This window comes from Mirounga angustirostris, unplaced genomic scaffold (genome assembly GCF_029215605.1).
Source record: "Mirounga angustirostris isolate CCGP_5_RB_7025 unplaced genomic scaffold, mMirAng1.0.hap1 SCAF_4, whole genome shotgun sequence".
Taxonomy (NCBI): Eukaryota; Metazoa; Chordata; class Mammalia; order Carnivora; family Phocidae; genus Mirounga; species Mirounga angustirostris.
In genome coordinates, this window is record NW_026991712.1 from 115,516,555 (window position 1) to 115,784,883 (window position 268,329).

Here is a 268,329-nt window from a genome sequence, read left to right on the forward strand (position 1 = left end):
GTGTTAATTGACTACCATATTCTTACAATAAAGTAAGGCAGAGAAAAGAAAATGTTAGTTAACAAAGTCATAGGGAACAAATACATTTACAATATCGTACTGTATTTATTTTAAAAATCTGCATGTAGGGCGCCTGGGTGGCTCAGTCATTAAGCGTCTGCCTTTGGCTCAGGTCATGATCCCAGGGTCTTGGGACCGAGCCCCGCGTTGGGCTCCCTGCTCAGCGGGAAGCCTGCTTCTCCCTCTCCCACTCCCCCTGCTTGTGTTCCCTCTCTCACTGTGTCTCTGTCAAATAAATAAATCTTTAAAAAATAAATAAATAAAAATAAAAATCTGCATGTAAATGGACCTGCCAATATTGCTAAAGGGTCAATTGTGTATCACTTATCCAAGGTTTTTCTAATGCAATTAATATGATAATAGGAATCATTTAATAGCTTGACTCAACTGTAAGTCAATATAGTACGAATAGTAAAACAATTAGGGGTGCCTGGGTGGCTCAGTCAGTTGAGTGTCCAACTCTTGATTTTGGCTCAGGTCATGATCTCAGGGTCCTGGGACTGAGCCCCGTGTCAGCTCCTCGATCAGTGTGGAGTCTCCTTGAGGATGCTCCCCTCCCCATCTCTCCTCCCATTGCTTGCTCTAATAAAAATCTTCAATAATAAAAAAAAATTCAATTTTTGTGATGACCATCAATAAAATACTTAAGTCTCATGTACAATTCAAATATTTATATTAATCAGTCATATTCTTAGCATTACACATCAAATGCAGGGTCTCAGGAACACACTGCCTCATTAGAATTCCAAATTGAAGAATGTCATACTTACAAAGAAATTTGGATTTTTTTATAGGTTTTAGCTCTAGGATGGAAAAGGCTTAGCCCATTCCTTTTGAGTTTAAAATTAGTCATATGATCAGCATCCTTCAGCTGGATACGTTTGTTCCCTGTAGGAAGTTTATAACTAGTAAAAGGAATTTTATGCAGAATACAAATTGGGAGTATTACATGACAACCTCTTGAGGACACTGAGTTGTGCAAACAACATCACTTTATCTGACGTAGTAGCTTTGGATTGGTCTATGTGTTCACCCTAGGGTTGTCTCGAATTATAGATCAGGGACATCACTGTCATACCCCAGCTGCTGCAGAAAGCTACTGGAAGAAAAGGAGATTTATGAGTATTTTGGTTGTACTGAACCAAGGATACAAGAGCTATACAATTGGGAGCCTGGTGGCTCTAAATTGTAGGCATTATGCAAAAAGAAAATGCAGAGTTGGGTGTCAAGGGAGTCCTCCAGAAGCAATAGGACATCTTTGTAAAATCTCTAAAGAATAAATTTAACAGTTATTAAAGAACACCACCCTGTTGTTGCAGGCACTGAACTTTGTATTACAAGAAGAGATACAAGGGATTTTCAGGAAAACATCTGTCATTTAACAGTGATAGTGACCTCAGCACTTACAAGCAATCCAAATCCCAGTTGAGGAGAGTTATTTACCTCTTTGCGGTGGCTGAGTTTGGAGTTCTAACATTAGCAGGTTATTTAATATCCTGGTGAGGTGAGAACGTCTGATGCTGAAGGAAAAAGTTGTTTGGAATAACTATGATTAATTAGTTCTGTTATATGAGACATTCATGAATTATTTCCCTTTCATTACATTAAGTTACCAGTTTGTGATTTTGTTAATTTTGACCAAAGGCCTGTGCAAACCTTATGGAGAAGAGTAAATGTAATGTAATCTTTAAAACACATCATGAAAGATCAAGACATGTTAAAATGAATGTAAAAAAAAAAAGCTAAATTTCTGTATTAATTTTACCAAGGACTTACCAAGTCAGTACTCCCATTTCTCTTTTATCTCTACTTAAAAAGAAACAAATACATGTGCATTGATATATTTAGGTAACAGTAAAAAAACTAAAATTTAAATGTTGAGAGCTAAGCATTCCAGACAGTGCTACATATTTAATTTTGGCAACAATAGCGCAAGGCAGGTAACATAACCTTCATTTTGTAGATAAGAAAATTGAGGCTTTTTTTCATTTAAATGTTTTTCCCAAGATGGACAGATGGACAGGACTAGAAAATGATACAGCGAGGGTAGGGGGTGGGGAACAGCAGGGAAGGCAGAGTTGTTGAATTCCAGGGCTAATATGTCATGTTACACTATGCTGCCACAAGAAATGACATTTTTGTGTCAGACACATGAATATTAAAATCCATCACTTGAAAGGGAAAGCATTAATACTGTAAGTTGATCATGAGCTCGCCCTATGCTCCTCGCCCATATATCCAATTGCTTACTTGACATCACCATTTCAGTGCCCCACAGGCAATGCCAACTTAACACACCCCCAAAATGATTTCTCGTCTTCCTCACCTACACCTGCTATTCCTGTTTCTCTTACCTCAAAGAACAGTGTCAACATCTACCCAGTTGCAAAGAAAAATGGATTAGAAAGAAATACACAAAAACTGTTAATGGTGCTATTACCTGGGTGATTGTACTCTAGGTGTTTATTTTATTCTTTATATTTCTCTGTATTTTCCAGATTCTTTTTAAACATTTACATTATAAACATGACACATGACTATGTCCTTATTATTTAAAAAAGAAAAAAACAGAAATAAGCAGTTAAGAAAAAAAAATTTTCACAATGCAACTTTCCTCCTCACAAGTAAACACTATGTATCGTTTCCAACTTCTCTTCTATGTAAATATATCACTTTTATTTTTGTGCATTTCTATACAAATACATAGTTTGGTGTTTATACATATATATCTCTTCCAAGTAAAACTCTAATACATATATTATAACTCCTTTTTTCTTCTGAACAATATGTCTTGGAGATTTTTCCACGTCAAAATATTTAGGTTCCCAGTTTCTCATTATTACAAATAATGCTGCAAAGTCCATTCTTCTATACTCTTGTTTCAGCATTTCTTAGACACAGTCCCCCCATTTTATTATCCATCAGGCTGGAATGCATCTTAAAATTGATGGCATCTTACCATTGCTTTCAGCCAGGTGGTATTTGTTGTGTTAAAAACCTTTTTTGACACCTTCTGGTAAAAGTAAAGAAGTATTAGCCTCAATACATTTTAGATGAGGTGAAATAAGTAATCTTTGTATTCATGAACATTTCAGGCATTTGTGATCTCAAGCAAATGAATAGCTATTTATAGGCGGGATGGCTGGATCAAATAGTCTGTACATTTAAAATTTTGCTAGTTACTTCCAAATTGCCCTCCAAGTAAGGTGAAACAATTTATTCACCCATCAACCATGCAGAAGAGGGACTTTTTCACCAAAAGTGGCTATTATGTCTTTTTTTTTTTAAAGATTTTTATTTATTTGTCAGAGAGAGAGAGAGCACAAGCAGGGGGAGCAGCAGAGGGAGAGGGAGAAGCAGGCTCCTCATTGAGCAGGTAGCCCAATGTGGGACTCGATCCCAGGACCCTGGGATCATGACCTGAGCAGAAGGCAGATGCTTAATGACTGAGCCACCCAGGCGTCCCTATTATAAGTCTTTGAATGTTTGTTAACATAATGGTTGAAAAATGGAAGCTCTTTATTGACTTAATCTTTGGTCTCTTGTACTGCAAATATTCTTCCCTTTCACTACTCTCTTTCAACTTTGTTTAGAGTGTCTTTCACCCTGCAGTCATTTCTTTTATGTACCATATTTGTCAGTATTTTTCCCTATGTCTGCTGGAGCTTATATCTTACTGAGAAAACCCCAAAATTATAAATAAGCTTCTTACATTTTAATACTTGTGTAGGGGTTTTTACCTTTATCTCTTTAGTCCACCTGAAATTTACTTTTGTGCAAAGTATGACATAGGTAGGTCTTTTCCCAGTGTGACTCCTCTGTCTCCAAACCATTTTTAGGGTACTTTATATTTTATCCATGATTCAAAATTATACCTTCATCATATACTATATATTTAAATAATATTGACTCTTTCTTTAATGTTTCACTTATCTATTTACCTACTTATATTTGATATATTGTTCTACATTTCTAGTAAGAAATGTAAACTAAATTTTCATTGTTTTTTTTAAATTTGTTTTTATTTGCATATGAACTTCTGAATCAGTTTAAATGGCATACACTGCTATGTATATCCATTTTCCCCTTTCCTAAAATAGAACCCCTGCTTTTTAGCTGGAAAGATGTCCTATCGAATGAATACAATTCCCGCCTTCTTGGCAGGTGCATTCATGTGGCTGTTGTAAGCAATGGAAATAATGTACAAACACAGGTGCAATTTCTGGGACCTGTTCCTTCTGTGAAGGTGTGTTCTCTTCTTCCTCTCCACTGACAGAAACAGAGACAGGATGACTAGAGATTAGGGTTTTGAAGATGGCAGACCAATATAGAGTGAGCCTCAGTTTACAACACCTGGAAAGGCACCACCACCCTGGCATTGCCTACCTGAACTTTCATATCAAAGACTGCAATCTTAAGCCACTATTCTTTTTAACCTTCTCTTACAGACAACACTAATTCTAAGTAACAAAATCGTATTGTAACTAATTTATGAATTCATTTGAGGATAATTAACATCTGGACAATATTAAGTTTTTACAAACAGGAACAGAATGTTTACTATTCATTCAGGCATTGTATACCCTTTATTAAAATGTGTAGTTTTGGGGGCACCTGGGTGGCTCAGTCAGTTAAGTGTCTGCCTTTGGCTCAGGTCATGATCTCTGGGTCCTGGGATCAAGCCTTGCATCGGGCTTTCTGCTCAGCAGGGAGTCTGCTTCTCTCTCGCTCTCTGCCCCTCCACACCTCTTGTTCTCTCTCTAATAAAATCTTCTAAAAAAATGTGTGGTTTTCCTCATATGGATCTTGCACTTTTCCCATAAAGTTTATACCTAAATAATAGTTTAGATTTTTATTGCAAGTAAGATTTAAGTTAATTTCTAATTGGCCATACTAGTCTACAGAAAGCTACAGACTTTCGTATGTTGAACTATTAAACAAAAGTACCTTTTATTATTTCTAGTAGTTTTTCTTTTTTCTTGAGAAAGAGTGCACACAAGTGCGTGCATGCCCCATGGAGGGTTGGGGGGGATGGCAGGCAGAGGAAGAGGGAGAGAATCTTAAGCAGGTTCCATGTGCAGCACAGACCCCCCTGAAGCAGGGTTCCATCTCACAACCCTGAGATCATGACCTGAGCCAAAATCGAGAGTCAGGTGCTTAACCCACTGAGCCACCCAGGTGCCTCTATCTCCAATAGTTTTTCAATTAATTCTCTTAGAGTAACTATCTCCACATCACACTGCCTGAAATAATGGCTGTTCTCTCTCCTAATATTTCTATTTCTTGTCATTAAGTGATTCTATAGACAAGAGGCTTGTTTCTATCTCAAATGTGGATGTTTGCTGAAGGTTTCTGTTAGACATCCTCAGCCAAGTTAAACAGCTTTCTTTCTATTCCTAGCCTGATAAGATTTAAATCTGGATTGAGTGTTAAATTTTAGGAAATGTTTTTCCAGCATCTGTTGAGATTATCATGTGATTTTTTTTTAATTCATCTGCCTTTTTTTAATTACAGTAAAAGATTTCCTGATGTATTGAGTTACAATAAGATTATGCCCTATGCTCAGGATAAACCCCATTTTGTCATGACACATACTCTCTTGGATTTAACTTGCTAATGTTTTTTCAATAATTACATTTGTTCCTAAATGAGATGGGCCTATAGTTATCTTTGATGGGCAACATTATGGAATAAGCGTTCTGCTAGCCTCAGAGACCAAACTGAGAGGTATTTCAGATTTCTGTATAATCTGGAAGAGCTTAAATAAAATAGGAATTCTTCCTTAAATTTTCCTAAGTTGTTGTTTCATTTTAAATGTAAGCATTATAGGGACCATGTTTTCTTTTATATCTGACTAGATTTTATTAACCGATTGCTATCCACTTGTTAATTTCTAACTTATTGCATTGTGGTAACAGGGAGGAGCCTGTATGTAATTTCTTTGTGGCCTGCTTTTGGTCATTTTTCATGGTATTTGAAAAGAAATACTCTATAATTCTTAAAGTTTTTGCATTACATGGTTCAAAACCAGTGTCCTCAATTTTGAACTCTTCAGCCAATAATTTCTGATAAAGAGCTGTGTTCAAATACTTAGCTCGGATTGCAAATATGCCAGTTTCTCATCAAGTTTTTCATTATAATTTGATAACATGTTGTCGTGCAGTTTTGCGACAGTTAATTTCTGAATCCATGATCTTGATTTTCTAAAATGTCTCTATTGTGCCCTCTTACTTAAAACGACAGTTTAGGGGCACCTGCATGGCTCAGACGGTTAAGAGTCTGCCTTCGGCTCAGGTCATGATTGCAGGGTCCTGGGATCGAGCCCCACATCGGGAGCCTGCTTCTCCCTCTCCTGCTCCCCGTTTGTACTCCTGCTCTCGCTATCTCTCTGTCAAAAATAAAATAAAATCTTTAAAAAAAAATAAAATAAAACGACAGTTTAACTCAAGATAGAATTCTAAATTCAAAATAATTTTCCCACACTTTAAAAATAACAGTACTTTCTAGCATCCCAACGTACAGATGACAAATCTGAGACCAATGTGATTCTTTCCCCTTATAGGTAAATTGTTTTTCTTTAGAAATTTTGAGATTGTTTTCATTATCCTGGGATTACAGAAATGTTGTCAGGATATATTTTTTCTCCTTTTTCATTATTTTTACTCAGTACTTCAGACTTTTAGTATGTGGTCAGTCTTTCAAAAGAAAAAAACTTTTTTCCTATTGTCTATTTCTTTTCTTCACTTTTTCTGCTCTCAACTTCTGCCCCACCTATGCATACATACATATATTCACTGATTCAAAAATATTTACTGAGCATTTACAATGCACCCAGCACTGTGATAGATGTAGGACTTTCAAAGCTAAACTCTCTATACATATGGCTCCTAACCTCATGAAGTTTCATTTTAAATGGATGGTATTTACCTGGATCTTCTGTCTCAACTTTTCTCATAATTTCCATCTTCTGACCTTTCCTTACATGATTCTGGAAGTACCCCTCAGCTTAAAATTCTAGCTCAATAATTTGATTTTCAGCCATGTTTATTCAACTACTTGGCCTAAAATAATTTTTATTTTAGCAACTATTTTTTATTTCCGAGATATTTTTCTTATTACAGTTCGTGTTTTTTTAAAATTAGTGCAAAAACCTCTAAAATTCTTCGGAGATAATAATATAATGATATATAATACTATATCTAAGGATTACATATAAAAATACTTAGTATAATTACTGCTAATTATTATTACATAAAACACTGAATTTACCTTAGTATTTACTAAAATATTTTAAAGTTTAAAGGTTTTTGTTTTTGTTTAACCTGCATTATATCCCCAGGATTATTTCTGCTTGTTAAGTTTACTGTTTATCTTTTGTTTGTGGGTTTTTTTTGTTTTTTTGTTTTTTGTTTTTTAAAGATTTTATTTATTCATTTGAGAGAGAGAATGAGAGACAGCACAAGAGGGAAGAGGGTCAGAGGGAGAAGCAGACCCCCCGCTGAGCAGGGAGTCCGATGCGGGACTCGATCCCAGGACTCCAGGATCATGACCCGAGCCGAAGGCAGTCGCTTAACCAACTGAGCCACCCAGGCGCCCAAGTTTACTGTTTATCTTTCATGTTGCTCTCTTCCTTAAATGTTGCTACTGCATTGACTATTATGAGTAAATAAGAACTGAACCTAGGGGGTCAGCAAACTTTTTCTGTAAAGGGCCAGTTAATAAATATTTTAGGCTTTGGAAGACACATTAGGTATCTGTCACATTTTCTTTATTTTTGTTTTCTACAACCTTTAAAAATTTTAAATCCATATGAAAACAGGCAGTGGGAGGCTTGCAGCTGGTGATTTGCAAAACTATTAGATTTTTTGGTGTTGTTACCTGGGGTTTATTTTCTCAATTTGAGTGAAGTTCCCTGGCAGATTTTGATTACAAAGAACCTGGCATTTTAATTGTGTGAGGGAGGAGGGGGCTGGAATCAGTTGGAAAAATGGAAAATGGACAGTCACCAGGTTTTGCTGATTGCCTTTTTTCTAAATATGAGGAACCAAAGCCCCTTGTGGTATTCACAAAACACCTAAGGCATTACCATACTTTGATGGCTGCTATATATATGCTCTGGGAGTCTACTACATCAGAAGTTTCACTCTAATTGGCAAACAGTAAGCTGTGTTATGGCTTTAAATTGGAGGAATATCACGGACCAAGATTCCCAAGCCAGGGACTAGCATAACTATTCAATCCTTCAATAACATGGCTTACCATACTAGAGCCACCCACTCTGACAGCTGCCTCTAAAAATGGAGGTGTGGGCATCTGGGTGGCTCAGTCGGTTAAGCATCCAAGTCTTGATTTTGGCTCAGGTTATGATCTCAGGGTTGAGATCCAGCCCCGCGTCAGGTTCCATGCCCAAGTTCCCTCTCTCCCTTTGCCCCTCCCCACCTCTACTCTCTCTCTCTCTTAAATAAACAAACAAACAAATAAATAAATAAGGAGGTGCTTCCTTAACTTTCATCTCTATGTGGACTGTGGCTCTCTGTTTCACCAAGATCTGATTCCTTGTTTTGTATCTTCTAGAAAAGCTTCACAGCAACCATGGTTATCTTTCTAGTGTAGTTATGAATTTATTTTTATTACTGTAATGATCATTGTACAGTTTCTGTAATTTTAATAGAACTTCAGAAGATAATGACTTGAACCCAGTATGTCATTTTGATCTGGATCTCTCCCCAAATTCATAATTTCTATTCATCTAATAACTAAGCTGCTTATAAGTTGTTCCCTTCTACACTCTCGGCCACCAAGAAGGCCATCTCTTATAACCAGCAACTCTGCCTCACCCCTACCTCAAACATAGTCTTTAAAAAATTTTTAAACACAAACTAGGAAAATCAGAAGGGGAAGGGAAATGCAGGAAGAGACCAGCATTAACTGCTTCCAAGGAGGCCCAAATTGGTGGCAACAGGGAGTGAATTTCCCACACCCAACGGTCTACCCCCAGGCTTGCAGGTTCCCTGATTTTGTCTGCATAACAGAGAACCAGCCATCTGGGTAGGAACTACCAAATAAAATTACACTGTTAATTTAAATATGAACTGTAACTGTCACATGGACTAAAACACTTCTGCCTGCATGACTACTCCATTTTCTGTCCATCAGCAGAACTACCACGGATTCCAAATTGTAATCAAAAGTTTGTCATTAATGCCTCTGAAATGTATGCTCAAGAATGGTGAAAGTGTAAGTTTTATGCTATGTGTATTAAAGTTTGTATTCACAGCAAGGACAACTTGGTAGGCAAAGTAAACGTCAAATAATATTAAGTCTGATAATAAGATAATCTGATACCAACTACTTCTAAATAAGAACAATCTTGCCAATAAAAAGAGAACTCTCAAACACATTTTAACATGCATTACCAACATTTACCCTTGTAGTTCTTTTTTCCTCTATGTCCATGACTTCTGGTATACAAATTGCTAAGAATTTTCACCCCATTCTTAGGATCAATGGTTTTTTAGATGTGTTACATAATACTATACCATTATAAAATATTACATTATAAAATATAAGTATATTTTATAATATGCTATAGTATAGTTGTATAAAATATAATAGCTAGATTTTTAACACAGATTATAATTAAATCTTAGCAACTCTAGGAACCATTCTGCCTCCTGAAGCATATCATAAATTCAAATGTTTACAGGCACCGGCAGTTAATATAAATATGTTAAAGACTGAGATACAAAGCTGGAGAAGCAGGCAAGGAACAGAATATACAGAACCACAGAGGCCATATCAAAAGAATCTGGATGTTACACAGACATGTATAAAAAGCCAATAAAGGATTTCAAGTAGGGGAATGATATGAAAGAGCTTGTTATATGGGAAAACTGTTAGTTCTATTATTAGAACTTCAACTTGTAAGAATTACATAACCTAATGGGAGTAAAAGAACAAAAACAAGAACAAGGTCCAGTTTTCTGACTCCCAGAAATTTGTAACAGGTCATTCCAATGCTTTTGTAAAACATTATGAGAATTCCCCAAACCTGTGCCTGTCGACTAAAGGGCAGAAGCCCCTGCTTTGATACAGGAGTTGTATGCACTAGAAAGTAGAGGCCACTGTAAGTGTTCTTGAAATGCAATCACTGACCACTACCATCAGAATCACCTGGGTATCTATGAAAATACATCATCTCCCAAGAATATGGTCTAGTAAATCTGGGGTACAGGGGCCCCAAATCCTTACTTTTACAAAAATTTAAGAACTACTGCTCTTATGTTTCCTTAGAAACACCTCGTCTTAACATTTAAGGTGACCTAAAGGATAAAGAGTCCAAAAAAAGCTGACAGGTATAGATTACAGAAAGTGCAAAGGTCTGGACATAGGGAAGAGCTTCATTTAAAAACTAACAGAAGGCCACCATGGCCAGTGAGAACAGCATGATATAAAGCAGGAATGCTAGGCCAGGCCTGATTACCATGAGTAAACGTACAGATACAAAAAGAAGCAGGAGACTAGTATTATCTTTATTATATTTTTAGAAGACTAGACTTCTGTGTGGAAAACTGAATCTAGCAGGGCAAAACTAGAAACAAGATTAGTTTATAAAGTATTTTAATAGTCCAGAAAAGAGATGATGGGGACTTGAACTGGGATTGGTAGCAGAAGACATGGAAGAGGGGGAAGATAAATTTTGGAAGTAGAAAACACAGACTTTCTGATAGACTGGAGGTGGGAGGTGAGAAAAAGGGAAGAATATAGGATGGTCCCTAGGCATCTGGCTTAAACAACTGTGTAAGTTGTAAATAAATTTCTTTGGTTATTAAAACCACATGTTTAGATTTTTAATAAACAAGTAATACTTGGATAACAGAAGCTGAAATGTTATTAAGGATATCATATAAATTCTTAGCACAAAAGTATTGAAAATATAAACTCAAAGGATCACAAAAATTAATCTGCCTGCAAATTAAACTGCCTATCTACAAATTATCTAATAGGATATACATAAATTTGAATTTCTGAAGTAAGTACAATAACAAAATACCTTTATTAATAATAATACCTTGCAAATAAGCTAGTCTGAATAAAGGTTTTTACATGTTTCCCACCAAAATTACTACTTAGATATTATCTCCTATTCTAAAACATTTATGGGGCACCTGGCTGGCTCACTCAGTGAAGTGTCAGACTCTTGATCTTGGGGTTTTGAGTTCGAGCCCCATGCTGGGTATAGAGATTACTTAAAATCTTTTTAAAAATCAAATAAATAAATAAAATGCTTACTTAGAAGTTGTTCTACAGATTCTTGTTATAGGATTCTTTCCAAAAGTTTCAAATCTCAAATTACTAGGGACATTTTTTTTAAAAAAACACCCTACTTAGTACCAAAAGAACCCACTAATTATAATCCAAAGGGATCTGTTCTCCTTTTACCTTACCCCTACATAAATGTTTTCAAATAAAGGAGAAACTAAATAAGTAAGTGAGAATCAAGACCGCTGATCAAGTCCTATTATCCTTAAAATTTTAACTCCTGAGCACAAAGGCTTTCTGAAGCCTATTTAAGTAAATACAGACTCTTATCTAGGATCCAAATTTCTCCAGTCTTCAACTAACCTCTTATTTGGCTCTAAATTCCTATAAGTGGATACAAAGGACTTAAAGCTTAAAGATAAGCAAATTAGCCCAAAACAATGAACCCATATTGGCCCCCAAAAATGTATTTTTAAAAGCTCTGTTGTATGCAAAAAGAGAAATTACCCGTGAAATGCTACAAATGCCTATACATTCATGTACTTAATGCTTTAAAATTACTTAATATTCCCGTACGTATACTCATCCATTCAATGCCTCAAAATTTTGGGAAGCTAGTTTATTTCACTGAGAGTCCCTCTCTCAAAAGAGGCCAGAGTGAAGATTCAAAGAAATAAGAGCACTACTTTTCAGTGACACAGACGGTCATTTGAAAATAGACTGTCAATCTCATCTTCTCTTTTTCAGTATGTAAGCCTATAAACTACAGAAGTTAAAAAAAAAAAAATTCAAGAGAGAAATACTTTTTTAGAAAAGTGATTGTTTCTTGGTTCTTCAGCTAAAAACAGAGATGACAAAAGAACAAACACAACTATAAAAAATTATTTGTATCCAAATGTATTTTCAAGAAGATTTCAAGAACTGACATAGGCATAAAGAAAAGGAAGGAACTGAAACAAGTATAAACAAGTCAGTTATAGACTGACCTCAACTTGAAATATGTTAAAAAATATTTTAGTAGTACTTTTAAAAAATGTTTGAAGTAAATTTTTTCTTTAATTCAACTCTTCTCAATCATCTTGATATATCTGTGAGCTAAATTCCTACATTAAGGCAAAAATCTCATTTTAAATACTCATTTAATTAATGAATTCTGTTTCATTTAAAATTGCTAATCCAGGGAAAGAGTTTTTGTAAAAATCATTTTATTGCTACAAAGGGAAACATGGTCACAAAAAGCCTTTAAGCGTATCTTAACGCAAATTACTATTCAATGTCCAATGCCGTAAAAAAATACACAGTCAGAGCACAAAATACTTGCCCAATTTATCTCTTCCAGGGTAAGTATTCAAAACATTAACGCACACTTGAATATATACTCCCAACAGCAGCATTTAAGTTCAAATGATTAGAGTAAATATACTAACAATACACATCTGTTATCCTTAACACCAATAAAGTAATAAAAATTAAGCTTAAAAATTATACAAACAATTTATCTAATCTAAGTTTGGTAGCTATAAAAACTAAACTAAAATAGTCTTACCTTTATTTTATTAAACAAATGCCAAACATTTAGAAATTATATAAAACAAATCTGAATGTGTGGAATGCATGCAACATGGGTGTTAATTCTCATATTTTAAACTATTAAAATTCTTACCCTTTTCCATATTAGGAGAGAAATTTAAAGCTTCTTTTAAATCTGACTAATACCTTATATTTAATTTTCTTCAGGTTGGTCAACAGGGAAGTCAACAGGCTCTTCCTTTGCTTCTTCCTCTACTGCCTCTCCTTCTCCCACTGCCTCTCCTTCCCCCGCTGCCTCTCCTTCCCCCGCTGCCTCTCCTTCCCCCACTGCCTCTATGTCCCCTGCTTCCTCTGTGTCTCCTACTCCCTCTACTCCTCCTCCTTCTCCCACTTCCTCTGCTTCCTCCACTTCTTCTACTTCCTCTACTTCCCCCACTTCCTCCTCTTCTTCCTCTTCCTCCTCCTCCTCTTCTTCAATAGGTTCATCAATCTTTTCTTCCTCTTCCTCATCTCCTTCTATTTGTTGATCTTGAGAATGATCTTGAATTTCAAAAGGATTCTCACCCTAAAAAGCATGAGGAAAAATAGCTTTTAAAATCAGTACATTCATTTTTGTTATCAGTGAAATTTTTATTTGCTATAACATTAAAAATAAATATAATTTGAAGCTTTTTAACTCATGACAAATTCACTAAATAATTGTTCAGTACCTATTTCATACCAATGGGGGTATATAAATTACTAAAGTCACTACTTTATATCCCATAAACTGGAATGCTTAAAGGCTGCATTTTCCTAACTGAATTTCTAAAATCATATGTATATGACAAAAGCAAATATGGGTTTTGGTAGAAATTAAGTAGATAAAGCAAAGATTTATGTTCTACTAAATTACACCAGGACTCAAGGTACTACCGTGGTAGGATCTCTTTAAAACACTCAAATGAAAATCAAGTCTTTTTTAAAATTCAAATGAATGAAAATCAGGTACCTATTAGATACACCTTACTTTTACTTTAAAAAAGTAGATAAATCTTTAGTTCACTACGGGTGCCTGGGTGACTCAGTCAGTTAAGCGTCTGCCTTTGGCTCAGGTCATAATCTTGGGGTGCTGGGATCGAGCCCTGCATCAGGCTCCCTGATCAGCAGGGAGTGTGCTTCTCCCTCTCCCGCTGCCTCTGCCCCTGCTCGTGCTGTCTCTCTCTCAAATAAATAAATAAAATCTTAAAAAAAAAAAAAAATCCGTAATTCACTAACATTCACAGATACAACTTTATTATTTTAATTTATATAAATACTTGAATTATGTGTCTGGATTAAGTCTCATAAACTAGACCATATCAGAAGGCTGTATTAATATAGTAAGAAATGAAGAGGCAATGAAGGTTATTAAACAGCAAAGTTAAGCCTGGTGCTATACTTCAAGACCCATCGGTAGGAATGAACAGGATGAACTGAAGTCATAAGAGAAGAAATACTAGTGAAGCGGTTACTCTACTAATCCAGGAAAGGAGTGTAAAAGATGTAGCGGCACCATTAACAGAATATGTAAATTAGGATGGCAAAAGTGGAAGAAGCAGATGTATGCTATATATAATTAGAATTTAAGATGTCTAAATGTCGGGGCGCCTGGGTGGCTCAGTCGTTAAGCGTCTGCCTTCGGCTCAGGTCATGATCCCGGGGTCCTGGGATTGAGCCCTGCATCGGGCTCCCTGCTCCGCGGGGTGCCTGCTTCTCCCTCTCCCACTCCCCCTGCTTGTGTTCCCTCTCTCGCTGTATCTCTCACTGTCAAATAAATAAAATCTTTAAAAAAAAAAAAAAAGATGTCTAAATGTCTAAGAGGCAGCTTTAAATTCACAACTCAAAAGAGAAGAGAGTTCAAAGTAAAGACATTGAGATTTGTGAATTGTTTGCACAGAGTGAATAGTGAGGCCAAGGAAATAAGTAGAATAAAAGGGCCAGGGAAGTAAGCAGAATAAAAGGGCTGATGATAAAAACCCACTGAAAATGCCTATACATAGGGACAGAAGTTAGGAAAAAAAGAAAAAAATACTCAGTGCAGGAGGAAACCCAGGACAGTAAACTATTATCTGGCAAAACAAAGTTTCAAGAATAAGTGACATATTAACAGTATCAAATGATGCAAAGAGGTAATACTAGAAAAGAACTGAAAAAGGTCACTAGAGTTGATAATTATTAAAGTTGAGTGAGGGTACTTGGGGGATTTGTTACACTATCCCCTTAACTTTCACATGTTTAAAATAGTAAATAAAAAATGTTAAAAAAATTTATTTGAAAATTAAGTCACCAGTTATCTTAGAGCAGTTCCAAAAGTATGACGTAAGTGTAAGCTGGACAGCAATGACTGCCCAAGAATGAATCTTCGTAATTTCCTCTAAGCTCTCAAAACCCACAGGCCCAAGTCCCACACTCTGAGACTTTAATTTAGTCAAGTACTAGAGCTCTTGCTAAAAACAAAAGTTCCTGAATCAATTTCAAACCTCCTGAATGAAAATTTTCCAGGGGAGAGACCTGGTAACCTGCATACTTAAGAAGCATTTCACGAGGGGCGCCTGGGTGGCTCAGTTGGTTAAGCGACTGCCTTCGGCTCAGGTCACGATCCTGGAGTCCCGGGATCGAGTCCACATCGGGCTCCCTGCTCGGCAGGGAGTCTGCTTCTCCCTCTGACCCTCCCCCCTCTCATGTGCTTGCTCTCTCTCAAATAAATAAATGGGATCTTTAAAAAAAAAAAAAAAAGAAGAAGCATTTCACGAGATATTAATGAGAAGTTTGGGAAACTCTAATTCAGAAGGTCTTAAAGAGGGCCTAGGCAGCTTTTTGTCTGATTTCAGCTTCACAAGGAATTCTAATTACATGTCTCCAATTGAGAACTACCAAGTTAAAGAGCTGAAGTACAGAGCACAATGCAAGGTAAACTACCTTTCTAAGTATGGTGATAAGAGAAAAGATAAGATTGGAAGGGGCAGAGTAGGAAAAGTCAAGTCATTTTTAGTTTAGGGAACTTATAAGCATGTCTGTTTGTAGAAGAATAAAATAATAAACAGGGAACAAGTAAGATACAAGCAAGGAGAGTTAGAAAACTGATGAAAACAAGAATACAGGTGAAGGGCAAAAAGGGGGTATCTTTCTTCACAGGTAACAATAAAGGTGAGAGTAAGGTACATAAATCTAATACAGGAAGGAAAAAACTTACAGTTCACATCTAATGGTCTCAATCTCCCTAAAGCAAGAGAAGTGATAAGAACATGGGAAGTAAAGAGAGTAAGGATGAAATCTAGATACGGTAAGAGTGGAAAAGCTTTGAAACAGTCACTGTAGGAAGCACATTACATTGAATGGTAATAGGCAAAATTACTGTGAACTGCAGTGAAAATCTAGCAAACACAGTATTGGTACAATTCCATGACATCTATAGCAAGATAGTTAATAAAGCTAACCAGACGGGCACCTGGGTGGCACCTTCGCCACCCTTATCTTCGTTAAGTGTCTGCCTTCGGCTCAGGTCATGATCTCCAGGTCCTGGGATCAAGCTCCAGCATCGGGCTCCCTGCTCGGTGGGGAGTCTGCTTCTCTTTCTGCCTCTCCCCCACTGCTTGTGCTCTCAATCCCTCTCTCTCTCGCCTCAAATATATAAAATCTTAAAAAAAAAAAAAAAAAAAAAAAGCTAATCATGGCATAGTGCTGGGAACTGCTAAGTGGCAGAACAAGTAAGTGAGGAATTTTAGAATGGCAGCACTGCATTGTTATAAGGACTGACCATGAGTATCCAGGCCAGAGCGTGAAGGTAGAACAAGGTGATACAGTTGGAGAATTAGGGGAAATTGATGAATTGATTATTTTCATGGGACAAAGATTTAAAAAGATATTTTGTCAGACTGAGAGCACTTAAAGGTTAAAGAGTTTTAAGTGATGAACAGTGCTGACCATGGGCAGAGGATGTTCTGGGGAATAACAGCAGGGAACAGAGCAGATAGGAAAGCTGAACAAAGGGACATCACTGAGTAATGTGACACCAGTGCTTCTTGAATTTTAACATGTCTATGAATCAGCTGGGATCTTGTTCAAATGAAACTGCATTTCTAATGAACTCCCAGGAGATGCCAATATTGCTGGTCCATGGATCACATTCATAGTAAAAAAATTCTAGAAGAGTTCTCCTCAGTTCAGGCACTTTCTCCACAATATGCACATGAGAAAGACACTCCCACCAGTGATGTCTCTCATTCCATGAAGTGACTCTCAAGTGTAGCTTGAAAAGTCTACACAGAAACTCACATCTGTATTCTTCTCTCATTATTACTTTCATACATCAATAGAAACCATTATTAACTTCTCAAAAGTTTGTGATATAGCAAGGATAAAAATCTAATTTTTCCTCATTTAGCAATTAGCTCTTACCTTTTTGATGCCATATCTCCCCAAAAATTGAATTTCAATTAGGGCTGCAGTCACTATTTTTTTGTTGTTGTTGTTGGACTGCATTACTGTTACAATTTCTGCATTCACCTTTTAAAAATGGTGCCAAGAATGTAGTAAAAGTGACAAATATGACAAATCAGAAAATAGGACCCTCAGGAACAAGATGAAAGAATTGAGATTTATTCAGCTTGTAAGTCACTTGGTTGAGGTGTAAGTTAATGGTCAATCAGGCTTCTTCACAAAGTACCTGTTAATCACTACAATAGCCAAAATAAACAAACTTCTCTAATCCATAAAATCAAGATTTAGTTACAAATGTAAATAATAGACTTACAAATTTTCAACATAACAGCTATCTTCAGTGTAGGATTATTTTAAATGAGGTATTATTTTACAAAGACTCAAAAGCTAACCTCTAAAATGTATTTCTGTTAATTTCCTGAATAATAGTAAATTCTTATTTGTACAATAAGTATACATAATATGTAAAGAATTTTATGTAAAGAAGGATTACCACAAGAGCATATGGCTAAAAATCCTAAGAAGCAGTGTGCCAGGGGTACCTAATTATTCACATCTGCGTTTACTAACATTCAGCACAAACCTCCTCCTGGCCTCCTGATTCCATGAGGGAGCTTTTTCTGAAGCAGCATATCTGACTTCCCACTTTCCCTCCAACTTTTATCCAAGGAAGAACAACTTAACCAATTAATATGCTTCGAAGAAGAAACTGGGCATGTAAAACTTAGTCCTTTCTTGGTCCCCTCTTTTGGGTCTTCCTAGCAACAGACAGGGTGCATTCTAGTCTATTGTAGGCCAGGCCATGTGGTAAACTAGGGGAAGCCTACTGCTGTCTAGCTGAACCAGTAACAGAGGCTGAGGAGAGGTAAGTTTATCTAACTTAGAAGTGAAATAGAAAAGGTCCACAGTAACTACACACGTAAGACATATCCCCAAGCTGTCCTTTCTTTAAAAATCAAGAATAGGGGTACCTGGGTGGCTCAGTCAGTTAAGCATCTGCCTTCTGCTCAGGTCATAACCCTGGGGTCCTGAGATGGGGGCCCGTGTTGGGCTCCCTGCTCAGCATGGAATCTGCTTCTCCCTCTCCATCTGCCCCCTGCTCATGCTCTCTCTCTCGCTATCTCAAATAAATAAATAAATAAAATCTTCAATAAAATAAAATAAAAAATAAATAAAAATCAAGAATAAAGGTGACATTTTGATCTTCTATCAGACTCCTGCATATCTCTCAAATGATCCAGAGTGAGAAAGGGATAAGAGAAGAATGGCTTATTGTTCCCTCACCCAAAAAATCCCAACAATTAGGAAAAAGGATGTTTTACCTATATGCAAGATATTAAGTAAAATTCTTCCTAATGTTGCACTATATTTAGACATCGTAGTTACTATGTCACCATTCAATTATAAAGATACTACGATATAACCTAAAAAGGTTTTGCCGTAAAATCTTACCTTAACAAAACGTTCATATCGTGCCTTCACTATTGGATTATTTAAAATGCTTGTTGCAGTCAAGACACTTTCTCTTTTTATTTGCTCCTTATAAGCCTATGAAAAATAGAACACACTGAGATACTTGAAAACCATACCATGAAAATATTTCTATAATTAAAACAACATTGTATGCTCAAATTCTTAGGATTTAAATGATTTACTTTCTGGCATATTAAGTTATAAAGCAACAACAGCTATTGTGATACAATCTAAATCATCCATGGATTAAAACAATGATTCAGTAAGCCAATCAGACTCATTAAAAAACACTCAGTCACCAAATATGATACACCTAGATCTACTAGATAGCTGCTTTCTCTCCTTCCTATTCCACGTGCACGTCTCCCTGCCCCAACTCTTCCAACTACTAATTTTCATGCTATCAAAAAAGAAAGAATAATTTTTCATACTGCTAGAGTAATTAGTCTTCCTCTGGACTGTAGTTAGCGTAAGACTATATTATATAAAGGAGGAAAGATAATAATATGGAATGTCTAGTTGCCAAAAAGGTGTCAAGGGGATATCAAAAGAGAAGAGAAAGTACAAAGATTTTTAAAAGATTATATGTGCTCAAAGTGGCTAACAAAGTCTGAGTTAATTGAGAATCACATCAATACAAAATATGAATTTAAGACTCAGGTATGTTCTATTTAAAACTTAAGTCTTTGGGGGCACCTGGGTGGCTCAGTCTGTTAAGTAGCCGACTCTTGATTTCAGCTGAGGTCATGATCTTGGGGTCCTGGGATTGAGCCCAGGGTTGGGCTCCACACTCAGTGGAGAGTTTGCTTCAGGATCCTCTTCCCCCTGGCCCTCACCCGCCCCGCTCGCTTGTGCACATGCATGCACATGTGCACGCATTCTCTCGCTCTCTAAATAAATCTTAAAAAAATAAATAAAACTTAAGTCTTTATTATTTGAATTTTTAAATTTGCTTCTCAAACGAGCTAGTTTCCCACAATATAAACACTTCTTATTTTAAATAAACTGGACTAAATAAAATCAACCAATACAAATGCAGAAATATGCCAATCAAAAAGAAAACAGTACATTTTTCCTAGAATTTCTGAGTAAATTCTACTCAGAAATATAACAATAGATAATAACTGATAATAGTAGTTTATTTTTCCCAGCCATCAGAAAAACTTATGCTATAATCAAATCTTTCTTTTTTGATCTAAAACACACATACACACACTCTCTCTCCTCATAAAACTATTTTGTACAAACTTAAAAAAGTGTTCATGAAAAGAACAATTCAACAGCTATGATTTCCTGAAGGCTTACACTATGTAAGCTTACACTACGTAAGGCTTATACTAGTCAGGCACCATTTTAAGTGTTGTTTATACTTTAACTTTATCTTTAAACAGTTATGCAAGAGTAGAATGATTATCCATCTCTATTTTACAGGTAAGGAAACTTAGACAAAGAAAAGTTAATTTCCTTGCTTACCACATGTTATATACTGAACCAGAATTCAAACCCAGGAATTCTTGCTCCAGAGCCCAACCTTAACCACCATGCTTAACTACTATGCTACACTGCCCCTCTAGGTAATCTTTATAGTTTTTTACACAGATTAATAGGCTGTATGGAAGCAGGTTAGGTGTGAAACAATGATCTTTAAAGGACAATAAAGGACTGATGAATAATTCAATGACTTAATTAAGACAGATCAAAACTTACCTGCTTCCCTTTGATATGATCAGGAGATTTTAGGTGCTGCTGCACAGAGCTATGTAAAGCAGGGATATACACACTGCACGCACTGCAGTGAACAGTCTCTACTTTCATCATGTGATCATCTGCAGTAACACCTACAAAAGAAAGCCAGTTATTAATAAGAAAAGTAATGATTTACATATTCTTATTTCTGACAAAACAAGTTTTTATTATTTTGTTTCCATGGTTATTTATAACCCCTTCTTCCCAAAAAAGGATCGAAGTATGTAGGTTATGTTAAGTTTTTCTACCACATCTCATAAATCTACACATATAGTTTAAAATATGGATAACAGATAAAATTAGAAAGTATAATTACATTATATTTCCTAATCATGTTATACAATCATGTTCTGAGGCCTAGAAGTCCATCCCCTAAAAATATAACATAAAAGAAGACAAATGTTGATTTTTTAGTAAGAAAAGAATTTCCATAATAAATGTGGGTGGGGAGGGATAGGAAAAAAGATGTCAAGATTGGATTGACAAGAAACAAAATACATGTTGGATCCTGAAAACTGTGATCAAGATTTATTATAGGTAAAGATGTAAATATATGCAAGGGAAAGGTGTGAGAGAAAATGGCACTTTATGGGAATTGCAAGTAATTCAGTATGGCTGGGGCGCTAAGAATAAAGAAAGGACAAAAGAGAAAAAAGACCAGGGCCAATACCATGGAAATCTTTGCATGCCAGGCATAGGAATTTGAAATTTATCCTGGAGAGGATGGAGAACCAGCTAAAATTCTTAAATTATTAATAAAAGTCATGCAGTAGAATTAGAGATAACACAGACTGGAAGTATGGAAACTAGTTAGGAAAATAATAATTGCCAAGAGAACAGATAGAGATTTGAACAAATGTAATATTTAAGGAGGTAAAGAAGCAGACCTGAAAGATATTTAAAAGACAGAAGTGATAAGATACAATGTTACAGATATAGTAAAATAAAATTACTTAGGGCTAACTTCATACTCCTAGAAGGCTTTGATCATGGGGCCACCTTCCAAGGTAGATAAGAGACAGATCAACAGGGTTTTTGTTATTTTTCCGTATGGGGTGGAGGATGCTCAAAGAGTATACAAATTTTTTTGATACACGGATTTTGTGAGACTGCTAAAGAGAGAAGGCAGTGGGCAGTTGGATGTTCGAGACTAGGGTTCAGAGGAGAGATCTGTGCTAGGGATATAAATGTACAAGTAATCAACATATAGGCGTTAGTTTACTATCTCTGCAAATCAAATCATGAGGAAGGGATAAAAAAGAGAAGATCATGGAACTAAGGAAGAGCAGCGGGAAATACCAACTTGTAAAACCCTCATGGAGAAAGAAAAGCACAAATAAACAACAGCAAGGTAATAAAGATCATCAGGACAGTGATATACCACAGAATCCAGGGGAGGAAGCAGATTCACAAAGAAGAGTAAAAAATGCTGCAGAAGTAAGATAATGATTCAGAAGAACCTGCTGAAGCTGGTGTCAGAAATCTCCATCAGGGCGCCTGGGTGGCTCAGTTGGTTGAGCGACTGCCTTTGGCTCAGGTCATGATCCTGGAGTCCCGGGATCGAGTCCCGCATCGGGCTCCCTGCTCGGCGAGGAGCCTGCTTCTCCCTCTGACCCTCCCCCCTCTCATGTACTCTCTCTCATTCTCGCTCTCTCAAATAAATAAATAAAATCTTTAAAAAAAAAAAAAAAGAAAAAGAAATCTCCATCAGAGCAGTTTCAGGAGACCACTGGTAGCAGAAAGTGTTCTACTGTGGAAAAGTAGTAATGGGCAGTGAATAAACAGATCAGTGTGGACTATGCTTAAAGAAGCATGGTTGTTCAAGGAGAAAAGCAAGTTAATTAGTTAGGGAAACTAGTGTCTGTTTTTCTTTTCTTTTCCTTTGTTTCTTTGGAGAGTTTTTTTCTTTTTTAAAGATGAAAGCGTAGGCTTCAGAAACAGAATCAAAAAAGAAAGACTAAAAAACAGAAGAGTTCACTATTTGAGCAGAAGTCCTTAAAGAGATGAGAAGGAATAAGACAGAAGAAAGATGGAAGAATTCACTTCCATCTAGAGGAAAAGCTGGTTTTTCTTGTAACAAGTGAGAGACATAACGGTAGATAGTGATAACTTATAAGCATGAGAAGAGGAAGTCAAAGGAGTTCATTTCTAATAACCTACTCACGGCTACCACATTTGACTATGAACTCAATCACTCTAGAAGGCATCATTTACACTGAAATAGGGTATGGTATGTAAAAAAAAATGTAAACTTCCAAAATAATTTGTTTAAATACTTACCTTCCATAACATCTTTTTCAATTATTTTAACTACTTCTGTTTGATTATTTGTCTGTTGCTTACGAATAGATGTTTTCTTGAATTTATTCACCATACATTCCTATAAAACAAATAGGAAGAAAGCCAAAAAGTTCTCAGTGAGCACTTAGAATACGCTTAGCAGCAAACTCAGCCTATGGAAGATAACCTCTGTTACAGAAGAACTAATATCTGTTCTCAAGGAGCTTACAATTCAGTTGAAAAAGACTATCATAAAATACAAAGAAATTACTAAGACACTTATAAAAAGTATTTGCTTTCAAAATGTATTTTATATCAACAATAGCCAACCTATGGAAAGAGACCAAATGTCCACTGACTGATGAATGGATAAACACAGTGGAATATTACTCAGCCATCAAAAAAAAGGAAATTGTGCCATTTGCCATGACATGGATGGAGCTAGAGTGTATTATGCTAAGCGAAATAAGCCAGTCAGAAAAGGCAAATACCATGGGATTTCTTTCACTCATATGTGGAATTAAATTAAATTTGGAAACAAAACAGATGAACATAGAAAAAGGGGGGTGGGGGGAGAGAGAGAGGGAAACAAACCAAAAGAGACTCAACAATAGAGAACAACCTGAGGGTTGATGGAAGGAGGTGGGTGGGGGATGGGCTAGATGGGGGAATGGGCATTAAAGAGGGCACTTGTCATGATGAGCACTGGGTGTTGTATATAAGTGATGAATCATTGAATTCTACTCCTGAAACCAATATTGCACTATATGTTAACTAACTAGAATTTAAATAAAAATTTAAAAAGAAAAAAATGTACTTTAGGCATAAAGAACAAGAGAAATCAAGGAGAGTTAAGAGGTCTTCTCAAAGCAGTTGAGTACTTAAGTCCTAAATGACAACTAGGAACCAGTTAAGGAATGAAATTACAGAAAGAAATGTTTATAAAGGTACACAATTCTGCAAGGATATGGAGGAATGAATGATCATTGTATTTCTAATCCCATAACAATTGCATGCTTTTGTCCAAATTAACTTATGTACAATTAGCAGTCTAGCTCTAGTCCCCTCCTTAAGCATCCCTGGCCCCAACTATCCTCCCCTTCTTCAAACCCCCCGCCTACATTCTCACTCCTGGCCCTTCAACTTAACTGTGCCATCTGTGGATATACGAGAGTGTTCTCTTTCCAATTACCGTTAGTTCACAGAGGGTGGTATCTGTGTCTTTGGTCCCTGCACAGCACCTTTTGTTAAGCATTCAAGAAAAACTGTTGAACTGGTGACCACACACTGATAATATAAAGGACACCAAACAGACACTCACTCTCTGGCTCTGAATTCAGACTGCCACTTAACTGAGTCACTACACTGCTTTGAGCATGATCTTTCATGATAAAAAGGAGTTGTGCTGAGGCTCAAATGAAACAATGAATGAAAGTACCCAGCACAGCACAAGGTACAGAGTAGACTCTCAGTGAATGATAGCTGATTCTGCATCAATAAACAGTTGTTAAAGGAATCCTTTTCCTGACACCTCTGCTAGAAAGTAATGTGAAAAACATAAAATCATCTCTCAAATTACAAATCTAAAATCTATTACAGAGGAATTCACATCTAATTCTGAGCTAATTTTTTTTAAGAACTCTTTAAACAGTAAACTAAATTTTTAGAAACTTAAAATGGGAGAGAGATGGGAAACTGAAAAAGTAAAAAATTAAGATATCAGATAAAGTGCTTCTCATTTTAAAAACAGCTACTTACATGCAAAAACTCCATAACTACTTTATCAAATTTGGTTTGTTTCTGAATATGATCTAGTGTTTCCTGGTGTGAAGAACTTTCCAGATGTAGTTCAATATCTTTTTCTTCAAATGTTCGGAATTTACAAAATGAACATGTGAATGCCATTCTATAAAGAAAAAAAAAGTTTTTCTTTAAATATTACCTTATTTACTTAGAGTTCATAAGACCACACCAATAAAACTAATTTTACCAGCATAAATGATTTCCTTTATTCCATTTTATGGTTGATCTAAATTTAGTTGAAGTCAGAAAAACCAGTATTTATTTAAATACCTATTTGGACAAAACTGTTATTATACCACTTTGCATTTCTGGCCCACCCTGGAGCTTCTGGGTACAAACGATGGAATCAGTGGATCTACTTAATCTAGTCCTAAGCTATCCACTTCAAGCCTAGACTAGTTAGAAAGCCAAAGCAAACTTCAAAAAATATCAAGTTCCAAAGTTCCACTACTTATTTTATTTTCTGTTCCACTCTTAGCTTGCAATCCACCAAGGCAGTATCAACAAAGCCAGGTGGAACGCCAGACAACCGTAATTCACTCTCCTGGAGCTCTTGGGTGAGCAAAAGCCTGCCCTCTAGGGACCACTTCAGGATGACTGACCAGCCTGGATTAGGAGCCACTCGAATATGAATTTCCCTTTTTCCTCCCATAAAGTATTCCTGCCTTATGTATTCTTGTTATTTCCTTTTCCTTGAATTATGACAACAGTTTCTTAACTGGTTTGTCTCCAGTCTCCATTTTCCAACTAATTCTTTATACCACTATTCTATTTATTTTCCTGGTTAAGATTATAGGATAGGATTTAGAGCCTACTCCTGGGTTTATATCCTAGTCCTCTTGTGTGATGTTGGGCAAATTACTTAACTTCTCTGGGCCTCAGTTTTCTGATCTTTATGAGATGAAAACCCTTACAGAAGCACTGTGACGATTAAAAAAATTAACATATAGAAAGCCCTTAGGACAGTTCCTGGCACATAGTAATAATTCAATTAATAATTGTCATTTCCTCAAGGAGGCAACAGCACTTCATTGCTCAAAATACCAGCTTCACGGACTTAAGCCTCAAAAAACAAAGTCAAAACACTTTTAGTTACCATTTAAGAAGGTTTTTAATCTCTCCTGTATCTTTTTGGCTTTAACCACTAAATACCGTTAACAGTATCTGGCACACGGTATGTCTTCATTATTTAAATTAGATTACACTTTTCAACCCCCACTAGATTCATTTTCAATCTACACAGCTTTCCATTTCCTGAATGTCAATGAAACATCCCTGTTTCTTTGCTTTGACTTCAAGCCATGGCCTCTACCTGGGCTGCCTAACAGCTCCTACTGCAATCCTACCCTCCCTGAGTCAGTTGAAATACCACCTTCAACCATTTCCCTGATTTTCCTGCACTCCTACTGAGAAGTCATCTCCTGTAAGACACTTTGTACTTCTCTTTTGGCACTCTTCCCCATATACTGTTGTTTGTCTATACCTCTCACACCCCTGTCCTCTTCCCCTCAGGTTCCCTTCTTTATTATATTGAAAGCATTCAAATATCCAAAAAGAACGTATCATAAGAATAGTTATTTACTGTCAATCTCTTATCTTCCTAACTCAAAATAAAACTGCTCTGATAAATTAAAATAAGTTTAGACTATTTTAAATGGTTCTTATCCTAAAATGACAATTTAATTGAACTGACATTCTTTGGCTTATATCCTCAGATTTATATTTAGAGTTATGGAGAAAACAGCTAAATGAAAGTTCAGTTTTTTCATTTTCTCCAAGTCACATATTTATTACATAACATGGATATATCCTATCCAAAGCTACAATTTTTAAAGGGGGAAGTATTCATAGAGTAAATAGAAAAATTAATCTTATAATGTAAAACATCTCCAGATTCCTACACACCTGAAACAGAGTTCATTTCAATTTGTTTCCACCCCTGTCAAAAGAAGGAATTCTAGCAACAGTGGCAGAGATACTCATAAGGACCAAATCTAGCTGCCTCTTAAATACTAGAACTTCTTTTCATGAGTTAATTCTTAATTAACTTAATCTTATTGTTTACAAATTATGAGTAACAAATCAGAAAGAACACAGGAAAAAGTTACTGAAGCTGGACACAAAGATTATACAAGTACAGCTGACCCCTGAACAACAGTGGTTTGAAAGGCACAGGTTCCTTGTGTGCAGATTTTCTACAGCACAATTCTGTAAATGTATTTTATCTATCCCTAGGATTTTCTTAATATTTTCTTTTCTCTAGCTTACTTTATTGTAATAGAGTATATAATACATGTAACATACAAAATATGTGTTAAATCAACTGTTTATGTTATCAGTAAGACTTCTAGTCAACAGGTGGCTATTAGCAGTTTTGCAGGAATCCAAAGTTAGACATGGATTTGTGACTGTGTGGAGGGTTGGCGCCCCTAACCCCCACGCTGTTTATGGGCCAAGTGTAATACCGAGCTCACTAAAATCAAAGACAGTCTAAGCAAACAAAAAAATCTGGGAATTCAGATGCCAGTGAATTTTCTTTTACTACATTTTACATGAATAAAATCAACGTATATATTAAAACCAAGTAGTAACAAAGAATATCCTGTTTAATATGGAAGAAAACACAATTTAAAAAATATCTCCATGGAAAGCTCTGCAGATGCTTGCCTTAAAAATGTTATATTCTGAACTAACATAAAGTTTTAGACTTCTAGAAAATTCACTAATGTGTAATATTTCATTCCCCTCATGCTACACAAAACAAATTAACTTTTAAAGAGCAAAACTAGGGGCGCTTGGGTGGCTGTTCAGTTAAGCATCTGCCTTCGGCTCAGGTCATGATCCCAGGCTCCTGGGATCGAGTCCCGTATCAGGCTCCCTGCTCAAAGGAGAGCCTTCTTCTCCCTCTGCCCCTCCCTCCTTCTTGCACACACACACACACACACACACACACACACACTCTCTCTCTCTCTCTCTCTCTCTCTCTAACTCGATCTCTATCTCAAATAAAAATCTTAAAAAAAAAGAGCAAAACTATATTCTGAATAGAAAATACACTTAATTTACTTTTTAAATTTTATAATCTTTATTTTCCTAGGATAAGCAGTAATTTAAGAGAAAGATGATGGAAAAAAAATTACTGTCCTTAAAAAAATTTTTCTTTTCGACTTTTTCATGCGTATTTTACATGTTGTATATATCACTTTTTTTACTTCGCCTGCATTTTCTCCATGTTACTAAAGGCTTTATAACCTTCATTTTCAACAATGGCCTAAGAGCCCATAAACGGAAGTATCAAAACTTACATACACTTGACCACTTGCTATCACTGGTATTTATTTCATGTTTGGAGCTATTACAAACAATGCTGTAATGGCCATCTTTTTAGATTAAACTCTTTTATACTTTTATATTATTTTCTTCGAGAGATCACCAACTATAAAAAAAATTCAAGACATTTTTAAAAACTACTAAATTGGGGCCACCTGTGTGGCTCAGTCAGTTAAGCTTCCAACTCTTGTTTCGGCTCATGTCAGGATCTCAGGGTTGTGAGATGGAACCCCGCATTGGGCTCAGTGCTGGGCGTGGAGCCTGTTTAAGATTCTCTCTCCTTCTCCCTTTGCCCTTCCCCTCTCTCCCTCTCAAAATAAATAAATAAATAACCTGCTTAATTGCTTCCCAGTAATTATAACCATATTATTTGGTTACCAACAAATTATAATAGTGTGCTTTGACTGTTTCATTGTTAGTAAATCAATGTTTCTTTTCTCCTCACTAATAAAATGCCATGCTATTATTTAAATTTCCAGTTTATCTTACAGTGAGTTTCAACATTTTCCTGAAAATTATTAACTAGCTGGTGTTCCTTCAGCCAATCATGTATTGAGCATCATGTTTTCTTCCTTTTTAAAAAACACTGGTCAGGGGTGCCTGGGTGGTTCAGTCAGTTAAGTATCCAACTCTGATTTCAGCTCAGGTCATGATATCGAGCCCCACATCGGGCTCCTTGCTGAGCATGGAATCTGCTTAAGATTCTCTGTCTGCCTCTGCCCCGCCCAACTCTCTCTCTCTCTCTCAAAAAAAAAAAAATACTGGTTGGGTGATATTTATCTTAGACATTAATCATTTCTTGTGTTTATAGTATTTTCCAAGTCTGTTTGCTTTCAAGTTTTAAATTTTTATTTAAAATAATGTGGTCATTATTTCCTTTGTAATTTATTCTGTAACTTTTAAGCCTGGGGGGGGAAACTTCTGCAGCGATTATTTATAAATATTCTATTTTAGTTTCCTGTTATTTTCCATTTTGTAGGTTCTTTAATCCACCTGGATTTCATCTTCACTGGTATAAGAGGATCTAAACTATTTCTCTTATTATTCAGTTGTCCAAGCAATCCCTCTCCCCCCATTTTTAAGCAAGTCCCCTTTTGTTTGCAACCTCTTCTTTATTATATATTATATTCTTACATATAACACAATTTTTTACAAGTTAATAATTCTATTATACTAATAACCTTTTTCTGGTACCACATATTTTTGACTATTATAGCTTTGTAATGTTTCAATTATCTAGAAAAGCTAGTACCTACTCATTTACTCTTCTTTTACAGAATCTTCTTTGGAATCAAGATTCACAAAACCTGTTACATTTCTAAATATTTACTTTTCCTATCCAAGAATATCACTGTCTCCATGTACTCAAATCTCAAGAAGACTTTGTGGTTTTCTTCATGTTATGACATGTATTTCTTTTTAATACTGTATTTCCAGGTATTTTTTATTTTTGGATTACCATTATGAATGTAACTCCTTTTTCTTATATTTTCTAAGTACTGACTGCACATAAATACCAAAAAATCTTTGATCAAACCTTTTCATTTGACGCTCATGAATTTTTTCATATTCCAATTAATGTATTTGCATTTTCTAGGAAACCGTTTTTAATAAGACCAATTTTCAGACTCTACTAAGCACAAACCTGTATCCATCTCCGTATTTCTCACTGTTTTTTTCTCTTCTGCGCCTTTGTTTCTCTCGCCGAGCCTCAATTCGTCGCTTTTCTTCTTCCTCATTTTTAGGGTCAGTTTTTGCTAGGATAGCAGCAAAAGTCAAAACTAAAAATCATTTTTCCATTCTCCCTTTTCAGTCTCCACTTCAAAAATAATAGACATGCAAGGTTTACTTGCTGACCACAATCTAAGTTGAGCTCACCAGAAAAATCAGAGTTTGAGATTAACCAGTATTTCTGAAACTCCATTCATTTGAATACCATCATCATGAATTCAGTGCTTTTAGATAATTTTTTCATGTTCATATGACAAACTACACAGTAATTATAATTGTAGAAGTTAAACCGGTGAATCACCTAGTATAGTACTAATCAGTCATGAACATCAAAATTACCCAGATACTTTTTAAAAATGCACATGCCCTGGGGCGCCTGGGTGGCTCAGTTGGTTAAGCCTCCAATTCTTTGTTTCGGCTTGGTCAGTATCTCAGGGTTTTGACATGGAGCCTGCAGCAGGCTCCATGCTAAGCGAGGAGTCTGCCTGAGATTCTCCCCTGCCCCCGCTCTACTCCTCCCCCCAGTTTGCACTCTCTCAAATAAACAAACATATCTTTAAAAATGCACATGCCCTGGTCTACCTCTCCTTATTTAGGATGGAATCAGAACATCTATATGTTTTAAAAGGCTTCTCACATGAGGCGCCTGGATGGCTCATTTGGTTAAGCGACTGCCTTCAGCTCAGGTCATGATCCTAGGGTCCTGGGATCGAGTCCCGCATCGGGCTCCCTGCTCTGTGGGGAGCCTGCTTCTCCCTCTCCCACTCCCCCTGCTTGTGTTCCCTCTCTCGCTGTGTCTCTCTCTGTCAAATAAATAAATAAAATCTTTAAAAAAAAAAAAAAAGGCTTCTCACATGATTTTGAGTTTTGTCTTGGGTGTTATATTTATTGTTGGGAGCTATTGTTGAGGATATAGTATTATCCCAATACACAGAATCCCCTTTAGAGGACAAAGGGAAGACATTTTTCATGGTTCCTGATACCAGGAAAAGATGTTTCTTCCTGATACCAGGAAAAGGTGTGTTTCTTCTGGAAAATTAATTTGCTTTTAATCTTGTGGACATGACAACTCTTAGAGATATTCACATTTCCAACTTTACATTGTTAAAAAAAAATTTTAAAAACCAGCTGACCATAGTTTTATGAATTTTTTTCTGGACTCTCAGTTCTGTTCTGTTGATCTATATGTCTGTCCTTGTGCCAGTACCACAAGGTCTTGATTACTTTGGCTTTGTAGCAAATTTTGAAATCATGAGTGTGAGTCTTTCTATTTTGTTTTTCTTTTTAGGATTGTTTCCTCTATTTTAGATGCCTTGCAATTCCCTATGAACTTTAAAATCAACTTGTCAATTTTTGCAAAGAAGTCAGGTGGAATTCTGACAGGGATTGTACTAAATCTATAGATCAGTTTGGGAGTATAACCACCTTAACAATGTTAAGTCTTCAGGTCTATGAACCACTTACTTAGTTTTTCCATTTATTTAGATCTTCTTTAACTTCTTTCAACAACATTTTGCAGTTTTTGAGGTATAAGTTCTACACTTCTTTTGTTAAATTTATTCCTGAATATCTAGTCTTGTTGATGCCAGCATGAATGAAATGGTTTTCTTAATTTCATTTTCAGATTGGCTCTTGATTTTAACAATGTAAAGTTAGAAATGTGACTATCTCTAAGAGTTGTCATGTCCACAAGATTAAAAACAAGTTAATTTTTCAGAAGAAACACACATTTTCCTGGTATCAGGAACCATGAAAAATGTCTTCCTTTTGTCCTCTAAAGGGGATTCTGTGTATTGGGACAATACTATACCCTCAACAATTGCTCCCAACAATAAATATAACACCCAAGACAAAACTGACTCAAAATCATGTGAGAAGCCTTTTAAAACACATAGATGCTCTGAGTCCATCCTAAATAAGGATTTAGGGAAGAGAGGTGGCCCAGGGCATGTACATTTTTAAAAAGTATCTCTGGGTAATTTTGATGTTCATGACCAATTAATAACTACACTAGGCGATTCACAAATCTAATTTCTACGATTATAATTACTATGCAGTCTGTCATATGAACATGAAAAAATTATCTAAAAGCACCAAATTTTTAAAAAATTGGAAGTACCTTAAGCCATAGCAATTATGTTTTCTTACTTACTAGGTGATTTGCTGAGGCTCATCTTCTCCACAGGTTTTGCTAGCTTGGGTTTCTTGATAAAGGTTCCACCAGGCTTATTAAATGGTTGCATCATTTTTCTCTTTATTCCTCTTGCAGCAGCAACTGTCACATTGGTGGGTTTGTTTTGATAGTCAACAACAATTCCAGGTCTATGAATGCTTCCAAAATCACTCATATGCTGCAAATTTGTGAAATCAAGAAATATTAGCATAGTATCCAAAGATAAAGTAGGAATTCACACAAACTTTACGTGTTATCTATCTAATAACTTTCACCTGAAAATTCCCCAGAATGTAACTAAATTTTACATGTCACTCTGAGTAAACACATTGAAAAGCTTTGAATTATTACATGAACTCAAATCCAGTGAATTAGTATTTTTATTTCCAGTAGAACAAATATGGATATTTCCTACTTATTTTTTTATTTGTACCATTCAAAATTACTTGAGGTCATAAACAACATATGTGCCTGTCAGAATATTACCACTTGTACAACTCTCTGACAACTCCTCTTCAGAGTTCCTAATTGATGTTTTCCCATGAAAAGACCTTAAAAGACATCTTTATTTCACTAAAACCTGGCTTAAAAACTAAGATGCATAAAGAAGACCATATCTGAAGTCTGAAGTAAAAAAGATCCAGAAATCCTTTAGGATTTCTCCCTGTTGAAAAAGGGAATGAGAAGGCGAGATGGAACATTAGTATGAAATAGGAGAGTTAAAGCATAACCATGCATCAACTTCCAGGACACACTTCAGATAAAGAATTACATCTGACGTTCCATTCACATTCTTACCTAGAGAAACATATTCTGACCCAGAAGCCCAAGAAGCGAAAGTTTACAGACGAAGAGTCATGCAACCAAACGACTCTTGTGTCCCTTCCTCTTCTCTTGTCATTAACAAAATCCACTACACCAAGAGGCCACATGTCCACAGAAATTTATTCTGCTAATCTTACTTTTAGAAGATAAAGATTGAGGAGTAATCTGAAGAGAAGGATCCAATGGGAATTGTACAAGTGAAGATTAAAAAAGAAAGTCCTGTTGGTTCATCTACTTCATTAACAGGAGAAAAGAAAGAAAAGTCCATTCAGACTAGAATGGTGAACACAAAGTACAGGAATGCCTGTTTTTCTATTGTGAAAACAAAATTAATATTTGAAGTTTCATTAAGAAAAAAATCATTTGCCTAAAGTAATATACAGCATGGAAAATGTTAAGTGTTTTTCAAATTTTCAAACTGGAATTGATTTTCAACTTCAAAAACCAAAGCCTACTACCCCAACAATTTTCAATTAACCTATAGTCACTAATTATGGTAGAATAGCAACATATCAGTTGCTTACATTTATGTATTATGCTTAGGAATCCCTAGCTAACCTAGTAGACTTGAATAGATTAGTGTTACCAGGTAATTTGTAGAGTCACATTAGAAATATCTTCATTAATTATCCATTAAAGGTGCAATGCATTTTACATTAAGTAAAGGGTAACTGTTATAAATGCAAAATTTCTACACAAAAGTGACAAACTACACTCATGTACCAAAGGCTAATGAACAGTTAAAAACGTGTGCCCTACTACATTTTTTTTATCAGAAGTACTTTCCTCTGCAAAGAGAATATTAAGAGTAACTGACTTAAAAAAAGAAAAAAAAAAAACATTTCTTACATTAAATCAAAAATACAGTATCCTTCATATGACCAAACTACAAAACTCCACAATCTACATACACTTACTAGGTAAAATTTCATGTCAGTCAAGTTACCTAAGAACATAAGTCATTATCTTTATACTATGTCCTGAAATAAAACACTTGAAGACTAGTATATTTACTCATGTAAGCAATGATTTACAAAATATTACTTCCTAGGAAGGAGCGAGAGACATGTTTGTACAGGTAGGAACTTATTTCTCAATAGTATAAACTAGTGACACAAGGGAAAACAGAACACCCAGCAATGGGACATATGGCAAGAGAGTGAGTTAGTAATTATACTGACCACAGATCATTCTACAACCTATTAAACATATCAACTTCTTCAACCATGTAAACATGGCTAAGCTACCCTCATCTATCACCAACTTTTAGTCCCTTGTGTTTAATGTGAAATATGGAGCTCTGAAGAAATTCTATGTGCTAGAGTTAGCAGCAAAGTATAAACATTTTATCATACATTGCACCTTTAACCTACTCAAAAACTCCAAAGGGTTCAGTTACCTTTTACAATAATCCAAGAACTGTCCCACCAGCAAAACTGCTAGTGTTTACAAGGAAAAATGCAACTCCTTTTAACCCCTTTTAGACCAAAACCTAATATCCTCACCTTTTTAATAAAGGGAGATTTGGCAAAACTTACGAACAATCATCTCACACTGCCACTTATTTTCTGAAGTGCTGGAAAATCTTTTATAGGCAACCTAAAAATTATGCTTATGATTGAACTTTTGCTTCAAAATACACTGGGATGAACAGTGTTTATTCTAGATGAAAACCATGGTCTTGAAAGGGTTTAAAAGAGTGACTAGTGAAAAGAATCTGAAAAGATTCTGTTGTACTTACTCCTCGGCCTCGGCCTCTGCCTGTTGATGGTCCTCCAAAAGCATCATAGTTTCTGCTTCCAAACGTACTTTCAGGATAAGCAGGCGTTCCTCTCCCCCGAGAGCCTACAGGTGCAGGCTTCATATGGGGTGAAGAAAAACTGCTGTAGGAAGAGTAATTCTCTCTTCCTCTGTCCTCCATAAACCCAGGCCTCAATTTTGAACGGGAGTAAGGTGCTTCCCAGCTAGACCCGCCCTGGTTTCTACCTCCGAAAGAGTCAAGGCTATTCCGGTAGGAGCTCTCAAATCGACCACCATAACTACCTCCGAAGCGGCTTTGTTCGGGTTCATTAAAACCATAGCCAGATCTGTACAGATCTCGCCCACCCAGAGAAGACCTGGAGTCGTAAGACTCATAAGGTCCAAACCTGGAAAAGTTGCACAGTGAGGGAAAAAACAAAAGTAAGCTTACTAATGTTAGACAATTCAAAAGACAAATTATCAGATGACATTTATCAACTAAAATTCATTTATACCATACTGGTTTGCACAGTTCTACTTTTATTCACACCTGATTAGGGCTGGGCAGTTCAACATGAGACCAGATAGAAAGCTATCTGAGTCAGTTTTTAAATATGAATTGAGTTAAGTAAACCTTAGCTTAAAAATCTGCTTTGTAGCAGCTTTTCTATTTTATTAAAAAGATTTGTCTGTTGGTATTTAAGCCCAGCCCTAGTCTTGGAAAAAGTCATTTACTAAAGTTCACAAACTACTCAAACTTTCTTTGAATCCATCCCTAGTATTGGAAAATACCAAATATTTACAATATTTTGGCGTTCAATAGGGACAAAAATTGAAGACTACACTAATATAAGCTATGTGTGACACAAAAGAGATCCTTTTGCACCCCCAATAATCTATATCACAAAACTGCTTCATTGTGTCTATAGCAGTCAAAATTTGGAGAATTATCTCTGGTTATGAAATTTGATATCCTGCCCAGCTTTGGGTAAGGTCAATAATCAACCCTCAGTCACTTTCCACTTGTAGACTAGCAAATCTAACAAATCTAAAAGGATAAGCACATAAAATAGAACATAAAAGTAAAAGACCACCAACATATACCCTCTGCACATAAATTATCAAGGCAGATGAGAAAGAATACATTTTAAGTCTTCAATTATTTAAAAAATTCTTTCCTGGCAGGAAATTATCACATAAAACTACTCTAAAAAAGGGGAGCACACAGTCTCCTCAAGGTTTTAATAGAGTCAACAGAAGAAACAAATCATCTTACTTCTCACAAATCCAAAGCATGGATTACAAAAGTTGCTTGATATCTTACAACATAGTTTTATAAAGGCCCACAATTACACATGAGATAAACAATAACATCTACATAGTTTATGCACAACACATTTACAATGCAATAGGGCAATAACGGATATATTAAAACATTTAAATGTGTTACATTATTTCAATTATTTACAGATCACTAAACAGAATGTACTATTTACTTCTGAATCCTGGTAACCATATAAAAATTATTCCTCTTTCCAACTCTTTTTAAAACATCTATCACATAAGCAAAATTGTTGTATCTGTTCATTTTTTTTATTTTCCTCTACTATAAACCATAGTGGCACACTTGAAGCAGAAAGAAGGAAAGTAAGCATCATTCAGTCCATCCTTAAGGAATCCAGATCCTTCAACTTATGAAGAAGGAGGATAGTTTCAAATGTTACCTAACTAGTTATATTTAGTAGAAATATCTGTGCCTCAAAAGGTATACCGCCTTTGCCTGAAATGTGGTCAACCCTAAAGCCTATACTAGTTCAACTAGTGTTAAGCTTTACAAGGTATCAACAGTGAAATATAAAAACAATCTAAACTCTAGTGCATTAAAATAAAAGAAGGTATAGTATTCATGGCTTTGATACAATGCTCCTAGCTTAGAGCACAGTGTTTTTGGTATAAGTAGTACCTGCCAATAAATAACCTAGACATGAACTTAAAGAACGTTTTATTATTACAATATGTTCTTACAACTTACTCTAAAATTGAAATTGAAAGAATAACTATCTTAAATGTTTCTCAGAAACTGAATGTTGCTAGACTGGTTCAGTTAAACCCATTCCAGTCAAAGACTACTTTGCTGCTTTACAGAACACCCCATATTAGAAAAGATACTTTTAAAACTCATAAAGAAAAAAACTTCACAAATAATATTTCCAATAACATTTTTATATCATTTGTTCAGAACATTCTGAATGATAAGGAGTTAAAAGTAAAAGAAGTAAAAAAAAAAAATCACTACTGAAGACAGAAAATCTTACTCTACTGTATTGAAATGAAAATAGCTACTTGAAGTTTTCCTAAAATAATGTCTGTCAGTGATCCTGAGATAATTTTTAGAACCATTAATTAACACCTTTAAACATTTAAGGTGATTATTCAATACCAAATAGTGAAGTTCAAGTATCATAACATGCGTAAGGAATACTTAAATTAAAATATCCAGAATCTTATAGTCATCTAATTATTTGGCCAAGTGATTAAGCAATTTACCTGCTACCCCCACCACCACCACTGTGATTGTCCATGCCATATGACTGGTTTAGGTAGGAGTCCATGGATCTTTGACCCCCATAGGATCCATGGCCATAGTCACGGTCCATCCCTATAAAGAGTTTAAAAAGAAAAAAATTAAATGATGCTCACCTTTACTGGCACCCAAAAGAAGAATTTTTAGATAAATATCCTTGAATGTCAGACCTCCATAAGATCCGGGGCCATAATCACGATCCATTCCTGAAACAGAGTCAATAACAAAAGGTCAGTAAGATATACCATTCTCTTTGGGAATCTTTGCATAAAACATGAGATACTCATATCAGTTATCTGAGATAATAATTCATCAATAACATTTAAGCTAAACTCACACTAGACATGGACGGAAAAAACTCACAGAATAATCTACTGAAAAATCAGATTTGCTAAGAAAACGTAATTTTTCAAAAAAAAATTATCAACTAAAAAGTTCTATGTTAGAATTATTTTCAATTTAGCCAATATTTACTTGACTAGGGTACTCCTTTAAGGTTCTGTATTAGGAATGATACAGTATGTAATCAATAACAAATAATTCCTACTCTCAAGAAAAGTCAGCATTTAATAATGTCAAAAAGAAAAATTTTTGTTTTAAGTATAGTTTTTGCAAATAACTGTCCTCAAAATGTCTAAAAACCCAGAAGCAGCCACATTTTCAACTAGCCTAATTTCAATTTGTTCATATATTAACTGAAATAGACATTTTTAAAAAGTAAAATCACGGAGTAGGGGGCTAATCTGTGGTTCTACGCCCGTAAATAATAACAACTCAACAAACATTTAAATCCTCAAATACTCTGAATAAAGGGAATGAATGTGAACTCTAGCAATTCAAAACACTAAAAAAAATTCTAATACATTAAGGGTACTGAGTATATTTTATTACACTGCAATTCCACCTATATCCCAACCTCTTACATGAAAAATACAACAAGAGGTAATAAAATGAATTTACTACGATTTTAAAAATGAAAAAATTTTAGAATCATTGAGAATGTGTCCTATAAAGTCCTTTAAAATCCTTTATTACCACCCTCCCCAAATTTTATGCACTAATAAATACAATAGTATACATAGAGCAAATACCTTAATTTGTATTTTTTTAAACACTAAATTTTAATTACAATCACTTCAATATTGCTGGTCCTAACAACAACAATAATGACAACAGCAACAACTTCACAAAGATACCACGCAGAATCTTGCAACTTTAAAGCTGGAAGCAATCTTATTTTATAGATTTAAGGATAAAATTCAATCTTATTTTATAGATTAGGGAGCTAAAATTGAAACAGATGAAATGATTTTCCCAAAGTTCAGTAAGTATCCACCCCTCCAGCTTTATGCTGTTGCTTTTACGTGAAACACTCTCCTCTAAAACCCCAAATATCTGCTTCTTGAAATCTCATCTTTTAAAGTCCATTTCAAATACTAACCCTTTTCAAGAACACTTCTAGTGATACTGTCTCAGTTGATCATCATCTCTTTCTTCTAACTATCTACAAGTCTGTAGCTCTTATATGATGCTTATGATACTCTGCCTTATATTCTGAGACTTGTGGCCTCATCTTAAACGTACACTAGTCTTGTGGTCAGAGTCTGATTTTTATTAATTCTCTTATACCCCAGAGCCACAGTTCTCAAGGAATAGTTGTTCACCACTGGGAGGTGCCAGGGCCCTTTCAGGGATCCACAAGATCAAACAATTTTCATAAATAATACTACAACATTATATGCCTTTTTCACAGGGTACTGGTAGGTAAAACTGCGAGTGCCACAGCACAAATCAAGGCAGTGGCACCGAACTGTACTAGCAGCCAATGCAGTCCTCAACACGGCACACTTGCGGTAAAAAATAATAAAAGAGAACTGCCATCTCCACTTACAAAAGTCCTTGATGAAGCAGTCAGAATTATCAGTTTTATTAAATCGTCACCTTTGAGTACACTTTCTCTCTGATATTCTCTAGTAAAACAAAAAGTACACAGAAAGAAAGCAATTTTGCTGCATACCAAAGTAGCACAGTTTTCTCCAGGAAAAGCCATTGTGCAAGTGCTTGGTTAACTGAATTAGCCACTTTTACAAGGAAGACTATTTTTCCTAGAAGGACAGACCAACATTCAAAAACTAAGGTTGTCCGACTTGAGCATTTGGCAGACATTTTCTCAAAAATGAACAAAGTAAAACTGTCAGTTCAAGGAAAACAAGTAACAGTACGTGCTGCCAATAATAAAATTTGATCTTTCAAGTGAAATTTAGAACTTTATAAAACTTGTACGTACCAATATGCATAACAGAGCACAAAAAGTTTATCAATATGCAGAAAGTACTAATGAGCTCTTTTACACTGTTTTTTTTTTTCATACTAAGACTTCCTATGAGGTACGTAATTTACATTTACAACACATCTCAATTTCAACTGTCTACATTGCAAGTGCTCTATGCGGGTAATGGACCATATTAGACAACACAGTTCTAGACTAATAGAATAGCCAATTATTTGTCTTTAAAGTTGGTAACTTATGCTCATACCATCACAGATAGAGGGCAATTTTGAAATTAAAATAAAAATTTCAAACTTAAAAGCCTTCTTCTAAGCCTCATATTAAAAATAATCTTAAGGAGCAGCTCAGGTGGCTCAGTAGGTTAAGCATCCAATTCTTGGTTTCACCGCCGGTCATGATCTCAAGATCATGAGACTGAGCCCCACCTTGCGCTCTGCACTCAGCACAGAGTCTGCTTGGGATTCTCTCTCCCTACCCTCTGCCCCTCCCACTGTTCACTTGCTCTCTCTCTAAACGAATAAATAAATAAAATCTTTTTAAAATATAAATAATTATAATCTTAAGAGTTAGGTTCAGTTCGGTACACAAAGTAAAAAGTCTTGCATTTTGTTATTTCTGCCAATTTCAATTTTGAGCTCACAGAGGCTGTATTTGGATATTAAATCCTTTTGTTTTTTATTCTGTGTGTTTTTATTTCACTACAGTCATAAATTACTAATATTTCTTGAACACCCACCTTTTGCCAGGCATTGTGGAGTACACAAAAATTAAGAGAGCCACCTTTACATGGCAATGACTTTGGCTTATTGTTCATAGTACTGCTATTATTCAGTTAATTAAAAAGGAAAGAAGGAAAAGTCTTTATACTGTATGTAATCAGTGTGATTATAGGGATATAGATTCTATAAGATGACTGCTTATATATGAACAATATTCTTCCAGGTTACCAAATGAACTTAAAAATCACTTTAAAAATAAAACTGTAAAAATATAACATTATACCTTTACTATTAATATTAAATGAAACTAATTCACTCAAAAATAAAACTGACCTAATGTTTTAAATCAAATCTATTGTTTCAATCACTCTATCATACAAATAAGCTCAACAAATATTAAAACTTAGTTACAATTAAATCACAAGGAATGAGCTGAGGAGTATAATAGGAAAAAACAACTGAATTAGGATCAAAATAATTAATGAGGTGTGTGACACTAAGTCTTGAATGGGACCACTTTTCACCATATCCACACTTCCAGCATCCTGCTACAGGCCACCAGCATCTCTCACTTACATTACTTCAACAGCCTCCTAACTGGTTTTCCTGCTTCCACTTTTGCTCCCTTTGTTTATTCTGAAGAAAATAGCCAAAATAAGTCTGTTAAAGTTTAGGTTTAAATCATGTTCAATGCTTAGTAACTTCCAACGGCTTCCCATCTTACTCAAAGTAAAAGCCAAAGCCTTAAATAATTTGTAAGGCCCTATACAGTGGCTCTGAACCAAGGACAATTTTGCCCTCCAGGGGACATTTGACAATGTCTGAAAGCACTTTTGGTTGTCAAAACCGAAGGGCAGGTGCTGCTCACATCTAGTGCAAAGGCAAAGGATGCAGCTAACCAGTCTAAAATGCACAAGACATCCCCCGCAACAGAGAATTATCTAGTCCAAAATGTCAATACTGCTGAAGTTGAGAAATCCTGCCCTATATAATTCACCCCATCATTTCTTAACTTCATCATCTACTATTCCCCCTTATCACTCCAGGTATACCAGGCCCCTTGCTGTCCCTAGAACACAGGAAGTATACACCCATTTTGGCATCTGCTGCTGCCTCTGCCTGGAATGCTCTTCCTCTGTATCTGTACCTCTCAATCCCTCCACTCTTTCAGGTCTTTATTTCCTATTCTCTCTCTTAGATATAAACAAATTATCTTTGATTTTCAATGCCTCTGGCTACAACTCTTACCACTCTAACCTTGTCTTAAGACAAGGTGGGGGCGCCTGGGTGGCTTAGTCGTTGGGCATCTGCCTTCGGCTCAGGTCATGATCCCCGGGGTCCTGGGATGGAGCCCTGCCCACATCAGGCTCCCTGCTCAGCGGGGGATCTGCTTCTCCCTCCCCCACTCCCCCTGCTTGTGTTCCTGCTCTCGCTATCTCTCTCGGTCAAGTAAGTAAATAAAATATTTAAAAAGAAAAAAAAAGACTGTTCAGCAAAAATCATCTGCTCTAGTCGAAACATTCTTCTTAAGTCTAGGAGAACCTGAGTGGCTCAGTTAGTTAAGCGTCCAGGTCTTGATCTCAGGATCATGAGTTCAAGCCCTGTGTTGGGCTCCATGCTGGGCATGGAGCCTATTTACAAAGAAAAAAAAAAACCCAAAACAAAACAAAAAACAAAAAACCATTCTTCATGAGTCTCTCTGAACCACAATGTACTCAACCCTATCTTTATTCCTGCTTTCCCTCTATCTGGAATGCTCTCCCTCTTTTGTCTGCTATTTATATAAGAAGTTATTATGAAGCAGGAAGGAAACATGGAAACACTGGAAATACAACTTCCTTCCAAGAAGTGGTATGAAGGGAGTTTGGAACTTGACAGGTTTTCCAGTACCTTTTAATTCATCTCAGTCACTGAAAAATACAACGCTAACAATGAATTGTATTGATGGCTTCATTTGGTAACTACACATCTTTTATATTCTAAAGCCTACAGCATTCTTCCTCTAGATAGGCCCATAGCTTGCATCCTCACCTCCTCAAATGTCACCTCCTTAATAAGTCCTTCCCCCAACAAACACACACATACTAACACCACCACCCCTTCCCTCTGTCGTTTTTCTCCTAAGCAATTATTACCATCTAACATACAATATATGTTACTTCTTTATCTTGTTTACTTTCCATTTCATCCCACTAGATTGTACGCTCCCCCCAAGGGCAAGAATATGGGCTGCTATATTGCCAGCTCCTAGAATAGTATCTGATATACAGCATTCACTCAGGAAATATTTGTTAAATGAAGTCAAATTATATCTCTGAAATTAAGCTCCTCATGTATAAAATATAGATAACCTATACCTCAAAATAATGTCAAATAATGATCTTTAACCAGCAGTGCATTCCAAAATCATTCAGAGTACTTTTTCATAACATGCACAACTAGGGACCACTTGTCTCAAATTAAGATTCAAGAGGACTAGAGTATGACCTGAAGAGATATACTTTGAAAAAGCTCTCCAGGGAAATCTAACAATCACAATGTTGGAACTTACATTAAGAGAAAAAAATGAAAGTCATAACATTAGTAAAACATTAATCTAAAAAAATATATGCATCCCCACGTTCACTACAGCTTTATTTACAATAATTAAGATATGGAAACAACCTAAGTGCCCACTGAAGAATGAATAGATAAAGAAGATGGGGTATAGATATACAATGGGATAGGACTCAGCCATAAAAAGGAATGGAATCTTACCATTTGCAACAACACTGATGGACCCTGAGGGCATTATGCTAAGTGAAATAAGTTACAAAGAAAAACAAATACTGTATGGTTTCACATGTATATGGAATCTAAACAAACCAAAAAAAAAAAACCACACAAGCTTATTGATACAGAGAACAGATTGGTGGTTACTAGAGGAGAGGGTAGAGGTGGGCAAAGGGAAGCAAGAGGTACAAATATTCAGTTATAAAAAAAATAAGTCATGGAGATATAATGTATAGCATGATGACTGTACATTAAGAAAACAAACTTCTGGCCTGGTATGATTCTGCATTTCAAAGTCCTACATTTAGACATTAAGTCCAACTCTCTGGTAAACACTACTAGAAACTGAAGCCTTCTATCATTCCAAATGTCTCTCTTTGGTGAAAGTTTTAGTCCTACTCATTCCAGTTTAAAATCTTGGACCCATTTTTATTCATCCTTCTCAATTTTCTACTCACTACTAGTCAGCTTGCAAGTTCTGCTAATTTTCTCTAGAAACTTCTTAATATTTTAAAAATTATTATTGTCAGGTGCCTGGGTGGCTCAGTCCGTTAAGCATCTGCCTTTGGCTCAGGTCACTGTGCTGGGGTCCTGGGATCTAGCCCCAAGTCAGGCTCCCTGCTCAGTGGGCAGTCTGCTCCTCCCTCTCCTTCTGCCCCTCTCCCCCACTAGTGGTCTCTCTCTTACTTGCTCTCTCTCTCAAGTAAATGAATAAAATCTTTAAAAAAAAATTAATTTTGTCATCTCCCAAGTTCAGGGTCTTTAAGTCCTAACACCTAAATTTATGAAATGGTTTCTTAGCTAATTTTCCAGTTTTCTTTTTTTTTTAAAGATTTTATTTTTTTTTGAAAAAAATTTTTTTACTTTTTTTATTGTTATGTTAATCATCATACATACATCATTAGTTTTTAATGTAGTGTTCCATGATTCATTGTTTGTGCATAACACCCAGTGCTCCATGCAGAACGTGCCCTCTTTAATACCCATCACCAGGCTAACCCATCCTCCCACCCCCCTCCCCTCTAGAACCCTCAGTTTGTTTTTCAGAGTCCATCTTCTCTCATGGTTCGTCTCCCCCTCCGATTTCCCCCCTTCATTCTTCCCCTCCTACTTAAAGATTTTATTTTTAAGTAATCTCTACACCAAACGTGGGGCTTGAACCTACAACCCCAAGAGCAAGAGTCGCATGCTCTACCAATTGACTGAGCCAGCCAGGCACTCCTAACTTTCCAGTTTTCAATCTACCTAAATGTGGATACAAATCAAACTTCCTTTGCTAATTTTATTATGTCATTCGGTATTCTTGGCACCTGGGTGGCTCAGTGGGTTAAGCATCTGCCTTCGACTTGGGTCCTGATCTCCAGGTCCTGGGATGGAGCCCGGCACCCACTGGGTTCCCAGCTCAGAGGGCAGTGTGCTTCTCTCTCTCCTTTTAACTCTCACCCTCAACTTGTGCTCTTTCTCTCAAATGAATAAATAAATTCTTAAAAAAAAACTGCATTCTTCAGGGAGGCCTGGCCAGCTCAGTGGGTAGAGCGTGCAACTCTTGATCTCAGGGTTGTAGGTTCCAGCCCCAGGGTGGGTGTAGAGATTACTTAAAAATAAAAGCTTAAAAAACAACAACAACAAAAAAAAACAACTATATTCTTCAGCATTCAATATATACTGACCACTTCTTATATCTTGAGCCTTTTTAGCCCATATCAAGTACAGTTTCTCTAAACTCTTAGAGATGATACAAAGAAATTAACTGGATAGTAATTATTCTCATAAAATGGCACAGCTTTACTTAGTAGTACATTTGCTTCAGTTTTATTTTATGAATGTATTATATTCTGTTCCATTTCTCGGGCAATCAGGATATTTACTTCCACTCTGGGGTCCTTTTTTTAACCTCACTGAATTGTTCCACATTCTTTTTTATGTTATCATCCTGCCTGGCAGAGTCTTAACTTTAATAACTATCAAAACAACATCCAATTGTATTCTGCATACCTCCTATGATTTTATCTAGCTCTGTAGTCACAACTCTAACGTCACACTTAAGTCAATAAATAATCAGGCTTTTTCATGTGCTCCTCTAGACAGCTCTTTATATACTAACACATTTCGACACATTAAAGCAAATGACCTCAAAAACAAGGTCAAAATGAATTACATTAGAAGGAATATAAAATCAAGCCAATAATCCACTTAATCTACATTATTCAATACCAAAGCTTCTCATTCAGCAAAAATAACTCAGCTAGTTTCTTGTAACTCATCACTCAGAATGTAGTCAAGGCCTTTTGGAATAAATTAAAGGAATCATAATTCAAATAAAACAAAGAGTCAAACTAATCTGAATAGCCCTAACTTTTCTGATCACAAATTCCCTAATTCAAATACTATACACAGTATGACAACATTAACACGGAGCAGTGATACATCAAGAGACAACACAATGACTGAAACAAGGTAGAACTGGCTTTTTACATTGTTACTTTATGTGCATGTAGAGAAAAACTGAAATGCATTCCCTTAACATATTTAAGAACAAACGAAAGAGGATACTCACCATTAAAGCCCTGATAAGTATTTCTGCAAGCAGAGTGTGTGTAATCTATGAAGACACATTTAACAGAAAGAAATTAGTACAATATTAGCAAAAATCTGAAATTACATACTCATCTATTCAAATGAAACACAATTTTTAAAAATGCCATTAACTCACTTATCTGCAAAATTGGGGTATAAATAATTACAAATATTTCATATGGGAAAACACAGATCTCTTCCTCTTCACTATCTCCCCAAGAGGCAGGTTTATCATCCAAATTATGATAATGTAAAAATTAGCTTATAACACCTGATCTATAATTGCCAAACGAGGAATCCAGTACTGATTTATACAGGGTAAAAAAGGGAAAGCAGACAGATTAAATTATGTATCAAATATTGCAAAAAGGGCCATCTGAGAATTGATTCTATGTAACATGTAATTTTTTCAAAGTTAATATAGTTCTTTTACCTATTTGCCCTCTAAGGTTTTCAAGATTTTATTGGAGAATGCATATGCACATATGCATCTGTATGCCTGTGCTATATCTATCCAGGAAATGGCATCACCAAAAACCATATTGGCAATTTCCGTCAAAACTGACTTGGCAATCGTTAGATCCTGTAATTAATTTTACTAATAAATACTAAAAGAAAGGTCACTCGGATACAACAGAATCCAGCTATACTACATAGGATTAGCTTCAGACATATTGTCAAGTCAAATTCCACTCCCAAATACAGCAGTATAGGCTAAGAGGAAGCAAGAGAGAGGGGGAGTATTTTCTCACTGACACTGTTTATAATTTTATTACTGACCCTGTTTGGAATTGTAGGCACATGGTGACAATAAAAGCAAACATACTAAGTTTTATTATTGTTTTTCAAGTCTCTACAGAAAATGGATTCTCCTGCGGGGGCGGGGGGCGGGGGCAGAGACACCACTCCCATTGTTCCCTCCCCCCTAGGGAGCTCCCGCTGTACCACGGGTGTTGATACCGTCATCAAACTTTGGCATGAAAATACAATAATATATTTTTTTTAAGTTTCATTCCTAGCCTTGGCACTTCAAATATTCGTAGTTTAAAAGGTATCTGTATCAAAACGAGTCAAAGTCCAACCAAAACAAACAAAAACATCAGTGTGCTGGTCTTAAGAGCTGAACTCCCTATTTCAAAGTAATTTAAAAGGATCCACAAAAGGGTTATTCTAGTACCCTTTCACATACTTAGATTTGGCAGCTTTAATTCTTTGTGGCATGAAATCAAATCAAAGATCAAAAGATCGTCTAGTCAGACTCACACGCTGGGCTCACACTACATGCAATGTTAAAGAAAACCAGGTTTGGGTTGGGTTTCGGACTTACAACTAGTTAGTGAATCTGTTTTATTAGAAACGTCTGGCTACTCAGGATTAAGTCCAGTTTAACCACTCAAACCCTTCTCCACCTCTCCCTAATGCTGTCATTACCGACGCATTTTATCTTGACACCAATTCCTATAAAAGTTAGGCAAGATTTGAAGACAAGGTGAAGACGAAATTAATTTTATTTTGTGAGCCCGTGAAAATGGTTTAAAGAACTAGTGTGAGAGTCAACTGAAAGGTACTGCTGAAATACAGTTTATTTAAACGGTAAGTCCAACTCAAGCGGCTGTGCACAGACCTGAATTTGAAGGGCATGTGATGCTGTGCCAGAATTCTGACTAACTTAAGTCCCATCCATACACAATCCAGAGGGAAAATGCTTTAGTTCACAGAAGTATTTCAAATTAGGGATTAACGACCAGGTCCTTTGGGTGGATAAACATCCTGGTTTGCTAGCCGGTAATATCTTCGTTTCCATTCTGTACAGAGATCTACCCATACTTGTCACTTACAGACGCCCTTTAAACTCAGCTTAAACTAACACAAGAAACATCCACTGGGAACGAGCCTCTGAAAATTGGTCTGGTAGGAAGCAGCCTGGCAGAGGATTTACTAAGCGGACGAGCTGGGTCGCCGCCCTGTGGGGCGAATGCGAGACGAGGCAGGGGAGGCCCCACTCGCCCCTCTGCCCGACCCCGGGGAGTGGGAGGCGTCGGGGCAATTTCCACGCACGGCGGCCGGGGCGAGTCCGGGGCTCGCGTCCGGGGCCCGAGTCCGGAGGCCGTGGTGCTCTGGGCGCGCCCTTCCCCGCACCGAGGCCGGCACGGAACTCCCAGGGCCCCGGCGGCAGCGGGCGCCGGACGGGCGCGACAGGGCGCCGCGGCTGCCCACACAGGCCGATTCCGGGCACTGGGCCCGCGGCGGGCGGGCGGCCTCCGGGCCCGCAGAACAAAGCCCACACGGCCATCTTGAGACCGTAAACAGACCCCCGGGGCGGCCACCCTGCCTCCCGCCCGCCGCGGCGACCAGCCAAGGGCTCTGCTTACCGTCCTCGAAGTCCATGGCGGAGGTTCGGGGCTCACGGGCTCGGCGGCGCTGGGCTGAGCTGTGGCCGGCGGCGAACACCCGGGACCCGCGGTTCCACACCACCAGTCCGCGCGACCGAAAGCGGCGCTACCGGCCCGGCAGCCGCAGGCCACAGTGAGGCTGAGGGGCGGGGCCGGCCGGCGCTGCCAGCCGGCGCAGCGCGGCCTGCGATTGGTTGGCGCCGGCTGGTGGGCGGGCCCTCGGGTGGGGGCGGGAAGCAGGTCCGCTGTCACGCTCCGGGGCGCTGACCCTCTTGGAGCCGCAGAGGAGGAAGGAAGGTGGAAAAAGGAGCGCCAAAGACTGACTAGGGTCACGGGAAAGCGAACTGGGTGTTCGGGAAATTCTGGCTGAGGCCCGCCATGTTTGATCCTGGCAAGAGCGAAAGGATCGGGTTGGAATACCTTCCTCCTGCCCAAACTAATAAACCACGTGCCGACCTTTTGCTTTTTATTGGCTGGTGACGATTGTACAGAAAATGTTAAAAGTATTTATGGACTGTTTTGCTGTGGAGGCGCAGAAGTCCCGGACGATTTTTACAACTGTGTGAGCCGAGGAGAACAGATTGCTGAATAGGAAATAATTATGGGAATGATCCAAGACAAGCTATTACCAATTTCTGAATTTTAAGGTGCAAAATAAAGGGGCTGTAAAAGTACAAAGACAGAGAAGATTTGTGGCAGAAGTCGTCCAGAACTTGAAGAACGACCATACGCAAACCCCCACACATATTGGTATTGTAGTCTTGCCACTTGGGAAGTAGTGTTGGGGAAGTGGGCAGAATTATTCACCCCACAAGGCAATATGGAAAAAGACAATTGTTCGTTCTGACCCTGCAGCAGCTTAACTCCAGGTTGTTGTTATTATTATTATTATTATTATTATTATTATTATTATTATTATTATTTTAGTAGAGCAAATAGTGTCAACAATGAGTTCATCACGGGATAGGAAACCATGAATCAAAACCATTTTCTCTTCTCTGGGGTCTGCTCAGTTGCTGGAACCAAGTTCCAAGACGGCAGCCTGTGGAGATAGGACTAGAGGAAAAATTCACGGATACAACATATGTATTACTGTAGCCCCAAACCTTGACAGCGCATTGTTTCTTCCTCATCGCTTTCCCTCTCCACCCCTATTGATTCACCCAGTTCTCCACTCTTGTTTTCTTCTTTTTTTTCCCCCTCCTATACATGTTTTCTATTCACCTGAGCTGAACATGTTGAAAACTGAACTCATTTCCCTCCTCAAACCTGCTCATCCTTATTCTTTCATCTCTTTTAGTGGTGTCATGAGCAACCACCCACTAATCCTAGCCGGAAGCCTGCACGATTCATCTAGTCAAGACACAGGCTTCTCCTCCCTCCCCCGTCCACACTGAAGTCTTTCATCGGCTTATTACCTCTTAAAACGTCTTAAACTTGTTCCCTTTTCTCCATTCCCACTGCACTACCTGTGCTACCTGCACTACTCTCATTCTCTCTCTCCCACACTATTGCTGTAGCTTCCTAAATAATTTCTCTGCCCTTTGACCTTGACCTTCTCAGGCTTCTCAGGGCTAAACAGGAATCTGAACATGTCATCACGGGTCTCTATTATGGATTAGGTCAGGGCAAAGCTCCGTAACCTAGAGCATGTGCAGCAGGATCTGGCCACTGCCTAACCTGCCATCTTCCTCCACTTCTCCCTCCTCTCCCGTGCTCGCTCCCTTTTGGTGAGCAATTTTAAGTCCCCAAACATCCCTACGCTTCTTCATGCCACTAAACTTTTACTTACGCTGTTCTGTCTGCTTCTTAAACCACCCAGTGAATCCTACTCATTCTCAAAACATAGCTCAGGATTTACTTCCTTAAGAAACACTCCCACATCCCATCCCCGCACCCTAGGCCAGGACTTCTCAAATATTAATGTGCATATGATTCACCTAGCAATCTCATTAAAGCCCAGATTCACATTCAGTCAGTCTGGGTTGGAGGCAGAGAGTCTGCATTTCTCACAGGTTTTCCGGGAGATGCTGCTGCAGCTGGTCAAACCATACTTGCAGTAGCAAGGCCCTGAGCTAACCTCTGTTAGAGCACTATCTCCCTTGCATTAAACACTCTGTTTGGCTTTCTGTCTACCCATATTGAAAGCCCTTTGAGATTAGCACCAAGTCTTCTTTGTATCCTAAGTGCTGAGCACATAAGTTTACCAAATCAAACTGAGCTCTCTTGACGTTTTTAACTTTTTTTTTCTTGGCATCTTGGCAAAGGAATGGTTTGTAAGCTGTGGTAGTCAGGTCTTGTCATGAGTGTAAGGAAATAAATAATTGGGTCACTATTTGTATTTCTGTATTATGTGCATGTGTGCGCACATGCATGCATACACACACACACACTTCTTTCTCTCCTGAAAGAGAAAACTACCAGTCAAGGAACTCCTAACTCCAGAAGAAATCTGGCCTCAGCACAAATGCATGGAGAGCCAGAATACACAGATATCTTCTCCCCTTCCTTCCTCTTTCCCAAATAGGAAGTTTCTGACAGAGACGGCAATACCTGAGTTACCCCACAAGATCTGAGACACCTTGCAATACCTGACAGTCCATCAAGTCATCCCTTAATTCCTGTATCAAACGAATATTGATTGAGCACAGCTATGTGCCAAACATCATTTTCTTCCTTCATTGTTATCTCTTTCCTATTCCCCAGAAACTAGCCATGCTCCTGGGCCTGTTCCCACTTGCTTAGGCTTAGATTTTTATCCCGAGGGGCCAGTGTTTTGTACAAAGTCTTAGGCCATTCCATCCTCCATTCATTTCGCAATAGGCAGCAGGTTAGTCAACACCACACCAGCAAAGCCTATTGGAAAAGAGAGAAGAATATGGCTTTCTAAGTGCAGAGGTTAAAAGGATATATGGGCCGAGGCCAAGAGAAGCCTGCAGGGAGAAGGAGGAAATGGGGGGGCTACACCTAAGACCCAATCCTGAGGGAGCTGTCAGAGAAGCCCCATCATCCCCTTCCCCAGAACCTGAGAAGAGCTGGGTGAGTGGACCCCCTGAAGAACCAGGGGCCCCTGTTCCTCGTCTCCTAAGCCCCCACCTACATACCTCCTGTTCCAACAACACGGGACCATCTGCACAAAATGCACAAGCCATGCATTTTTACAAGCCCCTGCTCACCTTGTTCTCTCTGCTTCTATTGCATTCCTTCTCCTTCTTGCCATTCTTCAAGGTTCAATAATCATGTGGCCTCTTTTTAAACCTCTCCCTAAGCTCTTAGTTAGAAGACCCTTCCCTCTATGTCACCTTAATAGCGGTTAGCACAGTTGGATTCTTGTTGTAGTGAGTTAGTTAGTTATAGCCTTGTCTACCTCTTTGTTCAGACTCTTTGGAGACCCTTCTTTGTACCCTATTTATGTGGCCTGTAGGTAGCACATTGGCACTGTATATTAAAGAGAGGAAACAAAATCACCACTGAAGAAAAGACCTAATGAGACTGAAACTAAATGTCCAGAGCATCATCTGCAAAAAACCACAGCAGCCTATGATTATTTTGGAGAGTAAGTGACAGGAGGGTTACAAAGGGGAGTCCTAATTCCACAATGCTTTCCTAATTTGCTCCAAATAACTCTTTCTTCCTCCCCATGTTCTTTAGGGAATTCATAAATACTTAGGGAGGTCAAGAACTAAAAATGACTGTCGTAAAGCAAAGCAGCCAAACTTAACATAAACAAAGTAATTCCTACTGTGGGCTCTGAGGACTTACCAAAGGAGAGATGGTTACAGAACCATAACAATAGAAAGCTGCTGAAAACAGTTGGTGTTGATAGCACCGAATGGATGTGTTTTATGCATAGGAGAAGATGTCTGTCTCTGACTTTAATATGCAACTTCAAAAAGATGCAGGTGTCTCTCAAAGCTAAAAGGAATAGCAATTAAAATAATAATTAACTTTTAGGGGCACCTGGGTAGCTCAGTCGTTAAGCGTCTGCCTTCGGCCTGGGTCATGGTCCCAGGGTCCTGGGATCGAGCCCCGCATGGGGCTCCCTGCTCTGTGGGAAGCCTGCTTCTCCCTCTCCCACTCCCTCTGCTTGTGTTCCCTCTCTCGCTGTGTCTCTTTCTGTCAAATAAATAAATAAAATCTTTAAAGTAAAATAAAATAATAATTAAATTCTAGTAAGCCCTATATATTAATAAATGGTCCAAAGCCTTTATATGTATTAACCCATTTTATCTGCCTAAGATGACTATGATATTAGGTAGTACTGTTGCCCCCACTTTACCGATAAGGAAACTGAGGCCCAGAAAGGCAAAGTTACTTGCCCAAGGTCACACCACTGAAAAAGAGAGTAGAGCCAAGATTCAAACCCAAGCAGCCTGGCTCCAGAGCCCACAATGCATCTCAATCATGCTCTGCTGAGCAGCTATTGTGTGCCAAGTATTTTGATGGATGTTTTTACATGCCTTAGTTCTCCTCCTTACAATGAGCTAGGTTATATCCTTTCCAAATGAGGGAAATTAAAAAGAAAAATTAAGTTACTTGTCTAAGACTGCACAACAAACAATTGCTGGTTCCATATTCGTGACAAATATTATATAGTCATGCTTAGGTCTATTGCCATATGGAGCCAACCTTGTAGACCCAACGTCATCATCAAGGTGCTCAGGTTAAAAAAAGAGAGATTTTGCCAATCTACAGATCATCTTGCATAATTGTACATAATGTAAAGAGAGTATGTAGTAAAGAAGTGATCATGAATGCTTTAGAGATTCCCCCACTTTGTCCTGTGCTTTAGGCCTTCCTCAGATTAGAAGAACTCAATTAGTTTCACATGCATTTCCTTCCCCCAAAAAGCAAAGTAAAATTCCAAATGCAAAAGTGCTTTCAAAATGTATGGGGTGACTGGGTGGCTCAGTCAGTTAAGTGACCCACTCTAGATTTTAGCTCAGGTCATGATCTCAGGGTCATGAGATCCAGCCCCATGTTGGGCTCCACTCTGGGTGTGGAGCCTGCTTAAGATTCTCTCTCTCCCTCTTCCTCTGCTCCTTCCCCCACCTCTCTCTTTCCCTCCCTCTATTAAAAAAAAAACCCTGCAAAATGTAAGAGTTACCTTCCTTCCTTAGGTATGTATTATATAAAGTATACATTCTAGAAAATGATGTTTATTCCCTTCTAGGGGCTCAATTAAACCTCTGAATTATTGTCACTCATTTTATCTTCTTAATGTGTTTAGTCCACCATAAATTTTAATTTTCTAAATAAATTGAGAACAAGCTATGACATCTGTCAACTCCACTGATTGCCAGAATTGATTTGGTAGATCTGCCCTGCTAGAAAGGTGTCCCCTTTCTTCCTGGCTCTGCTACACGTGTCTCTGCATGGTTAATTGAAGAGGATGATTTTCCTAGAGAGAGGAGAACAAGCGTCTACATGGAATCAAGTTCTCCCATTGGACTGTCCAGGACTCAGTGAGTAGGTTATCCCACCTGGCTGTGCCACTCCCACTAGCTAATGAGCCACTTGAAGGTGAAGATCTCATCTTTGTGTCCCCAGCCTGGTAGCACCGTACCTGGCACATGGTAGACTCTAAAATGCTGCTGGATGAATAAGAAAGAAACAGACCCACAGTCAGCTCCTGTATTTAAATAGCTTCAATTCTATATTAGGGAAACAGATGTAAATAAAAATACAAACAACAAATACAAACAAAATTCAGGCATGTACACATGCGATCTAACCCCCTTCTTTAGGGTCCTTGCCAACACATATAGTTTACAAACAGAAAGAGGGCACAGTCCTAGGACACCCAGTAGAGGGCACCACACACCAAATATAGTCAAGGTTTGACTACAGAAATGGAGCATGTGTCTTCAATCTAGTTCCTGCTGGTCTGAAGTGTTCTAAAGGGACATGGGGTAGAGAATATTCCTGGGGACCTCTTCTCTGAAAGTACCTGAATTTCTATTTTGGGCCAATTGTAGATATAAATTTCCCTGTTTGCCTCATTTCAGTAGATTTTGTTTTTAGAGATGATCTTTTAAAACACAGAACAGTGGGAAATGCTTATTATAATGGTAAACTTGAAAAACAAGATACAAAATTGTTTATGGAATCTGATAACAGCAATGCCAGTAATTTTTTAAAAGACAAAGCATAGAGATAAAATGGAAAGAAAAATTGTGAAACATGAACAGTGATTCTTTTTGTGATAACTGTTTACATACTCAGAGGCATACATACTTACTCTTCTATATTCTCCAAATTTCTTTAGCACTTTTTTTTTTTTAAAGATTTGTTTATTTATTTGGGTGAGGAGGGGCAGAGGGAGAGGGAGAAAGAGAGACTTCTAAGCAGACTGCACTGAGCACAGAGCCCAATGTAGGGCTTGATCTCACGACCCTGAGATCACAACCTGAGCCAAAACCAAGAGTCGGACACTTACCAACTGAGTCACCCGGGCACTCCTTTAGCATTTTTATAATGTAAAATATATATTTGATACAAAACAAGATGTAACATCTACTAACAATAGTTCTCCTTAGCCAAATGTTGTATTTCATTTTCTTTGTAGATATAACTATTGTTGGGGATAAGGGAAGGCGCTTTGATTGGCCATTTAAGTCAGTGGTTCTCAAGCCTGGCTCTACTCTAGAATCGTCCAGGGCACTATTAATAAGTGCCAGTATTTAGGCTTCACTTTGGAGATTCTTATTTAAAGATAAACCTAAAACCATTACCACTGTTGATTTTCAAGACACTTACAAGAGATGCTATTGGGATAAATTCACTTCTGGTTCAGTAACTTGTACTTATTGAGATGTCAAGTTTAGAAAAGGAACTTTAGAGATTGAGTAACTACACATTAACCAATTGATCCATGTGTGGGAAATGGTGTAACAACTACATCTGAAATGGGGCTGGTAGAGACACTTGTACATCTTACAGCTCTAAAACCTGGCTTGGTTCCAGTATTCCCCATAACTACCCTGCAGCCCTTGGGAGGTAATTAACTAATGACAGTAAAGGGCTTTTAAACTGAAACATGTTGTATAAATGCTAAACACAGGAAACACACAGAGGATTTCCACTGATTGCCAATACTTTTCAACAAGAAACAGTTGATGCATTTTTCAGCCAATTTCCCTTTTGCAACTGAAATCTTCCTAATCCTTATTTCAAGGGAAACAAAAAGAGGTTTTTTGTTTTGTTTTGTTTTGTTTTTTTGTAATGCCTTTCCTACAAATCAAAGACCTAAGATTACCCTTTTACTTTCTCAGAAGTAATGTTCCTGCCTTAACAAAACACCACGTGGTAGCGTGGTTTGTGTGAATGGCTGGTTGGTTTGGATCACCAAAGGTGGGTTAGCAAAAGGGGTCATATTAGGTGGTCTAGTACGAGTCCTGGCACCACCCTACACATCATCTCTGGTTTTAAAGCAAACAATTTGTGCACATGGTAGCAAATGCAATAGTATAAAAGAACTTCCAATGCAAAGCAACAGCCTTTCCTCTTCTCCTTGCTTAGCTCCGGTACCCTCTACAGGTGAAAACTCTGGTTTCATCCAGGGTGAGATCATTTGTGTTTCCTTCCACTGCACTCTATTATCTCTCTTCTTAGATTACCAACTTTAGTGAATATCAATTGATTCCACAGTTTGAAAATAAGCATGTATCTCATACTATCCTTCTCTTCCAAATTTCAATAGCAATGGTAGCTTTTTATTTCCTCTATTAGAACTAAACTTTTATGTTTTCAAATAAGGACTCTAATTTCTATTTCTTTTAATAGAGTATCTATGCGTTTCCTCTTCTATAAAATGAAGGTATTGCCCCCCTCTTCCCATTGCTCCACTTTTCCTCTGCCTTTCATTGTTGTCAGCACCACTTTACCACCAACAAAGTTGTCAATATTTACATTCTGTACTGCAACCACGAAATATTCTTTTCTACTTTGTCTGCAGGTTGACTTTAGAAGTTAAAAGCCTAGGGGCGCCTGGGTGGCTCAGTCGGTTAAGCGTCTGACTTCAGCTCAGGGTCCTGGGATCAAGCCCCACGTCGGGCTCCCTGCTCAGTGGGGAGCCTGCTTCTCCCTCTGCCTACCATTCCCCCTGCTTGTGCTCTCTCTCTCTGACATGTCGATAGTATGTACCCTTGGTTTGATGTGACAAAAATGGACGATCTTTGTGGTGTTCCCTGCAAAACCCATAACCCCAATCTAATCATAAGGAAAACATTAGACAAATCCCCAATGAGGGACATTCTACAAAATACATGACCAGTACTCCTCAAGCCTATCAAGGTCATCAGAAACAAGGAGAGCCTGAAAAACTATTATAGTCAAATGGAGCCTAGGGAGACAGGATGACTAAGTGTAATTGGAATAGAAGACATTAGGAAAAAAGTAAGGAAATCTGATAAAACATGAACTTTAGTTAATGATAATGTATCAACATTCATTCATTATAACAAATGGATAATACTTACATAAGATGCTAATAATAGGGGAACTCTATTATCTTTACATTTTTCTGTGAGTCTAAAACTGTTTTAAAAAATATATTTATTAAAATATAAAATAAAGGAAACAAGCCAATATGCTGCATGTATTTTATGATCGATATGAACATTGTTTAATATTAATATGCTAGGATGACATTTTCCATGAACCCAGTGTTATAACCCCTGGGTCTCTCAAATTAGGCTATTTCTAGCATCAAGGTCAAATGGATTGCCTTTTCTTCCACTCTGTTAACTGCTTATATTCATGCCTGGATGTAGTTTGCTTCGTGTGTGGCCTATGACTTCATTGTTCAGAATTTGCTTTTTCTCAAGTTTCTAATTGCCATTTTATCTTGTATATTCTCGGCTGTGGTACTTTCTGCCTAATCCAACCATAATCTTCCCCTTTTACCTTTCTATCTTTCAGACATTTTTTTTTTTAAATCTCCACTCCATTGGCTTCTACCCTTTCCCCTCACACACTTTTTTTCGTACTTGTTTATTTTTTTTTTAAGATTTTTTTTTTTTTAATTTATCTGAGAGAGAGAATGGGAGACAGAGAGCATGAGAGGGGGAGGATCAGAGGGAGAAGCAGACTCCCTGCCGAGCAGGGAGCCCGATGCGGGACTCGATCCCGGGACTCCAGGATCATGACCTGAGCCGAAGGCAGTCGCTTAACCAACTGAGCCACCCAGGCGCCCCTGTACTTGTTTATTTTTAATCCAGGGGAATCTTAGCAGGGAGGCAAGTGCACATAGCCTCACTCTCCTGTCTTGAAAGAGAAGCTTCCTTCACCTTTAGTATAGTTTCATCCGCAGTCCTGATGAAGAGTGAACTAGCTGGGATCAGGCTTAAAGAAAGGAAAGTAGCTTCTTCTCCGAGAAAACACCGAATGGATGACACTGGTGCTGGCGGAGGGCCCTGGACGGACTGGGGAACCTGGAATGGGTGGCAGTAGCAGCCCAGCTGAGGTCTCCACCATAGTGGGGGCCCCTGGCAGGGCCGAGGCCAGGACTGCAGAGCTGGCGGAGGCAAGACTGAGGACAAGGAGTGGATCCCTGTCACCTAGCGGGGCCACCTGCTCAAGGACATGAAGATCAAGTCCCTGGAGGAGATCTGTCTCCTCTTCTTCCCCATCAAGGAATCTGAGGTCACGGACTTTTTTCCTGGGGGCATCCCTTGAGGACGAGGTTTTGAAGACGATGCCTGTGCAAAAGCAGCCCTGTGCTGGTCAGTAGACCGGGTTCAAGACATTTGTTGCCACTGGAGATCACAATGGATACCTCAGGGTGTCAGTGCTCCAGGCAGGTGGCCACTGCCATCCGTGGGGTCATCCTCCTGGCCAAGCTTTCCATCATCCCTGTGCAGCGAGGCTACTGGGGGAATACGGTCGGCAAGCACCACACTGTCCCATCCGAGGTGACCCGCTGCTGTGGCTCTGTGCTGGTGCGCCTCATCTCTGCCCCCGGGGGGTTGTCTCAGGCCCTGTGACCAAGGGGCTTCTGATGATGGCCAGTAGTGACCAGTGCTACACCTCGGCCAGGGGCTCAACTGCCACCCTGGGCAACTTTGCCAAGGCCACTTTTGATGCCATTTCCAAGACCTACAGCTCTCTCACCCCAACCTCTGGAAAGAGACTGTTCACCCAGTCTCCCTATCAGGAATTCACTGACCGTCTTGTGCAGAGGACCCTGGCTCCAGCTGTGCCACCACAGTTTTATACAAGAAAAATAAAGTGGGGCACCTGGGTGGCTCAGTCAGTTAAGCATCTGCCTTTGGCTCAGGTCATGATCCCAGGACCCTGGGATGGAGTCCTGCACCAGGCTCCCAGCTCAGCGGGGAATCTGTTTCTCCCTCTACCCCTCCCCCATGCTTGTGATCTCTCACTCTCTCTCTCAAATAAATAAAATCTTAAAAAAAAAAGAAAGAAAAAGAATGTGTATTAAAGCCTGTTGAAAAAAAAACAAAGGAGGCAAGGAAGGAAGGAAAGCATATGGAGTCATACTCTGGCCAATATGTAGTCCTTAAGGAGAAAGAAGTAGTGCATTTGATCAGTCGGTGGCCTTCCTGCCACCAGATATTTCTAGAAGCACATTATTCTGACCAACCAGTCCTCATACCTGTTTTTAAAGAACGCTATGAGTGTAGGAAAGGGAATTGTTTTAAAAGGAAGGCGCCTGGATATTTTTCAACAGACCCCTACAAAAAGCACACACTGCTTTGGATTGTCTTGGATGAAGCAAGTGCAAGCTGTACCAAAGAATTACAAAAGAGAGTCCCAGTTGTCGGGTCTTAAAAGGCATTCAAAGATCATCTAGCTCTAATCCCAACCTTTGACTTTTCAGATGAGGACAAGGGGGGGTACTTCTCCAAGGTCACTTAACTAACAAGTGGAAGCAATAAGACTAGAAAATGGGTAAGGTTAACCCAAGGAGTTTTCTGACCCACACCTATGCTGAGTGTTGAATCGCTGTTTTCCACTCACTTCTCTACAATTTCCTCCCCTCCAACCACATCCTTTCGGGAACTCTAAAAAGAGGTATGGAGACAAGGGCAGGATTGAGTAGGAGGATAAGAGGACTATAGCTGGGAAGGGGTCTGTACCATTTTTTTCCAGGGATTAACTTGCCCTGGCTGGGATCAGTGGGCAAAATTACTAACTCTGGAGGCGCCTCCCCACTTCTTCCTCCACTCCCTCTCCTACTCCAAACCTGCCTGGGAGAGGTAGGTTAGGCTCTAGTTATTTTGACAAAATATGTGCCCTGGCCCTAGAAATGAATGATGCGCTTACAGAAGGTAGTAGATGTCCTGTTTACATAGTACACCATTCTCCCCAAAGTTGTTTTACGACCTAAGTATTCCCACCGATACAAATTATTAAGGGAAGAAAGGTCATAATTTTGTGATTTCAGTTCAGTAATTAATGTAAAACAAAGGAATTTTTTTTTCCAAACCGCTTAATTTCTTTGTTGTTTTTTGCTTCAGGAAACTGGAGAGGAGAAAGAAAAATGTTTACTTGACTTTAATTTTTAAAGCACAAAGTAACAAAGAAGAGGTCCTACTGCATGTCCTTTAATTGTCTTCTGCAACTCTACTCAGACATTTTCCCGCAGGACAACCATTAGAATACCTGTGGAGGATGTAACTGCAGAGCCTAAGAACAAAGCCATATTCAGTCGTCAATGCTCATGGTGCTAATGTGCCATAACACCCCTCCGAACCCCTTGTTGAAAATGCACCACCCCTTCCTAGAAGTCAGCTCTGTGAGGTACAGAGATCTCGCGTCCGCATGGCTCCACTAATTCTCATTCTTTTTTCTGAAAACGCAGAAGGACGGCTGTGACTCAGCAAAATTTCTTATTTATGAGGGACAGCCTTTGTCTCCCTTAGCAACTTCTCTCCAGCCTTCCAGATTCTTGTCCTTTGAGCTATACCTTGCCAGAGAGTTAGAAGGTTCAATACCAGAATCTTCTAATTTTTTACTTAAGAATTTTGCCAAGTGTGAGTTTAAAAATGAAGTCTCTACATTAGAAAAATTCATTTTGAGGTTGAAATGAAATAGTCAAAACTCTCAAAAAGTTCACCCTCCAAACCAACAAATGCCTAAATAAGGATGATGAGACAGCACTCTAAAAGCTATTTAAAAATTAAAATATGTGGTTGACATGCAATAGCTGGTTATTATAGGCCTACTGATAACATCAAATGTGCTATTAATAGGGATTAAATATTGGTGTTAAAATATATTGGGGGACATGTTGGGAAATCAGAATACAGACTGGGTAGTAAATAATCTTAGAGTACAACAATTTAGTTACATTGCTACGTTATGACGGACACATAATACATCTCTTTTAATGCACCAAAGAAAACTCGCAGAATGAGTAAAGGGTGGGTGGTAGTTAAAGCAATAGGCACAGGGGCACATGGGTGGTGCAGTCCATTAAGCATTTGACTCTTGGTTTCAGCTCAGGTCCTGATCTCAGGGTTGTGGGATCGAGCCCCAAGTCAGGCTCCATGCTCAGTGTGGAGTCTGCTTAAGACTCCCTCTCCCACTGCCCTTCTTGCCATCTCTAAAATAAATAAAAAAGTCTTTAAAAAAAAATAAAGCATATAGGCACATATATAGCTAGAGTTTAGATCCTAGCTCTCCATTCAGTTCAGTGAACTTGGAAAGTTTCTTTATCCATAAAGTGGAAACAACAATGGTGACCAATTCATAGGGTCATTGTTCTAAGAACTAAATGAAAGAATCCATTTAGCACATGGTGCCTGATAGTAGTAAGCACTCCATATATGCTTTCGTTATAACTCTTGACAGACTTTTATAGATTACTTATTTAGGGAAAAGGTATTCTGGTAAAAATGGTAAGCAGAAATCTGATGTATTCTTTTTTCTCTACATTTCTCAGTTAAGTTTCTTTAAAAGGGGAAAAGGGTTTAAGATGACTTTCAGAGTCACTGCATGAGGACATATAAATATAGCAAATTCTGTTATCCAAGGCAATAAGAAAAAGGGGTGCTTTGTTTAATCCAATACTCTAACTAACACACAGTTGACAATTTCCAAGGAATTGAAATAATGTATGCACTCGGTATAAAAACTGCACTAATCACTGTTTAATCTCATTCTTTTTTGTGGGGCTTTTTTTTTTTTTGACATTTCAAAAAATAATTCATGGACTTTATTAAAATTTAAATATTTTGCTCTGTGGAAAATACCATTAAGAAAAGAGAAAGGCAAGCCACAGATTGGGAGAAAATATTTGCAATGCACACATCTGACAGAGGAGTTGTATCTAGAATATCAAGAACTCTTACAATGCAGTAATAAGAAGACAACCTGATTTTTAAAAAAAGGGGGAACATATTTCAACAGGTGCCTCCTAAAATAAGATATACAAATGGCCAAAAGCTTATGAAAAGATGTTCCACACCATGTATCACCAGGAAAATAGAAATTAAAATGATAATGATGTACTATTGTGCATCCAATACAATGGCTCTACTTAGAAAGATCAATGCGTCAAATATTGAGAAAATTTGTAGAGTAGCTGGAACTTGGCCACACTGCTGGTATGAATGGAAAATCTTACAAACAACTTTGGAAAACAGTTTGGTGGTTGCTTATAAAGTTCATACCCAACAGAAATAAAATTATATGTCTACATGTAGACTTCTACACAAATGTTCATGGCAACTCTATTCATAATAGCCCACAATTGGCAAAAATCCACATTTTCATCAGCAGTGGAATAGCTAAACAAATTGTGGTATATCCTTACAACGGAATAGGACTCAGCAACACGCAGAAATGAACTATTGATGCAAGCAACTCTGTGGATGAATTTCAAAAACATTATGTGACATGGAAGAAGCCAGACTCAAGAAAGTACGTACTATCTAATTCCACTTGCATGAAATTATAGAGAATGTAAACTACTCTACAGTAGCAGAGAGCAGAACAACAGTTGCCCGGGGCCAGTAGGTTGGTGACCCGTAAAGTGACATGAGGAAATTGTGGAGGTGATGGAAACACTGTATACCTTAGCAGTGGTATCAGTTACATGGAGGGATACTTTTGTCAACACTCACAGAACTGTACGCTTTCAATGAGTTCAGTTTTTTGTATGAAACCATATTTCAATTAAGTTAATTTTATTTTATTTATTTTTTTTTTTTTTAAAGATTTTATTTATTTATTTGACAGAGAGAGACACAGCGAGAGAGGGAACACAAGCAGGGGGAGTGGGGGAGGGAGAAGCAGGCTTCCCGCGGAGCAGGGAGCCCGATGCGGGACTCGATCCCGGGACTCCAGGATCATGACCTGAGCTGAAGGCAGTCGCTTAACCGACTGAGCCACCCAGGCGCCCCCAATTAAGTTAATTTTAAACAGAAGTACTAATACAGTTTATCTTTAAAAAATAGTCAGAGGGGCACTGGGGTGGTGCACTTGGCTAAGCCTCTGACTCCTGGTTTCAGCTCAGGTCGTGATCTCAGAGCCGCGAAATTGGGCCTGCATCAGGCTCTATGCTCAGCATGGAGTCAGCTTGAGATTCTCTCTCCCTCTCCCTCTGCCCATCCTGCTTGCTCTCTCTCTCTCTCTCTCTCTCAAATAAACAAATAAATCTTAAAAAAAATAATCAGAGCACTGCTAAAATGTCATTGCAGAATTAGTTATAATAGCAAAGAATAGGAAGCAACCTAAGTATTCATTAACAGATATATAGCAAATTCAATTATGATGATGGGGTGCCTGGGTGGCTCAGTTGGGTAAGCATCTACCTTGGGCTCAGGTCATGATCCCGGGGTCCTGGGATCAAGCCCCACATTGGGCTCCCTGCTCAGTGGGGGTCTGTTTCTCTCTCTTCCTCTGTGCACTCTCTTTCTCTCTCTCTTAAGTGAATAAATAAAATCTTTTTAAAAATCAATTATGATGAATCTGTACTACTTAATGCTGTGCAGCCATTAAAAAGATTGAATGGGTGCCTGGCTGGCTCAGTCAGTTTAGCATCCGACTCTTGATTTCAGTTAAGGTCATGATCTCAGGGTTGTGAGATCAAGCCCCACATCAGGCTCCACACTGGGCATGGAGACTGCTTGATTCCCCTTCCTCCCCCCTCTAAAAAAAAATTGAAGTAGTTCTATATGTTTAATATAGTTGTTTATGACATATAAACTAAGAAGGTAGGTTACTCAACAGTATGCATAATATGATCTTACTTGCATAAATATATTCTATATACATGTACATATTTATATGCATGAAAATTTCCAAGGGACCTATACTAGTCTATTGAGTGTTTATCTGGGGGATTAACCATGGGGTGAGACATTTACAAAGGGGATTTCCACTTGCCCATTTTTCAATGTTGAATCTTTACAATAAGCCAGTTTTACATGCATAATCAGCAGAAATAGTAATGATATTTCCATCCGGAAAAAATAAAAGACAGCTGGAGATGGCCACAACCTTCCAGGCATCATTAGAACACCAATCATTTTGTCCTCTCCAAGTGGGGAAATGCTGAGTAATGGGGATTTCTAACTAGATACCAATAAGCATGGATTTACTGTATGTTGGGAAGGAAAACATTCCGTTGCATTGTTCCACCAACCAGCTGAAGAAAGTGTGCCATTGAATTTGTGGAAGGGAAAATATGATTATCGAACGTGGCAAGGTAGGAAGTTTCCATCCTAATTACTTGACCTATCTTTCCAAGAGAATCAGTCAACATCTGCTAATCTGGGCAACAAACTGAGAGCGTCTGCCTCGCCACCCCTTATGACGATACTCTCTGAGGGTAAAACTGATCAAGATTAGAGCACTACAGCACAGCTTTCTTTGCAGATCCTTGGAATCTTCTGGAGGAAATGAAAATTTTGACAACCCTAAATGCTCAGACGAAACATCCAAGATTCCCTTTACATAACAGGCAATGTCAGGGCAATCCCAAGAAATACGTCTCAATGCAGCTTTGTTCTCAGAAGCGACTTTCAAAATACTGTCGTCTACATGTGTCTTCTCAACTCTGCAATTAAATATTCACTTACTGCTTCCCATAGTTCCCCAAGTCTAGACACTGTAATTATCATGACAATTTCTCCAATGTCCTAATTAACAGAGAACAGAAAGCCCTGGGAGAAGAAAACAAGGACCCCAGGACTTCGATTCAGCAGTCAGATCTGCCAATGCCAATGAGGGAATTAGCCAAATATAGAGGAGAATGATTCATCTCTTTCCTCACTTCCCTATCTCCCTTGTTTGCCCTTCCTGTATGCTTCCCAAAGGAACATGTCCAAACTTTGCTTCTACTTTTCCTGCTCCCCTATTTAATCTTAATAGGGCCCATCTCAGCGGGCAGAATTAAGTAGATAGCCTGCTGTACCAAGACATTCCAGCTTGCAGTGTGTTTTGGAAAGCTTTGTTTTTATAAATAAATTTTGAATTTTTCCTATATACTTCAGTACGTTTTTATGTGACAACCTGAAAGTGAGCAACCTGAGCCCACTCGAACAGGGCCTAAATTTCCAGTCCAGGAGAGGAGGTCTGCTAAAGAAGGATCTTGGCAGGCGGTTCTCCCTACCTTCCCTCCTGTGCTTTAAGGAGGGATCCAGTGAGCTCAGCAAGTAAAGCCACTGGATTTGGCAGGACCATGCCCTCGTTCAGCTACCTCTGCAGTGAGTCAGGGAGTTCCAGGGGTGCCCAGATGCAGCTCTGGCCAATGTTAGGGCCACTTTTCATACAAAGGGCTTGATACTTACTGGCATCTACAGGATGTTTGCTTATGAGCCAAAATTTCCCAGTTCTGTGGGCTGAACCTCCCAGCCCTTCTGGGGAACTCATACCCAATATCATATGACTTCTGTCTATATTCACTGTCACCTCTCTCTTTTCAGCTTTGATATTTTAATTTCCTGTTTACTTTATTCCTGGTATTTAAAGAAATTTGGAGAGGTTAGTGGCAAAAAAGGGACCATCAGGGGGTGCCTGGCCAGCTCAGTCGGTGGAATGTGTGACTCTTTTGGGTTGGAGCCCCACGTTGGGTGTAGAAATGACTTAAAAATAAAGTATTTCTTAAAAAGGGAGGGGGACCTTCAGCAAAGGGGAAGAGAGGCTCTGAAGAGATAGAAGAGGGTTCTTTAGGGGTACATGAGTGGCTCAGTTGGTTAAGTGTCTGCTTTCAGCTCAGGTCATGATCCAGGAGTCCTGGGATCGAGCCCCACTTCGGGCTCCCTGCTCAGTGGGGAGCCCACTTCTCCCTCTCCCCCTGCTCCCCCTGCTTGTGCTCTCTTTTCTCAAGCAAATAAATTTTTAAAAAATCTTAAAAAAAAAGAGGGTTCTCTATTATCTGTCAATCGTTTTACACACACACACATATACCAAGCATCCAGAGCCTTGTGAGACCCTGAGGACCAGGACTGTGGCTAGCTACCCCTGGACACCCCTTAACTAAGGGTAGCGGGGCATTCCTGCCGACTCCCACCCCGCACTCCCCACTCCTTACATGCTTCCTGTCACTGTTCTCTTTATAGATGAACTGTTAGCCTTTCTGAGAAGCCAAAATGGGTCACAACAGCTTGAGGTTGTCTCTTTCTGATAATAATGCCATGAGTATAATATTTAACAATTTACCCAGCCATTTCACCTATATGCTATCCCACTCAAGCTTCACCACAATCCTGTGAAATAGGTTTCATTTTTATCCCCTATTTACAGAAAAGGAAATCTGAGTGCAAATCTGGTCCAGCAAAGTGGGCATGATACGGCACTGGGACTTGGTCTAAATGCAAGTCCCAGAGACTGTGTTATCTGACACTTGCTTCTAGCATATACTGCCCTGCCCACAGCCCCCTGGATCAGGGAAGTCAGATTAGGCTGATGTCTGTGCATCAGTGATCACTGAGGGGAATAGAGGTGGGCACCTGGCCTGGGGCAGCCTGTCCATCAGCTGGCTAATGGCTCATGAAGATGCCTTGGGCCAAGAGCGCTACCCAAAGGGACAATGTGATTAAGCAAAGTCATTTGGACTAGCTCTTTCTGGCATTTGGATTAGAAGAATTGGCCCATCAATACATAAAGAAAAAGAGAGCAGACATATCTTAGAAGAAAGGCAGAGAGATCACAAGAGGGAGAAAACCCATAGCATGGGAGCGACAAATGGAACAACCAGTCCCTCACACTGCCTGGACCCCCTCATCAGCTTTCTGGTTCCAGTTTTCTATCTGTGATAAATTCTCTTTCCTAGACAGGCTCAGTATTTCTCTGCTCCTTAAAACCAAGGGAGACTTTTCACTTTCCACCTTGTAGTGTTCCTTGCCTACTCTCCCAAAGCAGTGGCCCCTGTTAGGTCCCCAAAAGGAGGAGGAGGGGTGGGACAAATGGGTCTCTCAAATCCCGCTGTGAGAGGTGGATGGTCTTATTTCCAGATCCTCTGCTGCTCTCCTTTCCCTCTGCCCACAAGGCAATGATCTGGCCAAGTCAATAAACACAGTTCACTGCAATCTCTCCAGTTCAACTGGTGAGGCAGACAACACACAGAACACACCACTGAATCCAGGTGGCCAGTCTCGTTCTTTGAAGATCAACTTCACAAAGATCAAAACTTCTGAATCAGAGAAAGTAATCTATGATAAGGTAAACATGTAGTTTTGATTTACGACTCTGAGGCTGTGTTCCAAGGGGAAAGATTCTTATAAACAAAAGGGCAAATTTTTTTCAGTAAGAAAATACTTTTGAAATTACACTGCAGAGCAATGGGATTGCCTTAGAAAATCTGTCTTGTAAATACCTCCCTGTAACTAAAAGATGTAATATTTGGAGAAGGGAGATGTCCGAGGAATTTTCTACCTCAAGGAAAGACTTCCCTCAGGAGAATATATTTCCACTCATCTAGATCTTACCAAAGGGAAGATAATCTGATATACTACTTGAAACTAGTCTTTGTACTTTTGCTTTTTTTCTCTCTCTTCAATTTTTCCTTTTCTATTTTTTCTTCAGCGAAAACTTTTTTTAAAGTTAATGTGCATCATTTTTATTGTGTTTAGACTTTAGGGAGGAGCCACTCCCTGAGTACTTTGTACCTGTTTTAACACGAAGCGCTAGAATATAAGCACCCCAGGGGTTTAAATCAGGGCACTTCAAAAGGCAGCTGGCTCTGCAGTCCGGAGTACAATTGTCTAAACAAATAAGATTCAGCTTTCATTTGTGGTAAGACCTAGAACTTCCCAACCAGGTATATCCTGACATGAACCAGATAGTAGAAAACATCTACAATCTTTCAAAACTAAGGTAGAAATGTTCAAGCCCCTATCAGGGATGTGTTTAGTAGCAAATAAGAACAATGGCGGGGGGTGGGGGGTGCACCTAAACACTGAAGAATGAAAGATTCAGTAGCCTCTCAAACAGTTAAGTCAGGGCATAAGCAAGGCCGACATAAGCCATGAGAGAACCAGGCCCTTTCTTTATATTCGACATCCTTAGCAAGTGGCCTTCCTCTCTGTGATCACAAGATGGCTACTGTACTTCCAGTTCACACGTTTAGATTCAAGACAAGAAGAAGAAAACAGGCATGAATGAGGACAAAGGAAAAAACAAGTGCCAGGTGAATCTGTCCTTTTAAAAAAGTTCTTCCCCTAGGGCGCCTGGGTGGCTCAGTCGGTGAAGCATCTGACTCTTGATCTTAGCTTAGGTTTTGATCTCAGGATCGGGAGTTCAAGTCCCGCATTGGGCTCCACACTGGGTGAGGAGCCAACTTAAAAAAAAAAAAAAATTCTTCCCTTGGGGCGCCTGGCTAGTTCAGCCAGTGGAACGTGCATGCGACTCTTGACCTTCGGGTTGTTAAGTTCAAGGCCCATGTTGGGGAGATTACTTAAAAATAAAATCTTTTAAAAAAGAAAAAATAATTAAAAAGTTCTTCCCGAAACTTACCCAGTAATTTCTGTTTATTGGCCAGAACTGGGCCACATGACCGAACATTCCAGCAAGAGAATCTGGGTAAATAAATATGTTGTTTTCTGGCTTGTATAGCAGAGGGCACTAGGAAAAAGGCTTTCTGTAAGCCAGTCCCCAGTGTCTGCCACAGAAGGAATAGTAGAGGAAAGGAAGGGCCCTAAAGTCACCCACTGAGATGGGAATTTCCTAGGCTTACCTCCTAAGGTCAATGTCCCTTTCAAGACAAGACTTTGAAAATAGTTCTCCGGTTAGTGCCCAGTGTTCTATCTGAACAACTTGTGAATGACCAGGCAGAGAAAAGATGCCTACTCAGAAAGTCTATGCGGAGAAAGGTATTATCTGAGCTGGAGATCGTCTGACTGAAGAAAGTTTTGCACACCTCTGCTTGGCTAACTGCTACCTGATTCTTCAATTTCCAATAAGTTCAGCAATTCCTCCGGAAGGCCTACCTTGATTTCTTAGACCAAATGATACACTTTGCTAAATGACCCCAGATTACCTTGAAGTCATCTCTCATAACACCTCTCTCTCTCCTTTGTAAGCCTCGTTTGATGTCTTCTTTCCCCACTAGCTATGGAAATTCTAAGAGGATAGAATCCATATCTGTCATGTTCATTGATACTTCCCAAGCACTTAGCACATCTAGCATATAATAGATAATCGGTAAATTTTTATTGCATGGAATTAAACTGATCTGGCTCTCCTACTAATATGTTGTGCTCCTCTGTAAGTTATCACATTTATAATGATATAGTTATTTGTGTGATTATTTAAGTAAACTCTACCCCTAACATGGGACTCGAACTCACAACCCTGAGATCAAGAGTCACGTTCTCTATCAACTGAGCCAGCCAGCTACCCCATGTGATTATTTGTTTAAAATCTGTTTGCCCACTAATCTATTAGCCCTACGAGAACAAGGAGTAAGTCAGTTTGATTCACTGATGTATCTCCAGCATCTTTCATATTGCCTGGTATACACATACAGGTATATTTGTTCCATAAATACTTGTTGAATGAATGAATGAATGATTACTTTAGTTAAGATATGCAACCTCCCTGATCCTCAGTTTCCTAATCTGTAATAATAACTACTCATAAGTTACCATGATGATTAAGTATCTGGCATGTATTATTAATTCCTTTCCTCCCCGTTGTGAACCCATAGCCTGAATCTCCAGCGTTTGCTATAAGGATGAAAAAAGAACAGGGAATTCAAGGAACTTATCTGGGATTTGGTCCCAGGAATTTTAATCTGCAAAAGGTCTGTGACAGGAGGAAGAGAGTGTGAAAGTCTGCTAGGGCTGCCTACCACAGATTGTGTGTCTTAAAGAGAGAAATTTGTTTCCTTATAGTTCTATAGGCTAGAAGTCCCAGATCAAGGTGTCAGCAGCACTGTTTTCTTCTAAGGTCTCTCTCCTTGGCTTGTAGCTGGCTGTCTTCTCTCTGTGTCTTCACGTGGTCTTCCTCTGTGCATGTCTGTGTCCTAACCTCCTCTTCTTATAAAGACACCTGTCCCATTGGATTAAGGTCCATCCCAACAATGTCATCCTACCTTAATTACCACTTCAAGGACCCTCTCTACAAATACAGTCACCTTCTGAGGTGCTGGGGGTTAAGGCTTCAACATATGAACTCAGGGAGGACACAATTCAGCCCACGACAGGGAGCAATGGAAAATCTGCTACTACTCTTCTCTCAATTCTAAAAATATCTCATACACAATCCTCCGGTGGAGGTAAGTAAGTTTTAAAATGCAGAAAATCTTAACCTTAACATAGATTGCTTCAAGAAGCAGAATGCTTTCTGTGTTCCATCAGTGACACAGATGGGAGACGAGGTGCAAGGATGAGAAATAAGTAATTTCGCTCACAAGTCGCTACTGGGAAGGGCAGAGGTACGTAGGTCAAAGGATAAGAATAAATACAATTTATGAGACATGTACTATGTGTCATGCTAAGAATGAGTGACATTAGTCCATTTCTTCTATTTATTCCTAACATTAACTCAATGCAGCAGATATATTATCATTATCCTCATTTTACAGTGAAGGAAGTGTAAACACAGAATCATTAGGTCAGAGCAGGGTTCCGAATCAAAGTTGGTCACACTGCTACCATCTGGGGACAGTTTTCAACATGAGGACATAGAGAGCACAAGAATAGGCATGTCAAAAAGAAGTAGGAGGGCAGCAAAAACAAACTTGTCCTGTCTATGATTTTGCAAGAATAAAAATTATAATCGTGTGCATTCATTTGGACATGTGGGCTGGAGGCTGCCATACTAGGAATATAGATGTCAAATGTCCTAGGATTTACCCTCCCACCCCCAACACACCAGCCCAGTTTTGGAGGTGCGACTCTTATCCATGCAGGAAGGCCTGGACTCAGCCCTGGGTGTTCCCCATTCTGGACAGCCTGTGGAAACAGATCCTGTACTTAAACTCCTCCATGACTCAGGGCTTTCTCCAGGGCATGGTTCTCCACCCCACCAGACCTAATACTCCTTTCTTACAACAAATCTTTTGTAACCCTTCCTTTGCTGTCACAGAAATTCTTAGATAATATAACCTACCCACACATAATTTCAGGAAAAAAATAATAATAACACTACCTAGGGTGACCAACAGTTCTGGTTTACTTGGGACTGGAGAACTTTCTTGGGACACTGGATTTTTGGCACTAATTCTTGATTATAATATAGAAGAGATATAAAGTAATTAAAAATAAATTAACATGCATTAGAAGCCTTTGCTTGGGGCATGTTTGGTGGGCCATTAGAATACCCATCGAATAGTCAGTTGCTTACACTTACTTACAATGAATGAGTTAAGAAATAAGAGAATGCTTTTTATGCATCTCTGCGAACAGAGAAGCTGGATTTTCATTCTTAGAAAGGTTTAATTTTAATTTAATTGCAAAGTATCAGATCTCCTATGTTACCTATTTGCACATGACAGTTACAAATGCAGCCTGATACAGTTGTGTCATTCTGTGTCATTCTGACTCAAATCCCATGAGTAGCACTGCAGTGGGTATTGCGATTTTGTGAAATGGTGAGCATTTCTTGATAAAGTTCAAAATAAATTAAGTAGGATCTTCCCTTCGTTTAGTTGGTGATTGAATTCCCACCACTCTACACAGCACCTCCATGTGTTCACCAGCCTGGAAGCTCTCTGAACCCTGTACTTGGGGGGATATTTACGTACACTTCAGCAAGTAAGCATGATCAATCATTAACTCGTTCTCTAGGCCCTCTCCCCTTCCCAGAAGACAGAGAATGTAGCTGAAAGGCCCAAGCTTCTAATCACATGTGATCAGCCCCCATCCTAAAGCTATCCAGGAACCCACTGAGAGTCATCTCATTAGAACAAAAGGCACTTTTATCACCTAAGAAATCCCAAGGAATTGGGGAGTTCTGTGTGAGAAACCAAGGTCAAAGACCAAATATTAGAACAAAAGATGTTCCTAGTGCTTTCACCACTTAGGAAATTACAAGGGTTTTACGAGCTGTGTGCAAGGAATAGGGGACTGAGACATATATATATTATATATATATATATTTCTATCATTTTACATTTCATTTGTGTGTGTAAAATGGAATTAGAACCTAGGTTTGAAGTTTATAAACAGGTTTTTCACGTACGTCAACCTTGATCTGGTGTTACATTTGAGAATCCTGTGTGATGAGGGACAATTCTTTGTTGCGTGGGACATCCTACTTATTGAAACATGTCTCTCCTCCCTGGTCCCCACCTACTAAATTCTAGTAGAGCTCATTCATAAAGTTCCAAAAGCTGTGATCTCCAGGTAGATCATTTGTTCTGTTAGCAATTGAGACTCACTTCTCTAGGATGTCATCATAGAGGTGAGGGAACCCCAAGTGCTAACAGAACGAATGATCTACCTGGAGATCACAGCTACCTTGTGGGGATTGTAATTAATTAAAATGAGATACTATATGGAAGTGCATAGCACAACGCCTGGTCCATAGTAACCACTCAGTGAGTGGTAATTATCCCAACTTTATCTTATTTCTTTTTCTTTTTTTTGTGCATTAGTTTTCTTGTTGTTGTTTTTGGTTTTTTTAAGATTTTATTTATTTGACAGAGGGAGACACAGCGAGAGAGGGAACACAAGCAGGGGGAGTGGGAGAGGGAGAAGCAGGCTCCCCACTGAGCAGGGAGCCCGATGCAGGGCTTGATCCCAGGACCCTGGGATCATGACCTGAGCTGAAGGCAGATGCTCAACGACTGAGCCACCCAGGCACCCCAACTTTATCTTATTTCTTAAACAACCCAAACCTACTCCAGTCTGAGAGCCTTAGAATTTCTACTCCCTCTGCCTGGAATGTTCTTTCCCAGTCTGGCTCCTAATCATTTACATCTTAACTCAGAAGGTCCCTTATCAGAGAACCTTTCATAGCTACCTACCTAAAGTAATAAACTTCATCCCTTCTCATAGCCTATCACATGACCTTGTTTATTTCACTCACAGCAATGGTCATGGTCTGGAATTACCAGGTTCACTTGTCCACTTGTTTATTGACTCTTTCTTCCCAGAGGCCTTGTCTGTCTCACTCACTGGTCTGTCACCAGCCTCTAGAGGAGGGCCAGGCACAGAGTAAGGCCCCCGGTAAACACTGATGGAGTGACTAGTTTGATTTTTAAACCAACATAGATGTGGCTTCAGCTTAAAACTGATCTAGTTGAATAGATCTGAGAACTAGAAGGCCACTTGTGAGCTCTTCCAGTCTAGCCTCTGGCACTTCCCCTTGCTACAGGTAAGGCAGGGGAAGGAGAACCCTTCACAGCATGGACAGGTTAAGACCTGACCACAACAAATCAATCACCAGGCAGCTGAGGATAAGAGGTGGGGTAAATTAACTGCTCACATACTTAGCCTCAAATACCCAGGAACATTATGTCTTTTCATTCCCCAGAGGTATCTGAGCCACTAATTTACAAAGAAGTGAAATAGGAGTAAGAGCTGGAGGTAAGGGCTAAGAAGGTGGTTACCTTCTTCGTCCATGGCAGTGCAAAGAAGTGTTAAAAAGACTGCCAGGAAAATGCAGAGGCCAAAAGTGCCCATCTGGAGGACCAGTCAAGTACACAAGCCTGCCTTAAAGCCAGAAACTATGGAGACCTTGTTTGTCTACCATAGACTTTGAGAAGCCCCTAAAGAACTCAAATTTATGAACAAATACATACGGGGCACTTTCTATATGCAAATCAAAGGATGGAAATTAAATGACCATTTCCAGCTGATCTTGTTCCTGGATTTTTCTCTGAGGAGATTGGAGGGACTGTTTTTTCATGATGATTGGATCCCTGGATCTTTGCAGACTCTGGGTTACCAAAGGGCTACTGCTTGAGAGAAAAGTCCAATCAAACAGGCTGCGGAGTGTCCCAATCCTCTCCAACTTTGTTTTCTAGCCCCCATGAGGATTTAGATGCAGAGAATATTGTGGGAATAGGCACTGGAAAGAGCAAGAAGTTTGGTGTCAGGTGGACACAGGTTTGAAATCCACCCACCAATGATTATTAACAAAGACCTTAGGGGCGCCTGGATGGCTCAGTCCATTAAGCATCTGCCTTCGGCTCAGGTCATGATCCCAGGGTCCTGGGATCGAGCCCTGCCTCGGGCTCTCTGCTCAGTGGGGACCCTGCTTCCCCCTCTGCCTGCTGCTCCCCCTGCTTGTGCTCTCTCACTCTCTCTAGGTCAAATAAATAAATAAAATCTTAAAAAAAACACACACTACAAAACAAAGACCTTAGGTAATTTACATAACCTGCCTGCACTTCAGTTCCCCCCCTTTTAAAATGAAGTTAATAATACTTCTGTTACAGGGCTCATATATGGACTAAGTAAAATTGCAATGTATATAAAATATTTAGCACACCTTTCAGGGGCCGTATGCCAAGTATTTATTTCCTCACCCTTAAGAGGGAGGGTGACAATTACCTCAAAGTGGGGGAACATTATGTGGGTTCATGTAGAAAATAGCAAAGCAGAGACAGGAAGGAGGATACAAAAGTGACTAACGTAGGAAGAGGTCACAGCTGAGTTACCAAGCAGGCTAAAATTACCTTGGTTCATAATCGGTAATGGAGGGCCCTGGTACAGCTCAGTGACTCGGCTTGGGTTTTATATTCAGAAAACGTGGCTTCTCGTCCCAGCTCTGATGCTTGCCAGTGAGCTGGGGCAAGGCACTTCACTTCTCAGCCTCCTTACAGGTAAAATGGCGTTAATAGTATCTGGCTTATTGTGAAAATATACTGAGATATAGGATGGAAGACACCTGGCTCCCAGCAAGACTCTTAATACTCTTAGTAGCTCCCCTTAACCAGTGGAGAGCTGCTGAGCCAGTGTCTGAACAGGCAGGAACAATGAACATGAACTTCACTTATTTATTAGCATTTCAGCCAGGATAGGCTAGATTATGCTGTGGTTAGAAGTAATCCTAAAATTTCAGTGACTTAAATATGAAGATTTCTTTCTTTCTTAAATAGGCTCCACACTCAACATGGGGCTCGAACTCACGACTAAGATCAAGAGTCACACGCTCGGGTGCCTAGGTGGCTCAGTTGGTTAAGCGACTGCCTTTGGCTCAGGTCATGATCCTGGAGTCCCGGGATCGAGTCCCGCATCGGGATCCCTGCTCGGCAGGGAGTCTGCTTCTCCCTCTGACCCTGCCCCCCTCTCATGTGCTCTCTCTCTCTCTCTCAAATAAATAAATAAAATCTTAAAAAAAAAAAAAAGTCACACGCTCTACGGACTGAGCCAGCCAGGCACCCTGAAGATTGATTTCTTTTCTTTTCTTTTTTTAAAAAATTTTATTTATTTATTAGTCAGAGAGAGAGCAAGAGCTAGAGAGAACACAAGCTGGGGGACTGGCAGGCAGAGGGAGAAGCAGGCTCCCTGCTGAGCAAGGAGCCCGATGTAAGACTTGATACCAGGACCCTGGGATCATGACCTGAGCTGAAGGCAGAGGCTCAATCGACTGAGCCATCCAGGTGCCCCTGAAGATTTATTTCTTATTCACCCTACTTTCTAGTGTGGTCAGGTGGGGGTCCTATTCCACACCATTGTCATCTTCACTCCAGGCCCCATGCTGACAAAGCAGTCACTAGTAGGAACATTGCTGGTTGCCATGACAAGAAAAAGATAAGACGGGGAAGCATCCTGACTTTCAAAGTTTCCACTCACATTCCACTGGCCAAAGCACGGCACACGGTGATACCTTCGAGTGGGTGGGAAAGTACAACCCACCATATGTCAGGAAGGAAGGAGAACAAGAATATTTGTGAACAGCCTTAATGACTCTGTAGTTAGGGAGCAAAGACTTCAGGACGATTTAATTATCTCTTTCCCCAGAGAAAGACTTACCATGAATTAGCTTGTTGAGAACTGGCACGTTACCAAGGATATGTTTTTCTTTTCTTGAGGAAAATAAATTATTAGCAAATAATCTTGCTGAGTTGTTGTACTTTTTGCAGTATTTTTGGTTGCTATGCCCACTGCTGGGGTTAACTACACTAAGTTAATTTCTGGAGCCTTCTTTACTGTAGTCAAGAAGATGGCCTTTTCGTTACCCATGGATCTCTTCCTCTCTCCCATGCAATAAAGGTGTAGCTCCTTTATATTCTTCCTAATCATATTTTGAACCCCCAAATTTCTGAGAGCATCAAAAACATTGAACACTCTGTCAGAAACCATGAATTTGAAATGGCCTGTGTTTGTATGTGTATTTCCTGCTAAGAGTTGGTTCTCTTGCAACCCAGAAGCATGGGAAAATAATGCTTCCTTCCCAGTTTATAATACGCAGGTGTTTCTCAGATCCTCCTTCTCTAAGAAGACTTCCTAAAACACAGGAGGTGTCTTGGTTCTCTACTCTGCATAACAAGTGACCCTGATACTTAGTGGTGTAAAAGAACAATAAACATTCATATTTCCCACAGTTTTTGTGAGTCATAAGTTCTGAAGCAGCAGAGCTGGAAGTTTTGAATTGAGGTCTGCCGGGAAGTTGGAGTTAAGATGTCAGCCAGGGCTGCGGTCATCTGAAGACTTGTCAGAGGCTAGAGGTCTGCTTCTAAGACACATCCAAAGATCCACTTCCAAGTGATTTCCAAGACTCACTCAGATGGCTGGAAAGTTGGTGTTGGCTATCGACAGGAGGTCTCAATTCTTCCCTGTACATGGCCTCTCCACAAAGCTGTTTGGGGTCCTTTCCCCTGAGTAAGTGAGCCAAGAAAGGCTAAGATCGAAGCTGCAATATTTTTTATGACTGAAACTCAAACTCACACACTGTCACTTCTACAGTGTTCTGGCCCACATACAGCGTAACATGGGAGGGCATTATACATGAATATGTGAATACCAGGAGGCAAGGATTATCGGAGGCTGTCTTCTTGGAGGCTGGGCATCACAGGAGGTAATGCAAGAATTCTTTCAATTCCCTTGAAGTCTACTCCAAATATAAAAATAAAAATTACAAGATAAGTTCTATGAAGGCAAAGACTTTTTTTTCCTGTTTGTTGTGCTTACCTCTTTGGACATGTCTTAACACAACAGATTCTCAATAAATGTTGGTGTAATGAATAGAGAAGATGAAAAATCAGGAAAACTTTTTTTAAAAGTCTCTCACTAAAACATTGTAAGTACTATATGTTTTTTAGTTTTAAGTAAGGCATACAAATGCCTGGGATATGTGATACACAATGCCTTATCACAATGTAGATACCAAATGAACACTGAGAAAATAAGATCCACCAAGTCCACTCCAAGTTGGTCCAAACTCATCAACTTTTAGAAGCATGAGTTCATCAGGAAGGCAATGTAGCACGTGTAATAGACTTGGAATTAAAATCAGAGAAGTCAGATGAGAACCAGTCCTTTTACCTCCCTGGGCCTCAGTCTCCCTACTTACAACAGCAGAGGTTTGGACTAAATGATATCAAAGGCACTTCTAGCATGAACATTCTGACATTACTTGACCTCAATTTAAATTTCACTATACATTTATTTTTTTTATTTTTATTTTTTTTAGATTATTTATTTATTTATTTGAGAGAGAGAGAATGAGAGACAGAGAGCATGAGAGGGAGGAGGGGCAGAGGGAAAAGCAGACCCCCACTGAGCAGGGAGCCCGATGTGGGACTCGATCCCAGGACTCCAGGATCATGACCTGAGCCGAAGGCAGTCGCCCAACCAACTGAGCCACCCAGGCGTCCCTAAATTTCACTATACATTTAAAGTGAGGCCTGTAAGAAACTATTTCTGATCAACTTTATTGATTAGATATTCTCCCATATGTGCTTGGTTTGAGGCTAAAATGTGTACATAGGTCTGGATTTGTTTAAGGTTTGCTTAAGATTTATTATTAAATCTATTTGTATAAAAATTCCAGAAGCTTCCTGGGAAAGAATTTAATGGAAGTGAGAGTTTGGTTCAAAAAACAATTTCTTAAAAACTGGAAGGGAAAGGTGATTTTAGAAGCAGCCCCCTGTCTACCTAGCAAATTATCTAATTTTGTAGCATGTATTCACTCCGTCCATGTACCCAATAGACAGGCTGAAATTAAAACAGAAGCATTAAAATCTGCAGCAGATTTTTCATGTATCACCTAAAGCTGAACACAGTACTCTAAGAGTGGTTGGACCACAAAGGAAGAGAATGCAAACATTCCCTTACCTGGGGCTTTAGAAAGCTAAAATTTTATTTGGGAGGTGTACATTTTGTCACCTCTTGATTCACAGAGAGTCAACAATACTCAAAACTTCACATAATGTTGTAGTCACCACATCTTCACCTGGACTTTGTATTAAACATCTTCTTGTTAGAATCATCCCATCGTTCTTAGTCCAGGTGTCCTTGCATCCTGCTTTCTGCCGCTTAGGCATGGTGGGGTTTCAGTTAACGTCCCTAAATTCCTTCTCCTCCCTCCTGTTTGATCTCTTGCTGGATTGACCATAAGCCACAGGAGTCCACTGGCATAGTTCACACAAGTCAGCCTCCACAGAGAGCAGGGTGGATGGTGGAGAATGGATCTGGAGGAACAAGGGCAAAATATTCAGCACAAGTGGTCTTTTCTGGGTCATTAATAGAAATGTGGGAACATCCAGGACCGTGAATGGAAATCTTTTGCACAGCCACTAGAAATGTTTCATTTGATATTGATCTATTAATCTGAAACACACAGTCCATATGGTGTAATATCACAAGGAATATTCTTTTTTTTGGTGTATTTTTTAATTTAAATTTTTATTTTAAGTAGGCTCCACACCCAACATGGGGCTTGAACTCATGAACCCAAGATCAAGAGTCGCATCCTCCACCCATTGAGCCAGCCGGGAATCCGTAACAAGAAATATTCTTAACATACTAATACCTCCTTCTCCTAGTACTGTTTTTTTTAAGCTTTATTAAGATATACTTCACCAGTTCAGTGTATAAATCAATGGATTTTGGTCTATTCACAGTGATGCAACCATCACAACAATCAATTTTAGAACATTTTCATCTCCCCCAAAGAAACTGCATATTCATTATCATTCACCCTTCATTCCTCCTCAAACACCCCCAGCCCTGGCAACCACTAATCTCCTTTCTGTCTCTACAGATCTGCCTATTCTGGATATTTCACATAAATAGAATTATACAAAATGTGGTCTTTTTATGTTTGGCTTCTTTCACTAAGCATACTGTTTTCAAGGCTCATCCATGTTGCAGCATATATCAGGGATTCATTTCTTTTTATTGCCAAATGATAGCTATGAATGTCCATGTGCAAGTTTTTGTTGGTCATACATTTTCATTCCTTTGGGTATATGCCTAGAAGTAGAATTGCTCTACTCATATGGGTCATATGGTAACTCTGTGTTTAACCTTTTCAGGAACTGCCAGACTGCTTTCAAAAATGGCCACCCCATTTTGCATTTCTACAAGCGGTGTATAGTGTTTCCATTTCTCCATATCCTTGCCAACACCTATTATCTGTCATTTTCATGATAGCCATCCTAGTGTATGTGTAGTCTCTCCTTGTAGTTGTAGCTTGCATCTCTCTGATTGCTAAAGATGTAAAGCATCTTCATGTGCTTACTTTTGTTGGCATATCTTCTTTAAAGAAATGTCCATTTGGGGCACATGGCTGGCTCAGTTGGAGGAGCATGAGACTCTTGATTTTGGGGTCATGAGTTCAAGCCCCATGTTGGTGTAGAGATTGCTTAAATAAATAAAGCTTAAGAAAAAAAAAAAGAAATGTCCATTGAGGTCTGCTGTCCATTTTTTAAAATTAGGTTATGTGATTTTTATTATTGAATTGTAAGGGTTCTTTACATATTTTAGATATATGTCTCTTATTATATATATGGTCTGCAAAACGTTTCTCCCACGGTGTAGGTTCTCATTTCACTTTGTTGATGGTGTCCTTTGAAGCACAAAGTTTTTAATTTTGATGATGTCCAATCTATCTATTTTTTTTTTTCTTTTTTGCGTGTGCTTTTGGAGTTATATTCTAGTGCTGTTTTGAAAGCTACTTTTTCTTAGCTTCCTGTTCAGGTTTAGAAAAACAGTTCTGATTTCCCTTTCCTGCTCTGAGTTACTTAGAATAGTAGAAGCTAATATTTACTAAGCACTTACTATGTGCCAGGTTTTTGCTAAGAGTTTAGACAGCTTGGGTAACCAGCCAATCGGATTCTGGAGCTTATACTTCACTGTCCTACAGAACGTATCTTCCTCATCTTGACATTTGTTTCATTTTTGCAGGAGGAAAACAGTGTATCTGCTGTTGGTGTTGGAGAGATTACTCTGTCCATGTTCTTTGTTCCCTTCCCTTTCCTGAGGTGAGTCCTCTGCCCCACCCTTCCGAGGACTGCCAGAATCTACAAAGTCTCCAATACACATACATACTTGCCCAAGAAGGCAAAACAACACCCTCGTTCATGACACAGAATAGCAAGGCCCTGATGCCACAGCATAGCTGCCCCTACCCTTTCCTTTGGTTGTCTAGGGCCTGACATCCAGGAGCAACTCTGACACTCCTGGAAAGGGAATTCCACTCGGGGTTGCCTTGCAACTCACACTGAAAACCCCCCAGTTTAAAACAGGTCAACTTTCAATGCAATCACGTCTCATCACATGGGGCAATAAATGACAGAAGCAAGTCAGAGGATCCTCTCAGTTCTTCCTTTCACTTAGACAATATTGACGTTTTGACTTCCACTTTAGGTTTCCTAAATAAATGAGGTCAGAAGCATGTAACAGGAGGCCACAGGCTTCTTCCCCCACACCCTGCCCCCTGTCCCACTGTATCCAATTGCCTATGGAAGCCATTTGAAACTTCAGAATGGGGCGCCTGGGTGACTCAGTTGGTTAAGCGACTGCCTTCGGCTCAGGTCATGATCCTGGAGTCCCGGGATCGAGTCCCACATCGGGCTCCCTGCTCGGCAGGGAGTCTGCTTCTCCCTCTGACCCTCCTCCCTCTCATTCTCTCTGTCTCTCATTCTCTCTCTCGCAAATAAATACAATCTTAAAAAAAAACAACCAAAAAAAACCAAAAAAAGAAACTTCAGAATGTCTCTCAGACTCAGCCTCACTCTCCTACTTCAGCCTTCTTGTCACTGCACCTGTTCAGGCCATTCCGGTCTCTTAGGTGAACTAACTGGAATTCTTTCAAAGTCCCTTCTTCAGTCTAATTGAGTTGAAAGAAATTATCTCTTCATGGTTGTCTTCCTCAGTAGATTATGAGATCTTTAAGGTCAGAGACCAAAAGAATTAATTTCCTCAGAAATAAGCTTAGGGTCTACCATCTAAAGGTATTTATTTAGCGGCGCCTGGGTGGCTCAGTTGGTTAAGAGTCTGCCTTTGGCTCAGATCATGATCCCAGGGTCCTGGGATCGAGTCCCACGTAGGGCTCCCTGCTCAGCGGGAAGCCTGCTTCTCCCTCTCCCTCTGCTTCTACCCTGCTTGTGCTGTGTGTGTGTGTGTGTGTGTTTGAAATAAATAAATACATACATACATAAAATCTTTTTTAAAAAGTCATTTAATTAGCATTTATAGAAGGAATACTCAGTGCCATAATGTGCCCAGCACCTATAGTCACAATTAAATGTCACGTGAACCAGGTGTTTCAGGAACCCCTTCCTGCCCTGCTATAAAGTACATGGGCTTTGCTAACATTTGAGAGGGGGAGACCAAGCCAAAGTAGCATCTTGTCGCAGATAATTTGGGGGTGTCATCTACTGGCTTGTGAACTCCCCTTTATCTTAGTTATGGGGAGAGTCTGGACTGTGTCCCTGTTAGACCCATCTCTACCCAGGCCCACCAAGTGCTCAGGAAGTTTGTTGTTTCCTAAACACACCACACCCACTTTCCTGAGCCTAAACACCCTTGAACATCGATGAAGGGGTAACCAAAAAAGTTAGGTAAGCACTGCAAAATCATTCCTAGTAGGAGAACCAATAGTGATATCCTGTCTTAGTAACCTGCTTGCCATGACCTTGTGCGGACAGGTGGAGATGAGCAGATAAGACAAGGGCTCACACTGAGCCTTCAGGACGTATACCACATGGATGCTGCGTCTCCCCGAGCCTCTATCATCCTCCTCACATCCTCTAAGTTGCCTAGGTAACACTCCCATCCCTTTGCCACAGAACACTGCCCCATTCCTTACAAGAGGAAGAGGTCCCAAGTTGCTGCTCTCTCTTCTTAAGTGTAAAATTAATGCCTTGGGCTTCAGCTGGATGTTTAATGAAAGACTTTCTCTACCCAGCCTACTGCTAGCTCTTAAGTAGGACGAACGTGGGCTGGTCTTGTAGTGAAACACACTGGGGGGACCTTCGATGCCTCTGACTCTTAGGCAGCAAAGGCTGCAGGCAGAGGCAAGTTTCATCTTGAATTACCTAAGGACAGATTATCTCTCCATGGTCAGTATTACTCATCGTCCAAAGATAATTCAGGCCAGTAACACTGGAGAAAAATATTTTCAGCCACTAACATGTTTTTCACCTGGCCCTATGATGAAAACTTTGGCATTATTGTGGTAAAGTAGGCTTTGTTTCCTTCCTGGATTTATTTCATCACAAAGGTCCCTTGTTAGTTGAGGATGTTTGTTTACTTCCTATGATAGAATTTGTTGATCCCCAAATCTCTCCCCAGATGGAACGGGGGAGGGGAGGATCACTCCTTATCCTGCCACAGCAATAAATAAAAACTTAAAAGTTTGCCTGTAGAAGTAGCAAGATAATTGCAAAGGGAATGTTTATGGATTCAGGGCCTTGAACTATAAAGCATCCTTAAGAAACTGACATCTTCAATTTCAAAGGAAATTGTGAGATTCCTAACCAACATGTGTCTTTTTGCCTAGGGGCTAGACTCTCAACTTGTCCCCCTCCATTTCCAGCTCACCATCTGCAAGATGAAAGGAACCAATCTAAGATTTCTAGAAGATTCTTGGAATTCCAAGTAATTCAATTAACATTAACGTCTACTGAGTATCTGCTATGTGCAGTATTGGGTGGTAAAAATTCAATTTTGTACATTCATGTAGAAATCCCCATGGTTTTAATAACCTGCTTTAGAAATTGTGCTAGAACAAAGGTTGACATAAACAGTATTATTTCTTTTGCCTTGTCAACCTAGCAGCAAAGGAAGAAAACATTTTCCCAAAATGATTTATCCTAAAAACCCTGAGCCCTACAGGGGATTCTCATGGGATAGGTCACTGGGGTTTATGGAAGAGCATTCCAAATTCCTTCTATGCTTTCCTTCAATAGTGACTTCACTTAACCTTGACAGTGACAAAGAAACTTCTTCAAGGAAAAATAACTTTAAAATGAAAAAAAAAAAAAAAGGATTTGAACAATAATTCAATCTTAACATTCTTCCAGCAGGAAATATGAGTATATTAATGCTACCAGAAAAAATGTGTTAAAAGAGGCTCAACTGGAAAAAGAAAACATAACTTTTTCTTAAACTCTTTCAAATGACAGAAATTAGTCACAGGAATCCAAAAGGGAGCAATCTCTGAGGGTAAAACACTGCTATTTTACTGGTGGGTTTTTAGAAATACCCTAACTTTCCATCCATCCCTGTTCTAAGAAATCAACTTCCATTGGAAAATTCCAGGCTTAGGCAAAAGAGTCTATTTAATTTACATTATAATGCAAAACATTGCTTGCCAGAGAACCTCCATCACCTATCAGGGTAGCTGCTGCTTCTCTCTCTTTAAAATGATACATTACCGGGCGCCTGGGTGGCTCAGTTGGTTAAGCGACTGCCTTCGGCTCAGGTCATGATCCCAGGGTCCTGGGATCGAGCCCCCATCGGGCTCCATGCTCGGCGGGAGCCTGCTTCTCCCTCTCCCACTCCCCCTGCTTGTGTTCCTGCTCTCGCTGTCTCTGTCTCTGTCAAATAAAAAAAAAAAAAAAAGATACATTACCAAATGATTCTAAATTCTCAGATGCAAGACTGTACTTTCAGGCGTCATTTCTATAGTTTGTTACTAGAGAAGTTTCTCTGAACATGTAGAGCACTGGAAACCATGGGGAAGAGAGGCAGTGTTCTCTCCTGAGGGTGAAATTGGCTCTTAGTGTTGCCTCTGCCACTGCCATGTGTCATTGATGATCTTTCTTCTCTTCCTTTGTGAGAGGGAGGAGGAGGGTGGCTTTGTGAGAGAGAGCACTCTGAGTGGCTAAGAAAGAAAGGAAGAAAGAAGAAAGAAAGAAAGAAAAAAGAAAGAAAGAAAGAAAGAAAGAAAGAAAGAAAGAAAGAAAGAAGGAAGGAAGGAAGGAAGGAAGGAAGGAAGGAAGGAAGGAAGGAAGGAAGGAAGGAAGGAAGGGAGAAAGAAAGAAAAGGAAGGAAGGAAGGAAGGAAGAAGGAAGAGGGAGAGAGAGAGAAGGAAAGAATGAAGGGAGGGAGGGAGAGAGGGCGGGAGGGAAGGAATTCTCAGTTGCATCTGCCCTCCCACCTTGATTCTAATGTCAGATTCTAAATGAAATTTGTACCAGTACACATACAGAGACTTTAGAAGTAAGAATCATTCTAGATGATTTTCCCTTTTCCATTTACCAAAAATACAAGTTTTGATTTTTTTTTTAAAGATTTTATTTATTTATTTGAGAGAGAATGAGAGAGAGCACATGAGAGGGGGGAGGGTCAGAGGGAGAAGCAGACTCCCCGCTGAGCAGGGAGCCCGATGCGGGACTCGATCCCGGGACTCCAGGATCATGACCTGAGCCGAAGGCAGTCGCTTAACCAACTGAGCCACCCAGGCGCCCCTTGATTTTTTTTTTTTTTTGTTATTGCTTTGGTTTTACATCTCAGGACATGGTGTCACCTGCTTTATTGATCAGAACATAAATCCAGTTGACATCCTTAATTCCCTTTCCCATCTCCCCTATATCCAATTCATGCACTTGTCCTGTAGGCTCCACCGCTATATCACCATCATCACCATCTGCTGCTCCCGATGTCCACTGCTGCTGTCCTGGTCCAAGCTACCAATATCTCACACAAAGGAGTACCACTCTGGTTTCCTGAAACCTCTTCTCCTTCCACTCTTGTTCCCCTAAAATTCATTATTCCCATAGTCATCAGGTTAATCTTCAAGAGCTTAAATCTGATCACGTTACTTGATGTGGGAAACAAAGGCAGAAGAAAAATTATTAAGCTTCCTTACTACGTACAGCCCCTTGACAAGTCCTTGAAACAGGCAGAGGGACATTGCTCTAGGGACTCAACTGCCTCAATGTTGATAGTTTGCTAAGGGCAAAAGGCAATCTTAGTCCAACCCCCATGATCCTGTAAGTCTATTTTAACATACAAAAATTCCTTCAGAAACTTCCTTTATCTCTACCCCCCACCACACACGCCAAGATACGTGTTGGCAATCATCCCCCAAGCATATGACCCACCAATATACACCTGAAGGGTCTCATGACTCAGGTTTTATTAGACAGGAATAAATGACCTTTTCCCATCAATAGTTAGCCCCCTCAACGCCCTGGAAACCTTACTTCCAAAATTTCTTAGAGACTTACGCTCTCCCCAACTCCCCTCCCAAACTGAAAGTATGGAATGGACCACTCCTCATGACCCTGGTGCAGCTCTTTCTGCCCACGGGTCCTGTCCCCAAGCTTTCATGAAACCAAAAGACGTCTTGCACCAAAGACGTCTCAACAATTCTTTCTTGGCCGTCGGCTTCGAACCCTAAGGTCTTTCCTACACCATTACTTTTCACCCCCTTGACATCTTCTTGTCTTCCATCACACTAAAATAAAATGGAACTTTCTGGCCCAGAAGGCCCTGCATGATTTGGCCAACTTCTTTGACCTTCTTGCATATTCCTCATCCCTTACTCACTGTTCTTAGCCTCTATCAAACAGTATTTCTCTAACCCAAACATCAAATTTTTTCTCACTTTAGCACCTACCCCACAAGTGCTTCATGAACTAGCACCATGGGGATCACTTGGGACCTTATAAGAAATGCAGAATCCCAGGCACAACCCCTTACCTACTAAATTACAATCTGCACTTATACCAGATCACCACTTGATTCATATGCAAATTATGGTTTGAAAAGTTCTAGTTTAGGTCTCAATGCAATTATTACCTCCTCTGAAAGGCTTAGCGGACCCTCAACCCAAATTAGCTTCCCAAATCACTCTCTATTACGCCATTTGGTTTTTTTCTGATGGCAGTTAACTTTATTTTTTTTTAAGATTTATTTATTTATTTTGGAGGGGGGAGGGGCAGAGAGAGAGAAAGAGAGAATCCCAAGCAGACTCCTGGCTGAGCACAGAGCACAATGTGGGGCTCGATCCCATGACCCTGAGACCATGACCTGAGCTGAAACCAAGAGTCAGATGCTTAGCTGACTGAGTCACCCAGGCACTCCAGCAGTTACCTTTAGAAGAAAATATTTATTAACTAATATCTTTACTGGTTTTTCTCCACCAGAGTGTAAGCTCTGTGAAAGCAGGGGCCATGTTTATGTTGTCCCCTACTGTTTTCCCACCTAGCCTATCTCATCAATACATATTGATAGATAAATGAATATTCAAATACAACTTTAATCTTAATGATCAAAGAGATGGTGAAATAGAACAAGTTTTTGATTTGCGTTTAGCTGGCTCTTTCTGACATAATTACCAGCTAGAAAAAATTTTGAACTGAATCAATTGTTTCGGCACAAATCACTTGCAGTACCCTAATGGAATTTAAGGAAGGAAGGAGGGAAGGAAGGAGGGAGAGAAAGAAGGAAGGAGAGAAAGATGATTGGCCTTGGAAGATGACAGGGTAATAAATGAAATGGATTGCAAAGGACTGCAGAGGATAGGACCACAGAGGTAACTAAGAGAAGATCACGGTCAGCTCCCCAGTGTGGTGCAAATTATGTTATTATTATTATTTCTCACCTTCTAGAGTTTGTAGAACAGTGAAGACGGAAGCTTTATATTTCCTATTGTACTGCCAGGAATATAGCACCAATTAGGAGTCATTAAGAAGGAAAAAGTATGTTAACAACATGTGTGTAGTGAAAAACCTCAGTCCCGTGTTTCTCCCTTATTCTTGCATGACTACAATGCTCATAACACCTCTGATACCAGATGTATGCGTTGTTTTTTTTCCACATCAAGCAATTCTGTGACACCAGCTGGGTGTCCCACAAATTAACTCAATTCTGACATCTACCTGGAGATGGCATCAGGTCAGGTGAAGGGCTCAGTCCCATGAGACTGCCCCCCAATTCAAATGCCAATTTTAAGTAGTAGGTCCCCAGGTTACCCACAACTTCTGTTTGACATGGCTAAAATCAGAGGTCCCCATGACCTCCACCCCGTGGATTTGATTATTTGCTAGAACAGCTTACAGAACTCAAGGAAATACATACATTTACCAGATTATTAGAAGATGTGATAAAGGATACACATGAACAGCCAGATGAAGATATACAAAGGATAAGGTTGGGGAGGGCTCCTAGTGCTTCATCCTCCCAATAGGTGAAGGTGTTCACCAACATGGAAGCTTCCCAAAGCCCATACTCTTGAGACTTTATGGAGACTTCCTCATGATCAGTTGTTAACTCCATTTCTACTGAGAGTCAAACTGGGTAATTAAACATCAGAGGTTTGTGCCTTGCAAAGAGTAGGCAATCAATACCTATGTACTGAATGAATTAAGAAAAGAATGGTTTCCTTTCCTCATCTCTTTCAGGATGGGTAACTCTATAAACAAATCTTTTTTTTTTTTTTAAAGATTTTATTTATTTATCTGAGACAGAGAGAATGAGAGAGACAGAGAACGCATGAGAGGAGGGAGGGTCAGAGGGAGAAGCAGACTCCCCACCAAGCAGGGAGCCCGATGTGGGACTCGATCCTGGGACTCCAGGATCATGACCTGAGCCGAAGGCAGTCGCTTAACCAACTGAGCCACTCAGGCGCCCTATAAACAAATCTTAACACTCTTCTGGCCAAAGATGGAGACTGTGTGGTGAGAACAATGGGGAGCACAGTTGGAAGGGAGTGTGTTACAGCTCCTCAAGCAAACCATCCTTTCCCTTGGTGTGCAGAGCAAGGAGCAAGGAAGGCCTGCTTTAAGAGTGCAAGAGCTGGGGCTGCCTTGTTGGTTCAGTCAGTAGAGCATGTGCCTCTTCATCTTGGGGTTCTAAGTTCGGGCCCCATGTTGAGTCTACGTAGAGGTTACTTAAAACCAAAGTCTTTTAAAAAGGGGCGGGGGCTGCCTAGGTGGCTCAGTCGTTAAGTGTCTGCCTTTGGCTCAGGTCCTGATCCCAGGATCCTGGGATCAAGCTGTGCATCGGGCTCCCTGCTCGGCGGGAAGCCTGCTTCTCCCTCTCTCACTGCCCCTGCTTGTATTCCCTCTCTTGCTGTCTCTCTCTCTCTCTCTGTCAAAATAAACAAAGTCTTAAAAAAAAAAAAAAAGGAATGCAAGAGCTATATAGTCACACCATGCCTGTTTTAATGCTCTGTTATTACCTTCTGAGGTTTTTAATGATTTTATCTTTGAGCTTGGATTTTACACATTGATGGGACCAGGAGCATGTGTGTGAGCAGAGGAGATAGGTATAGATATGAGTGTCTACTCTTCCTTGCTGATCCATTTGCATGTCACATTCTTGATGTCCCATGAGCACAGAATGGTGCCTGGGAGTTCAGTTCTCCTCAAAGCAAGGACAAGGTGAGTGAGTTCAGTCTATAAGAGACAGGGGTGGGCATTCAGAGTCCTGAGAGCACTTGCTCTCCAGTTGAACCAGAACTTGATTTGAATGCAGAAAGAAAGTAATAGTGTCTTAATGTAAATAATGTTAGTTATTTAACAAATGACTAAAGAACCCTATGATATCCTTCCTTATTCATGTTACTTCCCTGAATTAACCAACCACATAGGCAAAATTATGATAACATCGAAAGAAAGGGAAAGATGAAAACACAAAGTACCCCCTCTTTTCAAATCTTTTCTTACTCATCAGTAACCAAAGGCAGTGTTGATAGAATGTGTGTGTGTCATCTGGTGAAATCAAAAGTTGAGTTAGTTTTGTCTGGTACTTGCACTCTTCTGGTAAGAACCAAATTGGCGTGTGTGTCTGAGCCACGACATACAAATTGTGTAATTTCACTATTCGGCCTAGAAGTTTAATAATATTCTTATATTGGTGTTTAAAGTGTACATTGAAGGGGGTGGGCACAGTGGGTGAAGGGAAGTGGGAGATACAGGCTTCCAGTTAGGGAATGAAGAGGTCACAGGGATGAAAGGGACAGCATAGGGAAGAGAGTCAGTGGTATTGTAATAGTGTTGTCTGGGGACAGACGGGAGCTACTCTTGCGGTGAGCACAGCATAAAGTACAGACTTGTCGCATTACTATGTTGGACACCCAAAACTAATGTAATATGTGTGTCAACTGTACTTCAATTGGAAAAGAAAGAGGGGCGCCTGAGTGGCTCAGTCATTAAGCATCTGCCTTCGGCTCAGGTCATGCTCCCAGGGTCCTGGGATCCAGCCCCGCATCAGGCTCCCTGCTCCGCAGGAAGTCTGCTTCTCTCTCTCCCACTCCCCCTGCTTGTGTTCCCTCTTGCTCTGTGTCTCTCTCTGTCAAATAAATAAATAAAATCTTTAAAAAAAAAGTTACATGATTAAAAAAAAGAAAAAAGGACACTGCATAATATAAAGATGAATGGTACACTGTATGATAATAATCCAAAATTTTAATTTTCATTAGAATGACATTAAGTAGCAAATAAAAAACACCATCACAGGTCAAGAGAAAGAATGAGGCAAAAAGGAGAAAACTTCCTATTTCAAAAATGACTGCTTTTACTCTAACCTCTAACTTGCTTCTAGCAATGGTCGCAAGTTCTCTCTCAAGGGGCTTTTCTTAAAGGCATGAGCCTTCCTCTCTACCCCCTAAAGCACCACCAACTATTTTGAATATACAGAGTTGAGTACTTTCTCCATCTGCTGTGATTTCCCTTTGATGTGAAGATGTACTCATTAACCAAACCTTCTCTGAATGGAACAGCAGCTCGCAGCTTGGAAGGTAATTGTTTTCTCTTCCCTACAGGCTAAACCAAGGCTTGTCCAGACCAGAACCACCCAGCAACCACTGGTTAGACATGCAGATTTAAAGTTTAACTTTACACAAACAGTGCAGTGCCGTCCGGGCAAGGTCCACAGAGACAGGTCCTGACATCCTTAACTTTTAGTGTCTTGATGGCTCTGGGTCATTGAGACCTTTAGGTTTCGGCCTCCATAGGGAGATTTCAAGAGATAATGCTTCTTCTCTCTGGTAGACCTCATGGTCTGTAGCCAGTTGGGTAACCAAAACTATTTACCCTACGGGGCCCCTCAAGCACAAAGCCCGGGGGAGGGAATTATGCGAGGCAGAGGGTGCCGTTTCTCAGCTGCACCTGAAAGGTTGCATGATGGCTGCTGGGAAGCCTGGAACGGGAAGTTGGGAAGTCGGAAGCTCTCTTACCAGCCATGTGACCTGGGCCAAGCCACCTGCGTTCGTCTAGGCCTCTCTCCCCTCATCTGGAAAGTGGGAGCAATGATATTTACACTGCCTGTTTCATGAGGTTATTGTGAAAAGTAAAATGGGATACTTTTATGGGAAGGTGCTTCCTTTTTTTTTTTTTTAAAACGGTAGAAGCATGTCCACAGTCCCAAAGCTGCTAAAGATGAAGGGCATGGAAAACATTTTCAAATGAATGTTTTCAGTGACTTAAATAATTATCAGTCACCCACCATTGGTCAGGTTCCACTCTAGGTGATAGAGATACAACGGTGATCAAAAACAGGCAAATATCTCTCTTTGTGTCACATTTGTCATTTGTTCAGCAGGGAGAATAACTGTGAAAAAAACAGTTAGGAGTGGAGTGGCAACTTATCATAGGAGCGTGAGGCAGATTATTCCGGTCATGACACCTGACCAATCCTACTGTTACGCGTCCCCATCCTCCTGCCATGGGCAGTGCTGTTCATCAGGAGCCCAGGCCTGGAGAGGCCTCGAAGTTTCCATTCTGGACCTTAGTCCAACATTCGTGCTGGACCAGATGGCAAAAGAACGAGATTTCCCTGAAGAGAGAGGCCCTGTACCAGCAGGACTGGGGCCCGGGCAGGAGGGGAACGCAACGGCACACCCCTTGGGCTCAGCTAGATGACGGCAGCTCTTCGATGACCCCAGCGAACCCAGCTGACCCACAGAATTGTGAGAAATAATACAGGGGGGCAGAGAAGGCCTCTCTGAGAAGGTGATGCATAAACAAGAGTAGAAGCAGGAGGCTGTTACAGATGGCTGTTTGTGTCTTCCCCAGACTCCTATGGTGAAGCCCTAACCTCCACTGTGGCTGTGTTTGCAGATGGTGCCTCTAAGGAAGTCACTGAGGCTCACTGGTGTGGTGAGCACGTACCAAGGGAAGGCCATGCGAGGACACGGCAAGAAGGCGGCTGTCTGCAGGCCAGGAAGAGAGTTCTCACTGGAAACCAAATTGGCTAGAACTTTGATCTCGCACTGAGATCCTCCGGAGCTGTGAGAAAATGCATTTCTGCTGTTTAAGTCACCCAGGCTATGGTATTTTGTATGGCAGCCCAAGCTGACTAAGACAGAAGGCACGCAGATATCTGGGGAGAACATTCCAAACAGGCAACAGCTAGCATAAAGGTGCTGAAATGCAGGCAAGCTGAATGCTGTCACGCTGGAGCATAGGAAATAGGGCCCGAACTGGAGACGCGCCGGGGCCAGAGAGGGAAGGTTGTGCAAATCAGTAGGCCCTTGATAGGCTTTGTCTTTTACTTGAAGTTAAGAGGAAAGTCTGCAGAGTTTGGAGGGATGGAGTGACATATTTTCAAAGGACATGCATTTTTGTAATATTTGACTTTTATGTAACAATGAACATGTGTTACTTTTGTAATCAGAAAAAAAAAAAAAAAAAGACACCAGACCATTTAGAAGGCTCCATGAGAACGAGCTAACAAGTACAAGCTGTGTCCTTTAATGCCAACATGTGAGTACAGAGGAAAGCAAGGAGAGGCAGAGAGGAATAGAAGGGTGGTGGTGGGGTGGGGTAGATTGCAGCTGATGTCTCGTCAGGCCACTGGCTTTGGATTCTTTGAGGACTTGTCCTCTTCTCTGACTGTTCTCCCGCTGGGAACTGCACCTCTCTGGAATGGTGCAGGGCAAAAGATGGGGGCAGGGAGCAGAGGGTGGGGCAAGAACAGAGACTAAAGCATGGACTGAATTCTTTCTTGATAGGAATCAAGTTCATCTGATTTACCCCAGCACTTAGCACACTGCCCCACTTCTATAGGGTAAGAGCTAGATGATTTCTTGAAGAAATGAATGAACTGACCTGAGCAGTTATTCTGCACCCCACTCTCCCATTCTTAACCCTCTTCTTTGTTAGTACAACTGAATTCTAAAGGGGATCTTTAAATCAGAGTGGGCATAGTGGAGGGTGGATCATTGACATAATAAAATGAAGGCTTAAGCCCTGTGTCTAGTTTGAAAAATCTAACAAACTGAGCTGAACCTTTGAGTAAGGTTGAGATCTCACAGGTTCTCAGAAAACACTTTACATCGCACCATTGTTTGTATCTAAGTGTGGACTGGGACTGGCAGAGTTAAAAGTGCAATGGAAAGACTGTATGAGTTGTGTTATCTTGCAAGACCTCCATTCACTTTTTTTTCTTCTTTGGCTGGCAGAGGGATAGATGAATAGATAAAGATGCTTAATGAAAGCCTGGACAGAGAGTACTTTTTAAATGAGCATTCTGTTTAAAGTGCAAATGTGCTTTGCTATAAGCAACAGATGCATTTCCTAAACATTACAAATAACCCACTTCTTTTTCTGAGTTCCAGAGGAGCTAATTCTGCTGAACAGAAGGAAAGATTCTTTGTGTTTTGTGAATGATCACCCCCTTAGTCATCTGTTCTGTAAATTTGGCATTTCATGGATCAGGTATTTTATAAAAATTCTTTGAAGGAAGCAATGACCAATTATTTCTGATCATAGAGATAATTTTTTATCTTCTGGAACAGATTAGAAAAATTTGAACATGTTCAGTCCCAATGACCAGTCTTAGTGCAAGTTTCAAGTTAATGAAAAAGAAATACAAAATACTGATCAGACCAGCGAAGGGTGGGGACCAGAATATGCCATCCCAAAATATGCCACTTTGGCATAAGGATTATTTTGAGCTGAAGGCAATTGAGAAGAAGCAGATTAAAAAAAAGCTTTCTGCCCACGCCTATTTGCCTAAAAGTAGGATGTAAATTTGGAAAGGTACCCTGTCTCTTCTCTCTACCAGGAAGGGTAGAAGTTAATCACTGGAGACAACTCTAGACTCTTATCAGCTCAGAGATAGCATCAGAGAAATCTACAAAACAATCTTCGCTAAAACTACCCCTTATCTACCATTAATTTCCCCATATATTTGCCTTTCCACAATTTGCCACCCCGAGAAGGTCAAAGTCCTTTTGTTTCTTTGACACTTCACTAAAAATGTATTGTTCTGTTGTTAAAATGCTATACAATAAGCAAAACAAAAAGACAACATACTGTATGGGAGAGGACATTTGCAAATGACATATCTGATAAAAGGGTTAATACCCAAAATATATAAAGAACTTATATAACTCACACCAAGAAACCCAAATAATATAATTAAAAAATGGGCAGAAGACACGAGCAGACGTCTCTCTAAAGACACATAGATGGCCAATAGACACATGAAAAGACGCTCTATATCACTCATCAGCAGGGAAATGCAAATCAAAACCACAATGAGATAATACCTCACACCTGTCAGAATGGCTAAAATCAAACACTCAAGAAATGATAAGTATTGGAGAGGATATGGGAGAAAAAGGAACCCTTGTGCACTGTTGGTGGGAATGCAAACTGGTACAGCCACTATGAAAAACAGTATGGAGGTTTCTCAAAGAATTAAAAATAGAGTTACCATATGATCAGTAATTCCACTGCTGGGTATTTACCCAAAGAATATGAGAACACTAATTTGGAAAGATATATGCATCCCTATTTTTATGGCAGCATTATTTACAATTGCCAAATTATGGAAGCAACTCAAGTGTCCATCAATAGATGAATTGATAAAGAAGATATGGTATACATATACAATGGAATATTACTCAGCCATAAAAAAGAGTGAACTCTTGCCATTTGCAACAACATGGATGGACCTAGAGGGTATAATGCTAAGTGAAATAAGTCAGTCAGAGAAAGATAAATACCATGTGATTTTAGCCATATGTGGAATTTAGGAAACAAAACAAATGAACAAAAGAGAAACAAGGGGGTGGCTGGCTGGCTCAGTCTGTAGAGCATGCGACTCTTGATCTTGGGATCATGAGTTCAAGCCCCACACTTGGTGTATAGCTTACTTTAAAAAAAAGAGAGCGAGATGGGGCCCCTGGGCGGCTCAGTCGGTTGAGCATCTGACTCCTGGTTTCGGCTCAGGTCATGATCTCGAGGTCATGGGATTGAGCCCTGAGTTGGGCTCCCTGCTCAGCAGGAAGTGTGCTTGAGATTCTCTCCTTCTCCCTCTGTCCCCCACCCCGCTCACATGCTCTCTCTCTCTCAAATAAACAAATAAATCTTCAAAAAAAGAGAGAGAGAGAAATCAACAACAACAACAACAAAACCAGACTAAAATATAGAGAACAAACTGGTGGTTACCAGACAGGAGGTAGGGTGTATGGTTGAAATACATGAAGGGGATTAAGAGTACACATATCATGATGAGTACTGAGTAATGTATGGAATTGTTGAATCACTATTGTACACCTGAAACTAATCTGACACCGTATGTTAATTACACAGGAATTTTTAAACAATGCAATACCAACCCAATTCTATCTACCCAATTCCCTTTGAGTTACTCATCTCTGGGTGCTCCTGTATATATGCATGATGTGCTTGTTAATAAACATGTTTGACTTCCTTTTGTTAATAATGTCTTTTGTCAGTCCAACTTCCAGGGCCAGCTCAATGAACCTAAGATGGGTAGACAGAAAACAATTTTTTGTCCTCCCCTATATCAGCAACCAATTCCTTATCCTTTATGCAATTAAAATAGTCAACATTCCTTATTGAGGACCCAATAAATTAGCCCAAGACACAGTTCTTGCAGCTATTCTTCAGAAATCTGTCTTCAGGCCTTTGGCCAGATGGGTCATTGGGTCTGACCCAAGTTTAGAGAACTACTTAGAAACATTCATAACCAACCAAAGAGGGTTCCTAATAATACATAGTCTGGTTACTCTGATTTGCTGAGCAAAATAAAGAAGTTAATGAATGTGTGAAAGGCTGCTTGTGAGACATTAAGTCCCCAATGACTTGCCTTTGCTGACTTTTGAAAGGAGAGAAAAGCACAATCTGTTCCTACTTGGGCAGTGTCCATTTCCTTAGCTCTAGCATAATACTACATTTGAATAGCTTTATTTTCCAGATTTTTTTTTTTTTTTTTTTGCTTATGGACATATCCTCCAAATATTTTAGAAACTTCATTAATGAAAACCATTAAAATGTATTAAGCACTCAATATGCAAGATACCGTCCTAAGTCCGTCGTAAGTGCTTCATATGTGTTAACTCACTGAATCCACACAATGCCATGAGATGAACACTATCATTTACCCCATTTCACAGATGAGGAGGCAAAAGCACACCCATGTGAAGTAACTTGCCTCCAAGGCAGTTCCAGTAGCTGGAGCTCTCACCACCACACTCTGCAGCTTCTTAGTCTCAGTGTCAAAGAGCAAGTGGTTGAACTGTTGGCAGTAGCCTCTATTTATAAACAGGGAATTAAGCCCGAGGCCAAAAATTAATTTAATTTCATACAGTTAGGAAAGTAAGTTCTAGCACCTAAGGACTCAGTATGAGTAGTTAACAGACTACCTCTTGCAATCTTCCCCAAAGCAAATGCACGGGGCCTGATTCACCGTCACTGAGCACACGTGTTATTTCCCATGTCTTTAGCTCTGGCTGCTGGAGGAACTGAGGCCATACTTAGAATGTGTCATCGGGCTAATTTTATTCTGTAAATAATAGAATAACTGTTTACAATATTTTAAAACATCCCCACCTTTTTCCAGGCCTCCTCTGAGCTCCTTCTGATTGCTCCATCTGCATACTTTCTTGGTCACCACTGACTTCTAATTTTAGTCCTGGTGAACGAGAAGATTCTTCTTGCTTATATTTGTCTGCATATTAGCTGTTTCATCCTGTTAGAGCTCTACTCACTTTTACAAGGGGTCAAAGATACAGAACACACATGTGTTTTTCAAATGACAATTCATGTTTTGGTTAAAATGTACTCCCGGCAAACTGGGCTCACGTTAGGTAAAATATTAGAATAAATTACAATGGATTAGGGACAATTACAAAGGATAAGAAAGGCCAAGGGAAAACAACAGCCTGGAGGCTTTGAAATGTAAATCTAAGGGGCGGGGGGGACGGGTTACAGGGGTACCAGCAGGGGTGGGAATGTTAGTTTCCTCAACTTGATACATTCTTTCTTTCTTCTAAGCCATTTCTTCCAGTAAAACTGGTTCTTTCTCCCCAGGGACCACAAATATCTGATTCTTGTCCTAGCCCAGATGGTGGAATACAGTGACCATCAACAGAAGAAGAAAGAGATCCAGTAAAAAATAAAGGTCAGGAGATGCAGGCGGCGAGTGCTGCCTGGGTCGGTAACAGCTTGAGAATCTGTCTTGAAATGCCATGCTGGAAAGAAAAGTCACATCTGCCCAGCAAAATGTTACGGTGTTTTCCTGCACCCACCTTTCTGGACCTGTTGAATGTCACTCTTCACCACATTTACTATGCATCAAATAGTTAAAGACAGTTTTCTCATTTCTGAGTAAATGACCATGAGTGAAGACGGTCATGCCTTGAACATTTAGTGAGGGGAAACAGTTACATTACCTTGGGTGGATTGCCCTTTCATGACTGTCAGACGGCCCAATAGAGGAAACAAGTCGTAACGCTAAGCACAGATGCTGAGACACATCAAAAACCCCTATTACTAAAGAATGAAGGAAAACCTTAGCTTGGGGCAGATTTACATAACCAGATGTCAACGGAGCTTTCACAACCTGTTTCTGAGTTGCTGACAGAGCACCAGACATGTGCTCTGGTGGGAGAGCATAGCTCTGGTTGTGGGCACGCCTGAGTTTGAGGCTGGTGTCTGCTGCTTACAATGTGGAACCAGAGACGGGTTAGACTGTCCGAGTCTGTTTGTTCGTCGCTTCAATGGGGATAATGCCTTTCTCTTAGTGGTCTGGTGAGGATCGAATGAGATAAAGGTATGCACATTATCTGATTTAACAGTACCCGGGTCTCCTGCTGGCTAAGTGACCCGGGGCAGGCTGTCTAACCTCACAGTTTCCTCATCTGTCAAATGGGGATAATCCACACCTCCCAGGTTTGCTGTGACAAGTAAGTCAAAGTCAAGTGCCCATCTAGTATACAGTCCGAGCTATTATTGCTACTTATATTGTCCAATCCACGCCCAAAGGTCTTCTTCCACCTTCAGAAATAGAAACCTGAGACACATAATCCCCTAAATAACAACGGTTACTTAGAACTGCTAAGTGGAAGGTGTAATCTTGAATATGCATCGGCTACTTCTCAGACAGGAATGAAAATGCTGACTTGGACTGAATTTTCTGCCTAGCGTGATGATAAATTAATAGCAAACTGTGTTTGCTCACCGTTTATCTCCAGGGAGCTCTGGGCACCGTGCTGACATAATCCTCACAATATCCTGGTGAAGAGGAGATGATGAGTGATTTAATCACCATCTTCAAGATGATGAAGGATGCAGGATTGTCGTCTGGCTGGTGACCAGCTGTTTCCACCACAACCCAAGCCAGAGAAAGAGCCGGCAGGCCTAAGTCGTAGGAAAGATTTGGGTTAAACCCCTGGAGATACATCTTGAAGAGGTTTCCATCCAGGCAGTACTTCGTTTCAAAGTACTGAATTATGTGGCTACTACTAAATTAGAGTTTCCCAGTGGCAAATTGAAAACATAGATTTCTTTACAGTATATACACAGCTTGGCTTAACACCTGGGTGAGTCCTTTGGGTGGGTCTTCCCCTGAAACGACTCCAGCCAATTTCCATGCCAGGCTATTTGGCACTTTCCCAGGGACATTCTGGAAAGGCTCAAATGAGCAGGTTATCCCATGGTTGAGTGAGCTTTAAGCAGCTGACCAGACCCAGCCTGAAGGTGAAACAACGCAATGGGGTAGTTTAGCTACCTGGGCTTGTGGAAGGATGTCTATGGCCTGAGCACAGGTACATGTCATTAGAACAGTTATAGGACCTTCAGAAACCTCCGACTCCTGAGAGAATGATATATACTCCCACCACCTCTTCAAGCGGTCAACAAAAGCAATATGACTATCAGGCCGCCTTCCTACGGTTGCCATGGTGATATGAATGCTATAGTTGCCGCAGGAGCAAAAGGGAGGCATGGAAGTTGGTACAAGCCACAAGCACAAGCAAAACCCCAAATCCTCCCCATCGAGAGCCCAGTGGGAGAGGCAGAACCCAGTGGTGGTAGAAACACCAGTCACCAACACCATCCTCTTCCCAGCTCCTGATGGTGACCAGCTGACTGGTTCTTGCTAGGTGTGCTATTTAGGACAATGCTTCTCAGGTTCTACCATGCCTATAAATCACCTGGGTATCATTCTGTTACAATAGAGACTTTGATTCCATCGGTCTGGGTAAGGATCTGAGATTCTGCGTTTCTGAGAAGCTCCCTGCACTGCAATTTGAGCAGCAAAGTCTTTAGGACTTGCATGTGTGAGAACCCCCTAATGAATAGGGGCTTCAACAAGACAAGAGTTTACTCCTCCTTTATGTAACCCTGCTCTTCGAAATTGCCAGGGGCCCAGTCTTCTGTCCTAGTGCTGGGCCATCCCTGCTTTGTTGCCCTGTGTCTGCAGTCTACACTGGACTCACTTCTAAAACCTGCAATTTAACCAGCAGCAATGGAGAAGGGGATGGCATGCTCTTCCCTTTAAGGGTCCAACCCAGAAATTGCACATTCCCTTTCCATTCCCATTCCTTTGGCTAGAATTTAGTCACATGGCCAAATCTAGCCCCACGTAAGGTTGGGACATATTTTATTTTATGCATATTTTATGCTGTGTTCCCAGGTGTGCATTGAAAAGTCCCTACCAAGGAAGGCGAGAAGGCACAGTAGGGGACACTAGCAGTCTCTGTCACAGTTGGGGATAAAAATAATGGCGACACTGGAATGTTATTGAGTCCTTACTCTCTGGCAGGCAACAGCGCCTTAGATGAATCACCTCATTCAATCTTCACAAAAAACCCCACCATTGGTAGGTACTATTATTGTACCCATTCACAGATAAAGAAACTGAGGCTTAGGGAGGTTACGTAGCTTGCTAAGGTCAGGATTCAAATCCAGACACTGTCACTCCTGAGCCTGGAATCTTAGGAGTAGGGAAAGGACTGATGATAGAAACAGCAGGTGGGGCCAGATGGTTTCAACCCTCAGAGGGCCCCCAGCAGTGGGAGGGCGGTGGGTCGTGAGTCTATGAGGTGAAACCCCGCGGGATTGACTACACCAAAAATCTTGCGCATTCCACTGAGAAAGAGAAAGACGATGCTTACCTGGGGCAATTTTTACATCGTGTATTTCCAGGGGCAGAAGGACGAAGACGTTCTCCTTCGGAGTTTTTACGATTTGTGAACCAAGGAGCTTATTATGCCCCAGGTGTTGGCGGCACGGTTGTCTCCTCAGGCTATCCCAGGCTTGAGAGGCGGGGTCTGTGGCCGGCTGTGGTCGCCCCGCCCCCGCAGCAGACACTACCCTGAATCCCTGGTGCATTTGTCCCAGGAGAGCCACCGCCGGCCAGGACCAGATGGGACCACTTCTGGTGTCAGTCACAAGTTAGAAGACATTGGAAAACTGTTTTCCAAAGTTCTCCCCACTCCTCCTTCTATTCATGAAAAGGGCTTTTTGTTAGTACAGCCTTTGGGGATTCAGTGGATAAAGGGACCATTTTATTGGAATGAATTACTGACGCAAGTGCTGCCAGAAATCCTAGCGAGAGGCCAGCACTCTGGCTTTTATTCAGCAAGGTGAATGGAAACAGCTACTGGGCGTCGCTATCAAGGGCACTTTGGAGTTCACTGCCATCAGCAACTTTGAGTTGCTGGTTGACTTTGAGTTTAGCAATAAAATAGAAGAATTTCTCCTTTATATATAAAACATGACAAATGGGCAGGAACTGTTGGCCAGGGCTTATATACAATAATAATTCTACCTATTATGAAATAATACCTACAATAATACATAATTCTACCTATTATGAAATTGCTGAATCTCCACCACAAAGACTGGGGTCCCTGTAACAATTCCAGTTTATTCTTCTGAATCCCTGGAAAAGTCACTTTTCTCTGTTGAGCCAAATGAAAGCTGCGGGAAAGAGTCAAACAGCCAAAAGTAAACCTCCGCCTTTGTGGGACTCACACAGACCTGGAACATTTAAAGGTTCTTTAAATTAATTCTCTTCAGATGGTGCTCAGAGGAATTTGGAAGAAGGTATGAAAATACTAGTGAGCCAAAACGCGTACATTCTAACTTGTTTCTCCCCCATGCCTGGTGCATGCGGTGCCAACCGTAAATTTGAAGACACATGGACTGACAGTGTATTTCTCCATATTCTCATCTGCTGTTTTGTTGAGACTCCAAGACCCAGTATATTTAAAAGTCTGCTAGATGAATCAGCATTTCTTGGGCAACCTCTTTTAAAATATTGCTATTTGCAAACAGTGGCAAGGAATGAGGCACTTAAATCAATTGACCGTGAACTCTTCAGAGTTCAAGGAAATCATTAAGGGCTGATAAAGTCAGTAGAAGTTTGGGTAAGAGAAAAGGTTCCCCTTGATGTTGTCTGAAGGCATGTAACACCAATCAGTTCTAAGTGATTGAACCCCAAGTATTGATTAGGAAACAGGTGCCCACAGGCAGCTGTCAAGCTTGGGAGTGTCACACAGATGGACTCCTACAGACCTCTCTGAAAAGCAAGATGAGCAGTGGGGGTCCTGCCATTTATGCCCTTCCAAAACGACATGCACTTGTTTTAAGAAAGGATAAGTTTCCTAGTCTATAGAGCAAGGATCATTAAGATCTGGCCTGTTTATCTCACAAGAAAGATAATGAAGCATCCTTCTAAAAATGCTGTACCCGTGTCTGATGGTGGCATTACTATGCAGGAAGAAGAGTGCCCTATGTGGCTGGTGGGAAGGAAAAGTCCAGGAGTGTTTATAGGCAGAGTTTATAGGTGCAAAACTTCCCTGAAGCTCCTCTTTAAGTGTGCCCCCTCCCAGCCATAGTTCATTCACCCAAGTTCTCTACGCCTTCTAGATTACAGTTATAACCATTTGTATAACTTGCATTACTAATATTCTCTCCTCCACTTTGCCAACAGTTCCTGCCCATTTGACATTTTTTTATATATAAAGGAAAAAAGTCTTACGTTTTATTGCTAGCACTTTCTCTGCCTGCCTCCCCTAAACTCAAAGTCAACCAGCAACTAAGCTCGAAATTGCTGATGGCAGTGAACTCTGATGGCAGTAAAGCTCCAGGAAGTAGCCAAGGATTTTGACTCATTCCAACAGTGAATTCCCAGTTCTCTGGAGTGGCTAGGCACACAGTAGGTGCATAATAAATTCTACTGAATACATCAGTGAATGCTGAAGAGAAATGGAAGGTACGTACATAATAATCAATTTGCTTCTATATCCCGAATTTGTCCTTGCTCTCTCATTTTCTGAACTCAAGATTTTATAAACTAGTCTTCTAGGAGGAGAGAGAGTGGCTGGGATGCTGGAGTTGGGGTCAGTTTCTATTTCAGCCAGAGAGGCCAAGGCTTTCTCTATTAGTGATACCACTTCTCAGAGTATTCTCAGAGTATTTATAAACTCCACAGCCAGCAAAGATGCACCACCACTTACAACAGGCCAGTACCCCGAGACCAGTTTTGGGAGGAAAAGCAAGGATGTGAATCCATCTTTTCACATTCTCCACAAAATCCTTCAAGTCATGCTAAGGTGTGACAAGAGAATGTCCAGTGTCTTTTATTTTTTTGAAGTTTATTTATTTTTAGTAATCTCTATTCAACCCAACGTGGGGCTCAAGCTCCGAACCTCAAGATCAAGAGTCATATGCTCTTCTGAGTCAGCCAGGCACCCCTCCAGTGTCTTATTAGAGGAGTCCGGTCTTGTGTAGAGATGACATTACTTTGTCATCTGGAGTGCCAAACAGTCTTTTTCTCTTGAAAAAAACACATCTATAGAAAGGCTGAGAAACACCTGCTGACCAATACCTAAACAGGTGGCAGGGAATTTTTTTGCTTTCTGAGATGGGTTTGGACACTTTGTAGGGTAAAAAAGGAAAATCATCATCTAAAAAGTAAATGCTGCCAACACTTCCCTGGGCATGAGCCCTCCTAGCCACAGGCAAGCACAAGAAATACAGCCTGTTGCTAAATAAATACACAAAGTCAGGTTTCCAACTCAGTGAGCTACAAGTCCTATTTTTTCCCTAGCACTGAAAAGGGCAAGAAATTAATGATAATTGCTTTGATTTTGTGTTATCTTCCAAATGTTGATATATGGGAAAGCATTAATCACTAAGCCATTAAAAATTTTGTCTTGGGGGGTGCCTGGGTGGCTCAGTCATTAAGCGTCTGCCTTCAGCTCAGGTCATGGTCCCAGGGTCCTGGGATCGAGCCCCGCATCGGGGTCTCTGCTCCGCGGGAGGCCTGCTTCTCTCTCCCACTCCCCCTGCTTGTGTTCCCTCTCTCGCTGTGTCTCTCTCTGTCAAATAAATGAATAAAATCTTTAAAAAAAAAAAATTTCATCTTGCGGGGGCGCATGGATGGCACAGTCAGTTAAGCATCTAACTCTTGGTTTCAGCTCAGGTCATAATCTTTGAGTTTAGGGGAGGCAGTCAGAGAAAGTGCTAGCAATTAAATATAAGACTTTTTCCTTTATAAGTATCAGGCTCCCCACTCAATGGGGAGTCTGCTTGACATTCTCTCTCTCCCTCTGCCCCTCCCTACTGTGCTTGTATGCGCTCTCACTCTCAAGTAAATAATTTAAAAAAATTTGTCCTGATTATAATTAATTTTTTAAAAAATCTTCTATTTATTGGCAACCTTATAGTATCGATAGAAAAATGTGTCTCATAATAACTCCAGACTACGGAAAAACAGCTATTAGTAAGGGGGGGGTGTCATTTTTTAATTTTTTTCTTGTTACTTAAAAAAAAAAATCAACTTCCCCTCGCCTCCCCCCACAATCTACACACCTTCACTGTGTTCCAGGCCTTGAAGAGTGTAAAATCTCTAAAATGGGATTCTCAGAAGTAGAAGCCCTGGCCCAAATCCAGATTTCCAAGCTGGGACCTGACGTGTCTTGAAGTGGTCTGAATTAAAGCAATACTGCACTGATGAGGCAAAGTAAATCAAGACACCTCCAAAAAGGTGGTATAGTACGAAAAATGTCAATTTAATCATTTACTGTAGCAGGCAAGCAATTTGTAAACATTCAGTAGCGGCAGCATCCAAGTTACAAACGATTTAAAAAGAAACCAAGATTAGTGATTATAACTGTTCCTTCCCTTTCCCCAACAGAAAAAAAGAAAAAAAGATTTGGAAACGAAGGACTGAAAACACTACAAACAGGGAACATTCAGTTACGTCTTCTATCAGCCTTCTATGCATCCTCTTCTCTGTGTTTTATTTTTAAAGATGTATCTACTCCTAAAATGCATTATCTTGCAATAACTTGTACGTGAGTGTTTGCAATCTAGGAAGTTGTTCCTGCACACGGATGTGCACGGATCATCTCAGTTTAAATCCCATTCGCAAAGGGAATATTTATGTCTTGGTTCAATGCTTCTTTGACTTCGAGTGGCAGGGTGTCAAAAAGGTGATCTTCCACGACAAGCCCGCTTTTCTTGAGCAGGCGACACTGGCCCAGCTGGGCTGGCAGGCGGTCCAAGCAGTTCCCCTTCAGCTCCAGCTGAGTGAGCTGGGAGAGCTGACCAATCTTCTCGGGGAGGAAGGTGATGCAGTTTTGCCCCAGATTCAAAGTCCTCAACTTCACGCATTTGAACAACTGTTTTGGCAGAATGTCCACTTTGTTCCCAGTGATATGCAAATGCTGTAGGTTCTGAAGCAATCCTATTTCTATCGGAATCACTGAAATGTTGTTGTAGCTTACATCTAAGCATCTGAGTTTCTGTAAACTGAACACCGCCACGGGTAAGGATTCGAGCTTGTTGTTAGAGAAATAAAGTGACTCCAAGTTTTTGACATGGGTGATGGAGGGAGGAATGGTAGCGATTTTATTATGCCATAATTTTAAGCACGTCAGTCGTTTTAAATGCTGGAAACTGATGATCTCCTCAATTGTGCGGATGTTATTTGATTTTAAGTCCAGTTCCTGCAGATTTGAGAGGCTGAAAATAGCATGGGGGATTCTCTCCAGCTCACAGTTTTGAAGTTCGAGCTCGGCGACATTCATCATTTTCTTAAGGCTGTTCAGTACCAAGAGTTTAGTGCCGTCATTATGAATGACTAACTTTGTAAGATGTGGAGCCACATCTGTAATGTTGGAGGGAACTTTGGTCAAATTACTCTTCACGTGGAGAATCTTAAGGTGCCGCAACTCTCGGAGAGATTCGAGTCCAATCATCTTATTGTTCTCAGAGTTCAAATTGCCTATCAAGTACAACTCTCGAAGGTTTTTGAGCAGGTACACCCAGGCAGGGATTTCAGCCACGTCGGTGAACTTCACGTGAAGGCATCTCAAGTGATCGCGGAGGAAGCTAAAAGCAGTCTGTTCCACTTTTGCAGGGCAGTGGCAGAGGTGAAGCTCTTGGAGGTTAGTCATCTGAGAAATCTTAGCGGGAATTTTAGCTTCCGGAATCAGTTCAAGTTTTAGCACATCCAGGTCTGTGAGGTCAAAGACGGCGTCGGGCACACCCGACAGCATGAACAGATGGAGTTCTTGCTTGTCCTGGGCGTTGCGGGACACGTGCTGCCGAAGTTTTTCAAATGTCCACTCGTGGTTCAAACTAATTTCCCTAAGTTTATTTTCACTGACTTCTGACAGGAACACACCAAAGCGCTTTGAATACAGCTGGTCATACTGGTCTACCATGTGCAGGAGGAACGCAAAATCATTTTTGACATCTGGAATGTCACTGAAACTGCTCTCTTCTCTGACTTTTTCGAAAGAATATTCCTTCAAAGGTATCCTGAACAACCAGAAGAGAGTGTAGAGGCAGATAAAACCATAAACACAAATAATGGATATATAACTGATGAGAAGCTTTTTCAGCATGTAAGCCATGTTGTGGGTGCACTCGAATACCTCATAACCAGTCAGGTGCTCCACTTTGGGCTTGCAGATGTGTTCAAAGCTGATGGCGTTGACGAAGTTTGCAGTATAGCAGAGGATGAAAATGAATTTGGCTGTTTTGATAAATGTTTGGACCACGTAGAGCTTGTAGATCAAGTCACTGTCTTCCACATGGGCACGGAACTTCCTTACTTTCTCAAACAGGGCTTTGGCCTGTTCCCCATCTTTTTTATCCAGGATGGTCATGCTGGGGACTTCAATCACAGGCTTCTCGGCTGAGAATTTGAAGCCTGTTTTGTTGATCATCGGGGTACTGGCACTAGGGCTCCCTTCATCACTGCTGGTAGACACATGCTTTGGTAGAGTCTGGGCACCTGTTATTCTCTGCTTGTTTTCCTCCGAGTCTTCACACGCTGTCTCAGACAACGCTTTAGTAGTCCAAGGAGATTCAAAGCACTTTCCTAATATTGAAACAAAATGTTCTACTTTTGAGCATGTTTTGGGATATTTGAACCAAAAGTTGCTACTGACCATGAGAATAATAGTATGTATGAGAGCAAGGTATGGAAAGTACTTAGAATACCACGGAAGGGCCAGATGGTAACACATCTGATTAATAAATACATATTGCTGAAAATCCAGGTTTGTCTTTCGGCCTGTTGGATCTTTCTTCTCTTTCTTTGTCTCCTGATTTGGAACTGTCGAATCGGTGTGAGGATATGTGGCTCTGAGAGGTATGTCAGGTGTCACAGCAGATGCGCCAAAGGAAATGTCACTTGCCGCCCGCCCGTCTTGGTCTTGGTCAGTGGCTGCTTCCATCTTGGGAATATTGGTGGTGACGGCGCCATTTCCCGGGGGCGTGTGTGCCTTTGAATTTACAGGAGATGGCAATACTGGCAAGCAGACCACCTGATCTTTGGTAAGCTGCATGGTTCCTGCAAAGATGGCTACCATCAACATAACGACAGCCAGGTAATCCATAAACACGTCCCACCATGGTTTCAGGATTCGGTAAGTTGGTTGAATGTCATTAAGTGAAGCAACTTCTGCAAGGGTAAACATTCCTGGAAAACAAGAAAACAAAAGACATCATTACAAAGATGCAAGCAAAAACATTAAATGAAAAAAAAACTACTTGCGCCAAATTAAAGTGTTCTCCTCCACGTCCTAGCTTTTTATGCAAGATAGGTGTAGTAGAAAATAAACTAAAAGGAACACCTATGAGAAAAGAGGTGGTTTGTCGTAGGAGCTTTTCTCTCCAACCCAAGAGAAGAGAAGAGGAAAAAAAAAAAAAAAGGGTGGGGAATAAAGAATGCCTTCTAGGTGAGAAATAAAGGCAGCCTGCCAAAGAGTTGGAGTAGAAAGGGGGGGAATAGTTTGAGAGCCAGAACGCAAAGACTTGTAACTTCCTGGACCTTGAAGAAGGATATGAGAACAAGACAGTATTTGCTGTGGACTGGACTGATTCAAGGTTAAGACTGGAGTTTTAGGGAGAGAGGTGAGATGACTTCTATTTTGTACAAGCCAAAATGGAAGGCTCCGTGTGTATTATTAAACTCTACATAAGCCTTGTGTACCAGACTCAGGCTTACCACTTACTAATGGTGTGATTCTCTAAGCCTTGTGTTTCCCATCTGTATGATGGGGACGATTACTTCTGAGGGGTATTGGAAAGCTTAACTTAAGTCCTGATTATAAAGCTCTTAGCACACCCTCTGGCCACAAGTATTTGTTCGCTCGTTACGTTAGCTCTTATCACTCTGGTGGAAATGTACCATGGACAGCTGAAATTAGGGTCTAGAGTTTAAGAAGAGTCTTAGTATACACATACTTGGGATTTATCAATATAAAAATAGCATCGCCTTGGATACAGCCCCTGTGGAAGCATGTGGCATGAGAAGAAGGTCAGAATCACAGGGAAATGATCAGTGACAAGACATCAAAGAGGTCAGGGCCTGTAAGACCTTGGATCTCTACCAAAGCAGGTGACCCCAGCAGCAATGAAGGGAACTCCAGTACCAGGACACCTGAAAATGTGGCCACCAGTTACTGATGGCTGGCAGCATTACAGTCCTGAAACTGTTCCTACAAGAATAAAAGTACCTGGACAATCACCCTGGGAGAAACCAAGAAAAACACAATGTTTATAGGGCAAGTGATGGGAATGGGCTTCTGTAATCATATATGTGAAATAAATGCTTATCTTCTTGAATTTGGAAGTTTCAACTTCTTGAAAAGTAACACCATCCCATTCTACTTTCTTGGGATGCTCCCAGGTTCTAATATTCATATATAAAATGACTTATTTCTTTGAAAAGCTAGTAAAAACACCAGAAAGATGAAAGGCCAGGCAAATACCTAAAGTTCTTGGAATACATTATTTCTTTTTTTCTTTTTTAGGATTTTATTCATTTATTTGACAGAGAGAGACAAAGCGAGAGAGGGAACACAAGCAAGGGGAGTGGGAGAGGGAGAAGCAGGCCTCCCGTGGAGCAGGGAGCCGGATGCAGGGCTCGATCCCAGGACCCTGGGATCATGACCTGAGCCGAAGGCAGATGCTTAATGACTGAGCCACCCAGGAGCCCCAGAATACATTATTTCTTAAAATAAAGAAGATAGATGTTTATCTAATTATGCAAAAGTTGCCTGGACTGCTGTGTTGAGAAGGATTCTGAGGCTGACTCTGGTTTCAGCAGGAAAGTGTTACATGACTGGTTACTAGTGTCTCCCTTGGATGACAAAACAGAGAGCGATGGTGTCAGTACTTTGACTCTGCTTGCTCTGTTTTAGAGTAAGTCTCTGAAGATCGGGACCATGTCTTATTTCTTCTGAAACTCTCTACATACACCTAGTACTGTACAAGGCAGGAACATAATATTTCCTAATAAAATACAATGAATATCTATTCAATTATAATAGCAATTCTCATATCTGTAGTTTGTTTTTTTTTTTTTTAACTGAAATGTCTTTTATGTAACTAGGTAAACGTAAGCCCAAGAACTCCAAATACATCTAAACTATTCCGTTGTACTTATACTTTGTGAAAATTGCTAGAAATCACATTTCTAGACTTCAGGGCTGAAGTATGAAATGCCTGGCACCCAGTGTTTATTTAAAAATGACCAAGGAAGTGGGAAACAACATCCCCACCAGAATCCCTTTATTCTGAGCTCTTATATCTTGTGCGTGTGTGTTTGGTTTTGTGAGTGGTTGGGAATTTAAGCAGGAAGCCAGGCTACTGGAATGCGCGGTGGGCCAAGCTACATGAGAAACAGTTCAACCACATGTCATGTGAGCTCTTTGGTCCCTATGTAGAATGCACAAACTGCAGCCCCGAGCCACAGGTTACAAAGGGACTCTTACTTCAGTGTATAGAGACTGCAGAACACACCTCACAGGTTTCTTCCTGGCAAAGAACTTCATACGGTCATACCCGCGGACCATGGTTTTAAAGGGCCATCCGTATAAATAATAAAAAAAAAACAGGTTTTCTTGTTCTTTTTTTTTTCTTTTGCACATAATACCTCTTTCTAATAAGATTTTTCTTTACTCTTCAAATAGTTGCATTGGGCTCTCAAGAAGTCAGGATGTTTGGGTTGCAGAACTGAGAGGAGAAAGGAATTTTGAAAGTCATCCTGCTGAGAATATTAGTTACTTCTCTGTTAAGTCCTATTAGAACTGGTTTCTCTGCTTCGTCTTTCTTTTTATTTACTTATCTACTTTTTATTTATTTAATTATGGTTATTACAGTATAGTTGACGTGAAATACTCTATTAGCTTTGGGTGTGTAAGACAGCAATTCAACAATTACGTACATTACGAAATGTTCACCGTGGTTAACTGTGTTCACCATCTGTCACCAAAGGGATTACAATATTATTGACTGTATTTCCTATGTTGTACGTTTCATCCTTCTTTATTTTATAACTGGATGTCTGTACTCCCCAATCCCCTTCGCCTGTTTCATTCATCCCTGCGCTGCCACCTTCCTCTGGCAACCACTGGTTTGTTCTCTGCATTTGTGAGTCAGTTTCTGTTTTTGTTTGTTTGCTTTGTCTTTTATGGTTTCCCCATATAAATGAAATCATATGATGTTTGTCTTCTGCTGTCTGTCTGCCTCCATTCTTGACCTCCTTCAATCCATCTCCCACCTGCTGTGGGTCCTCTGGTTAAAACTTCTCTTCTCCCAAGATTCTCTATGCCCTAGGTTGATAATGTCTTCTAGCTTCTCCAAGCAGCCATTCATTCCCCCCTGTATTCTGGTCCTCCTATGCATTGTTTCCTCTACTTCCTTCTCAATCACCTTCATTAGGCTATCATCTTTCCCAGGAAGCCCTCCCTGACCCCTAGTCTGGGTGGGGTTCTTCTCCAATGTGCTCTCACAGGACTCTGTACCTCTACCCCTGAGAGCCCTTGTCACACTGTGGTGGAACCAATTGATTATTTGTCTGATCCCATACTTGATTTTAAATTCAGTGGGGCCAGGAGCCAGGAACCATGTCCATCCTCCTCATTCCCATATAGCCAATTGCCTGATGCATAGCAGGTGCTTAATCAAGGAAAGACTGTATGGCTCTTGATCGTCATCTTCAGCATGCTGCACCTCCTCAAAATTCCTCAAGAACAACTATCAACTATATATGGCATTGGGCAGAAGAGCATTTTATTAAACTTAATTGCCACCACAGTGCAACTTAGGCCCTTACGAGAATAAAAACTCTAAGCCAGGCCTCCACATAAAAATAAATAGCTAAAGGATCACAGAGCAAAGAAACTGTGGGATCCTTGTAACCAGTACTTTGTAGCTGTTAAAGCTTCATCTATGGTTTTAAAGCACCTTGGACTCGGGACAGGCTTTGATTCCAAGAGAGAGAAGTGGAGGTTGATCACTTTCCCAGAGGAGGGAGAAAGAGCTAAAAGGGGTTGCAGAGAACAGAGCATTAGGGTACTGTAACTTCACAATGACCCTGAATGATCGCTAGCTCAGCCCCCACATCCCAGCAAGGGTGACAACATCTGAACAACAGGGACCAGCATGCAAGGGTGGGCTCTTCTCCTCCACCATGCTGTCTACTCTGCCACTGCCCACCAAGGGTTCTGTGCCCCTGCCATTTCCTCCAGCCCACTTCCCTTTTTCCTTTCTGTTCAACTCCTACTTATTCATCAAGCACCAGCTCAAGTATTACCTCTTTTCCCAAACTCCTATTTTCTGGTCTAATAATATCTGTTTCTAGTATTTGTCTCTTCATGTAGATCTTGAGCTCCTTATGGGCAGAGACTATGCCTTATTATTCACCTTTGATCCACTGTGACCTACCCTCTCCCCTCTAAAGAACAGACAAGGCATTTAGTGATGATGATGATGATGATGGCAGCTATTATGTGTCGCCTTCCTTCCACATGCCAAGCACTGTTAACAGGAGCTTTACATCTGGTATAATCTCCTGCTTTTGTGCAGGATGCATTCCTGAAAATGAATGTAAAAAGTTTAGAGTTTCAGGTTTTAGGGGCTGAGGGAACAGTTCTACTTCCAAAATGCTACACAGTATCATAAAAGCCACCAGAATTCCTAAAATGAAAAAGACAGGGGCACCTGAGTGGTTCAGTCGTTAAGCGTCCGCCTTCGGCTCAGGTCATGGTCCCAGGGTCCTGGGATCGAGGCCCGCATTGGGCTCCCTGCTCCGCGGGAAGCCTGCTTCTCCCTCTCCCACTCCCCCTGCTTGTGTTCCCTCTCTCACTGTCTCTATCAGATAAATAAATAAAAAATCTTAAAAAAAAAAATGAAATGAAAAAGACAGATAAAAACAAGTTCTGGTGAGGATGTGAAGCAATGAGAACCCTTAAACATTGCTGGTAGGAATAAATTAGTAAAACCATATGGGGAAACTTTTGGGTTAGTATCTACTAAAACTGAACATGTGCCCACTCCATGACCCGGCAATATACCCATAAGAAATACATATCCTTATCAAAAGCCACGTACAAAGACATTCACAGCGACACTATTTGCAATCACCCTACGCTGGCAGCTAGCTAAATGTCCATCACCAGTAGAATGAAAAAATGAAATGTGGTATGTTCACAAAGTGGAATATCCGGCATCCATGGGAATGAACGGCCTAGTTATATGGGTCTGCTCGGTTTATAAAATGCGATCTGGGGGCGCCTGGGTGGCTCAGTCGTTAAGCGTCTGCCTTCGGCTCAGGTCATGATCCCAGGATCCTGGGATCGAGCCCCGAATCGGGCTCCCTGCTCCGCGGGAAGCCTGCTTCTCCCTCTCCCACCCCCTCTGCTTGTGTTCCTGCTCTCGCTATCTCTCTCTCTGTTAAATAAATAAATAAATAAAAATCTTAAAAAAAAATGCGATCTGTACACTTAGGCTATGTGCCTTTTTGGGTAGTCATTATGTTTTAACCTTCAATAAAAAGTTTCAAAAAGAAATGATAAAAGCGCAGACACCTGCCCTACGAATGTGCAGTGTCAGCAGACTGAGGCTTTGCCTTCCCCCATCCCAAGGCTCGCACAGGCTGGCTGGGATCCGAGGCCAGGGACCTACTCTCCCTGGAGTACAAAGGACCAAATCTGCCACAGAAAAGCAGGTGCAGAGGTGTGAATCTACCAGCTCTGGCTGGGACTGGCTGAATGCGCACAGATAGAACGCCAATGGAACCCTGCCTGAATTCCATCTAGCCCTCACCATGTTACTCTCATCTGCCACTTTCCCATGACAGAAACAGGCTTGCAGGAGTTACGTTGCGAAGGTCAAATAATTAGTGGTGGGATCTGGATTGAAAAATCTCAGCTAAGGCCAAACCACATGTTCCTTCTAGCGGGCTACACTGCCTCTCTTCTTTACTTCTTGTGTTTGCAGTTTGCAAACTACTTTTCTATGAAGTAGTTTCATAGTTTTCATAGCTGGTTTTCACAGCAACCCAGAGAATGAGGCCCTGCTACTGTCCACCAGGAATGAAGAAACCCAAAACACAAGAAGTTTAAATGACCTCCTTGGGCTAATTAAGTGACACAGCTAACAGACTCTTTCATCTCTGTATCTCCTTCTCTATCACGTGGTCTTCCAATGCCTGTTCTGTTGGCTAAGGTTGGCTGCTGAAGGAGGAACTTCTGACCATTGCCCTGGGCTTTGAGGAGACAGAGGAATGAAATTATGTAATCATCACCTTCCTTCCCTAAGGTGACCTTTTACGACATCCGCTCAGAATTCAAGAAAACCATGAGCCAGGTGCCACGGAGGGGAATGTGGAAATGATGTAACTTAGTCCTTACCCTCCAGGAGTTCCCGGTCTAATGGGCATCCCCATTAGCAGTAAGTGTGCTATTACAACACAGTAAGAAAACTGCCCTGACCGGGTTAATACAAAATACAGGAGGTGCAGGACAGGACAAACCCATGTCTGCATCTGATAACTGGGGGGGGTGGGGGGGTGGGGGGGTGCGAGTGGTTCCACAGAGAGGTGGTTTCTAAGCTGAGATCAGGAGAGGGACAGTCATGGGGTGCCTGGGACGGTAGGAAATACGATTTTGACAGAAGAAGTAGCAAGCACAAAGGCACAGAGATATGGGAGAAATTAGCTATTACAGAAACTACAAATAATTCTACTGTTAACCCATTCATAGTCTAGTATTACCCCTGTATAGACAGCACACTTTACAGGTAAGTCACAAGGTAGAAACAAACTGAGGCATGGATGGTTTAAATGTAGTCTTAAGGAAGTGCCTGGGCCATAAGGCAGGAAACCAGTATTTTCCAGCAATGTCAGCCACTGACTAGCTCTTATCTCAAACACAGGACTTCAGTAAATGCGCCTGTTACCCTATTTTACCCATCAAAAACTGAGTAAAAACTTCCCACCTCCCAGAGAGTGTTTCAACCATTAACTGCCTGAAAATGCAGTAGCACTTTGAAAACAAAAGTTACTTTTCATACATGCAAGTACATACCAAGTATAGTAAATACATATTCATATAATATAGTATGTTAAATACATGATGATCCTCAAGTGACTTTCTAATGTGAAAGTCAAGTCAAGGAGAGAGATCAGTACCTAACTTCCGTATCTTAAGGTTTGATCTCTTTAGCGAACTGGGACTCAGAATGGATATACATGGTTATCAGTGGATTTTTTTTTTTTTTTTAACCCAAGAAAGGCACATTTAGTCAGTATTAATTGCATTCATTCTTTGGGTTCTCCTTTATAGTATGTCTGTTGCAAAGGACTTAAAATAATTACATTACAAGCATGATGATTTCACATTCCAAGGCTTCTCTATTTATGGTACATATGAAAATCAGCTTAACATTCCTGTAAGCACACATTTCTCATGGAAATTGAGACAGTTTTTTGTACTAGAACTGAAAGAGGGAAATTAATGGACTTTGGTGGAACACTGATGGATCAGAAAAGATTGAATCTAAAGAATCTAAATTCTTTTACAATATATGATTCTATTTTCTTATCTGAAAGTATGACCAGTAATAATGGACTAAACCAATAACCGATAGCCAGGTTCAAAAATTAGAAGCTATGATGGTTGGACAACCCTGTGAATATACTAAAAAATGCTGAAAAGTACACTTAACTGGGCGAATTGTATGGTATATGAATTGTACCTCAATAAAGTCATGAAAATTTAGAAGCCAGACCTCAATCTTTATTTTACTGCCTAAACCGTCTTTCAACAGAAACTGGATAGTGAAAGTAGGTAGCCAAATTGTAGATAGTCATGCTACACTGTATTCTAGGTTCAAATATGTTCTAAAATGATTGCTATGTTATTATGATTACATTGAACTGGTTCTGGAGAAAAATCTTTAGCACTTATCCTCTCTGAGCATCCATGCCTCATCTATTAAATCTTGGTAACAATATTGGCATGTATTGGAAACAATTCAGTTTAGGGTTTGCTGAATCTGAATGCAGAAAAAGAATCACTGAGGAGTAAAGCAAGCAACTGAAGAGGGTTAGGCCAATTTCTTGAATTTTGAATTAGCATGTAGCATTATGTACACAGAAGTAATCCTGAAATAAATGACAGTAAAACATCGGTTTCAATTTCATTTCTTTCAAAAACATTTCAATTAAAATTACTAATTTTTTTTAAGATTTTATTTTTAAGTAATTTCTACACCCAACATGGGGCTCAAACGTACAACCCCGAGATTAAGAGTCACACGCTCTGCCAACAGAGCCAGCCAGCTGCCCTACAATGAAAATTACTTATATGAGGAGGTGGCAAAGTTTGATGCCAAAGAGATCTGGATTCAAATCTTGTTTTTTGCCCATGTTCTTTAGCAGTGTAAACGTGGGGAACTTAGTGTCCGTTGGAAAACTTACATTAATGAGATTATTATTAGCATACAGCAAAATCCCAGCATCAAAACAGAAAAACATGGCCTCCTAATTTAAACTTTAAAAATTAATCCCATCTGCACAAGGAGGCCTTCAATACCCCTATTAAAAGGAAGACAAATGGCTCTGAAGTATTATTTAATGAAAAGAATTTAGAGTACGAAATAGCAAACAGCTTGATTAATCAATCTAATACATATATTTTTCACATAGGTATGAGTTCCCTACCCAATCAAATACCAATTCTCACTTTCTTTCTACTGTGTTCTGTGAAAAACCAGTCAGTTTTCTTGGCCAAACTGGGCAAATGGGAGAACACCTGAGACTAGTGAGGATCAAATTCTCAAATCCTTCAGTGAAATAAATCAAAGTAGAACAAGTTAAAGTTCATGAAAAGGTAATAAGGTATTTCATCACTACCAGTAACCCTTCCTCAACATTCAATGTACATGTAAACATATGTATACACGTGTGCAGGAACGCACACGCATGCCACACCCAATTCAGACATGAAAAACTCCTAATAGAATATACTAAAATATATATTTGTGTAAAGTTGTTTTTGTAGCTCACAAGTTCTGAGTTTTTTCAATAATTATTTTATTTATTTATTTTTTTAAAGATTTTATTTATTTGACAGAGAGAGACAGTGAGAGAGGGAACACAAGCAGGGGGAGTGGGAGAGGGAGAAGCAGGCTCCCCGTGGAGCAGGGAGCCCGATGTAGGGCTCGATCCCAGGACCCTGGGATCATGACCTGAACCGAAGGCAGACGTTTAACGACTGAGCCACCCAGGTGCCCCTTTTTCATTAATTATTAATTGGGACGCCTGGGTGGCTCAGTCGGTTAAGCGTCTGCCTTTGGCTCAGGTCATGATCCCAGAGTCCTGGGATCAAGTCCTGCATCAGGATCCCTGCTCAGCGGGGAGCCTGCTTCTCCCTCTGCCACTCTCCCTGCTTGTGCTCTCTCTCTCTGACAAATAAATAAATAAGATCTTTAAAAAAAATAATTATTAATAAATATTATGGATATTATAATTATGCAAGATACTCTAGCTGATGTAATTCTATATGTAAATATAACAACTCACTTAGTGTTACTCCTTCTTAAAAGATTATAAGAAATTTTATTTATTTTTTTCAGAAGAGGGGAGGGGCAGAGGGAGAGAGAGAATCTTAAGCAGGCTCCACGCCCAGTGCAGAGCCCAAAGTGGGGCTCAATCTCATGACCCTGAGATCATGACCTGAGCCAAAATCAGGAGTTGGATACTCAACCAACTGAGCCGCCCAGGTGCCCTAAAATTTTCTTTTTAAACTCGTTTTTCTATTTTTAGGAAATAGAATTTTATTTCTATTTTCTTAGTCGGTAGAGCGTGGGACTCTCGATCTTGGGGTTTTAAGTTCGAGCCCCACTTTGGGTGTAAATATTAAAAAGAAAATCTTAAAAAAATAAAAATAAAAAATAATTTTCTTCTAGCACTACTCTGGTCTAGCTACCTCAAAAATAACTGAAAAAAATGTTTAGGGACTCATCCCTTGATTTTACAAACCACTCAGCTATCTAAAACCTACTAAAACCAGATTTCACATCGGGCAAAATCCACCCATTTTTCTAACTCCAAAAGCTTTTCTTTTTTTTAGAGGGGAATAGGCAGAGAGAATCTTAAGCAGGCTCCACACCCAACACAGGGCTTGATTTCATGACCCTGCCAAAATCAAGAGCCAGACTTTTAACTGACTGAGCCATCCAGGTACCCCTCCAAAAGCTTTTTATAAACCCATTTAACACCTGAAAGAAGAGAACTTGAGAAAACTCAGAACTTGTGAGCTACAAAAACATCTTTACACAAAGTATATTTTAGTGCCTATTTGGAGTTTCTCTCTAGAGTATTGCTATTCACAGAGAAAATCCACTTCAAAGCTAAGGAACAGAACTCTCAATACATTTTAGAAGACCGAAGGCAAAATGTCTCAGGAATTAACAAAAAATGTTTTAATACACCATTGTGTATTTTCTTGCCTTTTCTTCTAGCTCTTAATTCTAAAAGTCAAGCCCCATGTTTGAAAGCTAGAAAATGAGATCTTATTCATGGAACAAAAGAGCCTCTAAATCAGTGTCTTCCACATTTCATTTCATGCAAACATCAATGTTTCTTTTACAAATGATCACCAGCCTTGCCTTGACCAGGAACTCAGGCCAACAGAATTTCACAAATCCTTCAGGACCTACAGGCATTGCTTAGTGCACCTTCTATTAGAAACTACATTTCATGCAACAAATATTTACAGAGTATCTATGTACTAGATACAGGTGCCGGGGATAAAAATGGAAATAATAATAAGAAAAAATAGTAGCTCTCCTTACTGAAAAAGCAGCCTAGAGGAAACACAGAGAAAGAGGTATGGCGACAGTCTGATCAGCCCTGAAAAAGAGAGCTGACAGTTAATGGGCTTTAATAAAGGCTCCAGAGAAAGCCATCCCACGCTCAGAGAGGTGTTTGGTCAAACCCTTCTAATCCTAACTGCATCCAGTTTGCGAGGAAGCCAGTGGGATTGCTAAAGGGAGTTCTGTTTGCATTTCTACATTCTTCCTGCCTGGAAGATAGGTATCTTAGACCAAAACTGACCATTTTCTTTTTAAGTTTACTCACCTTTAATATTGCTTCTCCAGTGTATGACTGGACATGCCTCAGACTGGACTAAGGAAAGTGATCCAGAATGGAGCTCCCCGACCCCCTTAGGACCTTTCCATGGTCCCGGGAAGTCTTGCCACATTCTGTTCCAGTTGCCTTTGGGACAGATAGCCCTTCTCATCACAAACCCATGGGTATCTGCTCTGGATATAGAGAGCTGGGAGGCTACCAGTCCTTGTTCTTGATTTAGTCCAGACTGCTAGAAAGCACCTGAGTACTCTGCCTGGTGCTCATCTTACTAACCCAAGAAAACTTCTCAAAGTTAGTAAAAGATACTCAGATATGGATATACCACACCTTGGACACGTAGTTCATGTTAAAAGGGCTACTTGGTGGTTCATTAGGACAGCCCAGCCATCAGGACTAGAAATGAACGCAGAGTTAGACAATGGTTGCTCATGACCCTTGCTGAACCGGGAGTTCCATCTGTCTGTCTCCTCCTCTCCCTCCACCTGGGTTTGAATTCCTAACCCAAAGGAGGAGTTTCTTTTATCGGCCTGTACCCAGAGCAGGACACAGGGAAAAAAAAAAAAAAACTTAATAAAGGTCTCAACCAGACCAGAACGAATCCCGGTGACCTATAACATCATTCTAGGAGTGGGTGTAGAAGGCACTGAACCCGTGAGCCAAATTCTGTTGCTGTTCATTACAGGGACATATGAGGTCACTATTAATTATGCCAAAGTTAAAATGATCAGCTTTGACAGGAATTCTTCAATGTCCAGACGGACAGTACCATACAGCTCTTTTGAACAGGTTATTCTGAAGGTGACTCATATTGATAGACCATCTGCATGCAGTTTGGCTTATAAGTAAACATTCCACAGAAAAACAAAAAGACAAAGGTAAGCTTGGGCACACCCTCACCAGGAGATAAGACCGAGGTCTGATCCTTGATCGCGGGCAGGTGATAAGCCAGTGTGAACTCTGGGACAGAGGCAAAAGAGCACCATTTTAGCACACAGCCGGGTGATATAAAAAGACCAAGCAGGAAGGAACTCCAGAGAGGCAGACTCCCGGAGACAAGGAAGCTGCCAGAACCTCAGACTTTCCTTCTCCTTGTCCTCATGGTGTTTTCTGCCCTTGCGCACACATACTGGATGCAGATGTTCTGACCGCATCTAACTGTGCGTGCACGGTTTGCTGGAGTCAATAAACACTTAAGTCAGAATACCCTATCAAAGTGCTGAGTAAGTACCCAAAGCACATGGTAAGTGCTCAGTGAAAGCTGCTGTCATTATTCCCTGTGTTGTACGAGGCATTTTATATAAAGAACTCTATAAAAATTCTTTGCTACTACATACGAAGAGAAGAGCTTGCCTTTCATGATGTGCTGATATAAGAGCAATGGAATCTGGGTGTTCACCACTTAGCTGTAGCTTCCAAGAAAGTCAGCTGAATTTTATAATGGCATTATAAGCATTAACTCTTAGCCTAAATCTTTGTTTACTTATTCACTCCCTCATCCCTCCATCCATGAAATATACCTATGTACTCAAGTGTTAACATGATGCAAATTCCTGGAGAAACTCTGGTGAGCAAATTCAGACATATTTCCTTTCTCACAGAGTGCATGCACAGTCAAGGAGAGAGAACTTTCATGACTGAAGATATAAAATGGTCAACTGAGAAGAGCTACCAAGAAGAGGGCCACTCAGAGGCAGATTTACTTTGCAGGGAGAGAAATGTGAGCTTCAGGACCCCTCGCTGTCATGGACCCCTTTCAAGGCCCTGCACCTACTTTTTATATCACGAACTTTCTGTTCTTTTTCTAAAAGAGATCTCCCCTGTGTCAGGATTCCTTGACCTTCCCCTGCTTGCACGCATCATGAAGGCAAATAACAGGGGCTTTTCCTCCAGGCGGCAAGATCAGGAAAGAAGTCAGGACTGGGGCAGAGTGTGGAGAAAGAGTGCAGAGGGGCTGGGCCAGAAGGTCCAAAGGCCCCACGCCGTGGAGAGATGAGGAAAGAGCATCTGAGGAACGGAAGGGTCTGCAGCCTGGAGCTCAGGGAGGGTGTGCGGTGTGAGGGATGCAGTCCCGCGAGCCATGTGGAAGTTTCTGATGTCATCGAACTAAGGGCAGCAGGGAGCCACCGATGTGTTTGGAGCTTGAGATGGGAGGCAGGTGACAATCGGGGTGGTGTCTCTTCCAAGATCAATGTGGACTGGGTGGACAGGCTAGTGAGGGAAGATGGGAGATTAGGAGAAAGAGCTACTGGTTACTCCGGGCAAGGGATGAAGGTGAAGACTGGGTTCTGAGTGGAGAAGGGAGGGAGCGGATAACACGGAGGATTTAGGAGCTAACAGGCCCAAGAACTAACAACCAGACTTAATGGACTGATGAGGAAGGCGAAGGGGAGAAGGTATGACCCCCAGATTTCCTTTAATTCTCTCTGTCATCGTTCCATACCCTTGTTCTTTGACATCCATTTACAGGATTTTACTGTAACTGAATCTTTTTTCCTAAGCCCTTCAAGTCCTTTCCTTTCCCCCACACACATCTTCCAGAATCCTTTATTCTTTTTTTTTCCCCAGATACTTTTAAAAAGTAAGCAGATTATATATAATAAGTGAAAAGAAATATAAGTCCTCACATGTTAGGACATGAAATCTATAAGCTTAAGATAGTCTGAAAAACATTACTTTAGTGTTATCAACATATAGATGATGGATAGCTATCTTTTTACAGTACTTCTGGGGTGAAGCACAATTTTAAAATGAAAAACAGTTCTGCTTTCATCTATATTTAGAGAATGCATACATATAATGCATTGTACTGTACAACATTATATGCAATATAATCAAAAGAAAGCCAGCATTTAGCACTGTAAGAATCCTACATATAGTCAAAGCTTGTAATTTTTTGTGCTAATAAAACCTGGTTTCTGGAATAAACTAAAATGGAAACTAGTAAAAAACCAAACACACTCCTTCTTTAGATCTTTCCGTGGAGACAGGGAAAGGCAGCCTAGTTTTGTTCTTTCCCATGTTTTCTTTAGGTCAATATTAAAATGAGTCCATATTTTATAAGTATACAATAGCCAAACAGTGGGGTGGCAGTGAAGATGGGGCAAAGATATAAGGGGCAACAGTATGAGAACGCAACGAAATACTTTAAACTTATACAAAAATAATTTAAAAATGGCATAATCTATGCACAAATAATCGAGAGTCTCCTTTTACTGAACTGATAATTTAAAACAGAATTTCAATTCTTACACATTGGTAGCATAATGGGTAAGAATGTGGCTTAAGGAGTTAGCCTGCCTGAATTTTCATCCCATCTCCACCTCTGACCACTTCATCTGTAAAATGGACACGCAATTAATGTCTCCCATCACCAGCTGTGTAAACTCGGGCTTTAATTTTCGTCATCCGTGAAGCGGGGATAAAATATCACTGTGACAAGATACACAAGATATCCAGTATAATGCTGAACGCACAGTAGGCATGCTCACTGAATGTTCCCACACCAACCACTCTCCAAAATTGGCTCTAGATGTCCAGACAAAATTAAGGAAGGTGGGAGCCCCTAAAGAAAACCCTGAAGAATGTGGTGACAATAGAGAGAAAAAAGGACCATCAAGGATTTGAGAGGGGAAAAAAAAACAAAGAAGAAGAAAGAGAACAGGAAAAAGACCCAAAACAACAAGATAAGAAGGAGGGGCCTTCAACATAATAAAGGTATAAATCAAATACCACGAAGATGAAAAACAATCAAAACTCTTAAAAATCATTAATGACATTTGCCAAAATAATCTCTATTAGAGTGGAATTCATTATTGACATTACAAACCATCTGAGGTTTAACAAAAAATTCTGCTGAAGGGTCAGCCTTCTAAAGTAATACGAAGACTCATTTTAGAATTAGTGTTAAAATGGTAAGCTTGGCTGAATATCACTTTTGTCCTATTTCAAAGGATTTGATAAAAGAAAGGAATGTTTTATTCACAATTTACTTTATCTTGTTTCTCAGTGCTTAACATCTATTTGTGTAGCCCTTGTGAAAACTCCATATCATCTCTAGAAAAGCGGGTCTGATAGGATATTTAACTGGAAGCCCTTCACTAACTAACGTGTGCATGGACTTAATGGTATTTTCCCTCTTCCCAAATTAGGATGAATTAGCAGAGTTTTAATAGAGAGCCACAATCATCATGAGATAATTTATAACATTTCCCTTAGTTATAAAGTAATAGTGGAGATGTAAAACTAAGGCACAATTGAATAGCCCATGGTTTGTAAAAACTCCTGAGCCTTTTTGTATTGGGAAGGTACGATGACCTTACCTATATGCACATGGTTACCTTACACATAAATTAGCGTAACTGCTAATTCAGTATGCTGATTTTAGATGAGTTGCTTCTTTGAGGATTACATGAAGATCCTTGACTTTAAATAATTGGGGGTATTCACTTTCTTTTTTTAAAAAAAAGATTTTATTTATTTATTTGAGAGAGAGAGAGTGAGAGAGAGCATGAGAGGGGAGAGGGGCAGAGGGAGAAGCAGACTCCCCACTGAACGGGGAGCCTGATGGGGGACACGATCCTGGGACTCCAGGATCACGACCTGAGCTGAAGGCAGTCGCTTAACCAACTGAGCCACCCAGGCACCCGGGGGGTATTCACTTTCTGACAAAGCATGACATCCATTCAACTCTGAAAAAATGACTCAAGATAACATTTTTGGGGAAAAAAAAAAAAGGTGCTACATATGCAAGTGCCAACGTATTTATTTAAGCATCTGCTATTTTAACTGTAGAGATCATTAACAGTGTTCCTCAGCCCATTTCATGTCACAGTCCACAGAAAAAAGGGCATTTTTACAAGCCCTTGTGTAAACTCAAGAGGGTGAACACAATCAGGCCCTGGGCTTTAGGTTCCACCCAAATGAACTGATATTTCAGCCATCTGGTACCCATTCCTGGCACAGACTGGGAATTCCAAACTAAAGTATAAGATATTGGATGTAAATAAAGATCTAAAATCTTCTAAGTGATAGAATTTATCCATCTGAGATGTGGTAATTTTTGGAGTGATGAGATGTTATTTTCCTTTCTTCCTCATGAGCCAAAACCCCAGTAAAAACAGATCCTTATAACCAAGAATCAGTTTGCTTGTTTATGTCATTTTACATGCAACATATTAGAACTATAATAATAATGATATGTACTGTTTTGATGGACTGATATCATTAGGTAGATGCTGCTAAGGCTAAAATGGAGGGTGGCTGTTCAATCACCCATTGATTCATTGTCAAGCACTGCATTGTGTGTTAAGGTATTAAGGATTTGTAGTTGAAGATAACTTATCTGGCCCATCATAGACTTTAGGAAACCTTTATTGTCATGAAGCCATCAGGCTCATATCATTACACATTATCAACATATATTTGGCTTAGGTAGCGATAGGTGCTGAGAATATGTATATAATAGAGCAAGACTGACATATAGTCCTTACCCTCCCATGGCTTAAAGATCTGCCCACGCTTACTTTATGTACTCTGGAAAAGATGAAGTATGAACCATTACCACCATTCTGCCCAGAATTACTTAAACAGTCCTAACACATCCTAATCTAAAATGACAACAAAGTATATGACTGTTAGGAAATCTGTGAGAGCTGAGACCAGTGATATGCAATAAAAGTGAAAATATAGTTCATCTTCTGAACTGGAAAACTTTTGAGAGTGACAAATGCAAAACAAAAGGGGAAGCCAGGATAAGGTATAACTGGGACTCTCCCATGAAAACCAGGAGCTGTTGTCATCCTTATAGGCCACATGAGCTAGAAATATTTGAGGCCATTATGTAAGGCTGATGTATAAACACAAGTCTAGATTTTTTTAAGGCAAATAATCCGTAGACACAGTCTATCTTTTTTTTTTTTTTAATATTTTATTTATTTATTTGCCACAGAGAGACACAGCGAGAGAGGGAACACAAGCAGGGGGAGTGGGAGAGGTAGAAGCAGGCTCCCCGCTGAGCAGGGAGCCGGATGCAGGGCTCGATCCCAGGACCCTGGGACCACGACCTGAGCCGAAGGCAGACGCTTAACTGACTGAGCCACCCTGGCGTCCCTAGACACATCCTATCTTAAATATTTGACTCTTTAGCTGTTGATTCAAAGTAGTTGATGTCTCAAGATAGTCTTTACTACTTTATGAATGGGGACTGACCTTTTATCATGGTAGTACGATACATATTACAATTATTTTCTAGTAAGAAATCTAAAATTTTTAAAAAGATGAAATAGACATAAACCATCTAACCAGCATTTCCTACCCACCAAGATATGTGCAGAAAATGATAATATTTGTACTGTACAAAGTAGAAGACCACTGAAGCTGCTCATAACTGGAGTGCCCTGCAATGTGGGCTGAGAGCATATGTATTTTGGCAAACATGTATGTAATTCTGTTATTAGTATGCCATACCACACCTCCTGAGAAACTGACCCAAATGATGTAACACACCGACGGATGTTGTCTGTTTACACAACTGAGAGTGAAGAATACAAGAGGGCAGGATGAATGATAATTTCCCTTAGAAAGAGAATATGTCAACATTACCTTTCAGAAAATGCTCTGAAGATGGAGATGAAATGTTACCAACAGTTGTACTAAATGTAACAAACGTTAAGTACTGACAACAAAAGTCTGGAGGGAAATTCCATGCTATACATGCTCATGTGTCTAGTGTCACCAACTTTTACCACAAGGCATTAGTTGAGAATGAGAGCTACAAACTGCCCTTTCCATGTATATACCCTTAACCCTGGATGACACACTTTTTTGGAAGGGGAAAGAAATAAATAAGAGGTGTTGAATCCTATTACCAACATATGGTAACTGCTAAATCTTCCAGGGTAGGTCCAGATGGGTTAAAAAAAAAAAATCACTAATTTTCTCCCAGTTTGAATTTTTTTTTAAAGGTTTTATTTATTTATTTGAGAGAGAGAGAAAGAGAGAGCACAAGCAGGGGGAACAGCAGGGAGAGAGGGAGAAGCAGGCTCCCCGCTGAGCAAGGAGCCCGATGTGGGGCTCGATCCCAGGACCCTGGGACCACAATCTGAACAGAAGGCAAGATGCTTAACTGACTGAGCCACCCAGACGCCCCTCCCTGGTTTCACTTTTAATCAACATAGTTTTTTGCTCCTATGATAAAGGCAAGTTAAGTATCCTCCAGAAACCATTCTCCCTTTCTCCTTTTTGGTTATAGACACCTGCTACCGTCACTGCTTAGTTGAGCTGGGTGGAGACTGTTGCCCAGCTAGAGGCAACATTTCCTAGCCTTATTTGCAACCAGGTATGGCCCTGTAACTGAGCTGGGCAAATAGGATGTGAGAAGTGATTGCTCACTTCCTGGTAAGCTCTGTAAAGATAAGCCCACCTGCTTTGGCCTTCCTTTTTCCTTTCTCCTGCGGGCTAGAAAATGGGGAAGCAGGCGCAAGCTCAGGAGCCACGTGCAAGGCACAGCAGAGCCGTCCGGCCAGCCGCAGGCTGCTCGCATCTGGACTGCTGCATGAGAAGGAAACGCCTTGTAAGCCATTCTATTTTGGAGTCTGTTACAGCAATTTATCTGGTACCAAAATTAGGAAAATTTTGAACACCTCAAAAATGCCTCTTAAATACAAGGATCCAGAAATAGAAAGATTTGGATAGACTCATTTGTGAGTACTTCTTTGTGGTTTCCCAGAACACAAAAGAGGGGAGGCTCTTCCAAGAGGAGGGCTCAGGGAGAGCACGACATCGTCAGATCCAAGTTAGGAAAAAGGGCAATAAGGAACCCCTGAAGGGTTTGAACAGGGAGGCGGGCAATGAGATCAGCGCTCCACTTTAGAAAGAATCTTATCCAGAGTATGGAAGTGGGACTGGAGGTAGGAAAGGCTGGAGGAGGGGAAGTGAGTGTGAAAGTTATACTAGTCAAGGTGACTTCCAGGTAAATTCAGTTTTTCAGCGTGAATAGCCAGGACCTGTGTGTAATATATTTAAGTAGAGATTACTAGGAGTCACTTGACCTACATCTCAGGGGAAGGATCCAAGATGGAATTATTCATCTGTGACTAATCAGTATATGGAAGATGAGAGTACCCAAGGGGAGTACATACGGAGAAAAAGGTCAAGGAATCGTGGGGCTCTCTACCATTTAGGGAACAAGTGGGAGAAAAGGATTCAGTGAAGGAGTGTGGGGGGCTGGTTAAGAGAAAGAAACCAAAGGTGACAAGTCAAGGAGGTTAAGGAGTAAAGAGTGACTGCTGGGTCTGCCAGTTGAGGGTCACTCAAGACCTCAGCCTAAGCACTGTCCACAAAGAAGTCTGGCTTACTGAGGGTGAGGAGTTAAGTGGGAAAGGGAATGTCTGCTTCTTGAACAATGGCTGGGGAGAAAAACAAAAGCCTGGAACAACGGCAAGAAGGGGAAGCAGGTTAGATGGAAGGGTTTACTTTTTAGGATGGGAAAGGACCAGGGAGTTAGAAGTTAAAAAGAACAGGGTGAGAGGTATAGAGATGTTTTTTATATGGCTGTCTGTTATTTGGAACATCAAGTTAAAACAGATGCACTAAACACATTTCTACAAGGAGCTCTAGCTCAAGTATGTAGCATGCTGTTATGACCAAATAAAGGTATCAAGATTAAGGAATTCATAATTCCACAGAAATTTTTTTTTTTTAAGATTTTATTTATTTATTTGACAGAGAAAGAGAGAGCACAAGTAGGCAGAGTGGCAGGCAGAGGGAGAGGGAGAGGCAGGCTCTCTGCTGAGCAGGGAGTCAGACGTGGGGCTCGATCCCAGGACCCCAGGATCATGACCTGAGCCGAAGGCAGCCGCTTAACCAACTGAGCCACCCAGGCGCCCCCCACAGAAATTCTTTTTTTTTTTCTTTTTTTCTTTTCTTTTCTTTTCTTTTTTTTAAAGATTTTATTTATTTATTTGAGAGAGAGGATGAGAGGAGAGAGAGAGCACATGAGAGGGGGGAGGGTCAGAGGGAGAAGCAGACTCCCCACTGAGCGGGGAGCCCGATATGGGACTCCATCCCGGGACTCCAGGATCATGACCTGAGCCGAAGGCAGCCGCTTAACCAACTGAGCCACCCAGGCGCCCCCACAGAAATTCTTAAACAGAGTTTGGACATATATTGTTTGCTTTTTCTCTCCAGTTAAGTCAGTAAACATTAGCCTTGCTATCCACCATATTACTTACCCAGTTGTAAAACTTTTTAAAGATTCCTTTCTGGGGAAAGTCGAAAGAGAGAAAAAAAAAAAGGTGACTTGCAAAAAATAAAAAAAAATTAAAAATATATAAAAGAATTCCACGACTCCTATAACTTTGGAAAGAAAACACAGCACACAGACATATGAGCGAGTAGCTCTGTGTATGTTCAAGTTGTCTAAACAGTATCAGGCACTCTCACCCACTGAAACTCCCTGCTAAGGTCAAGCGATTAAAAGAACTCAAGTCAGATTACACTGAAAGGAAGAAGGTGGTTAAAGAAATATTTATTATTCCTAAGCAGAGTGTTAGTGACCTAAATCAGCTCGATTTACTTCCCATTTCCTTGGCCGCAGTATGGAGGGGAAGATGGGGTGAGAAGGTGGTGGTGTGTGCTGCCCGCATCTGTGAGCGACCGGCTTGGCCGGGAGACACCATCACAGAACACGGAGACCGCCGCGCACACATGGGAGACAGAAGAAAACTGCCCCTGATAAGGAACCAACACACACTCGAGTTCATGAAATTGTCACACACACCTCCCCCCCAACGCCAAGCAGTGGCATTCCTATTCTAATTTCATGGAGAAAAAACCCTGAGGTTTAGCAAGTTTGCAATGACCAAGGTCACGCAGCTAAAATCCAGTAGACCTGGATTCAAACCCAGATCTGACTGACCCCTACCAAGCCCATACCTGCCCCTCCCCCAGCTTGTTTTAAATTAGAGATTAGCTCTAAGTCAATTAAAAATTTCCCCCCAGGGGTGCCTGGGTGGCTCAGTCGGTTGAGCGTCTGCCTTTGGCTCAGGTCATGATCCCAGGGTCCTGGGATTGAGCTCCACATCGGGCCCTCTGCTCGGCCAGGAGCCTGCTCCTCCCTCTCCCGCTCCCCCTGCTTGTGTTTCCTCTCTCGCTGTGTCTCTGTCAAATAAATAAATAAAATCTTTAAAAAAAATTTCCTCCCAAACTTAAGAATTATTAGAAGGAATGCTTAAGTAAAGGAGACACAGCCCTGGTGTTCAAAGGCTGCTTCAGGACACAAGGAGCAAAGTCTGAAAAGTGAAATGACAATTTACAACCCGACTGCCATTTAATAACAGGATTACCTCACGTCTTTATCATCATCTCAGCTTTTAAAACCACTGGCATGGATTCCAACTAATCTGATCCTTACAGACTGCTAGGAGACAAAGAAATAGTGTCAGCTTCATTTTTTAGCCAAGAAACGGCTGCAATAAGGGCAGTGGCCAGGTGAAATTTTAAGTGGAGAGCTCTGGAAGCCTCAAGCGGCGTACTCCTACTTACTAGAACAGGCTCCGACACGCGTGATGGTCTCACAATTTTACGTTTCTTCAGGAGTGGTTAACGGCGTCAGACCAAATAGTCTCTGTAAAGCCTTCTTGAAAGGTAGCTTATGAAGCTTTCCTTTTTATTCTGAATTCATTTACTATAAACTGCAACTGTACTTCATAAAGAGTTAGGTAACTCACTTGGGCCAGCCCGTTCTTGGTGCAAAATACGTACTGATGACCCAATGTGAACCCGAGCCCTGCTACAGCTGTGACTACAGGAATACCACAGGAAGGGTAAGGGACTCCAATCAGAGCTAACGTTCTTACTCGGTAGGGGGGACTGCCTGCATTCACTGTATTCTTACAATTCTACTCCGTCAAATAAAAATTTCCTTTAGCGCTCCTGGAAAGATGCACCATTGGCGCCCCTATGACGTTCTCAGTCTCTTAGACTGGGCAATGAAAAAAACTGGTATTAGAGAAAATATTTCTACCTATTACTTTTAATTCAATGATAACACAATCAAACCCAGCAAGTGACATCCTAATAATCCATACCTGGTGGCTACTTTCCATAAACCACAGCTCGTGAGCACGTAGTGTGTTTCTTAAATAACTTGGGTCTTTATTCACTATTAACATAATCACAAGGAGAAGAAAAACCAGACCTGAACTGCACAAGCGTAACTGAGAGATGGTCATACCACTGATAGAAATTACAGGCCTCCTCTGAATCAGACACTGTCCTCAATCTCACAGAGGGCTTCCTGCCCAGTAAAATCTGCCTTAATTGGTTTTCTTTCTGTTGTTGCTGTTGAAAAACAGAGAGAATGAGCCAGCCCAGGCAGCATCATGGGAATTTCAGAGACACACACACACACACACACACACACCAGGCAGCATCATGGGAATTTAACACACACACACACACACACACACCCTTTAAAGCCCAAGTGAGTACATCTAGTTTTTAAGGAAATACTAATAACAAGGAACAGGTTGAGGGTATTTTCCACTGGATTAAAAATAAAGCATTCTACCCTTTAAAAAAAAAAAAGAAATCTTAGAATTATAGAAACAGGAAGCAGCAGCTGGATTTATCGTCCTTCATTTCCTCTGAGAGTCGTAGTAAGGAACTCCCCATCGAGACAAAAGCCATGGAGGGGCAATCTCCTCCCGCCTGCACCCACAGCCACATGCTGCTGATGCCTGTCGCAACTCTGGTTGGACACTTCAAAATCAAACTGCTCACTTGATCTTTGAAAGCCTGCCGTGCCCAGGCCCTACAATTTGACAAAACGAAAAATCTGACCGGAACTGAAACACGCATATGTACCGTCCCCGGGTGCTAGCAGAGCCCAGCTACCCACCCCCACCCACCCCCCGCCCCGCAGGTCTCTCTCAGGGCTCACTCCCCTAAGGACTCTGCAGCCTAGTTCTGGTGGCTGGTGTTGGAAAGGGCAGGAGAGCCGGGCTCAGCTTCCCTCAGCCCCTTGCAACTGTGGCTGATGTTCTTTATTTCTCTCAGGTTCAGTTCTCCCATCTGTGAAATGGCAACAAGGCTGCCCAATTTCACATGGTTGTAATGGGCGGTCGCAGGGATGACGAACGCCAAAATACCTTGCAAATCACACATAAATCGCAACACCCAGAGGGACGGGGACATATGTCCTCGTAGAAGGGGTTTTATCACAAATGTTATCTTTTCGTTTGAGCCTCCAGATGATGCAGCATCAACACCAACACTGTTATCAGCACCGTTTCATAAATGAGCTAGTCTAGAAGAGCGTAATAGGAAAACCGCGTCGTAACTCCTTAGCAGCAACCAAATCATTGGAAAACATTTCTGGCAGTACATGAGACGTAAGTACTAGGCTGGGAGTTACGAAAGCTGTTCACATTTCAGGTCTGCTACTCTGGGCGAGTCCCTTAACCTCTCCAGGCAACATGATTCATCCATCTGTCACCAGGCTGGTGGGAGACAAAAATAAAATGAGACCTGACTCCAGCTCTTGAAGAACTCACTTGGAGGCAAGGGTGGGGGAGGGAAAGAAGTGACATATAAACAGATTAATTATAAAACGGTATTTACTTAAAATATGGAGTTGAGCAAAGTGCCCTGGGATCGAAAAGCAGGAAATGACTAACTTTGGGGGACTCATGGAAGAATTCCTCTCATTTGTAAACTGGGAAAAGAAGGAAATCAGACTATGTATTTATCAATGTCTCTTTTGGGGCTAACGCTCTCAGAAAACTAGGCTGAGAGCGAGCATTGGCAGTAAAAATACGCAGCACAGGGCCTCTTAGACACGTGTGCATAGGCGACACATCATTTAAAAAATAACGTAGGTGGGCGCTTGGGTGGCTCAGTCGGTTAAGCGACTGCCTTCGGCTCAGGTCATGATCCTGGAGTCCCGGGATCAAGTCCCACATCAGGCTCCCTGCTCAGCGGGGAGTCTGCTTTTCCCTCTGACCCTCCCCCCCCTCATACTCTATCCCATTCTCTCTCTCTAATAAATAAATAAAATCTTTAAAAAAAAAAATCATTAAGACTGGGCGACAGGGTGGCTTAGTTCGTTAAGCGACTGCCTTGGGCTCAGGTCATGATCCTGGAGTCCCTGGATCGAGTCCTGCATCGGGCTCCCTGCTCAGCAGGGAGTCTGCCTCTCTCTCTGACCCTCCTCCCTCTCATGCTCTCTATCTCATTCTCTCTCTCAAATAAATAAATAAAATCTTTAAAAAAAAAAAAATAACGTAGGTATCTTAAGTGCTAGGGAAGTGTACTTCAGAAATCTCTGAGCAATAAGATTTTTCAGAATATTACTCAAATACAAATAAATCATACTTGGAAGTCTGTGTAAGTGTATGGGAGCTGGGTCTATAGTTAGCCCTATTTGCACTATTGATGGGACTTAGATCTTAGAGCCAGATTACCTAGGTTAAACTCTTGACTTTACTAGTTAGTAGCTGTGTAACCAGCTAAGTTACTTGATCTCTTTGTGCTTCAGATTTGTCGTATATGAAATGGCAGTGGCGGGGGTTGGCGGAGAGGCGGGGGTCATAGTAACACCACCACCTACCTCATAGGGTTGTTAGGAGGATTAAAAGTACTATATACGTGTACTTAGAGCAGTTCTTGGCACACGATAAAGGCTGAGTTAGCTACTGTTGTGATTTGCAAAAGTATAATAATTGGTATTTTTGGACTATTCTTCTACATTACGCCTAGAAGTTTCCAATTTAGTCTCAATCCACCATTTTCATTTTTCAGAAATTTATGGAAAGTTCCATTAATCAATAAAGAAATGTTGGTTAGCTGCTTCAGAAATACATTCCCCCCAATTCTGCTTAAGTGAAACATACTAAGTATGATTTAAAAACCCACGTCCGGTGGCGGATATGAAACTAACACAGGCAATACAGGTTTACGGTGATAGAGATGTTTGCACTTCAGAAAACCGTTCGCCTTTAAAGTGACTACATGGGAGTTTTGGATGACATTTTGGAATTAGAGAAAATGAAAGAGGAAGGATGCCTATATTCCCACAGTTGTTTTTTTTTTTTTTCTATTTAGTTTTATATTTAAAACATCACTTGTAGTACTTTAAAATTATAAACATCCAGGGCGCCTAGGTGGCTCAGTCGGTTAAGCATCTGCCTTCGGCTCAGGTCATGATCCCAGGGTCCTGGGATCAAGCCCTGCATCAGGCTCCCTGCTCAGTGGGGAGTCTGCTTCTTCCTCTCCCTCTGCCTGCTACATCCCTTGCTTGTGTTCTCTCTCACTCATTCTCTCTCAAATAAATAAATAAAATCTTTAAAAAATAATTATAAACATTCAAAGTCATATTAAAAAATGCTAATTTAACCACCCACTGAAAAATATAAGCATTTAAATAACAAAGTTTTTTTCATTTTTCTCACTGAATTCACCCAAAATTTCAGGAAATTATTTGGGCTGGTAACAGTATTTTATCATTATTATATGGTAGCCATCAGCTGAAATGGATTGTATCCAGATAAAATTAAACTTCTATAAATCAAACTGCCATGTTTTAATTGGCAGCATTAGCAACACTCACCAAACCAGAAGATTCTGCATTTAATATTTAATATATTAAACATCATTATTTCATTGGCTCTCAACCAACATCAATACTTACTGACTGACTCTTGGGGCCTGTGATTTTCATCTTAGTCAATAATGCTGAGGCTCAGGCCTCAAAATTAATCATTAAAACTTGCTGCTACAAAAAGTGTTCACTAGAACCCCAAAAGAATAAAGAGAGAGGCATGGTATTTATCATACTCTTATGTTCTGTAAAGAATGGGTTACTTTTTCTCAATACAAAACATTGTATTTTGTAATGTTTTGTGACTCTACTTAATGCTTTATAATATATCCACAGGAAATGAAGCAAAATACTTCAAGCTATAATTTACTCTGATTCAAATATATGTTAGGCACATTTGGGGAAGGGTTTTATGAAGAGTAAGGTACAACTTCTTAAGGCAAACTGAGGAAAATTATTTCCCTAATTTTATAGGTGGAAAAAAAAAAAAAGCTTAGAAATGTTAGGTAACATCCTCATAAAGTCACAGAGCTAAAAACTGATAGACCAGGGGGTGGCTCAGCTGGTTGAGCATCTGACTCTTGATTTCAGCTCAGGGCATGATCTCAGGGTCATGAGATGGAGCCTCGCACTGGGCTCAGAGCTCAGCATGGAGTCTGCTTGAGATTCTCTCTCTCCCTTCTTCTGCCCCTCCCCCGACTCACTTGCTCTCAGTCTCAAATAAACAAACAAACAAATAAAATCTTAACCTCCCCGCCAAAAACCCACAAAAACCCCAAAACCAAACTGATAGACCAGGAAGCAAAACTAAACTTAAACACACAAACACACACACTTTTTCGTAGGTTGTCCAGGTAATCATTTTAGAAACATATAAGGAAGGCATTCAAATGTTTCTTACCGAGGGTACTAGATGAATCTACTTAATTCTACTAATCAATGACATAAAATCAACTTAACAGTGCTTTGTGGACATATGGTCAAAAAGTTAGGAATAATTTAGGTCCCCTGTAAGGTTAAAAGGCCACTTTCTCAACTAACCAATCCTTATAATCAGAATTAACTAAAAATTAAAAACAAAAAGTACAGTGATATTTTAATAATTTTATAGAAAAGGTTTAAGATAGTGTTCAACAGGGGCGCCCGGGTGACTCAGTCAGTTAGGCATCTCCTTCGGCTCCAGTCATGATCCCAAGGTACTGGGATTAAGCCCCGAGTTGGGCTCCCTGCTCAGTGGGGAGTCTGCTTCTCCCTCTCCCTCTGCCCCTCCCCCCTGCTTGTGCTCTCTCTTGCAAATAAATAAATAAAAATCTTTAAGAAAAAAGATAGCATTCAACATTCAAATAATTCAGTGCCATTTATTAAGTTTCACTTAGAAGATTCTTTCATCCTTTCTTTTATCTGCCTAATTATACTGTGTGACGTTCTAGTATATTTGGTGCAATGATTTAGAACTCCTAGATTACCTGAGGGCCACAAACTATTCCAATTAGCAGGTTTCCAGACTACCCTGCCTTTTACTGTTTTGTAATAAAAACATAATGCAACTAGTTTATGTACCAGGACAGCTATTACTGTAGGCTCATACAAAAGAGAATTTAACAGTTAATCCTTCTAAGACAGCTTTATGATAAAGGTGACTAAAAATATCAGGTTGTTCTAGGAGAAACTATATTGAGTGTTGATCCCATTTTCCCAAAACAGTGAATTCTTTGGGTACCCCAAGTTCTATTTCTAGAAGCGATAGGAAAGTTCTGGTAGGACTCTAGTTCTGACACTGACTAGCTATTGGATCCTACCAATCTCTAGGTCTTAGGTTCTCCATCTGTAAAACAGTAAGACTGTATTAGATTGTCCCTTCCTGACATAAAAATTTAAGATTCAGTTCACACTTAAAATCCAAACTCAAATATATCCTTCCACAGAAGCCATCTGCCTCCCATTCTCACCCCGAGGCATAGTCAGCTGCTCAGGGAAGCTGAGTCCCCACACTACTTTATTCACTGTTCATTAGGGTAATCATTAGTATATAATTATTTGTTTGGCCAAGAGAGTGTAAGTTATTCCAGAGAAGAAACTATGTCTTATTGATCTTTGTATATCTATCATATAACAGGTTCTAATTGCTTGGTATACAAAAGAGCCTTACCATTTTTCCCTCCTCCATTCCTCTTCTATATGATGGGCATGAATCTATGTCATGCTCATTTTTTAAAAAAAGATTTTATTTATTTATTTGGGAGAGAGAGTGTGTGAGAGAGAGAAAGAGAGAGAGCAGGAGCGGGGGGGGGGGGTGATTAGAGGGAGAAGCAGACTCCCCGCTGAGCAGGGAGCCCGACGTGGGACTCGATCCCAGGACCCTGGGATCATGACCTGAGCCAAAGGCAGACGCTTAACCGACTGAGCCACCCAGGCGCCCTGTTGTGCTCATTTTTAATGATTCAATTGTTCAGAAGAAAAAATGATCTCAAAAGAGTAGTGACTGATTCAGGGCTGGAAAAGACTTAGACACCTGAAGATAAGCAGAAGAAAAAAAAGTTTAGGAAAGATTAATAAACATTTTTAATGGGGTGCTGTAAGTTAAAGCGTGAGGTTACCGCAGGCGAGGGCACAGAAAAAAAAAAAGGGAAGCAAAAATATATGTTTTTTGGCCTGGAAGGGTTTAGCTTTCAAGTTCCCAAACAAAATTTCATGTAGTACTTGTCGGTTCTCTGGTATTTATTTTTCTTGTTCATGCACATCCCTGGCGGTTAGCAACAAAAGGGAGTGAAGGTTGCTGGTACTGGTGCATAAAGGCTCGGGAGAAGACAGGAAGCCAAGCACCTGAAGGATGGCCAAGAAGCCCTTCGGGACCCTTTGCTGGCAGCTCACAATAGACCCTCTTCAGGAACAAATGCTGACAGGTTTGCATGGAGGAGACTGAGTGACCCACTCTTTCGCGTGTTTTTCTAAAGTAACACCCAAATCAAGATGAGCTGGGGTACGTACTACGAACCCAGATTCCTGGGCTCTACCAAGATCTATCCCTTTCTACATGAGCACCCCCTCCCCCGCCCCCATCTGTGAAAGAGTCTCTGAGAGGCTGAAATACAATGAGAAGTAAAGCAAACTCAATGCAGCTTGGGACTCTTACCAACAAGGCTGAGCTGAGATGACTCAGCAGGTTAGAGCGTGACCCTTTACTTCTGGACTCATTATTCTGGTTCTCATCCAGTGGCTACTACAAATGCGCAGGCACGGATTGGTCTTACTCCAGAGCCCATCTGAGAACAACATGGAACGGCTAACACGGCTCTCGGCACGACACACGGGCAGCTCTTCCTGAAGAAAGCCAGCCCCGGGTCCTGGTGGACAACCAGCTCCCAGAAGTCTGGCTGAGAACTAACAAAAAGGTCATGGTCCACCTTAAATTCTGCAAAATTCTATACTTTAGAATGGCACAGAAGTTGGGGAAAGTAGAAAAGACAAGTTGGGTGGGAGGCGGGATTGTGGGGTTGTCAGTGATGCACTACAAATCAATGCCCAAAGCTATGAAATTAATCATGGTAATAATAATAATTAATAATAATAAAAATAGTAAAACTCCTTCCAATGATTATTTTTTTCTATTCTTCAGCAGCTGCAATGCACTTGCTTCTATTCGAGCTGAGCACTGCGACACAAGGTACTTTGTCTCCTGCTTGTTCACCTCTGGGCTAAGTTATATACACCACCAGATATATGTAAGGCAATACGGTTTGGAGGAATTAGTCCTCTCACTATTGTTTTTGTCAAATGAGAATTATTTTTTTAAAGCCTGAAAGTGGTGCTTGAAAGAAGCTTCAGGTGTAGGAAGGGATCAGAAGTAAAAAGGGATGGGGACCACATAAAATGTGCCCCGACTCCACAATTAAAGCTCTAGCTGAAGGGTGAAGAAGCGCAAAGAAGGGCAATCTCAGGTTCAATCACACTGACAGGATGCCTTATCTCCCTTCCTCACCAAGTGTCCCTGGGGAGCAGGGACAGGTCTAATCTACCCTTGGAGACACCAAGGCAGGTGTCGCAAAAGGACTTTTATTTACTCTTCTCAAAATTCCCCACAATAACAAATCAGGCCTCTCCACCTTCTCCTTCCCCCCTCCTCCCTTTGGGATCTGCCTGCCTGCAGAGATGATGCATTCTGGACTCCTCTCCTGCTGGCTTCCGCTGTCCTGCTCTGCCCAGGAAAGAGTCGGTGGTCTGTCTAACTCAAGGATGAAATTTCAAAAGGCCCACTTGGCTGCAGACCCAAAGCTACGTTCTCCAAAAAGTATTTTCATTAATAAAGCTGGCATCTTGCTGTCCATCAGCCTGACTCCTTTATCTTTTTCAGTGGGTTTTTAATTTGGGCAATGGAGGAGGGGTTATTTCTGGGTCCCCTCAAACCTCAAGAGTGGGTAGGTCACCTTGCTTTGTCTATGGTATAGTTTTTAGCAACTATTTATTGAAGATGTATGTACAAAATCGCGGTGAGAAGGAAGTGAAAATAATCTATCTGGTCTTATTTGTTCGTGGGTGGTTCTATGGCCATATCCCATCCCACCAGTTTCTTGGGAAGGTAGTCCAAAACATGGTATCCAAATTTGTGTGAAATCTTGGAGGAAAACCATTCACCTAAAATATATTCAAAAGAGAAACAGCTCAATCAAACATATTATTGATGACTTAGCACATGGGAATAGGTTTCTGACCTATGAGGATCAGTTGAACCACCTGGAAACTTTCTTCCAAGTATTTTACAAGCCAAATGACAAAGGTGAAAACTTAACCCTTAGTATGATTTCTAGAGCCTTGACAAGCAAAGATACCAGACAGCTAACAAAGTGATTTTATTTTACATTTTTTAAAAAGATTTTATTTATTTGTCAGAGAGAGAGAGAGACTGAGAGCACAAGCAGGGGAAGTGGCAGGCAGAGGGAGAAGCAGACTCCCTGCTGAGCAAGGAGCCCGATGTGGGACTCGATCCCAGGACCCTGAGATCGTGACCTGAGCCGAAGGCAGGCGCTTAACCGACTGAGCCACCCAGGTGTCCCAACAAAGTGATTTTTAACATGTGTCATGACTGCAATGCATCTCTACAACCACCCTGTGAACTAAGTATTATTCTCAACCTCAAGTTGGGGGAGAAAACTATGTTCACAAGTGGTTCACCTCGATGCCCACGATTACTCAGCTAATTAATGTTGGCAGCACTGAGACCCAAACCCAGGTCTTCTGATGGTAAAACCTAAATGCTTTTTACAATGTCATGATGCTGGAACCGGGACGCTAGGGTGTCTACACCCTCCTGTGCAGTTTTCCGGAGACCTGGGCAGCAAAAACCAAAAGTAACCTGGAGCAGACAGAAGAACAAGCTAGCTCACTGAGGTTAGATTTCCCTGACCTTCTGTATTCCTTCTTAGTCCTTTTAAGGAAGAAAAGTAAGTGAACTCATTTCATTTTATTTCCTTCCTTCCTTCCCTTCTCTAGGCCTGACCCATAGAGACACAGCCCAGGAACCAGACCAGTGGGAAGATGATATCTCTAAAAACAGTTTCACATCTGTTAAATTATAGGATGCTCCATTAATTCCAAAGAGAAGCCGAGGGTCCAACTTTCTCAAATTCCCCAGTGGTCAGATGGTCATTACCATCTGTGATGAAAACCGCAGCTGAGCCTGGGGACTCTTGAAAGAGCCAAGCTAAGGGTGAAATGCTCTTGGCTTTGAAGGAAGCATGGGGGAGGAGGATAAGAGAGCTCCTCCAGAGTGCGCCAAAAGACATCTCTCTCTGTTTACATCCTGTCCCCTCACTTGAATTCTCGAGACCCCACCTTCTTTGGTTTGTCCTTAGAAAAACAGCAACAGGCTTGAGTCCTGAGAAGGGGGAAGTTGGGTGGTCTCAGACTAAACTGGGAATTCCAGGATGATAATTACTCTTAAGGACAAAAACAATGAGTAACTGGAGCCTCCCAAGCCACTAAATAAATAAATGACCAGTGGATGTCAGATACCAGAGTTATTAAGATGATCTTAAAAGTATACTTATGTTTGGAAGAAATCAATTCAGAGGCAACTATAAAATTTCTGGGCTCAGTCCGAGGCATCAAATTAGTCTTCAGGGGCGCCTGGGTGGCTCAGTCGGTTGAGCGTCTGCCTTTGGCTCAGGTCATGATCTCAGGGTCCTGGGATCGAGCATCAGGCTCCCTGCTAGCAGGGAGCCTGCTTCTTCCTCTCCCTCTGCCCCTCACCCCTGCTCGTTCTCTCTCAAATAAATACATAAACTCTTAAAAAAAAATTAGTCCTCAGAACTCCATTCAAGGGAAGTAGCAGATTGAAATGTTCATAAAGTAAGAAACTCCTTTTTAGGAGTCATGGTTATCACCACTATTACGAATGTCAGCAAACACCCCCAAAAGTCAGTGGTGGTAAAGAAGCAGAGGAAACAATATTTAGCTTTTGGAAGGAAACCCTCTTTTTTAAAAAAAATCAATAAACAACACCAGAATGCTGAAAAGACACATTTCAATGTGTGTAATTGTGCTTGCATGGAGAGTGAGAGGTAAGATACCTAATACCAGCCTTTCTGGCTAATCCTGCCATTTCCCTCAGTGGTGAGAACAATGTCACCTGAGTGGAAATTACACTTGGCAATGTGAGACTGTGTACGTCATTGAAAAAGCATCCCTATCAGACTTTTGTTTTGATCAGATATAGGGTAAAACAAAAACAAAAACAAAACAAAACAAAACAAAACCACAAAGAGGAGAATGAAAAAAACATGGCATTACAGAGAAAAGATACTATCTAATATATTTAAGAGGAAGCTCTTTCTTGTCAACAGTTCAAACCAGCTTCAACTTGACGGAAAGAAACTCAGTATCAGTTCTTCTCCTCAAACACAAAGCACTACCACTTTCCCCATGCTGTTCCCAGCCCACCAGACCTCCCCAGCTCCTCCTCCTTTGAATACATAGCACAGTGTCATGGTTAAGAGCAGGGCTCAGAAAAATCCCACCGCAAGAGTAAAAATTCTGGCTCTGCCATTTATTAGCTGTGTGACCTTCAGGGTGGTTACTTAACATCTCTGTCCCTCCCTTTCCCTCATCAGTGAGATGGAAAAAACAGCACTCATCTGAGGCTGTGGTGAGGAGTTAATGAATCCGGACCACAACACTCTAGCACGGTGCCTGGCACACTGTAAGCACTCTAAACATCTACCTTTGATAGTGACAGTAGTGACGGCAACAATGACAATAAGGACATGTGCTTAACCAGACTGTGGAGAAAGCAAGGACCTGGGGGACCCCACAGGTCCCCCAGGCAGCCACATGGAGAGTCCACTAGAAAAAAAGCCCTCTTATTCTGTGGTCCCAGGGGACTCAACTTGACTCTTCTTCTCAGTGGTTCCAGTGGCTTATCAGAAGGAGCAGGCTCAAAGGACCAAAGCCAGGGCAGGAGAGATATGGAAGAACAGAGACAGAGTGCTTGAGTCTGGAAGAAACTAGTTTGGGGCAGCTCTGAGAAGACGTAGCAGCCAACAGTTGACATCATGGGATTTAGAACTTAGAAAGAAAGTAACAGGCCAGATAGGCACATTTTGTTAATATGGCAAAACTCTCCACCACCTTTCCTTCAAGGTCCCTTCGGCGGGGAGCATCTTCCAGAAACTGCTCTGTCTCTAAGTTCCTATAGCACTCCTTCACATTTTTATGGCTACTTTTTCCATGTAATTGTTCTGGAGCATAACTCATGTCTCAATTTGACTGTAATTTCTGGAAGGAGGTATGTGTGTGGCTTATGGTCTTGCATCTCTCTTCCTGGCCTATGTCTGTCCCAAGGCCGAACTCCCACTGTGGACATTTTCACCTGGGAAGTACACAGTGCAGTGGAAGGCTCTGAGTGAGCAGGTGCTACAGAAATACCTGTTACAATACTAAAATAAGCGCACACGTGGCTAGTCCAGAGAAAAGGGCAAGGAGCAAAGCAGTGTGCTTTTGCCTTTACCTCTCTGAGGCTTTCGTGCAAAGGCTGAGTCCCGGAAGTTTAGCGGTAGATTAAGCCTTCAGTGATCCTAAATACTGAAAAGATTAGAGTTCCCCCAAGTAGAATTTAAATTAAAATGATAAACCATAAAATACTAAGGAAGTCCAGCAAAAGTCTGCTTTTCCTCCATGATGGTCACTTTGATATATATATATTTTTAAAGCAGTGAATATCAAATTCTTTTTTTTTTTTTTTTTAAAGATTTTATTTGACAGAGAGCAGCAGTGAGAGACGGAACACAAGCAGGGGGAGTGGGAGAAGCAGGCTTCCCACGGAGCAGGGAGCCCGACGTGGGGCTCGATCCCAGAACCCTGGGACCATGACCTGAGCCGAAGGCAGACGCTTAACGACTGAGCCACCCAGGCGCCCCAATATCAAATTCTTTTGAAAACATTTCCTAGTGGTGTCTTTGCTTTGCAGGTTCCCTAAACGCATGTTTCACCTGCCTACCTGGTAATCTAGCCCCACCTGGGCACCAAAGGATTCCCTCCAGACACTGAGAGGCAGGCCTGAAAGAAGGGAGTCGGGCAAGGGCAGGTGGGTAGAGAAGGAAGAGTGAAGAAGACAGTGGGAACCGAAGAGATGGCAGCTGAAAATGGGGCAACGACGCAGCTCGAGGGAGGTTTGCCACTTCGATTCCTGCCAGCTTCGATCTAGAGAGAACTGCAGCGATCCTTCTCCTTTTGTGGGACAGAAGTTACAACCCACTGGTGACAACCTACTCAAGGCCAAAGCTGCCAGTGTGGGGGCAGAGCAGGAACCGGAATGCGGGTCTCCCGCTGCCTCCCGGGAGCCCTTCCCACTTAGTAGAGCCCCTCCTCTGGACGCCCACAGGCGCCAGGGGTTGGGGCTCAGACAGGCAGCTCAGAACTCAAGCCGCCATGAAAAAGCGCTGCGGTCTGCCCCCCCCCCCCCCCCCCCCCCCCGCCGCCTCAACGCCACGTGTTGTTGACAGTCAACGGAAGAGGCAAGAGAGAGTAGGCCCCCGGTTATCACATTCTTCTGATGAAGCCATTTGCCCTTCTGACAGGATTCCCTGTACTAGAAATGCATGGGCACAATCTGTTCCCCAGCCAGGAGGAAGTCTGGCTGGATGGGGCCCAGGCTTGACAACGGAGGGCATGAGAGCACACAGCACAAGAACTGGTCACCATTTACATTCCTGGTGCCCCTATTGCCTCCATTGGCCATTGCCGAAGAAATGAAATCACTGCTGGATGCACGGCTTTGTGGGTTTCGCGATTCCCGAGGGAGTACAACTGTGAAGGACGCAGGGTGAGGATAGGACATGTAAACCAGATGAGGGGGCTGCTTTAAGAACAGTCTTGAAAGGGATAGTGTTGTGGTTTTGCTGGCTATAAAATTGGGGCAGACACAGAAAATTACTGCGAGGCTCAACAGATGCTCTTGCTAACTAAGTGCTCTGCATGGCTTGTAGACCATCCCTCAGTTTAATCACAATTCAGACCTCCTGAGCTATAAAAGCTTTCTTTATGAAAACCGGCCTGCTTCCTCTGAGAGAGACTTTCTGTAAGTACCACTATGCTGCAATGCCCACCTCAAGTGTTAAACATATACGTGGCACCTGACCTGGACAAAGCGTTCTTTTTAATCTTGGGGTTTTGCTGATGTGCATAAATCACTCAGCCTCGTTCCTGTTCCATATCCCAGACACCTACACAAAATCAGGCAAATGAGGAGGAAAACAAATGACTACATCTCTTGCCTTCTTTCTTCCTTTGAACCCTCTCAAAGCACTCTGTGTAATAAAAAGGTCATTTCTCCCTAGGGAAAGCAAACGAGAACTGAATAAAACACTTATGACCCCCTCCTCGGTCCCCATCTACACACCTCTGCCACTCTGGTCCCTCTGCCGGGAATATCGAGCTTTCTCGGACTCACCTTGACTTCCCCTTTGTCGCCCATCAGCACCTGTGGGAAGCCTTCCCGAAATCTCTATGCCAGTACCCTATTCCTTCTAATCCTTCTTTGAGGCTCTCAGAGCATCCTGTGCGTTTTGGAGCCTGCGCACCCTTTTACAATTACCTGGCTTTGAATCTACCTTCTTGACGGAGCTGTAAGATTCTCCAGGGCAGGGATCGTTACTTATGCAGGCTTGTTTCCCCAAGGACGAGTAACAGCACCTGGTACACAGCAAGAGTGCAATACATGACGCCATTGTGAGGCATTGTCACACAGTCTTTAACTGGATTCTTAAAGTGACACTCAGGCAGGAATTACTAGTCTCATTTTACAAAGAAGCTGAGGTGCAGAAGCGTTTTTATAGGCTCCCCAAGGCCACCAGTTCTGGTACCTTCCGGCTCCTGGCTAGATTTGCGCGGGACCACACTATAATCAGTTAACGATACAAGCTCTATATAGAAGATAAAAGAGAAAGCACTGATCCTCTGATGTAGGCATACATGTAGTGACCTGTACACTTGAAGAAGAGATACAGAACGTTCAAATATGGATAAAATCATTGTTCTGAAAGCAGGAACACTGATCAGATCCGGAGATGGAACTCACACTTACTCTTTTCTTGAGGACCTTTCTATCCTCCAGCTCTGCAGAAATGTCTGGTGGATGTGAATTAGAGACAGACGAAAGTGCATCTGATTAAAAGGTCATGAGACAAACCGTCGCTGGTTAAACTGCCAAGGGGGCCTCCGACATCTTGAAAGAGCTGGACGTAGGTCGGCAGCAGCAGATAGAAGGCGGCTGGATGTGGCTGAGTCACCATTAGGGCTCAGAGGAGCAACTATAGGTAGAACTGTGGCTGCTGGTGGGACGGGGCTGGTTTGGGTCTTTGACCCTTCATAAATAACCCTTTTAAAGGCACCTGAAACCCTCCTCGGCTGAGGAAAGCAGTTTCAGCACAACTGTACCCTAGAAAAATGTGAGGGAGCCTCTAAAGTGTGCTCAAGGCCGGGCCCCAAGCACAGAAGTGCTGACTTGTCAGGCTGGCCTCAGCGGGTGGGCCTCATATCTGCATCAGAAGTGTTGAAAAGCTCCTCTGCAGGAGCGCCTGGGTGGCTCAGTCGGTTAAGCATTTGACTCTCGGTTTTGGCTCAGGTCCTGATCTCAGGGTCGTGAGATGTGATCTCAGGGTTGTGAGATCAAGCCCTGTGCTGGGCTCTGCGCTTGGTGCAGAGTCGGCCTAAAACTCTCTCTTCCTCTCCTTCTGCCCCTCCCTGCCACACTCTCTCTTTCTTAAAAATAAATACATCTTAAAAAAACAAAACAAAACAAAAAACTCCTCTGCAGTTCTAGTGCACAAAGTGAAGATGACAAGCTCAACTAAAACGTCTTCTGGGCCCTTCCTTTTTCATGCATCCATCAAAGTTTAAAACACTGAAGTGAACAGCTAGCTGTTCAGCACTCTGGGGATACTGAAACCATTTGTGCATTACTTAAAATCAACAGAACATTCCTCTACTATAGCCCTGACTGAAAAGTTTTCCAGCCTCTTCTACTCAAACATTTTCAATGACAGGAAACTTTCTACCTTAAAAGGCACTTTGGAATTATATGCTTAGAACAGGTGAATGTATGGGACGCCTGGCTGGCTCAGTCTGTTAAGCGGCTGCCTTTGGCCCAGGTCATGATCCCGGGGTCCTGGGATTGAGTCCCACATCGGGCTCCTCGCTCAGCGGGGAGCCTGCTCCTCCCTCTCTGTCCCTCTGCTTGTGCTCTCTCTGTCAAATAAAATCTTAAAAAAAAAAAAAAAGAACAGGTGAATGTTACAGTACGTAAAGTACAGATCTTCCTTAAATTAGGATGGGGTTGTAGCCCAATAAGCCCATTGTGAGTTGAAAATATTGTAAGTCGAAAATGCATTTAACAGTGGTGCCTGGGTGGCTCAGTTGGTTAAGTGTCTGATTCTTGATTTCAGCTCAGGTCATGATGTCAGGGTCATGAGACTGAACCCCACATTGGGCTCAGTGCTGGGTGTGGTGCCTGCTTGGGATTCTCTCTCTCCCTCTGCCCCTTCCCACCTCTAAAAAATAAATAAATGAATGAAATGTTTTAAAAAATGCATTTAATATACCTAACCTAGTAAACACCACAGCTTAGCCCAGTCTACCTTAATCGTGCTCACATTAGCCTATGTCTGGGCAAAATCAACGAACACTGAGACTATCTTATTATAATAAAGTGCTGAAGATCTCATGTAATTTATTCAATACTGTACTGAAAGTGCACGGCTGTATGGGTACAGCATGGTTGTCAGTATATTGTGTACCCCCGTGATCCTGTGGCTGCCTGGGAGCTCAGCCCACTGCCCAGCGTCATAGGAGAGTATTGTACCAAGTATTGCTAGCCTGGGAAAGATCTAAATTCACAATCTGAAGCACGTTTTCTACTGAACATGTATCACTTTTGCACCACTGTAAAGTCAAAAAAATCGTTAAGTTGAACCATAATAAGTCGGGGGTCGTCTGTGTATCTCAGTGAAACTGTTGTGCATGTGTTAAGTGGCCCACAGCAAATGATCTCTAAACTTCAACTGCCTGGGGCCTGGGTGGCTCAGATGGTTAAGCCTCTGCCTTCGGCTCAGGTCATGATCCCAGGGTCCTGGGATCGAGTCCCGCATCAGGCTTCTTGCTCAGCGGGGAGCCTGCTTCTCCCTCTGCCTGCCGCCCCCCTTGCTTGTGCGCATGCTCTCTCTCTGACAAATAAATAAATAAAATCTTTAAAAAAATAAAATAAACTTCAATTTCCTGATCCAAAGCAAGTGAGAGTATTTCCTTTGTAGGATTTGTGAGGATTGGAAAGCACCTAATATCTGGAACACTGTAAGATGCTCAATGACTAATGCTTCCCTTTCTCTCCCTGTAAAAGTGGAGTGGAAGTCTTCACCCAAAGCCCTTTTTGGGCTAAACTTCAATGATGTTTAGAATCCACGGATACTTATGACTCCTCATCAGGCTGTAGTTTTTCCATTTCTCACCATCTCAGTTCTCCTGCTCTGAAATCCTTAGATTTGGTTTTGATTTTCATTTTTTTAAGCAAGCTCTACGCCCGAGGTGGGGTTTGAACTCATGACCCTGAGATCAAGAGCTGCAGGCTCTACTGACTGAGCCAGCCAGGCGCCCCTGAAATCCTAAGAGCTGACAAACGTCTGTGGTGGCATCACTTCCAGAGCATCAGTGGATTCTGGTACCCAGGCATCAGCTGCTTACTTGTGTTAAATATTCTACAAGTTTTAGGAGCCCAAGAATCCCCCCCCCCAACACACACATACCCGGTATCAGTTGCCTATGGGCACGACACCATATATGCAGGCTCCGCAACATTTTGGAGAGATAACGAGTCATCTTTATTTAGTTCCTCAGGAGTAAGTACAGGGATGGGGTGGGAATTCCTTCTGTTAACTGCTGCACCAGGTGAGGTGGCCTCCGATTATACCCCATGTTGTTCCCTCACTGTAAGCCTCCAGGACCAGACACACATCATGCTGCACCTTACCCCATGTCCCCATCTCTGACACTGTCACATCTGCCCAGTCCCTTCTGATCTATGATTCTGGTGTGGCAGCATAACACTGCGGAAATAAAAAAGATGTGGTGAAGACAGGTTCAAATCATGGCACTCTCTCTTACAGCAAGCCATGTGACTTTGGGCAAGCCGTGTTAACTCTGAATATCAGCACCCTCCTCTGAAAATGGAAACAAAGCACCTTTCTACCGGGGTTACTATGAAAATTAAAGGATATGTTACAACAGAACATACAGCCCAATGCCTAGTAGTTATTATCATCAGCGCTGTGCTATGGCAATTTCTCATTGTTACACTGGACTCTGTCCTGAATGCTAATCTATTTGGCTAGGGCCCTGACCTCTCTGCTTAGTTCTTGCTATCTCTGTCCTCCAGGGGAGGTAAAACCTGGTCCCTACACAGAAGCTTTCCCCACCCTCTACCTTTCTTCACAGCCCCTCTCCCTACAAAGCCCCAGAGTGTAGACTTGTGGATTTTTCAGCTCCTATCAGCACCTGCTGGTGTATAAATTGAGCTGGGAATCAGGAGACCTGGACCCTAGGTCCTTTTCAGCCACTAGCTATGTGACCTTGGGCCAGCAACACAGATTTCTTGGATCTCTGTTTCCCCTACTGTAAGATGATGACATTAGACAACGTGATCTCCAAGGCCTCTTCCTGATCCCCCCCCACTCCTCCCTCTGGGCCTCTCTCCAGCTATCCTTTATCACTCCCAATTCACCCCTTTGCCTTCCCACCTACCAAAGGGGAGTCCTTGAGTAATGACCCTCTCCCCACACTCTGACTTCTGCCCAAGCCCTGGAAACATACTATTAGTGGCAAAGAATTGATAACAAGCCATTTAAGGCACAGATTTCTGGAGGCTAGTCAGGAAACTAAAACTCATGTTATCACATTATGTTTATTAGAGAACGTATTCGTAAACTACACTGAGATTGCCTGTTAAAAGAAAATGTAATATATATACTATGTAAAATGTTTCATAAACATTTTCTGGAACACTTTTCTTTTCCTGGTATTTCCCATGGCAACACTGCCACCCCCCTTCCCCACCGGGCTGGAGATGATACTCTGCACAGTCAAACTCAGAGACATTCTATCCTGGTCTCACAAATTACACACAGATGTAAACTGTTTTAAGAAACCATGATAAAGAGATCACTAAGATCACAGAAAAATTTAGAAGTGATTATTCCTTTCTTTTTAAAGAACTCTTTTAGGGGTGTTTGGGTGGCTCAGTCGGCCAGGCATCTGACTTTTTAAAAATTTTATTTTATGATTTTATTTATTTATCTGAAAGAGAGAGAGAGAGCATGAGCGCGCGGGGGGTGGGGGGGAATAGAGGGAGAAGCAGACTCCCCGCTGAGCAGAAACCTGACACAGAGCTCAATCCCAGGACCCCGGGATCATTACCAGAGCCAAGTCAGATGCTTAACCGACTGAGCCATCCAAGTGCCCCAAATGTCTGACTCTTGGTTTCAGCTCAGGTCATGATCTCAGGGTCTTGAGATAGAGCCCCAAGACAGGCTCCGAGCTCAGGATTTGCTTAAGACACTCTCTCCCTCTGCTCCTCTTCCCGTGCACTATCTTTCTCTCGCAAATAAATAAATGAATGAATGAATGAATAAATGTTTACCAAAAAAAAAATAAAAAATAAAAAAATAAAGAGCTCTTTTAGGACATCTAAAAATAATTTCACTTTTAAAAGTTTAAGGCCTCAACAACTTTTCAGAAGCTCAATCGCTCTATAAAATGGAATTGATCATATATGAATAGAAACTTGTAGATACAAAGATATTTTAAATAATTTTTAAAGTTACATAAGTCAAACCTGTTCACATATAAAATTAGAAACTAAAGATACACCAGGAAAATGAACAGCTACATCTTTATACATATGTTTTTCAAACCAACATGTTAACCTAGAAGATACATGTACTACATAGAAAAATTTCACTACACACATATTTATATACAGTTTCTTTTTTTTTTTTTAAGATTTTATTTATTTATTAGAGAGCAAGCGAGAAACAGCATGAGAGGGGAGAGAGTCAGAGGGAGAAGCAGGCTCCCCGCTGAGCCGGGAGCTCGATGTGGGACTTGATCCCAGGACTCCGGGATCATGACCTGAGCCCAAGGCAGTCGCTCAACCAACTGAGCCACCCAGGCACCCTATATACAGTTTCTGAGCTTGCTAAGGGCTAACTCAAGTTGCCTTTGAGATTTAAGCAGATGGTTGGGATAAAATCACCTACCTGTGAATTTTTCTAAGCTGTTTGTTTGCTTACAACAATAGCTTGAAAAAATATTCCACGTCTGCCAAGTTTGTAAATACACAGAGATTTAAAACTTTTGTCAAATAAGAGAAACAAAGAAATTTAAATGCCATCTAACCAGATGTTTACAATGTATCCTATGAATATAGAAGGCTTATCTTTTTTGGGGAAAGTAATGTAAAAGTCCTCATATGCTGAGTTATCTATTTAGGAATATGTAATAATTTTGCTTCTCAGAAATTTTCACTGTGTTAGCATACATGTTGTTACTAATGTCTCAGCATACCTATCCATCCTCAGACGAGCAAGTACAGGAGTTAGTCAGCACTGCTCCCTGTAAGCACTGAAACACCAGCCTGTCTGCTGAGTGATGGGTGGGCGTGCTGGAGGACATATCTGGCTGCTGGGGATAACAATGAAAGAACATGAGCATGTTGCAGGGAATACAGCTTTTTCCTCTTTTAAATGCATGGTTCTTTCTGAACTTAATAGAACTTCCCATAACCTGTAAGCCAAGAGCTTCCTCACTATACGGGAGAGCTTGGATCCTGAGGGAAGGAAGGAGACAACTCTTTAAATGGTTATCTATCTTGGGCGCCTGGGTGGCTCAGTTGGTTAAGCGACTGCCTTTGGCTCAGGTCATGATCCTGGAGTCCCGGGATCGAGTCCCGCATCGGGCTCCCTGCTCGGCGGGGGGTCTGCTTCTCCCTCTGCCCTCCCCCCTCTCATGTGCTCTCTGTCTCTCATTCTCTCTCTCTCAAATAAATAAATAAAATCTTTAAAAATAAAAAAAATAAAAAAAATAAATGGTTATCTATCTTGCCTTTAGGAAAATATACGTAGGTCATTCACATCCAAATAAGGGTAAGTATCAATTATTTTTCTACACCTCAGCTTCCTTAATATTGTGTTGCTGCTGCCCCCGAACTTTGTTAGCATCATCAACAAAAGCATAAACAGGTGGCGAACAAGGGCCTGAGAGGTTCTCCCACGCCAACCGATGAGAAAGCCTTAAATGCTAGCGCACAGGGCTCTCTGTCCTGTTCCTCTCCAGGCCCACATGTAAATCAGTGTTCTGCTCCAGAAAAAGTCATAACTGCACAAAGCTTAAGAAGAGAGCGAAAGAGAATTAGCAATAAAAACACCTCAACAGGCTGAAAGAGGGGCCAGAACAAAACAGGTTTTATTTAGTAGGAATCAAGTCAAATAATTTAATTCAAAAAATGTCAAGAGCACAGATCAGAGTAAAAGAACGGTCTTAACAGTTACCACATTTATGAGAAAAAGACTTTGATGTTCTCATAGATTGCGAGCTTAACAGGAGACAAAGATGAGACTGGCCACCAATCAAACATTACCAGACAGACAATGACTGGGACAGGGGAGGAGGTAGTCCCACTCATCTTTGCACTTGTCAGATGGTGCCTGCCATTCTGTGCTCAGTTTAGTTCTGGGCATCAAAGTCCAAATGTGACACAGCTATTAGATGAACCAGAGCTGTGAAGGGTCTAGAAAGATTAACTCGAAAGCATTTAGTGAGTGCTACAATTTGTACAAGGTATTATATATCGCTTCTCGGCCTTTTGGCTAAGATCAAGTGTAGTATCTGTTCTTATCAGTGTACAAGGTATTATAAAGTGTGCTAGTACCCAGGGGTGATAATGAATGAAAATGATAACAATGAAGAAAATAACTAGCTTATCTTATCCCAAGCGTTGCTCAAAGCACTTTCTAGGTGTTAATTCATTTAACCAGACAACTGACTTGCTTCTTGGTGATCTTCCAGATAGCTGAGGTTTCCCCATTTCTGCCCAAGTGAACAACCCCTATATTCAACACGTTGTATTTAATCACTTATTCTTCCATATTTTATACCATGTTCCCCCCATTTTCTTTTGTTAAAGATAACATTTAAATAAGCACCAAACTGATACACACCCATCACCACCTGATTTTTTAAAAGTGACGTTTTGATTATAAAGTTAGTAACACTGAGCAAAGAAAAGTCGGAGAACAAAGACACAGAGAGAGAAGTAAAAGAAAAACAAATCAGATGATTTTCCGACCTTTGTTACCACTTGTGGAGTTCCCCTCCACTTTCTGCTGTGAATACACTTGTGGTTTTCATTTTACATTGAAGTTATCATACTGCATATGCATATTTGTATTTGACCTGGTTAACCTGACAAGCATTCTTCCCTTTTACTAAACAGGCTGTTATTGTCAATTTATGGGCTGTGAATATACCATATGTTTGGAGATAAAAACTAAGAAAAATGTTTCCTCATTTGCGCCACTTTAAATCGCTCATTACTAAGAGCTTTAAGGTTTCTTTTTTTTTTTTTTTAAAGATTTTATTTATTTATTTATTTGACAGAGAGAGACATAGCGAGAGCAGGAACACAAGCAGGGGGAGTGGGAGAGGGAGAAGCAGGCTTCCCGCTGAGCAGGGAGCCCGATGTGGGACTCGATCCCAGGACCCTGGGATCATGACCTGAGCCGAAGGCAGACGCTTAACGACTGAGCCACCCAGGCGCCCGAGCTTTAAGGTTTCTGAAAAAATGTCCTTGTCCTTGGAAATGAATGCTAATAGAAAAAGAGAAGTAGTCTCTTAATTGCCTACATTTAATGAGCACTTACTGGACAAGGAGAAATTTCACTGAGTGAGCTAGACTACAAGAGTTACTAGATCCTTTTTCCACTACTTAAACCTCTAAGAAAAATCCTGGGTAAAAAAGAAAATCCTAAATGTAACTGCTATCTCTTAGGCAGTGACAAATCACAACCCCTCTTGAGGCTCTTGAGAAGACAGCCTCCCAGTCCTAAGGCAGTCTCTCCTCCTCTTAAATGAACTGGCAAAAACAGAAACCTTAGGCTATTGAAGTTCCTACTACCTGCCACAGATGAGGTGCTATAGACCTTAGAAAACGGGAGAGAGAAATTCATCATGGATGAGGTATGACAGGGAACAGATTGTCTCCCACTCTGCTTTCCAATACCTCTTCTTATGGAGATAAAGGGACAGAAGGAAAAACGCAAGTCAGTCTGTATGTCCAAAAAAACACCTAGTTACACCTGAAGAAAAATAATGGAAAGGAGTCTGGGGAGTGAACTTAAACGGCTTTTTGACTATTCTGCTTCCACAGCTTGAGAGCTGAAGCCACAGTTCGCGGTGCTGAGGTTCCTGGCACTCTTCCCATGAAGGGCTCCGCACACAAGGTCTTCGCTAATGCCTGAGCGTGATCTGCTTACTCCATCTAAGTAAAAGGTTAAGGAATGGCAGTAAACCTAGAAATAGTAAAATAAGGATTCTCTGAGAGGCTTAGGAAAACGTTTCTTAGTGCTATAAACAGGAAACTTATTATTGCCTTCTTGCTCTTTCCAAATCCCCTAATTCAAAAACATCTTTCTCTGGGCAGTTGAATACTCTGGTACTAACCTTACTAGGATGTACTGATGACACTATGAAGGTAATATATCCCAACCCTGTCAGAAAATTAATTATCAAGGCAGAAATGAAATGGAGAGCAGAGGGCTATGTGTCAAGGTATTAAGCTCCTCATCATTTTTTATAAGAAAGATGTATTTCTGGGCCCTCATGTTTCTTTTATGACTGATGATGCATGCATATTTTGAAATATAAACAATACTGTGAGTGCATTTTAGGCCGAAGGAACAGCATAAGCAAAGGCACAGAGGCAGGACCGAGTTCATCATATGCCTAAGGTTAAGATGCCTGTGTGAATGGAGCACAAAACTGTACTGAGTCATATGAAATGAAGTCAAAGCGTTAAGGTTTAGCTAGATTTCAGAGGACACTGAAATCCAAGAGAGTTTGGTTTTATTTAGTATGGCAACAGAGAGACCGTGCAAACTCATAACAACATGGAACAGAGCTTTGGAAAGCAGAGTCACACCATGATACATGAGATACAAGGTAGCGGCGATGCAGGGGATGTTAGAGATGCTGGAGCCTGGCTATTGGGTTGTTGTCAGTGTGCAGTTGTAGATGAGGTCAAATCTGGTATCAGTGGGACTGAGAAAGAAAGAGCAGGGGCACCTGGGTGGCTCCATCAGTTAAGCGTCTGCCTCCGGCTCAGGTCATGATCCCGGGGCCCTGGGATCGAGCCCCGCGTCGGGCTCCCTGCTCAGCAGGGAGCCTGCTTCTCCCTCTCCTCCCTGCTCGTGCTCTATGTTTCTCTCTCTCTCAAATAAAATCTCTCAAATAAAATATAAATAAAATCTTAAAAAAAAAAAGAGCAAGCAGATGTGCTGTCTCAACAGAAGAAACACAGGTGGGACATGCGACAGTGTGAAGGAACAGAGGTGAGGACAGTTCAGTGATGCCAGGATCTGCCAGCACACCACCAAGTTAGCCATCTTGGTTAGGCATTATCAGCCGCCGTGCCCTTCTCTGCTTCAGGCCGGTGCCTGACAAGTGGTGCAAACCCCATTTCTTTCTACTGTCACACCAACTCTAAGGGGAATCATCACTCCACTTTACAAAGAGGAGGCCTGGACTTAAAGACACTGAGTGCCCACTAAAGGCCACCAGCTGGAAGAGCTGGGATTTGAACCCCTGTCTGCCTACTCTGTGGCTCTTATTCACTCCAATGCTTCCCTGCCCCCATCAAAGCTTCGAGAAACAGAAGCTGCCTGCCCTTCACCACAAACCCTTACCTAACTGAGCAGTTTCCCATACACTCAATAGCTATAATTATTTTCCTTTCGCTAGTTTACAGTATAACATCACATATACGATTTCTGATACTTGGTTGTGAATATATATGGCACTTGGGAGCTCTAAAGTGCTGAACAGATGTTAGGTATTATTTTTATTATTATGTGGGCGTTTTCCTTCAGTGACTAATGTCAGGAAATAGAAAGGGCTCCATTACACACACAGTCTATCTGGTCTACAGCCCACCCTAAAGATGAACTTATTAAGGCATACTGTGAGGTCATTTTCCTTTATACCAAGATATACAGAACAAATGAAGAATCTGTGTTCACGTGCTCGGGATTCTTACAGAAAGACCCACCTGCAATTTTAGGTGCAGGCTGTAGCACGAGCAGATGCTGTTCAAACAACATGCCCTACTTTCTTCGGCGATGACAAAGAGAAAAAAGGTTAACATGAAACACTCAGAACTAACTGGTTTGTTTTCCTATAAACTTTACCTACAAAGTATTAGTAATGAGTAAGCAAAAAAATGCATCAAAGTAGCCACACTGTGCTGGGCTTAGATGTCCCCCTCCCCCAGCTGGGTGCTGGCACGGGGTGGCTGGCTGGGCTTTCAGAAAGCACCCCACTTTTCTCCAGTCCCTCACAGGCTGCTAGTGCTGAGCAGGATCTGAAGAGTGCTGACAAAGAAGGTCATTAAGGCCTCGAGAGATGAATGTACAACATTCTGCATTTTATGCCCAATTGTCAATATTCCAATTACATCACCTGAACAATGTGTTAGAGGCCACAGAACATAGAAGGGGTGTAGAATTAGCCTCTTCTGGTTTCCTTTCTTGTCCCCCTGCCCAGCTGAAACTCCATGGTTAGCCATTTTATGTGTAGCCTCGGAGGCTCAGAATCTACAGCCTAGGCCAGCTCCTCTAAGAGCATCTCTCTTGGGGGGGGGGGGAGGGGTTGGGGGGTTGGGAGCGCTTTGCTGAGGGTGTCGGGCACCTGAGCTGACAGGGCCTCCAAAGGCATGCTGCTCATCTCACCCTCCCTTAGCATCTCACAGTGACCCTGTACCTTAGAAAACCCTCCTTCTCCCACTAGGCCCTTCTCAGCCTCCAGTCATGCCTGCTCCCCACCCCCCCTAAAAAATGCAACCCTATTTTGATCCTGCAGCCCCTCCAATTAACCCATCAAACTGCCACCAATGGTAGTTTCTGAGAGTTCCCTCTGGAGCAACCCTTTAAAAACTTCTGTGGCCTACTAAATAAAGTCTAAACTCACTTGACTGGCTGTCCATGTCCCGTCGTTACCTGCCCCCGACCTTTCTCATCTCTCCACATTTCCCCATATGCCCTGTGCTCATCACCAGACAGAACCCCTGTTGTTTCCTGGGCTTAATTGAGTGGCTCCTGCCATTTCTGATGTTTGGAATATGCCTTGGGGCACCTCCTTTCTTCTCATGTGGGAACTGCCACCTATTTTCCCAGCCCTGGCTCAAAAGTCACTCCTTCTGAGAGAATGGCTCTCTATTATAGCAACAAGTTAATTTCTGTCTTGCAAAGCATACTTACTGATTCATTAATTCAACCAACACTTATTAAGCACTTGGGCACCAGGTACATTGCTGGGAATATAAAGACACTTAGAATCAGAAATACAAGTTATCAAATAGCCGTGTGTGCTTCTGGGGGGGGGTGGGGGGGACTGTGGCTTCCCTTCTTCACACTAGTCCATACACTCCCTGATGATGGGGAATGATCCGTCTCCTTCAGTATCTCCCATAGCACTTAATACCATCTGTGGACTCACAAAACTCTCAAGCTCTCTCAATTACAGAATGTAAATGTACTGTAACTTATCTGCCTATCCCTGAGCAGACTGACAGTAATTTTTATACATTCCCAACAGCCACTCGAATGTATGCCATGTAGTAGTCTCTCGGTAATTCTGAGGAATGAATGAAGAGAGGGAAGGAGGCAAGAAGCAAGCCACCATGACAACAGGGATGTCTGCCTTGTCATGTTTGTGTCCCTGGGGCCCAGTACAGGGCCTGGCACATGTGGAAAATAACAAACATTTAGCAAATAACCATAGCCACTGTCCGTGAAGAACTTCACCAACTGTCAGGTCTCTAGTCTCCTCTCCCAGCACTCAGCCAGAGGAAGCTCTTAGGCAAGTTTCTAACAAGAGACGGAAGTCCTCAGTCCAATTCCCATGGGAGTGAGGTCTTAGCTTCATGATACCTTCCCTGGCAGCTGCTCTGTTGGGCCAGGCTTTAGCCCGACCCTTCCGAGACATCACCTAGGCAGAGGTGTGGATGAACCGCCTTCAGACGGAGGCCCGTGAGCAGCTTGCAGAAAGGCGTAAAGTGACCAGGGCCAACTCCACCTCTTAGATCATGGCCAGGGAGTACCCCCTCAGCATGGCCTTGCCACTCTGGGCCAATGCTTCCTCATTTGGTTATCAATCTGGAAATGAAAAGCAGAAGCTAAAAATAAAGTTCAGTGAAACTGTTCAAGGTTAATGGGATGGCAACCACAAAGAATTCATGCCTGAGGGCAAGGCCCGTGGTTCTGGGCGATAGCACATAATCAGCACCACCAAGAGCTTTGTAACCTCTCCCGGGCCCCTTCTCAGAATTGCTCTCCATGTGTGGCCTGGACCACACAACTCAGCACCTGGTTCTTGCCTCTACCTCATGTGTCTTCAAATTCTTTTTTAAGATGAACTACAGATGCAGCTTCATGTACATAGATCTTATTTACTGGACAGAATGTCCTGAAGGGAAAAAATGGTCTGGGGTCTAAATACAACTCACCACTGTTCAGCTAAGGGAAAAAAAAAAAGGTGGTCAGCATTTATAAATTGAGAGATCGTACATTAAGAACCTGACTCTATTTTTATTTTTTTTATTTTTTTAAAGATTTTGTATTTATTTATTTGAGACAGAGAGAATGAGAGACAGAGAGCATGAGAGGGAGGAGGGTCAGAGGGAGGAGCAGACTCCCCGCCGAGCAGGGAGCCCGATGCGGGACTCGATCCAGGGACTCCAGCATCATGACCTGAGCCGAAGGCAGTCGCCCAACCAACTGAGCCACCCAGGCGCCCCTGACTCTATTTTTAAAACTGGAGGATCTAGCAGCCTGGGATCCACACACTCCACGGTAATAACAGCTGTAGCCGAGCTATCCCCTTTCGGATGGACCACGTGTCTGCCAGTTTACAACAGCCCCTAACCACTCCTTGTTTTCTGACATGCTTAGCTGCCAGGCCTGGTGAATACCTGAGCTTGGAAACCATATTTACCCAGTCAACTCAAGAGAAAGCCTGAATACCATCCCTGACTTCACTCTTTTCCTCACCCTTATATTTAATCAATAGAAAGTTCTACTGATCCTTTAAACGGTTCTGAAACTCTTAAGTTTCCAATTCACTCCCTCTGGTAGTCACTCTAATGATCTGTTAATCCCAGTGGGACTAAATTCCATGGATCCTCTACTTTCTCAATGTCACTCAGCTCTTTCCACAGGATTATAAACCCTGCCTTCCACCTCAGTTCCCTCGCCTCTCTTTCCTTCTTCATTCTAGAGATCTGGCAAACCACAGTTCTTGTTCCAAATACAAGTCTCTGCTTGCTCAGCACCAGCACCCAGGCTGCTGAATGTGGCTGGAGAGCAACAGGTAATCCTGCTGACTGACGAGACCTATTTTAAATTCATGACCACTGGATCTCTGGAGGGTTCTTAGTGTAGTCTCAGCAACCCGACCGTCTTTCCCTATTCCATGACTCTCCCTCTCCCCTAGGTGACTATTTCACACATTCTCCTCTCTTCAGACTGATCTCCTTACCCACAGCTGCAATACCCTGTGCTCTGTGTCTCACTGAGAAAACAGAAGCAATGGAAGGAGAACTTCCACACGCTCCCATTTCCACCTTTACCAACCTTCCTGCATTTGGACCCACACTCCATCTTCTTCCTTTCTGTTTCCATGAGTAAATGGTCTGCCCTATCTAAAGCAACTCCTGCCCTTGTATTCTAGACCCCAACTTCTCCGACTTCCACACCACCATTCCTCTAGCAACTGTCTCTCTCTCAGGTCACCGATCTTCCACTCACCACTGGGTCAGACCCATCAGCAAAGTGCACGTTGCAATTTTCCCCATTTTAAAAACTCCTCACCTCCTCCTCCAGCTTCTTTTACTCCTCTGCTCCCCTTTAAAAGGAAATTCCTCCAGAGATGTCTACATTCATTCCCATTCTCTTTATTTTTTGTTATTCTTTTAAGATTTCATTTTCAAGTAATCTTTATACCCAGCATGGGTTTTGAACTTACAACCCTGAGATCAAGAGTCACATGCTCCACCTACTGAGCCGGCGAGGTGCCCCTTTTCCCATTCTCTTGAAAAGCCAGAGAACCAGGCTTTCATCCCTTCCACTCCACCAGAACACTCCACACCAGCTACCCAAGCTCCTCACTGATCCTTGCATGCGCCAAGCATGCTTCTGTCTTGGAGCCTTTGCCCAGGCTGGCCCTTCTGCTTGACACACTCTCCCCTGAGCTATCTCCAGATGGCTCCTGCCATCACCTCCTCCAGGCTTCCCTGATCACCACCTTCTCACACATACAGCTTGACAGCGCCTAGCCTCCACCCTGTGTTTTATTTTTCTCCATTGCCCTTATTGACATGCGACCTATTGTAAATTTATTTATTTATTCTTCTCCATCTCTCTCCCCTCTCATTGGCTTTCTCATTACTAAGTTTTGAATATGATAACGTGTGTGGGTTTTTTGTTCTATATGATCATGGATGTTCTAAGATCACAGAATACTCCTTGGATTATCATTTGAAGTATATAATTTGCGCTCTCTAAGCAGTTTCCTTTCTGTGGGGAGACATGTCTGCAACTCTCGATGGGTGGCTGGGAAGGCTGCTAGGAAGCACTTTAGGTGTGTCATTCGGATAAGGTCAACACTCGTGACTCAGTGCAAGTCTTCAGGCATCCCGATGTGATGGATTACACATAAACTTGCCACTTACTAAGTCACATGAAAGTATGTACTGAGCATAAAACTCTATTCAATCAGATGCTTGTCAACAATATCTTTAACTTCATTTCTTTTTATCCCCCCAAGGTTATTTCTTAATCATTCAAATGCTAAAGTCATTTGGTGGACAAAGACATCAAATTTCTTTTTACCAAGTCACTCAAAGCTGTGGTCAATGTAATATATTCAAACCACTGTTTGGTCAAAATAGTGCCATCATTTCTTCATCTATCGTGCAGGGAGGTGGTAAGTAAAACAAGTCTTGTGTTTTGAAAAAAATTATTCCATCTGATGGTTCCGCTGTTATATTTAATACTAGAAAGAGGAGAATAGCCACTTTGGAAACATCACCTAAGGAAATATGTCAAAACCCGGGAAAAACTATAAGCACGTGCTAATCAGCATTACAGGTTATAGCATTTTGCATGACAGTGAAGCACTTGATTTTCCCACCACAGTAACACAACAGTATGCCACTAAATGGAATATTATCTAGTCATATAACAATGATGGTTAAATATTAATAGGAAAAAATGTAATATCTCAAATGTTCTGCATACAACAACTTTACATTTTTAGAGACACTGAATGGAAAGAGGTCAAGATGTTTATTATAATAACTATGTGTAGGTACTTTTTTTCTTTTCTCTATTTGCCAAAATTTATCATATTGCTTTTATAATTTTTTTTTTTTGCTTTTATAATTTAAATGTGTAACTAGATTTTAAAATTAAGGAAACAGACAACTTTGACACATATGCATTAACACAAAAAGGCTCGACTGCACATGTTATTTTGTGAAGCCGGGTCTTGAGACTTGAGTCCACATCCCGTTCCAAGTCTCCACTCATTCCTAACTTCCTCTTTCAATAGTTTCAGACAATCTTCTCTACATGGTATGTGGTTTTAATTCCCAACTAGTTTAGATTTCTATAAAAACTTTAAAATATAAACAGAAAAAAATATATACCAAAGGTACAGACACCTTAAAATGTTCCCTCTTTCAAGAGACTGAATTATATACAAATACCTATCAATATCACTTTGTGTGTGAAGAGTCCAAAGAAGAGCTATTTCTTTTACAGCCCATGTTTTTATTTTTTACTTTTAAAGATGTTATTTATTTACTTGACAGAGAGAAAGTGAGAGAGCACAAGCAGGGGGAGGGGCAGAGGCAGAGGGAGAAGCAGGCTCCCCGCCGAGCAGAGAGCCCGATGCGGGACTGGATCCTGGGACTCCAGGATCATGACCTGAGCTGAAGGCAGTCGCTTAACCGACTGGGCCACCCAGGTGCCCCCCAGCCCATGTTTTTAATCATAAAGGATTGATGTACTCATTTTGTAGGTGCAAAGACTGAGAGACAGAGTAAGTGTTCATTGTCTCACTAAAATTCCCACAGTGTATCCAGAATTTTAGACAAGAAATTGGAATAATTTTGGAATTTGGAATAAACTAACTTAAATTCAACCATTTATTCAACAAAATTCACATGTTGCTAATGTAAGATGCCTAGAGCTATACAGAAATGTATAAATACATAGCTTTAATCCTAGGGAGCTTGTGGTCTGGAAGCAGTGGCAAGATGTGTTCACCTGCGAATATCACCAGGTGACTCCAATGGTGATGTGACTCATATTATTCACCTGTGTGTCTTCACCACCGGGCAGAGTTTGTGACACGTATCAGATACTCAATAAATGTTGAACAGATAATTGAATTAAAAATGTTACAAGATATAAAAAGCAATAAAGAAAGGAGAAATTAGTTTGGACTAGGGGGATGAGAAATAGAAATGGAGCTGGAAATGAGAAGAAGCCAAAGACAAGCAGGAGAGAAAGAGAGATTCATGTTGGAATAGTTGGAACCAGTAGGTAAGAACCTGTTCTTCACTCTGCAGAAGATGAAATGCCACTGCAGATCTCTGAACCGGGCAATAAAGTGACATATGTTATACCTGAAAAAATTACTCTGACACTCTACATTTAGGAGAGCAAGTATAGAAATTGGTTCAGAGACTCTTGTAATAGTCCACGTAAGAAGAAATAGGTGTAAGCCCAAGAGGTTGAAAGGGGATAGAAAGGAAATATATTTAGGGGTCTGACTGGCTGGTCAAGAGCTGCTGCTTTAAATCCCATTTTCTGATTTAGATTCTACTGATATTTTATTGAGCCCTTCATAGATATGTATATATGACACCAAGCCTGGACCTGCCACATACTCGTGGAGCAGTATTATTGCCCCTCACATTATGGATGGAGAGACAAATTCTCTGCAGCACACTCAGCAAGAAAGAGGTGGGGGACAAAGAAAAACCAACAAGCCCAGGTCTTCTGGGTATTCCTTCTGGTCATGACAAACGTTCAACCTAATGAGATCTCTCTGTATTACAGTCTAGAACTGAAATCTAAAGCTCATCATTCCAACGCCAATATATTTTGCAGGAAACACTTTGCTTGTGACGGTCCTAGAAGTGACTCTAGAAAGTCAACTTTTTCATTTGGGTTAGATAATCTGCCTCCAGTATACCTTTCCCCTGTCTTATCCAGTTCTCTGTCTCCACAAACCCTGTATTCAGCCACATCAGACTCCCAACATTCCTTTCCTCACATATCCTGACCACATTCACTTTTACACAACCAATTTTCTGATCTGTACAATGAAGATGACAGAGCCAAACCTCACAGAGACACACAAAGCACACATAAAAAGGTCCCACACATAGTAGATACCAAAATATATGTGAATTATTATACCTGCCCCTCCAACCTTGTCTTTTAAAGTTCAGTCCCCATCGACTCCTTGCGTTGAAATTTTCTCCTTGGAAGAATTATATGGCTCCCTCTTTGCTCTTTTTGCAATTTGATTTTAGTATTTTTTATAGTCTCCTTTATGTTCTGGCTAAAAAGCACATGTCTATTTCTCCAATTAGAACACTAAGGCACTATCTTATTTATAGTTCTATCCTCCATGAGGCTGGCATAGTGTGAAGGGTACAGTAGGTCCCAAATAAATAACTGCTGAATTTATCCATGTATACTTTAATTAGTAAGTTGCTAATTAATCTTAAAATGAATTTGTAGGGAAGATGATTATACAACACACATCATTAGAACAAATGTATCTACTAGAGCGTCACATTTAATAAGTCAGTCTCACAATTTAGCAAGAAATAATTCCTTTTATACAACACTTTAAGGTAACATCACAGATTTAATTGGAAAATATTTACTTGTATTATAGTATCTTTGGCGGGTACAATATCACAGCAAACAACATCATCTCGTCCAGCTTGCTGTCCATTCCCACATCCCTCACAGAATGGTCTGATTGAGCACATCCAAGGGCTGTTAACAGCAGTTTGCTGGCCAGTTCCCGTGCTTAACAAATGTTTCCTTATACTGAGCTTAAGTCAGCCTGCTCAGAACTTCTACTCATTAATTCTAGCTCTGCAATTTACATTAATAAGGTTTCTACCCCAAGGAAATTTATAACTGAAGGCACAGTCCTCCAAACTGCAAATTGCCTCCCCTCTCTACAGTTCAAATAAAAAGAGAGGAAAAATATTGAATTTATAGCAGGAGAAAAGTTTTTATTGCTTACTCTCTTTCAACCTGAAGTGATGCAAATGGGTGTCAAAGGGCTGTAGAGAAATGTGCTAGAAGAGCTGCAGGTAAAGTCCAGCAGGCAAAAGGGGTGGGGAGATATGGGGCAGGGAGGGGCACAGAAGTGCCCGCAAAAACAGAGCCTGCAAGTCAACCAGCCCTGCCTACTGGGCAGCCTCATCCCTCAGGGGCCACATCACATCAGAGACCTCGATACTTCCATATCCTCCCTCCCTAAGATGGCTAAAGTGTCAGGCTGCCCATGATTTTGAGCTGGAGGATACAAATAGGTTGACTATTTTTTCACTCTTTCTGCTCTGTGCAAAATGAGCCCATGAAAACTTTCAGCAGGTTCAACGTATCTCTGATACATTCAAGCACAATCTAGAATTTGAAAGCAGAAAACCAACAGGACACCACGACCTAAAGGATAGGATCACTACTTGCACAATGAAACAGTGCCTGCCATCTGGGCAAGGGTTTCTCCTTATATTATTTGCTTATCGAGGAGTGTTGCAACATGGTCTTACAGATCAAAAAGGCAGCCTTGGAGAGCAACTGCTGAGCACATAATATCTGCTGAACACTGTTGTTCCAGCCTTGGAGAACAGATCTAAGGACTGAAAAGTACTGTTATATCATTGCTATCTCAGAAAGCTTAAAAGTAGATTTCCAAGAGGCCGCCTTCACTGGCTTCTGGGAAGTCTTTAAAAGTGGTATTGTTTAGGGGCGCCTGGTGGCTCAGTTGCTTAAGCGACTGCCTTCGGCTCAGGTCGTGATCCTGGAGTCCCGGGATTGAGTCCCACGTCGGGCTCCCTGCTCAGCAGGGAGTCTGCCTCTCTCTCTGACCCTCCCCCCATCATGTGTGCTCTCTCTCTCTCTCTCAAATAAATAAATAAAATCTTTAAAAAAAAAAGTAGTATTGTTTAGCCATGGCAAGTATATACACTGGATTATTAGTAGGTAATACTGAAGATGAGAAAGTTATCAAACTGTCAACTTAAAAAACCCCACAGTGATTTTATTCTAAAATTTTTTTCACTTTTCTACTACTATTATCATTTACACAAACAATTGCCAACTACCCCCCCCTCCCCATGATGTTCCTGCCAGGCCCGCTCACACTTCTGTAACAGGGAAGACATTAAACTTACTCATGTTAGGAGATTCTGATATGTCTCCAGATAAAATAGAAACATACTTCCTTATTTCTTCAGCTTAGGAATAAGCACTGACACTAAGAAATATTCTGCTTCTAATTAAATATACCTCATTTATTTGTGAAGAGTCTCTGCAAAATAATCTGGCCACCTATCAATGTTTACAGTGACCCATCAGTAAAACTCAGACAATAACCTTGCCACAAATGTCACCTGCTGGACCCACCCGGGTTAACCTTAATGAACCTACATGGAAGGATATGAAGCACAGCTGGTCTCCAAATTAGAAACAGATTATATTAGCCAGATTAGTGTACAAATTACCCTGAAATTCAGAATCCACTTTCCTTAAAAAAAAAAAAAAAAGGAGGGGGGGAAATAATAAGGATTACTTTCCTAAACTAGGCCACAAAAAACTTACGAAATAACGATAAAGGGCAACAAATACTTATAAAGTGTTTACCATGTGCAAGACACCACTTACGCAGTCAAGTTCATGGCAGTCTTACAAGGTAGGTACTATTAGTATCTCTCTTACAGATGAAAAAACTGATGCAGAGAGAAGCTAAGTAACTTGACCAAGGCCAGAAAGCTGGTAAGAGGCAGAGGGGGATCCAGACACAAGTAGCTCTATGTAGTTATTTGTTTTATTTAAAGATTCTATTTATTTGAGAAAGAAAAAGAGCATAAGAGGGAGCATGAGCTGGGCTGGAGGCGGGGGCGGGGGGGCAGTGTGAGGGAGAAGCAGGCTTCCCGCTGAGCAAGGAGCCCGATGTGGGGCTCGATCCCAGGACCCTGGGACCACGACCTGAGCCGAAGGCAGACGCTTAACCGAATGAGCTACCCAGGCACTTCTAAATTTAAATTAATTTTTAAAATTGAATTGAAACTAGTAAAATAAAAATTTCAGTTACTCATGCACATTCCTCACTCTTCAAGTGTTCAATACCCAAACTGCAAGTGTCACTGGCTAGCAGACTAAGGAGAGCAGACAGAAATATTTCCACCCTTACAGAAAGTTCTACTGGATAGCTCAACTGCCTGACAAAGTTCTTCTGGCAAGGGCCAAATAGTAAATATTTTAGGCTTTGTGGGCTGCACGGTCTTTGAGGCAATTACTCACCTCTGCCACTGTAGTGTAGAGCAGACAGAAACAAGACAGAAAGGATGAATGTGGCTATGTTCCAAAAACACAGGCCACAGCTTCCTATCCCTTATTCTAGAGGACTGTTGAGCTTTCCCATAGATTTGCCCTTAAGGTTTGGTCTCCCACCATCCTGCAACTTCTCTTAACAGAGAGAAAAATTACAGTTGGATTACAGGAACCCCTGCACTCTGTGGAGAGGAACCTGGGTCATAGAACTCTTTATTTCATCTCTTTCCCCTCACAAGAAGGACACATCTTCTGACCTGGTGGTTTTTTTTTTTTTTTTAAGATTTTATTTATTTATGAGAGAGAGCGAGCATGAACAGGGTAGGGGGGCAGACAGAGAGACAAGCAGACTCTCCGCTGAGCAGAGAGCCTGATGAGGGGCTCGATCCCAGGACCCGGGATCATGACCTGTGCCGAAGGCAGACGCTTAACCGACTGAGCCACCCAGTTGCCCTTGACCCAGTAGCTCTTAAGCAGCCTAAAATACAGATCTGGGGGCCCCATGTGCACAGACGGGCTTAGTGGGTCTGAGGTGGAGCTGAGGAAGCTGCATGTTAAATGAGCCGCACGGTGGTGTTACTCCTGGTGCTCTGTGCACCACAGCATGAAAACCACTGCCAACCTTTTAAACACTGGGTGGGAGAAGAGATGGAGAGTTAGGTGGTAAGTTCCCCTCTAGAAGGTGTAATCCCCAAACCGGGGAGAGAAGCTAGGAGGACTTATCCCCGGCAGGCCCAGGAAAGTCCAAGTGTCAACTGAGGAGAGGAGGCAACAAACCAGGCTCCCAGTGGGCCAGCAGGCAAGAGCTCTGGGTGGAAGGAAGCCTGGGCAGAGTGGAGTCAGCCTGGCAGGGGTGGCGGGGGACAAAGACTCTTTCCCGTAGGACCTCAGGAGTGGACATGCGTCCTAGCATGAGGACTCCCACCCTGTCTGCTGTTCCTGGAGCCCAGGAGCAGCCCAAAGAATCTCCGAGAAGTCCTTCTGTCTTTATCTTTTTTCTTTATAAATGGATTCGTTCATTATTAGCTGTGACCTGTGCAAGTCCCTCAATATCTTGGTGCCTCAGTTTCCTCCTAAAATGAAACAAAGTATATAGAGGGTTTGTGAAAATCAAAATCAATGAGTAGGTGCAATGGGCTTAGAAAAGTGGCTCAGGGTAAGTGCTCCAGAGACGTCTGTTAAATAAAAAATGCCACTTACCATTTAATAATCACCTCCTACCAGTCAGGTACAGTGTTAGATGCAAAGATACAGAAATAAAGAGAGCCTGGGGGGGGGGGGGTGGCGGACAGAAATTGAAACACTGCTGGAAATGCTAGGTGTATAAGTAAGGGAGTGCGGTGAGAACACAAAGGATACAATTCTAGAGAAGTGTTGCCCTGCAATGTGCATATGTACACCGAAAAATGGTTAAAATGGTAAGTTTTATGTTATGTGCTTTTTACCACAATAAAAAAAAAAATCACAAATGAAAACGAGAGGGAGGGCGTGAGGAGAAAGGGGAAGAAAAGCTGATCGGGGTAATTTGGGACTGGACAGAAGACAGAAGCAGGAGGTTTGCACAGGGATGTAAGGGAAGAGCCAGTTCCTAAACAGCAGACTAGATTCCCACATAGGCTGTGGACGGAGCTCAGAGGTGCCATGTGGGAAGGACAGGAGTTAGGCTAGTTGTCTGAGACAGTGGTTAGTCTGTTCATTATTAAATCTCCAGTAATTACAAAAAACCAAAATATAAAAACCCCCAATAAACCCTGAGTATCATTTACTGGGACTCAATATTATCAATCAGAAAACGGGGGCTTTTTATTTTTTTTAAAGGAAATTCACTATTTGACTCTCATGTTATAAACTAGTCTTCTTGATTCCATGATACGATGTTCCAGGAAGACTCTTTAGTAATGACTTCCATTGTGGATTTATGTGGTTGGTGTTTTGTGATATGTGGTATTATCTTCCTAGATAAGGATTTGTCACCTTATTGAAAACTAAAAATTGTATCGCTCTTCTAAAAAACAAATACACAAGGGGCACCTGGGTGGCTCCGTCGGTTAAGCATCTGCCTTTGGCTCAGGTCGGAGTCCTGGGATCGAGTCCCACATTGGTCTCCCTGCTAGATGGGCAGCCTGCTTCTGCTTCTCCCTCTGACCCCCCCAACTCGTGCTTGCGCTCTCGCTTGCTCTCTCAAATAAGTAAAAAAAACCTTTAAAAAAAAAAAAGAATCAAAAAACAAATACACAAAAAACAACAAAAACCCAAATGGAGAGTGTGTATTGTAGCCCAGAAGCCCCTGGGTGGGGGATCCGCTCACCACCCTGCATCCTCCTCCTGTCTCCTCTGCTCCACCCGCACTGCTCACCCTCAGCCACATAGGCTGAGGCTATTGTACTTATGTTTTCTCTGCCTGGAACGTCTGTCCTCCTGATACCCTATCTGGCAAGGTACTTTCACTTCCTTCAGGTCTCTGCTCCTGTCTACTAACACCTCCTTCTCCCACTGCTCTCTCTCCTATCCTGCTTGATTTTTTTATTAACACTTACTACAGGACAGATAATGCTTATCAGCCCCACCCACTTCATGGTCTCCTTGAGGATAAGGACTCTGTTAAGTTCACTACTGCATCTCTAGCTTCTCAAACAGTGCCTGGTGTATTGTAAACGATCAAAACCCATTTCTTACATGAAATACAGTGTCGATGAAGAACATTTCACAAACCCTTATTATATTATGGGGGTTCGTAAAGGCTTGGTAGTCAAATAGTTTGGAGTCCCTCACTTTTAATCACATGCATATTTTAAAGCTTATAATCTAGTAAACCCTCCCATGTTAAAAAACAAAACAAAACAAAACCCAAACAGCAAGAACTGACCATAAAAAGGACATTTGTATTCTGAGCAAGTCTGAAGATTCTACTTGGTTATTTAACACATAAAACAACATTGTTTATAGCTTCACTCAGGTCTCTTATTTATCCTTACAATGTTCTTAAGGGGTAAGGATGGGATATTTCCCCCACTTAATAATGAGAAAATAGGCCAGAGAGGTTTCCTTGTCCACACACACCCAGATCAGCAACAAAGCTGGAAACATGGACACCCTTCCTCTCTCACCAGTTTACTGAATCATTAGGGCCAAATGATTCCAATGCCACTTACGAGATAGTCCTATTATAGAAACTGCTGAAATGACAGTCATGACAGTCTTAGAACTGGCTATATGAATAAACATTCTCCTCACCAATTCAGCCAGCTTCCTCCTCTACAAGTCAAATTAAGCATACTTTGCATACTTTGCCGTTGCTAGATTCTCCTGGCATTCCCATGTCAATACACACTGAGTAGAGAGGAAGGCAGGACCCACCGACAAATGGCAACATGTGACCCCAATCCTTAGTGAATTTTTTTTAGGTGATAAAGTCATTGCAGTATAACAACGATCCTCATTACTCCTGAAATAATGAGAAACATCCAAGTATAATATCTCTCATTAAAAAAACAGCTTCACAGCTGAAGGAACAATGAAGGAAAACAGATTCATCACTTAGGGGTCATAGAATCCAACTCTATCTTGTTACAGCTGAGAAAATGGCGACCCAAATAAGCTGAAAGATTTGTGGAAAGCCACACAACTAGTTTTTGCAAGAGCCAGAGCTAAAACCCTGGCCTCCTGCCTCCTAATTCAGAGTTTTACACTTACAAACTTGATAATCCACATAAACTGGGATCTTTTCCTCCTAATTTTTCCCCTTTGTTTTTGGTTTTGTATAGAGGAAAATTAGTCATTAAACAAAGTACCCACAGACCTTTTGATCGTTAAATGCTCCATAAATATTTGAGTGAACTGAACCAAATCTGGACATGACTTATCCCCATAAGCAGAATGCTTAATACTTAAGACTATCCCATTTGTGATTTTTGGTTTCCATAGTGATACATAACATTTACTGCTACATGTGGTCTGGCTCACATCTATGAACAAGCACTTCCTGATGAATGGCAACTCCCACAAGATATAATTTCCCAAATATTTTAGACAGCTGATGAAGAAAAAGCATTCCCCATAGAAAACATTAATAACCTATTAGGTCATTCAGCATTGAAGGGCACTCTAAGTTTGCCATGATAGAGCTGATATTCTGCCCCTATAAATCTGTTTGAGGCACATAAGGGTAGACATTGGGGCTGCATTAACCAACTTAACGGAGAGGATTATAAAATTTAGGATTGTAAGAACCATGCCACATATAAATTTGATTCAATAGTCTAAATCAAGATCATTTCCAATTCTACACAATGACAAGGATGTATTTCGTATTTTAATTCTTCAATGATTAGTGTTAGCTTTATAGAGGGTCCTATTTTATAGGATAGTGAGTGCCCTCCTCTACTGTATCCAGCAAATCTGCAACATAACGATGCTGTCACTTCATTCTGGCCATAAACATGGAGCACTATACAAAGGAGAAGCCGCGGAGAAGAGCCATGAGCTTCAATAGCTGCCTGGTCCTTCACTGCCTCCAGCTGCTTGCTGCGAGGGGGGGAGTGGGGGGGGGGGGTCATTCAGTGTTTCTGTAAGAAAGAAACTTATCAAAAATGTTCAAGGTTAGGTCACTGAAAATACAAGAGGAACCTAAGAAGGGTATATACGAAATGATATATTTATTTATTTTTAAGATTTTATTTACTTGACAGAGAGAGAACACAAGTAGGCAAAGCAGCAGGCAGAGGGAGAGGGAGAAGCAGGCTCCCTGCTGAGCAGGGAGCCCGACGCGGGGCTCGATCCCAGAACCCTGGGATCATGGCCCGAGCCAAAGGCAGATACTTCACCGACTGAGCCACCCAGTCGCCCCTGAAATTATATATTTAGAAATACATATTATTTTTTCTCCTAGCATCCTCTTCCCAGAAAGCTGTCACACAGAAACTGGTTTTGATCTCTTTCCTATTTTGCAACTTTGTGTTGACAGCGTTGGGGAAGGGTTGTTCAGTGAGAGGGAAGGGGTCAAATATTTTTCAAAAAGGACAGGTTGAGTTAGTATCTTGATGTTCCCTGGATCTCTATCTCTCCCCTGTATGATTACAGAAGCCTGTACACATTGTTTCTAAGAACATTTCAACAAAATTGCCTTTAGTGAGAACAAGACAACTGTTCACAGTCTGGACAGAATAAGTAAGTCATTTGTACTAGAAGCCTGGCTGTAATATGGCTTTAAAACTCCATCTTTATTCCTCTTAGGTCATAAACTCTTCCCACCTAAAATTCTCAAGATTCTATCCCAATTTTGACTCCAAGCAATCCTCTCCCAAACTTGTGGAAATTAAACAAAATATTGTTAATTAAGAGTTAAATCTCTTAAAAACAGTCATTCATGCAAGCTTTGAACAAACATCACAACCACTTATCATATACCTGGCACTGCATAGGAGGGCAAGTGGGGCAAGCCATATGGGTAGCACTTTCACCTCAGAGGGGTGGGGTGAAGCTGGGGAACGGAACAAACACACCCCAACGTTGACTTCAGGGAAATGCAGTTGTATTAAGTCAGCAGCCAGAACCCACAGCAAAGTGACAATGGTGAAATACAGATACTGCTTGGTTTCTCCAAAGGACAGCATAAAGGCTGCCCTTCAACATCAAAAGGCTAGATTTTTCACAACTGCTATCCTTACGGTAGTTCACTTGGAGATGTGGAATGAAGAAAACAGAAGTTGGGGAAAGCAGAACAGACTGCTAATATCTTCGTACAGAGTATGATTGGGCTGGTTCTTGTCTGGCTTGCTCCATAACAAACAGCCGAACCAAGTCCTGATCTCTATAGCGGAAGAACCCCCATAAAGAGTAAGGAAAGCATGGCTGCCTCCGCTCCCCCCACCCACCCCTCAACGGGGCGGTTTCAGACTTCAGGTCTCAGCAGTGAGTGGTGTGGCATCTCTGGAAGCTGCTAGGAGAACACTGTCTACGTTCCACTTCCAGATAATAAGGCTGTCTATCACACACCCGTAGGCAGCTCATTTCAATGAGCACTTACCCTGAAAGCACCATGTAGTTAGCTCCATGCTAGTTTCTGTCAGTGGATAATTACATGTAAACTATAGTACTTGCCTCAATAAACACACAAACTATAGTACTTGTCCCAAAAGAACTTGCATTTAAGTTGGAGACAGAATATATTCTCAGGAAAGCCATATTCCAAATTCTAAATTTGAAAGTCTGCAAGATACTGCGAGCTAGTGAGGAAGAAATCATTAAGGGACTGAGCTCCATATACCAGGTTAAGAGAAATAGGCCAGATGGTGGTAAAAGCCATAGGTGCTCGGGCGCCTGGGTGGCTCAGTTGGTTAAGCGACTGCCTTCGGCTCAGGTCATGATCCTGGAGTCCCAGGATCGAGTCCCGCATCGGGCTCCCTGCTCGGCAGGGAGTCGGCTTCTCCCTCTGACCCTCCCCCCTCTCATGCTCTCTCTTATCTGATTCTCTCTCTCAAATAAATAAATAAAATCTTAAAAAAAAAGCCATAGGTGCCCAAAGGAAAAATCGGAGAAATACAAGGTAGCGCTTGAAAGCAAACCATCAAAAATAAAGACAACAAAATAAAAGTACACACATACGAAACCACCTCACAATATTTTCAATGGAGTTTTACTGCGGAAAAGAGTCACTGAAGGTACTGAAATAAATCGGTCTACCATCCATACCAAACCAAACTAGATACTGTAGGTCACCAACATTTTCCAACTGCAAATCACCAGGACGTTTTATAATGAAGTTGACTGACCTAAATCATTAACTCCTGAGATGATACTTAAGGCATCTTTGTTAGTATTCCTGTAAACAGCGAAAAGAAACAAGCGTTAATGAAAAAAGCAGAACTCTGCGGCTATCGGAGACCTGAGAGTAATTATGCCCTATGTATATTAGTGTAAATGCAAACAGTCTAAGATCTCTTAAGCTTTCTATTCTGTTCAAATATATTTTAAGTCTACGAGTAAACATACTTCTTAGGAGGGGTAAGAGGATATCTCTTGACTATTTGAACCCTGAGACCGTTATGTACAGGTCCTCAGAAAAAAAAGCACTTCTGTACGTTTTTAATTAATCATTAATGAGGCTCCAAATACCAATTCAACCTCAGGCAATCATCTACTCACTTTCTTTAACAAAGTACAAACCAGAAACTATGTTACACTGTATTACCCATGAGACTAGGACATTTAACCCTAGGTATGCATAAGATAACTTGATCCTGTAAACATAAGACAGCAGCAAGAAAAGGCCAAAGATATGCACCATGCTGCTAGGGGTCTGTACCTTCTAGCAGGGGCAAATGAGCTTTTCTTCACTAGCATTTTATCTGTAAACAACTTACATAACTTTGCAACGGTGAGGCCTGAATGAAACAACAGCGGAAGTAACTTCATCATCCACCACTCAATGCTGTATCACTAAGTATCTCCTCTAGGAAACAGATCTCAAGTAGAATTAGTAGAAGCTCAACTGTGTGCCCAAATGGAAGGTATGGAGGGTCCTACAGACATGATCTAAATGTAATACACTTCCCAGAAGAAGAAAATGTTGACACTACTCGCTTACTTCGAAATTACCAAACCGGACCCACTGTCACTGAGCTGAATCGGGCGGGGGGCGCAGTCCCACGTGGGCACCGCTGCCTGCAGTGTCTCCCGCTCACCTGGAGCTCAGTCGTGAGGAATCTCACAGGCAAGGATGGGTCGGCTGCTGGAAGCGGGAACCGTGAAAGCACCTGCACCACAGACTAGACTCCCTTGGGGAGCGGCAGAATGAAAAATGTCTCTCATCTCCTGACAAAATGAGTTTCCTTTCTAAATGCTCCCCCTTAAAAGAAAGTTTTGAAAAATCGTAGGAAAACTGTAGTCAAAGTACTAAGAGTTTAAACCCTTTTCTTGCCTTACACAACCACGTGAGGCCAAGAGAAACTTTAGTGTTCCATCAATTTTCTAGAAAAACCAAAAAGGCATGCAAACACAATTTAACATCTTTTATCTTCTAATTAAGTTGACCAAAGCACCCAAGCTCAAGAGAACCGCTAAGGTTCTCAGTCCATCAGAGCAGAGCCTTGAACCTAGGTCCACCACTGGCTTTGGTAGCCCTCACCCCATCTCTTCCCCAATCCTACAACTCTGCAGCCATATAGCACCTTCCCCACGTCCCCCAGCTAGAATTGTTGAAGTCATCTTCAAGTCAGCTCTGTCAACCCTCGTATCTAGAAGGTTGCTAAGCCCTAATGGTTTCAGCTTAGAAATCGTTCACCCTGTGAACCCCTCCCCACTGCCTAAATCTAGGCTTTAACCCCAGGTGAACTCCCTGCCACCCATCTCTACCTACAGCAGCTTATTTTCCTTAGAAAAGAAAAAGGAAATCTAACTGTAACTTCCCCCTGCTGGTTCTGGGATCAAGCAAAGATGCCTTAAGTATCATCACTTCAGGTGTCCCATGGAAACACACCCTGTGAGGTTCCTGCCACACTCACCTGTACCTGCAGTGAGCAGGCCAAGAGAGCAATGACAGAATCACCATCAAAATAATACTCGGTGGTCTTTATAGAAAGTTCCTGCCCTACACCTTTCCCCAGTTTCTGTTGCAAAGACTCAGAGAGGTAAGGAAGACTTTTTTGTACTGAGTACAGTGGCCGAGAGCGAGGGCTGGAAGCCTGAAATCCTCCTGGCCTGCCTCTTTAGAGCTGGTGTGATCCTGGGCAAGTTACTTAATCTTGCTGAGCCTAAATCTCCTTTTCTGTAATACGGGACTAAGAGGAGGACTGGCCTCACCTCAAGCGCTGCGGCAATGAAATGACAAAGGCAGTGTATGCTGCTTAGCACAGTGCCTGGAACACAGCTGCAGCTCCGCAGCTAGCCCCACAACCACGGGAATTGCTCTGCTTTCTATGGGGAGGAATGAAGTGAGGTATATTTACCTAAATAAACCTCATCGGCATCATGGAATTCACAAATACCCAACTTCAAGCGCAGGCAGTGGTGTGTGCAGGAGTCGTGGGCGAGATGAGGCAAATATTTTTGAAGAAATCTGTGTGATCTGAGGGGGCCTGTCAGCTTTTAAGAACTTAATCTAGGGATGTTTTATTTTGCAACCCCAACCCCATTTTATTTTTTTTGTAAAGATTTTATTTACTTGACAGAGAGAGACACAGCAAGAGAGGGAACACAAGCAGGGAGAGTGGGAGAGGGAGAAGCAGGCTCCCTGCTGAGCAGGGAGCCCGATGCGGGGCTCGATCCCAGGACCCTGGGATCATGGCCTGAGCCAAAGGCAGATGCTTAACGACTGGGCCACCCAGGCCTCCCCCACCCCAACCCCTTTTTAAATGATGTAAAGTTCCCTGCAAGGGATCAACAGCTTCTAATTCTTACATTTTTATGATTCTACACTCTTTTGATTTGTCTGCTCTGTTGTGTCTTCTTCAAAACCAAGAATAAATACTTTGTGCCAGACACCAAAGAAGGTACCGGGAAATATAAAGATGGCTTTTGTATTTTCCCACCATTTGAAGGCCATTCTGTGGCTTGGTTGGGCTGGTAATTTAGCACCCTGAAAAGAAAACTCTTAGATCTGGGCCCATCTTCCACCTTCTCCGGCTTCCTTTGCTTATCACAGGCAAGCTTATCATTTGATAGGTTCCTGAAGATGACAGACTGTTCAATTGCTTCCACTTAAATTCTAACCTGCCAATTGTCAGTCCTTACAGTGAGGACAGTTATTTTCTCTCAATGTTCCAATCCCTGAAAATCACAGGGTCACAATTTGGGTCATAATTTGTTTCTTCTGAGAATTCCCAAAGGGTATATTTCTTATGTGTATTAGAATTCCTGAGAGCCTAGGAAATCTTCATTTTTTTAAAACAATATTTTATTTATTATTTGACAGAGAGAGAGCATAAGCAAGAGGAGCGGGAGAGGGAGAAGCAGGCTCCTTGCTAATGCGGGGCTTGATCCCCAGGATTTGGGATCATGACCTGAGCCAAAGGCAGACACTTAATGTACTGAGCCACCCTGGTGCCCCGGAAATCTTCACTTTAAGGGAAAAAAAATTAATTAAATATCTTTACGTGAAAAGATGCTCTACATCATTAGTCACTAGAGAAATGTAAATCACAATGATCCACCATTTCAGCCCTACTAAGATGGCTACAATCAGAAAGACAGATAATGACTGGGTGTCATGTCAGGATCACACCAGACTGGCCAGAATGTGGTGAAACTAAAACCTTCATACATTGCTGGTGGGAATGCAAAATGATACACTGCTTCTTAAAGTCTGGCAGTTCCCTGATTATGTTAAAATACAGAATTACTGTATAATCTATCAATTCCACTCGTAGGTATATACCAAGAAAAATTAAAATATAACACCCCCACAAAAATGTGTACATAAATGTTCACAGCAACATTATACACGACAGCCCAGAAGTGGGAAACAACCCAAATGTCTGTCAACCAATAAGAATGGACAAATGGATAAATAAATGGATAAATAAAACTCGGTATATCTAGTTTCAGTTTTGCAAGATGCAAAAGTTCTGAAAATGTTTTACCACAATGTGAACCTAATAAGACTGAATGGACTCTTAGCAATTTTTTTTTTTGGCATACCTATACAATGGAATATTATTTGACAATTAAAAAATGAAATACTGACACTACAACTCGGATGAACCTTGAAAACATTATACTCAGGGAAAGAAGCTAGTCACAAAGGTCACGTATTTTATGATTCTTTTTATAGTAAATGTTCAGAACAGGCAAATCTACAGAAAGTAGATTAGTGGTTGCCAGCGGGTAGAGGGATTGGGGACAATGGAGAAGGCCTTGTAATGGGTACAGAGTTGGGCTTTTTTTTAAATGTTTTATCTTTTTAAGTAATCTCTATACCTAACGTGGGCCTTGAACTCACGACCCTTAAATCAAGAGTCACATGCTTAGCCAACCAGGAGCCCCAGAGTTTCTTTTTAGGTGAGGAAATATAAAATTGATTGTGGGGATTATTGCACCAATTCTGTGAAAGTACTAAGCTCCAGTGAATTGTACACTTTAAATGGGCCAATTGTATGGTATGTGAACTTTATCTCAATAAATCTGTCAAAAATATGTAAGCAAAATAAAAAAATAAGTGACTTGCTAGGTCCTTAGGCCAAAGCCATGACATTTTGTTTAGCTTAAAAGGCCTTCAACTTTGACGTCTGTAACGGTAACATTTGTACCAATTTTTCCTTTTAATGTTAAGTATACAGATCTGATACACTTGAAGTTCTTCCGGCCTTCCCTAGCTGCTCTGCTGTGTTCTTACTATAGTCCCCCCTTGACAGGTGCTCCTGAGTGACAGGGCTACCGGGTTACTTGGGGAAATCTTGTTATTTTATTTCATGTTACCCGGGGAAACCAAGAGACAACAACAGAGAGCTTATAGCCCTTAGTAAGAAAGAAAACAAGGCTTTGTAAGATGCAGACATGGTTTAGGAGGCTGGTGAGGTGGAGAACCAAGGGAATGACCCACATGAGCCAGAACACCTTTGGAAACACAATGATATGGCAAAATGGTATGTTTGTGTGTGGTCTGCAGTCAGCTATGAGTGCTATAAGCAAGTGTTCTCAAATGGGGGTCTAAGGAGCTCTAGAGGACCAGAGACACATTTAAGAGTCTGTGACCTCTCTAAAATAATCTCAGTTTTGTTTTCACTTCACTGTTAATCTAAAAGAAACTGATATAAATACACACTGGACCATCTGAATGATCCCCTTACCAATACAGTGCCAGGTTTGCGTTTATGATTGCAGTGGCTTCTAGTGACCCTCATCACTAACAGCACTTATAACATGCTGGCAAGCACACGTGGCAATGATAAAGGTCAATGTAAGACACTTCCTGAATAAGACTTTGATTTCACAGCACCATGAAATAACAAACAGGAGAGTATTGTACTATATTGCTATAGGCTAATAAGGAAAGGACAGAGGTAGACTTGATACATAACTGATGCAGTCACACTAAGTGAAGGTCAAATGATATTAATGCATTCATAATAATACCTTCATAATGGCATGCAAGTATTATAGAACAAAGGTTTTGTTTTAGTGGTTCAAAAATTACAAAGAAGAGGCAATTATCAGAAAAAGTCATGTTCAAGTTGTTTTCAAAATAGTGTGAATGAGTCATTTCTATTATCTATTGACTTCCTTCAGCAGTCTGACGCTTGGCCACATGCTAAAACTTTAAAAATTTTCCACATCTATGAGAACTAAAATTGACAAACATATCCCTGTTCCTGGTTTTAGTAATAGTTGAATTAGGTAAATGTTTGATGTTGATTTCAGTAATTCTAGAATGCTAACTTTATCTTTAAATGTACAATAAATTTATAGCACTAGGAAGAAAATGAGAAATCATTAAAATCATCAAAATTGTAATTCAAGGACTGCTCGCTGACAGATGTGGCCTGATGACGTCTCATGGTTCTGAGATAGTCAGCAAGGCCTTCAAGTCCTTAATGTGCTTCTGAATAACATATTTACTACAAACAAGTATTTTTTGTAGTATTTTCTGCATTACTATTATCAAAATCAAAAGACTTATATGCATTAAGTAAATATTAGGACCCAAGGCAACAACTTTGTTATTTTAAAAAAAACATCAGGGCGCCTGGGTGGCTCAGTCAGTTGGGCGACTGCCTTCGGCTCAGGTCATGATCCTGGAGTCCCGGGATCGAGTCCCGCATCAGGCTCCCTGCTCGGCAGGGAGTCTGCTTCTCCCTCTGACCCTCCCCCCTCTCACGCTCTCTGTCTCTCATTCTCTCTCTCGCAAATAAATAAATAAAATCTAAAAAAAAAAACCATCAATATGGGGTGCCTGGGTGGCTCAATCAGTTAAGCATCTGACTCTTGTTTTCGACTCAGGTCACTGATCTCAGGATTGTGAGACTGAGCCCCACACTGGGCTCCACACTCAGCTCAGAGTGTGCTTAGGAGTCTCTCCCTCTGCCCCACTTCTCCCTCCCTCTCGCCCACTCACACTCTCTCTCTTTCTAAAAAAAATCAAAAATAAAAAAAAAAATATAGGTGATTTAGTTTCAGCAGAAGAGCACTCATCATACAAATATTTTTCACTTAAAGTTTAATGGTTTCAAAATATTGTTTGCATTTTTTGTGTGTGATTTTTCAAATGTTTCCATAGTTGCCCAGGAGCTATTAGCATAAGGAGTACATATTTTATTTCATGTTTGTACATATTTAGCGTAAGTAAGCAAAGCTAATTTAAGTTAATAAAAGGAGTTTACTAAAAACTCCTTTAAAGAAAAGAAATTCATGCATGGGCTGTTGGATAAGCAATATTGAGTAGTAACATGGGAGTGATTTGGAACATGTTCATTTCATTCAAAGAACATTTGAGATCCTACTGTATGCAAGGCACTAGGATACAGAGGGAAACAAGATAGACATATCTTTGCCCACATGGAGCTTGGAATCAATTAGAAAAGATAAGTAAATGTATAAGTGAAATGTTGGGAAGATACGAGTTACTAAGAAACAAACATCAGGGGGACCTAATTTAGTTTAGGGGTTAAAGAAGACTTCTTGAAGGATATGACATTTAAGGTAAGACAAAAGGAAGAAACAGGAGTTAGCTAGACAAAAGTGAAGCGGCGGAGGGGGAAAGAGTGTTCCAGGCTTCAGACATTCCCTGAAGGCTCGTTTTCAATGAAAGCGTAGCAGATCTGAAAAACAGATAGAAGTTCTCTGAGGCTGTATATGGAGTGTGTCTGGAGTACAGTCGGGGATGAGGCAAGGCAGTAGCTGTAGACTGCAGACTACCTCATGCAAGGTTTTAAAGTCTTCTTAAGGAGTCTGGTTTTTAACTTCTTATGAAGGAGTTCTGAAGGCACGGAGAAATCACTGGAAGGTTTTATGCAAGTCACTGACATACTATGTTTGGTTCTGTAAAAGCCTCTAAGACTTCAAGTAGAAGAGAGCACTGGAGGTCAGAGGCAGGGAGGAGGAGTTGGAGGTAGCTTCACTAGTCCTGGCAAGACTTGATGGTGGGCACACTGGAGCTGTGGACTGGTGGGCACATTGGAGCTGTGGACTGGAGCAGTATACTGGAGTTTCAAGGGATATCAGATAAACTTTAAGTATTTAAGTTTAAGAAAGAATTGAGACTTCTTGGCAACTCATTGCAAGTGGAAGTTAAATGAGAAGGGTATACTAAGAAAAATGGCCCAATGGAAACCAGTGGACAGTGGTGTCTTTCCCAAGATGGAGGAAGAATTGCAGGTCCTTATGAGTTGAGGACCACCTGCATTCAAAGACTGCTTTGTACATGCTGTTTGAAAAAAGTATTTTGTTTTTCTTGCAATTTCATACCTCTAAATCTATTATGAATAGTTTTTCTTTTTTTAAACAAAAATACTACTGACTTGCATAATCACTCACACCCAGGGGCGGCAATATTCAAAACAACTCTGTGTTCTTTTTGGAAAGTCTTGGTTCAAAGACAAAAATCAGAGAACACACAAATCTTTTGATCCTTACTACTGACATGGTGCTTCAGTGCAAACCCAAGCACTACTAAAAACCTTTCTTTGATGGGACAAAGGGCAACAGCTCAACACAGGCACTCAGGTTTAAGAGGCTCACTCTACACTGACAGAAAGAAGGATTTAAGTATCAAAAGAACTGGGAACTCAAGTTCAAGTGTCCAATGCACCTGGGAGAATTTAACCCAGCATTAAGCTTCTCCATGCAAATTCACCATTTTCTAGGAACAAACAACTCTGGGAAAATCTTCCCATGACCCACCTCCTCATGAACATTTTTAATATTTCAAAAATGCTTAAAAACTGGAACAAAGCAAGTTTGAAATCTCAAAGGGTCAGAGCAACTGGAATTAGTTTAAGAATGCATTATACATGAAAGACACCAAGGCTCTATAAACAGGGCATCTTCTTCACACCAAAGCACAAGAAAACAAAAGAAGAACTAAACTAACACAGACGCAGAAAATAATCACATGAAAGGAAACCATGTCTGGCCTAGCCTGCAACAGAAAAATCTCAAATAAACAGGCTTGGTTTTTGTGGGCTTCCTAAAAGCAATGCGTAGAGAAAGGAGAATCACAACCATTTTGAACATCTTGAAAGTGAGAGACAGAATTTTAGTAATATTCCAAGTTATTAGGATTACTAAGGAGACAAACAGAAGCAGAGGATCCAGGGCCATCCACCCTGTCTGGTTGTACACAGCTTAGCCCATGACCCACTCACTGCACTGCACGATCTACCTTCTCGGTCTGTCTCCATCTCTTCCTCCAGGGGCCAGAGCTGGGAAGGCTACAGTTGACCCTTGAACAACACGGGTTTGAACTTTGCAGAGTCCACTTGTACCCACACTGTTTTCAATAAACGCAGTACAGTATTAGAAATGTACTTTCTCTTCCTTATGATATTAATAATTTTCTTTTCTCTTGCTTACTTTATTCTAAGAACCCAGTACATAATACATATAACACACAGAAAATGTGTTCATCGACTTTATGTTATTGGTAAGGCTTCCGGTTAAGAGTAGGTTATCAGTAATTAAGTTATGGGGGAGTCAACAGTGCCCCTAACCTCCATGTTATTCAAAGGTCAACAGTATTTACATGGGTGATTATTTATTTATTATTTTATTATGCTTTTTTTAAGAAGTAGGCTCCACATGCAGTGTGGATCCCAATGCGTGGCTTGAACTCACGACCCTGAGATCAAGACCTGAGCTGAAATCAAGAGCCAGACATTTAACCAACTTAACCACCCAGGGTGATCGCCCCCATGGGAGATCATTTATTTTATTTAATCAACACTTGTGTTGTACTTACTATGTGCCAGACACTGTCCTAAATGCTTCACAAATAAGAACCCCTACTTAATCCTCCTAACAACTGTATGAGAGAGGCACTATGATTATTCCTGTTTTACATGCAGAGAACCAAGGCATGCAAAGACGATGAAGTTTGCCAAGAGTCAAACTGCTAGTGAGTGATACCTCTGAGATTTGAACCCACTCTTAATCATCTGACTGTGAGGCACCGGGGTGGCCCGGTTGGTTAAGCACCTGCCTTAGGCTCAGGTCATGATCCCAGGGTCCTGGGATTGAGCCCTACATCGGGCTCCCTGCTCAGCGGGGAGCTTGCTTCTCCCTCTCCCTCTGCCTGCCGCTCCCCCTGCCTGTGCTCTCTCTCTCTCTGACAAATAAATAAATAAAATCTTTAAATAAGTAAATAATCTGTGGAGCTACAAAGGTTAATTTTCTCCTATATTTTTATATTTTCTTTAAATGAGGATTTATTACTTTCACAATAAGGAAAAGCTAAAAGATCATTTCTACTTTGAAACAGAAAACCAAAGAAAAGAAATAAAAACAAGACCTCAAATACCTCTTCTATGAAATCATAGGAACAAACACCTCATCTGTTGGAGGCCAAGGCCAGATGATCTTCTTTGGGTTACTTGCCATAGATCTTTAATTCCGTGCCCTGTTCCCCCCATTACACAAGTAGCAAGGGGAGCAGAAAATCTGCAGAAGAGTAGCAATGAAGAATGTGTTGTCCGGAAAGCTGCCCTGGGCTCTAGCTCCAGCTTATAAGCTGTATAAACCTAGAACAAGCAGCTTAAGTCCTGTAAGCCCCGGTTTTCTGATCTGCCAAATGGCCACAGCTACACCTGTCTGCTAGAATTCACTCACATAAACCATGTAAGAATACAAAAGCACCTAGTAGAGAGTAAGAGGTCAAAACACTATTAAGCATAGGAGAACCAAACTGTCCAAATATTTGTCTATTTAGATGATTCCTGGGCCAGAGCAATCGAACCCTCCAAAGATCTCATAAAATAACCAAACATGGACAAAAGAAAGAAGCTGAGTAAGAACACAGAAAGGTTTTCATCCATGCCTTAGTTAGCAATTAGCAACAGGGCTAACAGCCTGGAGATCATCTCTGAGCCACAGGGAAATGACTCCTAGGTCTAAAGGCTAGCGTCATGGTGCTGCATTGGAGTCTAAGAAAATAACTACGTTAGGAGCCACGTCTCCCTGATTTGCCTTTTTTTAATGTGAAGAGCTATATTTCAAGTTACTTTACCTGATTCTCCATTTCATTACTGATACAAGAAAATCATTGAATTGAGTAGTCCCAAAGATTCCTTCTAGCTCTAACAATCTATATTTCTCTAATGGTATAAACCTGCTCTCTTTTAGTCATCTCATCAGAGGCTGATGAGATTCTATCACGTTTCTAAGTGATACCACTCTGTCAAGCAAGGAGGTCTTCAAATAGCTTGTAATGAATCAATTTTTTATGTTGCCCATTTAGTATCTACAGAGAGTCCCCCAAAAGTTATGTCGAATGTTCTCTCTTAAAATAACACTTCTGGCCCTTCTGGACCCAATATTCTTCTTCTCTCTCAAATACAACATCTGCAATCAGGAGCCTGGCTCCAAAAAAGAAACTTAAATAGAGGAAAAATTAAATGTTACCAATATAGAGTTCTACATCCATAAGCCTTAGTATAGTAAGATTGTTCTCTATCCATGTCCAACTGCCCTTTAGTGCTTTCGTGACCATTAACGATGAAGCAGAAAGTGCTACAGTAAAAGCTCATAGGAAAACTAAAGCAGCAATGGATCTTGGCTTTATCAAGGGTTTTAGGGCTATCCCTTGTGCCAAATACAAAGGACATGGAGGATGGGTCACTGTTCACTGACTTGCCCAGGTATCAGACACTGACAGGGATGCTACCCTAGGAGCTCAGGGCATCCCTGGACACCACTGGTAGACCCTAAGGCGTAGGTATAGAAAGGAGGATGAGAAAAGAAGAGAAAATCATTAAAAGCTCTAGAAGAATAAATGGGAGGACAGAAAAGGAAGAACAGAGAAAAATGAAAAGGGGCACAAAATAAAAAGCTACAGAATTGTGTTCAGTTGGAAGGAGTAACTATACCAAGTGCTTTACATACATTAAATTCACATGATAAGCCTCACGTCATTTTATCCTCATTTTAAAGAGGAGCAAACTGAGGCTCAGAGAAATTAACTTAAGATTGAATGATATGTGTGCACTTTGTGACCTCAGAGAGCTTACTCCGTGACCAGGGGAGGTGTTGGGCTCTCTGCACCCCTGACTGAGGACAGCCTCTCCGAGGTGCCCTCAGCGCTGGGACCCTGGACAGCACAGGGCAGTTCGGTCCAGCTCTGCAGAGCTTTGAAGGAGATTTCTTCCTCATAGGAAGCCTAAGTCTGTCTATCTGCAACTTCCACTTGTCTTTATCCCAAGAGATCAACACACTTGCAGCAACAAGGTTTCCTGTCAAATCCTCCACTAATAACTAAAAGGGGGGAATGGAAAATGTAAGAAAATTTTCAAGGAAAATCTCAAAAAATCCTATAATTTTTTTTAAAAAAAGACTTGTAAGATAAGAGTTAAGAGCCTTGGGATTTGTAAACTAACTACAGAGAAGATTGCAATTAGGTCTGTCTTTGATTAGGTACTTCATAGAGGATGATGTACATCTATTTCTATTAAGAAAGGAATCAGAGTTGCCTTAAGTTTGAGCATAAAAGATTTAGTTTAAAATATTACTGACTTAAGATCAGAGAGTGCAGAGATTTTTATTTCTTCCAGAAAAGCTTAAATTGTACATTTCCTTTATCCTGGAATGGTTCAGATAAAAGCCTGCCTTAAGCAAGAGATTTGGAAGCTTTCTTTCCCAGTACTGATGAAAGCTTAGTTAAAAATGAAAAGCTCATCTAATGTGTGACCTTCAACCTAAACTACTTGGCTTTTAAGTTCCTCCATAAAGTGGGAATACTACTTGGTAAATCGCATTTTAAGCTTGCTGTAAAAATGTTGCCTTTTGGTCTTACTGCCCTCCAAAATATATGAATTACTCGTCTAGAATGAAACACTAAAAAAAGAAAGCAAGGAAACTTACTTTAACAAATATATAAAATACTTCATATATTTGATGTGTTTATACAACATAAATTTGGCAATTATATAAATATTATTTTAATGTTCAGTATTTTCACAGGGTACTGCCAAAGTCATTTTTTCAATTTTTGAATTTTCCCTTCACTGTTTGTAACCACCTCCTGAAGGCACACAATGGGAGTTAGCCTCTTTGTCGAAGCACTGCTCTAATATCTAGATCTCGAACTGGGCATCTGTGCCAGTGCTGATCACAAGCTCACACTTCTTTCAAAGAGCAAATGATGAGGAAACACATGGAGGAATCATCACGGAATAAATGGGTGATAAGGCAGACCAAAATTAGTGCTTACTGATTTTTCCCTAAGAGTACTTATTAAAGCGTTATGGTTTACATTTAGAAAAGCAAAGATAACCTATTATACTACTAGTTCTTTTGGGGTGAAAGCTCAGGGTTGCAGATAATCCTCTCCACCCCCGCCCCTGTATTTAAAATAATGAGAGGATTATTTCTTTCTTCCATTCACAGTTCTTACCCCCAAACCATTTCTCACTTAAGTAATTTTCACAGCTGTACCTGAGGAACAAAAAGGCAGACAAAATGTTACAACGTAGATGTTGACAAGTTAGAAACTGAAGGGACCAATGACAGCGCAGGTCAAAGGCTCCAAAGCCAACACAGGTAATACTTGGATAAAGGGGTAACATAGTAACAACCCCTAGAATTCTCCTCATTGTTTCTCCACTAACATTTCCATGTATCAAGTCCCATTCAGAAATGAGTTTAAAAAAGAATCAAATTACTTACCCTTACTTCCAGACTTACTGAAGAGTTTACTAATATGGTTTATACTGCAAATATAAAAATTCAATTCATTTCAAGCTTGTCTTAATAAGCATCAGAAATCAGAAACTTGATTTCTGACCTCTCTACTTATAAAATATATCAAAATAATATAAAGAAAATGTATTAAATTCTACCCATAATCATTAAATAGCATTATTTATATTTTTGTATTCCTTTCAAAACTTGTATATATCTCAACATATTTGCAATAACCAATGAATTCTTTTTTTATGAATTCTTTTTATGCTTATTTCATAATTTGAATAAATTCTTTTTTATGCTTATTTCATAATTTTTCCAATTGTTTTGTATATACCAAAATGTTTAATTCTATTAGTTTTAAACAGAATATGAAGACTAATTTATTTCTTACCTTAAATGAAATTTCCTAGCTCTAATAATAAGGTATATTAAAATGGAGACCTATAATTTTCACCTGGAAATAGAGACATAACTGGTTTGCTTTTTAAAGATTCTCTTCTGATCAGAAAACACAAAAAGCTTCGCTGGTCTTTTGCTTACTTGAATGCAGCAAAAGATAATGATCCCAATTTCACAGGCTAACAAACTATGGTATTTATAAAATTTATGATTTTTTTGAAAACACCTGGCAGGTTAGTTGGTACTAAAACCATTTTTTTAAAGAAAAATCTACATTTCACCTCTTTGCCCTGAGCTATGAAACTTTTCTAAACCTTAACCTGGGTTTGGTTTACATACAAACCCAAATAAAGTCAGAGGATATAATCAACATCGCAAGAACAATAACGGTAATCTTCTCTAAAACTGCATGAAGGGGAGTTTTCTGAAATACAGACAGCAATGACCTCCCATTACTTACAAGCTCTTCACCTACTACCCCAGGTACCGGCTCTAACACCATCGCCCCGCCCTGCCCAAGACGACAGCAGGTTTTATACCAGCAAACCAAAGAACTATTACAAGTTTTACAAGGAAAGCTATACTTTAAAACTACTTTTCAAGTGTTCTTACTCCTCTGCTCATTATTTTTTTAAAGACAATGAAGACCCATAAGGACGTTGCATGCACAGGAAAACTTAATTATACAGAAAGAGAGGGGTCTGGTTAACTCTGTATTAGGTGAAAACCGTTTTTATGTCAAACCACATAGTGGATGGGTCCTAAGTCCTTCGGAGGGTTCATTCTCACTGTGTAGGCAGAGAGGGTACAGAAAGGGAGCTGACAACCTTCCCAGTGCAAGGTGAGAAGCGGCCAATCCCTTTTCCTTTGTCCTGCCAGTGCAGTGATGGGGGTTGTAGGGAAAGTGTGGTTATCTCAAGCTGGAAGACAAGAGATGGTGTAAATTGTAGAACCATAGGAGATTTTCAGCTTGTTTTGCTGTGATTTGCCCTCTCCTTTCCCCTCAAAATGAAAAGAGCCTTGTTGTTTCTGATTATAAAAGCAATACCTGCTTGCCATTGAAAGAATCAGATAATACAGAAAACTAGAGAAATGAAAGTAAAGATTATCTATAATCTTTCCACCCAGAGATTAACTACTCATGTCTTAATACATATCCTTCCAAATTTTTTCTCTACATATGCACATAAACATGTTTTTGCCTTTTTTTTTTAAGAAAGTAAAATCAATTGTAAACTCTAGGGTAACCACTAAAAAATTTTTATAAAAAGTAGAACTGATTCTACTTAAAGAAGAGATAAAATAGAATCATATAACCTGCTCACTTAAAAACAACAGTAGGAGGGGCGCCTGGGTGGCTCAGTCAGGCTAACTCTTGATTTCAGTTCAGGTCATGATCTCAGGGTCCTGAGATTGAGCCCTGCATCAGGCTCCGTGCTCAGCAGGGAATCTGAGGATTCTCTCCCTCTCCCTCTCTCTCTGCCCCTCCCCGCCCTGAGTGTACAAGCACACATGCACTCTCTCTCTCCCAAAAACAAATAAATAAATCTTTAAAACACACACACACACCACAGAAGGAAGAAAGAGAAAAAGGAAACAAATAGCAAGTGCAACAAATAAAAAACAGTTACAAACATGTTGGATATTAAACCGACTATATCAATAATCACTTTAAATGTGAGTCGTGTAAATACACCAATTAAAAGACACAGCTTATCAGATTAGATTTTTTAAAAAATAGACCCAAATATACATGGTCTATGAGAAACCCAATGTAAACATAAACTTAGGTTAAAAATAAAGTAAGAAAGAAACTGAGATTAAAGCTGTAAAGTGCTCTGAGCTCTGTTCTTCTACCTTTTCTTGAAAGGTAAGTACAGAAAAAAACTAATCTACTGAGAAATTCTATACTGTTCTCAATGTATATATAATTTCCTCAATACATATAAACAATGTCCAATATTTTAAAATGTTGACTTATTTATACTATTTGAGAAATAAATAACTGCACATTATTTGAACTCCCAAATTAATGATAGCTGAATACTTAATGCACATATTTCTCCCTAATCTTGCTTATATCTCACAAACAAAAATCTGCTGACCATAACACAATTGATTTCCTTTCTTTAAGATGAGCTCTCACTCCTTGTTTCTGGAAGTCGAGAAATATTAATAAATGTTCTTACTCGTACCTGAGAACATGTGTGTGTGTATTTATATATATATATATATATATAATTACTGTAACAGATTCCTTTTTCCATGTAGTTCAGTGACCAATATGAGCTGTTAAACATTTCTTAATAGCAAAGCTATGAAATAATTCACTGATCTATCATGCTTAAGTTTAGATGCTATAAGTTTACAGAAACTCAGTTGGCCTTTCTCTAATCGTCCTGAATTGAATACCCAAAAAAGACATTTTCATCGCTGCATGTCTAGCATGCCCACATTGACCAAATACATCTTGGAAGAGGACTCTCCTAGACGGATTAGCCAGTGGTTAGGCTATGACATTTCACATATGCCAAAGGTATGTTTTTGAATTTCACATACATATCCTTGCTCCTCATGTTAAAAGTGAAAAAAGCAGCATTTGATTTGATTTTCTGAGGTTGGAAAAAAATGACTGAAACTTTCCCATTGTGTGATGATGCTGGAATCTTTGATCTCTACTACCCTAAGTTCACAGTCAGGCTACTTAGTTTATTTTGAGAAAGCAAATCCTTCCTGTTGTTTCTCAGGAAATGGAAGAACACATTTATAGACTATGTTTTAACTTCACATGTAAATGGCTTTAATTTTTTTAACTATGTTTCACTTTGAAGAATATTTAATTATATGGAGAAATTTAGACTTTCAGAAAGAAACTAGAGCAGTGGGGTGAAGAGAATAGTATTCTCAGACTTAAGCTAAAAGGGTGAATTTTTTAAAAAAATGGTCTCACGCAAACTGTTACACCCTGTTTCTTCCTGTGAAGAATTTTCCAAGCATTAAGTTGTATAATAGCTTAATGAGGAAAAAAGGAAATGCCCAAGTTTCTCTCAAATATTTAACAGCACAGAGAAAGATTAGAGACTTAATTTTTGAAGACTGTCCTATTACCTGTTTAGGCTTGTTAAATTATTATAATCGTCTCTGGAGCCATTCACCTGATCTGGATTCATTTTTTAATGCCAGCCACACCTCTAGGGTTTTAAGATGTCATCCCTTTTCTTAACAGGAGGCAAAGACAGTTTAAATGGCTTTGAAAAGTAAACCTTCCTGGGGAAGAACATACCCAACTGAGCCTTAAGTGATGAAATGCTTCAAACTGTTTCTGGTTTTTCTACCAGCAAAGAAATCAAAGTGTACGGAAGGAGACGGAAAGGAGAAAAGAAGGCCTTTTGAGGTAAGATGCTAGAAATAATGCTTAACCTTCTTCAACTGTTGACTTCTCTTCTACAGTGCTACATTTTTAATGAGGAGGGAGAAATAAAGCCAGCTAAAATTAAATGCAATCATATGAGAGAAAGAACCAGCACAGATGATGAACACAAAGAGCACCACCACCTTGATGAAATAACGTGTGATGTCTGGGGGGCCAGTACACACACCCAGCAAACCCACCCTGCCAACCCCTCACCCGACTGCGGTCACAGCCCCATTGCCTCCCTTTCCTGATGGGCTACCCGGTGTGGCCTGGCAGTGGGCACTGGGCATGCTCGCCTGACAGCTGGTCTGGCCTTGAGTCGTCGACTTCCCAACGGCACTGGGGAGAGCTGCTACCAGAGGAACTCATGAATGATAAATGACAGCAATCTAGCGACTCTCATTTTCTGTCCACTCATTTTTGTCTACTAATGGACAAGTCTCACAGACGTTCTGGGACTTACAGGAGGCTCAGGGGGGCACTAATTATAACTTCCTCCCCTGAAAGAGGAGGACAGCGAGGCTCAGTGAGACGAGCTGACTTCCCCAAGGCCGCCCCCTGTGAATGGAGAACTCAGACCAGAACTCACGTTCCCTAACGTTCAATCTCTTCACTCCTTCTGTGCTCCTTTCCTCCCTTCCCCTGCACCTTAAGTGCCCTTAAATCACCATCAAAACCTAACATTGCAGGCAAGGCCTTTGTGTTTTATTTTAAAAGACCAGTCATGATATTCATCGTACTCTATCAACCAGAAAAAAAACCCCACCATCACCATCTAATGCCGGCTAACAAAGCCCCAACTGGGCCCTCAATGATTACACATCCTACCTCCATCAGTGAGCTCCTTTCTCTAAGTTTACTATTAATAACTTTAAACTGTCTTCTCAAGGCCCCTTCACTCCCAGAAGATTTTATCGGCTCCTACTTTACTGAGAAAACCCAAACCTTCAGAAACGAACTTTCTCAACTTCCTTCTCCACCTGCACACTCATTTTCAGGCACACATAACTTCTCTTCCTCTCCTGCCCCAAAGGAACGAATGTCCCTGTTCCTTCTCAGATGCTTTTTTTTTTTAAGATTTTATTTATTTATTTGAACAGAGAGAGACACAGCGAGAGAGGGAACACAAGCAGGGGGAGGGGGAGGGGGAGAGGGAGAAGGAGGCTTCCCGCGGATCAGGGAGCCCGATTCGGGGCTTGATCCCAGGACCCCGGGATCATGACCTGAGCCACCCGGTGCCCCTCAAGACACTTCCTTTGACCATGCTTGCACTCCGGATCTTGGCTAGGCCTGTTTTTTCTGGAGCCTTCCTCCATCAGTCATTCTCTCTTCTACCTTTAGTCACTCCCTCGCCACACTTCTCAAACAAAATGCAAGCTCTAGACACGACTGCAAACACACAAAAATATTCCTTCATGGACAAATGTGTACACACACACACTCCCAACTGGTGCTTCCCCTCTCTAGGCCTACTCTTTCCTCACCCATGACAATGCCGACTTAGACTTTAGAACTCTTCTGACTACTTAACACCAACTGAATATCTCATTGCCACACCCAGGCTCCCACTTTCAATCTTTGCTCTACCTGACCTTCCTGTGGCCTCTGACAGACCTGAGAGCTTTTCCCTTTTTACCACACCTGGGTGCTTTGGCAAGGTGCTTATCCGAGCTTCGGAGAGCTTCTCTGTAAAAGCCAACAACAATAATTATTTCAGGAGATACTACTGAAAGGACTATATGACAATATATATAAACAAAACAAAAACCCTGGTGCACGATATTTCCATCAGCTTTGTTTCTGTCTTTTCCTGATCTTCTTTCTTTCTCCTCTTCTGTCTGCTTGGCCTTTTGGTCGTTGGGCCATCCATGAATGGTCTCAGCTACTACATTCATGGCAATAATCATCAGTTCCCATTACTCCCCAAAACACATCTCTGGCCCTGACTTCTCTCTGGGGGCGAGGCCTCTCAAGAACAACTCAGTGTCCCAGGGGCACCTCAACTTAAGTTCAAACTGAACGCATTGCTCTCTCTCCAAAATTGTTCCTCTCATATTTTCCATTCTAATGACACCTTCAGACTGTGAATCTTCCCAGCCAGAAACATCAAGTCACCTTTCTTCTTTCTTCTTCCTCCCCTCCCACTTTCCATTCAATCAGTAACCAATTCTCTCTCCTAAATGAGTCTCAAATCCATCCTTGTCCTTTCCTTTCCCACCATCGTCACCATACTTCCAGTCCTCACTTTCTACCTGGATTGTTTTAATAGCCACTGGACTTCCCCCTGCTTCCTTTGCATATACCTTAAGACCATGATTTAAGCATTTGTTTCATCTCTGGTGATTCCACAATGCTGTTGGGAAAAAGCCCACACTTCTAGAAATAGCAGGTGTGGCTCTAGACATGGCTGGATCAAGAATCTAGACCAAGATGCACCCCTAACCCCCTCTCCCCTCTGCACCAAGACCTCTCTGAGCCAGTCACTCACACTCTGTTCCTCACACACTGAGCTCTTCCCGGCTCCAAACCTGGGCTATTTCTTCTGGGGCTTTTTTGTTTTTTGGTTTTTTTTTTTCCCTCCTGCTCAGCCTGGTAAATAATCCTATCCCTCTAATAATAAGCACCAAAATCACCTCCTTCATGAATTCTTTCCTCACGAACAAGAAAGAACAAATCACTGCCTTCTTTGCGCCCCACTCTCTATTATTATTTATCACAACGCTGTAAAGCACCTCACATTCTAAGTTCCAGTTAATGATTTATGGGTCTATCTTCTGAGGTCAGGCACTGTGTCATATTCACATTGTTATCTTCAGAACTTAGCACAAAGACTGGTACACAGCAGGTAGGAGGAAGAGAGATAAGGGAACTAAGATTCAGTAGTTTAGAGCTCAGCAAATGTCTGTTGAATGGATGAAGTAGCTTTGCTGTCAATTATATTAGAATAATTGACTAAGAGAGGAGGCTGGTAAGACAGGTGGATCTGACAGCTGGTGAGGTGAGCATAAAGGAACCTGAACGAGAAATGGAAAATGTCAGCACTGATGAAGACCTCTCCTGAGTATGTAAGTTCAATCAGGTCAGTAGCTAGGGTTGTTATAATCAAACTTAGATGAATACCTAATAAATCCTGTTTAAAGCACACTGGGAGAACAACTCCAACAGCCCAAGAACATGGTCTTACCTGTCTAAGCAAGTTTTAAACTCTAGAACATTCTACATTATAATTTTACTGGACTTTGTGCAAGCTTACTAAATTTTAGTAGTTAGACTGCAACCCTCCCCTATATCCATAAAGCACCCTAAGAACTCCAGATGAAAGAAAAATAAAATATAGCCTGTCACCCATATAGTGGTAGAACTGATGGCCAAGGGGAACATCTTTGGTCCAGACAACCATGCCCTGCGATATCTATTTTGAGACCACGATTTGTCCCCCACAGTAATTGCAAATTAATTTACAATAATAAGCCATGTTATGTACAACATGGTTCCATGCCATTTCATCAACTAAGCAAAAAGGACACTCTATTCTGCATAGGCATGCAGATGACCGTTTACCAAATCAAGTGATCCAGCATTCAGGGGGACATATATTAGAGCCTGGAAGAGAAATGAGACCAAGTGAACTGAGAAGGGAGTGGTGAAAAGCAAACTTGGAGAAAACCAAGCCAAAACTGGCAATGTTTTCCCAATAATAAAGACACATCTATAATTAACAGGCTTTCAAGAGTATTCAGCCATGTATTACTGCATCACACCTCATAAAACATTCATTCAAAAGCCATACCAGGGAAGCACATCCTAGCTCTATAAGCACATGCAGAGCACTGAAGAAGAGAAGCCTTTGAAGTGAGACATCCCCTGCCCTACATAGGTGACCAAGTATGGAAGGGAGCCATATTGCTAACAATGAATAAATAAATAAAACTGAGAAGGAAATGGAATGTGAGGGATGTTAAAATTAAAATGTTATTAAATAAATACAGAATGTTCCCAGTGAAGTAAACACATTTCTAGAAAATGTATGCAGGTGTAAAGAGTTAACAAACATGCAGATAACGGCAAGAAATCTACCTAAAATCATCTATTTTTGAACTTTTAAATTTATTTCAACCTTGGTAATAAGATCAAGTTATATAAATGTACATGTAACAAGATAAAACATATTTCAAAGTCACAGTATTTTTTTAAAGATTTTATTTATTTACTTGAGAGAGAGAGAGAGAGAGAGCGCACATGAGCAGGTGGAGGGGCAGAAGGAGAGGGAGAAGCAGACTCCCCGCTGAGCAGGAAGCCCAAAGCGGGGCTTGATCCCAGGACCCTGAGATCATGACCTGAGCCGAAGGAAGGCAGACGCTTAACCGACTGAGCCACTCAGGTGCCCCTAAAGCCATAGTAATTTAAAAAGTGTATCAATGACCCAGAAGCACACAAATAAGCCACCTAAACAAATGAGGGTTCTCAGAAAGAGATCTGTATAAATGTACACTTATAAGCCAGAGGTAGAGAAAGAGTGGATTATTTCATAAATAGTGCTGGTGAAACTGGCTCACAATATGACCAGTTTTTTAAAAGTAGAAATGGGTTTCTACCTCATATCTTCAATTCCAAATAGTTTAAAAACTCAAGAGTAAACCTGTAAAGTTAATAAAGGGAGGAGAGACTAAACTGTAAGCCCAGAATAGGGAAACATTCCTGAAATGACTCCATGCACAGACCACAATAATATTAAAAACTGGAGGGTTCATCTACATTAAAACTAAAGATTTTTGTTGTTGTTAATGAGAGTCACCATCGACAGTTATCAGGCAAGTGACGTCCTGGGAGAAAGTGTTCACAATACCTAAAGCTAAGAAGGAATTTGTTTCTAGAATATACAGGAATTCCACAAGAATGCTTTCAAGGAACTTCTTGCCAGAAAAGGGCAAGAGACCCGATTCACAAAAAAAGGGAAATTAAATTAAGTAAATGAAGAGATGCTCAACCTCACTTATAATCGTAAAAAGGCAAAATTAAACTATGAAGTACAAATAACATCCATCAGATTGGCAAAAATCAGGAAATTTGTTAAGAAAAAAAGAAATCATCGTGCAGTATTGGTGGGGACATAAACCTAACAACAAGTTGCAGATTTCCTAGTAAAATCGGTACGCTTACATCCTAAGATCCAGGCAATGCTGCTTGTGGACAATATTGCCTCAAGAAACTATCACCAACAGATTCAATATATCTAGGCTCCTTAGGGGGAAAAATGAATACATACTGCATGAAAGCCAAAAATATTTATAAAATTCTTTTTAATAAAATTTCTAAAAGTTTTGACTCTTCCATGTCCCTATTTCCAAACACATACTCTCTATAGTTGTAACTTAACCCTTGCTGAAACGATAAAACGAAAGGTAAGGCTAAACAAAGTGTGATCATTTCTTTTCACTGGTGAGGTTAAGGACAGACAAAGCAGCACATGTAAAGAAGGGACTGTTTTAGCCTGGGGAATCAGAAATCTGAATCCCAATCCAGGCTTTAGCTTGTTTCTGTGAATTGGATAAGTTACCATCTCTGCCTGCCTCAGTTTCTTCATCTATAACACAGGGATATTACCTATCCTGCACAACACCAGGAGGATTAGAGATAATCCATGAAGTGTCTGACACACATGAAGTGTTCAATAAATTGGAAGTGACTTTTTTTCTTTTAAAACCAGAAAAAAAGAGTATCATGCACTAACCCTAAAAGGTTTGGGTGCTCAGCCTAACCTGTCTTAAACAGAATACCAAAGTCACGGCAAGAGGCATGGAAACCAAAGAGACTGATTCAATGGGAACTCATATGTCTGTTTTTTCCACTAAAGAATAGGGATAAATAATATCTCTTTCCACATTCTTATCAAAAACTGTAAAGGTTAAGGTTGGGAGGAAGCTTCTTTTAGCTTCTGGGAAATGAATGTAAGGCTGCCGCTGGTGGTACTCAAGACAGTGGTGATTATGCAACTGGTGTCAGAGTCCTGACTCAACACATGTAAGGAAGGGGTATTCACAGAAGTGATGTAGGGAAAATGCTCTTGGGAGAATTCCAGTTATCTGTGACTGAGTAATCCTAAGACCTCAAAGCGGACCATGAAAACCAACCTCAAAACAAAATCAGATCCAAAGTCAGGACTTTACACATCATCTATTTAATGGACACCAAAGAGGAAAATCTCCACCTGGGAATCTTGATAATCTGGCGGCTAACGTACTGTACATTTAAATGACCACATCAGCATTTCCAGCCTGGAGCAGTTGTTTTACTTTGGCCCTGATTTCCCACCCTGTGGACTTCAAGGTGCTGGCAGAGGTCAGTACACTGAACCGGTCTCACATATAGATGTAATACTACTTTATAAAAACAGGAAGATGCTGTGGTCATTATTTACAATATATACTCAGTTGAGTGATATTACTAGTACCTGTCATCACTACATATTAGCAACCAGAAACAAGTAAAACTCTAAGCAAGTCAAAATCTTTGAAACCTTTAAGTATTAATAAAAGCTTCCTGATTTTTGTACGGGTTGAGAACCACTGCTTTAAAGGTTACAAATTCCAAAGAAGACAGTTTTTATTTTATAATAGACATGAGAAAATGAGAGGGTTTTGAGAAGATGAAAATCCTAACACATTTATCTCCACCCCTAGTCCTCTCTTGGTCATAAACTTTTCCTTGGCATTTAACATCAAAGCTTGTTATGCTTTCATTCCTATTCATAAGCCATTACAACTGTCCCACACAGAAATGGCAGAGCCCTGTGTATTAAGAAAATATACATATTTCATTCCTCACTTATAAAACAAAAATCAGGGCACCTGGGTGGCTCAGTTGGTTAAGCGACTGCCTTCGGCTCAGGTCATGATCCTGGAGTCCCGGGATCGAGTCCCGCATCGGGCTCCCTGCTCGGCAGGGAGTCTGCTTCTCCCTCTGACTCTCCTCCCTCTCATGTGCTCTCTCTCATTCTCTCTCTCTCTCAAATAAATAAATAAAATCTTTTAAAAAAATAAATAAATAAAATTTAAAAATAAAACAAAAATCACTCACTTTATCTCTTTCCTCCCCCAATTTCTCCCCTTCTCCTAATACTTCGACATAATTCTAAGGAGGTGAAGTTATAGATCACTGTAGATATTCCAACTGTTGAAGAGAAAATAAATCTTTTATCCAGCATTTCCCAGTGGAAATGTACTCCCCATTTTAATTTATATTCTTCTCAATGCAACATAAAATATTAGCTAAAGAGAGCCTTAACTTTAAGCATTGCAAAGATAAGAAAAATAAACTTATTTCCATCTGAGGAGTACTACAAAAATACTTAATATATAATTTAAAGTTTATACGGGTTTGCCAGTATCTTTCCATAACATGACCTCTCCTTTCTTTCCTTCTTTCTTTCAAGTAATCTCTATGTCCAACATGGGGCTCGAACTCACAACCCCGAGATTATGCTCTACCCACTGAGCCAGCCAGATGCCCCTGTAATATGACCTTGTTAGTGGGTATCCTCAGCTAGGGGAGTGGGGAAGTTGGAAGGGCTATGTATGGTGGTGGTATGGTAAGTATGGCAGTGGGCTATAGAGAGTCACACACATCATTTTTTAATTTATTATTTCCTTTCTGGGACATAAAGTGTTCTAAGGGTAAACCAGAAGTACTGCTTTTTTATTCTAAAAAGATATAATATGCTAATCTGATCCTTCAAAAATATACTGGCTACTAAGACCTGACAATACGATTTCTATAAATTAAAATATGCCATTAGACTTTTGGCAGCAGAAAACAAATCATATTGATGCAAACACAGCTAAATCTAGTTACTAAAACAGAGGAAGTGTAAATTTCAAATGAGGGGGGAGGGGAAAAAAACACTACAAAGAAACCCCTGAGCTCTGGGGGGAGAGAGTGGGAAAAGATCTGAAGATGTAGGTAAGGCTAGTCTCAAGTCGGTTTTACCAGCTCCCTTGGAATGGTGAAAGACCCTGAATCAGCATTGCCATCTCTTCCTTAGGCAGCAACTTTCCAGATTACAGAAGGGCCAGGACTACAAATCGAAAGACTTGTTGAAGTCCCAGCATCTCCATTTACTAATATGACCATGGACAAGTCACATTTTATCAGCCTCAGTTTCCTCTCTCCATAAAATGGAGTACATGAGTCCTATTTCACCAGACTATTAAAGCGAATAACAAATTATAAATGAGATCTAGAAAATGTGCTCTGTAAACAGAAAATGAGGATCTTAAGATCAGTTTTCCTAGGTTATTATTTAATTATTAGTAAATTCTGCTAGGGTAGGAGTAAATCCTGTTTCTAAATAGGGTACAAGTTCAGAAAGTCACAAAGGCTGTTCTATTTTATCTTTAAGTACAGCGACCAATGTTCAACAAAGTCCTCAAATAAATTAATGAACCGGAGGGCCAGGAGCATACTCAGGTATAAAAGTACTATGGTTGTACAGGCCATTCAAGAGTCTGTCTCACTAACTTGTTTTCACTTTTAGTCTTGCCATGTATTTGGCAAGAGAAGAGGCATAAACACAGACATATCACAATGAAATTCACATTTAAGAAGCCCACGGCCATCTATCTAGAGAAAAGATAAAATTAATTGCTCAGCTCTTATAATGTATCTTGACTATTTACTGCTAACACAATCATGCCAATTATTGATATTATCGCAATGCTTAGAGCAGCTCTGCATTTTAAAAGTGATTAAAGTTCTGAAGGACTACTGGAATAATGGGATCACAGAATTCAAATCACTGCTGGGGGCGGGGGAAGGGAGGGAGAGGACAGTACAAACTTACTAGGCTACCTGACTACAAAAGATTTTCCTTTCTAAGCAAAATGAATTACACAGGAAACATATTTTATTAGAAAAAGTACATATTAGAACAGCATAGCCAGCATGTGACATCATGAATTTAAATCTACAACTAACCCTGCTTCCTGAGGAGGCCTGGCTGCCCAATAAGGTGAAGGAGCTGAATGCATGTGGTAGTGGGATTATGCATATTCCCCCGGTGCTGCAGAAAAAGACCCTTCCTTGCAGAATCTCACTTTCCTCCCCTTGAGTCATTTGTTCACATCCCTTCCTCCAAAACAGAAGAGTAAGAGGATACTACTGGCTTTCACATTGTTCAAACATTGCATCTGAGGCCAATCCGCCCATCAAACTGATTCTTCTCAACCATCCAACCTCCCTTAGTGACCCTCCACCAGACTGGAGTTTCACCAGGTGGATAAATATAGGCAGAGAAACAAGGCCAGGCTTTCATTAGGGGAAAAGTCAATCTGACTTAGTCTGCAGAGACAGGAGCTGCCAGGGAAAAGAAGAAGCAAAGTCTGTGCCTAACACCAACCTCTTCTCCAGCGGTTTGCTCTCCACCTATGAACATCTGAGAACGAGCAAGATATGGATGGATGTGAAACTATCATCTACTCGGTGAATTTGAGGAAAGTCATTCTCAGTTTTACTCTGTTGGAAAATGGAATATAATGAATAAAGATATCTGGCTCATACCTTTAATAGGACCTTCTGTCTGAGCGAGGAAGCCTGGCTAAGAAACCACAACTGCAGTTAACAAGCCAGACACCAGACTAAACACCTCAGAACTAGCTGTCCCTCATTCCTGGTCGCTACCTTTCCAGCGTGTCTGCATCACTAATTCCTCAGTTCCTGAAAGCCTGGCTCCCCCCTCACCGCTCCCCCCAAACCAACCCCCCCCCAACAAAACAAAACAAAAAATAACAACAAAGTGGGGCTCTGCTGAAGAGGTGGGATTTCGGAGCCTGGGCACCAAGACTCTCGTTCTCCTTTCCACCTTACACTTCGCCCGCCACTCACCCTCTCCCCCTACCCCGCCCCAGGTCCCCACCTCTGCCACACCACTCTTCTAACACCCAAGCCTCCCAGGGCCTTCCAGCAGAAAACCCCCGTCAGCAAAGGAGCAACAAAGCGCCCCGCTTTGGGCAGCTGCAGGAGGAGGCGGAGAGGGCGGAGAGAGCAGCTGGGGACTCCGGGAAGCCTCCCGGGCACAGGCAGCCCAGGCTGGAAAGCGCCCGCCAAGGCTGAGAGTGAGCTCGGGCAGGTCCCGCCCTCCCGCGTGGGTCCCACACACCCGGGGGCGGCACGGCCACGGCCAACAGAGACCCCTGGGGGCGAAGGCGGGGAGGGGGGCGCGACCGGGCACACGCACACAAGTGAGGAGGCGGCGCAGAGCTGGAGAGCTGGCTCGGCAGCACCCAGGGGCGGCGGCCAGTGACAGCCCAGCGCCCGGCCCGCGGGCTCGCGACCTGACCACACGCACCTGGACCAGGCAGCCACCCTGCTCCCTCAGGGCGCTCTCCGGGGACTTGGCTTCAGGGGGGGGCTCCGCAGGCTGGAACCGGCGGCGACGGAGACCTCACTCCTCCATCCTGGGACCCGGCGGCACGTTGCAGACAGCCGTGCACTTCCTGTTTGAAAACACGGGAGAGAAAGAGCGAGAGATCCGAGTGTTGGCAGAGTGGAGGGAGGGGCGCAGACCGGCTGGAGGGAGCACCGGGGGGCTGCGGGTTGCACAACTACCGCCGCCCCCGCCCGCCTCGCCATGGTCGCCCCAGGAGCTGTCCCCCACGCCGGGCAGGCAGCGACCCGCCACACCGGCTCCCAGCGCGGTGGCTCCCCGCGGGCCCGGGCCTCCCCCTGCCGGAGGCCTCGCAGGCAGCACGCAACCGGCACGCTCGTAAGCCCTTCCGTTTCCAGCCCCTGCCCGGGTTCTCCCCTCCCCACTCGTACCGAGTCAATGGACTGCACGCTTCCTCCCGAGCGCAGAGCGCAGCGCCGCGTGTAGTCGGCCTCTGTTTTCCTCCTTTCCTCTCCTCCCCACCCCCGCCCCTGCAACAAAATCGCCCTGGGGAAGGTGTAAAGACAGGACCAAGCCTTTCCAAGGGAGTGGAGGCTGGATTTATGCAAAAATTTTAAGCGAATAGCCACATCCCAGTACATCCACTCCAACTCAGCAACTGAAAGAGCCTCAGGATGGGAAATGACTTGCCTTGCGCGTGGCTGACTCAAAAGAAAGCGTGCACACAGCTGCCACAAACTGGGGGGTGTGGTGGAGGGGAGTTCCAGGGTCCTAGGGTCTCTATGCGGACAACCTCATCCTCACAGTCCCCTAACATTCCATATACCAATTCCACACAGAAGACAATGGTATAGTATATTGTTTCAGAAAACAAGTATTTCTTTGTGCTTATGAAATCACAGAGCAGTTCCAAAATTCTGAGTTTGGGTTCACTGCTTTACCCTCTGTCTTAGGTGAACCTCATCAGGATAGTGTTTAAAAAACAGTAAACAGATGGTTTAAGAATCTGCCATATGCAGAGCGTGCCAGCTCTAGGAGTTCATATGTGTGCCGGGTTTCTGGGCTTCCAGGTGTGGACGGCTTCATCTGTACCCTGCCTGCCCTTCCACACAAATCTCTGGGGTCACAAGGCATTTACAGGACTGTCTCGGATAAACAGCTCCTTTTATCATCAAGCTGATGGCTTAAATAAAAGTTATTCATCTTTCAAAACTAGCATGGAGAGTAGGATAATTATTCTACATAAAGAGCCAAATTTTGACGAAAGCAGAAATTGGTGGTAAGCTCCTACTCTGTGCTAGACAGCATCTCATTCTAATCTGCTCTTAGTTTTAACATTTCCCAACAGATCTACAAATGTCCTATTCTCATATTCCCAACTGAGGAAACACGGTCAGAGAAGTTAAGTAACCGTCCTGATGTCTCAGCTAGAAAATGGTCAAATGGAGAGTTGAATAACAGGTCTTTCCTAAGTATAAAATCTGGGCCATTTCCTCTACACTCTGCTAATTCTCAAAACAATAGTGAATCCTGGGATAAAAATCAAGCCCAGCGACCATCTGTAATCCATTTCTTCATCTCCAAATGATCCTGCAGTTTACAAGCTGTAACCCCGTTGAACTAGCCAGAGTCCTTACCCACCTCAGTAATATGTACCTTGATTACCCAAGCAGAGGACACTGTGCTCTTTCCTACTACCTACTACTGGCTCTTCCAGCCTTTTCAGAATTACTCAGTGGCAAAAGTTCAAAAGGTTCTAGGACAGCCTCTCTTATGCCAAGGTACAAAGTCTGAGCAAGTTCAGAACCTAATCGGCTGACTAATATTTGTTCCCTGAATTCTTTTTCTCTAACGGGGATTTTTTAAGAGGGCAAACAACACAACACACAGATGGCCTCAACTTTTCATGAAACTGTTGAAATTCTGTTTTCTATTTCCTTCTGCTTCAGCACTTAGCTCACACTCACCTGTCAGTAGCATGCTATCAGCCTCCAGACAAGCCAAGAAACAGAGCACATGTAAAAAGGTGATTAAGAACCTTGGCAATGGCGAGACCCCTGACACTTGCGGAGACTGAGGGAGGAGGTGAGTGCTTTTACCCTGTGTCCAGATGAACTGCATCTCACTTGCCCTTGCCCACTCCCTCACTAAGGAGCACATTCTGGAGTTGTAGACTGTGCAGGTGATCTGCCAAGGGCAGTCCAAGTGTAGCAGCAGGGTGGTGGCGGCGGGGAGGGGGCAAGGGTGGGGGGAGGGGCAGAGATACAGTCTAATGAGGCCTTATTACTGAGGGGGCTTATTCCTGAGGGGTCTCAGCATCCTTTTAGGGTCCAGCTCTGCTTTGGCTGCCACCTTTTACTTTCTCACAGTCCATTGCTTCCCTGGACTTAGCAACTCTTCACCTCTTTTCCCAGACTTAATGCTTTTTCCCAAAGCACTACCATTTTTACCCCACAAAGTACATGGTGGGAGGGAAGCACGTAGCTCAAAACTTCTCTCACTTCTCTCTCATCTAAAAAAAAACCCTGTCAATAATTACCATGTTTTTGAGGATACAATTCTATTTTAAAATACATTTTGGTATCCCTGCCTCCATTTTTGTTATTCATTATGACTCCAAGAGCCTAGAAGGAAAACCTCTGAAGAGAAAGGAAATTCTTCAGAAAAATCAAAGGAAACATGCTGAAATTAACCTGCATGGATCCCACAGTGTACAGTTTGGGTAATACAACACTCCTATGACTGCATCAGTCCCAGACCTGTTTCCTAACAGCCACAAGGTCTAAGTATCTTTCTTTCCCATTGTTCAGCTATTCTCCCGCACGTTCTGTGTTTCATAGAGAAGTGCTTCTACCTTACACCTTTTGAGTAGAAAAAAAAAATTAAATCACAACCTCATAGGAAGAGAAAAAATATGCTCCCCAGTAGGTACAAATCATGCCACAAGAGATAAAACTGATTTTGGAAGAATACTGGAAGTTCATTTTGAAAGTCTCCACTCCCTAAGTACAACAGCCCATGGATTAAGACGGCAACATTGCGAAAGCCATTTTGGAGGTTCCAAATTAAGTGACAAGCGAAAGCTTCTCTGAGGACTAACAAGTGTGGAGGAGGAGATGATAAACTCGTATCTTAAATGATACTGCTTATCCTTCTTCATCTTAAAAAGAAAGACGAAGACCTTACCTTGGTGGTTAAAAATGTTTGCCACAGATTTCAATGTATGAGGATTCCTAGTTATTATTACAGATGGATTTTGCAAACAAGAAAGAAAATTGACAAGAGTGCCTCTCCGTACTAGCAGCCTTCACATCAGTGTCCCTGTCTGTGTGCACTTCCAGGGTGGCAATGCAATAGGCTTTTCTGAGAAGGAGGTCTCTGGCACTCACACTCACCTCCCAGCCTCTGCAAACCTGGGCCATGGCTTTCAAGGAAGATGTTCTCAGAGCCAACTGGCTGGCTTGATTGGCATTTACCCACAGAGGGTTATTAGCCATTTTTGAGGAGCCAGAGTGTCATTTCCCATGGTAAAAATGCAGTAGATGGGTGCAAATCATTTTTTTAAAACTCTGCCTGCAAGACAGTTTACGGTCCCTTCTGGGCACAGAGTTTCCTGGCTCTGAACAAGCTGAGAAGGAAAGCACTGCTTAGAGCACCCCACAGCATGACTTAGAAGACCCCGCTACAAAGCAGAAAGATAGGGCCAGGGTGATTACAGGCCTCGGCTGCTATACCTCGCGACTCAGTGCCTCGGTTTCCCCAGCTTCCAATCACACGTACAAATTCACCCATGCTGCACGGAATTAGTAACTTTACCTGGGACCCTCACATGCCCTGCCCCCCTGAATTTGCAGATCTGCTTTTTTGGGGAAGAGTCATTAACACTGTGAGAAGAAGCAGTGGAGTTCACAGATGTTAAGTCATTTTCTCAAAGCAGCAGGTAATGGAGCTAAAACTCACCCTGGGTCTGTTCTTCCTCCTTTTAACTGAAGAGAAACGAGTGGGTGCATCTTGGCTGTGGATTTATTATTCTGTGCTATACAACTTTTACTCAGAAGACTCTTACTTTTCAAACACAACTTGTAATGTTCTCTCAGCTGCATCATGTTACTTCATCACCTTGCCAAATTTCTGTAAAGTGTAAAGTATAAACATGTATTTTCCAACAGGCCCACTGATTTTTAAACCCTAGCAATGGAAGTCCATACAAATGAGGTTAATTATGCTCTGGGGCTGCAGCTGAACATTATTTTATTTTATTTTATTTTTTTAAAGATTTTATTTATTTGACAGAGAGAGACACAGCGAGAGAGGGAACACAAGCAGGGGGAGTGGGAGAGGGAGAAGCAGGCTCCCCGCCTAGCAGGGAGCCCAACACGGGACTCGATCCCAGGACCCCGGGATCATGACCTGAGCCGAAGGCAGACGCTTAACAACTGAGCCACCCAGTCACCCCTGAACATTATTTTATAAAATAATAAATAAGATCCACTAGTCAAACTGTGATGATGAAAAATCTCAATGTATTTTTTCCAAGTTTCCCCTCTCATTCTTCAGTTAGTATGCAAATATATAAGTAAAGTGGGCCACAGTGGCTGATGTGCAGTGATTTAAAGAGCATAAATATGAAAGAAGAGCAAGAAACCACAAAAGTTTGATTAAATGCAAATACCTGTACGCAAGTTAAGAGTATTCAAAATGTTCCTGGCACAAACTGTTAGCAATGGACAGCCTTGGATTATTTACTGACTGTTGATCGTGCTGTGTATTGTGTAGACTAAACACTGTCCTATAGGACATTTTTCTTTGGAAAGCATGTTTTGTCTATTTATCTTCTGTAGTGGGTATTTTTGCTTCCTTATTAAAAAAAAAATACTTAGGGGCGCCTGGCTGGCTAGTCAGAAGAGCATGCGAATCTTGATCTTGGGGTTGTAAGTTTGAACCCCATGCTGGGTATAGAGATTACTTAAAAATAAAATCTTCAAAAAAATTTAATTCTCTTTGGGCACCCGTTTAAAAAATAATCTATTAAAAAATCCAACAAGTTAAAAGGGTTGGCCCCAACAAGTCAAATAAATATATGTTCACTACCAAGAAAATAATGTTCTTAAAAAGGATTTTAAAAATATATACACATCTGATGGTAGAAAAATACACGAGTTGATAGGGAATACGTCACACACGTCACTGTCTATCGAATATATCAATTCTCAGTGATCTATTATAATGGAATCTTGAAGAAAAAAAGCAATTTGTGAAAAATTTAAGGTGACAAAATCGGATAGTTGATTTTCATTTCCTTTCCTTTGCCTGTAACAGAATGGCTAAGGCAAACAGCATAAAAGAGTAACAAAATGCCTAGAAAATCCAGAAACATTATAAACTTTTGCAAGATTATTCATCAATGTTTAAACTAAACCAAATTCTAACCACTTGACATGTCTTGACTCAATTATTCCTGACAACAACCCTCTGAGGTAGAAATTAGCACTACCTCTGTATCACAGATCAGGAAACAGATGCAGAGATACTAACTTGTCCAAAGTAACACTATTAGCAAATACCAGAACCTGGGCAGCCTGGCTGGTCATGGAGTCTACTTTTAACCAACACATTTTACTACCAATAAGGCACAACTGGATTGGGCTTGCTTCTTCCAGCATGAAAGGTCATGGTGGAATAGTCCCATGGGGATGGCACAATGGATATGGCAGCTGAAAGGCTTAGAGTTTTTCCTTTTTGCAGCAAAAATGGTTGTAAGTGGTAAGGGATATACAGCCTGCTACATGTTGCTGAAAAAAAAAAAAGGAATATGGGAAAGAAAGGAAAAGATATTTGTGGAATGGAAAAGCCAGGAAGAAGAGCTGCTTCCTCGCCTTGAGTGGAATCCTGGATTGCAAGGCTCCAGGATCGCCTGGCTACAGCACAACGGAGTTAGCAAGGGAAGGGAATGCAACGAACTCCGTGTACTTTGATCTTCCTGAAGCATTTGATACAGTGTCCCATCAAATCAGGATCACTAAATCAACTGAAACTTATGTGGCAACAAGAACCACATAGGAGTTAAGCAGGCTAGAAAGAAAAACACTGGATATATCTACTAATATGATGAAGGAAAGAACCACAAGGAACAGTGTTCAAAAGTAACTTGGAGATTACTCACACTGTTATAATCAAATGTACACATAGCATCAATTTGGGCGGTGTAAAAGGGCAAATGAGGGCAAGCCAATTGAATCCGTTAAATTAACAGAGAGGTGAAGAAAAGCGAATTCACTTTCATTTTTGTGCTCCTTTTAATTTTCAGGGAGGGGCTAGGATGTCCAATGGGTACTAACCACCTCTAGACCTGAAATGCCGAGGTTGAGCTAAGTAAAGTAAGCAACGGCAAACTAGATAGGTTTAAAATTTTTGGACCTTAGGTTTGAACTTCAAAAAGCATGATCCTATTATTCCACAAACCATGTAAAGTTCCATGAGAAATAATATTCCTTTCAACAAGACTCTGTTAGCAAAATTCAAAGAAACAAAGGGGCTCAAAGGCTGAATTTGGAGGTCAGATGAAAAAGTCAGTGGTGTATGTATAATCTGGCCCCACTACAAATATGCCACACAAGCAGAAGGTCATGAGAATGGTTTGCAAACACACGGCAGGATAAAGAACAGCGGAGAAGGAAGAGAGAAGAGAGCTAAAACTTGAACTAACATTATTTTTTTAAGCATAAATTATAATTTCTAATTTCTTTAATGTTGAGAAATTCCTTCTCCCTTGGTAGAGCTGCTTGCCTTCCCAGCAGAAATTATACTTTAAACGTCAATAGTTGATTTAGAACTCAAGAAATGGGAGTAAGAGAGGTCTGTAACATTTGGGGAAAAAAATGGCTTAAGTTCAGGCTGGCTCCCAGGAAATGTATAAGTGAGCAGCACCTCATTCAACTCCTAAGAGACTGGACTGAACTGGGAGCCCTGTAGCCTCCAGAACTCACACTCTGAAGAGACTGTCGATGAACAGTCACCAAGGAAATCCTACATATGCCCTTACCTTCCAAACAAAGGAAAAAAGGCAAATTTAACACAAAGCCATAAAGATTAGAGCCGTACTACATTCTAGATATGAATGGGAAAATGACCAAGTTCTGAAATTATCTTCCCCAAGTACTGATTAGTGGCCCCCTCCCATGGCTTAAAAAATTATCCACACAATGACAAACCCATTAGGCTCAGCCCAGACACCTGCCCCTCCACTCAGAAGCACCTACAGGACCCTTTAAACACAATCATCCAGGCCAGGCCCCACCCCGAATCTACACCATCAGAATCACTGCTGGGGGTTAGTGTGTGAATCTGTCCATTTAAGGAACTCCCAGGGGACTCTAAGGTGCAGCCTGGATGGGGAACCTCTGCTGCAGACATTCTACTCCTTTCTTCACTCAACCACCAGAACTGCTGAAGTCAGAGACTGGAGCAAATAATGTCTCTTCCCATGAATCGTTAGTGGAATAACCTTCCAACACAATGGAATGAAGTCCAAATTCCTTAGCAGGACACTCCAGGGCCTCTGTAATCTGTCCCAAACTGCTTTTCTGCTATCCTTTCTTCCCACATCCCTCCATCACAGCACCATCTCCAAACACATTACATGCTTCTTTCACGTCTCCAAACCTCGCCACCCCTCAAGTCTTCCACCCTTTCTCTACCATCCTTTAAAGCCCTGCTCAAGTTAATTTTCTGAAATGGTTTTTTGTGTGTAAAATCTTCTCTGATCTTTCCTTTTTTTAAAAAAGATTTTATTTGAAAGAGAGAGCAAGAGAGAGAGCACGAGCCGGTGAGGGTCAGAGGGAGAAGAAGACCCACCGCCAAGCAGGGAGCCCAATGTGGGGGGGGGTGGGGGAGGCTTGATCCCAGGACCCCAGGATCATGACCTGAGCCAAAGACAGATGCTTAACTGACTGAGCCACCCAGGCGCCCCTTCTCTGATCTTTCCAGTCAAAACTCAGTTCTCTCCTTCCTCTAAGCAAATGTCCAGAAAACAGGAGCTACCATACACTGCACGCTGTGCTGAATTACACTAAACTGTTGGCATGCTGAGAGCAGGGGCATACGTAACTCATGTTTTATACTGTGGATGAGGGACAGATCCAGGTTCAAAGTGTAGTTCCTCCAGGTACTTACTAGCACTGCAATCCTTGGTAGGTTATTTAAACACATTGTGCCTCAATTTTGTTATCTTTGAAATGGAACAATGACAAATGATACCTTCATGACTGAAGTGAAGATGAAGCATAAAAAAATGTTTGGCTCAATATGGACCAGCTAAAAATTCACCAAGAGGACAGCTTTTCCTTATTGTTTATTATTAATTTGTGTTTCCTATGCTACAGGAATGTACTCCAAGACCCAGTGCTCAAAAAGCATTTGCTGTCAAAGTAATAAGCAATGATTTCTCAATGCCCTTTCTCCTTACCCAATTTTGTTCTGTCATGAAGGGTATTTCATAGTATTTCTAATGACAAGTCATCCCTTCCTCCCCCTTTGTTTCCTTCAAAAATCACTGTACAAAATTCTAACGAACAAGCCCTGTCAGTGTCCCTCCTACTCCAGCCTGACTTTGTGCTCTGAACTATAGTCACTGCCTACAGCCACAGTGTCGCTGCCCAGAGAATCGCCTGCTTCACCCTTAAAACAAACGGCACTTTGTAGGCAAACTGGAGGCAAGCCCAAAGTAGGAGGGGGAAAAGCCAAGGAAAAGGAAAGTTTGGGCCAGAAACTGAGTTGACACCCACACGATCGTCCACACTGTAACACAGGTAAGGAGAGAACAGGAAAGGAAAGACGTTCAAATCAACACAAACCTTCCCGAGTACTCCCAAAGCATCCCCCCCGCCGCTCACCGATGGACAATGACTTCCAGGGCTCACGAAGGCCACGCTGGTCCCCTCACTGCCTAACACACAGGGCTACTGTTGTTGACAAACAACTGTCCTGTATAATTGGACCCTGCTCTTTCTCAAAGCAGTCATCCTGCCGTTACCATCCCCTCCATCGTTCCCGTGGAGATGAAACCCAATGAAACCCAACGTGAAATAAATCCAAGGCCCCACAGGCAGCAGAAGCCGGGGCCACCACCAGATCTCAAGTCCTCAAGCCCCAGATCCATGGTCCTCCCTCCCACTACCTTACATTAAGTGTGAAAAGCAATTTTCAAAATGTTCTCAGAAACACTCCAAATCCACTAGTTGCAAAGGTAAAGGTAAAACCGTTTTGTGCTCTTAAAAACAATTCTGGTGAGGGCTGTCAGCAGCAGCGAGGCCCCAGCAGCAGCCCTGAGGAGGGTCTGTGCAGTATGCCAGCATGCAGTTCCAGGAAGATCTGCAGCTTTCTCTTCCCGGATGGAAACTGTCTCCTGACAACTCTGTTCATTCGGTTTGGGGAGGAGCGACTGGGGAAGGAGCAAAATTGTCATTCTTTTTTCAAATCCAATCTCGATCCTGAGTTTAAAGCCGAGGTGACGTGGGAAGCAAATCTGTGATCCTTGCTGTGCGAGAGCATGAGAGGCAATGATGCAGTCCTCAAAAGCACGGATCCTGAAGCCACTGAGGGCCCGGGTTCCAACCATCACTGCTCTGCCACTGCCAGTATATGGCCCTGAGTCCCTCAGCTGCTCAAGGTCATGGGGAAGTGCAGCCAGACTGCAGAACTGGGCCTCAGTGTCCCAGGCTACACAGCACGGAGGTGGAGCAAATGAGCTACTCCATGCGAAGTGCTCCAAACGGTGCCCAGCACGTGTGATACTACATAGATGTTTCCTATTATTATTTCCAGAATGGAACTGGTCTCTAAGATCGTGTTTGTCAAGTGTATTTTATAAGAAGGTTCAAGAAGACTTCTCGTATAAATTTATCCGTAATGCCCCAAACCAGGACAAAGATTATTTACAAGTTTCACTTCCTGGTAGGATCTTCCAGGATTTCCATCTGTGGACTAGAGCCCCTGGAAGAACAAACAGTGGAATGTGAAGAATTCTTCTTCTTCCCGGCAATAGAGCAAGGAAATCTGCACCCATTCTCTCAATACTGCAAACCGGCTTCCATAATGAAAAAAAAAAAAAACAAAACAAAAAACCCCAAAGACCTTCATTGCATTAAACTAACTAATGCGGCGGGGCACATTTTTAAAAATGCAGTTTTTATTCTGAAAGCAACCAAAGCATTAAAAATTTTAAAGTTACACCAGCTGAGAGGGACATGGTTCAGCTCACACAGGGATGACAGTCCCAGGGACTGGAATAAAACCTGCTGATGAATCAAAAGATTTCTTTCCCAGAAAATGCTGAAATTCCAGGAACAATGTGCTATACTTGGGATGATTAAGAGAACAATGCTCTTAAAAATCCCCTCTCAGGCTAGGAGTCTAGCCTCAGCTCCTAACAGAGATCTGCTCAAGGATCACCTCTCCTCCTCTCAGAGGGGGCATCTGTACGACACATTCTTGGGAAGCGATGGCAGGCTCTTCCCCAGGGCAGCAGATACAACTGACAGCAGCACTAGTCGGGTCACAGTACAGGTCTGAGGTCGTGCCCTGCACAGGGGCGCCCCGCCAGGGAGCAGGGGCAGAAACCCAGCCCCCGCTGTTCCCCGACTGGGCAGCTGCCGCTGACTTCTCACTAAGGGACTGTGGGGTTTGCTCCAAGTCGTGCTGAGCACACAAGCCCTCCACGAGCAAAACAAGCTGGAGTCCAGAGCCCTGTGGGAGCTGGGGGCTGCCGGGCGTACCCCCTAGGACGCCGCTGCAGTTTGTCCTTCAACAAGAGCCAACTTTCTGCAGGGCGGACATCGGCCAGCTCTCCTGGTTTCCTTTTGGTTATCAGCTGCTCTGTGGTCTCTTCTTTTCCTGCCTCTGTATTCTCCTTTCTGACAGGAACTCTTTCCCTTCCTTTCCACTCCAATTCTCCTTTTGCAAAAGCCACAACACAAATTAATGCGCACCCACGAGGAATGGCAAAATAATGGCACTCTGCCCACCCACATAGATTCTACACTACTTCCAAATATTTATCGGGTCACAATTTTCCCTTTCTCATGTAAGGACTCTTCTGGTCTCTCCTCTCTTCTCTATTACCCCCAAAATCAATTTTGAGATGTAAATAAATGCTCCTCTTCCCTTATCTTCAGAGGGTAGATGATCTTTCCTCACCTCCAAGTGGCGCTTACCCCTCATTCTCTACTCCTGGGCCCACCTGCCCCCTTTGCCCCATACCCGCATCATCTTGGCCTCACTGCTTCATTCCCAAACTACATGTTTCTCCCTGAATCTCTTACTCCTCAAGCAAGACAACCCTTCAAATGCATTCACTCCAGATATAACAAATTTAAAGGGCAGAAATCGTTACAAGTATGGGGCTTTTGTTGTTGTTGTTTTTCTGCTTTGTGTGTGTATTTGGGGGGGGGGGACAGTGCTCAGAACAATGAAATCAAGTTTTGATCTGTTTCCATTTAAAATGATTGTCAAAGTGTATTGTGCTTTTATTCACATCCCATGCTTCTGTTTACCTGGCCACTAAGGGCTATCTATCTCTAAGGGCCTAAGCTTGCAGGCTGTATCCAGCCCACAAAGCCATTTTGTTTGGTCTGCAGGAAGTTCTTATTTAAAATGTTGAGCTAGCCAATCTTTTAAAATCAGGAGATTTTAAAGTAATAATCCAGATTTCTGGCTTACAGTGAAAAATCAGAAGATCTGGCAAGACTTGCCCACATTCCCATATGGCAACAATTGGCTGCTGAACAGATCAGCTAAACAGAGCCCCTTTAGACAGACCTGCACTTTCTAGTTCAGCCCAGGTCCACCCCACTCCCTCCTGATCACCCTACCCTGAGGCTGAGGACAAGCTGCCACAGATCATCTTCGGAGAGGCGTACTTCAGGCAGGGCCTGGTATGTGCTTGAGACCCCAGGGCAAGGCTGGCCTCCAACTCTAAGGCTCCCTCTGGTTAGTGCAGAAACTGCAGATACAATTACAAAGTTTGGGCTTCGTACAGAATTTGCCACATACAAATAATGTGTAAGGAAAAGAACTAAGAGGGAAGGAAAACGTACCATAATAGACATCTGAAAAGAACTAGGTTAAAGAGAGAGAAAAGCATCCCTCCCTCTCTGGGGGTGTGTGTGCATGGGATGGGGGTGCGTTCGTGCAAGCTGTGTTAACACTGCAGACCATCTCCTGATCTGTACTTTATTATTAGCTGAATGTTAGGGTGAAAAATAAAACCGCTGAAGTAGAAATTCTAACAGAATGAATTCAATTCCCTGAAATGATTATACTTGAGTAGAACACATCTACAAATGGAGTATATGTATGTGATACAGATATATGGATATTGATTTGACTCGTTGTTCAGTGGACATAGATAGGATTATTTATTGTTTCACTGCAGATGTTTGCTATGGCATTAGTTTAGCAAGCACTTGGACGTAACACCTTACAGACACGAGCTACGTCTGTATCTATTTATGGATAGCAACCACTGTAAGGTCACATCTCCTGAGGAAGAGTTTACTCCTTCGACACATACTACTACCTGTGGCACTCCATCACCAACACTGAGGACAAGAGACCAGGCCTAGAGAAGTCACCACAACAAGTGATTTTAAAATACCCTCTCGGGGCGCCTGGGTGGCTCAGTCGTTAAGCGTCTGCTTTTGGCTTAGGTCATGATCCCAGGGTCCTGGGATCGAGCCCCGCATCGGGCTCCCCGCTCTGTGGGAAGCCTGCTTCTCCCTCTCCCACTCCCCCTGCTTGTGTTCCCTCTCTTGCTGTGTCTCTCTGTCAAATAAATAAATAAAATCTTTAAAATACCCTCTCAGTTCTAGGATAAACTTACCCTCAAGTGGTTTTACTCTGATTGGTACTTTTGAGAATGCTGTGCGCTGGCGAGAACACAGGCCTGGAAGCCAGGAGACCCAGGTACCACTACAATCCCCTCTTCACAGCTTGTGTTCACAGGTTCAGATCTGATCCCTGAATGAGGAACACGAGCCAGACAGGTTGGAAGGTCCCTCTCCACACCTCAAAATCCCATTCTCTTATTTGTTTTTTTTTGGCAAGAATATGAATAGGTATCATAAAATGAATACAAAGCAATACAAGAGAAATGAGAACAGTAGATAAGAGAACAGGCTTTGAAATGACAAGTGTAGTTTCAAATTCTACCTCCACCACCTCTGGTTTTTTTGCAAACCACATCACCTCTCAAGCCTCAGTTGCCTCATCTGTAAGATGGGAGTAGTCCACTTTCCACTCAGGATTGCTTTGAGGATTGAATGAGAATGCATGTAAATTCCAGGGCATAGGCTTGGACAATCAGGAAATGCCTAATAAATAGTTATTAGCATTAATTTGGGGTATTCCACAAATCGTCCAATTGCTTCTTGAGCAGTTAAGTTAAAAAAGAAAATTAGCTATATCTGATAATAAATTGATTTTTAAAGCTTATTCAGTCGGGTAGCATCATGGAGACCATTTTCCAAAGAATTTTAATTTTCAAATACTTCTTAGAACTAAGCTTGGAACAATCAGTGACGAGAATTTTGACTGACGGTACTTCATACCCGATGTGATGGGCATGAATCTGTCCTGTCTCCATTGCAGCTCTTGGGTGATCAACATCCTTCAGCAGGAATGGCTGTCTTGCACTTCCTTTCTTCTCCTGCTTTGTAGAATTCATTGCAGTGTTGGTGATCTGTTGACGCGGAGATTTAGCAAAGGAATTTATGGGTTGCTGGGGAAGTGAAGCCTTCTCTGGCAACGTTCCTAACTGTTACCAGCAAGCAGAAGAGGAAAGTAAAAAGGGTTTTAAGAAATGTTCATAATGGAATCTAACGTTGACATGCATGAGCCCTGCCCAGCAGCAGGTGTCCATAAGAGGATATGGACATCTTGAAAACCTCAGAGCAGTGGTCATTCCAGACTTGATTTCAGACTAGTAAAATCTGAAAGGAAGACTGTCATAAAATTGCCAGGGCTTAGGTGACCAAGAAGTGACCTGAAAAACTAAACCATCACCATCCTTCACAAGAGGAAAAACAATAATACCTCAAAGTAGGAAGAACCCAAGATTTTTTTTAAAAAGACCTTTTAAACAGAATAAACTCAGCATTAAAATCAAAACTGAAAAGCTTGCCACATTGTCTCCCTTCTTTTCTTTCGCCCTAGGCTGGGGAACTGCCACCACGGACCCCCTCTGGAATGGCCTTCCAGTTGGCCCCATTATGCCACCCGGTCGGGGATGCAGCACCTCATGGAAGCACGAAGGGCCACACTGTGAACCATCCAGTGTCTTGGTCATCACCTTCCAAGGATACAGATGTATCCTTAGAGCTCCATGTTTGTCTTAGTAACTAATTGTGAGCCTGTCAGCCACAAATGTTTCGAAACTTTTTTGAGAGTGTCTTCAGTCAGTACCCAGCCTTTGTGTAGGCTCTGTAAGACAGTGGTTCTCAGTCTCAGCTCTACATATGGAATCACTTGGGGGTAGAGAGAGCTCTTTTCTTTTTCCTTTTTTCTTTTTTTTTTAAGATTTTATTTATTTATTTGACAGAGAGAGAGACAGCGAGAGAGGGAACACAAGCAGAGGAAGTGGGAGAGGGAGAAGCAGGCTTCCCACTGAGCAGGGAGCCTGATGCGGGGCTCGATCCCAGGACCCTGGGACCATGACCTGAGCCAAAGGCAGACGCTCAACAACTGAGCCACCCAGGCCCCCAGAGAGAGCTCTTTTCAAAATGAAACTCCACTCCCAGAGATTTTGATTCAACCTAGGGCTCAAGTAACTTTAAAATATTCCCCAGGCTGACTTGGATGAGAGCCAGGCAGGGCTGAGGAAAACTGGTGCTGTATTTTTTTTTGCCTTCACCCTGAATTTAGGTATTACAAAACTGTCAGGTACACCTCTTTGGGCATTCCTTCAGGGGACAAACATGAGCGGAGGGCCTGCCATGTGCCAGGAACTAGGAAATCAGTGGAGAACAAGACAGATACACCCCTGCCCTCACCAGGCGGACAGGGTACCCGAGAAACAGACAAGGAGGCGGGTAACCGAAATACCACTTTCGGGCTTCCTGGGATGAGGTGAACATTCCAGATTCCTCCATCCTTATCCTTGTGGTTTCATGGGTTTCAATAACATGTCCCGACGATCTTCTTTCCAGATACTAAAAATCCCAATATTTTTATCAGAAAAGCAGACGGGCAAGGCCCTGTCCTTGTGGAGCCTCCATTCTAGCAGGAATGCCTACATTTTCTAGGTACCATTACATTGGTTGCCCCAACTCCAGGGTCTTTCCTAAAGTCAGGTGCCCCAGCTTTGAACAAAGCACAGTGGAAACTCAAATAAGATTGTTTTGTTTGGTTTCCACAATCTTTTTTTTTTTTCCCAAAATCTTTTTGATGGAGCTTAGCGTTTCCTGTCTTTTTTAATCTGCAAGAGCAAGTTGGGACAACACTGTGAAAGTGTTTTTGAAGTCCTTTCCTGGGTCTTGCCACCAAAACACCACCCTCTGACAGTTCCATAATTTCTCTCTTAGTACCTGACCTCCTATTGCCCAGAGAAACTCACCTGCAAATCTTCTGATGACTCACATATCCTAATACGGTTGCCCTGGAGTAAATCCCCATTGGTTAGTTATTTCATAATTCAGAAGAGCTTGCTGTCATCTGTAAACCTAGAAATTCCACTGTGTGCTCCTTCTTTTGGATCAATTATGTAAATAAGGCCTGGGGGACCCACTGTTTACACATCTCCAAGCAGAGGAGAAATCTTTATCCTAGCCTTTATTTGTGGTCTTTAAGGCTGATGAATTCTAATGCCTGCTCTGTCACTTCATGTGTAAGCTACAGCTAGTCACATCACCTCCCTGGGCCTCGATTTTCTCATCTACGAAATTCGAGTGTTGATACCTTCTATAAAATTCTACCTTTCTGGTCAAAGAGTACATCACATCCTTAATTCCAAGGTGACTTCAAGTTTGATACAGCCCTTAAAAGTATAAAAGGACAATACCTGGGGGTTTTCCAATATTTCCCCCCTTCAAGAAATCTCATACCTTCACAAAACATCCCTTCTCTCAGGAAAATCCCTCATCTCCAGAGGACATGGACAGGTGTCCCACGTGGACGAGAACGGAAGGGAGAGCAAAGGGACTGACCATCTGGACAGACAACACACCAGCAGGGTATTAGGGCACAACGGACATTCCTAACAAAGAAGGTGCACACGTTAGCTGTGAGATCTGTAATTTTGTTCTAGGGCTCTCAACGATGTTAGATGGCTACCACCCCAAACAAATAATTTATTTAAATCTAGTTTGTTGAATAGATCTAGAACATTTAGGGAACTTGGCACTAAGTTCTTTCTGAACTGCCTGCTTCAAAAAACATCTAAGCATGGTGATTTCCTAATGTCATTTCAGAGATGACATGTGAAATCTGGTAAGTATGAAATTATACCAATGACAAGCTAAATCCCAATTCTGGGGGAAAAGGCTTGTTTCTAAGCCCCAATCCTCTCTCCTTCCCCAAATATAAAGCTGTCACTAATGAAGTATTTTGGGCGTACTAACAAAAAGAAAACGAAAAAAAAGCTTGGGCCAAGTGGGAATCAAGTTCATACGTGTTTTTTTCAGTACCACTTATCCTATTTACCTCTTCACAAATTTCAAAAGCAACTCTGATCTGGCAAGCTTCAGATTTACACAGAACATTAGAAATTCTCTCCCAGATGTCTAAACAGTATTACAAAGACCCCAGAGGATGGAGTACTAATTTCAGAAGCTTGCAATAGACTCAAATAATTTCAAAAGGGCATCACAGGTGCAAACATTTGCAAAAGCTAAATGCAATGTAGTTTGACCACAAACACAGATTTCTCAGAAGCCCCTAAACTAAAGGCCAGTCAACCCTTGGAATTCACCTCCATCACTCAGCACCCCAGGTCCGGAATGGGACTAACAGTGCCAAACTACTGGATTGTGTGCAGTATTAATATAGGCGGCTACATGGGCGCCTGGGTGGCTCAGTTGGTTAAGCGACTGCCTTCAGCTCAGGTCATGATCCTGGAGTCCCAAGATCGAGTCCCACATCCGGCTCCCTGTTCGGCAGGGGGTCTGCTTCTCCCTCTGACCCTCTTCCCGCTCGTGCTCTCTGTCTCTCATTCTCTCTCTCGCAAATAAATAAATAAAATCTTTAAAAAAAAAAAATACAGGCGGCTACAAAGCTTTTGGCTAAGTCATCCTCTACTCCTCTCTCAAAGGATTAGAAGGCAGAAGCAAGATTTTAAAATCTCAAAAGACCTTAAGACTGGACCAAAATAAATAGGACAGCACTGAACATGGACAAAAACAAACCAAAAAACTTCCATTCGATTTCACACACATACAAAGATCTGCCCAATGAATACAAGGATGTAGCAGCTCGTACAAGAAATATCTGGATGTTCTGACTGTTTGGACAGAACCTATACATGGATCTGTCCTAGCTACATGCTATTTTTTTTTAAGGCAGTTTTTTAAGTTTAAATTGCAGTAAATAGATGCTTATGCCTTGGTTTCAGGAAACAGCTGTCCTACTGTACTCTTTGTTGACCAGAACACATTTCAATTACCGTATTCAATTCCAGACACTGTTACTCTCCATGTGAGATGCTGACAAAGAAGACATCTACAAACCATGTCCCACACAGGATTATGAAAAGAAGTGGACTATTTTGCACCAAGAACAGGGGAAGGATACATCATACTTTCTTTGTGAAAGATGTCAAAGGGCTGTCCTATTGATGTGGGAAGTTCCCAGGAGGCAGTCTTCAGCTCAAATAATAATCATACATAGTTCAAAGATACAACGACATGTCTTCATAAGTACAGAGTTCCCTGTTTCTGGGGGTGTCTAAATAGAGGCTGCCTAGCAAGTGCAAGAATTTACTAAAGAAGTTAGACCAGGACCTCTCTACAATTCCAGTTCTGATTCCATGATTTCCCACCTGCCCAATATTATACTGCCCTGCTGGCTCATCTGCCACAATCTCTTGAAAACGCCCTTTTCTTCTGATTAGGTTTTGCCCAGATCCTAATCACTTCAGGCCTGAGCACAGCAGAAGTCTCCTAGATTGGCTTCCCAACCTTGACGTCCCTCCTCATGTGTCAAGAACCACCTCCTTCAAGGCCTATTCTGAGATGTAACTTCACTTCACAGTGACCTTTCTGGTTACTGTCTAGAGCAGGATTTCTCAACCCTGGCACTACCGACATTTTTGCCAGGATAATTCTTTGTTGTGGGGGCTGTCCCGGGCATGGCAGGAGGAATGCTGAGCAGGATCCCTGGCTTCTATCCACTAGATGTCAGTAGCACCTGCCTCCCAGCTATGACCAAAAAAATGTCTCCAGACATTGCCAAATGTTTGCTGGGAGGCAAAATCACCCCTTGTTGAGAACCACTCTTCTTGAGGCAAATGATTAACACCACTGACCCGTGGTTCAAGTTTTCCACTAACTAGATTCCCCCTACCTTCATCAGTCATGGTCTCTGCTCCAGCCAGGCAAACCTACTTACTATCTCTGACTTGTGACAAAGCTCACTGCTTCCCCTAACACATGCTCCTTCCCTTTTTCCCAAAGCCCACAACACTTTCATCTGGCTCCAAAAACACTTTCCATTTCAGTATTCCTTGACCTTTGAGAAAAATGTAATCCTTTGCAGCTTGTGGTGTCCTCACCCATACCTGTCTTACCGGCCCTCTATCTGTACACGAATCCTCTCCTTCCTCGTTAAGGAACCACAGCATCCCCTCTGGTTCTCTGCTTGCTGCTAGCACTCAGTAAATCCTGATTGGTATTTCTTAGAATGTCAAACATCAGCTCCAATTACACGTGGAAAATATGTGAAATCCCTTACCAACTACCATTGCAAGAATGCATGAGATCGTGAGTATACAGTTTGAACAAAAGTTTGACTTCTTCATACGTAGTGCCAATCCACCTACATGACTGGGATTGAACCAAGTCTAACTTCCATCATATAGCTACCAAAACAATTTAGCTACTGGGACAAGACAAACACATCAAAATTTTGTAAAATTAATCAAAAAAGCTCAGCACAATGTAAAAGTTAAGGGGGAAAGGCCAAGTTCTGACCGAGTTTTTTTTGTTTTTTTTTTTTTAAAGATTTTATTTATTTGACAGAGAGAGACACAACCAGAGAGTGAACACAGCAGGGGGAGTGGGAGAAGCAGGCTCCCCAGGGAGCAGGGAAGCCCGACATACCCTGAGCTGAAGGCAGACGCTTAATGACTGAGCCACCCAGTCACCCCTCTGACCAAGTTTTTAAAAATTCTGTAAACCTTGGCAAGGAGGAAAAGATGTGACTATGGCTCCATACTCCCCCCCCCCCCCCCCCCCGCTCTCTGTTCAATGCATCACCAACTACTCAACATGGTAACGGAAGAGACTGGGGGACTGGGTCATCTAAGGACAGTCTCCTTTTCCACCTGCTAACGTGTTAAGTTTTAATCAACAAAGTACACACACACCCTCAATAAAAATGAGACAAATCTAAGATAAAATGTTCAAATATATAAATAAACCATGCCAATTCAATATTTAGATTTTTTTTTCCAGCTCCATGTTTTAACTAATCATTTTATGGGAGGCTCCCTACCTAACCTATAGAGATCAAACACTCCAAATCAACTTTGCTGGATCCTTACTTTAACTCATCTCAGGATCTTTCCTCTCTCTTGCTTTGGCATCTTAACAGGGTTTTAGTCAACTGATGTGGAAGGCAGGAGAAGCGACAACTCTACTCCTCTCCTAGCTGATGGTAGGTGTTTGGTTAGTATTTTGTGGACAGTAAAAAGAAATGTTGTCTAAAGACCTCATTTACTGGTTATGGTGCAGGATTCTTCCCATAGGTCAGTAAAAAGCAGAGGTCCCAGAAACTTTGGTGGGGAAGGTCTGAATCACTGTCATCCTTGGCACTCGGAAGTGCCCTTTGGTTGTTTATGAGGTAAACAGCCCTCACCATTACTGCAGACAAGAATTCCTTGCCTGTGCAGACTCTTTCAAAGTCCAGCACAGAACACAAAATAGGTGCTCAATAAACGCTGCCTGGCTGGAATTTTATCATCAAAGCTAAGGAGGGACGCCTGGATGGCTCAGTCCGTTAAGCCTCTGCCTCAGTCCGTTAAGCCTCTGCCTCAGGTCCTGATCCGAGGGTCCTGAGATAGAGTCCTGCATCCGGCTCCCTACTCGGTGGGGAGTCTGCTTCTCCCTCTGCCTGCAACTCCCCCTGCTTGTGCTGTCTCTCTGACAAATAAATAAATAAATAAAATCTTAAAAAAAAAAAAAAAAGCTAAGGAAAGCTTCCAGAAGTTAGCTCTCTTTACTCCTGTACCTCCTTCAAAATAGGTCCTCATAGCTTTCTCTGCTCAACAAGAAATATTTTTCAAATTCAAGGAAGAGGAACGGAGGAAATCTGCAAAGCAGAGGGAACCATGTAGGAGTCCAAGGAGCTCAAGTTGGGCCCCACGGTTGGCTAGGGCCCCCCAGTACCTATTCTCCATCTTTCTGCCTACCTCTTCAGTACTTGCTCCCACTCACCTTTGCGGTTCTTTCTTTTCCTGAAGCCCTACCTCCCCACCTTCTGCCACACAACCCCCCAAGTGCGTGCCCGTTGGGACCGCAAATCCCCTCTTCCGCTACAGCAGGGACCTACCTCTCCTCCCTCGAACCTGCAGCAGCTCTTCTTCACTGTGGCTGGCTTTTTAAAAAAACACAAAACACAAAAGAAAAGCCCGCCTAAAGCCAAAACCCCAATTTCTTTATCCCTAAAGGATACCCCAAATTAGGGGGGGACATTAAGAGGAAGGCCTCTATCAACCCTCCAGGAAGCAACTTCCCCCAATCCTCCTTCCCAAGCCCCTGGCCAGGATAGGAGCAGAAGTCCCTTTCCCAAGCGCCCACGCCTTCAAACAAGCTAGAAGCGGATTATACCGGTACCCAACCCGGAGATGGCCCGCGGCGGGCAGGGTGCACCTGCGGGCCCCCAGCTCCCTCCCTCCCGCTCGGGGGGCGGGGCGCGGCCCTCATTCCCCGCCCAACCCACCCGGCGCGGGAAGCGGGCGAGGGGGAGGCGTTTCTGGAGAAGTTAAAGGGCTCACCTTCTGGGCTCCCGGCCAGCAAGGCCAGACACCGAACACCCACCTCCGAGAGGAGTCAGCGGAGCCGAAACCGGGTCTCCCCGCCCTCCCGACTGCGTGGACGGGGGCGAGAGGAGGGAGCGCGCACGAGGGGGAGCCGGAGGGAGGCAGTCCGCACTCTCCCCTCCCAGGGCCCACCGCCGCCGGCGCCCGCAGCTCCAGCAGCTCCAGCAGCTCCAGCAGCTCCAGCAGCTCCAGCAGCTCCGAGCGGCACAGTCTTCCGGGCCCGGGCGGCCGCAGACCGGAGACCAGCGCAGCCCCGCGCGCCGCCCGCATCCCCCCCGGCCCCCGCCCCTCGCGGCGAGCTCCCGGCAGCAGCCTCAGCTCCCACCGCGGGGCCGGACGCCCGCGCCGGGAGAGGGGCGCGCTTCGCCTCCGGGGCGGCTCCCAGCTGCGCGGCCCCGGCCCACTGCCCCGGCCCCGGAGAGGCGCGCACCAACCTTGCGGCGCAGCCCGGGCAGCTGGGCCGCCGAGCCACGGCTTATGCGGAGGCGGGAGGTGGCGGCATCACCTGCGGCGGGCGGCGGCTGCACCGGGACGCGCCGGGGCGGCGAAGGCGCGCGGCGCCCTGGACCCTGCTCCCGCGGCCCCGCCCGCGGCTGCCACCTCGAAGCGCGGCGGAGGAGCCGGGGCACCACGGGCGGCGGCAGCGGCGGCGACGGGAGCAGCAGCGCATGACTCTGTAACGGGGGGAATTAGACAAAGCGTAACATGGACTCCGGGCCCGTGCAGGCGCTGCAGCTCCGGGACCAACCGCGGCCGGCGAGCGCCGCGACTGGCCCGGCCGCAGCCAATGGGGCGGGCTCGGGCCTCCATGTGACGGCAAGCACTCGCCCCCGGCCGCACGGCCGCGCCCGCCGCGGGCCGGGCTCACCGGCGGCGGCTGCCTGGCCAGTTAGGCGGCCCAGGGTCGGGGACTGGCGGCGAGAGGCTGCCAGAGGCCGGGCAGGTGCCTGGGGCGGGGATGACCGCCGGTCACCGGAAGACTTACCTGCCAAACGTCTACCTGAACAGGGCGCCGTGCCAGGCAGCCGCTGTCGCCTGGCGGGAGCGGGGCAAGGGCAGCAACCTTCGCCCTTCCTGGGTCTTTTGACTAAAACTCTGATATTAAGACGTAGGGAGAAACGCCATGAAGTGGTAGGGGGACATTTGCGTAAGTCATTCAAGCAGTTTCCAACCCAGGAGAAAGTCCTTGCCTCGGATTTGGGGCACTCACAACTTTATCTTGGCACGAATAGCTACCCAGCCTCATGGGGTCCGTCTCTGCTATGAAAGACCTATTGGAGAGTCAGTTCTTGTTTTAGTCCAAGTCTACTCTTTTTTCCCCATTCTTTTTTGCCAAAATTGTCTTGTGTCTGAAGCAGGCAGATGAAAGGTTGTCCTCTGCTGAGAGGTGTTTTCCAACCTGATAGTTTTTCTTCTTGTTTTTGTTGTACGATGGAAATGTATTTCCCATCTTTCTCGTGGGTGGGGAGAAGCAGGGATAAAGAAATAAGGCCAGGAGGGATGTTCGGAATTGTTGGTTTATAACAAGACAAATGGTTCCAGCCCAATACTTCAGTATCTCCTTTTATCGGAATCCACCCTTTTCTGTGAACAATGGGAAGTCTCATCTCTATCAGGATCTCTCCTTGTCAGTGAATGTTCAATCAACATTTACTCAGCGTCAATGTTCTTTGTAAACATGCGGCACAAAATGGGAAGGGCGCTCAGGAAGGTGTGTGTTCAGATACAGCAAGGCCTTACAAAGAGTGGTTTTCTAAGGTTTCAGGAAGGGCTTCGGGACCCTGGCGTAGTGAGCCCTTGTGGATCAGGCACTGAAAGTGAAGAAGGGCAGCCTGGCAGGGAGGAGTACGAACAGAGGTCCAGAGCATGCTCAAGGGACTGTTCTAGACTAGTTACAACATGACACTAGATTTTGAGTCCTTCTGACCTCTTGCATTCTCACTTTCCTTGCCCTGTCCCTCACGAGCCAGGAGTCTCTCCTATTCCACACACCCAGCCAAGAAGGAGGTGTGTGGGCAGGGGCTGTGTGGTAAGTGATCTAATCACAGTACCAGATTTGCTCATCTGGGAGGTTAGAGCAGTTTTAAAACTGTTAACATCTAGTGGTATAATATTTTGATTGAAAACACCCCACTATTATAACTAATTTGGAACGGTTTGCTGTTTGTAAAAACACTTTGTCCCACGTTTTGATCTTCCCTGAGCTTTAAACTATGATTCTAGATCTGAGAGAAATATGATTTCAAGATTGGTATAAATTGAGAGAAAAAAAGTAATAATCAGAAAACAGTCAAATGTGGAGAAACAGATATTCACACATACTATATGCGTGAGTACAAATTGGGCAAATCCCTTTGGAGGACAGTTTGGCAATTTTGGAAGAAATAAGTGTGTGTTCTCTTTGACCAGGTCATTCCACATCTAGGAGTTTATACTTCAGGCTTATATATGCAAAAATGATGTATTTCAGAAATATTTACACATGTGTATAAAAACATATGTACAGGCATGTTTGTAATAGCAAAAACATGTAATAGTGTACAAGTCTAATAACCGAATCCCAGTAGGAAACTATTTAAGCAAGCTCTGCTAGATCTGTAAAAGGAAACTGTACGTAGCCACTCATAAAAATAAGATAAATCTACTTGTACATGGAAGAGTGTCCAAATCTATTAAGTGAAAAAAGCAAACCGCAGAACAATATAGATAGCATGATCCCATTTGTATTTGCATTTTTTTGTCTCAAAACATACATGTTATCAGACACACACTTAGAGGAAATCTGGAAGTACATGTAAGAAGCAGTTAACAGTGGTTATGTCTGAATGTGATATCACTATGGCCATCCACTTTCTGTTATAAAGTTCTGTGTGTTTGCATTGCTTTCATGTTGAGCACATATTTGATGACAAGAAAAATAATAAAAACATTTTTTTTAAAGATTTTATTTATTTGCCAGAGAGAGACACAGCGAGAGAGGGAACACAAGCAGGGGGAGTGGGAGAAGGAGAAGCAGGCTTCCCACGGAGCAGGGAGCCTGATGTGGGACTCGATCCCAGGACCCTGGGACCATGACCTGAGCTGAAGGCAGACGCTTAATGACTGAGCCACCCAGGCACCCCAGTAAAAACATTTTTTTTAAAGATTTTATTTATTTATTTGACAGAGAGAGACACAGTGAGAGAGGGAACACAAGCAGGGGGAGTGGGAGAGGGAGAAGCAGGCTTCCCGCGGAGTGGGGAGCCCGATGTGGGGCTCGATCCCAGGACCCTGGGATCATGACCTGAGCCGAAGGCAGACGCTTAACGACTGAGCCACCCAGGCGCCCCACAATAAAAACATTTTTAAAGGTAAAATTGGTAAGAGCTCTACCAACAACAAGTAATGAAAGATCATTCTGATGGTCCAGGATGTAAAAAGTTGTCTGCTTTCCTTATACCCCAAGGAAAACAAATAGGAAGAGGACAGCAGAGGACAATAACAGATATGACACTGGATTCAAAATTAAGGAATGTGACAGAAAAGGAATCTGAGGCTAACTCCAGATACGTCTACAGGGTTGGGGGGACACAATAAGGTTTCAAGGAAGTTGTGTCTAACAGAAACTTACAGAGGGCACTTACTATCCTTTGCTGAGTTGTGATGGTCAGGAATCAGCAACCGTTCTAGCACCTGGTAATCACACTAATAATAACCAGTGCTAGGCACCCCTCTAAGTACTTTACATATGTTCCCTTTTAGTCCTCACAGCAACCCTAGGAGATAGATACTATTCCTATCCTTGTTTTTTAGGACTGGAGACAAAGGCTTGAAGAGGTTATGTAATTAGCTCAAGTTCACACAGCCTATAAGTGGCTCTAGAGGTAAGCATTTAAAATACTGTCTAATGCAGCCATCAAAAGGAATGAGATCTTGCCATTTGCAACGACGTGGATGGAACTGGAGGGTATTATGTTGAGCAAAATAAGTCAAACAGAGAAAGACATGTATCATATGATCTCACCGATATGAGGAATTCTTAATCGCAGGAAACAAACTGAGGGTTGCTGGAGTGGGGGGTGGGGTGGGAGGGATGGGGTGGCTGGGTGATAGACATTGGGGAGGGTATGTGCTATGGTGAGCGCTGTGAATTGTGCAAGACTTGAATCTCAGATCTGTACCTCTGAAACAAATAATGCAATATATATTAAGAAAAAAAAGAAGAAGAAGAAGGTAGCGGGAGGGGAAGAATGAAGCAGGGGAAATCGGGAGGGGTAGACGAACCATGAGAGACAATGGACTCTGAAAAACAAACTGAGGGTTCTAGAGGGGAGGGGGGTGGGAAGATGGGTTAGCCTGGTGGTGGGTATTGAGGAGGGCATGTTCTGCATGGAGCACTGGGTGTTATGCACAAACAACGAATCATGGAACACTACATCTAAAACTAATGATGTAATGTAGGGGATTAACATAAGAATAAAAAAATACTGTCTAAAAGGACCATTTGAGATAAAGGCCATTATATGTGCATCTCTTTCTAGTAAGTATTGTAATTCTAGATTGATTTGTGCTTACCTAAACCATAGCACTTGGCATGCCCTGAGGCACTCAGTAATACTGAATGAATGAATGAATGAATGATCGACTTTCCTATAGAGAAGAATCTGAGCTCCTTGGAGGAGCGATTTTGCATTGTTCCTTTTTTTATCACCTGGTAGAGTGCCCAACAGGTGGTAAGCAATGGGAATTTCAATAATCTGTAAACATGTTTTTGAAATATTGTGCAGAAATCAAGCTTTATAAATTGATCCCAAATACACTGGGGTAGCTTATGAATAATATCATGATGAATTCCTTGTAGAATGAAGAATAGCCCTGGGGCACAGGGCTAAATCTGGATACACCTGCATAACCATACATAAATAAATACAGACTATATTTGCTTGGAAAATGGCGGTCATGCTGAAGAGCTGAAGGGATACAAAATTTCAAGTTACTTAAGCCTCTTTTTCTCTCACCTCCTGGTTTCTGAAATGGGGAGAACGATACACATCTTAAGTTATTGTGAGGCCAAGGACTAACTGACATATGGAAAGGGCTTAGCTAAGTGCCTAGAACATAGGCATTGCTCAGTAAATGTTACCTATTATAAGTGTGTCCATATAGTATAAATGTGACCCAATTTCCCTTTTTTTTTTTTTAAGATTTATTTATTTTAGACATAATGAGAGCAGGGGAAGGGGCAGAGGGAGAGGGAGAAGCAGACTCCGTGCTGAGTGTGGAGCCAGACGAGGGCCGATCCCAGGACCCTGAGCTGAAATCAAGAGTTGGACACTTAACCGAATGAGCCACCCAATTTCTTAAACTATTGTGATCCTCTAAACTTTACAGCCACCATAACAGGCAACATCTGGGAGCTCACATCCATATCATGATTTGAAATTGTAGAGTAGGGGCTCAGTCAAAGCAAATGGAAACCCAGTGGTCTCCTCTCCTGTCTGACCTTCCCACTTTCCTCTTCTTTCTATTACTTTAGATGGGCTAAAACCATTTCACTTCTTAGACTTATTTAAACTCTCAACCTTGGAGGTAGAAAGCAAATTGTCTTTCTTCACAGCGGAGGAAATTGAAATGCTGGAGACTAGATCAGAAAGGAGCAAGTAGGGGGAGGGAGGAGAGCAGTGAGGGGGAAATGGAACTGGGCGGAGATGCGGGCTAACTCTCCATTACTATTGATGTAACATGAGGTCCAAAGAGGAAGGGAAATTGCCAGACTGTTATAATTAGAAATGATATGGTGAAATTGAAACTAGAAAAACTAAGGGTACATGTCTTAACCACAAAGAGGAGAAGTGGACCTCTCCCTTCTAAAATGGATTCATAGAGTGAAAAAATTAAGGTTGTGTATCTAGGCAAGCCAGGGTTCCTTACTTGGTAGCCCTGGACTGTGTTTTCTTCACTGGGGAGAAGTAAAAAAAAAAAAAAGTATTACAAAACACCAAATTTAACCACGTGAGGATCTGTACCCATATCCTCTGCCTTCCTGCCTGCCACCACTAGGAGTGGACTATCCATGTTCTTATTGAAAACCAGTTTCTTCACTTTTGCACCCAATTTCATCCAGTCTCAAGTGATCATGGCAGCAAGTGTCCCCTGTCTCCTATGTCACTAATTTCCCCCTCTCTGCTGGATGGCTGCCATCAACCTTTTTAAGAACGTGATTTTTTCCTCCATCTTAAGGAATGTCTCCTGACCCTGCCTTCCCTACTCCATTTCTGTTCTCTCCTTTGCATCTAAACATCTCACAAGAATTGTTTATACTCCTTGTTTCCAATTCCTTTCTTCCCATTTTCTCTTCAACTCAATCTAATAGGGGTTTCACTCCCAATGCCTCTATGAAACTGATCTTGGAAAGGTAACTGACAACTTCCACTTGGCTAAATATAGCACTGAATCCTTAACTGACCTCTCAGCAGTATTAGACACCATCCACTGCTCCCTCCTCTTTGGTAAACTACCTTGTTTCATCTTCTGAGACACCACACTCACTCCCTTCACGGAGCTCGTCCACTCTTACGGCTTTGAATTCCCTTTCTATGCCAACAATCCCATATTTATATTCTCAGCATATTTCCCTCTCCTGAGCTCCAATTTGCATTTCTAACTACTTTTTTGGTTTTCCCACCTAGACTTCTAACAGATACCTCAAACTTAAAAAGTTCCAAACCAAACTCCTGATTTCCCCCCAAAACCTATGCAACCCACACAGCTTTTGCCCTCTCAGTAAATGGCAACTCTGTCCTTCCAGTTGCTTGGGCTAAAAGCCTTTGGAGTCAGGGCGCCTGGGTGGCTCAGCTGGTTGAGCATCTGACTCTTGGTTTCAGCTCAGGTCCTGATCTAAGGTTGTGGGATGGAGCCCCACATCAGGCTCCACACTCAGCATGGAGTCTGCTTGCCCCTTCCCCGACTCATGCTCATTTGCTCTCTCTCTCTAAAAGAAATAGATAAAATCTTTTTTTAAAACAAAAAAAAAAAGCCTGGAGTCAGTCATCCTTGACTCTTCTATCTTTCTCCCATAACTTATGTTGAAACCATCAGGAAATGCTGTCATGCTTACCTTCTAAACATACACCTCATTGCCACACCTTGGTTCCATTCACCATCATCTCCCTCCTGGATTAACTCCTTAGCCACTTAACTAGTCTATGTGCTTCCACTCGTGCCCCATCCCTCCCCATGGGCTATTCTCAACAGCAGTGAAAGTGAGCTTTTTAACATGTAAGACAAATCAGCTCATGCCTTTGCCCAAAACCTATGATAGCTCCCTTTTTCACTCAGAGTAAAGGCAATGTCCTTACAGTGACTTGCAAGGTTCTTGCATGATCTGCATCCCTCCCTCCCAATGTCATATCCTGACAACCTTAACTAAAACGGCAATTCCATGCCTACCCATTCCTCTTACCTTGCTTTATGATTTTCCTCTCAGCACTTATTATTTACTTATTATATATACTTTTGTTCAGTATCTATCTCCCTTTGCTAGAATATAAGCCCTTTAAAGACAGGACGTTTTATCTGTCTTGACTACTGATGTATTACATGCATTTAGAATAGTGTCTGGCACATAGTAGGCAGTCAATAATGATGTTTTAATGAATGAATGCATTTAGTCCAGATTTCTAATCAATATAAAGTCAGGAAAATTTTTCCTAGGGGGAAATTTTTTTCATGCTGTTCTCTAAGTATTTGTTAAGGAGAAAAGGCATTCATATTCATTGTCCAAATCTAGACCTTTTACTAAAATAATACCCAGCACCTAGGAGTTTCTGTAGCAAAAGTAGAAACTTGGTGGAACATACTACCTTTGTTCTGGTCCCCCAGCAAAAAGAAAAAGGAAAACAATCTAACCTGAGTTGACAAACAGAATTGCAAAATAATAATTCCAAAGTTTTAAATTGTACTCTTATTAAGGAAAATAAGCAACATAACACAACAGTGAAAAGAATTAAGTTAGAACAGATTAAACGTTCATTGTAACATACCACTTACTTTAAAAATGTCTTACTGTGTAGTAAAGTTGCTATGTACTCTAACCTGGCTCAGAGAAAAAGTTCAAATGGAACGGAAGAACATAGATGGGACATAAAATAGCAAGTGGGACTCTTAATTACAGCTTTGCCAATTGAAAGTTGAAATGACACAAAATGAGAAAAAGCACCATAAAAAGGAATTGGGCAATACTTTAAAACAAAACAAAATAAAACCAGCTCCCAAAGCAAACTGATTTGTGTAGCCATTTGAAAAGAGGAAGGAAGAGTAATTGCTGTTTCCAAATGGTGAGTTGAATGTTTAAAAATCCACACGGAACTCACTCTGTCAGGATGTCTCCTGAAAGCTCTCTTCTGTGGGAAGAGAAGATGAGCACAGCCAGAAACCTTAAACGTCAAGCTGAGGTTGAGCAGGGCTTGAGCTGGAGAGAGGAATGCAGAGGACACGGAGACAAGCCAGCCTGTGGGGTTTTCTTACTCACGGGTGAAATCCTAGCATTCTGGGATTCAAAGAGTAATATTGTCTGAAACTTCATCTGACAGCTCTTCAAAACAGTGTGGCCCAGAGATGACTTGAAAATAAAGTTTAGACTGAGCGGCTGTCATCATGGAACTAAAAGTCAGCATTGCCCTAATGCTAGCTGCTCCACGGATCATGCAGACGTAAGGTGGAGACAGCAGACCTGTCTCCTGTTCCCGATCATCTCGAAGTCAGGGGCCTTTGCCCGGCCCGGACATGGTGCCGGAGCCAAAGAGGAGCTCAGGCCATGAGTCTAGATTTAGATCTAAACCTAAATGCATGAGACGAGCTGACCTTCCATGTCTCAGATTCTGTGATATCCCCTAGAAATTTATCTCTGGCGCACTAATGGACAATCCCTCTTGCCACTTTCCTCACTAATGTTTGCCTCATCTCCCCAAACCTCTACTCTTTTCTCACTTTCTAAATGAGTTTTGTGAGTTAACTGTGTGAGTCTCTCTTCCCTTTCTGTGTGATACACTCAAAGCCTACAGATGTGTTGTTACTTCATAGGATTTTCTTTAAAAATTTTTTTTAATTCATTGCCGATATTTAATAACCAGGAAATGTCACAAAAATACCCAGATTCCCAGCATTTTGAACCAGAACAGCAGTCAAACCTGGAGTAATTCCCGTGGACCAAATCCTGCCAGGGCTGAGAAGCTGCAGAGGCCTTTCAGCTGGCTGTCATTCTGCAGGGCCCAAGAGCCTCAGCAGCTCCAAGGGGTCCCTGGTCTGGAGGCAGAGAGGGGCGATCGCCCTTTGTCATTTTGTGTACACTCTTCTTTTTTCTATACCAGACAGATGCTTTTTTTCTACCATGTCTTAATGCTTCCTACAAATGTGCTTCACATTTCCCATACCCGGCCAGTATTTTATCTACCTATTTGGTGACTCCAGGCATTTGGGATTGTGATCCATGGTTTCTATTATCAGGCAGTCCTCTCTGGTTTTCAAGCCCAAAACCATCTAAATAGAGTTCAAAATGAAGTGGTAGAATGCCTTAAGCCCTGAAGAACCCAAGACTTTATATAATTAATATAATTATTGGATGGTTAGGACTGAGGATGTACTTCTAACCAGGACTTTGATAGTCATACTCTATAAATCATTATAAATAATTTTCATAGAAATGTAGTCCTCAAGCAATACTTCTAGGTAGGTAGCATTACCTCCATTTGTACAAGGGCAAGAACTGAGGCACAGAGGAGTGAACGAATTTGCCCATGGCCACCCAGCTAATAAATGCCTGACCCAGGAACCGAGCCCAAATTTCTGAGGCCAAGTTCAGTGCTCTTGATGGCACATCCTAGCTGTTGCATATCATCCTTGAAAGTCAATGTGCTGTGATCCTGAGAAATCTTTGGAATGTTCTCTGCCATCAACTCAATAACATGTTTCAATGCCTTATAGCCCAGCTAGGTAGGAGAAATCTTGGAATCATCTTGGACTCATACCCCTGCAGCCCCCACCTCTAACCGGGTGAATGGTCCTGTCTTTTCTTCCTTTAAAACAACTATTCTACCCAAATGTTTGTCTCCGTTCCCCATAAACAATCTTCATCCCAAATCCGTTGACTCACTCTTGGATTAATGTCATGGGCTCCAGTTGAGGCCCTTACACAGCACTCTCTGTCTACTCCAATCTGTATTTACAGGTGAAGTAAATGGCCTTGTAATAGAGCTCCCTGATGCCATTGCTTGTCTCAGAAACTTGCAGTGGTTTCCTAAGTAATTAGCTATAAACTACCTACCGGGTCTGATGTTCAAGGTCCATCCCTCTCTTAGCTACAATTTTGTTCCCAGTATCTGCTATCCTTCTCTGTAGGAGAATTATACTTTCCCACCCAGTCAGGCCTGGCCATAAGACTTGTTTTGACTAATGAAATGGGAGTGAAAGTGACATGTGTCACTTCTGAGAAAGAATTTGAAGAGTCACTGTGGGTTCTCATCATTTCTCTTTCCCCTCTTCCTTGAAAATGGCAAGGTGCCAGTTAGAGCCGTTCTTTCAGTTTGAATGTTGGGATGAAGAAAGCATGGAACGGAGTTACAGCCAGCATGGGGGCTGATCCTAGGGCAATGTGAACTTAGAGGAGGAAACAGTCAAATCTCCTGTTCATATGAAGTAACATACAACATGAGCAAAGAAATCAACCTTTACTGAGAGTTTGATACTATTTGTCCTGGGGTAACCCAGAGAAAGCTGACTGGTGCAGCCTCCACAAGCAGTCTGTTTCTTTGACCCAACACACTAGGCTCCTTTTTCAGGGCTCTGTACTGGGGTGTATGCTGTCCACAGCTTTTCTAGTCCTTCTGAATTAGAGCCACTTAACTTGGACCCATCATTTTGCTTGGTATCAACTTAATCCCCAAAGATGGGTTCAGTCAGAGATCACTGGCTCTGCCTATGTTCTCCAGGGTATGGCAACAGGAAACCTAGAACCTTGTAGATTGTCTATTTGTTCACACAATAGAACGATCATACAACCTGGCCCTTAATACCAAGTGGTTGGTGCACTAATCAAACAGCAGTTCCCTTGAACGTCCAGCCATTCAGGATTACATGTGGGGTTGCAAACTTCAATATCTACAACTTCTTTCTTAGAGAGGTATAAACAAAGTAAGCAATGATTTGCCCAAAGTTAGGTGATTTCTGTGACTTAAACTCTAGCTGCTGCGCTGGGTGGCTTTCAGCACTGTGGTGTTCTTCATTTAGATGGCAGCTCTGGCAGTGGCCCTGGTTCGGCCCCAGGATGAGACCATCAGAAGACTGATCCAAAGGTCCCCATCTCATGAAGATCCTGTTTTCTTCAGTCCCATTTCTTGCTATTCTCATCACCTGCCAATGTTCCCTATTCACCTTTCTGCATCCGACCCAGTCTTTAAGACCTGCCTTTCTCATGAAGCCTCCCACTTTTCAGGATATCAGGAGGGATGGTGGGAAACTGCCCAACAGAGGTGGAACGTAGCAAATGCACGGGCCCGGCTAAACCCCAAGGCAGCTGTCTCATGAGTTCCTTGGTCTAGTCTGCACCAGGGAGGAAAGAGGATGCTCAGAAGTTTCCAGAGGCAAATTAGGATCAGAAGCCAGGGGAGATGGAATTGGACACCAAGAAGACAACGTTGCATGAAGCTGTAGACAGCAAGTAGAATCATTGGCCAGAAAAGGAGACAAGAATGGTGAGAGCCAGTGTGCATGGGTGAGGTTTAGCAGTTGGGACACCAAGTCTGCAAACACTGGGCTTGGAGCAGAGCATTTCTTTATGTGGAGCCTAGAGGGGGTGGTGGGGTGAAGCAGCTCTTCCTTCAGCATCTTTCATAACTATTTTGGTCCTCAGAGACCTTTCCTCTAGTCCCAAGTTCCTTTGGACCTCAGAGACATTTCCTCTAGTGCCAAGCAAAGGGGGAACACCAGGCCACTGGGCCAAACCCTCCAGGTCTGCCCTGGCTCCCGAGCAAGGGTTCTGAGGTCACATCAGGGAAGGTGCCTGCTGGGTGTCAGTCTGAGCAAGGGCAACCAAGGAGGAGGAGGGGAGTCACAGTCTAGGAGTCGGTTGGCCACAGGCTCTGGGTTGGAGGAACAGAGAATTCAACAGCAAAGCAGGAAGGTGTGTGAGGGATTGGGGGAGATGAGAAAGGGGCTGTGCTGTTCAGAGAATAGGCACAGCAGAACAAGGTGCAAAGTGGGGTCAGGAACACCCCAGAAAAGAGATCTGATAGCTACTTGATTTTTAAACATTGGTTTGGGGGTAATTCTTTGTGCATGTGTGTTGGTGGGGGTGGTAAGAACTCAGGGCCAAGCTCTGGTACCCACCTCCTTCTACTCTGAACTACTAACTGTATCACACACTGTTTTATGTTCTCCTGCTATTTTATGTGTGTTCTCTTGACTCTCCTGACCAGGACCTAAACTCTGTCCTATGTTTCTTCCCTCTCTCCCACTGCCTTGCACAGTGATGAGCTGATTGATGGTTATGAATTTATATATTAATACCTATCATCAACCCTTTTTATTATTTGTTCTACCTGCCATTGCCATGCATGCATTCAACAAGAATTTATTTCTATACATTACACGTAATAACAACATGCACTGAGTACTTATGAACTGTGAGCCAAGCACTGTACTGGGTGGTGAAGCACACGTTTCAGTAAAGCCTAATCCCAGTCCTTGAAGAGCTCACAGTCCGGTGGGGAGGGACAGAGATGCACATACAAAGATGATCCTCTGCCAGATGTATCAGGGGAGGCTTCATGGAAGAGGTGATCATTTTGCTGGGTCCCAAAGGGTGAATAAGGGTTCACCTAGTAGGGCAGGGAAAGTCCCACAGAAAGAGGGAAGAGTATGAGCACAGACACAGAGCTTGATTCTCCATCTCCATCCTATCCTTGTCATCCTATCCTATCATAGAAGAAGGGGCAAGCCCTCTTCTACCCGAAATTCAATGAGGGCTTGAGTGAGGATAAATACACAATTTCTGTTTATACTGTCTATAAAGCAAAAGCATTGGCTTTCTTCTTTTGCCTTGCTAGCAAACATGCAAGTAAAGACCTCACAGCCAATTGCTTTTTAGATGGGGCTTTGCTGAGCTTTAAATTTCTCATCAAGAGTCTAAACATGAGAGTCTTTGCCTTCTTCATTATGAGCACTAGACTTGAGTGTCAATTCAAAAGACCTCCTCTTCTCATCTTGTCTGCTTTTGATTAATTAATTGAAGTTGTATACATCATCAATACATACTTCACATTCATCTTGACTGCAAATAACTTTTTTTTTGCAATAATAAACTTTAAAAAGATTCTTGGTATTTACAAATTTACCCTTTACTTCCCAGCATCCCCCAAATCTTTTCATTTAGCCAAGAGGGTCCAACAGCCCTCTCTCCGGCTCTGAGGGAGCTCTTTTATCTCCTGAGTTACCGTGGAATGCTTCAAATAACATGGATTCTAAAGAATGGTGCATTATAACACTAACACAGCTCAGAGAGTGGGCTATTTACCCGGGAGGAAGTTCTTCCCCTGATGAAGCCTACGTCTCTCCCTCTCCCATCCGTAGACCTTAGACACACCAGCAGCAGTTACAGAGACTGTATTTATGTGCCTCCAACTGTATACAGAAACATCTGGCCACAGAGAGCATTTGTGCTGTGTCCCTGAAGCAAAGGCATGGCCACACCCCAATGAAGAATGCACGTGCTGTGCCCGGGAAGGTCAGCAGCAGACTTTGGACCAACCCAACGGCTGGGTGTGGGCATCAGAGGGATTGAGGCTGGACTTTCCCCCCTGGAAAGGCCTCCAGGTTGCTTTACCTTAAAAGTCCAGAAGGCCAATGGCCGCGTCCTGCCCGCTTTGACCCTGCTGGGGGCAGTCCTGTCATTTGTGACTTGGACTTCTTACCATGCAGAATAGCTGAGAACATTTCCCTGGAATAAACTTTGACCCGGGAGGACTCGGGTTTGGGTGGATGGACGGCAGGGATGTGTATGGCCAGAATTTTTTATGCCCTGCAAGAATACTTGAGCTCTTTTGTTGTTGGTCTTGTTGTTGTTGTTAAGGGTGGGGGCCCTAGCCGCGGGTGTGTGTGTGTGTGTGTGTGTGTGTGTGTGTGTGTGTGTTAGTTTTACATGACTGTGAACCCAAATGTGAAATGTCACTCTTTCTCCCACTTGCTTCACATCTGTGGCACTGCCGGGTAGATGCAGGGAAGGGTGTAGGTGAGAGGTGCAGAGAGCAGCTAGAGTGAGCCTCCTGGACTTCCCAGCGCAAGGACCTCTCCCTTCCTTCCACCACTCCGCCCTCAGCAACGCTGAGGTCTTCTTCTGAACCTCTCACCTAAATATCTTCTGCTAAGTTCACGATGAACCCCTGGTTTGGCAAGTTTGTGATGCAGTGCGGAGGCCGCTGTCCAAAAATAAGCTATTGTAACGAGGAGGGAAAGGTTGATTTTCAGAGGTGTCCTGGGCAGCCAAGGCGTTCAGTGGCACTTACTGGTTAATGTCTGCAAAGTTTCCTTCTCTACAAAAAGCTAAATGGGGCTCATTAAGCTCCTCTGGTGTAATTTCTTTCTTTCTTTCTTTTTTTTTTTTTTAAAAAGAAAGGACAAGTTAAAAATAGCCTAAGCACAAGTCTTGGAGACAATGAAAGCTTTGGTTGTTAGGAAGAACTGGGGATGAGGTCCAGGGAGGGTTTTTGCAACTGAAATTTAAAGCCCTTGCAGGAGGGGAGGGCTGGGGGTCTCCGGGAGCAAGGTGGTGTGGGGCAGAGCCCCTGCTCCAGAATGGACTCGTACTCAGAGTCAACGCGATTGGGCTTTTTTTTTTTTCTTTTTCCTGATTTTGCTTTTATCAAGCACCTATTAACATATAACCTATAAACTACCAAATGGTCATAACATACATTTCTTACTCAGTCTGCTTGGGATGTCAGGGTCCTGGCACAATTTCACGAGACAGCTGGGACTGAAGAACCCGAAGGACAGCTCACTCCCCTTGGAGGCAGCGGCTCTTTAAAGAAGACAACCGTCCTGACTCCTCCGGGGATGATAAGGCTTCGCCTGCTGTGTGCCGAGAGGAAAGACAAGACAAGACAAACAGGTCCGCCCGTGTGAGTCCTGCAGGCAGTGGAGTTTTATCCACTGGTCCCTCACTAACCAGCCCTTGTGCTGAGAGCTAAACCAGGAGGGTTCTGGAGGCAGCAAATTATGCTCTGACACCTCCCTCCCCAGGTTTTCAAGTTGGCGAAAGGCAAAGCAAGGGGAGCCTTGGAGATGGAAATTAGTCATCAATGAGCAGTCTGTAGCCCGGGAGCTTTCACGAGGGCCTGTGCCAGCTGGGGAGGTGTTGTTTCTGGACTCGGTGTACGCAGGTCTGCGTGTCCTGGGCCTTCTGGACTCTAGAGCGCTGAGCCAGCTCTGCTCCGGCAGCGCCTCCCAGCTCCCAGCCGTGGCGCCGACCACACCAGTTCCCCAGGACTTAGGGCCTTTCTGCCCATACCAACGTTCATTTGGATTCATAAACATGGGAACCTTTCTTGCTCTCCCTGCCTCCTGGAGGGAGGAGTGAAGTGGGAGTGGGAAAGAATGACTCATTCTGTGGAAGAGTGGGAAGATCTCCAGCCTCTCCCAAGGTCACGTCCCTGCTAATCCCCACTCCAGGAGGACCACACGCACAACACATGGGGTCGACTTAGAAGATCTTGAAAGTGTGGTCCAGCGGTGACTTCTGGGGCTTGGGCTCAATCCTCAGCCCTCCCTGCAGGAGAGTAATGAAGAGGTGGCATGTGGATGGTGGGTAGAGTTGAGACAGAGATTCAAGCAGAGGCCACTTGGCATGTGGTCCGGGGACACGTGCATTGGATTGGGACCCTGACTGGGTGGCCTGCGAGGCCTTTGTAACCTTGAGGTGTTCTAGTTCCCCAGGTATGGGGTCTGGGAAGCACAGTGCCGGAGGAATTGCAGAAGCACTCATAGCTGAGTGGACTCTTCTGCCTCTGGCTTGAGTCACAAACCCAGGAACCCAGCCCTCCTCCCTATCCACTGACTAGCGACTCACCTCAACAGCAATAATTCTGTGGGCCCCACTTCTCGAGTACAATAAGAATATGAGAAACCATTCACTGAAAGCTTATTATCTGCCAGGCACCATGCATTATCTCCTGTATTCATCAGCCAGGCCCAGGTTCAAATCCTGACTGTGCCACTTGTTACCAGGTGTGACACTGGGCAAATTACCTAACCTCTCTGAGCCAGTTTCCTCAAGTAGTAAAATGTGAATAATAAAAACACTTACACTGGATAGCTGAGAGGATCAAATAAATTAATCCATGGAAATGGCTCAGCAGAGTGCCTGGCACAGTGCTCCATCATGTTAACCGTTGCTATCACGGGCCAGGAGTGGTCATGTTATCATCAGAACTATTTCACACATGTCGCTGAGGCTCCCTGCAACTCTGTCTTCATGTCCTCATAGGACTTGGAAGCCTGGCTTTTCCCCATTATGCTGCATTGCTCTTTCAGACTTCCCTTATATTATGTGCAATTATAAGACTCAGTCTTTTGAACTCTCCTGAGAGTGGAATAATGTCATCTCTTGTTTCCTATTAATAGTTAAACACACTGGCATAGAGATCACAAAATGGTTTCACTTTAAATATCACATCCACAAGTTCAGGGGCTGTGGTGTACACATTTTTCTTCCCCAGCTTCTAGCAGAGTGCCTGTCACATCAAAGGCACGACTACGTACGTATTGAGTTGAACCGACTGTATCCACAGGGAAAATGAAGCTGGCCAAGTAACTAGGGCTTCATGGCTCCCCTTGGCCATCTCCTAGGTGCCCCACTTGGCCCCAAACGTCATTGTCTCCATACATCCCAGGCATTGTGAGTTAGGATGCTTTTTAAAATTTCTTCTCTCTTCTTAGTCATTCTTCTCAGTTTGTTCATTCACGTATCCTACAAATGATCATAAATGCTTATTCTACAAATAAGCATTAGCCTACTAGGCATCAGGCTCTGTGCTAGATGCTGAAATACGATAATGAACCAGAAAACCAAAGTTCCTGCTCTCACAAAGGGATACAGCAAGTATTCAGTAGGTAAGGCCAGACTAAAGTCACTAAGGAAATACGAAACAACCCGTGCGTGAGACAGAAAGGTGTGTGTACCCCGTGCCCTGCTCTGGTGGGAGAAGCGCGGGGTGCCATGGGAACACAAAGCAGGAGCACCTCTAGGACTCGGGCAACAAGAGCACTCAGAGCAGCCTAAACTGAGGCCTGAAGGGGGAGTACGAACTACACAGGTAAGGGATACAGGGAGGGAGTTATGCTTTAGGCAGAGAGAAGTGCTGGGAAACTGCTAACCCAATAGGGATCTAATGGGTCTGAAGTGGGGGAATGGAGCTTCTGCTCTTGAAAAACAAAATGTACAGAAATGAGGTAACTTGAGAAAATGTCTAAAGGAATAGCAACAAATGGCAAATCGCATCAGATGTGATATATGAGTGTGAATACCTCCAGAGGAATGCACTGAGAAGTAGTTTGTCAAAATGAAGTTCACGAACTACCCACATCAGAGTCAGCCAGGATGCTTGTTAAATATGCAAGGACACTATCTCAAAGTTTTAGCTGAAAAAATTCTAAGAAGGTCTGCAAAAGAAAGGCATTTATTTAGACAATAGGACATTACATGGTCTTCAGCAGAAAAAGCCCCAGCGCAGTGGAAATACCATAGAAGAATGGTTAATAATAATAAGATACTTTGGTATTGCAGACCTTCCATTGAACTGTCCGTGACTGCGTCACTCAATTTCACCGAACCTTAATTTCTTCATCTATAAAGTGGAGCTAATAATATCTACCTTTCAGGGTTGTAAGGATTAAATGGTATATATGTGAATAATCAATTTTTTCAGGACCATGTCTATATTAAAATAATAACAAAAGCTAAAACAAACACGCAGACACAGACACAGAGACACACACACACACCTTTTCATAACCCGTCGTGTGGCTTGTGATGTCTGGCCCCATGATAGCTGCTCAACCTGTTTACTGCTTATTTCCCTTCCTTTTCCTCTCTGCCTGTCTGGAGCTGCTCAGGTGGCTTCCTGGGAGTCTGTCCCGCCAGCCTTCTCATCGGGCGCCCTCTAGTGCTGGATGCTATAATGACTCCTTCAGTCTTCGAACTGAGGATAAAGTTTCCGGATCTTAAAAGAAACGGTCCTTAAAAGCTAATAGAGCCTACATAAAAATAACGTTTTTAGTAGGAAGTTACCCATTGTCACCAAGGGAAAATTACTTTGTAATTTATAGCCATCATATCAATGACCAATTAGTGATTTTCTTCTCTAAACAAAATCTTTTAGGAAATACTTTGGGGTTGAGGATAGAACCAAAGACACACAAAGGTTCGCCATCCTGAGGCTTCCCCTTCTGTGCTTCCAAAGCAACTGAAGAAATGTTTCCTTCAAATGTTTTTTTATTGATTGCTTCAACCTACAAGTTTCTTTTGAAAGCGTAGAAATATCATTAAATTGGGAATATCAGCGGTCTGATTTTTGGTGCCAGTTCTGTTGATGGCTAACTGGGTGACCTTGGCTAAGTAACACTCCCTCCCTGGATCTTAGTTTCTGCAAATGTAAAATGAGAGCCAAAGTTTCTATGGTCACTCAGGTCTCTTCTAGCATGGGCTCTTTGCCTAATTAGAGGGGCTGTGAAAGGGGGTCAGAAGACCTACATCCTCTTTCCTGTTCCAGTATTTACCACTTCTGGGACCTTGGCCAAGCATTTAACCTGTCTGGACCTCAGTTTCCTCACCTGAAAAAAATGGGAGAAAGACCTGCTCTGTCTTATTTACAGTTCTTATAAGACCCCCCCAGAAAAGAGCTGTTCACAAAATCCATTGAATACTATAAAATGCAAAAGAAAACACAAGGTTCTAAAATAAGAACCCCCTTCTAGTCATCTCCTTGTAAACAACATATGGCAGCTAAGGACTTTAAGGACAAACACATCTGAGTTTTAAACCCACCAGTTAGTAGCTCCAGTAACTTTAGGTAAATCTCAGCCTCATATTTATAAACTACAAAGGAAGAGAGATCAATATTGTTGTGGTAATTAAATAAGAAATATAAGAAATATAGGAAAGGGCTGAGCCTTTGCTCTGCTCTGCTTCCCCTCACCTCTGAAGAGAATAGCGCCACACTCAGGGCAGGCATTCTGCACTCAATAGTTCAGAGGCCCCTAGGCCGACTGCAAACTGACAAACCATGTGGAGCCTCTCATTTGTACAGGCTGGATTCGTCACACATTTACCAAGTCAAGAATTCCAGATAAAGTGTTTCAGCCTTTACCTGCAGATCATGAAAAATATGGTGGGGATCCACAGCACCCTCATCAACTGCATATAATTACCAGAATAAAAAGTACAAAAAGGGGGCACCTGGGTGGCTCAGTCGGTTAAGCATCTGCTTTTGGCTCAGGTCATTCTCAGGGTCCTGGGATCGAGCACCATGTCACTGTCTGCGGGGAGCCTGCTTCTCCCTCTGCCTCTGCTTCCCCCTCCCTCTCTCACTGTCTCTCATGAATAAATAAAATCTTTTTTAAAAAGTACAAAAAGATGTCCATATTGGGAAAAAGATATCGTAAAGATGCTTGGATGAGAAAGAGCACATATTCCTCAAGTTCTCAAGAACATCCCTTCAGTGAATGCAGAATGGCAAGTGGTTAAACACTTGGTAAGAATCAGGCTTCCGAAGTTGCCACAAGGACTTCCAGCAGAGGAAGGAGCCTCAGGAGCCCTGGGGACTCAGAAGTCCTGTGGCACCGAAACCCCGTCCATCAGGAAGGAGTGAAGTCTGAAGGCCAGAGCATGTTCATATTAAAAAATGTAAGTCATTTTTATTTAAAAGTAGTAAGAAAGTGTTCTCATTAAAATGGACTTTAAATCCTATTCATCTTTTTAAAAAGATTTTATTTATTTATTTGACAGAGAGAGAGAGTGTGCAAGAGCAGAGGGGAGGAGCAGAGGGAGAGGGAGAAGCAGGCTTCCTGCTGAGCAGGGAGCCCGATGTGGGGCTCGATCCCAGGACCCTGGGATCATGACCTGAGCCGAAAGCAGACACTTAATGACTGAGCCACCCAGGCGCCCCAAATCCTAGTCATTTTTACTGAAAAAAAGAAAAGAAAAGATACAGGAAAGGGCTGAGTGTAGTGCCTCGCACAAAATAAGAGTTCACTAAGTGTGTGCTCTTCTTTTTCTCTGATCAATTTCATCATAGCATTTAAAGGGTAAAGAAGCTAAGAAAGAAAAGTTAAATGAGTTTTCGTAAGTAATCAAAGACTTTATTCTCAGACCCTTGAAGGGAATTCTTTTTGACCCGCTACGAAGTGTACATCTTTAATTCTAGGAACCCATTAATAGGAAAATCATCAGAAGGCCTTGAATTGTGTTGGAATGACAGGATGAGGTCCATGCCTGGGTTAGAAACAATTCTGGCGATCTCCTTGAATGACCGACTCAGAAATTCAGTAACCCGATTGATCTTAGGAGGCCAGGGATACAGAAACAGGATGATTAAACAAAATGCCCTCAATCTCTGGATTCTCTGGACTTTAAATTCTCTACCCTGCTGGACCCTGCGGCTTCCTGAGCCGGCACCAGCTCAGGCTTCCACATCCTGCTTCCTTACAGGCAAAACATCAGGACTAGTGGCAGGACCGACATCCCTTATCACTGGGTCCTTGACCCAGATTCTGGTCACCATACTGTGTTCTTCAAAAAAAGAAAACGAAGACAAACCTGGAGGCCCAATTAAAGACCACAAGCCCACGGTCAGAGCAAAAAGCGGTGGGCTCTGGCAGGCACTTCTGGGGCCCAGTTATGATGCTGTAAGTAGGCTTGCTGTCTTTGATTTCCCCAACCATCCCTCCCATCATGGGTAAAGAATGTTTGCCTCACCAACAGAGGAAAATCCCCATGAGAGCTCACTGGCCTCATTTGCTGACAGTATTTGGTGGACTGAAGGGAGTGATACCTACTATATCAATGAGGCAACTTCCTGTCAGCATTATTTCCCCTGGATATTCAAAAACAATTTCTGTTTTCAGGCCATGGGACTGAAAGGGGGGAGCCCAGGCTGCACGACGAAACTGATGAAAGAGGCTCTGTGCCTCCCTGAGGACAGGGGCATCCCATGGGGGGGCGGGGGGCAGGGTGGGGCACGTGGGCAGACAGGTGCGAGCGTCTGGGAGTGGTGCAGCGAGCTGGCTCATCCCTCCCACATTTCTCTTGTTTTGAACATTAAGACTGCTGCCAGGGATATATTTAGCATGATGTGCATTCATCTTCGAATCAGAAGGCCCAGATGATGGTGTGTTTACAGCCACCCAGCTATACAGTCGACACCTGGGGGCTGAGTAAGCGGCAAAGCAATGGCTAAGTTTTCCTGAGGGCTCTCCCTCTGCAAAGGAAATCAGGGCTTCTTTGCACGTTGCCCCAGATAGGTCCATCGAAGCGGGTGTTTCTGCTTTCTTGCTTTGTTTACGGTATCCCATGAGATATGTTGGCGAGGATGGGGAAAGGAGATTGTCCAGGACAAGGCCCTCCTTCTGCATTTCAAACTCCCTTGTGCATATAATTAGGAAATCAAACACTTTACAGCAATTCGAGGCCCATTGAACTCTTACATCTATGAAATAAGAAAGATGCCTCTTCGTGAAACAGCCCATCTTTTCTGCGGAGGCCGACTGAAGTCAGAAAATCTAGATGAAAATCCCAGCTCATGCACTTATTAGCTCTGTGATTAGGGGCAAATCCTCAAGGCCTGTGAATAGCGAAAGTATATCCTACGTTCCTTATTGACCTGAAAGTGGGGGTTATGAGAATAAAAATGAAAACATAGGGGCACCTGGGTGGCTCAGCTGGTTAAGCAACTGCCTTCGGCTCAGGTCATGATCCTGGAGTCCCTGGATCGAGTCCCGCATCGGGCTCCCTGCTCGGCGGGGAGTCTGCTTCTCCCTCTGACCCTCACCCCTCTCATTCTCTCTCTCTGTCATTCTCTCTCTCTCAAAAGTAAATAAAATTTAAAAAAAAAATGAAAACATGATAAGGTTTATGCAAAGGCTCTGGAAACGAGAAGGGATATTTAGGAGTGCCTGCCTGGCCCCTGGTTCGTAGCCAGCAAATATTTGTGGAATTGACTGCTGGAGGGAGATAATGTGGGATGTCAGGCATGAAGCAAGCAAAACTGATGAAGAGATATTTGGGGCTTTATCTTTGCTTGCTCTCTTCAGTTATTTACTCTGTCCAGACATGAAACTGGTTTCAAGTCCCTTCAGCCACACTATCCGCACCAAACAGGCAGCCACAAAGGGCACGCAGAGCAGACCAGATTCTCCAACACCATCATGGCGGTCTGGGCCCATCCACCTGCGAGGGACCATGTGCCCCAAAGCCCACTTCTAATGCCTCCTAACATTTATTTTTCACACACTAAGAGGCCAGTGTAATGGCCCTGTGCAAACCTAAGAGAAAAAGAATATCCAGATAACATGTAATAACCTCACGGTCCCCCTTGGAAGCCATAGTTGGATTAAGTTTGTCATGATCTAGAATGGAACTGGAACATGCACAGAAGCACCGAGGGAGCTTGTCACATGTGCGTTGGATGCAGCTCTCAGGGGGGGCTGCTGCTGGCGCGGGTTCTCAGAGCACACTCGGCGTGGCAAGGTGCTCTGGACCGCATCACCGCGGCCTCACTTCCCTATTGTCGCCTCATGATTTCACTCCCAACAAAATCGGTGCTCCCTCTCCTCCAGCTGATTCCCACTCACTCCCTCTTCCCCAGGCTCTTCTGTAGATCCATCTGGACCATCCATCTTCTCAACTCTTGCTCACATCCATGGAACCCTGTTTCTCTGAGGCTCCGGCAGATTCCTATCCTTTCTTCCTCACTCACTGACAACCACCTCTCTCGGTCTCAAGTCCGGCCATCATCATGGGTGGTGTTCACAACTCCTGGATGGCCCTAGCCCCCAGCTTCCTTGGTTCTCCAGCTCTAATTTACCTTCCTCTTCGCTTAGTCCAGATACCGCTTCCTATGACCAGGTTCCTGACCTGGAAGTCACCCCAAACTATTCTATCTCTCATAAGAGTACTTCAGAAAGGCCACATTGATCTCAATTCCTATGCTACCTCCCCCTTGTTCGCTCTTCACCTCTCCTTTCACTGAGGCTGTGAACTTTCCAGAGTCCCAATAGCCTGAGTCCTTTCTCTGCTCTCCCTCACTTCCTCCCTTTTTTTTTTTTTTAAAGATTTTATGTATTTATTTCAGAGAGAGGGAGAGCACAAACAGGGGTGGGGGGGGCAGAGGGAGGAGCAGACTCCCCACTGAGTGGGAGCCTGACATGGGGCTTTGATCCCAGGACCCTGGGATCATGACCTGAGCTGAAGGCAGACACCCAACTGACTGAGCCATCCAGGCCCCCCAGGTCCCCCACCTCCTCTCTTCTTAGGTCTGACCTCTTCTGAATGCACCCCTGCACCACATCTCTCTCTTTCAGAATGTAATTGAAAGGGTAGGAATTAAAGAGCCAATTATAAAGCACACTTATTTTCTTCCCCTGATTGCCCTTACAAATCACTCTGAGGGGAGAGTTTCCCTCAGATGAGACCCCCCCCGGTGGGCCCCACAGCTTCATGCTCCCTCAAAGATCATGAAAAGTACTCTGGTTACTTTAGATCTCAGGACAGTCTCAGTTTAGTAACTAATCATGCCCAGTCCCGAGGAATAATAAAACTGAATCATTCAAAGTTGGTTCATTTTGGGCAGGAATGAACCTGTAGGAGAGGGGGACATGGGCAGTTTCTTCTCTCTTTATGATGCCAGGGCCCCCCTCCCTCCACCAGTGCAATCTCTGACCCCTCCAGGATTGGGGGGGAAGTAGAGAGAAGGGGGCCAGAAGGGTTCTACTGACTAGTTGATGAGGAGCAGTGGTCGGTGCCCTCTGGGATGGGCAAGTGTTCAAAGTGGGTTCTTTGTCACAGGGGCTGCTCTGAGACTCTCCAGAGATCCAGTGCCTGGGGATCTTTCAGCTGGACTTCTCTAATTCCATGGATCTACTCACTCACTGGCCACTTGAGACTCCCCCTATAGCCTCTGTCCTTGGGGTTAAACTCTGTCTGTGGGAGCACCTTCAGGAATGGCTCTTGGGGGCAAAGTCCCTTTACCGAGGTGCCAGGTCAATTCACAGCAAACCCTCCAGTGTCTGCGCTTCTGTTTCACGGTAAACATGTACCTTTGACCCACTGTCAGTGGAGTGAACTTACTTCCTGAATTGCACCGTCTACGCTGTCACCACAGGCAGTTTTAGTCAGACTCTTGCCCTTTAGGTTTCTTAGGCAAGAGGTGGACATTGGTCCAAGCCCCACCTCCAGGCACACATGTCGATTGCTCCAGAAAGTCTCCCTGAAGGCCTGCCACCTCTGTGCATCGTGGGCTCTTGGGGTGAACCACACATCCTCCACCCACCAAATCCTCTTCCTGCAGGTCCCCGGCCTTGAGCTCAGACTCACCAGCCTCTTTCACAGACTGGGGCTGGGACGTCAGCTATGATCTCACAACTGGTTCTTAGCCTCCTCCTTTGCACGTCCTGCACGGCCGAGCTCGCAAGCCCTTCTGGAATCTGGGAGCCCTTGCCACCTATTGTCTTGTCAGTAGCATGTACGTAATACACTGTGTCAAAAAAACCTTGTGTTAATACACTGTGACAACAGCTCTTCTCGTGGTAGCAATGCCACATTTATCCTGTAATTGTATTTCCTGCCCTTCTCAAGGTAATCTCCACAAAGGCTGAGTCCACGTCTGTGGCATACAATACCTCCCCCCCGCCCCCCCCAGCATCCAGAGGTTCTGGGAGTGGAGTATATAAAGGGACTTTGCTGCAACCCCATCTTCCTGATCCTCAGCCTGCCTACCTCTCCACAACCAAAGGTCTGCCTGTGTTCACTCTCAGTAGCGCCTTTCCTAACCTTTTGCTAAGAAGGAAGTACTAAGCATGGGCTTCCCCAGGAGCGCAGGGAGGGCATGCTTGGCAGCTAAGCAGAGGCTCATTGTGGCTCAGTCTACACCTGCCAGGGCCAGGGTCCTGCCTCAGCTGCCTGCTCCCAAGACTCACGACCACTGCTCCCTCCTCTTTGTGCCTGTTCTTGGGTCTTGGATCAGCTTTACACAATCGAGGCAAGCTTCTTACAAGAAGGACCTCACCCCAGCCTGACACACCCACCGACTCCTGGGCCTCAGGCAAGGGGGCCCATCTCCTAGGACAACAAAGTCTCACAAACTGGGGGGCAGGACTCAATCTCTCAGTTCTGGAATCTAGAAGGCAAACAGCAAAGTGTCAGCAGGCACATACTCCCCCTGAAGGTCCAGGAAAGAATCCCTCCTTGTCTCCTCCTAGCCTTTGGTGGCTGCCGGTGGCCTTGGGCATTCCTTGGCTTCACTCCAATCTCTGCCTCCGCCACTACATGACCTTCTTCTCTGTATACACCCCTGTGTCTTCACATGGCCTTCTTTTCAGGACACTAGTCATTGGATTTAGGGCTCTGGTAGGGCATCATCATAACTAATGAAATCCACAAAGACTCTATTTCCAAAGGTCATATTCTCCGGTGCTGGTAGACATGGATTTTGTGGGATGCTATTCCAAGCACAGGGGATTATTGGAGGAGTAGGGATAAACTGATGAGGTAGGGAATGTTACCCTCAGATGAAACAATGGGAAAAAGTCTTTCCCCCCTCAACAGTCTCGCCTCTTTCCCGAGATGGATCTAAGTAATATTTATCTTCATTTTGGTTTTTGCGTTATCTTAGCAGACAAATACTCTATGAGGAAAAGAAGGTGTATTTGTAACCAGTAGGAGACCCAGGGTCTTCCTCTGCATTGAAGACTACATTGTCATCTGAGTAGGTCCCAGCCACACACCACATGGCACACAGGCCTCCAAAGGCCAGCCTGGGCCTCTCCGTAACTGTGGCCTTACATACTGCTGCAGTCAGCGAAGGAGTGTTTGGACAGCAAAACATTGTTCTTGAAAATGTAGCTCCTGCTCTCTTAGCTCCTTTGGTGTTTGAAAAAAATATTCGCCTAGTTCAAGTTCTTTTGCTATGTGACATAGTAGAGGGTGACAGCCCTGTCATCCAGCTTCCCAACGAGCCTACCATTCTGACCTCCTCCTGCCCCCACTGTCCATAAAGGCCCCACTCCAGGAAATGAAGGAAAAGCACAGGCTGGGTCCCTGCCTCCACTTTCCAGCTTGGGGTGGGGGTGAGGGAGAAGCTGAGGGAGCCCTGGGGGTCATGGGCAGTAGCCCTGAAAGTTAGACTTTAAGAGCCTCGAGGGCAGGGACTGGGCCTGTCCTCTGCATGCGGTCTAGTGCCCTTTCTGGCATGTAGTGGACACTCCTGGCATATCTGGGGCACGAATGATCAGTCACTGGGATGCTGGTGGGCAGTTCAGCCTGTCTCTCTGTGATGATGGTCCTCCCTCGGTGCTGGATTTTGTGAAACAGTTCTTAATTTAAATATGTCCTGATGTGGGATTTGGAAATTATGGCAACCATTTCAGGAAGGAGCACGAAAAGCTCAGATGCTCTTTGAGCCCCTGTAAGGAGGTACCACCCTCCCCCAAGAAAGCAATGTGGTAGCACCTCCCCCTGAGACCTCGCCAGGAAAGCCTAAGCCTTAGCCAGCAGGAGGGACTCTGGGGACATTCCGAATTAGTCACACAGTGACCGGCTTGGTGTGGAATAAGGGAGTGGGAGGAATCCAGGATTATTATAGTTATTGCCACAAACTGTCCCAGGTATTAGCCCCAATGCATTGGGTAGCTGTTTACAGGATTAATGAAAGAATTGGCTTCTACATTTATAAATTCAATTTATGAAAACATCAGGAAGAATCTAAATGTAAATCAATTGTATATCTTGACACCAACTTGCCCCTTTTATCTGGGGCCTAGGGTAGTATGTGGTGAGATTACCTATCCCCACCCTCACCCCCAGGAATCACATTTTCAAAATTCATTAAGAAGAGATGTGTTTATAGCTATTGTCACCTCTAATCCTATAGAAAACTAGGGAGAATTAGCTAAACCTTCCATGTAATTAGCCTATTCACCAGGGGAGGCAGGCCAACATTTCTAGCATGCAATAGCACCTCCCAAACCCCGAAGAAGGTAACATAGCAAACATATCCAATGAGCATAGTTATTCTCTCACAGTTTCCATAGGTGAGCAATTGCAAGGGACGTAACTAGCTGGTTCTTTTGCAGACTCCCTTATAAGGCAAACATGATGTCTTCTGGGGCTGCCATTATCTGGAGATCTACCTGAGGCTGGAGGATCTACTTCTGTGCTCATCTCCGTGGCTCATTCGTTGACCACTGACTGAAAGCCTCAGTTTCTCACCACATGGGCCTCTCTACAGGGCTGCCTGAGTCTCCTGATGATATGGCACCTGGCTTCCCCCAGAGCTGGTGATGAGAGAGAGAGAGAGAGAGAAAGAAAACAAGGCCTCGGGGCTCCTGGGTGGCTCAATGAGTTAAGCTTCCAACTCTTGGTTTTGGCTCAGGTCTTGGTCTCAGGGTTGTGAGATTGAGCCCCGAGTCAGGCTCCACACTAGGCAGAGTCTGCTTGAGTTTCTCTCTCCCTGTGCCCCTCCGACGCCACCCCCCGAGCCCCTCGAGCTCTCTCTCAAATAAATTAATAAATCTTAAAAAAAAAAAATAGACCTACCCTCAGACGTCACCCACCATTGCTTTTATTGGGTTCTGTTGGGAGGGAACTACACATAGGTGTAAACACTAGGGAGCTGGCCACCCCAGAGATTAGTTTTCTGTTGTGATCTGTTAGTGTCATTATTTAGAAATACAAATGAAATACCATTCTCTCTTATTTTCAAGAGCATAATTTTTATTTCCCATACCCTCCCACCCTGCAGTCTTTTATCTGTGTACAGTATTTTATTTTTGTTAGGTTTCGACGAAATTTCTGCAACAAAAGACCTCAAATTGTAGTAGCTTAGACAAGAGAGAACTCTCCACCCAGAAGGGAGCAGGGCAATGCAGGGTATTGCTCTTGCTCTTCCCGGGAATCCAGGGACTCAGGGCTCCTTCTATTTATGCATTTGTCCTTAGGGTGCTGACTTTATCTGCAGGGTTAAAGCTGGCTCACAAGTACAAATGAGGGTGGGGATTGGATGTGGAGAGGTGAAAGAATCCCATACAAGAATGTGACCCAGACTGCATACATCAATTCTTATCCCAGTGCTTACGTCCAGTTGGCCAAAGTCACATGGCCATGCCTACCTGCAAGAGAGGCTGGGAGATGTCGTCTTCATGTGGCTGCCCATGTGCTCAGCTCAAACTGTTAGGACAGAAGAAGGAGAGAATGAATCATGGGAGATAGTGTTCTCTGTCACCTACGTTATAGACAGCGAATAACCAGAGGCTGCATGATGTAGCTCTACCACTAACTAGGTGAGACCAGACAGAAGGTCCTTATAACTTCTCTCGACCTCAGTTTTTATTGTCTATAACATGAGCGCATGGGACTAAATCAGTGATTTCCACTTACAGGCTTTATACTGAGAGGGAGCTGTGGTGTGATTCCAAGGAATCGTAGAAAATGTTTGTGAATCAAGCACTTTCTGTCAATGGGAGAAAAATAATATGACTCATCTTTACGTATACTACTAATTTTCAAATGTAGGTGCTGTGGTAATAATGATTAAAATGTAATATTTAAAATTTAACTCTGTTTGAAGTTAATGTTACCTCATTAGGTCCTTTTCTTCCTTAAATATCTGGAATCACAATCACTATCATAGGGAAGAAGGGGACCTTTTTTTTTCTTTTAATTTTTATTTATTTGACAGGGAGAGACAGAGAGAGAAGGAACACAAGCAGGGGGAATGGGAGAGGGAGAAGCAGGCTTCCCACGGAGCAGAGAGCCCGATACGGGGCTTGATCCCAGGACCCTGGGATCATGACCCGAGCCAAAGGCAGACGCTTAATGACTGAGCCACCCAGGCGCCCCAAGGGGGGACCTTTTTTAAAATTAAAAAAGAATTTTTGTATTTGAGTTCCTGGCACATAATAGATGTCCAGGAAATATTTGTTGATTGGATTACATAGAGTGCAGGGCACCACTGAATGAGATGAGCCCTTTCATCTCTGCCGACTCTAGAATCTTAAGAATTCTTTTCTCTAACTCTGGGGCAATTTTCCAGTTTGAGTTTTACTGTAACCAATCACTTCTACATAATTAAAACCAGCTCTGGTCCACTGCATCAGCTCCCAAATACTGGGAGACTTTTCTATTTCACATCCACATAATAGCACTGCTTACTTAGTATTCACATCTTCAAAATCCCTTCCTGGAAATATCCTGCTCCTGTTGTAAAAATGAAGTAGGTGGAATTTACACACCACCCTTTGAAGGTTTCGCATTACAAATTCATTCAGAAAAGTGGATTGTGTTGGCTTGTAAGGGCGACAGTAGGAGACACACGTGGTACCATCTCAGCAGGTGGGGGGGGGGTCCCAAGGCTCTCCACAAAACCCCCAACATTTATTATTTTGTGCTCTCTAATGTTATAAAATTCTAAAACTTTTACATCAAGAATATAAAATGTTGGCTCGTAGGCTAAGGAAGCTCTCCGGGTTCCCTCAGCTACCTCGAGGTCCATCCCAGGAAGAGTGATGTTTCTATGGCTTTGTCCTGTGCCAGTCCAACATGTGGGGAGATATTCCTGGGCCATGCTTTCTCCAGTGTGGGCACTGGAGGTGGAGCTTAAGTAAGACTTCTGTCTTCGGGGATGGTTTTCTTCTGGAGGGAGAAGGGAGAGTCCTGGCTACTTCATTCTCTCCTTCTTTTTTCTCATTTGTCTGGGTGAGTCAGAAGGGCAGAGCTGGGTTCAGGTGAGGGCTGGGGCTGATCGTCCACAGTGGCTCTTCCCTGGGCAGCAGTGCGTGCACACGGGCTCGTGTGTTCTCCACTTCTTGACCCTCATTCCTCATTTTCATTGGATTGGCCTTGCCTTACCATCAAGTGCAGGAATGGGGGGCTGTGTTCAAAGGGTGCCGAGATAGGAGGGTCAAGTAGGCTGTGTGACTGACGGTGTGACCTGGCTCAGGCTTGTCTGCTGGGGGACTGCAGTGGCATTTGAGGCCAAAGCCCAGGTTTCAAAGTTTTCCTTGGCTCAACACAGCCTTCCATATTTATGGGGCTTTGGAAGGGTTAGGGGTAAGCAGAGGGTTAGGGTTCGGGAAGATGACCTGATCTTCTCTGCAGGTTACCTATCTTTCTGCTTACAACCACACATCATAAGTTAAGAGAAGGATTTTCTGTAGCGAACATGGAAATGCACATTAACTCACACTGTCCTGTGTTCCATTTTATAATACAAGAAATTGTTTTGAAATGTAACAAACTACGAATTTAAAATTAGAAGCCTGGGGGGGCGCCTGGCTGGCTCAGTTGGTGGAACTTGCAACTCTTGACCTTGGGGTTGTGGGTCTGAGCCCCATGTTGGGCATAGAGATTACTTAATAAATAAATAAGTTAGAAGGCTGGGGTTTAAATCCCATTATGTGATATTGGTTAAGATATGTAGCCTCTGGTTTCTTGGAAGTGTGTGTGTTATAGCATACATTGTAACAAGGAGTTAGGAGTAAACGAGCTACGGTACATACTTTATATAAATAGTAGGTGCTTGGGGAAAACTTACTGAATTTCTATGATAGTTCAAACACGTTTTACTGAATTTGAGCTTTTGAGATGATTTCTTTTGAGAATTTTCAAAGACTTACTTGCTAAATTCATAGCATTCTTTTATTTTCAAAGCAAGGGAATTAAAAACTTATGTTCCTCAATATGCAGTCTGTTTTAGGAACCGACAATTACTTCTTACATATTCAAAGACTTGTATGGTTATGACATACAACTACTTTAAACAGTAGCTTTTGCCATTTCATTAGTCTCATTTAGTTTATTAGAATATGTTGATGCTAATTATGTGTATTTTATCTAAAAGGATAAAATACCTCACAAAAAGTATTTTACATATTTTGTTCTTTCATTCTACAAATGTATATTAGTTATTTTGACCCAGGTTTTCTCTATTATTCTAATCGAGGGAGATTTTGTTACACAGAATCAGCTTAGTATGTAGTCAATTTTTTTTCAACAATTTGGAATTTTATTTTGTTCTTGCAATAATGCAATGACAATATTATAGCCAAAATTAGCCATTTTATCATGGCTCTTGGATGGTAAATGTGAGCTTTTAAAAAGTGTTATATATGCACAAAGAAAGGTCTAGTAATCATGAACTGTGATGTCACAAGCTTCTGGTGTTCTGCTTTGTTTTTAGTAGCAGTCAACTTACTCCCTGCTTCAAACTGAGAAACAGAGAAGGACAGGCATGCATGCTTGAGCTTGGAGAAGGGTGATGGTGGCCATTTGCATTGCCCTACCTTCCTCAAAAAAGGCTGCACCAGATTCAAGACCCACGAGTTTTTCTTGGTGCAGGGCTGCCTCAATAAGCCGATATTTGTGTTAGGTAGGGACGTCCAGAGTTAAGCAAATGTCTGCTGAATGCTGGTGCTAAGAACAAATAAAGTAGGTATTTATTGGGAGATGTTCATTTGCTGCATTTTTTTTAAAAGGTCCATTGTCAGGACTCAAAGAAGAGGACACTGGCCCCCGGCTGTGCCTCCTAGTGCTACAGGGAGACCACAGGACTTTGCAGCTTGGACACCTTTTCCTAGGGGATTTCGAATGTGAGGATCAACATTCATGGCAAAGCCTCATTCTATACTCCTGCACCCCCTTCAACCAGGGTGAAATGATCCGGCTTGCCTCTTGACCATTGCTCCTGATTCTTAATAAAACTAATAGTTATTCAGACAAACCATGAGCCATGCTAAACACCCTATACAACTGATCTCATTTAATCATCAAAACACACCCAAGGGGTAGGCTCTGCTTTTTTTTTTTTTAACCCCAATTCTACGTATAAGAAAATGAAGGCTTAGGCTGATCTGGTGATTTGCCCAGGGGGACACAATTAATAAGTGGGAAAAAGCAAGTCACCAAATCTGGGCAGCTGACCTTAGAGCCTGAACTCTGACCAGCATGCCACCTGGTCTCAGACATGGTGATCACCATGCATCCAAACTGTCTTCAGTAGTCCTGCCTTCAGCTATTCAGTGCCTTTGGTCCACAAAGATGCTCTAACTTGTCCAACTGTGTATCCGATTTTCTGTGCTTACTAGTCTCCATGCTCTAGTAAAACTGATTTAATCCTTGTCACAACTGTATAAAGTATGTATGACTATATTGTCTCCATGGTCTACAATGGGAAATTGAAGAACAGAGAGGTTAAGTAACTTGACTGAGGTTGCAGAACTAAGTCAATGGTAAATGGCAGAGTTGGGATTCAAACCCAGGCCACCTTGCTAGTAACCATTATGCCACATCGTGATATTAGTGATATCACATTCTACATTCGTGATATTAGTCATTGGAACATTTACCACATGCTCAGTACTCATTTGAGGGGGATAGAGACATGGACTCCGTCCTTCAGTTGCACACAAATTGCAATAATAAATCGCTGCTCAGAGAAGGGTTAAGTTCAAACAGCCTGGAGTAGGCTCTGAAGCTATGGCAGGCACTGCTGATTGTCCATCTCACCTTTAGTTTCTTCCTCTTGCTTTCTAACAGAATGCTAGTTTTGTTTAGGACAGGAGCATGCCCATTAAGAGGTGGCCATGCAATCAAGTTCCGGCCAGTGGGATGGCAGAGGAAGTCTGCTGGGTGGGGTTCCCTGGAAAGCTATTATTTTTCTGAAACAAAGGCACAGATGCAGTTGATATGCACCTTTGACCCTTTGCCCTTGCCCTTTCTTTCTTCCTGGGACCCCGACACAACACCTAGGGTGGAGCAGCCATCTTATAACCATGAGGACTACAGCTAGATGCTAAGGATGGCAGGCAAGGAAGTTAGAAGCAACCTGGTCCTTGATGGTTTCTTTATGCAGGCATAGCAGTCCTGGACTGCCTACCTCAAGACTTCCTGGTGTGTGAGAAAAATAAGCCCTCTTGGATTAAAGCAACGTAGTCAAGTTTCTGTCACAGGCAATTGAACAAAATCCTAATTTGTACAGAAGCCTTCATGGAGACGAGTCACCCCCTCAGCTTTGAAAGTCAGGAATATTCAGCTACATTGAGGGAAAAGAGAAATGTCCCAGTTATGGAGTGTGTCCTATCCAATGAGAGGGAAGAAAAACCAGCATGGTGGCTTCTGAGGAAGGTGGGAAAGCAGTGGGTCTGGGTAGAGCATGGTTAACACATGTCTGTAGTGCCTAAAAAAGAGCAAGAAAAAGGGGTGCCCGGGTGGCTCAGTTGGTTGAGGGACTGACTTGATTTTGGCTCAGGTCATGATCTCGGGATCATGGGATTAGGCCCTGCGTTGGGCTAGGCGGAGAGTCTGCCTGAGATTCTCTCTCTCCCTCTGCCCCTCCCCCTTCCTGTGCTTTTTTTCCCCCTCTCTCTTAAATAAATAAATCTTAAAAAAAAAAAAAAGAAAGAAGGAAAAGTAAGAGTTGATGTATGAAAGAGCACGGAAGGGGCCGGGATGAGCCTTGAGCCACAGCATGGATTCTGAACTAAGATTTGGACTTTATGAATGGGGAGGTGGAATGCACTGAAGAGTTTTGGGCAAGAACATAACATTAAACAGCCACTACATCCAGGCATTCTATATCTGCAACTGGACCTCCACATAGTCCACACACAGTTTTGAACATTCTAGTATGTACCAGTCACTGTTCTAAACTGGGTGAGAAGTCAAGATTCTAGAAGTTCAGTTTCTGGGCCCCTTAACAAATATTTCAGAGAAGGGATCCATTGTCTTTTTTTTTTTTAAGGTTTTATTTATTTATTTATTTGAGAGAGAGAGATCGAGGAGCAGAAGGAGAGTGACAAGCAGACTCCATGCTGCGTGTGGAATCCGACGTGGGGCTTGATCCCATGACCCTGAGATCATGACCTGAGCCAAAACCAAGAGTCAGATACTTAACCAACTGAGCTACCCAGGCGCCTCCCATTATCTTTTTTTAAGTGATAAAAACAGTGTTTTGAGTGGGACTAGTTGGATTCAAATTCTGGCTTTGTCATTTGACATTTCTGTGCCTCTGTTTCCTCAGCTGCATTATGTAGCTAATAAAAGTACTTGCCACATAATTTAATTATGTGGATTAAATGAGATAGCATTGATTCAGTGTTCACTGTCTAATTAATAGTGGTCTTAGCTTTCCCTTGTTCAGTCTCCAAATTATGGACTATTCTTGACTCCTCTCAGTAGCAAATCCTGCTGGATCTAATTTCAAAATATATCCAGGATCTAATTGCTTTGTATCACGTTCACTGCTATCATTTGGTTTTGGCAACTTTGTCTCTACAGTGGTTACTTGGTGCCCATTCCTCCCAGATGTCCTCTTTGAGACCAGTGTGCTCCTCCCTGACCTGCTGGGACTATTGGTTGTTGAAGGTAATCCTCATGGGGTATGTCCCTCAGGGAGGCTGCCTTGGTTGAAGAGAACTACCTCATTCAAAATGTCCATGCTTTCCCAAGGGGCAGCCCCACCAAAGACTGGCTGATGCAAGGATACAAAGACCTGGCCACCTTGTCCGAATGGTCTCCATGTTTACCCTTAACTCTCTGCAGTCCTTCTCAACAAAGCAGACACAACTCTGTTAAAACATAAATTAGGGGCGCCTGGGTGGCTCAGTTGGTTAAGCGTCTGCCTTTGGCTCAAGTCATGATCCCAAGGTCCTGGGATCGAACCCCAAGTCAGGCTCCCTGCTCAGTGGAGAGTCGGCTTCTCCCTCTGCCTCTGCCCCTCCCCTCCCACACTCTCTCTCTCTCTCAAATAAATAAAATCTTTTTTTTTTTTAAGATTTTATTTATTTATTTGAGAGAGAGAATGAGAGAGAGCACATGAGAGGGGGGAGGGTCAGAGGGAGAAGCAGACTCCTCGCTCAGCAGGGAGCCCGATGTGGGACTCGATCCCAGGACTCCAGGATCATGACCTGAGCCAAAGGCAGTCGCTTAACCAACTGAGCCACCCAGGCGCCCATAAATAAAATCTTAAAAAAAACAAACAAACCCATAAATTAGATCAAGCTTTTTTAGATTCATAACTTCTTTTTCCCCCCGCTGAATAAAGGTCAACTTCCCAAGAGTGACTGAAAGTCCCCTTTGTCATTTGCTTAACCACCTTGTCAATACCTCCTCTGCCTCATCTTCTATGTCTCTACCCGTTGTTCACTCTACTCCTACCACACAGGCATCCTTGCTGTTCTTGAACATGCCAGACAAACTCCTGCCCCAGGACTTTTGAATTGACTTTTTCCTCTGCCCATGGGCCACCTTTTTGGTGGGGTCCCTGCTCACTTTATTTAAAATAGCAATTGCCACTCATCCTACTCCGGTACTTCTTATCCCTCTTACTTGAATTATTTTCTCTCTGGGTCTGTAACTTTCTAATATACCATGTAATTTAATTATTTATTTTGTGATTGTTTTTCTCTTCCTACTATCTAAAAAGGGAAGTGTTTGGCTTGCCAGGACTGTGCCTGGTAGGAGTGGTCACTCAATAAATACTTGCTGAATGAATAAGTGAATAAATGCCTTTATAAATAAATGTATTTTAGAGTAGTGTCTGGCACATCATAAATGCTAAGTGTTAGCTATTGTTTTTGCCAGTAGAGAATGGGTCATGAGATTCCCGGAGTTTCAGAAGCTAGTTACACAGCGTTTGATCGTGTGATCCTGCAGGAAGAGGAAGATAAATACAATCACACACTGATTAGGACCTTAGTTCCCTGGCTTTTATAGGTGTGCATTAACCCCTGGGAAGAGTTGGACTCCATTTAGGATAGACTTAACAGCCAAGGTCTGAATTTCTCACCAGGATCCAGGAAGTGATCAAGGACAGGAGAGGAGGGTGTGGGCTGGACCTCTGTTTGGAACCATACTTCGGATGCAAGGAACAGAGGTCAGAAGCCTGATCTGGCTCCAGGTGAGGCCTGACCCATCCCAGGGCCTCTCAGGGAAATGGTGAAATTCCAGTGGTTATACTGAGACCTGGTGGTGGCGGTGGTTTATAATGATTTTACACTTTTCATTTATTGGAAGGACTGCCCAGTTTAGGTGGGATCCCTATTAAGAGAGAGCCCAGAGCTCTACTTCATATCCGCATTCATGAGCCTTATCCTTTTCTGAACTGAGTGTGCTGTCGGCCCTGAGTCCTAGCCAAAGGGGAAATTCTTTCAGTAGGTTTTGGGTAAAGAGGCTCAGAAATGCACTTTGAAATGAGAAAGAGAAGTGTATATGCATGTGAATGTGTAAGATATTCTGATTCCTGGGGAAATACACAGTCATCTTAAAAAACTATCTAGTTTACTCAGTATCAATATAGATTGGTATTTGACCACAGAAGAATAGCCAATTCTGTCATCTGTTGGTTGGGTGAGCACTTGAAGAAACTACTCTTGTGGGTGTGAGGTCCTTGAAATCATGCGGTCCTTGACTCCAAAAAATATATAATGCCTAAGCCATCAGGAACAGGAGGGAGCCGGTCTTATTTTAAAGATCTTTTGAGATAGGTGCTGTCACATTTACTGCTGTGCAATCCAAAATTAGACAATACACTGGAATGTCGTAGTAGCATTTAATCTCAGGTCTGTTTTGATCCCTATTAATGACGTCAGCACCTAATTAGATCTCTTTATTATAACCCTAGAAATTACATACTTGAAGATTATGAAGTAACTCCTATGATTTTCCCCCCAAATAAGGTTAATCTCTAATTATTTAATAGTTTTTTAAGGAGATGGGTTAGAGGAACTTTTCTGAAATTGGTGTAGTACCTAAATCATATCAAAGTACCCCAGGACTGCCATGCTTATCGCCATAGTACTTGCTTAATACAAGTTGAATTCCTAATTACTTTATAATTTAACCCATAAAAAAAAACTATTCCAAATAATCAGTGAATAAAATATGGTATGGCCAATAATCTGCACATAGAGGATCCCTTTAAGCACTTGAGTACCATACGTCTTTGTCAGACTTCTGTTAATGCATTCTAGTATCTTGAAAACTTTTGAAATAACATGCATTGATAAAGCATTTTTTTCAGTATTGTCTCAGAACCCAAGATGGATTGAATCAAATATACAACCTCATATCCCTATCCTTACTGTATGACTTTCATCTTGGTTTTGGTGTGCCATTTTATAAATCTAATTTTGAATAATAGCCTCATTTTCTCAGGATAATCCTGCCCAGCATTACCTGCTCATCCCACCTGCCCTACAAACTTTACATTCAAAGACTCAACATATTTCTGTTCCATTGACGTGGATTGATGACTGATATTTCTATCTTCCCAGGCCCCCATATAAAGGATTTTGAAATTTTAATTTCTCAAACATCAGGTATTACAGGGTTTCCACATCTCCACATACTTTGCTGAGAGAAAAAGGCAATGAACAAATTGCAGCCATGTGCTGTCACTTCATGCTTTCTCAATTTCACATCTGCGTCTGTGTTAACAGGACACATGCTTGAACTTACACTTGGGTTTAAAACAAAATCTGCTTTATTGCTCATTACCCTTTTGAATCGTGTTTCTTGGTATCTAAAGTATCTTAGCAACATCTTTGAGCAGCAACCAAGGGCATAGTTTCCAAATATTCCAGCATTCAAAGCGTCCTACTTGGTTGCTCGCTGACTTTTTTCCAGGGAACCTATTTTTATATTTTAGGAATAGAACAGGAATCTAGGAACTAATGACTTACTGCCCTTCTATCAAGTCGTCAGGAAAAGTCTTCCTGCCACAAGCACATTTCCAAGACTCCAAGACAGTCATAAGGAACTTCTATTCGCTGCTGCTCTATCAACTATTCTTTTTAAGCTTTCCAAAGAAGGCAGAGCATTTTGGAGAGACAGTTCAGACCATGTCCGGACAGGAAACACCACCGAGATCACTTATGAACATGAACACTGGGATTCTCACTATTAGCCAGAGATTTAATTTTTTTTTAATCAAGGGATAACATTTAACAGTAAGGTGCACAAATCTTGCATAAATTTCATGGATTATACATACATATGCACCCATGGAGGGACTGCCTAGATCAAGATATAAATTATTTCCAATATCTCAGAAGATTTTCTTGTCTCCTTTGGGCCTCTTCCCAGTTAATACTTTACTCCAGGTAACCATGAAACTGACTTCTATTATCATAGATTGGTTTTTCGTTTGTCTTTTTTTTTTTTAAGGTTTTATTTATTTATTTGAGAGAGAGAGAGAGAGAGCATGAATGGGAGGAGGGGAGAAAGCAAAGGGAGAGGGAGAGGGAGAAGCAGACTCTCTGATGAGCAGAGCCCAACATGGGGCTTGATCCCAGGACCCTGAGATCCTAACCTGGGCTGAAGGCAGACACTTAACTGAGCCAGCCTGGTGCCCCTTTTGTTTGTTTTTTCAGTAAAGATTTTGCTTTTAAGTAATCTCTACACCCAACATGGGGCTCGAACCTACAACCCTGAGATCAAGAGTTGCATGCTTTACCAACTGAGCCGGCCGGATGTCCCATCATAGATTGATTTTGTTTGTTCTCTAACTTCATGATAAATGGAACCACTCAGCGTGTGCACTTTTGTGTCTTTACTGTGTCATTGAAATCCATCCATGTTTGTATCTGTAGTAAGACTGCATTTTTTTTAAAGATTTTATTTATTTGACAGAGAGAAACACAGCGAAAGAGGGAACACAAGCAGGGGGAGTGGGAGAGGGAGAAGCAGGCTTCCCGCCGAGCAGGGAGCCCGATGCTGGGCTCGATCCCAGGACCCCGGGATCATGACCTGAGCTGAAGGCAGACGCTTAACGACTGAGCCACTCAGGCGCCCCAAGACTGCATTCTTTTTTATCTCTATGTCTTCTTCCACTGATCAATATTCCACACTATATTTATTCATTCTACTACTGATGGACATTTGGGTTACTTACAATTTTAAACTATTGTGAATGAAGCTACTTAGAGATTTTCACATGTAAAAGAACACCTTGCTACACACAAATTCTGCTATTTGGACAATCCTTTATATGATGACAGACACAGAATAGAAAACCAAATCAAAAAGCCTATGATGCTTTTTGTGAGACATTCCAATAGAATCTGTGTGTCATCCAAGTTGAGATAAAGTGTAAGAGCGTAGGCAACAACAACAACAAAATAGATAATTTGGACTTTACCAACTTTATGAACATTAGTGGATCAGAGGGTACTATCAAGAAGGCAAAAATACAACATAGTGAATGGGGCAAAATATTTGCAAATTATTTATCTGATAAGGGATTAATAACCAGAATATATAAGAACACCTAAAACTCAACAACAAAAACTCAAGGGCAAAAATAAATAGTTCAAAAAATAAGTAAAGAGCGTTAATATATATTTCTCCACAGAAGATATGCAAAAGTCCAGAAGCCCATTAAAAGATGTGCAACATTGTTAGTAATTAGGGAGATGAAAATCAAAACCACACTAAGATACCACTTCACAACTACTAGGATGGCTATAATTTTGTTTTTAAAAAAAAAAGTGTTGATGAGGATATGGAGAAACGAGCCCTCAGGCAGTGCTGGTGGGAATATAAAAAGGTGCAGCTGCTGTGGCAAACATTTTGGCAGTTTTTCAAAGGTTTGAGCATAGAACTATCAGTATGATCCAGCAATTTCAGTCTTGGATATATACCAAAGAACTGAAAGCAGGGAAGACTTGCACAGATATTTGTACACCAATGTTCATAGTGGCATTATGACAATAGCCAAAGATGGAAACAAACCAAGTGTCCATCAACGGATGAATGGCTAAAAAAATGTGGTATATGCATGCAATGGAATATTATTCAGCCACAAAAAGGAATCAGATTTTGGCATATACAATCAAATGGATGAATCTTGAAAACATTATGCTTAGTGAAATAAGCCAGACATAGGACATCTAGTGTGTGTGACCCCACTTATGAATTACAGAGAATAGACAAATTCATAGAGGCAGAAAGTATAATAGAGGTTACCAGGGACTGGGAGCGGGGGGTGGGGGGTGCAGAAAGGGAAAGTTATTGTTGAATGAGTAGAGAATTTTTGGGGGGAGAGGATTAAAAACTTTTGGGTATAGATAGTGCTGATGGTTATACAACACTGTGAATAACTTTAGTAACACCAAACTGTATGTTTACAAATGGTAAAAATAATATATTATGTATATTTTATCACAATAAAAAAATCAACCATAGGTATAAAACAGTAGTTCTTTGGTATTTACGCATCCAACACATGCAGAAAGCAAGGGCACTTACAGAAAAAAAGATGAATCAAACATTGTATTGGTATTTTATTGCTGTGGTAACAAATTAGCACAAACTCAGTGGCTTAAAGCAACATAAATGTATTACCTTATAGTTCCGCAGATCAGAAGTTCAAAAAAGAAGGAAAGGCTGCATTCCTTTTTTTCCAGCTTTTGGGGGCTGCTCACATTCCTTGGCTTGTGGCTATCTTCCATCTTGAAAGACAAGCTGTGAGAACCCTCCAGACTTGTTCCCCTTGTAACACTTCCTCCTCCAACTCTGACCGGCCCACCTCCTTCTTTCACTTATAAGGACCCATGTGATTACATTTGGCTCACCTGCACGACCCAGGATCATCTTCTTATCTCCTCAGCTGATTGGCAACCTTAGTTCCATCTGCAGCTTTAGCGCCCCTGGTCTGTGTGGCCTAATCACATTCACACATTCCAGGGATTAGGGCATTTTCATCTTTGGGGAGTCATTGTTCTACTTACCATACGTATCTTCCTAACTTCAAAGATAGGCACGGGAGAAACCACAAAAAAATAAATTATGGATGGTACCGCTGAAGTATTCTGAGCTCAGGGTAAGATTATTCCAGCTGAGAGAACCAAGAAGCTCAGAGACTAAAGAGACCAGTCAAAAAACATATACAACGTACCCTCTCCATCGTAATGCTTCATAGTATAAGTGAGTTAGTTATATTCCACATCTGATGGTCAGGCAGGATCACAAAAAAAGCCGCTGATCAGTCAATGGCGGAGAGTGATCCCCAGGCGCTGCCCGGTGACATGATTCCAGTGGGTCAGCTGGGGACAGGACAGCTATGTTGTTGCTGTTTGACAAGCAAGGCTGCCCATATACTAGTAAGTCCCTGTGGGATGTGCAGGTGAACCTGGTACGTAGTATCTGCCAGCAAACGGGAAACCCAGAGAAAGGTGAATTCTGGTGTTAACATCAAAAGTGAATGTGAAAGACTGAGAAATGGCAGCCTGGCCCTGAAATTCTCTTACACACAGTGTGGCTACAATTTGGGCTGCTTATCAGTGCTTGCATTTGCACTGCATTATCCAAGAAGTGACCTCACCAGCATTTTTATATAAATGGTGGCTAATAAAAAGCAGCAAGACCCACTATATCTTCTGGCGTAAACACTTTTGAGTGACATCTCTGTACCCTTAGTAGCATCAACAAGCACTTTAACCCCACTGGGCATGGGCGGGGAAACACTGCTCTCCAGGTGTGGGAGTGATGTGTTCTGTGTATCCCACACAGCACAGCATGGAACACTCAATACTAAGTATCCAGGATATCCAGCAGTGGCCACTGCCCTATCCCTTCCAGAAAGTGCGATTTGGTTTTGTTCACCAAGTTTATCACTGAATAATGAATCCACTGGAGACATAATATGTGTTCAATAAATGTTTAATAAATGCAGGAAATAGGAACAAACAAATGACTTCAGGCACCTAAAATTCTTTTTTTTATAAATTTTTTAAAAGATTTTTTTATTTTTAAGTAGTCGCTACACCCAACATGGGGCTCGAACTCAGAACCCCAGAGACCAAGAGTCACATGCTCCACCAACTGAGCCGACCAGGTGCCCCAGGTACCTAAAATTCTTAACTCGGGACTAGGTTGTGGTTCTAAGGGATCATACCTTGCTGATCACATGCATTTCCCAGCAATGAACTCTTTGTCTACCCATATCCTTGCTTAGCCAATTTAACAGGCTTGCTTTCAGTCTATGTGAACTCTAACTAGAAAAATATATTTAAGGATATTAGAAAAAATGTATTTAAGATAATCTAATAAAACAAGAAATATTTTTTCTTTTTTGAGAAGATTTTATTTATTTATTTGAGAGCAAGCACGCGAGCATACCTGTGCATGAGTGGGTGGGAGGTGTGGGGGTTGTGCAGCAGAGTGAGAGGGAGAGAATCTCTCAAGCAGGCTCTACACCGAGCTTGGAGCTCAATGCAGGGGTTGATCTCACGACCCTTAGATCATGACCCAAGCTGAAATCAAGAGTCTGTTGCTCAACTGATTGAGCTACCCAGGCACCCCAAGAAATAGAATTTTTGCCTTGGTTAAAGGAAAACAAGCAAGGCAAACCTTGCTTGTGTTCTGTCTCCAAGGACACATCCAAACCATCAGACACAATTGCCCGCCGAGAGCCCAGGATTTTGTGCTCCTGTCTCTCTACTTGGCGACATCAAGAAATAATAACCTCTTTTAGCTGTGTGGCTCAAGGTCTGCAAGGCCCAAAGTATTTCACTGTTTATCCTGAGAGAATGTCCAGGAGAGCTGATTGTGAGTCTCCAGACTAGTGGAAGATGCCACCCCACACCCATAATCCCCTTATAAATGGAGCGTATTCAAGGATATGTGAAGTCCTTAAGACACTAGGTGACCTTACCTTTAAGCCTTGCATAAGCTTTTCTGACTCTCTTTTTTTTTCTTCTATCTCCTTCCCTTCCTTCTCCCTCCCTTTTCTCCCTCCCTTCTTATTCCTTATTTCTTCTTCCCTCCCTTCCTTCCCTCCTTCCTTCTTCCCCTCTCCTTCCTTCCTCCTCACTTCTTCCTTCCACATATTTATTAATTCAACAAATATTGAGTACCTACAACGTGCAAGGGGCTGATTAGGCACTGAGGATTCAGCAGGGACTAAGACCAAGCTGTCCATGGGCGCCTGGGTGGCTCAGTTGGTTAAGCGACTGCCTTCGGCTCAGGTCATGATCCTGGAGTCCCGGGATCGAGTCCCGCATCGGGCTCCCTGCTCGGCAGGGAGTCTGCTTCTCCCTCTGACCCTCCTCCCTCTCATGCTCTCTGTCTCTCATTCTCTCTCAAATAAATAAATAAATAAAATCTTTAAAAAAAAAAAGAAAAAAGACCAAGCTGTCCTTGCTTTCATGGAACTTCCATACTAATGAGAGGGTGAGGTAATGAACAAAGGAACAAATTGATTAATGAAATATCTTTAGATTATAAGTCTCATGAAAGCAGTAAATAGGGTTCTGTGAAAGAGAGTATCATGGGGGAAAGTATGTTATTTCGTAAGCGCTGAAATCTGTGTGACAGGCAGCTGTCTGCAGGTGTGTAGACTAGTCTTTGGGGGGCAGCTCCTAGAGGAGGAAGCCTGGATGGGTCTTTCTGCTAAAGGAGGGAAGAGAAAACCTAACATGCCGGGGTAACTTGTCTGGCGAGGAGCTCAGGGAGGGAGGGACATCCATCTTGTTTATCATAGCACGGCCGATGCACAGTGCTGGCATGCCGAAAATGCTCCTGGAGTAATAATATTGACAGAAAGGTCAACTGACCCTGCAAAGCATACATTTATCGAACCGGTTCTTTTTTTTTTCTTCGTCCTACGTAGAAGAAAATCCAGCAGTCTTGAGCGATATACAGATACTTTTCCATGCATGACCGACTGATGGCTCAGGGCAGGACCTGCCAGGAAGGCACTTAGTAAGGCATAGCCATGGGTTCAGCGATGCAGGGAAAACTGTCTTCATGGCCTAATAAGGAAGATCAAATCGCAGGAGGACACTCCTTGGAAGGATCAAGACGTGGGTGCCGACCGGGTGTTTGGGAGAGGATTATCTCTTGGGGCCAGATTGCTGTTTATGAGAAGAAAATGAGCACTCTTGGCCCACCCTGGAAAGGGTTCATTAGGAAAACACAATAATACCCCATTATAGCATTTACCCTCTAGTAATTTATTTAACTGTGTACACATCCGTTTCTGACTCCAATAGACCATAAGCTTCTCTTGGGGCAGCTTTACAAATCTGGCGGGAGGAGGGGACTAAATCTTGTCTGGAAGCTGCATTTCATTTGCTTATGTTTTGAGAACACAGGCTTAGATCCGTGAGGATGGCATTTGTACTCTTTTCGTAAGATTTCACACTTTTCACTTACCATCATCATCATCATCATCCTGATATTAACTGTGTGGTTTTGGGGTGGCTGCTGGAGATTATGATCAGGCCAACCCCCCCCGACTTGCTCCTCCCAAAGACCCTCCCCCCCAGCCTCTTTCTTGTTGATTTTTTTAAAAATTTTATTCATTTGAGAAAGAGAGTGTGCGCGCGTGCACGCACGTGTGTGGGGGGAGGGGCAGAGGGCTAGGGAGCTGAGCCCGGAGCCTAACAAAGGGCTGGATCCCATGACCCTGGGATCATGACCTGAGCCGAAATCAAGAGTCGACACTTAACCGACTGAGCCACCCGGGTGGCCCATCTTTCTTGTTGATTTGTTTAATTGTTAATGTCCAGCACACAGTAAGTAATTGTGGTATCGAATATAAAAATACAATAAAAATGAACGAAGTAAAAGAAAAAGAAAACATATAATACAGATGTCAATCTTCTCTCTTAACACCTGTATGTGAATATGTTTTCCATCCCTATTTTTAGCCTTTCCAATGGGATGTAGAACAAGCCGCAACAGGATAGTCATACTTGATTCAAAAAACTCATTTTAATACCTTCCCAAACAAGGTGTGCTGGAGACCACAGAGAGTGCGGAGGCTTACTGTCTTAGAGTAATTCATGTAAATGTGTGAACGGCAAAGATATTCTACAAGCCGGGTGCAGGTCAGACCTTTGTAACTGCCGCCGCATCCTCCCTCTCCCAACCAAACTGCTTTGACCCCAAAAGCCTCCAAACCTTCTGTCAGGCCAGGTGCAAGAGGCAGAGGCTGAAGAGCCCCTAGAGATAGAAGGCTGTCATGAAAGCGCCATAAGCTTTTCTTCCCCAGGATATGGCATTAGAGAGGCCATCTGAGCTAAAACGATTATCGCTGGGCTGTGGTGAACAGGCAATATCCTATTCCCAGCTTAATAAAAAAAAAAAAAGAAAATGTAAGTTGAATCCAAATGAAATATAATTCTATTTCCTTTTTATCCAAGTGATTTCAATGGACAAAGGATAAGAGCTCTGATGAAAGCAAATTAAATGAGTCCTCTGATGCATCTGGCTTTTAGGGCAGTGAGGTCAGTGGGCTGGAGAGGCAGGTAAAGGTGCCCCCCACTTCCCCAAAGGCATGTTTCAGAATGAAAAGAGAGGGAGGTGAGGGTGATTTAAGCTCCACCCTACTGATATCCCCTCTCCCCACCCGAGGAGTGTTCATCCCCTAGACAATCACAGCTGTAAGCAGTGGGGAGTCAAAGAAGGTTCTTGAGTAGGGGAGTGGCAAGACAGAAAGTAGCATTTAGGAAGGTGAACTTGTCAAGTCTCATTAAATATTTGTTGAATGAGTGATTCAGATTAAGAACAAGACAGAGACATGGATTTGGCCACTTCTGTATATGGATTTCAATAGAGTTCTCTGAAGAAAGGATTAGAAAATGGTCAGTCAATGCCGTAACTGTAGCTTTAGGTTACTTTTAGCTATTTCCTTTATTCTTAAGTTAATGTAGCAAAATAGATTTGATTTGTAGAATGTGATAAAATGGCTTTACTTTTGTTCATACTGATCCTATGAAGTTTATTTTCTGTGGTAATCCTTCCTTGCCTTGGATAAATACGATTCACCCATAGGCCATATACAGTCAGTCCTGTTGTCATTTTAAGTCACAAACACAGTCTAAGGTACCCATCAGAATGCCCAGGTCTGGTGCGGAGCCTGTGTACCTCAGCTGGTTGAGCACCAGACTCTTGATTTCAGCTCAGGTGGTGAGGTTGAGCCCCACATCGGCTCCCAACTCAGCATGGAGTCTGCTTGAGATCCTCCCTCTCTCTTCCTCTGCCCCTCCCCCATGTGCACATGCATGCTCTCTCTTTCTCTCTCACTCTCAAATAAATAAGTAAATAATAAATCTTAAAAAAAAAAATAACCAGCTCCGGAAATAATTAAAACTCTGAATTTTATTTAATGTTAAATCTCCATTTGTCAGACCACACCACTGGTGGCTTGGTGGCCCACATTTTTCCTTTATTTCTCTTTTCTTGCTCCTCTTCCTTCATTGGGCTCACCCCTAGGGCTGGAACACAGAGAGAGAAAGGAAAGGACAGGAGCAGGAAACAGTCTTACTTCTGTTGTATCTACCATTGCTTGGCTTTGTGCTGAGTTAGGCTTATGTTTAAAGTTGATATTCTCTTAAGCACCCTTGTGGTGGTCCCCCTGCTGGGTTCTCTGGAGATGTGTTGATGCTCCCCACTTTCTCTGAGGACCCACTCACACACTCTTGGAACCCCACTGCCTCCTGCACGTGGTCTTATAGGGAGACCCTAAAACAGCCTCGGGAGGGCAGGTCCTGGATCCTGTGCACCTTTGTGTCCTGTTACAGGAGGAGACGAGGTAATTTTCCAGATGAAGCAGTTACTTGCCTTGACTCCACTGGCCCTAACCCAGCTTTACCAGCTTTTCTCCCACCCTGCGTATTTTCTGGGGCAGCTCGTCATTCCTCAAACTCCACGCCACACATATTTGACTCTCAAAGCGGTCATACTGAAAGTTCCCCAAGGCTGGGGTGGGGGGGGGAGGTTCAGGCACACCCACCCTCTTATTTCCTCACGGGAGGATAGGACTTGAAGTTCTTAGCACAAATTTCCCCCAAGAAATCCTTCCCACCAGAATCTTTCCTCCTCCTCCTACTCTCCAAAAACTTTTTATATATATATATTTTAGAGATTTTATTTATTTATTTGACAGAGAGATAGAGAGCACAAGTAGGCAGAGAGGCAGGCAAAGGGGGAGGGAGAAGCAGGCTCTCCGCCGAGCAGGGAGCCCGATGTGGGACTCGATCCCAGGACCCTGGGATCATGACCTGAGCCGAAGGAAGACGCTTAACCGACTGAGCCACCCAGGTGCCCCAAACTTTTTATATTCTTGAAGTGCAAAAGAAGTCCTGGAATTTTTGAAGCTAAACATCAGATTTTTTTTTTTTTTTTCTTTTTAAGATTCCTCTTCTGGCACTCTGTCACATATATTTGGTGAGAGCTATAATACCAGTCCCTCTGGAGAAATTGAAGAGAGAGTGTTCTATTTAACATTAGGTTACATTCACTTAACAAATTCTATGTAGGGCATTCCATAAAGTAAGTTTATTTTTCTCATTTAATATTCTTGTCCTTTCAAAGCTTGAAAAGTCCCCACGCTGGTAAATGATGTTTGCAGTCCTTACTGATCGCACTTGGTGCTTGGCCTGCAGCACCAGCTCGGGGGTGTGTGCATTTCACACTTCAAAAGGACACTCTTGAAGGAAATAAATGCAAAACTAGGAAAACAAAATTGGGTATAAAAACAAATATTTACTTAGAATGAGAAAAAAATTATAACAAATCACAAATTTTAAGATGCTGGCTATACCACAAACATAAAAAATCCAGAAAAATTACATAATGTGTTTATGAATGAATGGTCTTAAACACACACCTCTATAGTGCCTTTTGAATTTTGATATGATCAACAATTCTGAATGAATATAAAAGATATCTGAAATTAAGTCGTACAAAAGAGTAATTAAAATACATTTAAAAACCCCCATATTGCATTAAGCTACTTGGTTGTATAATCACCTTCTTTTTTTTTTTTTTAAAGATTTTATTTATTTATTTGACAGAGAGAGTGCACAAGCAGGGGAGTGGCAGAGGGAGAGGGAGAAGCAGGCTCCCTGCTGAGCAGGGAGCCCAATGTGGGGCTCAATCGCAGGATCGTGGGATCATGACCTGAGCCAAAGGCAGACACTTAACTGACTGAACCACCCAGGCACCCTACTCTTTTTTTTTTTTTTTAATGATTTATCTATCCATTTCAGAGATAGAGAGAGAATGCTGGGGAAGGGGCAAAGGGAGAAAGAGAGAGAGAATCTCAAGTGGACTCTGGGCTCAGCATGGAGCCCGATGCAGGGCTCGATCCTACCACCCCAAGATCATAACCTGAGCCAAAACCAAGAGTCGGATGACAACTGACTGTGCCACCCAGGTGCCCCATGTAATCACATTATTCTTAATACTATATACATTGCTTTGTTTATAAATATGTATAGTAATTTTGGGTTTTTTTTGTTGTGCTCCATTGATGGATAATTTTTTTTTTATCTCATTTTGTTTAAAATGCTGTCCTATTCGGGATGTGATCCAATATATTGGGTTTTAAAAAATTTTTTTTTTAGATTTTATTTATTTGACAGAGAGAAACATAGCGAGAGCGGGAACACAAGCAGGGGGAGTAGGAGAGGGAGAAGCAGGCTTCCCACGGAGCAGGGAGCCCGATGCGGGGCTCGATCCCAGGACCCTGGGACCATGACCTGAGCCGAAGGCAGACGCTTAACGACTGAGCCACCCAGGCGCCCGGGTTTTTAAAAATTTTTAATCTTTAACTTTAATTTTTATTTTTTTAAGTAGTTTCCACACCCAACATGGGGCTTGAACTCCTGGCCCTGAGATCAAGAGTTGGATGTTCTACCGACTAAGCCAGCCAGGCACCCCTAATATATTGGATTTTTAAAATACATGATTAAACAAACATAGTCAGCATAGAACTGGTGTTGCTTTGTGCCCCACAAGCACAGGAATTCTGGTAAGTTCTATTTTGTGTGATTTACATAAAAGAATATTGTGGGCTTTTAACTGTATACAGAGCTTATTGAGTAGATTCCTGGCAGGACAGAACTTTTGTTTTGACTGGGCATGTGTGAGAATCAAATCCTTATAATTGTACATATCTGAAGACTGGCAGAATTTTTCACAGACTAGCTTCTTGCTTCATTATTTTGGAAACTTGTTTCTTCTTCAATCCCCATATACTTTCAATGCCCAGTGCAATAGGTCATGTTCATATTGCAATGTGACCCCTGCCATTGCCAAAGTGGGCAGCAGGAATAATGCCAGAAGCCATTCCTGCACCAGAATAGCTAGCAATAACTTAACCAGATGTGAAAGTAAACCACATAAATACAACCTTCGTAACCCAAACTCTATGGATCTTCAACTCAACTTCCCTTTAGCTGAATCCCAAACAGCCCATGGTCTCTCTAACACCACCCTACAGCAGGGCAAGTGCAAGAGAGGGTGAGTTGGAGAGGACAGAGACAGAGGTTTTATCTGATTGTGGGTAACATACTTCCAAGTTTTATAAAAGCGTATTACCATGTGAACACATTGCTTGGGCCCCAAACAGGGCCTGGAAAGAGGTGTGGGCACATGAGGGCCATGGAATATCATTAACTTCAAGATAAATCTGCCTTGCCACACAGGAATGAGTCCTGAATGAGCCACCTATTCACGGTACATTTATATTTACAGCATTGGTGCACTGGGGTGCTTGTGGGCAAATGCAGGTTAGTATGTGCTCCCACCAGCATTTAGCAGTTGGCTACCCTTCAACAAATTCAGGAATCAAATAGAATTTTCCTGTTTTAAGTTTCATTCCTTAGCCTCAATGCCTAAGGAAAGTTACTGACCTCATTAGTGTGTTCACATGCCACTGAAAGGTGTTTGCCTTAGAAAGTGAAGGCATTTTAGTAAAGTGGCAAGGAAGAGACTCATGGAAGGACCACGAAAGGAGTGGGCTGTGCTCTGACATTGGGCAAATTAAAGAGAACATGGTAAGGTGTCCTAATCATTGGCGTAAGCATTCTCTTTTGCACACTTGTTTGTCTATAAGGGAATAGTCCCAGGAATGATTTCAGCTGAAAGTAACAGAATACACAACTAACAATGGCTTAAATAATAGAGCTTAAATAATAAAGATAATTAATTCTTAGAACAAAAACTTTGAAGGTTGGTGATTTGCTAATTCTGATAAGTTTGTCATTTTCTCTCTGATTTTCATGATCAAAAGGCAG

General features: G+C 42.0%; 2 protein-coding genes, 2 long non-coding RNA genes and 3 pseudogenes across 19 annotated transcripts; 4 read left to right on the forward strand and 3 right to left on the reverse strand.

The window, feature by feature from the left end:
- Positions 1 to 11,438: 11,438 nt before the first annotated feature.
- ZNF326 (zinc finger protein 326) lies at positions 11,439 to 47,888 on the reverse strand. 6 transcript variants are annotated; one of them, XM_064588861.1, is made up of 13 exons: positions 47,729 to 47,888; positions 45,337 to 45,381; positions 37,169 to 37,204; positions 36,962 to 37,073; positions 34,416 to 34,557; positions 31,829 to 32,027; positions 29,591 to 29,726; positions 24,571 to 24,718; positions 22,813 to 22,912; positions 20,494 to 20,624; positions 18,766 to 18,861; positions 17,272 to 17,379; positions 11,439 to 13,417 (listed from the first exon to the last, which is right to left on the reverse strand). In XM_064588861.1, the coding sequence occupies exons 1-13, from the start codon at positions 47,742 to 47,744 to the stop codon at positions 13,046 to 13,048; spliced, it is 1,641 nt and encodes a 546-aa protein (XP_064444931.1). In that variant the 5' UTR covers positions 47,745 to 47,888; the 3' UTR covers positions 11,439 to 13,045. The 6 variants fall into 6 exon arrangements, with proteins under 6 accessions (XP_064444931.1, XP_054368728.1, XP_064444929.1 ...); XM_054512753.2 differs by having other exon boundaries at positions 29,591 to 29,702; positions 34,416 to 34,821; XM_064588859.1 differs by having other exon boundaries at positions 34,416 to 34,821.
- A 9,408-nt stretch (positions 47,889 to 57,296) lies between these two features.
- On the forward strand, positions 57,297 to 59,320 carry LOC123860315 (small ribosomal subunit protein uS5-like; annotated as a pseudogene).
- Positions 59,321 to 77,020: 17,700 nt separating this feature from the next.
- On the reverse strand, positions 77,021 to 95,658 carry LOC129046450 (uncharacterized). The gene is made up of 3 exons (XR_010410850.1): positions 95,322 to 95,658; positions 82,941 to 83,102; positions 77,021 to 77,747 (listed from the first exon to the last, which is right to left on the reverse strand). It is a non-coding gene; the product is annotated as an uncharacterized LOC129046450 (long non-coding RNA).
- Positions 83,163 to 83,390, forward strand: LOC123860551 (small nucleolar RNA U3; annotated as a pseudogene).
- Positions 95,659 to 102,772: 7,114 nt separating the features above from the next.
- Positions 102,773 to 218,724, reverse strand: LRRC8D (leucine rich repeat containing 8 VRAC subunit D). 11 transcript variants are annotated; one of them, XM_054512755.2, is made up of 7 exons: positions 217,963 to 218,410; positions 217,518 to 217,562; positions 210,368 to 210,573; positions 200,724 to 200,894; positions 196,725 to 196,872; positions 124,103 to 124,230; positions 102,773 to 105,717 (listed from the first exon to the last, which is right to left on the reverse strand). In XM_054512755.2, the coding sequence occupies exon 7, from the start codon at positions 105,713 to 105,715 to the stop codon at positions 103,139 to 103,141; it is 2,577 nt and encodes an 858-aa protein (XP_054368730.1). In that variant the 5' UTR covers positions 105,716 to 105,717; positions 124,103 to 124,230; positions 196,725 to 196,872; positions 200,724 to 200,894; positions 210,368 to 210,573; positions 217,518 to 217,562; positions 217,963 to 218,410; the 3' UTR covers positions 102,773 to 103,138. The 11 variants fall into 11 exon arrangements, with proteins under 11 accessions (XP_054368730.1, XP_064444933.1, XP_064444939.1 ...); XM_064588863.1 differs by lacking the exon at positions 124,103 to 124,230 and adding an exon at positions 195,777 to 195,892; XM_064588869.1 differs by lacking the exon at positions 124,103 to 124,230 and having other exon boundaries at positions 217,963 to 218,409.
- On the forward strand, positions 134,536 to 135,635 carry LOC123859414 (uncharacterized). The gene is made up of 3 exons (XR_006794462.3): positions 134,536 to 134,673; positions 134,898 to 134,945; positions 135,429 to 135,635. It is a non-coding gene; the product is annotated as an uncharacterized LOC123859414 (long non-coding RNA).
- Positions 148,667 to 148,806, forward strand: LOC123860756 (U2 spliceosomal RNA; annotated as a pseudogene).
- Positions 218,725 to 268,329: the final 49,605 nt, after the last annotated feature.

What these genes read in the sequence shown, in the direction of transcription:
- LRRC8D (XM_064588865.1), bottom strand. Translation starts at nt 195,852, where the DNA reads ATGATAGTTTCACATCCATCCATATCTTGCTCGTTCTCAGATGTTCAT. An exon ending in AGCAAACCGCTGGAGAAGAG is followed by an intron (nt 105,718 to 195,776) that starts GTTGGTGTTAGG and finishes CTTGTTTTCCAG; the next exon opens with GAATGTTTACCCTTGCAGAA.
- ZNF326 (XM_064588859.1), bottom strand. An exon ending in AAATACGGAGATGGATACAG is followed by an intron (nt 24,719 to 29,590) that starts GTTTGTGCTTAG and finishes TTTTCTTTATAG; the next exon opens with AATGGCATTCACATGTTCAT. An exon ending in GGAGATATGGCATCAAAAAG is followed by an intron (nt 13,418 to 17,271) that starts GTAAGAGCTAAT and finishes CATGCTTTTTAG; the next exon opens with GGTGAGAATCCTTTTGAAAT.